The 286,659-nt window shown below is 49.2% G+C and overlaps 2 protein-coding genes and 1 long non-coding RNA gene across 3 annotated transcripts; 1 reads left to right on the forward strand and 2 right to left on the reverse strand.

Moving 5' to 3' along the window:
- The first annotated feature begins 18,439 nt into the window (after positions 1-18,439).
- BMP6 (bone morphogenetic protein 6) lies at positions 18,440-186,686 on the forward strand. The gene is made up of 7 exons (XM_062184367.1): positions 18,440-19,055; positions 147,718-147,910; positions 165,275-165,423; positions 166,045-166,242; positions 184,552-184,628; positions 185,338-185,448; positions 185,543-186,686. The coding sequence occupies exons 1-7, from the start codon at positions 18,440-18,442 to the stop codon at positions 185,690-185,692; spliced, it is 1,494 nt and encodes a 497-aa protein (XP_062040351.1). The 3' UTR covers positions 185,693-186,686.
- A 1,127-nt stretch (positions 186,687-187,813) lies between these two features.
- On the reverse strand, positions 187,814-217,240 carry TXNDC5 (thioredoxin domain containing 5). The gene is made up of 10 exons (XM_062184376.1): positions 217,008-217,240; positions 211,608-211,757; positions 206,244-206,358; positions 200,696-200,792; positions 197,523-197,638; positions 194,530-194,616; positions 193,217-193,360; positions 190,557-190,639; positions 188,989-189,118; positions 187,814-188,127 (listed from the first exon to the last, which is right to left on the reverse strand). The coding sequence occupies exons 1-10, from the start codon at positions 217,238-217,240 to the stop codon at positions 188,005-188,007; spliced, it is 1,278 nt and encodes a 425-aa protein (XP_062040360.1). The 3' UTR covers positions 187,814-188,004.
- Positions 217,241-218,578: 1,338 nt separating this feature from the next.
- On the reverse strand, positions 218,579-230,610 carry LOC133756731 (uncharacterized). The gene is made up of 4 exons (XR_009865537.1): positions 230,532-230,610; positions 221,208-221,359; positions 219,363-219,499; positions 218,579-219,266 (listed from the first exon to the last, which is right to left on the reverse strand). It is a non-coding gene; the product is annotated as an uncharacterized LOC133756731 (long non-coding RNA).
- Positions 230,611-286,659: the final 56,049 nt, after the last annotated feature.

A 286,659-nucleotide genomic window follows, 5' to 3' on the forward strand; every position in this document is an offset into this window, starting at 1 on the left:
GCTGTTTCTGGAATTTTCTATTTAATATTTTCAGGCTGTGGTTGACTTGAAAACAGAAATTGCAGAAAGCAAAATCATGGATAAGGAGGTATCACTGTGTGCTTACGCGTGGATGAGCCTGCCGCTGGTTTATTCAGCCACTATTTTCTCTGCACTGTAGAAGGTTTTTTCTTACTATTGACTTGATAATTCCATTTGGATATGTCAGAGGCCCTCAAATTTAAGGTCTACAATAGAACTTTAGCTTTCCAATTGCCTTTCTCCGCAACTTATTTCTTTCTAGAATTTCTCACCTCAATCAGTGGAACCAATAGCCAATTTGTTGGCTCAAATACAAAACCTTGGCTCTTCCTCTTCCTCAGTCCCCCTTTCCAACCTACCACTAAGTCTTGTAATTTTCACATCTTCTAAATATATGTGAGTACTTCAAAAATTTGTGGAAAATGTGATTGAAAGATATATTTATTCTGATGCAAAACATTTCAAGTCACTCGTATGAGTGGTCTTCATAAAGTTACTTATACATATACTATGAACAACGCTATGCACGGATATCAGAAGTTTTTGTGCATTGAAGCAAACTTCTCTAATTCCATTTTCCATGAACTTTTTGAAGTAGTCTTGTATGTCCGATTTGTCTACTTCCCCACCATCTCCACCTTAACCTATCTCATCTTCTCTCTCCTGCCTTACTATAGTATGGTCCTTGCTTGGCCTCCCTTGCTTTTATTCTCTGAAAAGCAGTTAAATAGTTTAAAATCATGGACTTTATATCTCTTGGTTAAAGCCTTTGGTGACATCCCTGTAATCTCTCAAAATATAAATTTCCAAGGTCAAGTATGATATATCTCTGGGGCTTGCCCTGTGGCGTAGCTGGTTAAAGCTCCAGCCTGCAGCGTTGGCATCCCATATGGGTGCCAGTTCGAGTCCTGGCTGCTGTAATTTCTGATCCAGCTCTCTGCTAATTCACCTGGGAAACAGCAGAATATGGTACAAGTCATTGGGCCCCTGTACCCACGTGGGAGACCTGGAAGAAGCTCCTGGCTCCTAGCTTTGTATTGGCTCAGTTCCGGATGTTGCCACCATCTGGGGAGTGAACCAGAAGATAGCTCTCTCTCTGTCTCTTTCTCTGTCTCTAACTCTGTCTTTCAAATAAATAAATCTTTTTTTTTTTTTTTGACAGGCAGAGTGAACAGTGAGAGAGAGAGAGACAGAGAGAAAGATCTTCCTTTTGCCGTTGGTTCACCCTCCAATGGCCGCCACGGGGGCGCGCTGCAACCAGCGCACCGCGCTTATCTGAAGCCAGGAGCCAGGTGCTTCTCCTGGTCTCCCATGTGGGTGCAGGGCCCAAGCACTTGGGCCATCCTCCACTGCCTTCCCAGGCCACAGCAGAGAGCTGGCCTGGAAGCGGGGCAACCAGGACAGAATCCGGCGCCCCGATCGGGGCTAGAACCCGGTGTGCCAGCGCCGCAGGCAGAGGATTAGCCTATTGAGCCGTGGCGCCGGCCCAAATAAATCTTAAAAAAAAGATATATCTTTTGCCTGTCTTTCCAAACTCATATCACTCTAGGCATCCTGCTATCGCTGTGTCAGCTATGCCAGCTTTCAGCATTTTTTGAACACACCAGGTCTTTGTTATTTCTAGTCCCTTGGACATGTTTCTTCAGCTTGAAATTAAGTTGAATAAGGCTTTGCTTCATCCTTCTACCCCACCCCACATGGCTGGCTTGTGTGTTTATCAAAACTAGTAATTAAAGGTTTATTCATTTATTTGTTTATTGCCCACGTCATTAGTCTGTAAGCCCTGTAAGAATAGACACTGGGGGTGTTGTGGTGCAGTGGGTTAAGCTGCCACCTGCAATGCCAGCATCCCACATGGGTGCCGGTTCACGTCCTGGCTGCTCTACTTCTGACCTCCCGGCCCCTGGCTCTAGCCTCTCCCAGCCCTGGCTGTTGCAGCCATAGTGGAGGAAATATCGCTCTGTCTCTGTATCTCTCTCTCTCTGTTTCTTGCACTCTGTAACTCTGACTTTCAAATAAATACATATATCCTAAAAAAAAAAAAAAAAAGGCCAGAGACCAGGGCTGATGTGGTACAGGGGGTTAAACTGCCACCTGTGATGTCAGGCATCCCATATGAGTCTCTGTTGCTCCACTTCCAACCCAGCTCCCTGTTAATGCACCTGGGAAAGCAGCAGATGATGGCCCAAGTGCTTGGGCCCCTGCACCCATGTGGGAGACCTGGATGGAGTCCAGGCTCCTATCTTTGGCCTGGCCCAGCCCTGGCCCCTGGCCACTATGGCTGTTTGGGGAGTGAACCAGCAGATGGAAGATCTCTCTCTCTCTCTCTCTCACTCTCTGTCCCTTTGTCTGACTCTACCTTTCAAATAAATAAATAAATCTTTAAAAATACAAGAACAAAGTCAATTTTGCCCACAATTGTATAGGCAGCACCAGGCTCTTGGTAAGAACTCAGTTGATATTTGGGTAAGAACCATCTCAAAATCAGGCTCCAAGTCTCAACTCCTATCTGCCTGCATAACCATCTCCCCAGCCAGTGAAGTCTTCCCAGGTTCCTTCAAGCTGACAGAGGGATTCCTGCTCCCACGTAGTATCTGTAAATGTCACATACCTCCCCACTCTTTGCACATCCAACTCTGCCATAGTCACAGTCTCACTGAGGGTGAGAACCTCGTCTCTCCTCCACCAAAGCCCCAAGGCCTGCGCCATGGCACCTGGGGTGCACCCAGCAGGTGTCTGCCTGTGATGTGCTGAGGAGCCGTGACAGCAGCCCTCCCCTGCACTGCAGTGAGAAGGAAGCTCTTTTCCTGGCCCAGGGACAACACCCGGGCCCCCCACCTGCAGTTCCAACGGCCGCCCTCTGGAAGCTGCAGTGATCTGAAGCCAAGCTCGAGCCCTCAGGTTTCGCTGAAACAGCCTGACAGTGGGTGGGAACTCAGGAGTCTCAAAAAGAAAGTTTCTCGAACTCTCCTGCTGAAAGGAGAGAAAATGACATAGGGCAGAGGTCAAGCAGGTAAAACGCTTAACATGGCACATACGCTCACTGAATTTGTACGTGGTGATACCATCATTTATTTATTTAGTTTCCAAGATGTAATTATTTGAAAGGCAGAGTTGTGCGCACACACACACACACACACAGATCAATCTTCCATATGCTGGTTCACTCCCCAAATGGCTGCATCGACCAGGGCTGAGCTCGTCTAAAGCCAGGGGCTTCATCCGGGTCTCCCACGTCGGTGGCAGGGGCCCATTTCCACTGCTTTCCCAGGTGTCTTAGCAGGGAGCTGGATGGGAAGCCGAGCATCGGGGATACCAGCTGGAGCCATGTGGAATGCTGGCTTAATCCGCCCACTACAAGGCCAGCCCCAGCCATCATTTTGTTAATTCAAAACAAGTCGCATGTTTCTTTGCCTTCAATCCACCTCTGACAACGAGAACAGATCCCATTCTTTCCTTGGCAGAGTGTGCCTGGTGACAGTAGCCCCTGTGCTGCCAGCACGGGGAGGAAGAGCTTCCTCTACCAGGGCTGGGAGTCTGAGTTTGAGGCAGGTGGATGCTTGTATTTGAACGAATCTGTTCCAGATACCAGAAGATTCAGTCCTGGAGAGGGGGCATGAAGGAAAATCAGGAGAACAAGTATCCTATTCACATGCTAGGAAAATAAATGTTTTACTAATCCTTAAATAACATTTTACTCGGAGCCGTATTGGCAAATTTTAGTTTTACTTCTGTGTGAGAGTCTCAGTTTTTAGAGTGTGATTTATACACATTTAAGTTACAGGGGTGACTGCTCAGATTAGTTTCTGCTACCCGTGCTAATGTCTGTATAGGAATAGTATCTTCTAGAAGTCCTGAAATTTTTGTCATGTTTAGTGAACAATTTAGCATTTATTATCATCGGCTATGCTTTTTACAAAAGTGCATATTTTTCTGTGTTTTGGAGTCTTGTTGTGGTGGAGGAAGCTTGTGATCAGTTATCTTATATGTTCTCTTTCCCCACATGAGGTCTTAACCAATAAAATTCCATCATTAAAAAAATTTATGTGTCAGCTGACTATGTGCCAGGTACTGTGCTAAGTGCTGGGATACAAAAGAGCCCACAGTCTGGGTTTTGGCTAGGGGGAGTGGGATGGGGTGGATCCTCACGGCACTAATCAGACTGGATACTTGGAGAGGGACTTAAAAGTTATCTGTGCTGCCGCCACCCCTGTTCACTTGTTTTTAAATTTGCCACCCCCCTCCCATGGGAAAAGAATGCCATTTACAAGCCCAAACTGTAGTTTGCTATTTATTTCTGGAAGGTACTTTATGAATCTTGTTGGAGTAAATTTAGCATATTTAATGTTTAATTTGGGTCAAAGGAAAAATTAGCACATGCGTTCATCAATGGAAAGAAAGTGACCAGACCTCATTATGCATTCGTTAAGGACACTTCTAGAAGCTTTTATCTACATTGTACTATAGAAAATCCTATTATCTACTTTTTACTATTGATAATGAAATCCCAGGGGCGTCCCTTCATCCCCAAAGGCCTGATACTGCAGACCTCCCCCTCCCACCAGGAGACACCTACATGGTGGCCTGGGCTGGGGAAGGCCCTTCTGTTTCTTTAGGCAGCACCAGCAGGGACCAGTGGAAACTCCAACAGGAGCAGAAAAACCAAGCAGACCAAAGTCACACCGCAAAGGCTCTGAGTGTGGAGTTTCCATTGGAACCATGGCCTAGAAGAGTCAGCCACAATCTGCAAACGGAACCTAAAGAAGCCAATGGCCTGATAAAAGATGTGCACAGGACATGGAAACTCATAACATGACCAGCAGTCAAAAAATAATCTATCATACCAAGAGCCAAGCAGTTCTCCACCTGGATGGGGAAAGAGAGCTCTCCACAGCACATGCCGAGAGAGAAGTACAGATTCAAACAACAGTGAGACACCACTCTGTGTCTGTCATGACAGCCAACATCCAGGACACGGACAATACCAAGTGCTGGCAAAGAGAGGGGAAAACTTTCATTCACTGCTGGTAGCAATGCAAAATGATAGAACTGCTTTGGAAGACTGGTATTTTCTTATAGAACAAAATGTACTCTGAGCGTACTACCCAGCAATTGTGCTTCTTGATATTTACTCAAAGCAGTTGAAAACTTACGTTCACATGAAAATATGTTCAAAGGTATTTATAGCAGCTCTATTCATAATTGTCAGAACTTGGAAGCAACCAACATGTCCTTCAGTAGGTGAATGGATAAATAAATATTATGTGGTATCTCTAGATAATGGAAAATTATTAAATGCTAAAAGGAAATGAGTCATCAAAGCATGAAACACAGGGAGGGACCTTCAATGTATATTACTAAGTGAAAGAGGCCAATCTGAAAAGGATACCTGCTGCGTGGTTCTAACTATAGGGCATTCTGTAAAAGGGTGAAACTATGGAGATAGTTAAAGGATCAGAAGTTGCCAGGGATTGGGGGAAGGAGAGACAAGTAGGCAGAGCACAGAGAATTTTTAGGACAGTGAAACTTCTCCACCTGATGCTATAATCATGGATAATGTTATTATATATATATATGTCCATATCCACAGAGTGGGCAATACTGAACCCTAATGTAAACTGTGCTGTTTGAGGGTGTGTGGTAAAATGAGAAGGCCGTGCCAAGATGATGCTGGCAAGCGAGCATCAGTTACTCAGGAATGACTTTGGAACCCACTTGGCAAACGAGCCTGCCTAGCAACAGGTAGTGATTGGTTAGGGCATAAACCACCCCTTGACTGGATTGGCTGCCTTGGCTATATAAGCTGCTGCACCAACTGAAATAAATGAGTCTGTGAGCTGCTCACCTCTAGCCCACTTTCACCCAACTCCCGGGGTCTGTGTGGTGACTCTGCGCCTCTTGCCCCCATCACGCTCCTCCTCTCAGAACAAATCAATCTCAACAGGGGTGATAATTGATTCAGAATGAATCAATCTCAACAGGGGTGAGCATGTTGGCTCATCTGTACCTTCCTCTCAATTTTTCTATAAACCTGAACTAACTCTAAAAAAATAAAGTTAGCTTTCTCCTTTTCCCCACCATCATGGTGAGTGTACCTGACTCTTCTTCACCATGTCTTCTCACAAAACTTTCAGAATCAAGAGATGCCTGGCAAAGAAACCAAAATCATCCCATTTCCCAATGGTTTGAGATGAAAGCTGATAATAAAATGAAGTACAATTCCAAGAGGAGACAGTTGAGAAAAAACAGGCTCAGACCATAAGGAATTGTACTTCAGATGGCACAGTTTAGTTGGGGGCTGTGACTAGTGGGTGGGTTCAATGACAAATATGTGAAATGTGAAAAAAAGTTCACAAAAAGGAATTAACATCAAGATCAATCTGATGCAGGAATTATTCCTCATTAGCCAAGACATCAAGGGTTATAAAGCAGCTATCATAAGACTGCTTCCATAGTCAATTACAAATTCTCTTGAAACAAATGAAAACGTAAAAAATATCAGCAAAGAAACAGAAGTCTGGGCACAGCAGCTTAAGTTGCTGTTTGTGGTGCCCACACCACATATCAGAGTGCCTGGTTTGACTGTTGGATTTCTCACTTCTGATCCAGCTCCAGGTGTGCATCCTGGAGGGCAGCAGTTAATAGCTCCATGTGGGAGACACAAAGTTCCAGGCTCCTGGACTGGCCAGCCCTGAATAGTATGGGCATTTGGGAAAATGAACCAGCAGATGGAAGATTCTCTCTTGCTTGCTAGCTCTTCTCTCCCCCAACCTTTCAGATAAAAGGAAAATACATAAAATGTTTTAAAAAGTATTAAAAAAGAACCAAGTGAAAAATATAGAACTGAAGACATGCAGAAATAAAAAACTTGCCAGAAAATCTTAGCAGTAGAGTCAGACAGAAGATAGCATCACTGAACTTCAGGACACATCTAAGAATTCATCCAATCTGAAAATGGGAGAAAACAGCTTGGCGAGAAAAATTGAGAGAACCACAGTGACCAGTGGAACAGTGACAAAGACTGCAGCATTCTGTTGCCAGAGTCCCAGAGGGGAGGAGCAAGAGAGTCAAACTGAAAGGATATTTGAAGAGATAGTGGCTGAAACTCTGCAGGTTCTTTGAAAGATAGATACCAATCTACATATTTCAGAAGCTGAACAAATCCCAGAGTAAACTCAGTGAAATCCATGTTTTCACATATCACAATGAAGCTTCTAAAAACTAATAATAATAATAATAATAGTGAAATAAACAAAAGTCTTGAAAGCAGCCAGAAACAACCCACAAGGAAAGAAACCAATCTGAAGGACAGCCGATTTCTCATCTGAAACCATGAAGGGCAGGAGGAAGTGGCACAGCATTTTTCAACTGCTGCAGGAACTGTCACCTAGAAATTCTGTGACCAAGTGTGGTGGGGAAATAAAGTGCTTCTCAGACAAAGGAAAATGAAAAGAATGTATTGCTGTCAGACCTACCCTGAAAGAGTGGCTAAAGGAAGTTCTTCCAACAGAAATGAAATAATCATCTTGGAGTATCAGGAAAGAAGAAATAACAAAAACAGCGGAAATACTGGTCTGTGCTATAGAGTATCCTTTTGCTTATGAGTTTTAGGAATAATATTTGAGGGGCCATTACTGTTGCACAGTGGGTTAAGATGCTGCCTGAAGAACCAGCATTCCATATAGGTGCTGGTTCAAGTCCCAGCTTCTCCACTTCCAATCTAGCTCCCTGATAATGTGCCTGGGAAATCAGTGGAAGATGGCCCAATTGCTATGACTCCTGCCACCCATGTGAGAGACTCAGAAGAAGCTCCTGGCTCCTGTCTTCAGCCTGGCCCAGTACTGGCTATTGCCACCATTTGGGGGTGTGAAACAGCAGCTGGAAGATTTCTCTCTCTCTGTCTCTCCATCGCTCTCTGTAACCCTGCCTTTCAAATAAATGAATTAATATTTTGAATTAATATTTGTACAGCAGAATTACAGAAAGGGAGTCAGAGAGAGAGTGAGAGAGATCTTCCATCTAATGGTTTACTCCCCAAATGGCCGCAACAGACAGTGCTGGGCCAGGCTGAAGCCAGGAGCCAAGAGCTTCTTCTGGGTATCCCATGTGAATGCAGGGGCCCAAGTACTTGGGACATATTCTATTACTTTCCTAGGTGCATTAGCAGGGAGCTGGATTGGAAGTGGAGCAGCTAGGTCTCAAACAGGCACCCATATGGGATACTGATGCTACAGACAGCTTAACCTGCTGCACCACAGTGCCAGTCCCAATAAATAAATCTTCTAAAAAGTTTAAAAAATAAATAATATTTGAAACAAAAATTTTAACACTATCTTAAATGCAAGATATTGATATTTGAAATTGCGAAGGTAAATAGAACTAAGTAGAAATAAGACTTTCATAATCGCTGGAAGCAAGAAAATATTGACACCAAAAGACTGTGATAAACCACGTGTGCATGTTTTAGTAACCAGAGGAACCATTGTAAAAACTACATCAAAAGGCAACTGAAAGTGATAAACCAATCAAGATGGAATTTTTGCCCCTCCCCCCCAATGCTCAAGTAAACCTTTAGGAAGGCAAGAAATTTGTCAGTAAACTTAAAATTTCTAGGTAATCCCATAATTTAGAATTAAAAATTAGTTTGGGGGGTGGGCTCTTAGCCTAGATATTAAAATGCTAGTTATAATGCCTGCACCCACATCAGAGCACCTGTGTTCTGGTCCAGGCCTTGACTCTTGATTTCACTATCTTGCTAATGCAGACCCTGGGAGGCAGTGGTGATGAATCACATTGCTGAACTCCTGCCATGCATATGGGAGACCTGGGTTGAGTTCTCAGCTCCTGGATTCAAGTCCCCAGCTGTTGTGGGTATGTGGAAAGTGAACCAGTAAGTGAAGACACACAGACACACAGACTCTCTCTCTCTCTCTCTCTCTCTCTCTCTCTCTCAGTCTCTTGCTCTCTCTCTCTCTCTGGCTCTAAAACTTAGTTATGTAAAATCTCAACAATGAATGGCTTGAGACAATGTAAAAGGAGTAGTAGGTTGGGAGTCAAGAAGCTTGACTTTGGATTAATAATAAATAATTTAATGTGGATTAGTAAATGAAATAATGAATAAAAAACCTAGATAAAATCTAGCCATTATCAGTCCAGCTGGAACAAAGGCATACATTACTTTCCACAGCAAAAGTGGTAGCTGAGCTTTTTTTAAGTTCGTTTTTTTTTTTTTTTTTTGGTTATTACACACTTGTTTCTCTCTCTCTCTCTCTCTCTTTTGACAGGCAGAGTTAGACAGTGAGAGAGAGAGACAGAGAGAAAGGTCTTCCTTCCGTTGGTTCACTCCCCAAATGGCTGCTGTGGCCCGCATGCTGCGCTGATCTGAAGCCAGGAGCCAGGTGCTTCTCCTGGTCTCCCATGCGGGTGCAGGGCCCAAGCACCTGGGCCATCCTCCACTGCCTTCCCAGGTCACAGCAGAGAGCTGGACTGGAAGAGGAGCAACCGGGACAGAATCCGGCACCCCAACCGGGACTAGAACCCGGGCTGCCAGCGCCGCAGGCAGAGGATTAGCCTAGTGAGCAGTGGCGCCGGCCTGGTAGCTGAGCTTTAATTATTACATTCTAGGATTAAAGCTGTAGAAGAAATACCTTTACAAAAAAATACTCTTGGTGTGCGTGGGGCATGGGTAGAGGGGGCTGGGGGATGTGTGTCTGGTCTAATACTTGAGATCCTACATCAGAGCATCTGAACTGGACACCTGGCTGTGCTGCCCCCATCTCCCAGCCAGTGCACGCACTGGGAGGCAGCAGGTGATCGCTCAAATAAGTTGCTGCATATCTGACAGCCCGTGTCTCCTATTGTAAAATCTTACATTGTTATGATAACATTTGTCACAATTGATGAACCAATCCTAATGTATTATTATTAACTAAACCCTAAACTTTGAATTCCACTTGTTTTTCCTTAATGTCCTTTTTTCCTGTTATAATATCCCACTCAGGACACCACATCTAGAGGAATGCTTTGAGAGGAAGTGCTCAGTGGCTACGCTTCGTAGAGATTTTCTGTGCAGAGTCAGAGGTGGGACATCACTTATTGGAAGGCTAACCGGGGACTTGGTTGCAAGCTGGCATTGTGCAGCAAGCCCTCCGGAAGTCTGGGTGGCTTCTGTAGTCTGGGTGCTCATGGAGACTCCGGGTTGGCTCAAGACTCCTTGGTGCAGTAAAGCTATTATCCTGTGCTCGTTAGGGCATGAACTTTGTGTACTCAGGCCACAGCAAATGCTCACCCATCCTGGGCCTTGTGCAGTGGGGGAAACCTGTCTTTTGCTGGCTTTCTAGAGGAGGGAGAGAAGCTGCTGGCATGACTTGAGCTTACGTGCAGTTGGCACATCCTTGTGGCATTAGCCTGTGCCTTCAGCACGAATCCAGAATCCACTTGACCTCCTCTGCTTCCCTCTGAGGTGCCCGGTGAACCACATCATCTCCTGCCTGAATGTGAACAAGAATTTCCTAACTGCTCTTCCTGATTACGCGTTGGCCTGAGAGCTTCTGTCCACATCAAAGCTGGCTCGCGTCAGTGCTGTGCTCCAAACTGTCCGATGGCCTGCCCATCTCATACTTTGTTGTTGTTTTTCCTTCACTTCATTTTTTAAATCAAAATCCTCATTGCAATACAATATACAGAGAGGTATGCAGATCGCATGCATACCACTCAATTATTATTCTTATTTTTAAATAATTATTTGTTTGAAAGGAGAGTTACGGCCGCTGCCGTGGCTTAACAGCGAATCCTCTGCCTTGCGGCGCCGGCACACCGGGTTCTAGTCCCTGTTGGGGCGCCAGATTCTATCCCGGTTGCCCCTCTTCCAGGCCAGCTCTCTGCTATGGCCTGGGAAGGCAGTGGAGGATGGCCCAAGTCCTTAGGCCCTGCACCCGCATGGGAGACCAGGAGAAGCACCTGGCTCCTGGCTTTGGATCAGCGCAGTGCGCCAGCCGCAGCGGCCATTGGAGGGTGAACCAACGGCAAAAAGGAAGACCTTTCTCTCTGTCTCTCTCTCTCTCACTATCCACTCTGCCTGTCAAAATTTAAAAAAAAAAAAAAAAGAAAGAAAGGCAGAGTTACAGAGAGAAAGGGAGAGACACAGAGAGAGAGAGAGATCCTCTATCCTGTGGGTCACTCCCCAGATGGCCATAATGACTGAGACTGGGCCAGCAGAAGCCAGGAGCCTGGAGCTCCATCTTGGTCTTCCATGTGGGTGGCAGGGCCCCAAATATGTGGGCCCTCATCCATTGCTTTGCCCAGGCCATTATCAGGGAGCTGGATCAGAAGCAGAGCGGCTGGGACTTGAAGCAGCACTCATATGGGATGTTGGTGTTGCAGGTGGGGGCTTAACCTGCTGCACTACCATGCTGGCCCATCACAATGATTAAAAAAAAAAAATCTGTGTAATTCCCACCCACGTAAGGAAATGGGCCAACTCTTAGGAGCCCCCTCTTTCTTCCATTCAATCACTTTTCCACTATACTTCCCGGAGGGAACTGCTACCTGACTTCTAGATTTGTCTCCACTGTCTTTGAATTTTGTAGAGATTACTACACACACACACACACACACCATTCTGGTCTGGCTTTTTTTTTTTTTAAGATTTATTTGTTTATTTGAAAGTCAGAGTTACACAGAGAGAGAAGAAGAGGCAGAGAGAGAGATAGAGAGGTCTTCTATCCACTGGTTCACTTCCCAGATGGCCACAATGGCCGGAAATGCGCCGATCCCGCCGATCGCGGGCCCTTTACCGCCCTGGCCCTTACCCCCGCCTCCTTAGCTCGCTGATACAGTTTCCTGCTGCTATCTCCCTCATGTCCTCTGCACTGGCTGCACTGGCCTTGCTGTTCTTTCTCAGACTGACCAGGAATGCCCCTGCCACAGGGCCTTTGCAGTGATGGCTTCTGGCATCTGAACAATACATTTACTGAGATGTCCTTAGGTCAGAGGTCAGGTGGGCTGCTCTGGGCCCTGCTGTGCTAAATTCGGGTTGTCAGCTGCCCTGGGGCTCTTGCCTGAGTGAGATTCTGTTTCCGGGCTCACTCGGGTTGTGGACAGGATTCGGAACGAAGACGGGGTTTTCTAATGTTTTTCTCAGCTTCCTGAGATCACCTGTGGTCCGTTGCTTGTGGCTGCTCACCTTCAAAGCCAGCCAGAGAGTTCAAGTTCCATTTGGAGTGCACAAGGGACTTTAAAAAAAAAGTCCATGGAAAATGGGCTGAAGAGTTTATTTTGGTGCAAAGTATGTTGAAATCCATGCCTAGTTTATAATGTGCATTTGCCATGAACTTTTCAGAGAGCTCATCTGTTCTTTTTATTTTATTTTATTTTATTTATTTTTTGACAGGCAGAGTTAGACAGTGAGAGAGAGAGAGAGACAGAGAGAAAGGTATTCCTTCCATTGGTTCTCCCCCCAAATGGCCACTACAGCCGGTGTGCTGCAGCCAGCGTTCTGTGCTGATCCGAAGCCAGAAGCCAGGTGATCCCTCCTGGTCTCCCATGCGGGTGCAGGGCCCAAGCACTTGGGCCATCCTCCACTGCCTTCCCGGGCCACAGCAGAGAGCTGAACTGGAAGAGGAGCAACTGGGACAGAATCTGGTGCCCCGGTCGGGACTGGAACCCTGGGTGCCGGCGCCGCAGGTGGAGGATTAGCCAAGTGAGCCGTGGCGCCAGCCAGCTCATCTGTTCTTAAAGATCCTTGTGATCATTGTGGGCTCACTGGGATCATTCACAACCATCTTCCTATTTTAAGATCACTTGGATAGCAACGTTAACTCCATCCATAAAGTCCCCTTTGCAATGGAAGGTCACAGAGTCACAGGTGTGACACCGTGGGGCCCACATCCTGCCTCCCTCGTTACATTTTCTTATTTTGTTTATTGGTTGCATCCCTCATGTCGAATGTGTGAGGGTAACTGTCTCTATTGGTGTGAGATCCCAACATTTAGAACCCTGCCTGGTACACGGTGCACATTCAGAAATGTGTGGAATGACAGAATGGATGCGTGAATGAGCAGTCTTGGGAAATCAACCTCCCCCAGCCCCTTAAAAGCCGCCCTTGGCTTTCATTCTTCCCCGATTGTGCCATCAGTGTGGTTTTCCACGTGTCCCTGCGATGGCCCCGCTAGCTGAGGGGATTGGTAGGACTCTACATATTGTTTCCATCTTGGATGACACAGAAACACATCCAGGACACGGGGTGGAGAGGAGATCACAGAGTGGAGAAAGCTCAAGCCCAGTGCATACTAGGGAGCCTCGTGCCCTACACAGCCCGGTTCAGTGGTTTTCTGGGAACACAAATCTTCAGGGATGGTAAAACTCCTCATGGAAATACGTCAAGCATTATTTTGCTCCGTGAAAAAAAAAAATAATTGGAGACTTCATCTGCACATGTCGATAACCTAAAGAACAAATTTCAAGAACATTGCTTAATATTTTATAGATGGCCTAAATCCAAGGATCCTAAAAATCTAAGCGTGTACAAAACTTGAAACACACACAAGTAACAGATTTGCTATTTGGGTTACAGTCTGGAAAAAGATCTCTGGGAACAGATTTATGTCTTCGTTTTTCGCTTTGCCACCAGATGTCCTGCATGAGTAGGAAACTATGATGGCTTCGATGATATTTGAAGTGTAAATGGCCAGCATTTTTGAATAGACAGGGAAGGAGGGTGTGAGTGAATGAAAATATTAGCACGGAGTTTGAAGGCTGCGTTACAGGTGTAGCTTTCTGAAGCAGTATTCATTTAACTCTCTGATGTTCGTTTCTCGCACTCTGTGAATGTTTACTTAACATACTTCCTTTTCCCTCTACTCCAAATGAACATTTCTAAAACTTGAGCAAATCATTTTCAGATGAATGTTGAAGAAAATACTCCTGTCTTCATGATAATCATAAACATGTAGTGTTTTGAGGGGAGCTTCCCAAGGACTCGGGAAGCCAGTCCCCAGGTTTCTAAACATCACAGCCACACAGTTTATCAGACTTTTACGCTCATTCCAAAAGCAGTGACTGACATGTTCAGGAAAGGCTGGTGAACAGGGCCAAGGCATGATTTAATGTAAAGTGAAAGACCGCAGTTGCTTTTACGGCTGACATTAGAGTTCACAGGAAAGGCTAGGGTGTAGAATATTTAATACCCTAATAAACAGCATCTTTTCCAGCTTTTCAAAATGGAAATGATGTGGTCAGGAGCCATGGGTAACACAGCCCCCGATAATATACAAGCAACAAGGGCACTTGAGCTTTTCAAGAATCTGCCGTGTGAATGACACAGTGCTGTAAAAGCCACGTGGGCGCAGGATTCCCTGTAGGCGTGGGGTAAACCTGTGCGTTACGGGGAGGGTCCCTCACTTCATGGGCCAGGCAACCCGTTTCCTGAAACTGCAGGCCATCTGCACGAAATGTCAGCCAATTGGCCAGATGTTCGCCACAGACTGGCTCGCACATCTGGCCTCTCCACTGAATTCCTCCTCTTTCCCCCAGATGGGACCAGAGGAAGGAGTGAGGTAATATTCTCACGTCCTGCAGGGGGCGAAGTTACTTCTGATTCCCTCAGATTGGTTCACAGCTGCCCACAGGCTCCAAAGCCACACCTGCTACGCTCCCTCCACCGCCAGCATCAGGACCTCAGGCTTCTGCAGAGCCGTGGCGTGTCTGGCAGGGAGGGGTCACAGAAGCAGGAGGCCGAGTTCCAACTGGCCTGGAGAAGCCCTGGTATCCATTTTGAGGCTGTTAAACGCTTTCCCCATGCCCTTGGTCCCGAATGGATACACAGGCTTGCCTGTTTTCTGGCACCCATGATGTGCACAGGTTGGGAGTACCTGCTGGGCATACAGGAAGAATCCACGTGGAATGTTCCTGTCCCTAGGAGCATGTTGAATCTGACCCCACCTCTCTCTCAGGCTTCCTCTGCCCTCGTGGCCATCAGCCGGAGGCACCACTGGACTGTCCTTTTTCCTGGCACTGTCCAACCAGGAGGCCATCGCAGAGTGGACCCAGGGAAGGTGTTCAGATGTTCAGTTGACCCTGAATGGCTCAGTGCCATCTTAGACCATGTCATACAGGTCTGTCTACTTCCAAGCAGTTATCTATGAAAAGGAAAGGGCGTGAGTGTGTAAGTGTGTCCTCCATCGGAACCATCCCAGACATGCTAACAACATACATGGTCACAGCTTGATTTCGTGTTTTAGTGGCATAGCCCTCCAAGGTGCCTTGTCTATACTGAAGATTTGGATGGTTTTCCAGGTTTTTTTTTTTTCCATTGCCCTAATAGGTTGGGGTTTCTTATTTAAAGTTGTATTTATTTATTTATTTTTAAAGATTTATTTATTTATTTGAGAGGCATAGTTACAGACAGAGGGAGAGAGAGAAAGATCTTTCATCCACTGGTTTTCTCCCCAAGTGGCCGCAACAATTGGAGCTATGACAATCCAAAGCCAGGAGGCAGGAACTTCTTCCAGGTCTCCCACGTGAGTGCAGTGGCCTAAGCACTTGGGCCATTTTCCACTGCTTTCTCAGGCTATAGCAGAGAGCTGGATCAGAAGAGGAGCAGCCAGGACTAGAACTGGCACCCATATGGGATGCCAGTGCTGCAGGCTGTAGTTTTATCAACTTTGCCATAGCGCCTGCCCCTGGTTGGGGCTTCTTTTATTATGTGCTTCTTACCAGAAGTCTTTTATTTTAGTCTTCATTTATTTGAGAGGTAGATTTACAGACCCTGAGAGAGATAGACAGAGGGAAAAGTCTTCCATCCACTGGTTCACTCCCCAGATGGCCACAAGAGCCAGAGCTGAGCTGATCTGAAGCCAGGAGCCAGGAGCTTCTTCCAGGTCTCCCATGTGGGTGCAGGGGCCCAAGCACTTGGGTCATCTTTTGCTTTCCTAGGCCAAAACAGAGAGCTGGATTGGAAGAGGAGCAGCTGGGACTCCAACTAGTGCCCCTCTGGGATGGCGGTGCTACAGGTGGAGGATTAACCTACTGTGCCACAGCTGTGAAGTCTTATGAAGATGGTGTGAGTAGGTTTAAGAGAGGAGGAGGCCCTGGGCAGGGGCCCACATATACTTGCTTGGATTTCAGATCTGATGGGAGCTCTTGGCTGCAGTGAGCACCATCTCAAAGATTTGTTTTTTTCCCCACAGAACATGCCCTAGAATGGATGGGAGCAAGAATCGATGAGGCTCTTGAATTCTAAGGGTCCCTGACACCCAGACCAAGTAGTGGTCTATTTTCTGCTCTCATGAAACGACCCCCTGTAGATAGTTCAAGACTGGTCTTCAGCGATCGGAAACTCTGTGAGCCTGCTACCAATACCTGTTGGGTGTCTATAGATCTAAGAACTGTCCCAAACGGCTTCTGTGCCTGGGCCGTCAGAACAAGAGAGAGGCCACTGGGGTCCAGTGGGGGTGGCGCACTTCAACTGAGACAGAGGTGCTTCTAAGATTTGGACCAGTGGACTGGCAGTGTGGCATTATGGGTTAAGCTTCTGCCTGCAATGCCAGCATCCCATATAGACGCCAGTTCAAATCCCAGCTGCTCCACTTCCAATCCAGCTTCCTGCTAATGTGCCTGGGAAAGCATCGGAGGATGGCCCAAGTGCTTGGGACCCTGCAGTCATGTGGGAGATCTGGATGGGACTCCTGGCTTCTGGATTTGGCCTGGCCCATCCCTGGCCATGGCCACCATTTGGAGAGTGAACCAGTGGACAGACATCTCTTTCTCTCCCTCCATCTCTCCCCGTAAAAAAAAAAAAAAAAAGAAAAAAATTAGACCAGCAAAAACCCCATGATCTCATAAATCTGTGAATTGCATAATTTTATCTCTGGTCTCATTTTGCCATGTGAGCTTGGTCGAGGGAGCAAATCACAATTTCTCTTTCTGGCCCGTACTCTTGTAGGCAGGTGAAAAACCCGAGGCTTCATGGGACTTAGCTTCCAGGGTCCATAGGTGACTGGGCATTGGAGACTGCGGGGGCAAATGCCCTGGCAGCGGTATTTGCAACCTCTTGTCTGACGATTACAGCCGCCTGTGTCTGGGGGCCCTGCCTTTCTCTTAGATGACGGGATCACGTCCTCTTTTTTTGGGTGCTCGCTTTAACAAGCCAAACCAAAGCCCGGATGAAGACATAATTCCAAGTATACCACCCGAAACCTCCTGGACACTGAGCTGCCTTGTGCGGGGCTCACCCTGAGGGAGCGTCCCAGAAAACTATCACTTTTCCTTCCCTTGCTTAATCCAGGCGCTACTGATTTGATAGCCGTTTTGGCTTTTATTTAGTTAAAGCATCAGCTTGGGCCTCCTAAGTGACCAGCAGGTTCAGCCTAGGGAGCTGGCCTCCTAGCAACGACCTTTTCGCCTTCGGAGCCTCGCTCCTCCCCCGTGCCTACTAGAGTTTCTCCGCGAAGGAAACCCACGCGCGGCGGCGGCCACGCCTCTCGGCAGAGGGAGGGTGGAAGAAGGGGCGGGCCTATTCAAATAGCCCGCGGGAGTCGCCTGTTCATTGGCTGCTGGCCTGTCGCTCACCCTGGAGGGCGGGGCGCGCCGGGGGACGAGTGCGGTACCTGAGCTAGCCGCGCCGCAGAAAGCCCACGTTGGCTGCAGCCGCGGGGAGCGCAGCGCCGAGAGGCGGGAGATCGCGAATTCCGGCGCCGACGCCGCGGCCGCCGCTCGGCGCACGGTCCCCCTTCCTCCCCATCCCCTCGGCCAGCCGGGCGAGCCCTGAACGGAAAGCAAGTCCTGGCCGCCTCCGCTTGGGGAGGCGCGCGGCGCTTTAGCAGGGGGAAGCGACAGTGCGCGCGGCGGAGAGGCGCGGAGTTAGCGAGGAGCAGGGAGAGTTCAGCGCGCCGAGGAGACTGGCCCTTTGGGAGCCGGGTCGCCAGCGCCCGGGCCGTCCCGCAGCGGGGGTCAGCTCCACCGGGGCTCGGAAAGCCGGGGCGAGGCGTGCGCCCGGGATGCTGCCCGTCGTCGCCCCCCGCTCGTGATCCGCCCGCGTGCCCCTCCGCAGCACTCAGGGGCGCGGGGCAGCCCCCGTGCGCCCGCAGCGAGCCCCCGTGCCCGCGACCCGGCCGGGGCCAGGCGCCCGCTGCAGCGCAACCAGGACACGGACGCACCTGGCCTGGACCGTGCGCCCCCGGAGACCGGCGAGGGAGTGCGGCCGTCCCGGCACCCTCAGCTCCCGCCTACCCTCCAGCCTTGGGCAAAGGGGCGACCCCGATGACCATGAGAGATAAGGACTGAGGGCCAGGAAGGGGAAGCGAGCCCGCCGAGAGGTGGCGGGGGCTGCTCACGCCAAGGGCCACCGCGGCCGCGCTCCGGCCTCGCTCCGCCGCTCCACGCCTCGCGGGGCCCGCGGGGGCAGCCCGGCCGGGCGGGGATGCCGGGGCTGGGGCGGAGGGCGCAGTGGCTGTGCTGGTGGTGGGGGCTGCTGTGCAGCTGCTGCGGGCCCCCGCCGCTACGGCCGCTCCCGCCCGCCATAGCCGCCGCCGCCGCCGCCGGGGGCCAGCTGCTGGGGGGGCGCGCAGAGCCGCCGCCGCCACAGTCCTCCTCCGGCTTCCTCTACCGGCGGCTCAAGACGCACGAGAAGCGGGAGATGCAGAAGGAGATCCTGTCGGTGCTGGGACTCCCGCACCGGCCCCGGCCCCTGCACGGCCTCCAGCAGCCGCAGCCCCCCGCGCTCCCGCAGGCACCAGGCGGGGAGCCCCCTCCCGGGAGACTGAAGTCCGCACCCCTTTTTATGTTGGATCTGTACAACGCCCTGTCCGCCGCCGACGACGAGGACGGGCCGTCGGATGCGGGGAGGCGGCAGCCAGGGTCCCGCGGAGGGGCCAGCACGTCGCAGCCCCGGCAGTCGCTCCCCAGCGCCGCGCACCATCTCAGCCGCAAGAGCCTGCTGGCCGCGGGACCGGGAGGCGGCGCGTCCCCACTGACCAGCGCGCAGGACAGCGCCTTCCTCAATGACGCCGACATGGTCATGAGCTTTGTGAACCTGGGTAAGGATCTTGGAGAACCCAACCACGAGAGTGGATGTCCCGGGCCCAGGGGTGGGGTGCGAGGCGGTGGAAGAGGCCGCGGCACGCGAGTCCAGCCTGGGCGCGGCGGGGACCGGCGGGCTGCGCTGCCGCCACCTGCGCGGCGGTGGGCGGTCGTGCGCTCCTGGCGCCGCGCCCAGGCTGCGCTCGGCGGCCGCGAGAGACGCGCGGGGTTCCAGGCTCGGGAAGCGCTGCCCCCGACGGACGTGTCCCTGCGGGCGCCTCTCTCCCTTGCCCAGCTCGGTCGCGCCCGAGCGTGGCGATCCGGGGAAGGAGAGGGCTCCCCGACACACTTTCCCCTCCCAGCTGCCACTCTGGGTTCCCCGAACGCTCCTAGTGCCGCGTTCCCCATTGCGACTTCCAGGCAGCCCGCCGGCAGTGGAGAACTTTGCAAACCTGCCGTGGGTGCATTAAGAAGCATCCGCGGTCTTGGGGGTCTGGGGGTTGTGGGTGCAGAGAGACGTCTCTCCTCCTCCCGGCTGCGAGGCCCGCGGCGGGCGCGCCAGCTCCAGCCGGGCGCAGCTTGCCCTCGCTTGGGGTCGCCTGGAGTAATCCGCCCAGTGCCCTGGCTCACATGCCCCCGGCCATTGTCCCCGAAGGCTGAGCCCCTGAGCCGTGCTGAGCACGCTGTGCTGGGTAGGGGCCGGGGCCGGCGCTGGGCTCCGCCGAGCCGGTTGCCAAGCAACGGAGTGGTCACTCCAGGGCAGCTACATCAGGCTCGGCCATCAAGTCCTGCGGCCAACCGCGACCGAGTCCCGTCGCTTTCGCCCTCAAGTTTTCTTCTGTGTCAGTGAGAAGGGTGTGCGGGAGACTCTTGGGCTGTGTGCTGCTGTGGCTTCCCCAGCAGACTCAGACCGTGGGATGGGAGAGGCGTCTTCAGCGGGCAGAGCTGGGGTGCGGTGGCCACGCCCGGGGCGTGGGGAGAGAGGGAGGCTTGGTCTGCGCCGGCTTCTGTGCCGGTGCAGGGCCCGGAGCGCACGCAGATCTCCCAGCTAGGTCCAGCCCGGCTGCCAATGACCAGCGTACATTCCTCGAGCGACACCCGTGGAAAATAGCTGGGTGACTTCTTTGCAAGTGCATCTGTGTTTTCTCTATTCCACGGGGTAGGGGAGCGGGGAGCACGAGGGGGCAGGAGCCGAGGGGCCAGGCGTGTGGGAAGAGGCCAGAGGATTGGCGTCCAGCAGTGCAAAAACCTTCCTGGGAAACCCACGAAACAGAACCCCACAGAGAAGGGAGCTCCCGGGCCTGCCAGGCTGGCTGCTGGCGCTGCCAGGGGTTCCGAATGGACAGGAATCTTCACAGTTTATTGGAAGCAAACTCCAAGGCAGAGCCACCTTAAGGAAACTCTCGTGCCAGTCAATGAAATGTGTAGGGGGCAGAGGACCAGAGCTCTTCCTTATTCTCATTTCTCTGACTTTAATATGTCCCACCACTTGCTGCCTCCCCCCCCCCCCAAGTCTCCCAACTGCTTTGGGGAAATCGGAACCTGAGTAAAGTGGAGGCTTGTGGGCAGTGGGGTCCTGGTGGAGGACCATGGCTCTAGGCCTTGGCTGCCATTCACGTCAGCTGGGGTTCGGGAAGAGCTAAGAGCGGCTAGGACAGCTCCTGGGGCAACCCAGACTCTGAGCAGTTGCATCCGTATCTTTGAGGGAGGAGGCACAGGTATTTGAGAAGGTGCCGTAGATTTTTTTTTTTTTTCCTAATGGTCACCCATGGTCTGGAACCTCTGGCACACACGGAAGATCTTGATGCTTGAAGGAAATCAATGCATCAGGCCAGAAAGAGATCAGTGCTTCTCAACGTTGCTCTTCCACAGGTCCCGATGTCCACGTGCCTGCCATGCTCAGTTCAGTCACAGTGTGTGTGGGTGGTGGCCAGGAATCCGGGCTTATTCTAGATTCCCCAAGTGGTTCTCGTATTTGGGAAGCACTGCCTTGGGTGGAATTTGAAATGTCCAGAGCTGGCTTGAGGCAGGTGTGTCGACCGTGGTGACATTCGCTGTGTTTTGTGCCCTCCAAGTTCTCCTGGTCGCCTGCTTTGCCAACCTTTCCTGGTGCTGTAGGTACAAATTGCTTCTGAGTCACTGTGCTCAAACTTGGCTGTCAACTAACCCCCTGCCTCGGTGATGACTTAGCGTGGCGTCTCCCTAGGGATGTCTTGGTTTCTCAGGATTTTTGGTGATCTAGAAAATTTGAAGACAACTTATCAGTGGTGTCATTTCAGGCCCAGGGAACTCTCCACTCCAAACCCTTCATGTCCCATCACTGGGCCTTCTGACTGTCCCTCTCCTGTGGGACTCCACATGGGTAATTAAAGGGGAGAACCTTTGCAGGTGAGTAGGATCCAAGCAGCAAGCCATTGCACCTGCCAACGAAGCAGGTATCTTTAATCTTAATCCATTTAGCAGTAGCATGGAGGATTTCACAGGAGCCGGCTAAAATGTGATAAAATCTGATTACCATGGGTGTGAGCATGAGAAAGACACTTCAGTTGAAGAAAATGATTGCTTAGCAATGTAGACTCTCTGAAGAAGATGCTGGGAGAATGCCACAGATTTCCTAATTGGTGTCAAGGTCATGTTAGCTGCTGAATTATGTGACTCATTGGTTGGAGAACCTTTGGAAAGATCAATGCTCTGTGCTCTTCTACCTACTAGGTCAGGCTAGTTGTACAGTGGAAGTATAAGGGAAAGTGTGACATAATTGTAAACATTGTCTTCCCTCCAACTGGGGGAATAACTTACTCATGAAATACGTTTAAAACAGCCTGAGCCTTGTCAGCCAGCAGGACTATCAGGAAGTATGAATCAACAGGATGAGTTTCTGTCTCCCAGCTCAGTCGCTGGGACATCCGACCAGCTCATTGTCGTCCTTGTTGACAGTTTTAAACTCTCTCTGGGCGGACAGACTGGGAGGTGTCGCCTTCTAAGCTCCGGCTGGCCGGGGCTGCTGCTTGTTGCATGCAGTGCCCAGCTGAGCTCGTGCCCTTGCGTTCAAGCAGGCCACAGAGGCCGTTTTTCTATTTGTTTTCTAATGCTAAAAATGTCTTGGCAGCCCAGTCGTCCAGCCTGCCAAGCTGGTGACCTTGGGAAAGTATCCTGAAATAGCCCCCAGGTCTTACAGCCTAGTTTCCCAGACACCTTCTCTGAGGTTCTCCCCAAGCTGGGGCTGCCGCGTCTACCGCCTGCACTCCCTCCATCCCCGAAGCACCTGTTGGCTTCCTCCCGAGCGCTCCACACACCAAGTGGTCCTCTCTCATTTTGCCAGTCTGGAAGACCTGATTATTTTGTGTGATGTGAAGATATTGGGGGTTAAGGCTCACGGTTTTTAGGGGTCCGTCACAATGGTTTTTGTGAGTTATCCACGTGTCTATTAATTTGTAACGTGCGTTGCACTGGAGACCAGTAAACACGTTCCTTTGAATCTCTGCATTTCAGACTTCACTTATTTTGAATGAATGAGGTGTTGATCTGCAGATGCTAGAACTGCGTGAAATAAAACGCTCAAATTATGCTTGGAAAAGGGGGTCAGTGTATATCAGTTCAAGTAACAAGAAACTTACTGTACTGAAAATACTGGAAATCTCAACTCATGGGAAACATAAATTAGAAGAAAAAAACGGACTACTCCCTACTTGTATTTGTAACCAGATATGCCACACTGTCTTTTCCTCGTAAGCACAGGATCAGTCGTTCTATTTTTCATCTAAGCTGCCTGGACTTAGGAAGATCTTTGTTAGCAGAAAATGCATCCCTGGCCTGCAAGCTACTCACAGCAGAAACACCTGGGAGAATTCGGTTGGAAGAGTGTGGTGCGAGGAAGCAGTGGGTATGCAGGAGCCAATGTGAAATTCAGTGGTATTTCAACAAGAAAGTTGTACACAGTGTTCCTAACGGAGGAAGATCGAAGGGCAAGGAGATGACCATTGTTTAAACCTCAGATGGTGCTTCCTTTGCTTGTCCTTCTGAGAATGGGTGTAAATCCATCTCAAATGTGCTGAGTCATGGTTAGTTCCTCTGCTTAGGAGCTCACCACTAACTTGGAGGAGGGTGCGCCAGGGAAAGTGAAAAGAGACAACAAACAAAACAAAACAAAACAATTCTTTCCTTTATTCAGCATTTTTACCTCGCATCCTGTGGCTCCTTCAGCATTGCGAATTAAGATTCCAAACTTGGTGGAAAAATGGAATTGAAAGACAAGTTTGTTTTGTTGCATTTTTTTTTTTAAAGAAAAACCTGTGGATTTTTTTTTCTTCTTAAGCATTTTTTCCAGACTTTTGGAAGTCCCAGCCCATGAGTGGGGGATCTTTAAGGTGATATGACGCTGTCACCTCACCCCTGTGTATTTTAAGAAGCTGAGCTGGAGAGGAAAAATGAAATGGGTACAATTTCTTGAATAACTAGTCAACATGTTGTAACTTTTTCACATATCAGTCTTCCACTGTCTGCTTCCCATCCTGTGTTGAAAAATGAATTATTCTAGGCGATGCTTGTTTTAAGTTTATTATGGAGTTTGCAAAGTCGCAGTTTTTCCGTTTGGAGCTTTATTCTGTTTATCTTCCTCTCTTCTGAATTTGATCAGTTCACAGTCTTTGGCACTTCCAGCCTTGAAAAGAAAAGTAGAAATCTTTTAAGCAGATAATCATGTGTCTGATTAGAAGCTTCCAGAAGTATCTGAGTAACAGGAGGAGAAGTCAATTGAGAAACTCCCTAAGCTGTAAACAGACAACTTACAAAGGCCTGGGCCTGTAAACAGCTGGTGCACATTAACCAGCCTGCCCCACCCTCCAAGGCGCTGCACCACCCAACCACATGCCTGGCTGCAGGGCTGCCCGGCTGGCTGCAGGGTGTCCGCCGGGGGCTAGCGCCATGCTTCTAGGGCTCCCCACAAGAACAGGTGCGTTCTTTTTTTTGACAGGCAGAGTGGACAGTGAGAGAGAGAGAGACAGAGAGAAAGGTCTTCCTTTGCCGTTGGTTCACCCTCCAATGGCCGCTGCGGCTGGCGCGCTCCGGCTGGCGCACCTCACTGATCCGAAGCCAGGAGCCAGGTGCTTCTCCTGGTCTCCCGTGGGGTACAGGGCCCAAGCACTTGGGCCATCCTCCACTGCACTCCCTGGCCACAGCAGAGAGCTGGCCTGGAAGAGGGGCAACCGGGACAGAATCCGGTGCCCCGACCGGGACTAGAACCCGGTGTGCCGGCACCGCAAGGTCGAGGATTAGCCTATTGAGCCGTGGCACCGGCCAAGAACAGGTGCATTCTGTTGTGCTTGTTTCTCTTCTCATCATCCCCTTCAGTAGCCTCATTCCCATCTCGCCAGCTCCTGCCTTCTGGTAATCTGTGAGCCAGATGATGGTCCCAGTGTCGCTTGGAATCCATCAAAGTGGTGATGACTGTATTGAGGAGAAGGAAAGCTATCTCTCTACTCTGGGGAAAATTAGTTACTAAAGAACCAGTGCCATCCACCTCTAAGGTTTTTGAGTGCCAGAAATTCTCAGAACCCGAGTTCCCCCTGTGCATCATCCACCCCAGCCTTAGAAATCAGTAGCACATTGCCATTCACTGCCATCTGTTGGGTTTTCTGTTCGGTTACCAGTGTTGTGAAGATACTGTTCACTACAATTTTTTGTCTCAATGTCTCTATGTAGTATTTCAACACCTGATGGGTAAAGGGGGACTTTGGAGCCTGGCTGGGAACACACCGCTTCTCTCCCTAATTCTAGAGAAGCATGCCTAGCCCTGCACAATCCACTTAAGTTTATTGATTAACCAAGTTTGGGATTCTTGGTAAGTTTATGTTATCCATAGATTGTAGAATTTGCAGCTGGAAAAGTTCTTGCATATCATCTAGTCTCTTCTGTTTGCAGTGGCACTTGTTAGGTTTATTCTGTACCATTTCCTCTGCTCTGCAGTTATATTTTTTTTTAAAAAAATTTACTTATTTGAAAGGCAAAGTTGCAGAGAGAGAGGTCTTCCACCCTCTGATTCACTCCCCAAATGGTTGCAATGGCCAGAGCTGCGCCAATCTGAAGCCAGGAGCCAGGAGTTTCTTCCGGGTCTCCCATGCAGGTGCAGGGGCCCAAGGACTTGGACAACCTTCAACTGCTTTCCCAGGCTATAGCAGAGAGCTGGATCAGAAGAGGAGCAGTGGGACTCAAACCAGCACCCATATGGGATGCTGGCGCTGCAGGCAGCGGCTTTGCCCACTGCGCCACAGTGCCAGCCCCTGCAGTTACATTTTGAGGCTGTGGGACAACCACAACCAGCAGACAGGCAGAGAGGTCCCAGCGCAGCCAGGCAGTAGGGTTGGCAGCTGGGCACGGGTGGATCATTGCAGAGACACTGCAAAAGCAGGCAAAAGTGCAGTCTGGGCAGAGGCTGGAGGATTGTACGGATTTTCCCTGGGTGGGTGGCATTCTTTCCTAGAACTCTGCTTTTAGAAAAGAAAATGCCATGTGTATCTATAAATATCCCCTCGTCTGGTGTGCCAAGGGCCCGCTGACCCCCGGAGGATTGTTTTCGGCCCCGTGACTGAGCTGAAAACCACGTTGCTCCGGGCGGCATTGTTCCACTGCTACTCGCCCGCACGGCTTTTCTTCCTGCCCTTCCCATCTCCATTATTAAAGAGATGGGGTCCATAATAGACACGATATCTATATTGCATCAGGTAATTCCTTGATGGGTCCCCACGGCCTTGTTATCGCACTCGCAGTCCCAGATGGCCGAGTGGAAGCGGCTCTGTAGACATTCTTGCAGGATGAGGTGCTGGTTCCGACTGGGAGAGTCTTCCTTACTTTCAAGTTCAGGCGCACACGCCCTTGATTACTGATCCTGCTAGAGAGGTGGGATTGTCCTAGGCCTGCGCTGTCCCTGCTGCCCAGGGATTGTTTTCTCATTATCAGAGAGCACTGGGGCTGGGCTGGGCTCAGAAGGGGAGGAGTGGAGTCTAGTAGATTCCCAGCAGGCAGCAAACTGCCCCTGGGCGGCAGAGCCCTGGGAGGCGGGAGCTCCTGGCTGCACTTTGCTAGCCGGCACCTTGCTTGTTATCACTCTCCGGCCACTTACCCTTTCACCGTGTCCAGAATGGGACTTCCAGCCGTCCATCTGCGTTTGCTGAGCGCTGTTCCTGTGTTTACAGTCTTGTTGGTTTCCTGTACACGAGAGCCTGTGGCTCGGCAGAGCGTGCGCTCCTGCCGTCAGGGGCGGGAGCTGTGTTCTGTGCCGACCAGGCCTGGAGATCTGTTATACTTTGAGATCCGCTATTTTCCTTTTTCTCCTTTGGAGTTCCAAAGACGAAGTTTCATCCACAGCAAAATGAAGGACTAAAAGTTGTTTAGTTGACTTTGTTTGTTCCAGATTCGATTTGCACAGTCCCCTGTCAGAATAAGTGAACAGAGAAACTGTGCTTTTTTCTTTTTTTAGGATAGAGCTGATTATTTTCAGCAGTTCTAGGTTCCCAGCAAACTGAGTGGAAGACAGATTTTCCATAGCCACCCTGCCCTATGCATGCAGCGCCTCCCCTCTCAACAGCTCCCATCACAGCGGTGGATTTCTTAAACCTGACGCGCCTGCCTTGACAGGTGTCCCCCCGTGGAGCTGTGCTTTCAGAAAGTGTGTGGAAAGTGGAATTATGGGGGGTGTTTGCTCTGGCAGTGAAGACACTGCTGGGATGCCTGTTTCCCATCTGTGAGAGCCTCGGTGGGGGTCCTGGCTCCGTTCCTGCGAATGTGCACCCCGAGAGACAGCAGGTGGCAGGCCAGGTACCTGGGTCCCTGCCACGCAGGTAGGAGGCTTGGATGAGGCTCCTGGCTCCTGGTTTCGTCCTGGCCCAGCCTTGACTGATGATGCAGCTTGGGGAAGTCAGTCAGAGGGTGGCGGTTCTGTCTGTCTGTTTCTCTTTATTTAGATCAAAATAAATTAAAAATTTTAAGAAAAACCTGTAAATTCATGATGATGACAATCCCTCAAGAAGTTTATGGGAAATGAATATTATGAAAAAGCTATGCATAAATTTCAAGGTGGTTTTGCACAGAAATGGTCAGTTTTTAAAAGATTTATTTACTTATTTTAAAAGGCAGAGTTAGGGGGACCGGCGCCGCAGCTCACTAGGCTAATCCTCGGCCTTGCGGCGCCGGCACACAGGGTTCTAGTCCCGGTTGGGGCGCTGGATTCTGTCCCTGTTGCCCCCCTTCCAGGCCAGCTCTCTGCTGTGGCCAGGGAGTGCAGTGGAGGATGGCCCAGGTCCTTGAGCCCTGCACCCCATGGGAGAGCAGGAGAAGCACCTGGCTCCTGGCTTCGGATCAGTGCGATGCGCCGGCCGCAGCGGCCATTGGAGGGTGAACCAACGGCAAAGGAAGACCTTTCTCTCTGTCTCTCTCTCTCACTGTCCACTTTGCCTGTCAAAAAAAAAAAAAAAAAAAAAAAAAAAGAAAGAAAAGGCAGAGTTAAGGGCTGGTGCTGTGGTGTAGCTGGTAAAGCAGTGCTGGCATCCCATATGGGTGCCGGTTTGAGTCCCAGCTGCTCCACTTCCAATCCAGCTCTCTGCTACAGCCTGGGAAAGCAGTAGAAGATGGTTCAAGTCCTTGGACCTCTGCACCTGCTTGGGAGACTGGGAAGAAGCTCCTGGCTCCTGGCTTCAGATCGGCCATTGCAACCATTTGGGGAGTGAACCAAAGGGTGGAAGACCTCTCTCTCTCTCTCTCTGCCTCTGCCTCTCTGTAACTCTGCCTTCCAAATATTTAAAGGGCAGAGTTACAAAGAGAGAGAGAGGGAGAGACACACACACAGAGAGAGAGTTATCTTCCATCTGCTGGTTCACTCCCCAAATGGCTACAATGGCCAGAACTGGGCCGATCTGAAGCCAGGAGCCAGGAGCTTCATCCGGGTCTCCCAAGGGGGCGTGGGGGCCCAAACACTTGGGCTATCTTCCACTGCTTTCCCAGGCACGTTAGCAGGGAGCTGGATGGGAAGTGGAGCAGCCAGGACTCGAACCAGCACCCATATGGGACGGCGATTATGCAGGAGGTGGCTTTACCCGCTGTGCCGGCCCCCCAGATAGCGATCTTTTAACTGCATTTTCCTCTGAGCTCTGTGAAGTCCCCTTGCACGTGGACTGCTGTATGGGTTTGGACACGCGTGTAATGACAGGTTTGCACCATGCCAGTACCACACAGAGTGGTTTCACTGCCCTAAAAGCCCTCTGTGCAGGAGCCATCTTTTCAAAGAAGAAAAACAAGTGCATGAAAAAATAAAAAATTCAAAATACACAGAGTCTGGAGAAAGAGAAATAAGATGCCTCTGTTGGGTAACACTTCATATCTTGGGTTTTCCCGCAGTGGTGTGTGAAGAAATAATTTGGATTATCTATGGCAGTGCAGGCCTTATTTTATGGTACTTCTGTGTGTTGACAACAAATCCATCAGAAATCTTTGTTTCCTCCTTTTTGTTTTTTAAGTCTAGGAGTTTAAAAATCTTTCTTCATCCACATTCTTCCCCAGAGGTGTCTGTCGCCATAGTACCTCGGCGGTCCCTCCGGCAGAGATATGAGCGATTAAATTTCTCCCTGATTGTGCCCGTTTGATCCACACTCGGCAGGATTTGGGGGAGTAAAATAAAGACGCTGAAGAATGAACAAGAATTGTAGGAATTCTGCGCTTGTGGATGGTTGGAGTTTGGGGGACTGTTAGGGGAGGAGTTAAAATATTTCTCCTTCCTTGCTCTCAACTTTAGGGTTGAGAAACTGACAAAAATATCTTAACGGGGCCCTGGAGGCAGGATCAGGGGGCTTTAAAAGGCCTCCTCCGGAGAGATATTTAGATCAGAGTAAAACCAAATTAATGGAGACTCCATCAGTCTGGAGGTCTTTGTAAGTGGGGTGTGGAATAGGCTTACTTGCCTACTGACTGTTTTCCATCCAAAAGGCTTTGTAGCCGAATGCTAGCAGCAATACTCGAAAGAGTGCCGTTGAACAAACAGCGATTCATTGGAGATGTTGGGATTTGTGAGTGTTGCTTTAGAAAGAGCGAACAGGTGAGAGGCTCTGTGGCTTTTCTCCATCTTTCTTCAAACAGTGGGGATGTTTCCTCATGGAATTTTAGTTGAATTGCCCATCCGGTCGCTGCCACCCCCCCCCCCAATATAGAGGAACCCTCTTAAAAGTAAGCAAGTGCCTGGGGGGCCACGGAAGCCTAAGTGGGCGTGAGAAATTCAGTTTTGTTTCATTTCAGCTGACTTAAGATGTGCTCTGGTTTGATATGAAGGGACTTGAAAAGCCTGTGGAAAAATGGAATGAAAAGATAAGTTGATTTTGATGCAAAAATTTTTCGAAATCCCTGCACAGTTTTTTCCTAATATGCACTTTCCAGGAACTCTCCCGAGACCCCTTGGATCTCTGTGTGTTAGGATGGTTGCATTGAGCAAAAAGGTGACTGACACGGGAGAGCACAGCCAAAGCTTAGTGGGGAACACTGAGGAGGACACGGGTTCCTGCAGCTGGGGGTCTTTGGAGAGTTGAGGTTCTCCCAGGGGGTCATGAAACAGGCCTTTGCCTTTCTATGGGGTCTGTTCAGGCCAGAACCCTCTAACACCAACGTGGGGAACGCCTCCCACAAATCTGGATCTTGGGTTATTTCATCTGCTTCATTGAATTTGCCTGACCCTGCTTTTACACACGCACACGTATCTTCAGCGTAAGATGTGTCAGCCAACATGGCTGCAAGAAGGCAGGTGCTACCCCGTGGACCATTGTCCTCCTGTCTCTTGCTTTCTCCTTCTTTTAAGCTCTTTTCTTCCCATGAATCAACTTGGTAACACACTGCATTTATTTCCTCTTCTCTATATATTCTTTTCCTGTAGTCTTGCATCTTTGTCATTGATCTAATAGATCAGATTACACAATATTTCCATGGAGGCCAATGGTTTTATGTGAACTTCAAAAAGTTCATGGAAATGGAAATAAAAGATAAAGTTTGTTTTTGTGCAAGACAGCTGAAAACCATGTGTATGAGAGGATCTTCAAAAAGTTCCTGCAACATGGATATCATGAAGAGTCTTGGATTTTTCAAAATATTTTTGCAAAGAAAAGTTTTTAAAAGAATTATTTATTTATTTGAAAGGCAGAGTTATGAAGCAGGAGAAACAGAGATTTTCCTTCTGCCGGTGCACTCCCCAAATGGCTGCAGCAGCCAGGGCTGGGCCAGGCCAAATTCAGAAGCCTGGAACTGCAGCTGTATCTCTCACATGGGTGGCAGGCACCCAAGCACTTGGGTCATCTTCTGCTGCCTTCCCAGGCACGTTAGCAGGGAGCTGGATCAGAAGTGGAGCAGCCGGGTCTCAAACTGGCATTCCGATATGGGGAGCCAGTGTCCCACCCAAGCAGTGGCTTAACCTTCTGTGCCAAACTCCTCCCCCCAAAAAAGTGCTTACAGGCTATTTATCATAGAGGAGAGAAAGGAGGCTCAAATTGAGTGTCTAGTCTAAATATTATCTTTCTTTTTATACCATCTCCTTCAAGCCTTTTAGCCTAGCTTCCAGCTCTCTTTCCTCAGCTGTGAAGTATGAGCACTGGGCTAGACCAGCATTTTCCAAAACACGGTTCATGGAACGTTACTTCTCCAAGATGTTCTGCAAAAACAAACAGAAAGCAAAACAAGCAAGGTCATGGGAGCCCTTCGCATTCTCCTCTCTGCAGTGCGCGTCTCTGACCCTGGGACAGCTCCGACAGAGCCAGCAGTAGAGGAGCCTGCTCGCCTGTTTGAATCGAGTTTTCTTTGCACTCACTTTTGCTCTGTAACCCAGGCGGCTGCCCTGGTGCCCACTCCTGACTGCTCCCCATCCTGGCCCCGCAGTGCAGGGCTGGGCCCCCAGGGGCTGCCTTTCCAGGGACTGCTGCCCTGCTCTCTCTGGGCAGGCTGCCTTGCTTCACCTTGCAGGTGTCCCCTAAACTCTCTTCCCCCCTTCCTGAGCCCAGGGCTGCCTCTCCAGGCCCTCTCCCGGTGCTGTGCGGCCAGTTCCTTGCATTAAATCTCCTCTGCGGGACTTTGTTTCTCTGGCTGGACTCTGATTGCTACGGCCTGGTCCTTCCCTGCCGCCCCACCAAGAACCTTTGAGTAGATGATGCCCAGAACCCGATGCTGGGGTGCTCCCTTCTGTGTCTCTCTGAATGAATTGTTTTGCGTTTTTCTAAAACAGCGTTATTGAAGTGTAATGGACAGACAATAGTTGTATCAAGCATCCAGTTCTAGGGAGCGGGCACTCAGCCTAGTGAACATGACCACATCCTTGCTGGCCGGCTTGCTGCTGTTGCACACCCCGGGAGGATGGTCCTTGCCGTCCATGTGGGAGACCCAGATGGGCACCTGGCTCCCAGCCAGCTTCGGCCTTGGTGTAGCCCTGGCTTTTGTGGACGTTTGGAGAGTGAACCAGCAGACAGATCTCCTTCTCTGTCTCCGTGTCTCTGCCTCTCAGATAAATAAAGTGTAAAATCCTTGAGCGTTGATGCAGGAAATCACTGGTAGAACCATTACCAACAGGACAGGGAGCGTCGCCTGAGCTGCTCGTAACCCTGACAGCGTAAGTGCCGTGCGAAGGCCCGGTTTCCATCAGTGCCACTGCTCTCATGCAGTTATCTTACGCGCTTTGACCATCCTTAAGGATAGAATGTGCTAAAGACGTTTGCGAGCGGTGTTCTTGGGCCAGAGAACCGTGACGTCAGCCTTCCCTGTGCAGCTGTGGTAGGCCTTAATCCCTCTCGCTTTCCTTATTTATTTTGGGAAATGATAAGACAGACGGATATCTTTTCTAATATTGAGGTCAAGGGCGCAGGTACTTTTGTGCTGTTGGTGACCCTGTGACCTGGTTTCTGAAGACTCAACCTTAAAAGATTTGGTTCTGCCGGGAAGCAGCCCAGAGATGCCTCCCTGTGTTTCTGTTTTAAATTTGAGCAATTTAGGTAGGGCTCACTTCCAAGAACTTTAGGGAAGTAGACTCCAGCCTATTCCCAACTTTCCCCCTATGCTCACCCTTTTCCAAATATTTTGTAAGCTTATTCTGTAAGATATTGCGTGGTTCTTTTTTTTTTTTTTTGTAAGAAAACATAAGTACTGTATTTCTTTATGGCTTTTTGCCTTCAAGAATGGCTGATGTCACCGATGAGCTTATTATCTCGGCAAGGCAAAAACTTTTATACAGCTGAACATCTCTCATTTGAAAATCCAAAATTCGAAATGCTCCAAAATATGACAATTTGTTTTGTGTGCTGACACAACAGCACAAAGGGAAAATTCCACACCTGACCTTGCATGGTGGGTCACAGTCCAAATGCAGGCATAGTAAAAACGTGTAAAGTTACCGTCAAGTCCGTGCGTGGGGTGGATAGGCTTGAAAAATGAGTTTTGTGTGTAGATACGGGTCCCATCTTCAAGGCATCTCATTATGTATGTGCAAACTTGCCAAACCCTGAAAAAATTTCAAAATCCGGTTCCATTTCGGGGACGAGATATTTAGCTCGTAGCTGCAAATGTACAGTAAGTGCTGGTAGGTGATAAGTTCACAGAGAATTGGCAGGCTTGGGGAGACAGCTAAGTTATAGAGTAGTGTTAGAATGCTGCGGATAGCACCCAGTTGGGTCATAGGGCAGTGTTTGGGATTACCTGGCCCCACATCTCCTCTCCCCAGTGTGGCCACAGTACAGGAAGATGGGTGCCCAGGTGACCCCCTGGAGGCTCAGGGGCCTGGCCTGGTGGGGGAGTGGGTTGTGGTAACGCCCGGCCTGCAGCTGGTGTGTGCAGAAGGCAGGCTGTCAGCTGTAGGGAAGCCTCCCGGCTCTGAGCCCCACCTTCTGTGTCTCCCGTGGATTCTGTCGATGACCCATGGGTGGCCCTGCTCCAGCCACATATAGGACAGTGCTTCTCAAGCTGTCTCTAGGAAAGAACCACTTTGTCTTTAGAAACATTTGCATTTCTATGGGCCCATGCCTTTGTAAAATCCCTTATACATGAATTACTAGAAGAGGTACATGGAAAAAAAAACACACATACAGAATCAGCCCTTAGCTTCCAGTGGTCAGACCCGTTTGTATAGTTACCAGTCAAATTGCTGTCAGGCTGGCCCAACACGCTTCATGCTGGGTGCATCTTGTTTTAGGCTCCTAGCAAGAGTCTGTGCATCAGCACAGATCCCTGAAGGAGCAGCTTCATGGACCCCTGGGCCAGGGGATTTGGGACGGGAACATGCATTTGCACAAGTTCGCTTGGTGCCAAGAGAGATGGTGAAAGTAGGAGAACGCCAGTGCTGGTTAATGGGCTCTACTTCACCCCTGCCCTCACTCCCACATCTGAGCAACTGCCAGACTTCCTGTTTCTGCTTCTGACGTCTCTCACTCCCATCTTCCCATCCTCTTTCTCCATCTCTCCCCACGTTCCCCAGATGAGGTCTTTGTGGTCCTTGGCCTTGACTTCTGCACCCGCCCCCATGCTGCTAATCCGTCCCTGTGTCCTGGCCAGCCAGGCTTTTCTGTATCACAGATGGGATCTGTTACCCTTCTACCGCTGCCTCCATTGGATCCGTCTGGCTCACTGGACGCGGCCAGCACGCCCTGACTCCCACCCGCTTCGAGTTCACCTCCTGCATTCGTCTGTGTGCACGCGGTCATCCTGTAGACCAGCCCTGCTCCGTGATGTCACCCATTTACGGTGTGGAGCTGAGTCCTTCCACGTTCTCAGCCCTGTGTTTTAAACTCCAGCTCAGACCCATCTGATCAAGGACGACTCTGAAATTTACTGATGCCAGTGACCCTTTGGGAGAACGTTTGAGGGGAGCCTAGTGACAAGCGATGTCACCTCTGCCACCCACCAGCTCCGTGCCTTCGGAGAAATCACTTCCACTCTGATTCCTATCCCTTCATGTTTTTGTTTTTGTAAGATTTAATTATTTATTTGAGAGGCAGAGTTACAGACAGAGCGAGAGCGAGAGCGAGAGAGAGAGAGAGAGAGAGAGGTCACTCCCCAAATGGCCACAATGTCCAGAGCTGGGCTGATCCAAAGCCAGGAGCCAGGAGCTTCTTCCCAGTCTCCCATGTGGGTGCCGGGGCCCAAGCACTTGGGCCATCGACTGCTGCTTTCCCAGGCTGTAGCAGAGAGCTGGGTCGGAAGTGGAGCAGCTGGGAGTCGAACCGGCGCCTGTAAGGGCTACCAGAGCCACAGGTGGAGGAGGTTTAACCTACTGTGCCACAGCGGTGGCCCCATGGCCCATCATGTTTTATTCAGCTTTGACACCTCACCTGGTGCCTCACTTAATTGATGCTTAATAGATGTTCATTAGGCAAGTGAAGGTCAAGTTCTTTAAAAGCAAAGTGTATGCTGCTGCGTGATCTTCTCTCACCACTAACCACATCCAACCCTGGAGTGAGAGACGCAGAAGCTGAAGGCATTGCTGTGTGGAATAGGACAAACGCGTACCAAGTTCCAGATGCAGCAGTGGTTATAAATAAAAAGAGAAGTTTTCAGGGTTTCTGTTCTGTGACTTTATAGGTGACTTAAAAAAAAAAAAGACCTCGGGAAGAAGAAATGATTTTCCTTCTATCTGATGTCATATGACTTTCAGAAGTGTGAGTAGTAGGGGGAAAGAAGTTGCCTCTGAATCTAAATTTAAATTTCCTGGTTGTGCCAGGCAGCGAGCCTGCGTGCGAGCCGGCGCGGCTCCTCGAGCCAGCGTGGCTCCTCTGCTCTCGCAGGTGCGATGCAAAGTACTTATCTTGTCAGCTGCTACTTTGGGCTTGCTCGCTCAGCTTGCATTGTGAAGGTGTTAGACATTCTGTTTACATAAGAGCTGAGGGGGTGACATAACGTCTATTGAAGCAAAGTCACTTAGCTCCCCACTAGGCAACAGGGAGCATTTAAAAACTGAAAACAGATCAAAGCCGTGGTCAGGCTGAGATACCCCTCCGCGGCGGGAGGGTGGGCTCTTGGTTGGTTGCCCGAGCCAGATGAGCAGCATTGCCTCAGTGTGTTTCCAGACCGTTGGTGGAACGAATCAGGCCGACTTGAACTCCAAGAAGCCAATCCAGAGAGACTGCTTAAGTGAGCACAAGGGTGTCCAAATAGGTTGGAAAAAATGTCAAATCACAGTAAACGCATGCAAGATGTGATTTTTCTCTCTTTATAGACTGTTATAAAAGTTGTTTAAAGTTAAACAGCTCTTCAGCACCTTCATTATGTATAATGAGACAGGTAGGTCCTGGAATGGACACTTTCATTTTATTTTACTTTCTTCTGATCCCATTTAAATTTTTCTCTCCCTCCCAGAATATGCAAGACATAAACACTTTCATTTCCAGGATATACATTATCCAGGATATATATATATATATATATATATATACATACATACATATGTATTCCACATATATATATTAGGATGGAGAAAAGGTTGAGAGAGGGAGGGGTGGAGATGACACAGGCCATAAAAGTAGCAAATCCAGATGGCTTTCACATTTTATGTGATGAACTTCAACGATTCAGCTGGGGAAATAGGGACACATTCCCGCCTTCAGTTTGTAAGTCCTATCAAGTGATAATCTTGTGTAGTTTACACTTTCAACCTTCATGTGGATGTAGAAGCAGGTCTATTATATGGCGTCATTCCTTTTGCACCCCACTTCAAATAGTTCATTTTGGGGGGTTGTATTTAGGAACAAGCGCTAGTGCGTAACACTGCGTTATCCAGGGCTTACAGGGTGAGTGTGGCCTGGCTACTGAACCCTCTGTAGCGCCTTTTCCTACCTGTCTGGCTCTTGATGGACCCGATCTCGTGCCTGCTGGGTGCACTCTGACCTTGGCCTTTGGTCTCTCAATGTCGGAGGCCAGGATGCTCTTGCCAGAAGCACCCGGATTGGGCAGCCCTTGACTTCTGTTTCACCTGGAGATGTTTGTGTGCAGGCTGTAGCAAGACGTGCTCACGCTCACGCATGCGCTCTCCACCTGGCTCTCTCACCAAGCCTTACCTTTCCTTTGTGGCCCTTCCGGTACTTGGGGCCTGGCTCACAGGAAGCTGAACTCAGAACCAAAATTTCTCCCGAGGTTCCACTGCACATCACTGACCTCAAAGACTGCTGGGATAGCCCTGCTAACACTGCACAAGTAAAACATGTCACCAGAGCACCTCCCGGAGATGAGGGACTTGTTTCCGTGACTCTAAGGTCAGCCGTAGTGCATCCTTTTTCCTACTGGGCAGCAAACGTGTTTCACTGAACTCTTACCTGAGTGCTTTCTGTTTACAAGTCCACGAAAAAATCCTGGCTGCTTTCCTGTTGATGCCCACTAAATATTGTGATACAAGTCTGTGCCACCTGCTCTCTTTTTGAGAAGGAGAGAGAGAGAGGCAGGGAATGTTCTCATTTGCTGGTTCATACCCTAAATGCCTACAACTGCCAGGGCTCATCCAGGCCAAGGCGAGAAGCCCAGAACTCAACCCAAGTCTCCTCTATGGGCAACAGGAAACCTGACTACTTGAACCACCACCATTGGAGTCAGGGGCAGAGCTGGGGTGGAACCCAGGCCCTCTGATGTGGGATGCGGGCATCCGAACTCTAGGTCAAACGCCTGCCCTCTCCACACCTTGTTGAGAAAGCAACAAGCTGTCGTGCATCTTTTAAGTTTTTCCAGTCTTTTACGGTGATCATTTTTAAGCCTACAGATTAATGAAAATATTTCACAGCAGATATCTCTCTACCCTCCCCCCACCCTTGGATCCTACCATTAACAGTTTACTCTCTTGGTCTATCAATATCTGTTCTGTTAACCCATCTCTTGACCTGTTTATCAATCCATCTTTTTCTTTGGATGTATTTCAGAGTAAAGTTACAGACACCAGTACACTGCCTTCTTAGTCCTTCTGCCTGCCTGTCACTGACGTTGAATATTTATAGTTTCTTGAGGTAAAGATTTCTATACCAGGAAGCGTACATTTCTCCAGTGAACCATTTGATGGGCTTTGGCAAAGGCTTATGCCTGTGTAACCCCGTGCTGTTAAGATATGGAATACTGGATCAGAGTAGTGACGTCGTGGGTTGAGCAACCGTTACCTGCAATGCCGGTATCTCATGTAAACGCCGGTTCAAATCCCAGCTACCCCACTTCCCACCTGGCTCCTTGCTAATGTGCCTGGGAAAGCAGCAGCAGAAGGCCCAAGTGCGTGGGCTCTCAGTGTGTTTTCGGGTACTATAACAAAGCTTCTGAGGCAGGTACATTGTGAAGGAAAGAGTTTTATTTAGCTCATGGTCCTGTTGTCACATTGGCTTACATTCTGGAAGATTCAGAGTATCTCTAAGCAAATGGAATTCAAGGTACAAGTTAGCACACCCTGCGAAAAGGGTCTCTTCAACTCCAGGTGTGTCTTCAGCTTAGGAGTGACAGACATAAATTGGCTGTCCAGTGTTGCTTGAGCCCCTGCCTTCTTTTAAATATTTACTTGTTTTTGTTTTTTGTTTTTTGAAAGGCAGTTACAGAAAGAGAGAGAGAGAGAGAGAGAGAGAGAGAGAGGTCTTCCATCCACTGGTTCACTCCCCAAATGGCTGCAACAGCTGGGGCTAGGCCAAACCCAAGCCAGGAGCCTGGCACTCCATAGGGGTGTGTGTGTGTGTGTATGTGTGTGTGTATGCCCGCATGTGTGATTTGAGCAGGTATTTCTGGCAGCAGTGTGAAGGGGTCTGGAAACAGGAGTGAGGAGCAGTTAGGATGTGTCCACAGTTACCTACTTATCACACCCCCCACCCCCATCACCATCCCCACCGCGTTTCAGCTGTTCGCAGCATTTGAGGGTCCTTTTGAAATTTTCAATTTTTTTGCATTTTTCCTTTCCTGCAGTTAAATTTAGAATGTTTCTTCAAGGGGGGAGATTAGGTGTCAGACTCGTGAGTGGCACCCGAGAGATCATGGCTTCAGGAAAATGTACCAGGCCCGAAACCGGAACCTGGAAGGCCGTGATTTACAGAGATGCACCTGCTCTTCCTGAACTCGTTCTTTGGCCGCCTTCCAACGAGAAGCTCCCATGTGTGAGCTGGCCTGCTTGGGTTAGGAGTGCCACCTGTGGCCAAGTGTGTTACCACTCTGTTGCTGATTGGCCTGCTAGGAGACTTCCTTCAAGAGCTGGGCCGCGTTCAGGAGCTGCGCGGTCCGCTGAAGTGGCAGGATTGAGGTCTGGCGTCGCTCCCCACTTGGTTTGGCTCCACTCTGCCAGCTGACCCCGACCTGCACGGGACAGTGTGAAAGGTCAGTGCCGTCTGCTGGGGCCAGGGGTCAGTGCTGGTTCACGCAGGTGACAGGCTGTCCTGTCTTCCACCTGCTGAATTAGCCTCAGACGGACTTACTCCTGAGAGAGGGGGAGAGGTTGAAGCTTTTATTTTAAGATTTATTTTACTTATTTGAAAGAGTGATGGAGGGATTGGGGAGAGGGGAGAGAGATCTTCCATCTACTGGTTTACTCTGGAAATGGATGCAATGGCTGGGGCTGGGCCAGCCACTCCATCCAGGTCTCGCACCTTGATTGTAGGGGCCCAAATACTTGGGCCATGTTCCGCTGTATTCTCAGGGAGCTGGATTGGGAGTGGAGCAGTGGGGACACGAACCAGTGTTCTGAAATGGGATGCGGTGTTGCAAGCAGCAGCTGAGCCTGCTACACCTGCTACACCACAGTGATGGCGTTGGCCGGAGGTAGGACTCTGGCCCTGTGGCCCCGTGGCCCCGTGGGCCCAGGGACACCCCTGCCCGGCTCCTGGCCTACAGGACTGTGAAAGGATAAATCTGCATTGTTGTCAGTTGCCCAGTTTGCAAGGGGCAATTGAAAGGAACGCAGGGTGCAGGGTGCTGATTTACATAGGGCGTTGTTCTCTTGGAGCTGGGCAGTGGAGGCGCTCACCTGCAGGTGCTGGAGGCAGGCTGCCTGGTAGAATGTGGGCTTTCCCTCGGGCAGCTGGTGTGGCTTTCGTGAGTTATCCCTTCTGAGTATTTACTCATCACACTGAGTTCTCGGAGCCGTTGCCAGGATTAATTGAGACGCTACACGTGTGAAGAGCTGGACGTGGCGCTCGGTACCTCAAGCGCTCGATGGTAACGGGCCAGTGTTAGGTTTCTTAGTAACCGGGGGCTGTTTTATATAAGCCTTCATGTGGCTTACCTGCTAGTCTGCTTCACACACGATCTTGTTATGGTGAGGGTAGCAAATCGCCAAAAAACTGGAACCCTTCAGGCAGCACCTGCTTGTCACCGGTGATAGAGTATGGGCGCTGCTGGAACTTGAGTTGACAATGCTTGTGAGAGAAGCGCAGAGAGCTCAACACTTGTGTCAGTGCGGGGTCCCCCAGGACCGTTCTGAGCAGACGGCTGGGTTCCTGCAGTCGCCTTCCGGCTGGCGTGGAGATGCTCGCCTGCACTCAGCGCTGGAACTGTCAAGATTCATTGCCAATGTCCACGCCATGATCCCGTCCTGAGAGACATCAGAATCGCAGAGTCCCGTTATTCCCACACCCCTGTGATCTGCTCGCGTCTCACCGTGCCTGGTGTCCCTGGGATTGTGTGTGTGCCGCTGGGTTATGTGCTGTCCTCATCCTGGAATCGGAGGAGGAAAAAAAAGTGTCCAAAAATATGCAAAGTCCCGTATGATGTAGCTGAATCTTTGTAAACTCGGTAGACGGGGAAACATTGCCAGTACCACTGTGTTGTGCTCCATTTTGAGGCCATTGGTTATTCTCACTTTCAGAGTGGACACTTAGAGCTTCACTGGAGATACTCAATACTCTCTACTGTGTCGGCAGAGGGCACCCACTGATGAGCCACCCTGCCTCTCTGTCCGGGAAGGGTGGGGCCAGGTGTTCCATGTGTTTGGCTGCACTGCAGGCTGCACCTGTGCTTAGCTCAGATTGCCAGCATTGGGGCAACTCGGGAGTTTTCTTACCAACTTTTATGACTGTTGAGAATCTGTAAATGATTATGATCCCTGGGGAACTCGGAATGGCCTCTATTTATGGTAAGGAATTTATTTTCCTCCATTAACCATATCTTTTCTTGCCCCCTTTTCATCCCTATGTCCACATCTGATCAGTGTTGATTCTGTAAAGTAGCATTTCCATGCATTGTTTCAGATGTTTTCTGAAGAAGCTCGGTGAAACAAATTACTGCTTAAAATCAGTAATAAATTGTCAAGGAACCACCACCACCTGTTCTCACGGGAGCCAATACTGTTAGGTCCCAAGAGTCCCTCTCTGGCCCCCCCCCAACCCTCTGCAAGATGAGACGTCCGTGCTATGTCACCATGGGTGTAGCGTGGGGTCTTTTTCTCAGTGTTATGGCTCCTACACAGCCCCAGGTGCAGATGGGGCAGTGTGATGTCACTTGGATGCTTTGTTGTGAAGGCGACATAAGCAGGTTTGACTTGACAGCTTCCTTTAAGTGTGGTTCGTGGATAGTGGGTGTTAGGATTAATTGAGGAACTTTCTAGAAATAGATAATCCTGGGCTTCACTTCCAGAGATCTTGAGACGATGTCTGATATGGGACCGAGGAATTTATGTGAATTAAAGAACTCTTAGATGGACTTTAATCAAGTGGTTTGTGGGCCTTGTGTTGAGAGGTGGGTCTTAAAAGAGGCAGAGGTTGTGTGCTACAGATGCTAGACCCAGCAGAAGCAAAGGCACAAGTTATGATAATGGGCAGAAGGGGTGAGGCGGGGAGGCTTAAGGGCGGATATGATGAATGTTGAGGGCATACTGACTCATTGTCAATGCTGTTTGCATGTCTGTTGAATTTTCAACATAAACTTAAGCATGTGAGTGCATTGCTATAAGCATTTAGCATGCTATATGCCACTTAAATGTTTGAGTGCCTACTGTGTGCCTACTGTGTGCCAGTTGCTTTGCCAGGTGCCAAGGATACTGAAATATTCAGGTTGCTTAGAAGGGAGGGGCTGATGTGTAGACATGGTACCTGCAACAGTGTCTGAGACAGGACAGGATGAGGAAGCTGAAGGGTTCTGAAATAGAAAGTTGAGCAGATAATTTTGTTCCTTTGTGTCTCTTTGTAGCAATTTAACTTGAGATCCCCACAGTGACTCTCACAACAGCAATAACTTCTTTTAAAAGATTATTTATTTATTTATATGAGAGGTAGAGTTACAGACAGTGAGAGAGAAAGGTCTTCCTTCCGTTGGTTCACTCTCCAAATGGCCGCTACAGCCGGAGCTGTGCCGATCCAAAGCCCCGAGCCAGGTGCTTCCTCCTGGTCTCCCATGTGGTTGCAGGGTCCCAAGCACTTGGGCCATCCTCCACTGCACTCCCGAGCCACAGCAGAGAGCTGGACTGGAAGAGGAGCAACCGGGATAGAACCCAGTGCCCATATGGGATGCCGGCCTGCAGGTGGAGGATTAACCAAGTGAGCCACGGTGCCAGCCCTGCAATAACTTGTTTTTATTGGATGCCTTGCCCAGTGTTTTACCTGCCTTTTCAAAAATTAAGTGGACTGTTTCAACAAAGCAGTCTTGACTGGGCATATCTTTTTTTTTTCTAGGCACTTGAAAAATTTTTTAAAAATAAAAGCCTCTTTGAGATTTTGTTCCTTATTCTTTAAAAACACTGTGGACAGTCTATTATTTGAAATACTAAAAATACCTGGATTTTTAAGAACTTGGCTCTGATTTCTCTTTCAGTCTGGTTTCTGTGGGCATCACACACTTTGAGATTCGGTGTCCAGTGACTTCCTCACACAGCTCCATCGACCCTGGTCTGGAGGTCTGAGTTCGAATTCTCTGCCCAGCTTCTCTTCTTGAACCGTATTAGCTGTGGTGGTGGATGTTCTCAGGACGCAGCCTGTGTGACTCTGACCTAGAACAGGAGCTCACATCTCGACCTGCTTGGCCTTGGCTACAACCCAAAGCCGTGAATGTCGTTGAATGCCTCTCTTCCCTGCCACGGTCAACTCTGCGCCTTTGACGTAGCTCAAGGCAGCCTTGACCAAGTGGCTCTGCCTCCCGCTGAGGTTTAGCTGCAAGCCAACACCATAAAAATGAACGATTTACTAAGCGTGCTCGCTGTACTACCTGCAGACTCGGGCAGTCTCGCTGCCAAATTGGTCAAAGAAAGAATTAGTTTGTGAACTGCAAAGTGCGTTCCTCTGGCACAGAAACAGAGCTTGGATTCATCTCCTGAGACTCCCTAAAGGAAAATGCCGTAGACATGACAACCCCTTTAATTGGAAACTTCCCCCCCAAAAATGACCCTGAACTCTTATTTGCTGTCTTGGTCAAGAAATGAAAACCAGCGATAAGCCTTCAACAATGTAGGAAGCCTTGCTTATTCCCGTTAGTTCACCCAGCTGGATATCTAGCAAACAATACTTCCTAACGATGCAGCAGATATTTCAGAGTATATAATTGCATTGACCCCTATTTCTCTTCCTCTGCATCCCCTTCAAGGTTGCAGGATTTGGCAATCTGGATTATACAGGGACATCATTAAATTAAGTTTACAGATCTCTGTGGGGCAATCCCAGCACGTTACGAGCTATAATGGCCATAGCTTCAGACATGGCATCTTTCCAGGAGCCCCTTAAATGGGCCTGTTACCTACCAACTGGCCACCAGAAGCTATTCAAAGGTCTCATTGTGAAGATGCATCTCTTCTTCTAGACTTTTCTTAGCTATAATGTAAGGTTTTTCTTGGTTAGGCAAGTGAGACTGTGTTTTTTCTTTTGTAGAAGATTTTATTTGAAAGAGGGACACGGATGGGGGGAGAGGAGGAGATCTTCCATCTGTTGGCTCACTCCCCCAAATGATAGCAATAGCCAGAACTGGGTCAGGCAGATGATAGGAGCCTAGTGCTCCATCCAGGTCTCCCATGTAGGTGGCAGGGGCCCAAGCACTTGGGCCATCTTCTGCTGGTTTCCCAGCTGTGTTAGCAGAGAGCTGGATCAGAAGTGGGGCAGCTGCGACTCTAGGTGGCCCTCCAGTATGAGATGCAGGTATCACGAGAGGCCTTAACCCAGTGTACCACACTTGATAGCCTGACATGATGCAGAATCTCACAGGTGACTTAAAACCCTCCTTGGAGGGGGGCGATCTCCCCTTGCCCACAGTCCTACGCTGGCAGTCACCAGAAACTCACTACTCCACAAAGACCCTCCATGGAAGGTCTGTGCTGTGACAGTTGATGGCTTTCTTTTCGCCAGAATAATTGCCTTCCCCCTACAAACGTCATGGTCCTTTGTCATCTTTATAGAGCAGGGGTTGGGAACTCGCCCTGCATTGGCCAAATGGTAAATAGTTCTGGTTTTGCAGGCCTGGTCCTTGTCCTAGCTATGAAACTCTGCAGAGTGAGGGCAGAAGCAGGCTTTCAACAAGTAGATTTGGCTGCACCCCAGTGAAATTTTACTTATAGAACTTGATGGCTGGGGCTGGCACTGTGGTGTAGCAGGTAAAGCCGCTGCCTGCAGCACCAGCATCCCCTATGGGTGCCAGTTTGAGTCCCGGCTGCTCCACTTCCCACCCAGCTCTCTGCTGTGGCCTGGGAAAGCAGTAGAAAATGGCCCAAATCCTTGGGACCCTGCCACCTACGTGGGAGACCTGGAAGAAGCTCCTGGCTTCAGATCAGTGCAGCTCTGGCCCTTGCCGTCATTTGGGGAGTGAACCAGTGGATGGAAGACCTCTTTCTGCCTCTCCTTCTCTTTCTGTGTAACTCTGACTTTCAAATAAATCTTTAAAAAATTGATGGCTGGCTGAAGGGCTGTAGCTTCCTGACTCATCCTAGTGATGTCATTTAGGCGCTGACCATGGATTGCACTGCCGCTTCCAGGTTGAGGCCCTGACATACAAGGGTACTTCAGAAAGTTCATGGAAAATGGAATTCAAAGGGAACTTCATTCAGGTGCAAGAGTGACTGAAACCCATGCATAGCTCTTTCATAGTGCCTGTTCGCCATGAACTATCTTGAAGGTTCCTCATCTGTAGAGACCCTTACTGTGTACCTGAAGGACCTGATGAATGAGGAAAGTCTAATGCCATTCGACTAGTCTTCGAGCAGTTTTAAAGTCCTGTGTTGCTATAGCAGACTCTCTGAGCTGGGTGTTTTATAAGGAAAAGGTGATTGTTTGGCCCACAGTTCTGGTAGCTGGACAGTCCACACGGCACGGCGCCAGCTTCTGGCAGGGGTCCTCCGGCTGCGTCAAGGTGTAGCTGAGAAGCAGGTGCACGTGGAGAGAGCATCTGTGTGAGAGCGGAGCCAGAGAGGGAGAAAGCCAAGCTCCTGTGCAACAACCTGCTCTCCTGGGAGCTGCTCCAGGCCCACATGAGACCTCCTCCAGTCTCAAGAAAAAGTCTGGTCAGGAGCAACGTCTCTTTAAAGGCCCCATCACCTCAATAGCGTTACCTTGGGAGCTAAGCCTCCATGCGAGTTGTGGCAGGGACAAAGCACATTCAAACCATAGCAGGTGTTAATAGAAACTCACTTGTAACTGGAATTATCTGCTCTAAATGGGCACGATCCTACAGAGCTCAATACAGTTCTCTTTTAAAGAGGTTGGGGTGGGTGTGACCCAGAGGTGAAGCACACCCCAAATCAGAGTAACTGGGTTTGAGTCCTGGCTATGCTGCTGCTCCAGCTTCCTGCTAACACGCATCCTAGGAAGGTAGCAGGTGAAGACTCAAGTACTTGGGTCCCTGCCACTCACATGGGGAATGTGGAATGGAGCTCCAGGTTCCTGGTTTCGGCTTGGTCTAGCTCCAGCTGCTGCAGGGGCTAGTGCACTCGTGTATGGAAGATCTCTTTGCCTCTCTCCCTCTCTCAACCTTTCAAACAAATAGAGTTTTGATGCTGTGTGACTTAGTTCTAGGTAGCCAAAACATCAAGAAAGTGTTTGTAGTATCACTGAGGATTCTTGGCTGGGAGTTGGCAATGTGGACATACGGTAGATAGAGGCAAACAAGAATCTTTGCCCCAAAGTGCAGACTCTGCATGTGATTCTGGATGCACCCTCCTCTTGGAGCTGTGGAGTGTGACTTAGATGTGTGCACGGACGGCTGCAGAAGCACTGCATGCGTGTTTCTCCCTTCCCTGTCCTAAGTGCTTTTCTCTTTACCGATTGGCTGCTTCTACGGGGCCATGGTAGTGCAAGAACTTCATCTACTGGGCACGATAAACCCCTACACCTAGCTCAGGGGTTAGTATCTGACTGTAAAAGCAGGTTATATTAACACAGAACCAACAACCTTGTAAGATTTCACCTTGTGAATGGTAAGGGCATTGTGGGCAAAAATGACTGGTTTGAGTCCAAAGTAATTTTAGACATTAAGAAAAGTCTTCAGAACATTCTAAATAGTGGTTAGTCAAGCTAGTCCTGACCTCAGTCGACCACCTCCTCCTCACCTGATCAGATGGCCACTCGCAAGCCCTGCCTCTTCTCTGGCAACTTCACCCTGGTCACCCACTGACCGCTTCTTGTCACTCTTGCCCAGAGAGGGCACGAAAAATCTGATCTGGTGGGAGATGTGGTTTGATCTTGGTTAAAATGGTGTTTATGTAGCCCTGCTGCTCCAAGTATGCTCTGTGGATCCGCAGCTGCTGCCTCTCTGGGGAGCATTAGAAGCGTGGCATCTCTCCCTAACCCTGTGCCTTTGACTGCAGACCTGTGTTTTTACAAGACCCCTAGGGTGGTTCTTAGGCTCTGATCTAGGTCACAGCCTGCCTTCTTCACAAAGGTGACAGAGCAGGGTGTCCGGAGATACTCTGGTGAGATGAGGGAGAGAAGTCCTGCTTCTAATACCACTGAGATCTTGCTCAGAAATCTACAAAATCCTACTCAGTACAAGAATTAAAAGGCAGCACTCTGCTATATGGGCCTTTCTGCTTTCCTAAATAAGCATCAAATGGTATAGACTTTTCCTCTAACCAACCAGCAATTTTGTGGTCAGATGTGTTTTCCATTTGAATTCAGTGCAAAATATTTTAAAAATTTCCCTTGTGATTTTTTTTTTTCCCCTTTGATCTGTGGATTATTCAGAAGTGTGCTACTTAATTTTGAAATATTTGGGGATTTACTGATTTCTAGTTTAATTCCACTGTAATTGGAGAACACTTTATATGAGTTCATTCACTTTATTTTTCAAAGATTTTATTTATTTGAGAGGTAGAGTTACAGACAGTGAGAGGGAGAGACAGAGAAAGGTCTTCAGTCCAATAGTTCACTCCCCAAGTGGCTGCAAAGGTTGGAGCTGGGCTGATCAGGAGCCAGGAGCTTCTTCAGGGTCTCCCATGTGGGTGCAAAAGCCCAAGGACTTGGGCCGTTTTTTGCTTTCCCAGGCCATAGCAGAGAGCTGGATTGGAAGAAGAGCAGCCAGGACTTGAACTGGTGTCCATATGGGATGCCAGCACTGCAGGTGGAGGATTAACCTGTGTACCACTGTGCCAGCCCAAGTTCACTTACTTTAAATTTGAGTTTATTTTAGGACCGTAATATGGTCTATTAGGGTGGATTTTCCCTGAGCACTTAAAAAGAACATATTGTGTTGCTGGTGGGAGGATGGGCAATAAATGGCCATTAGGTCAGATGGGTTGGTCATGTAGTTCAGAGCTGCTGTGTCTTTACTGGTTTCCTGTGTACTTTATCAGTTATTCAGTGTTGAAATTGTCAGCTGTAATTATGAATATCTACTTCTCTCTCTTTTCTATAGATTTGAGTGGTAGAGTTATGGACCGATAAGAAAGGTCTTCTAGCCTCTGGTTCACGTCTCAAATGGCCATAATGGCTGGATCTGAAGCCAGGAGCTTTTTCCAGGTCTCCCATGTGTGTACAGGGGCCCAAGCCTTGGACCATCTTTGACTACTTTCCCAACCATTAGTGGGGAGCAGGATTGGAAGAGGAGCAGCTGGGACTCTGACCCCTATGGGCTTCTGGATCCACAGGAGGAGTTTTAACCTGCTACGCCACAGTGCTGGCCCCTACTTCTCTTTAGTTCTGTTATTTCTTTTATGTTTTGAGGCTCTGTGTTAGGGCAGATAATTATGTCCTTTGGTGAACTGGGCTTAGGACAACATTATGAGATCTTTCTATCTCTGGTAATATTCTTCGTTCTATCTGGGGGTGGTGGGCCTTGTGGTGCACTGGATTAAGCTGCTGCTTGGCACACGTGCATCCCATATAGGAGTGCCAGTTCGAGTCCCAAGTACTCTGCGTGTGATCCAGCTCCCTGCTAATGTTCCTGGGAGGCAGCAGATGATCGCTCAAGAACTGAGTCCCTTCAGCCCTCATGGGAGACCTATATGGACTTTCTGGTTCCAGGCTGTGGCCTGGCCCAGCTCTGGCTGTTGTGGCCATTTGCAGAGTGAACCAGCAGGTGGAAGATCTTTTTCTTTCTCTCTGTATCATTCTACACTTCAAATAAATAAATACATCTTTGAAAACCTCCTTCCTAGAATCATCTCCCTTCTGCGTGGAGAGTTTCTCTTTACCTTTCATGTAGCGCCAGCCCACTGGCGATAAAGACTCTCAGCTTTTATTTTTCTGAAAAAGTATCTGTGTTGGAGTTTTTACTGAGTCTGTGACTGTAGCTAAACAGTATTTTTTTCTCTTAGCATGTTAAAAATGTGGTCTTATTGACGTCTACCCTGAATGACTTGATGAGAAGTCATTTTTATCATTTTTATCTTTGTTACTGTATGTTCTCTTCTCTTGCTGTTTCAGATTTTTCTTCTCTTTATCACTTGTTTGTAGAAATTTTATCATGTGCCTTGCTTGGAGCCCTTTGAGTTTCTTGGATCTGAGTTTGTATTTTCCTTCAAATTCAGAAAAACTTGAGCCTTACCCTTGAAGTCACTTTTCCATCTCTGGGACTCGGGTTACACTCCTCTTGGGCTCCTTTATTGCCCACAGTTCCTTGAATCCTCATGTTTTTCTTCAACATTTTCCCCCTCTCTCTCTGCTATTCCATTTGGAATGGATTCTATTGTTACGATGTCAAGGTGACTGATATTCTCTTTAGTATTTAAATTGCTGCTTGCACCTTCCAGTGTATTTTTCATTTGATTTCTGGAAGTTCCTTTGCTGATTTTTATGTCATACCTGTGTTTCCCACATCTTTGCATGATAACCAAACTCTGATTAGATGCTACGTGCTGGATTTTGTAATGTGTATTCTTTTAAGAAAGTTGGGTATTGTATACAGTCTTTTTTTTTTTTTTTTTTTTTTTAAAGATTTACTTATTTGAAAGTTAGAGATCTTCCACCCACTGGTTCACTTCCCAATTGGCTGCAATGGTCAGAGCTGTGCCAATCTGAGGCCAGGAGCTTCTTTCGGGTCTCCCACATGGGTGCAGGGGCCCAAGGACCTGGACCATCTTCTGCTTTCCCAGGCCATAGCAGAGAGCTGGACCAGAAGTGGAGTGACAAGGTCTCGAACCAGCGCGCCCATATGGGATGCCAGTGCTGCAGGCGGTGGCTTAACCCGCTATACCACAGCGCAATCCCCCTATATGTGCACTTTAACTTGCCCATCACTTGGATGCTTTTGATGTTTGTTATGGTGGATCCAGGTTATCCTGATCCTAAGATTAGTTTTTCCTAAGGCACATTGATTTGGGGGGGGCTTTACTCAATATTCCATATATTTTAAGGTTTCTACACTTGGGTTCGTGGACATACGTCTTTTTCTCAGCCTCGTGTAAATGCTGGGAGTTGTGGTGGTGACTTGTTTTTACCCTTTTCCCCTTGCCTCAGTGGTTTTTCTCATTTATGAGCAGTTTGAAAATTGGCTCCCTGCAGAGCTGTGGCACGCGCTTTCTCTACATAGTTCCCTGTTTTCCGTATCCAGTCCTGCAAGTGCAGCTCCCTTAGCCGCCTAGACTAAAAGCCCCATCTTCTAAACTCAGAGGGGTCCATGGGCTCTATTTGGCAGTTCCTGGCCTGCTACCTGACCGCTCTCTCCAGCCTGCGATTGGTGCCTATGGTACTGGTCAAGTCGCGTGTTTGACGTTTCTCTAACATTCTAGTTGTGTATAGTGGGTGGGCACCTCCACAATTAATCTTCCATGGGCGGAAATGCAAGTCCCATTGGGCAGAGTGAAGAAATCAAAGACCATCCTACATGTAAGTATCCTCTCGCTTGCACAATGCATAGTAGCGTGTGTTCGTTTCCTGGACTTCCATAACAAAGTACCACTACCTGGGTGGCTGTAAACAGGAATCTACTCTATTTCAGTTCTGGAGCCACAGTTCTGAAATCCAGAATTCAGAGCTGTGCTCTTTTAGCTTCTGCTCCTCCTGGTAACACTCGGCTTGTGGAAGCGCCACTCTAGCCTCTGCCTCTGTTGCTCTTCCTACTGTTGCTGGGTTTCTTTCTCTTATTTTGAAAGATGTATTTATTAGGAAGGCAGAGTTCCTGAAAGAGAGGGAGATACAGAGAGAACAAGGGATTTTTCCCCAAGTGGCTGTGATGGCCAGGTCTGGGCCAGGCCAAAGTCAAGAGCCAGCAACTCTGTCCAGGTCCCTCACGTGGGTGGCAGGGGCCCAATAATTGGGTCGTCTTCCTCTGATTTTCCAGGCACATTAGCAGGGAGCTGGATTGAAAATGGAGCAGGCGAGACTCGAACCATCAGGCTGGCATTGCAGGTGGTGGCTTAATTGTCCTCTTGTAAGGACATCAGTGATTAAAGGCCCATCCTGTTCCGGTTGGCTTCATCTTAATTATACCCACCGAGACCTGGTTCCACATCCTGAGATTCTGGGAAGGAGATAGACTTGGGGGCTAGGGAGGGCACTGTTCAACCCGACACGTATATGGTCCCCAAACCGGCTTGCTTGCTCCCTTGGAGCCACGAGTGTCTCCAAGCCCCTCGTCCTCCATCAGAGGGAAGGAACTCACGCAATGAATGCTGTGGATAGAACCTTGTTTATGTTGAAGCGAGGCTGGTTTCGGATGCGCTGCCTGCCTCCCTTCCAGTCCTCTCCTGCAGTCACTCCCACACCCTGCCCAGCAGTCCGACTGTGTTCTTTCATCCGAGGCTTCGTCCTCCTGAGTCGGGAGTGTCTGTTTTCTTTTAGGTTCCCTGGATCTTCCTGTGAGGGAAGCCCACCCTGCAATCCCTCTGCCTCCCTCCCTAGTCTATAGTCCTGATGCCCACTTCCTAGCGTGGCCATTTTCAGAAAGTTCACATGGGTTGGTATCCTGCCTCGAGGGATCTTCATGGGCTTCCTCTGCCACATCGCCTAGCAATGCCTCCTTTCCCAGACAGCTCTGCAGGTGAGGAGCAGAACTAGGGAGAGTTACTCCTGCCGGTAGAGCGGCATGCCCTTACGTGGAGAAAACGCGTCACGGGGGTGCTGTTTCCAGACATCTGGTGGCTTGCAGAGTTCTAGCTCTGCTTCTCTCTGGAAGGTGGTAATCCACGCATGTCCCAGTGTGTGCACATGTGTGCACACGTGTGTGTGTGTGTGTGTATGTGAATCCACACTGGGGATATGAATGCAGGTTGAGTAGGCACTCTGGTTAATTAAACAAGCAAGATCCCAGCTCTCTGGGCAGGGAGCCGGATAAGGAAACAAAGATCCTCACTCAAGGCTGGAAATAACTGGCAGGATCAGGAATGGATTCCGTGCATTTTGGCCCAGCATTCACCCTGGGCATTTTTTTTTTTTTAAACCAAAAAATCCATCCAGATTTCTCTTAGGTCCTCACAAGACCTTCCTGGATTTGTGTCTTGGAGAATTGCCATACCAACACCGAGGGTTTGCAACCAAGCCCACTGAAAACAAGATCCACAAACCCCCTCTCTTCCCTACAGTTCCCAGTGGTATTTGTCATTAATTTTGACTTCTCTTGAATACTTGTGGTGGTGGTGGCTAAAGATGCCGGAGAGGGGTCAGCCACAGGAGAATGCTTGCCAAGCTTGACACGTAAGAAAAATGCAGTCCCGGGGTCAGGCTGTGCCTGGTGACTTTGGCAACCAGCCTGTTCTTCCACCTGACCACAGATGCCCACAGCCCCTATCCACCCATCCTCTGCAGGGTCCTGTGCACGTGAGGCAGAACCTGGTGCCCCCTGCTGTGTGTGGTCACCTTGTCCACAGATGCGCTTGAGTGGCTTGAGCAGAGGCTATGAGAAATAGAAGTGCCCACGTAGGGCCAGTGTGAGCCTAGCTGTTTGCTGCACTGCCCGCTAGCCAAGAGCTCCTTGGGACAGGGGGCATCTTGTTCCTGTTTGGGTCTTCCATGTCTAGCAAAGTGCCTGGCCCATGCTAGCCACTGAACTGTATTCTGAATGGTCGAGTGATTCAAAGAGACTTCCCTTAGAGTATCTTGCTTGTTTGGGACCTGAGGTGCCCTGAGTTTTCTGTCCATTAAGTCTCTGATTGTGTAAACACTCAACAGGAGTAATACCATCATTCCTACCAGGCATCCGCCCCATAGACTTAGCGGCATCAAACAAGGGGGTCTTTAAGAAGTGCATGGAAAATATGTAGTATGAAAAGAAACACATGGATTTCAAAATTCTTTATCAAGTCAGCTTGCTTTTTATGTTAGATGTTTTATTTTATTTGCTTGAAAGGCAGAGAGAGGAGAGACAGAGAAAGATCTTCATCCACTGGGTCTCTCCCCAAGTGGCCACAAACACTGGTGCTGAGCTAGGTTGAAGGCAGGAGCCTGGAACTCCACGTGGGTCTCCCACATGGGTGAGAGGGACCCAAACACTTGGGCTGTGTTCCACAGCTTTGCCCAGACACATGAACGGGGAGCTGGATTGGAAGTGGAGCAGCCAACACATTGTGGGCTTATAGGCTGCTAACATGCAAGCAGTGGCTTAACCAGCTGGGCCACAACTCCAGCCCATAAACTTATAAACACATTTTTTTTTAATAAAATTTTATTTTAAAGGCAGACTTACAGGGGAGGAGGGCTGGAGAGAGAATGAGAAAGAGATCTTCCATCTTCTAGTTCGCTCCCCCAAATAGCTGCAACAGCTGGGGCTGGATCAGGCTGAAGTTGGGAATCTCCTCTGGGTCTCCAGAATGAGTGCAGAGGCCCAACGTCTTGGGCCCTCCTCCACTGCTTTCCTGGGTGCATTAGCAGGGAGCTGGATTGGAAGTGGAGTAGCCAGGACTTGAACTGGCGCCCAAATGGGATGCCGGTGCTGCAGGCGGTAGCTCAGCCTACTGTGCCACGTTTTTAAAGTCCCCTGATAAGTTGCCACTGAATAATTCCATGAGATCTTTCATTTTCAAATTTTGAGACAGGATTGTTGCCAAATGGTTCCTTGGGTATCTCCAGATAGCGGGCACCTGTGAGAGCTTGGATTAAAAAATAAAACGAAGCAGTGCTGTAGGCAGCGAGCGCACAGCCGCTGTTGTTGTTGTTTGGAGGTCCACAGCCATCACCTGGTTTGCTGAAATCCAGAACACAGGTTCTGGTCTGGCTTAGCCATTAACAAGCTGCTGACCTTGGAGTGACCGAGCCTGTCCAGGTCCAGTTGCATCCAGAAAACACCTGCTCTTTAAGGCCCTTATGACCCGTCACTCCTCCGGGAACCTGCTTTGAGTGTTAAAAGTGACATACACGTAGGATAGTCAACATGTGAGATTTTAAGAGCTTGAATGGAGTAAAAGACTTTGTTCCTGTTTTTTCTTTTAAGCAAATTTTAAAGGTTGGTTGCTTTTTGACATTTAAGCAACCAGAATTTCCGGTCTTTCTGAACCAGTGAAACCGAAGCAGACTGTGCAGAGATGTAGTTTGGCCCTTTTCCTCAGTGTCTGTCAGTCTGCACGTGACCAGAAGTGACAGAGGGAGCAGGATCAGGATAGAAGGAGCAGCGCCTTTTTCCCACCTTCACTTTGCTGCTGGGCGACTTTGGGCAAGTTGCTAAACTCCCGCAGACCGTAATCTTTAACATGTAAACACGGATGCCTGGTGAATAAAATACAGAAAGTCAAAGTTTTGAGTGCATCAAAAATTCTCTGAAATAAGCTACATTCTGGAGCCTCACGTGAGTTTTCTCGGCCTCATCTCGTGATTAGTGGATAGAAAGCTTCCAGTTCAGCTTGTAAAATACGAGTGTACACACCTCTCCTTTTCCCCTGGATTCACTACTCCAGCGGATAGGAACGGCCACGGTACGATCTTGTTTGGGCGACTGGGCTGTGCTTTCTATCAGGCCGTAAAGTCACAATGGAAAATGATGCTCCTAAGATTCAGACTTTCTTCTCTGATTTTACGGTGCTCTGGGTAACATTTCTCAGACTATCTTTGGATTACTTATGCACACAGCTGTTTTATGAGACTATGTTGGAGCTTATGAGTCAGATTACTGTTACCAAAATGTTTGTGAAATCACTTCTGAAGTCATATATTTGCATCATGTACAACCTGTTTGACAATCAAAACATTATGGCCCGTCAACACTCGGCTGGTGATGATAGTGAGTTTTCCAGTCGAGGGTTCCAACGTGGTATACCCGGGCAGTAGGTGGAGGCAGCACAGTATATTCAAGTAGAGTTCCAAGAGCATTCTTCATTTTTGTAAGATGGAGAAGGACAAACGATGCTCTGTAATCGACTCGGTGTGGGCCATTAGTGGTACAGAAAAGCTCCAGTACAGCCAGGGGATGGGCTGGCCAGGGCACAAGACACGGACAGCACTGGGGTGGGGAGCTGAGGACCCCACCTGTCTGTGTCCGGCTTTCTTGCTGTCTCGGGTGCCTACTGCCACTGACTCTCCTTCATTTGCTCTTGGCTAACCTTCAGGGCCACTGTGAATGGGCCTCCCTTATTTTTGTCTCCACTAACTCAGAGTAGACCTAGACTGTCTTTCCTCCAAGTCTTTGTAGCACCTTCTTTGTGCTTTCTGATGACTCGGTTGTCATTTGGTAACTTCTCACTGTTGCGCTTGTCTGGAGCTGCTCCGAGGGTGAGGGCTGTGTCTTGCTCACCTTGAATCTGTTATAAAGAGGAGGCAGTATTCTTGATGAACACGTGAGTGGCTGCGTGTCATTGTGTTTTCAAAGGACACGTCCAGGCCCAGCCATTGACGTCTTGATAACGAGTCATCCTGCATAATGGCGCTAGGCACCAGCTATAGGTAAGGCACTGTGTGGGGCATTTGAATATTTATGCAGTAGCAATTTCCCTCTGAAGTCTGCAGGATATCGAGGGCTATAAGGAGTCTATGATGAAAACAAATGGCATGAATATGCTCTAAATACTGGCTGAGCCAAGTAGTTCTGTAGACTGGAGGACGTGTTGTGGTACAACAGGTCAAGCCTCTGCCTGTGACGCCAGCATAGCTATATGAGTGCTGGTTAGAGTCCTGGCTGCTGCACTTCTAATCCAGCTCCCTGTTAATGTGCCTGGGAAAGCAGTGGACAATGCCTTGAGTGCTTTGGCTCATACCACCCACGTGGGAGACCTGGATAAATTTCCGGGCTTCTGGCTTTGTCCTGACCCAACCCCAGTCATTGTGGTCACTTGGGGGTAAGCCAGCAGATGGAAGAGCTCTGTCTCTCTAACTCTACCTTTCAAATAAGTAATTCTTACATGTAAACTTAACCCAATTTACTCATTTTTTTTTCTGTCGAATGTGACTTCATCTGCACCAACGTTCATATTCTGTTTAATAGAAATACACAGCTTGGTGTGTTTGTCCGAGTGTGTGTAGCTACACATGGAGTGTTTCAGAGTTCTAAGAGGAAAATCCTAACTCTGGAATGCTCCAGAATCTGTATCTCTGAGCACCAACATGGTGCCACAAGTGGCAAACTGCACCCCTGACCTCATGCGACGTGTTTGCGTCAAATTGGAGGTACCCTGAAGTTGTATAAGACTGTGCATAAATGTGGTATGTGGGACACGAATGAATTCCGTGTTTCCTTTTGGGTCTCCTCTCTGATATCTTCATTTGCATCCATTTCATAAATGCAACATTAGGAACAGATATGTTCTTATGCATATTTATAATAGACCCCCAAATCGGGAAAAGATCCAACATTTGAAACATTTCTGCTCTCCAAGCAATTGGACAAGGGCTTCTCACCCTGTAATCTGTCCTCGCCACATAGTGACCACGCATCTGTGCTCTTGCATTTCTCCATTCGGCCCTAAGCAGCAGGACGATAGCAGAATCTTGACAGTTGGCTTGTTATGCAAGCCGCCCGGCGGGCCAGATGTGCAGCTGGCTCACGTCCGTTTGCAGTCAAGGCGTCCTGGGGGTCTGGAGGAGAGGCCTTTTCATGACTGGGAGATGTCCTTGCGGCCCATCAAACATGCCGTGCAGCACAGGTGCAGTGACCCCTGACCCCGAAATGTCTGCCTGCCTGCATCCCACACTAGGCTAGGCGGGCACTCCATGGGTCCTGCCAGCCCAGGGGAAACGGGTCGGCTTTTAGAAAGAAGTCGCTTTTAGGAGTCCAAGGCTCGCATCTCGGAGGCGAGGTCTCCTGTGTTCAGCCTCCCGTGTCTGCAGCCAGCCGCAGGGGAGAAGCGATGGGAAAGGGGATCTCGGAGAAAAGAAAGCATAACACACCCTTTGCTTTGAAACACAAGGACTAGAAGTGTTCACTTTTTAAAAAGTAACAGTAAAATCCTATATTTACAGAGGATAATGATCCTCTGGAGCTGGGGAGAGGCACTCCCCTGGGAGAGAACAAGACACCAACAACGGGAAGAATTATTTTTCTAAGCAGGAAAAAAATTCAAAACATGCCCTTTCTCTTTTCTTTCTTTCTTTTTTTTTTTTTTTTTTAAACATCCTAGCCTTTCCTCCCTTCTCCTCCTCCTCCTCTTAAAACACCACTTAAAAAGAGGCTAGTGGGTTTAGGGTAGAAAGCTACTGGTTATGGGAGACTGTGTGCCGGACATAAAACTGGCCTGTGGTCATTGATATCCAAGTTCGCTCTGTCCAGGCAGCATCTCTGGTGGACTCCAGGGATACTTACAGGGCCCCCGCCTGGTGTCTGAGACCTGAGGACCCTGTCCCTCCCTCCCAAGGAAATAGCAGGTGCAGATGGTGAATGCAGGTGTGGACCTTGGCCCTGCTACATGGGGGAAAAAAAAATACAGAATCTGGAGCAAGGAAGCCGAGAATCCCGTGCACAGCGACCTTCTCTGTCCCCGCCCTCTTGGCTCACGTCGTCCATGGCAAGCTCTAAGTGGGCTACAAGGACTAACACGCTGTGTAGTCTGGGGGGGAAATGCCAAAAGCACAACTCTGCTGGAACCAGTGTGTGTGTCCTGCCTTCATTTCTCAGCCTGTAAACAAACACAGCTGTTGAGTGAAGGACCCGTCTTCGGAATTGGTGCAAAAACAGTGTGGGCCTGCCAGGGCGCTCGCAGCAGGGGAGTTGTTCCAGGCTTTGGAGGAGCGGCGGGGCTCAGCAGGGCTGGGACTCCTCGTCTTCTCTGTTTTCCAGGCGGGGCGGGGTGGGGGTGGGGGGAGCGCTGGGTCTGTGTTTTTGGCCAAGGCAGATGGAGTATCCAGAATGATTAGTGTGGTATGGTGGGGGAGGGAAACCAGTCTCCGATTCCATCTTCTTCCTGGAGCTAAACCTTCCTCGCATCTACAAAACCTTGGCTCTCTTCCGGAGGTGAGAGACGGAATCAGGTGTCCGTTTCTCCACTTGTTCTTGCTTGAAAACAATCCACCACTGAGCAAAAGGCGTGAGCGGTTGATGGTCTTGGCAGCTCATCTCGTATCCATAACTGTGAAGAATAAGGTTTGGGCCCCCGTCATGTCTCTCTCCTCTGCTCCTGAGCCTCGGGTTTGCAATGTGATATCAGTAGTGTACGAAGAACGTGCCATCAGCGCAGGTCCAGCATGGGCATGCCACTGGCGTGATGACGTCTTGTGGAGCTCCGGTCTCTGCATCGCGGTGGGCTCCTGGCTCCTGGCGGCCGACCACATTCCTGTTGCCGGAACCACAGGCCTCTCGGTGGTAGCTGTAGCAGGAGGAGGCCCCAGAGATGAGGAGAGGGGCCCAGACAGAGCCCACTCCGTTCAGGGAGCTCTCATCCCTTCAGCAGTCGATGTCTTGAAGGTTCCACCCATGCCTTCGTTGACCCATCAGACATTCATGAAATACAGCGTGCAGGGGATTAGTTGGCCACCTCTTCAGTCAGCAGTGGGCGGCTTGTGATAGGTTTGAAGGTTGTCACTCACTCCCTCCCTGTAGTATTCCTTTCCAGTGAATCACTGGGCTGGCATGGAATACGCCTGGGCATGCCGGCCTCAAATTTCCCAATGCTGAGTTTATGCTTCCCCCTCTCTGGTTGGTTGAGTGAGTCGGCTGGCACGGGGATACTAATGAGCCCAGACTTGTGGGTATTCCCCAGGAAGTTCAAGTTTCTCAATTTCTGTGTCCACAGTTGTGACTCTACCCCTGCCTCAGGGCTGTAAGAAAGGCGATGTAATTGGGTACTGATCTAACAATCTCGCCAAGTTCACCATTACAGGTTGGGGGGGGGGGGAGCGGCAGCAGCCACCCTACAACCAGAGCTCGCTCAGTGGTTGCTGCGTGGCCACAGCTGATGTTGGGAAGCCCCCGTAATGTCCTCAAGAGCATGTGTTAACCACAGTGCCCGTTGGCAACATGGTCTCCCTGGGGGACCCCGGTTCCTGTGGGCCTGACGCCTTTATTAGCACAAGCTGGCAGGCTGTGGCTGCCGCTCAGAGGACCCCAAACGTCATGGCCTCGCACAGCCTCAGTGCATTCTTCCATGGCTCTGTAGAGCGCAGCTCTGACCTGCGTCTCCTGCAGGCGAAGCCCAAGGAGCCGGCCGTGCTGCCTTTGCTCGGATGCTCTAGGGGAGAATCCATCTCTGTGCCTTTCCCAGCCCCTACAGGCCACCACGTTCCTGGGCTTGGGGCCTCTTCCCTGTGGTCACACCTCTGTCTGGCTCTCGCCTGCTTTGACCTCACACCTCCTTCTCTTTCTCCGATATGGGCCCTTAGGATGACACTGGGCCTGGCAGGTTAATCCAGGATGACCTCTCTATCCCAGATTCTTTTAATCACACTTGTGAAGTCCCCTTGAGCACAGAAGGTAACGTTTGGGGGCCGGTGCTGTGGCACAGCCGGTAAACCTGCTGCCTGCAGTGTCAGCATCAAATATGGGCACCAGTTCAAGTCTTGGCTGCTCCACTACCAGTGCAGCTCCCTGCTAATGGCCTGGGAAAGCAGTGGAAGATGGCACAAGTGCTTGGACCCCTGCACCCATGTGGGAGACCTGGAAGAAGCTCCTGGCTTGGGCCTGGCCCAGCCCCAGCATTGTGGCCATTTAGGGAGTGAACTAGCAGATGGAAACTCACTCTAACTCTGCTTTCCAAATAAACAAATCTTAAATTTTCAAGTTCCTGGATTAGGACATGGGCATCAGTGGGGGTGGAGGGAGGACAGGGAGCACTATTCGACTTCAATGAACTTGGTATTTGTTTTTAAAGATTTGCTCATTTGAAATAGTTGGAGAGACAGAGAGGTTGTCCATTCACTGGTTACTTATCCAGGTGGCCACAACAGCCAGCACTGGGCCAGGCCAAGGGGCTTCTTCTGCCCCCTCCCTCCCCCGCCAAGGGTAGCAGGAGCCCAAGCTCGTGGGCCATCTTCTGCTTTCCCAAGCACATTAGCAGGGAGCTGAATCAGAAGTGGAGCAGCCGGGACACAGACTGGTGCCCAAGTGGGATGCCAGCCCTGCAGGCCTGCTGTGCCGCAACGCTAGCCCCAAACTTGCTATTTTTTACGATGACTCAGAATTTTTAAGTGCTAGGTTCTTTTTGCATTTAGCGTGTGCTTTCAGTTGATGTCCTTGTGGAAAGAAGGGAGGCTCTGTGGAGAATTGAGGATGGAATCGGGTCTGCAGATTTTCTAAAAGGCTGGCTTTGCTATCTACCTCTCAGGATGTACAGAATGAAGTAGCACATTAAATCTGAAGAGATGTGTCGTGGTAGATGAGCTCCTTGTGCCTAAAGAATGTTTATGGTTTTAAGAAGAACCTCCACAAATAAAAAGAATATATATATATACACATACACACACACACATTTAAATATTTATTTGAAGGGCAGGGTGTATGTATGTTTGAGAGATTTTTCCATCTGTTGACTTACTCTCCAAGTACCACAATAGCCAGGATTGAGCCAGTCTGAAGCCAGGAGCTAGCAACTCCATTTGAGTCTCCCCTGTGGGTGGCAGGGACCCAAGTACTTCCCCAGGTACATTAGTGGGAAGCTGGATCAGAAGCAGAACAACGGGAACTCATGCTGGCCTTGCGAGTGGTGGCTTAATCCACTGTGCCACAATGCTGGCCCCCAAATCGTTGTATATTTTGAAGGCATAGCCTCTCTGAAGGAGACTTTGCAGGGTGCCATGGTTTGTTTGAAAATGTTTTAGATGCCATCCCTATCCGATTGATTAGTTTACCAATCCATTTTGAAGATGTTTAATAAAGTGAAACAAAAAATCAGATGCCTTCAGACCCCTAGAAATGCCCCAGCAAGGCACACACCAAAAGGACATGGGATAGCAGAGAATTTTTTTTTCTTTTTAAGTCTTCGATCTGCTGCTAGTTCATTCCACAAGTGGCTACAATGGCCAGGGCTGAGCCAGGCCAAAGCCAGGAGCCAAGACCTTCATCCTGGTGCTTGGGCCATCTTCCGCTGCTTTGCCACAATGCCGGCCCCAGCGTAGAATCTTGAAGATGTCTTTGAGTATTGTGCTCTGTATAGAAGATAGCAAGCTTCCAAGGAGGCCATTTTTAGGGAGTGAGGAAGTGTCTCTGGGTTGTGTGGTGTTTTTTTAAATTTTATTTTAGCTGCTTTTGACACGGGGCAGTTACTCCAGAAGAGCTTGGGCATCCGAGTACCCAGATGGTGCCGGACCTGCAGTAAAGTTTTTAAAGTCTGTGCATAGTACGCATTTTTCCATGAACTTTTTGAAGACACCAGACAGCTCAGGGACCCTTGCCTAACTCGGCTCATCGTGGGGACGGGCTGTCTTGTCCACATCAGCACTTTGAGGGGGAAGGATTCTCCCTCCCTTGAACACGCCCTAACACTTTGTGCCTTCCTTGAACTTGGTGCAGCTCACTCTGATCTGTCGTGTTTGAGTTATCTATGTCCTCTTCTACCACATTGTAAACTATAACATCAGGAGTGTGGAGAAGGGACCATCTTCGCTGCTGTTACCATCCAGGGCTCAAAATATTGCACTCCAGTCAATGAGTATCGTGGAGCATCCTCACTGGCCAGATCAGACCATCCTGAGGAAGGCGCGCTTCTTTCTCCCTCGAACCCAACATTCAGCAGACGTGTAACGTGCCAGTGCAGTAATACAAGGAGTAAACACAAAACCCCAACAGGCTGCTCAGAAGTCCCAGGTGATTCCTCGATTGGCAAAGGGGATGAGTTAGCTACTGGGGAGCAGGCAGAACAGTGCTGGCCAGCTCTTCATTGTCTGGACGCACCAGACGGATGTGCGACCTGCGGACTGCTGAAGTCGCCAGCTCCCGTCTCTGTTTTGTTCTGGAATCGCCTGGGGAGATGCACCCCTTCCTAACTCAACCACGACAGCGTCTGGGAGCATGAGCCGGGTGTCAGAAGTGTCTAAGGGTTCTAAGCATGCAGCAGAGTGCAAGCTTTCACATCTGATGGATGGAGTGGGGGTCAGGTTCAGCACAGGTGTATTTGAGCCGCACCTGCACATTAACCCAATCTCAGTGGGGTTTTTGTTTCTCTGCATTTTTCTGGTCTTCCTGTTTTTTTAATTTTTTTTTAAATACAGGCAGAGTGGATAGTGAGAGAGAGACAGAGAAAGGTCTTCCTTTTTGCCGTTGGTTCACCCTCCAATGGCCGCTGCGACCGGCCCACTGTGCTGATCCGAAGCCAGGAGCCAGGTGCTTCTCCTGGTCTCCCATGCAGGTGCAGGGCCCAAGGATCTGGGCCATCCTCCACTGCACTCCTGGGCCATAGCAGAGAGCTGGCCTGGAAGAGGGGCAACCAGGATAGAATCCGGCGCCCCAACCAGGACTAGAACCCGGTGTGCCGGCGCTGCAAGGCAGAGGATTAGCCTGTTAAGCCACGGTGCCGGCCTGGTCTTTCTGTTTCAAATGTGAATGCCTGAAGGACTGGTAGGGCCACATGGATATCCAGCATGGGAAATGACAGTATTGCCAGAGAAGTTTGGGAATTCAGAGAGGAAAACTTATTTGGGAAAGAATTACTGGTATAATTTGTAAAGTGTATCTTCTAATCAGAATTTTTATAAATCAAACAACATATGCAAAGAGATTGATTTTTTTCCTTGGATATTCCAGGTGTGATATCAGATTAATGCTGTCATCTACAAATGAAGAAATTGTTTCAATAGACATAACTTATATTTCACTGTCCAGGGCTCTTGTAAAATATATGCTAGTGACAGTGGACATCCTTGAAGGCAGTGACTTACATAAGCAGATTTTCTAAAGTCAAATCATTCTTGCATTCTGGAATAAAACCTCGGTCATCATATAATTACTTTAACGGACTGTTATTTCAGTATCTTTGGATACAGTCAAATGAGCCTGCTGTATATCCCCCCCACCTTTTTTTTTCCTATGCGTGTCCAATTTTGGTGTCAGTGCTATACAGCTACTTACAAAGTAAACTTGAACGAGCTTGGAAGCTTTCTGCCTTTTTTTTTTTTTTTTTTAATGCCATGGAACAGTTTAAATAATACAGTATAAAGCTTATTTAAAATAGGAAAACAAGCCACATCCTGTTTTTAAGCGGTTGAACATACTTTCAAGTGAATTGATATTTAAGTGCTTATTCAGTGATGTGAGTACAGATTACATCATTGTTAAATACTAGGTCCTGGTGGTTTGGTTCAAATAATAGTGAAAAAAAATCCCTGAAGGAATGATGGAAACCACATGTAACAATTGGTTCTCCTCTCTCAGGCCTGTGGCCCGCCGAGGATTGAATATTTGCAGAACTGGGAGTTACTTTTGTTTTGTTCGTCTTCTAAGTCCTGGACGTAGGCTGGGACTGGAACGGAATGTCGATTCCGGGTGAATGGATGGAAACCTGCACGAGGGTACTGCAAAAAGTCCGTGGAAAACTGGGATTAAAGATGTTTAGGGGCAAAATTTTAAAAACTGATTTTTTCATAATAGGCATATTCCATGAACTTTTTAATGACCCCCCTTACAGGTGGATTTCAGATCCTTTTGCACCAAAATAAACATTCTTTAATTCCCTTCTCCATGAACCTTCTAAAGCACCCATGCATACACTTGAGCTGTTAATCTCAACATTTGTTTTGAGTTCACACTGTTACCTACACCCTTTGCTAAGTGTGGTGCTTGTTTTCTGAACCTTCTTGATGACACAGAACACGTGGGCGTGCTCAGAAGCCTGTAGAGCCCTGTGGTGCCATCCATTCCAAGTTTGCAAACTCATTCTAACAGGGCAACAGGTGTCCCGGGGGTCTCTATTAACAGGAAAACTTGGGAAACTGTCCTACATTTAAATGATTTAAAACATCACAGCAGTGTTTCTAAACCCTTGACTAGAATCGCCTGGGGAGTTCTACAATTCTGATGCCCAGCCGCACCCACCAAGTGAATTCGTATCTGGAGGTGAGGCCTGGGCACTAGGGTTTGTTAGATGTTCTGCCAGCTCCAGAGCTGTTGAGTTTCAGCTTTCTTGGGAACTAAGGAGTTGATAAGTTGAGACCTTGGCTTGTTGGAAAATCAAGACTGAACGAGTGAGTTGACCTCTGCTGTGAGGCCTAAGAGGAATGAGACGGAGACCCACCATCAGCTGTGATTGTTTTTTACCTCCTTCTGCCTTGGATTTAGTTCTCCAAACCATGTTGGCCAATCAGCTTAAACCTCTGAAGAAAACCCAATAGGCACCTGAGCCCAGTCAAGTTTCAGTAGAAGTGAGTGACTGTGGTGGAGCCCAGGTGTCAGCTGGCCTTGGCCATCTTGTTAAGCTCTAGACCTGACAGTGTTGGGTCTCCAGGCTGGGTCCTGGCTGTGTGGCTCCATGGGCCTTTGCCTGGACGTGTCTACCCGGGTGCCTCCTGGTTTTGTTCTGCCCAAGGAGACCTGGGCGTGCATTCGTGCCTCCTGCACATACAAAGCTCTCGTCATACACACATGGTGCTTCCGTAGGGCTGTTGCTCTTGCTGGCCTGGCTTTCAGATGAGAAAACACTGCAGTGGAGTCATGAAACCATCTTTGAGATCAGGTGGTCAGTGTCCGGTGGTGGAGCTGGACCTGCAGCCCAGTCCCCACGTCTGTGCTGAGGCCTCCTGTGCTCCCGTCTCTGGCCACTCAGAAGAGTGGACTGAAGATGTTGGCCCTGGGTGGGAAGGGAGGGTGGAGAGACCTGGACTGGGAACAACGCGAAGCTGCTGTCAGTCCTTACAAGTCCTTTCAGCTGCTGTGCCACCTGCGGGCTTGTCACCTGGTCAGCATCCCTGGCAGTGTCGGCCTCGGTCGCCTCCTAGGATCTCCTCTGGGAACGCCACACCCTTTCCTGTTTCACAGAGCACTTCTGCTCTCCATGCGCGTGACCAAACTCACGTCCACGTCCTGCACCAAGTCCGGTTCATGGCAATGCCTGAAATGTCGCCGTCATTATTTGTGGCAGAGACACAGTCCTCGGGATTCTCTTTGCACTCTCACGTGCAGGTCATACCTGCCGAGAACTTTCCCTGGGTGAATTTCAAGCCTGTCCCAAGCCTTACAGGGCTACATTCCAATCTGTTACTAATTAATTTATTGATTTATGATGAAATGGTAACTACTGAGAGGACCAGACAACTGCATTCAAACAGCTGGAACATTCTCTCCCTGTAGGTAGGGGCTGCAGCAAGCCAAATTCTAGACTCAATGCCAGTCTCCTTTGTTTACAATGAGAATGACAGCTGCCAATGGGACGGAGCACTTGTAGTCTTCTTCCTAAGGGTTAAGGCCCTGGGTGGGGGGTGGAATTTTAATCAGGAGGTGGTTAGGCATAAGAGGAAGCAGAATGTAAAAAGTAATTAGACTTCCAAGATTAGAGTTTCAGCTCAAAATCCCTGAGGCTAGCCCTTCTCTAACTCTGGACAGTGGTTGGGTAGGATTTGTCTTTTCCTCTGGATCCTTCTTGCTGAGGTCAAATGGCCAACGGGGGACAGACACCCACCTCCCCAGCTGGCTGGCACAGTCTGTATTCTTTCCTTAGATGTTGTATAGAACGTTTGTTCTGATCAGTCTTTTGCCTTGCAGACTCGGGAACCAGTCTCTCTTTAGGGTGACTTAATTTGTCTTAATTGGATTCATCATGGGCTGATTTTAAAATTTAACTTTCTGAGGACAGTTTTATTTTCAGACTTTTGGAGGGAGTTGCTTACTATAGCTCATATAAACTGTTAACTGTCAGGAAAATCATAGAAGAAAAATACTTCAAGAGCCTAGTGGATTCTCTGTTGTCATGGAATTCTGCCCAACTCATGCCTGATGCTGTTTCTGTAGTTTCCACTTGTGCACATTCCCAAATGTTGCAAACAAGACCCCAGCACGGCCCTACCTCTGCCCCACATCCCCACATCCCCACATGGATGCAGCCCAGAGAACTGGTTTGACCGATTATGGCATTGTAGGCACAGCCAAATGAGTTCCCACATCCCAGATGGAATTAGAGAAAGAACAGGCAGACAGAAAGACTTCTGGTATCGCTTGTATTTGCTCACCACAGTGCATTTTCCTAGTGCAGGGGGTGGGTTCCAGAGAGTAGCCAGGAAGGAGAAGCTACTGTGGGGAGTATCCCACAGACAAGACCAGGAGCAGGGAACAGACGGGTAAGCCAAGCTCTGCACCCTGTATAAACAGGAGTTCAGAATTGATATGATAGATGACTCGGGTGACTTTAGAATGTGTATAGCGGTTCTCTTTCCATTAATGTGTATTTGGAAGTTTTTAAAACACCATCCTAACGCCAAAGGAATTAAAGAGGGATAAAAGGACCTTTGAACAATGGCTGGACCTAAGCATAGGACTTAAAGTGTAAACCTGATGGAATCCTAAGGCCAGCCTCCTAAGTTGGGCTGATTTGCATGCAGGTGAGTAGACGGTCATTTGGAGCCTGCGTGTGTTAGCTATCGGACTTTTGACCTTTGGAGTAACTGGGACAGATTCTCTCCCTCCATTTCTGTCTCCTGGCAAAGCCCCCTTCCCTGAGGCTGTTTGGAATTTTGGGGCAAGGGCATATTGACAGGTTGGTAATAACTCTTGGGAATGTCTGAAGGGGCCAGGAGCCCTGGATGTCTTTGACCATGACCTCTGTCCCCTCTGGAGGGGACCACATGAGTGCATCCCAAGGGTGGGCGAGTCCAGAGCCAGGTTGGGGAACAGTTGGCAAGGAGTGGTAGAACCTGGACTTGATGGAATGGGTCTCTTAGACTAGAACACAAATTCTTAAGGAAATTGCTCTTTGAAGAGATACACATGGTGCCCAGTCCACTCTGGGGTTTGGGTGTGACCTCTAGGTCTATGGCAGAGAAAATTTTCATCTGGTCAGCTCATACCAGCTGTTTGCCTTCCACTCAAGGAATCATTTCAACACACAAACATGTGACTGAAACTCAAGCTGATCCAAGGATAGCCTTGAATTTTTACTTCTTAAGATTTATTTTTTCACTTGGAAGTCAGAGGGAAAGAATCTTCCATCCCTTGGTTCACTCCTCAGATGGCTGCAGTGGCCAGGGCTGGGCCAGGCAGGAGCTAGGAGCTTCATCCAGGTCTCCCATGTGAGTGTAGGAGCCCAAGTACTTGGACCATCTTCTGTTGCTTTTGTCAGGCCATTAGCAGGGAGCTGCACTGGAAGTGGAGCAGCCAGGACATGAACTGGCACCCATTTGTGACGCCAGCATCATAGGCAGCAGCTTTATCTGCTGTGCCACAATGCTAGCTCCTTTTGTAATTTTTTAAATGCAACTCTTTTCAAACTCCATTATTCTACCTCTAGTTTTGACTTTCTGTAGTTAGAAGAAAATCATCAGGTTCAAAAAGGTCACCTACAAGTGGTTGCAGATTAGCCGGTTTCTTGGTTGCAGGCAACCCAGCAAGTCTAGATAGGTGGATGGTTGATGGCAGGGTGGGCACTGGCCATCCCTAAGCACATGATGGCATGGAAGTGTGGGAGAAGGCAAAAGGCAGCAAGCTCAACCCAATGAAACAATGAAGGAATGTTTGAGTGCTTTCCATGAACCTGGCCCACCAGGTGCATGGGGAAATCTTGCTTCATTTCCATTCATGTGCCTGGGTGGTACCAACTTCATCACTCTGCATATGGGAAGACTAAAGCCCAGCCAGGGGAAGTGCCTCATTTAGGGTCGCTCAGCTTTCAGTGGCACAGCCAGAATTTAAATGCATTTCTTTGGATTGAAATTCCAGCATTCTTTGTGCCATATTAGAGCTGCCTGCTTACCTGGTGGCAGGAGTCGAGTTCAGGTAGATGAGGTCCAGGAAATAGATTGCAGAATCCTGGCAGGAGGCAGTACAGTGGGAGCTCGGGCTCAGAAGCCATCTCAAGGTGGTGTCAGTACCCAAAAGGTAGTGGGGTAGAGGATGTAACGGGGCAGTTGCGAGCCCTGTCGTCGGGTGTCTCCTGGGCAGAGAGAGGGCAAGGCAGGGGTAGGCATTTAGTCCTCACCTATCTCCAGCAAGGCTGCCGGTGCACCTGTCATTTTTGTGGCAACCTGGGTAACTGGAAGAGGACTAGCACGGGGATGGCTCAGTGAGACTGGACCTCCTGCTCCCTGCCTGCCAGAGCTTTGCCTCATGCTAGGGCTTCCTGTGGTCGGTGGATCCAGCAGCCCCTGCAGGCTGGCTGCTCCGCTGTGCTCCCCAACCCTTCCCAGACCACGAGCCTTGCTATAGAGGCAGAGGCTGAAAAGACCACTTCCCAGGCCCACCACCAGCCAGTCCTAGCTCTCGCCTCGCTTATTTTGTTCACCATCTGTTCTTGTAGAGGACTGAAGTTGGAACAGCCTTGAGAGGTGGGGCGAGGCAAGTCCTGGAGATCTTGTAACCCAGTGAGGTTCTGGAGCCAACACATCGGTAGCTTCCTGTTCCCCTGATCATACTTCGATGGCGTGTGGTTCCCTGGCCAGTGGCTTCCAGACTGTCCGGGTAACAGTTCCTTCAGCAGGCCAGTTCTGGGGTGGTGGTCTAGGTGTTATTGTTGGAGCACCAGCCTAGAGTTCGTGTCTCAGCCCCTCCCGTGTCTCTCTAAGCACTCCAAGCCCTGAAGTAAGTTCTGTCTAGGCTCAAGTGGGGAGAACAGTGCTTGTACTCTCCAAGCTTCCGGGAGTGCTTCTGGATTACCACGTAGAACCAAGGTGGGGACCAGAGCAGAGGGGACAAAGACCTGGGCGTGTTACACTGTCTGCAGTGTAGGCAACGGGAAGGGTAGTTGCAGTTTTCTAAGTGCTTAACACAGTTAATGGGGGAAGGAAAGGAAATTAAGATGGATTCTTGGGGCTGGCGCTGTGGCACAGGGGGTTAATACCCTGACCTGCAGTGTCGGCATCCCATATGGCCACCGGTTCGAGACCCGGCTGCTCGACTTCCCATCCAGCTCTCTGCTATGGCCTGGAAAAGCAGTACAAGATGGCCCAAGTCCTTGGGCCCCTGCACCTGCGTGGGAGACTCAAAGGAAGCTCCTGGCTTTGAATTGGTGCAGCTCTGGCCGTTGCAGCCAACTGGGGAGTGAACCAGTGGATGGAAGACCTCTCTCTCTGCCTCTCCTTCTCTCTCTGTATAATCCTGACTTTCAAGTAAATAAATCTATAAAATTCTTTCAGAAGTGTTGTTCACTGGACCAGTAGGTTCCTACTGCTATATCTTTCTGGAAGCTTTAGGTTATATGACAGGCAGAGGTGAGAGAATCCCTCACACTTCATTACCGTGCTTGGGGTGGGCATCCAGAGAGAACTCTGTGTCCCTGCCTCCAGGAAACCTAGATTGCTTTTAGTGTCTGAGAGGACAGATAAACAATACTGATACGTGATGGGTAGCATGCGTTTCAGTGCATGTGGCGTGTGTGTGTATGCCTCAGGCTGTTGGGATGGGCTTTGTTATCTGCAGCTGAATCCCGATTGACTGCAGCTGCCGGAATGCCCAGTGGATTGCACAGAGCTTAGGGTGCTGGTACCCACGTGGGTCTTTCTACCTTTTCCCTGTCCTCCTCTCCTCCTTTCTTCCTAACATCTTCCATTTAAAACTTTTTCGCGTTTTTTTTTTTTTAAACTTCTTACTTTGAAATAAGTTTGGGCTTTTAGAAAAGCCGGCTGTTAAATGGTTTGAAGGCACTGGACGAACAATTCATAGCCACATACGTGTTTGCCACAGCGAAACCTAGAGCCCCCATCGTCCCATCTCTCCCAGTGTACATCTCCAACATACTGGGGAGAGAAGTGGAATCTGCAGAAAGCGTCAGGGCTTGGGGTTTTGGTTCGTTTATGTGCTTGAGGGTTATTTACAAGGTTTGTGAAACATAGAATTAAAAGATAAGTTTACTTAGGTGCACAACCTTGTGGAAATTCTTGTTTTTTCATAGTATGCATTTCCTGTGAATTTTTTTGAAAACCTCTTCTATGCATGACTTTCAGAAGTTTTTTGCACTAAAATTAACTCGCCCTTTGATTCAATCCCCTTCCTAAGGTCTCATAGCGGGAGGGGTTGTGGCACAGTGGCTTAAGCTGCCACCTGTGACACTGGCATTCCCTAAGAGCTCAGGTTTGAGTCCCGGCTGCTCCATTTCCCATCCAGCTCCCTGCTAATGTGCCTGGGAGAGCAGCAGAAGATAACCCAAGTGTTTGAGCCTCTGTCTCCCATATAGGAGACCTGGGTGGAGTTCCAGGCTCCTGGCTTTGGCCTGGCCCAGCCCTGACCGTTTGTGGAGTGAACAAGTGGATGGGAAATGTGTCTCTCTGTGTGTCTCTCTGTGTGTCTGTGTCTGTGTGTCTGTGTCTGTGTCTCTCTTCCTCTTTCTCTGACTGTGCATTTCAAATAAATACAATCTTTTTTTTTTTTTAAAGTCTTCCCCTTCAGTTGGTGCCAAGCACGGAGTAGGAACCAAAGGCACGCGCTCGCAGCATGGGGTTCTGCTGTCTTGCACCCCTCTGGCCCCTTTAGGCGCACAGCTCTGAGCAGACGCAGCACGGTGGTTCTGTGATACTGCGATGTGAAGATGGGGACAAGGTGGTGCTGATGTTACCGTTGTTAGCGTAGAGCAGTGGTGGCTCCGGTGTCCTGACAGTGACGCGTGGTGTGGCCGGATGTGGAAGTCGGAACCCGCGCGTGGAGCCAGGTGGGCTGCACCGGGCTCCGCTCCTGTTCTCTGCTGGGTACTCTGATCCCCAGGATTTCCTCAAATGGCTTCAAAACGTTTGTTGTTGCAACGTTCACAGCAGTGGGGGGCGGGCCTGAGCGAAGCCCCGGCAGAGTGGGGTATGAGGACTCACGTTGGACTCGGCCCGAGAAGCCCGGTGTGGGTCCCGGCTCTGAAAGCTAAGCCTTGGGTGAGTTATTTAGTAATCCCTGGCCTTGCTTCCCTCACTTGTGCAGCAGTGGGGGGGTGGCCCACTCTGGAGTCTGAAATGTTTCCGTCTGTGCTTATGACCTGCCCCTGTGGCTGCCACCCTGGTGGCCTTGCCAGCCTGACTTATTCCTAGCAGGCTGAGGGGTGGAGCCGTGGCACACAGCCGTGGCGGGATGTCTCTTGTACCTCTGAATTCAAACGGGTCGGATGCCTCCCCCACCCCCACCCACCTGCCATGTGCTGGTGGCTGAGCAGAGCCTCCCTACATTCAAGTTCTGGCTGTAGCTTACAAGTGCTTAGGGTGATTAAACCCACAGTACAGTAGGCAGTGCATCCCTTGTGCCCCTCCAACAAATAGGAGGCTGCTTGTGATTTTTTAAAAAATTGTTACAGGGGCCAGCATTGTGGTGCAGCGGGTAAAGCTGCTGCCTGTGACGCCAGCAACCCGAAAGGGCACTGGTTTGAGTCCTGGCTGCTCCACTTCAAATCCAGCTTCCTGCTGATGTGCCTGGGAAAGCAGCAGAAGATGGCCCAGGTGCCTGGGCCATTGTACCCATGTGGGAGATCTGGAAGAAGCTGCTGGCTTTGACCTGGCCCAGCCCTGGCTGCTGTAACCATTTGGGGAGTGAACCAGTAGATGGAAGATGTCTTTCTCTGTGTCTCTCCCTCTTTCTCTGTAACTCTGCCTCTCAAATCTTTTAAAAAATTGCTGTAGTTATGAGCTATCCCCATAAATGTGCATATTTCATATGTGATGATCAAATAAGGTTAGTTAGCATTTATTGAAATGTATTTGAAAGGCAGAGAGAGAGAGAGAGAGAGAGAGCGCGCGTGCTTGTATTTGCTGATTGACTCTCCAAAGGAACAGGGCTGGGCCAGGCCAAAGCCAGGAACCTGGAGGTCCATCCGGGTCTCCCATGTGTGTGGCCGGGGCCCAAGAGGTTGGGCCATTTTCTGCTTTCAGAGGAACGTTAGCAGAGATCTGGATTGGAAGTGGAACAGCCGGGACTTGAACCCGGCCCTCAGATGTTGGTGTTTCAGGTGGTGGCTTGGCCTGCTGTGCCACAACGTTGGCCCCTTAATATTTTTTGTTTTTTATATTTAAGGAGATGAAAATGCTGACGTGGCTGGCGCCGTGGCTTAACAGGCTAATCCTCCGCCTTGTGGCGCCGGCACACCAGGTTCTAGTCCCGGTTGGGGCGCCGGATTCTATCCTGGTTGCCCCTCTTCCAGGCCAGCTCTCTGCTATGGCCCGGGAAGGCAGTGGAGGATGGCCCAAGTCCTTGGGCCCTGCACCCGCATGGGAGACCAGGAGAAGCACCTGGCTCCTGGCTTCGGATCAGCGCAATGAGCCGGCCGCAGCGGCCATTGGAGGGTGAACCAACGGCAAAAAGGAAGACCTTTCTCTCTGTCTCTCTCTCTCTCACTATCCACTCTGCCTGTCAAAAAAAAAAAAAAAAAAAAAAAAAAAACAACTGCTGACATGCGGTCTGTGAGAGGGCAGTGAGAAGCCCCGAGTAATTCTGCTTAGAATATTTTGCAGTTAGTGGAGATTCTGAGCTCATCAAGTCCAGGGACATAGGGACGGCCTCCAGTCCCCGGCTGGCTGGTGGCAAGAATGAGGAGTGCCCAGTTCTTCTGCTGCACTAGGGTTCTCCTCCTGCTTCCTCAGGTTCCTAAGGCATTAGCAGTCCACACGGCACCTGTCCCTGGCCCACTCCATTCTTTGTCATGAGGACCTGGAGTCGTCACTTCCTATGGCAGCAAACACGGATGCCTTCTAGAACACAGTGGATATGCACACGCATGTGCAAGGGAAGGTGTGAGGCGTTCAAGAGTTTGTGGACTTTGGCTAAGCTGGACTTCTCGGTGTCCCACAATTGCCTCTGCTCTGTCCCGAGGGTGACCTTGGTGCAGGATTCTGGGAGAACCAAGGTTGCTGCCGGCCCCAGGGGCAGTGGAGACTGTAGCTGGCTTCAGAAAAGGCCTGCAGGACCCAGGGCTGCCCACATCGTCCAACCTGGGGCTTTTTATTTTTTTGTCCCTTGCATTTTTTTCAAAACACGTTGCAGCTTTTGCTTTTTGTTCATGATATGTCCCTGCTCATTTTAATGTAAAAGTGTTCTTATTTTAAGGTTTATTTGAAAGTTGGAGAGCTATCTCCCATCCACTGGTTCACTCCTCAAATGGCTGCAATGGCCAGGGCTGGGCCAGGCTGAAGGCAGGAGCTGGGAGCTTCATCAGGGTCTCCCCATGAGTGCAGGGGCCAAAACACTTGGCTATCTGCTGCTTTCCCAGGTACCTTAGCAGAGAGCTGGGTTGGAAATGGAGTAGCCGGGGCTTGACCAGGTGCCCATATGGAATGCTGGTGCCGCAGAGGGAGGTTCTATGTGCTGAGCCATGGCACCAACCCCACAGCTGTCGCCTCGTGAGTGAAGTGGCCTCCTCAGGAAGATGCCCGGGTTAGCTGTTGATCCCTCCCCCATGTGCTCACTTTGACAGCACGTTTACTCACACGTGGGCTGTCTCCTTCCACTTTTAGCAGCCAAGGGACCAAGGCTGTGGCAGGCTTGGCCCTCTGATTCTGCTACCTTCCCTGTCTCCCAAATCGAAGGTGACTTTCTCTGGTTGGCATCAAAGATCTGGTGAGTCGTGGTGATTGGAGATAAACTTGCTAATGCTCAACATCAATTCCAATGGCTCGACTCATTACTTCTAATTTGTCACAAGTCTAAAACCAAACATGGGGGCGCCAAGAAGGCATGTGCTTCTGTCATGTTGAGAGGAAACTAGGTGTGTTTGAGTAGCTTTGTGCTCAGTCTGCCTCTGATAGGATGGAACAGCATTTCAGTTACAACACTATATTTTTAATTAAAAAAATGAACACTCCATAATGTCCCTGATTTGTTTTATAGCCTAGGGAGAGAATCACGGTGAAGTTTAAAATGAGTTTGACAAGGGCTGGAAGTGGCTTTCCTCCTTAGAGTCGGTCACCCAACTTGATGAAGTGGAGTTCAGAGCGAAATGGAAGAACGGAGTCATTGACAGCTGCCTCAGCCAGGCCGGGGTCTGTTTGAGGGTTCGTGGAGAAACGGAATGAGATCGGTTCACTTCGGTGCAGGAGATTCCGAGAGCCACGCGTGTTTGGCGTAATGCATGTTTTCCGCGAACTCTTTGACGCCCCACCATCCACGCAAGCATTGAGACTAAAACTTCTGACACTGCCTTCCTTCCTTCGACTTTTTTTCACTTTGGTTTTCACCAGCTGAGCCTGGACTTGGAACATGTAAAAGATTTTATAGAGACCTTGATAGAACGGAGCCTAAATGAACAGAGAAAGTTACATGGAGCTGGTTGTCTAGTTCTCCTGAGCTCCTAGGAGAAAGGACAGGGCCCGAGCATCAGTCACCAGGTCCCTCCCCGCTCTAATCTTCCAGGACAAAGAACCCACGGTCTTGGTCAACATCTATCTGGTCAGTAGAGCTGTGTGTGCAGTCACCTGCCGTCCACCCATACTTGTTCTTACATCTTATTCTCCAACTTTATTATTGGTGGTGGTCAAATGTAAGTAGTAAGTGCAGATACTTCTTGGATGGTGAACTTTTTTCCAATTGAAATAGGAAGCCACTTGGACCTCTTTCCCAGTTTACATAGGATCCTAGAAGTGAAGAGAGGGGAGAAATAGAAGGCATGGGGTGGCAGCCATCCTTAGCAGTGCCATCTGGCTGCTGCTTGAATATCTAGTCCCTGACATCTTTGAAGTTCATGCTCCCTCCTTACCACGGGTGGGTGGGGGGGACACATATGAGGTGAAATAGACAGGAACAGCTCCTAAGCCTGTGAAGTTCTGCCTCCCCTGGGGGTTCCAGTGGGGAGGTTGACCTCTTAGTGTGGCTTGGTCAAAGAAGGACATCAGGGGCAGCTGGATGAGGCTGCCCTACTTGGGACACCTGCCTTCCAATCCGGTTCCTGCTGGTGAACGTGGGAGGCAGCAGACGATGGCCCCAGTGCTTGGGTCCCTCCCACCTATGTGGGAGACCTGGATGGAGTTTCTTGCATCCGGTGTCCTCCTGGCCCAGCCCTGACGATTGCAGGCATTTAGGGAGTGTACCAACAGCTTGCTCACTCCCTCGCCCCGTGTGTGTGTGTGTACTGCACATGTGGGCATGTGCACACACCCACACAGGAGTATACTTTATCCAGGCAGCCGTCAGGCCAAGCAAGAGGGGACTAAAGATGATTTTACACGTTGTAGTTTTTAAAGCGATGCAAGCAACACGCAAATGCCTGCTGTCCAAGAGCATTTTTCCTTCCAGCTTTCCGACGCTGCCCAGCTCGGCTCTGGGGCCAGCGGATCGCTCCTCTCTGGCTCTGTGGCGCTTCCTGGATGTGGCCCAGACACAGTAAATCGAACTCGCCGGAGGCCACTTGAGCTAAAAGGAAGTCCCTTGTTTCTTAGAAGACTTCTGGCACTTGCAGGATTGCACAGGGAGGTGGATGAGAGAGGGTGGGAAGACAGGGAGGAACTTAGGCAACTAAACTGAAACACACAAACCCAGCGAAGACCTGTATCTTTCTGACATCATTAAAATAAACAGGAGGAAAAGCCGAAGGTAGAGGCTAAAGCCCTAGTAAACACATCAGTGCTACCAAATTAGCCCTGTCTACAAACAGGCCCTTCTATTTAGAGCAGGAACCACACCATGACTGACCTTTGTTGGAGGTGGCTGGCTGTAGTGGCCTCAGTGACCCGTCCAAACACCGCCCCAACCCTGCCCGACATGCGGCTGTATATGTTAGTGAGTTCTCGTTTTCTTTGGCTTAGTCTATTAAATACTGATGGCACTGCCTTTCTGTTTTTCCTGCTTGCCCAAAAACGAGCACTAACAGCCTTTAAATAAGGAACATTACCTGTTAGTTCAGCCATCTGCTTACACGGTCCTAGGCGGAGGTGTTCTCCTGGGACCCGGCTAGTGGGCCATTGCATGGCTGTTTACTGGTGGTGAGTGACCACGGAGCACAGTGTGGCTCTTTGTGGGGAGCACTGTCTTTTAGGGATTGTCCTCTCAGAGCAGTACTCGGGAGAGAAGCGTTTCAGGTGGAGTTCTCTTATCTGAAATGTTCGGGTCCAGAAGTATTTTGGATTCGGGGTTTTTTCAGCTTGGGAATATTTGCATAATCTTTGCAGAGTCAGCAACCCTAAACTGAAATCAGAAGTCTGAGGTTTTCTACGTGTCATGCCAGCGCTCAAAACTTTTTTGGATTCTGGAGCATTTCAGATTTTTGAATTGGAGATGGTCGTCTGGCATGTGTGTGTGGCTTTAAAACAAACATCAGCTAATGCGTGTTGAGAGCTTGCGCTGCATCGGACGCTGTCCCCGGTTCTTTAATTTCCTTGGTCGCTGAGGTGGCTACTGGTATTCCCGGTGTAGAGGTCGGGAGGCTGGGGCCTTGCCTCAGGTGACGCACCCAGCGATAGAAGATTGGGGGAACAAGTCTACATAGCTCTAGCTCTGAATCCCACCCCGTGGACTGCAGGAGGGTGCCGCCTGTATATGGAGCCAACAAAGAGCTGCCTCCCAGACACAGACAAGTTCACAGTCACGGGCGGCACCGTAAGATGCATCTCTCCCGATAGATTTGAAAGGAGGAAGAATCGGCACGGGTTTCAGACCCAGAGCAGAGCCTGCGTGATCTTGTTCTCTCACTGTCTTCCTGGAGGCGGCTTCTATGAAGTCTCTCGCCAAGTCGTGGCAGAGTTGGGATGGAGCCTGCGGTGCGGGCTCCCCGGATGCCATTTGGCCTTCATTGTCTGCATTGGGGGCAGGTGCTTCATGGTCTCTGAGCTCCATTATCTTCTGGGCTCCTGTGTTCCTGTTCTGTGTCTCCAATCAGATTATGCGCCTCAGAGCACAGGTTCAACTTCTTTGGTTTTTTTTCCCCAAGCCAGTAGTCCAGTGCCCCAAACATGTAGACACTCAAATATTTGTGACTTTAAAAAAATAGTTTTTTTTTTTATTTTTATCTTTTTTAGCATCACATTAGGCATATCATGTAAATCTGTTTCCTGACTCCAAAGTGAGTGGATGGATCATCTGGGCAAGCTCTGGGTCCTTTTGGGTCCTCTGTAAGGAACCAATCAAAAGATGTCTTTCTTGCCCTCCGACCCAGGTTACAGCCCTGCAGGTATTTGGGGTGGGTTCCCTAGAAGCTAGATAACTCATTGAAGTGAGGAGTCCCAAGTACCGAGTGCCCATGGAGCCCAACTGGGGAGGTGCTCAAATTGTTACCCCCACCGTACTCCCCGCTCCCGACACCTGGGTGGATTTAATCTCTGAAGAGTCCTTAATCTGCAGATAGTAGATCTATTAAGAATGAAATAAGAACATGTGATTCTTACATAGAACGTTGGATTTCTTTAGGTGTTCCTAGCGCACTGTATCTCTGCTCTGTTTTGTGCTCTCCTGAAGGCAGTATCCTCATTCTAGAGTTGAGGAAGCCATGGTAGGCGGCAGTGAGGGAGACTCCATGGCAGAGACGCCATCTGAGGTCAGGCAAGGGCGTGTGAGGAGCAGTCGGTCCCTGGAGCCTCCCTGGGCCTGCTGTGTGTCATTGTGGCGTCTGGTGAGTCTCTAGGGAGTGTACGGTCTGTCTGCCCTGCAACCACAGGCTGCCCGCCCTTGGGAAACCAGTGGCGGCTCTGGTTCGGCTCACTCCCCCATACTTCATGGGCTATATGTGGTTTGCATGAAGGGGAACCTAAATGGTGCACACACCCAGCCATTCATTTCTATGCTGCCTCCATGTAACCAGAATGCTAATTTGTCATGGCTTATCCTAGGCAATTGATGTTCGTGCATTTCTGTGGCCACATGAATTCTACATCTCCTGGTGAGTGTTGCTGCTTTCAGACATCACTTGCCACGCTCGCACTTCTTTTTGAAAAATAAAGGGTGCAGGGCAGACATTGGGTGCAGTGGTTAAGTCCCTGCCGGATGCCAGCATCCTGTACTGGAATGCCTAGGTTCAAGTCCTAGCTCTGCTGCCAGTTCTAGCTTTCTGCAATATGCATGCAGAGTGGCAGCAAGTGATGGCTCAAGGACTTGGGGTCACCTTTATCCAAGTGGGAGACAGATGGAGTTCCTGGTGCCTGGCTTTGGCCTGGCCCAGTCCCAGCTGTTGTGGGTATTTGGAGAGTGAACCAGCAGAAGGGAGCTTTCTCTCTGCCTCACTCTCCCCCAACTCCGTGTGTGTTTCAAATTTTAAAACAAGTTGGCTGGCGCCGTGGCTTAACAGGCTAATCCTCCGCCTTGCAGCGCCGGCATACCTGGTTCTAGTCCTGGTCAGGGCGCCGGATTCTATCCTGGTTGCCCCTCTTCCAGGCCAGCTCTCTGCTATGGCCCGGGAAGGCAGTGGAGGATGGCCCAAGTCCTTGGGCCCTGCACCCACATGGGAGACCAAGAGAAGCACCTGGCTCCTGGCTTCGGATCAGCACGATGCGCTGGCCGCGGCGGCCATTGGAGGGTGAACCAACGGCAAAAAGGAAGACCTTTCTCTCTGTCTCTCTCTCTCTCTCACTGTCCACTCTGCTGCCTGTCAAAAAAAAATTTTTTTTAAACAAGTAAAGGAGACCCTTCAAACACTTTTCCTTAATTTTTGAATCAAGCTAAATTCTCTTATTCCCTAAACGCCTTCTAACATAACAGAAGATCAACACACATTTATTAAATGTGTGATGTTTCTCTTTCTATGGAACTTTCTCATCCAAGCCACGTAAGGCGTTGCATTCCCACCCTTGCTGTGCCCAGATACCGTCTTGAAGTCACTGCCATGGCTGCTCCCTCCCACCTTGTGTCCAGTAGTCCAGGTACAATTCATCTTCTGTGCAGTCCTCACCAGGTTTCCATAAGATAAGGAGAGTTGAGTATTTCTAATTAGAAAATCTGGAAAGCTCCAAAAACTGATGCTCAAAAAGTTACTGATTTTGAATATTTTTATAAATCTATTTATTTGAAAGGCAGAGTTACGTAAGGAGAAACGGAGATCTTCCATCTGCTGGTCCACTCCCCAAATCACCACAACAACCAGGGCTGGGCCAGGCCAGAGCCAGGAGCCCCATTCATGTCTCCCACGTGGGTGGCAGAGCAAATACTTGGACCATCCCCCACTGCCTTCCCAAGTCCATCAGCAGGAAGCTGGAGTGGAAGTAGAGCAGCTGGGACTCAAACCAGCGTCCACATGGGAGACTGGCGTCCCAGGCAGTTGCTTAACCTGCTGTGCTATAACACTGGCCCCAAAGTTTCAGAGTCTGGAACATTTTGGGTTTCAGATATTCTTTCTCAAATGACTTCAATGGCCTGGGCTGGGCCAGGCCAAAGGCAGGAGGCTGGAACTCCATCCGAGTCTTGCATATAGGTGGTGGGGGCCCAAGTTCTTGGGCTGTATTTGGCTGCTTTCCCAGGTGCATCACCAAGGAGCTGGATCAGGAGCACAGAAGCAGGATTTGAACTGGCACTGTGATATGGGATGCCAGCATTGTAAGTGACAGGTGTGGAGGGGCTTGGTCCCCAAAGTCTTAGGTTAGTGGTTAATGGATGAATGTTAGTGGTTGATGGATTAAGGGTGGAGACTTGGTCCCATGACGTTGTCTGGGAGGTGGGCCTCGTTCTTAGGTCATTGACGTAGATCACTGGGGGTGTGCACTTGGAGGGCAGCCCTTCTAGCAGGGCTGGTTAGAAAAGCCAGAGTGGGCCCCGCTGCTGTTTCTGCTTTCTGGCTTGACACATGGTCCTTCCTCTGCACACGTTCCTCCGTCCAGCACCTGCACAAGACAAGCCTGACCCTGGACTGAGAACCTACAAAAGTGCCACCCAAAATAAACAGCTCTGCTTTGTAAGTAGCTTGTCTTAGTATTTAGTTATGGTAACTAAAAGCTTGCTAATACAGAGGACTTGCAGGCTGTGTTCAGGATTTTAACCTTTATCCTCAGTGCAATGGCAACTCATAAAGGGCTTTAAACGTACAGGTGCTAGTTTGAGTCCTGGCTGCTCCACTTCCATCCAACTTCCTTCTCATGGCCTGGGAAAAGCAGTGGAAGATGGCCCAAGTGCTTGGGTCCCTGCCACCCACGTGGGAGACCTGGATGGAACTCCTGGATCCTGTCTTTGGCCTGGTTCAGCCCTGGCTATTACAGTCCTCTAGTGAGTGAACCAGCAGGTGGAAGGTCTCCTCTCTCTGTAACTCTTGCAACATAACTAAAATAAGAGACTGCTATGGTTTTCAGTGCAGGACAGATAGGATGGGGAAGGTGGAGTGGACTGAGAGATGGTGATAGCTAGAATGACAGGGGGCGGAGAGAAGCAGATGAATATGAGTGGTTCGGGAGGTGAGGGGACAGGTCTTAGTAGCAGATAAGACATGACTAGGTGTGCCGGGAGGAGGTGTGGGGCCTAATGGGCAGGCTTCTAGCCTGCAGATGTGGAGGGAGGGGGTGTTCCCCCTGAGATAGGGAACTCTGGAGGTCCTCGTGCTGAGTTGTTAGGGGAGAGTATGATCTTGGTTGTACTGGTGTTGCATTGCTACAGGTGTCTTTGAGACATTGAGAGGGGATTGTCCAATGGGCATTGGTCAGTAGACTTCTAAAGGCTGACAGAGGGAGGGCGGGTAAGGATAGCACTTGTGTTTGGGGGTGTGCAGAGTTGGATATAGATGAACTTGCCTGCAAAGTATAGAAAGAGAGACAAGCCAGGACTGAGCCTGCCAAAGCAGCCAGGGAGGTGAAAAGCCAGGAGCATTGGGAGGGTGTGTCAAGAAGGGAGGAGAAGGGTTCACAGTGACAACTTCCGCTGAGGGCTCGGTGATACAAGACCTCAAAGCGTGAAGACTTGAAATGGGCCAACACTTTCCGCGTGATGGCCACTGAAAATGGAGATCCATCTGGTGGTGAGATGCAGGCAGAAGTCAAAGCGGAATGGGACAGGGCAAGAGTAAGAAGTAGAGAAATGCAGACGTAGAGTTGGCGTTCATGAAAGCCGGCTATGAAGGGAGAGAGGACAAGGTGTGTGCTGGAGGGGAGGGAAGGGCGAAGAGGAGGCATTTGTGTGCTGAGTGGGGAGAGGTGGGAGTGTTCAGGTCACCCTGGGCAGGCATTTGGCCTAGTGGTGAAGAGCCCACGTCCCGTGTCAGAGTGTCTGGGTTCCATCCCAGCTCCTCACTCCAGTTTCCTGCCAGCCCAGGCCTGAGAGGCAGTGATGGCTGAAGCTGCCCATGTGGGACGCCAGGATGGAGTTCCTGGCTCGGGCCCCAGCCAGGGGACTGTCGTGGCCATTTTTAAAGGGAACCAATGGATGAGAGAGCTGTTTCTCTCTCTCTCCCCTGTCTTCCCTGCCGCTCCCCTTCTCTGCCTTTCAAATTAAGAAAGTGTTCCTGGGAAGAATCCAGTTGAGCGGGAGTGTTGATTGCACAGGAAAGGGAGTAGACGGTTGCGTATATAACGTGGAAACATCTTCCCCATCAGACTGTTGGGAAAATCAGATGAGATAACATTTCAAATGTCCAGAACAGTTGGTGTCCCTGGCCTTGGGTGATGGATATTTTTATTGGATCCTTTCTAAGGTTCCATCTTCCAGATCTGAGAAGTCTTAATTATTTTCATTTGATTCTTCTTTGCCACTTATTTTCTTTACATAGAAAAATGACTTCTTTCCATTTCTAGTCTCTCTAATCTTTTTTGGGGATTCATTTTTTATTGACTCAAAAGGTTTACATAGTCTTTAGCAGTTTGGCTAAGTCATCTCAGATTATATAGAAATGTAAGATGGTTTTATTTCTAGCCTGCTTACCCTGTAGAAGGCTATTTCAAAAAGTTCATGGAAAATGAAATTAACTATTGGGATTGCATCAAATTGAGAAGTTTCTGTACTTCAAAAGAAACAATCAGGAAAGTGAATAGGCAACCGACAGAATGGAATTAAAGGATGAGTTTATTTTGTCACAAGTTTTTGAAAAATGCGTAGTTTTTCCTAACTAATTTTTGATAACTTTGGGAGATCCCTTCTATTTCATAATAGAAACACAGAATGTTCTTTCCAGTTTATTTTTGTGATTGATCTTTGTATTACCATCATTATAATCGTTATTACTATTTGAAATGCAGAGGGAGAGAGAGCGAGCTTCCATCTGCTGGTTCACTTCCCAAATGCCTGCAACAGTCAAGGCTGGGTCAAGTGGAACCTAGGAACCAGGAACTCCACCCAGGTCTCCCACAAAGGCAGCAGGAACGCAAACACTGAGCTATCATTAGGTGCTTCCCAGTAGCGTTAGCAGGAAGCTGGATTGGAAATGGAGTAGCTGGGACTCGAATTGGTACTCCAATATGGGACAAGGAGTTCCGAGTGACAGCTTAGCCCACTACACCACAATTCTTGCCCCATCTCATTTATTCTCTAGGAATGTGAAAGTAATCTTTTAAAAAATGTTCATATCTTACTTGAAGGCAGAGGCCAGGAATGCAAGCGGGGGGGCCTTCCATTTGCTGGGTTGCTCCCCAAATGCCTACCACAGGTAGGGCTGAGCCAGACCAACACCAGGAGCTTGGAACTCTGTCCAGGTCTCCCATGTGAGTGTCAGAGACCCAAGTACTTGATCCATTACTTGTTGTCTCCCAGGGGCCACACTAGTGGAAAGCTGGAATTGGAAAAAGAGCTGGGATTTGAACCCAGGCACTCTGATATGGTGTGTGGGTCTCCCAAGGAGCGTCTTAATTGCTGTGCCAATGCCTGCCCCAGTGAAGGTACTCCTAGTGCCAGTTTGTTTTGAAATCAATTGATTGTAAGTAGGACTCGGGATGTGTGTGTGTGTGTGTGTCCGAGTGTATGTGCAAATCATGTTGTAAAGTGTTATTGCAAATGTTACTGCAAAATAAAACCTTTTCTATGCCAAGGTAAATCCTTCTAAAAATTTAGGTCTCAATTCAAATATTTTTCAGAATTTTTTTTAAGTTAACACACTTGGCACAGTTCACTTTTTGCTGCAAAATCCTATGAATTTAAAAGTGATAGTGTTTTCTATGAGCACGGAAAAAGATCAAACACAAAAAGGAGGGAGGTGTAGCAAGTTGACCTTAGACCATACTTTGAAGTCATCTTGCTTCCCAGTGGGATGCTGACCCAGAGCTTCTAAGAGGAGCCAAGGGAAGGAGGGACCAACCAGTTGTCCCCACAGAGGGTGGCAGCTGCCTACAAAGAGGATCACATGGCCACACCTCCCTCCCAGGGCTCTGTGGTGTCTGCAGGAGTTAAGGCGGACTCTGATTCTTACATGTGGTGTACACTTGTCACTCCAGGAAGGGGGAAGACCCTGTTGTCCCCTCTCTGCTTAGCAAGGGACAACCAAGGCTCACAGGAGTAGGGCCTGCGAGATCACTGATCTGGTTCTGCCAAGTCTGCTGTGGGCCAGACTCAAAATTCGATAAACGTATAGCAGGCTGATTATTAAGTTGATAATTTTGTGTGGCCCGAGTACAATGTCCTAAACATCCGGGCGGCCCTGGGCAGGAGAAAGCTTCCCCACCCAAGCAGAGCAGTCATGGAGACAAGAAAGAGTGCGCGAATCCTGGAGATTCCCCATGCTGACACCTGCTTCAGGTAGCTAGGGTGGAAGCTTCAAGGTTTAATAATGAGAAGGTGTGGGGCTGGCACCATGGCTCACTAGGTTAATCCTCTGCCTGTGGCGCTGGCATCCCATATGGGTGCCGGGTTCTAGTCCTGGTTGCTCCTCTTCCAGTCCAGCTCTCTGCTGTGGCCTGCAAGTGCAGTGGAGGATGGCCCAGGTCCTTGGGCCCTGCACCCACGTGGGAGACCAGGAGGAAGCTCCTGGCTTCGGATCGGTGCAGTGCTGACCGTGGCGGCCATCTAGGGAGTGAACCAATGGAAGGAAGACCTTTCTCTCTGTCTCTCTCACTGTCTAGCTCTGTCAAATAAATAAATTTTTAAAAAAATGGGATGGTATATCAAACAGGTGCTTTTGGTGAGCCTCTTTTAGGCTTTGTAGAAACAATAACTGGTTCCTATCTTCTACTCACCAGTGCCATAGGATGAGAAAGATCACAGGTGTACTGAGTTGGCCGTTCTTCCAGTAAATGGTGTTCAAGAATGCAAGGAATTACTGTAACTAATAAACATCTATAACCAAGAAACTGATGACTCATCTGGTCTGCCTCTTTTCATGAGACACAACTTTGAATGGTTCTTTCCTGACTTCCCAAGGAGGCTAAACAGTTCTTTGGTGTCTGACATTCAGAATTCCCAGGCTCTTAGTAAAATTGGTTGGGTTTTATCCTAAGATTTTTTGTAGCCTGGGTGTCTTTTTGAGCCGTGATAAGACTGGAAAGGGCCTCCTTTGCTGACGTGGGAGAAGGGGCCATCTCTCGTTCTCACCCGCATCTCATCCTGTGCTCTTAAAGGCACAGATGGAGGCCATGCAACAAGACGATCTTGAACCCTTGCTGTGTCTGCTGCTGGCAGGAGCACGGGGAGCAAGCGAGGCTCTTGTGTCTTGCAGCTTCTTTTGCCTTAAAGTCTGTTTATGGAGGGGGGGAGGATGTGGCTGAAAAAACACTTGTACATGAAACAGCTGTTAAGCAAATCTCCGCACACTGAGATCAAGAGAACGTGAAGAAATAGGTCCTTCCGAGGACCCCTTTGCCAACTTGGAGCCTCCCGCAGAAAATAAATACGGCCATGCTACAAGTCTCTGGTAACTTAGTTACTGCAAAATAAATTGAGCTACTTAGACCCCTGAACCTTGATTCAAAAAAAAGATCTCTGAATTCTATTGCAGTGATGCAAATGAAGCCGGAGAAGTATGTGGAATGTTTCTCTGCCCTTATATTAGCTCAAGTCCCCCCACCCCACCCCACCCCACAGTCCTGCAGAGGCCCGGGCTTCCCAGCACAGAGACAGCACATCCACGTGTCGGGGGCTTTCTCTGCTCTGTAGACAGACAGAAGATGGCCCAGTGGCTAAGCTTGCCCTGCATTCTCTCCTTTCTCTGGGACTTGCTGATCTGGACTTAGCACTCAGTGGCCACCGGGACAGCTGCACGTCCCCCTGTGACGTCACACCTGTCTGTGCCCCCCCCCCCAGGGACCCCCTGCAGCATAGTTTGCTGCTCACTGGGTGTGCTCCTTCTGAAAGGCGAGGGCCCTTTAAAACTTCTGCTCCCGCTTGGAGACTTCTGGTCGTGTGCTGCAGATGTTTTACAGTTTACTTCCAAACAGCTGCTTTTTCCTTCTCGCGTCTGTTTTTTCTTTCTTCTTCTTCTTTTTTTTTTTTTTTTAAATAAAATCCCTCCGGAAACCTTTCAGCTCACGTCCTTGGCAGTGCGTCCTTAGTGAAAGCCCTCGCATTCCATGCCATGCTGTGCTCCCGACCAGCACCTGTCGCTGCGGGCGGGCCATGGGTCTAGCAGGTTGCTGTGAGCTAGAGGTGACTCTGTGTGGCAAAACCATAGGCTTGGCCGGTGCTGCAGCTCAATAGGCTAATCCTCCACCTGCGGCGCAGGCACACCGGGTTCTAGTCCCAGTCGGGGTGCCAGATTCTGTCCCGGTTGCTCCTCTTCCAGTCCAGCTCTCTGCTGTGGCCTGGGAGTACAGTGGAGGATGGCCCAAATGCTTGGGCCCTGCACTCCATGGGAGACCAGGAGAAGCACCTGGCTCCTGCCTTCGGATCAGCGTGGTGCGATGGCCACAGTGGTCATTGGGGGGTGAACCAACGGCAAAAGGAAGACCTTTCTCTCTCTCTCTCTCTTTCACTGTCCACTCTGCCTGTCACAAAAAAAAAAAAAAAGTAGGCTCAACCCGTCTAGAGCAGTCAGCCCCTGGGACAAGCCAGTCTCGCCACAGAAGGCAGAAGGAAAAGCAGGGACTTAGTCTAACATTCACCCGGCATCAGATAGAAAAGCCCCACGCAGGTGACTGAGACTGGGGTCAAAGGGAACATACGCCGATTTGACATTCTCTCTGCTTCAAACTTGAGGGATAGGAAGGGCAGGAATAATTAAGATCCACAGATAACCATCACCAAATTTCATATCCTTCTCGCCGGATCCTTTGCCCCCGAGTGGCCATTTGGAGCTAAGTGATTTACTTGTTTCCTTTTCACTAAACCTTTGATAAAGATACTGGGGACAAGTAAAATCTACTCGTGGGAGGGAATGGAAGAATTCGAGAAATCCTTCCTTGAATAAGTGTTGATCGACTCCGTGAAAGGGAAATGTGTTTATTTGTCCAGTTGCGCACCTGCAAACGCACCATCTGTGCTGAAATATGCGCATGGATTTCTCTGGAAGCGCCCCAGTGCGTCAGTGTCTGAAACAGAGTGACACCTCTCAAACAGTTATCAAGTATTTAGGGATGAGGCGCTGCAAAGCCCGGCGAGTGAAAACAGTCCAGGAAGGCGTGTTTGGCCAGCTCTCAAGTATCTTAGACAGTTGCAACACAGTCCTTGGCTCAGAGGCTGGATTCTTCCCATTCATGCTCTTCTTTGACAGATGAATTGTTGCAGGCTGCAAAAAAGCTCCCAAGAAGAATCTGTTAGGTTCCTCGCTCGGAGCAGGGGTCCATTTGCTTGCAGGCTTGTAGCAGACAGAGGTGGTGTGCCGCTGCCCGCTTCTCCATCCCGGCTTGCTCATTTGAAAGGCTCAGGTCGCACACCGCTGCTGCCCACTTGGATTGCACATCCAGTATGTCATTTGTGAGAAGGTTCTTTGCCTGAGCTTTGGAAATCGTTTCTGACTCTAGGCGACTGGAGAGCCCTCAGGTCTTGGGCATGTGTGAAGGTTTCTGGGTGTTAGGTTGGAATGAAAACTCTGGATTTAGCAAATCCTAGACAGTCTCAGTCTAACTTCTATGGAATTCATATTTCTTAGCTCCTATAGAATGGTTATTTACTTTCATTGTAGTAATCACAAAATTTCTCGGAATCCCACAAACTCCCTCCACGTTAGTACTTCTCTCACCCCCTCCCCGTTTTTTTCTGATCCATGGGTTCGTGTTTATTTAGTGGGACTTATTCACTTCCTGTATTGCTGATCTATGGTAGGTTGACTTTTATATAAAAATTTATTTTGATGAAATAGGCATCCCCTATCTGAGATTGTTATGTCTGTAACCTGTTACAGATACTACAACCTGATGACTAATGCTTCGTGACTCAGCACCTCAGGTATGGCAGTCTGTGCCCAGCTCTGAACTCTGAGGGGCTTCAAAAGATTCGTGGAATTGAAAGATAGAATTATTTCCCACCAAAATAAACTTGAAATCATGCACAATTTTTCCATCCTGCACATTTCCCATGGCCATTCTGAAGACCTCCCTGCATGTGTGGCTTTCACATTTTTTTTTTTTGCACTAAAACTATTTTCCATGAGTCTTTTGAAATGCAAGTGTATTTCTTGAATCCCTGGAATTATACTGAACCCTTGGAAACTAATTAGATTTAGAGCTTCAAGTGTTCTTAGGCAAAGGCTTGATTGCAATCAACTGAGGATGTTATTGACAGACCCCAGATCTGTGTTCTCATGCAAGTTGTCACGTGTCCAATAGGGAGCGAATTGAGGTCCCAACGGTCTCCCCAACCACGTGGAGGGCAGGCATCTTAACCACCGGGCTGAACGCTCGTTCTGGGTTTCAGGTTGTTTTTCTTGATCTCTTGGTTCCTTTTTTCCGTATGTTTTGAAGTGCCCTTATCATTTCATATGATACAATCTCGGGGCAACTCCAGAGTGGAGACACAGCAGGTGCCACTGTACATTGGTACAAAATGGGAAAATGATTAGCAACCACTGTCTCTTATGTACATGTTAACTGTGGACCACTTCCTATGTCTTAAAGCAAGGAACTAAAGATTTAAAAAAATCAGATTAAGAGGATGACACATCTTAAACTATTGTCCTGCTGTATAAATGCTTTAAGTGTGTTTCCATCAAAATGTCAAAGACTTTTTTTTTTCATATTGGGAAAAAGCTCATTATAAAACAGTAGCAAAGCCAGTCTTCATTATGAAACAGAGCAAGGAAAGCAAAAGTGGTGAATTTGTTTTTCCGTGCAAATAAGCATGTTAACATACATCCCCAACAAAACCAAACTACTTCTGAATTGAAATTATAAAATAGGTAGAAAAGGCAAGGGGCTACCAGTGAATTTGTCACCTGGTAGAAATGAGGATACTGTAAAATGTTCATGGAAAAGTGAAACTAAAAGTTTATTTTGGTGCAAAATTTTTTTGAAATCCACATATTTTTCCATAAGTTTTTCATGAATATTTTAATGGAAAAATTTATGCATGGGTTTCACAACTTTTACATTTTTATTTGAGAGGACAGAGGGAGGAGAGAGAAGAAAAAAAACACTCCCATCTGATACTCCCTTCTGCGGGTTTACTCTCCAAATGCCTGCAATGGCTGGGGTCAAAACCAGGATTACAATCCAGGTCTCCCTTGGGATGAAAGAAACCCAGTGACTTGGGCAGTCTCTGCTGCCTCCCAGAGTCTGCATCGTCAGGAAGGTAGAGCCGGGAGCCAGAGCCGAGACCCCAGTCAGTACCACGTGGGATGCGTACATTTCAACTGCCAAAGCTGAATGCCCACCCTAGGTTTCAGATCGCCTTAGCACCCAAATGAGCATCTTTTAATTCCCCTTTCCTATGAATGTCCTTGAAGTGGTAAGATCTTTCCCCACCATCACAGCATCATTTACTTCTGTTAGAAGGAAGAGGTGTGAGCTTTGCACCAGGGCTATCCCTCCAGAAGACAAACTTTGCCATCACACCTTGGGTCAACCCTGCAGGCTCTCCTACTTGGCTTTTTACCAAGGTGCATTTGACCATTAACTGTATGGGTTTAAGGTGTGCAACTTAATGCATTGGTGTGTGTATATATGGTGAAATACTCACCAGGGTCAAACTGAGTAACATCTCCATCACCCGTGGTTACTTGTTTCCCCTTGGTGTGACAGACACTGAAGAGCTGTCCTTTAGAGGTCAAGCTCGCGATACAGGATTACATACCACCATCATGGGGCTGGACATAAGGGCTCCAGAACTTCTTCCTGCACAGCTGGGGCTTTGTGTCCCGTGCCCCACAGGTCCCAGAGGCTTTCAGCCCCTGGGCAGTGTGCTCTAAGATTCAGGAGGGGAGGTGGGAGAGGAGAGCTAGCACCCCCAGTTTCAGTTTCGGGAGGGACTGCACGTGGGAACTGAGGTTCTGGAAACCTAATCTGCGTTTAAAAACCAGCCCTGCTCAGGCCCCTCCAGGAAGTCTTTGCAAACCCGCAATGATGTGTTTACCCCATCATACATGAGGGTATTTGATTTAAAGTTCATGGAAAATGAAATTAAAAGATATATATATATTTTTGTACAAAGATGTTGAAATCCAGGCATGTTTTCCATCTCGTTTTAAAGCTGTACAGTTGCAGTTTAGAAATTTAAAAGTTATTTTTCATTTTATTTGAAAAGCAGACACAGAGATCTTCCATTTGCTGGTTGACTCCCCAGATGCCTGCAACAGCCACGGCTGGGCCATGTTGAAACCAGGAGTCCTGAGCTCCAACCAGGCCCTCCCGTGTGGGTGCCAGAGGCCCAAGTATTTGAGCCATCTCCTAGGATGTACGTTGGCAGGGAGCTAAATCTGAAGCGGAGGTGCCTGGCTCACAGCCCAAGTAGCATCTTAACTGCTGTGCTAAACACCCACTCCAGTTTTGTATGTTTAGATCGATTTGAAAGGCAGAGATACAGAGAGGTAGAGAGATCTTCCATCCACTAGTTCACTCCCCAAATGGCTGCAACAACCAGAGCTGGGCCTGGCCAAAGCCCAGAGCCAGGAGCTTCATCCAGGTCTTCCATGTGGGTGTAGGGGCCCAGGAACGTGGGTCGTCATCCGCTGCTTTCCCAGGCGCATTAGCAGTGAGCTGGATTGGAGCAGCTGGGTCTCCAGCCAGGACCCATATGGGATGCCGGCATCACAGGCAGCTTAACCTGCTGCACTGTACACTAGCCCCTCTGTTTATAATATGCATTTTTCATAAGCATTTTGAAGATTCCATCAAATAAGTAGATGCCAAAATATTTTTTGCACAAAAATAAACTCTCAGTTCCATGTACTTCTTGAAGTCCCCTCCTATTTTCTTCACAAGGTCCCCTTCCTCCTGGGCCTTTCCCTTTGAGAATTTGTCTAGCATTTGACAGGGGGTGCGAGCTGGCGGTACTGGTAGAGGCTGTGTTTGGTCATCACGGTGCTGGAGGCCTCTGTAGGACAGACCGTGCAGGAGGTAACAACAGCTGCCGATGAGCGGCGCCGCCACACTGCCTGCTGCCACTTCCCATCACCTGCAGGGCTTCCTCCAAAGGGTATTCTTCCTCCTCGTTCTTGTTCTTGCTAGGCCAGCTTGTTCCCTTGGCCAGTTCCACCCACTACCTCCTGGAATCCACTCATCTCTCTTCCCCTTCTGTGTTCAAAGTTGCCTTTTCTGTGTGCTCAAGTCTGTTTCTCACAGGAACCCCATTCCCCCTGCCAGACTGGAGCCCCCGCTCTGCCTCCTGCCTCTCGGACACTCTCCCTGGAAGCACCCGCTGTACCCACTCATGCCCCTCCGTTTTGGCCATGACCATCTGGTTGTTTGCAGGACAGGCTCACAAAGTTTTCCCCCTCTCTTAACAAAGCTTCCTGACTTTTCCATGATCACAGCACCGACAGATGCTCATCTTGCTCCACAGCCTACTCAACTAACTTCAGCTATTGTGGGCAACTCTGAAATACCTCCAGTAGACTTGTTCACTGCCTCCATTTCTGCTCACTTCCCCCACCTGAAGAGGCGGCTCAGCTACTCACTGTCTGCTGTCCATTGGGAGCACTGTTGTCCCCTGGCTTCAGGGTCACCCTTCCTTGGAGCATCTCTGCTGGTTCTGGCTCCCAGCCTCTGCTCCTGGCTACCTTTGAACTCTGCTCTTGGCCCACTTTGCCATTGAACCTCATGGCAACTTCACCTCCTTCCAAGGCTTCAGTTGGTCACTGAGCTGAAACTAACTTCCCATTTTCCCTCTCTCCTCTCCCTGCTCTGTCTCTATCCCTCTCTTCCTCCAGACTCCCCTCTCTAACTGCCCTCTGTACATCACCATATGGAAGTTCCAGGAGCCCCCTGCACAGGGAATGTATTTATCCTGTCCCCAGAGCCCACCCCTCTTCCTGTGTTTGCCACCCAGGGGACAGTGTGGCCCTGAACCCAGCTTCCCAAGCCAGTACTTTCTCACATTTGTTCCTTTCTCTTTCCCTTCTCCCCTTTTTACTTGGAAAATCTAGCAATTCCAACTCCCCCATCTATTTGCATGTCTACTTCTCTCTGGCCCACCTTGACTTCCTACTTAAATGTCAGTGCTTTGGAAAACATCCTCAACTCCACTCTCGTGTTGGCCAGCAATGCAGGACCAGTTGGATGGATAGAGATTGGCTTCTTGTCAACGCTGGGGTCTGGCCATTCCAGGTGTGTAGAGCAGGGTGCAGGTGGGAGCCCTGGGCGGGGTTGATGCTACAGTCTTGAGGTAGACTTTCTTCCTACCTGGGAAGGCTGCTTTAACTCCTAAGGTCTCCACTGGATTGGATAAACACCATCCACGTTATCAAGCTAAGTCTTAAAATCGACTGACTGTCAGTATTCATCTCCTCTACAAAACTCCTTCATGACAACATCAAGGATGGCACTTGATTAAAGAACTGGGACTGCCACCTCACTGGGTTGACACACACCACCCATCACTGCTCTCTCTCTGGGTGGGTGTTCTCATAGCACACAGCCCCTAGCATACATCTCTCACACGTACTCATTTGTGTCTCCCACTGCATGTGTGCAGGGGTTGTGCCTTGCCCGCACAAAGCCTGCATAAAAAGCTACACACCCATGCACACAGATATGCGTGCCGGATACACACATCCATCCATGTGTGTACAGGAGTAAATGGTTGAACAAATGTTCCTTTTCTTGGGCTTCTGTGTTTTTGTGGATGGTCTATAAGAAGGAACATCTTGGCAATGTGGAACCAGTAACAACAGGACATCAGACAGCAGGGGTAGTTGTCAGGAAGTGAACCATACGGCGAGGAGGTCAAGTTCCAGGGAGCCTTGGTCTAGATCCAATGGTAGCAAACATCCTTGTAGAGAGAAATGAACAAAGACAAGGTGGGCCATTGCAGCTAAATGTTTTCGATTTCAGTCTAGTCACAAAGTAACAAATTATTGTCTGCCATATGTCATGTGTACAGACAGGTACATGAGTTTTTATTGTGCAGTAATTGTGGTTTTTTTAGGTCATACATCTTGGGGTTGCAAGAAATAATTCCATATCTTTAAAAGATTTATTTTGTTGGAAGGCAGAGTTAGATTGAGATAGGCCTTCCATCTGCTGGTTCACTTTGCAAATAGTTGCAACAGCTGGGGCTGTACCAGGCCAAAGCCAGGAGCCTAGAGCTCCATCTGGATCTCCCATATGGGTGGCAGTCACAAGAGCTCGGGCCATATTCTGCTTTCCCAGGCACATGAGCAGGGAGCTGGATCAAAAGTGGAGCAGCTGGCATTCCTATCAGATGTTGGCATTGCAGGCAGTGAGTTAACCCACAGTGCCACAATGGTGGCCCCAAGAATACAACTTCTTTATTTTCTTACATGTTACTTTGTCCCAGATACCTCACACTGAATGGCAGAAACTTAATAGTCCACGCAGCAAAACCCCGTCAATTCAGAATTTATTGTTACATGTTGATAGTTCTGGAGGTGAGGGGGTAAATAAGCCGTTAGAGAATGGGATATTTCTTGGCACTAGAAAACAAATGAGCTTTCAAGGTTGAAGAGGTATGTCAGAAACTCAAACACCTGTTAGCCTTTCCCGATCAGCTTCCTTCGCTTCCTATGTCCCCCACGGTCCTGAGTACAGTCGGGGGCCGCATGGCAGCGTGTCTGTCAACAGGGGGCCAAGTCCACCACGGTGGTCCGTGCATCTTACTACACACTCACACCACAGCCATCGCGATGAAGTCACCTCACGCGCACGTCTCGGGACATCTCCCGGCCATAAGTGATGCACACCTAGCCGTGACCCTTTGGAAAAGGCAGAAGTAGGGAGACGGTGAAAGTGTCAGGGTTGCCAGAGCTGATGGGGAGAGGGGGCTGGACAGGCACAGAGGAGAAGAACTTTAGGGCAGTGAGACCACTCTGCTGTAATGGTGGATGTGTGTCATTACACGTTGTCTAAACCCGTGGACTGTCCAACACAGGAGTGAATCCGAGTGTGAACTGTGGGCTGCGTGTGGTGCTGATGTGAAGTGTACCAGGCCAGCCACTCTGGAGGCGGGTGTTGGTATCGGGGCCGCAGTGTGTGGATGGAGCACAGGGACTCTGCGTACTTCATGCTAATGTTGCTGTGAGCTAAAAGTGCTTTAAAAACTGAAGTCTATAAAACAATGAAATCCTATGTAGGCGCCCTCCAGAGTCCTATCCCCTTTAGGGGGAGTTGATGTGGCTTCAAAGAGATGATTGGAGTGTGTGTGTCCTTGGCCACCGTAGGTCCTCTCGTTTTGTCCCCAGACACTGTCCCCACCCTGACCTCTGCCTTGGGTCTCTTCCTGCCTGAATTCAGCCATCTAGTCCCTGCCGGCACCTGCTGCTCTCTCACTAGAAGGCCTGTTCAGAGCTGCCGACTGTGTACTGGTTCAGTGTGTTCTCAAGAGCGTGGGAGAGAACACCGGCATTTTCCCACACCCTCTGGGGTCTCCAGGAGACGGTGAGTTTCCCGGTCTCCCCAGGCAGCCACTTCTGTTCTGCTCCTCTGCCCCTTAGCATTGTGGGGACTCCTGGGGTTGATTGTTCCCAGGGCTCTAGGGACGAGGCTCTGCAGACCCTTGGAAACGTCTGGCACTTTCCTTCCCGGGCCCTGCCTGCAGGCCAGGTCTGTACGTGGTGCTTTTATTATCCCTTGACTAGGAGATTTTTTCCCCTTCTGGTATCCGGGAGACCTTGGAGGGAGTTACACCTGGTTCAGCACGTGGTTCCCTTAGAGCTGCTGTTTGTGGAGGGTCCTGACTTGTGAGACGGAAAACCCAGAAATTGGGCGGTTCTTAGATCTCTTGTTCTGCTACAATGATTCCTGTTTGGCATATGGTTTACTCATGTCTCCTAGCCCATGGAAGCCCGTGGGAGACCAGGAGGGTGCGTGGGAACTAAGACGTTGGCCAAGAGCCCACAGTGAATCTTCCTGTGAACAGACGACCTCAGCAGTCCTTCTTGTCCCCAGGTGTAGGAGGAGGAACCGCGACTGAGAGTGGAACAAGGACCCCCCTGTCCCGGGGTCACAGGACAGGGGTGGGCACAGGTCGATGCGACTTCACTGTGCCATTTGACAGAGATCGCTTTCTAAGGGACGCCTGGCATAGCTGGGGAAGAACCACTTGTGGTCATTTCTTATCCAGGGCAGGGCCCTCTTACTCTGCAGGGAATGTTTTCCACACCTTGGGGTTCCACTACGGTGATCTTGTTTATCCATGGATTCCTATATTCCACTCACTGGAGGTCAGTTATGGCCCAAAAACACTAAGTGGAAAACTCGATCACTGGATTCCAAAGTTTTTCCAGTCATGGAAGGCTCTGAATAGCGTGATGGAATCTCGTGCTGTTGTGTGTGTGCCGTGGCTGTGAATTGTCCCTGGTCCCATGTGTCTATGCTGTATACGCCACTCTCCCATTAGTCACTGTTACCAGAATGACTGTTGTGATGTCTCAGGGTTTGTGTTCAAGTCACCCCTATTTTACAAAGCAATGGTCCCAAACCCCAAGAATAGTGGTGCTTTGGGGCCAGCGCTGTGGCATAGCAGGTAAAGCCACCACCTGCAGTGCCGGCATCCCATATGGGTGCTAGTCTGAGTCCTGGCTGCTCCACTTCAGATCCAGCTCTCTGCTATGGCCTGGGAAATTAGTGGAAGGTGGCCCAAGTGCTTGTGCCCCTCTACCCCTGTGGGAGACCCAGAAAAAGCTCCTGGCTTCAGATTGGCCCAGCTCTTGCCATTTCAACCATCTGGGGAGTGAACCAGCAGTGAAAGACCTCTCTCTCTCTCTGCCTCTGCCTCTCTGTAACTCTACCTTTCAAATAAATAATCTTTAAAAAAAATTACTGATGCTGGCAATGTGGATATGCCCAAGAGAAACCATGAGAGTTTAAGGAACTTCTTGACTTAAGAAAATCGTGCTTTGCACTGATTGGAAAGAGGATGGCACACTGAGGTTAGGTGTGAATGTTTCATCACAGTGCAGTGTTATGACTTCTGTTATTGTCAGTCTCTTCCTGTGCCTAATTCTCAATTACTTTATTCTCAAATTTTATCATGGGTACGTATGGATGGGATATATATATATATATGTGTGTGTGTATATATGTATGTATGTGTATATATGTATGTATGTGTATATGGATAGCTACTGTCATGTTTTCAGGCATATGCTGGGGATCAGGGATATATTTCCCAGTGATTAAATGGGGATTGCTATGCTGTCCAGGGAACCATAGGAGCCTTATTGATCACTTGTGTGTTGTCAATGCTTATTAAACTGCAAAATAGCACAACTTCCCAGTTAGAGAAAAAAAAGTCTAACATCTCTTTGCAAGGCACTACACATAAAGAGCCTACCAGGTGCCAAGACTTGTAGACACAGTAGGGGCAGAACGTCTCTGTCCCAGGTCTGTCATGGGCAAACCACAGAGCAGGTGATGTTACTTCATACCCTACCTGGGACTTAGGAAAAGATATGTACAAGCAGAAACCCCAAGGAAGGACGCTGGCCCAGGTTTGGTCCAGGTACTCAGAGGCAAGAAGCAGGAGTTGGTCCAGGAAGGTGATGAAGAGGGTGGGGTGAGGTGCCGTAGGGTGAGGAGATGCAAGAACAAAGCCAGGGACTGGTCGAACAGCCCTGTTAGAGCAGGGGTCTCCAACACACGGGGATGTGACGTCACAGGGAGGCCAGGCCCTGGTCACAAAGGGTCCGTTTGTCCCGAAGTCATTTAGAGTCCACCCCAGAGCTGATGACAAGCTGTCATCTAATCAGGAGCGATGTGACCAGAGTGCTGTTTGCAGGTCCACATCTGGGTGGCAGGGAGGGGAGTGAAGGGATAGGACATGGAGATGGGAAGCCATCCTAATGTCCAGGTCGGGGCCTAGGCTCAGGTAGTGACGGGGCAGATGGAGGCAGGAGCCCAGGTCGGAGGACACCGGGGAAGTCCTCCTGGGGGGACTTTGTGCCGATTGGAAAGAGGGCGGTGGTGGTAGGGAGGGAGGTGTTGAGGGTGACTCCAGGGCACCTGTCATGAGTGTACAGGTGGCTGGTGGGACCCTCTCCGTGAGTTGGAGAACGAGGAGGGACAGTAGGTTCAGGGAAAGAAGATGAGTTCGGGTGGACGTCAGCCGAGTCTGAGGTTCCATTGGGAGATGTCCCGTGGGCAGTTGGACTGCAGTCTAACTCATAAGAAAGGTCAAGGCCAGAGGTGTGGGAGCTGGAGGCTGCAGCCCCAAGCAACGGTTAACATCATGAGGGTGAATGAGAATAGTCCGGAGAGAGCCTAGCGGGCAAATGAAGTACAGTCTTCAGACGGACTTCAAAGCAAGTAGTGGGAGGGCTCCCGGCCAGGGAGTGGAGTGGAACTAGAAACGCTGGAGATGCTCAGAGCAGAAAGGGCAGATGAGCTGGCTAACGTCTGGTCCTGCAGAGTTCTTGAAAGGACGAGTGCTGTCCGCATTGCCAGAGGGAGCTCCCTGGTGGCCTGAGGGAGGGAGGAGCATTTTGGCAGACCTGGTGAGGAGGACGCCAGCTTGCAGCCCCTGTACCCGACAGGGCTTTGGTGCTGCTGCGGCACAGGCCCCTCTGCCCCTGTGGGAAGATAACACTGTGTTCACCTTGTTATGTAACAGGTCCTCCTTCCTCATCTGTAGGGATGTTAGTCCTGACCTTAGTCTTGAAGCCAAAATATCTTAGTTAATGTTGCCCAAATGCTTAGCAGGTAGATCACGGACATGCTATTTAGAGAAAAGCAAATTATCTGTGTATCTCAAATGTCTTAACTCTTAGGGAATCTAGAACTTATAGTGAAGATGCCAGAAAAAGAAATACGTACAAAATGATGAGTTTTTTCCCCCTGCATTACTTTAATATAACCAATCCCTAATGGAATTTTAGCTTCATTTCACATATTTATTCTGTAAGGAAATTAAAGCAGGCTTTTTTTTTTTTTTGAACAAAAGATGGCTCACAATTGTATCAAGTTTTTCTATTTATAAATAAGTGAACTAACGCTGGAAATAATCATCTTATTCATAGTTATGCCAGTCTTTCTGAATAACTGGTTCTGTTTTCCAAAGTATCAGCTCAATAAACAGAACTCCAAGTAGTTTTTGTCATGTGGGCTAGGGTTTATTTTTATTATTTGTCGATTTAAATTATAAAATTCCAGATCTAAGAATATCCTTTAAAGGGTACTTTATGAGATCTCACCTATTCATAACAGGTTTTAATTTAGACAAACTGGTTTAATAATGAGGAGTATTTGGAGAGCAGTGGGAAACTTTGCAGTAACTACAACAAATATACATCATCATGCTCTTCGTGGAGATGACACACTGGAAACTTCAGGTGGTGCTTATTTTTAAATGTATGCTCTATTTAATGTGTCCCTAAGTTCTTAGTCTCCAAAATAAATCTGGTACGGGCAGCACCCCCATCTTCCAAACACCATACAAACCGTGGGCTGCTCCAAATTGCAAGCAGTAGAGTGTATCGTCCACTCAACTTTATCCTGGCACCTAAATATAAGGAACTAACATTGTAATAGGTGATGTGTTTTAATCCTAATAAGTACCTAAGACTTCACTGAGTGAAAAGTGAAGGTTAGCAATGGATCCTGGCAAACTGTTGCTTATAAATTATATCAATGTGAAATTGTATTCTAGGTGGGGAACAAGAGTGGGTGTTGAGAGGTGGTAATAAAATATGAAACTGCGAATGGTGAACTTTCATCACAACCCTGTTCTCCCTGGACATCATTCACAAGTGTCCCTTTGATTGATTTTTCTCCCTGGGTCTGTAAATCTGTCCTGGAGTGCACACTGCATGGCAGCAAGTCCCACATGCCAGGAGATGGCTTGGTTCATCTCTTAGACCTTGACTTCATCATCAGCAGCAAAGTGGAGTGATGCAAGTCTTAGGGAATCTCAAAATGAAAGAAATTTATTTTCGATCCTACTTTTTGCTTGCTAAGTGTTTATTGTTTGCTAAGTACTTTTTTCTATGGTAATTTGTTTAAGCACAATGCCTTGGGAAATGTAGAAATGACCAGGTGCATCATGGGTCCATGCTTCTCCTGCGATAGGGTGGCCTCGGCTTGCATTCTACTATGGGTCTTGGGCTTCTCCATCATTCTTTCCCTTAGCTGAATGCGCTTCTAGGACCCTCTAGTCTAGTGTTGGTCTCTTGATTAGTTGACTCATTTGGTTGGGTAAAGTACCAAGGAAGGAGACCAAGTTTTTTGGTTTAAAAATGACAAAAGTTACCCTGTGATTCGCCTACATCTGCGTCTCTATGGAATCCATCAAGCTTCTTATATTTCAAGACCACAAGCTACACCTTCAGGCCAAGTCAGCCAAGACTTTGTCATGAGTCATAAGGTAGAACCAGTTAGAAGACCAGGGAATGAGGACTCTGGGCCCTGCTGGACTCAAAGGAGTGACCCAAGCTACTTTCCTCGTCCTACAGACAACAGACTGAGGCCTGAGGAGGTCAAGTTTCTGTCCACAACCCACAGCCTGCTGGACGCCTGCCCTTTCTGCCCAGTCATCTTCCTGGTACCATGTGCGTGGCTGTAGATACCTCAATCATTGTTGCAAACAAGCAAAAACACCCCAACTTAGGGCTCATGTTTTACATCTTTTCCCAATAGTCTTAGGTTTCCCTGCTCTCAAAGCAAGTGACATCTTTTCTGTCCCACTTATCTTGAGGGTGACGCTTGGATATTCCTTCCACACCCATGACCTGCCATGTATGCACACTATAATGACAGTGGGGGAAGACGGGCTGTGCACCCGTTAAGAGGAAATATTTCAGAATAGTCCTTGACCACAACACCACATGTAGCACACGGAAGATGACCTATAAAGCAATTCTGTTAGTTTCAGACTTTATAATAACTAGCCCAGAAACCAGAGAAACCCCTGCTAGGGTTGGAAGTGACTATTTCACAGATTCCACAGCTAGATGCTAACGTGATCCAGGGGAACTAGGAACGTGGTCACCAGTGGGCCTTCTGGCAGGCCTAGGGGGATTGGATCATCTCATTACATCACTTTTAATAATTACCTCTTGACCTCATTCACTCACTTTCTCTCACCACATCATGTACTGATTTTAATTGGTCAGTAGCTGAAGAGTAACAAGCTGACTCGAACTTTCCAACACAGAGCTTGAAAACTTGGGCTACTGCAAATCCCAAGGCTTTGGATGGCAAAACCTGGCAAGGACTCCAAAGCAGGGAGCGAGAAGAGAGAAGCTTATTCAACAGAATAACCTCATTTTAAGGCCTGAGTGCCAAGCTAATTTGTTAGAATTACTACACTCAGTTCTCAATTATCCATTTCAAGGGTTGTTTATGTTGTGGATTTTCAAAGGTCATCGGGCCTCAGCCAGTCAAAGCAGGGGGGACCGGGCAGATGCTAGATCAGTCGTCATGTGGGAAGTGGGCTTCAGAAGAATGCTAGTAACCCTGGTTAATTCGGAGAAGGGCTATTGAAATTATCGCACCGATTACAGTGAGGATTCTTGTTTTCCAAGAAAGGCTACTTAATTCCAGCTGAGGGGTGTCATTTGAGGTGTTTAGTTTTTTCTGGGCCTTAGCTTTGCCCTGTACATAAGAATAGACCAGGATGAAATTTAAGGTCTCTTCCAGTGCTAACATCCTATAAACATAGGATTCTTGCTTTAAATGCCTCCAGTAACTGGTAAGGAGTTGGCCAAGCAATTCCAACCAGCCAGCTTGCTTTAATAAATAGTCATGATTCATTGTTGACAAAAATGGCAGCCAAAGCTTATTCTTTGTGATTTCCATTATACTGCTGGTGCAAACAACAACAACAAAAGCCAAGTATATAATACTTAAAAGCATATCCTCTTAGAACCTTGGATCTTAGTCCTCATCCTTGTTAAGTTGAGCTTGCTCCCTTAAATAAGCGACGTCTCCATTTTCTTAAACTGATGACATGCTGATACACGCCAATGTTGAAGAGTCAGGTGTCAGCCAGATCGTATGCATTCCAAGTTCACGAGGTCCTAAAGTGGTGAGGGTCTAGAGCACCATGCTTTGTGCATTGTACTGTTATGTTTATTAGCATATCAACTCCTGTAACGGGAGGGCGTGAGGAGTGTGTGTGTGAACATGTGTGTGGGAGCCTGTGATGTTTCATTGGAAAAGGGCCCTTGTGCCGTGTCATTCCATTCGTCCTCACATGCCCACCTCCAAACAAATCAGATTTAGCACGATCCTTGATCTCAGATGCCCGGACAGTCAAGTGGGATCATCCTTATCCTACTTCACAGTAAGTAGTGGAGCTGAATGAGATAACAACCAGGGACCTTCCTTGAGCCTTCGAATATAGACATCAGAGAGACTGCCTGGGGGGGGTCCCACAGCTGCAGTGGAAGACTTTGGAGGTGTTCAGTAGTGCTCACAAAACCGTGCATTTGCTCGACCTTTCCTCACCCACTGGGCTTTGTGTAGCCCACATGTCTCAGGACAGCTCTCAACTTTCCTGAAAACTCTCTCCCTCTGCCTGCGGCACCCAGGAAGCCGGTCCTAACCTGTACTGGGGTCTCGGGATCTCTCTGTTCTGCTCTGGGTTCATTGGTGGCTCCCGCCTACGTCTTAAAGACATTTTCTTTTCCTCTCTGGTTTGGGTTTATATATTTGGTCAGTTATCCTGGGGTTTCTCTTATTTTTCATTGTGTGGAGCACAATCGAAGTACTTATTGGGATGTCTTTACAAACTGATCAGATTGATTCCGTAAAACTTCATTAACTTAAATAAGTTCTATTCAACTCATACAAGAGTGCCTACCTCAAAAATTGGAAAAATGGAATAAAACGTTTATTTCAATGCACACTATTTAAATTCCTTGCATGGTCTTTTCACAATGTACATTTTTTCCGTGAACTTTCTTGGAGACACCTAGTACGCATGGATTTCAATTTTTTTGTATCAACATAATTTTTTCTTTTAATTCCATTTTCTACAAACTATTTGAAGTATATTGGTATTTTCAGGGGACGTTGATTCTTGACCTGGACTGCCCAGGGTTAGGTATTCTGGTTGTGGCCATAAAACAGAGCAAAGTGGGGGAGGGAAGAGTGCCACAGGGACCCGCCCTTGGCTCCTTCCAGTTGAGCTGCTCTATCTCTACTGTATTGACTTCAGTTTCATGGAGAACGGCACGAGGGGGCTACGTGTCGGCTTTTCAGGATCGAGACTGTTTGCGTGTGTCCACATAATTAAGAAGTATGCCTCGGTTCTGGAATGCAACAATGAAGGCAAAGATGTTGAAGCAAAACATTCCTAAGCCGATGGTCCCTCTCGCGCCAGTGACTAGTGCTCCATCATTTTGATTGCTTAGCATAACTTTTTCGTAGAGCATTTATTAACTTGACCCATATCCTCTTAAAAACTTTCTTGCAAAATTTCCAAGCTGCTTTGTTTGTTGTTTTCTCGAAGACCAGTCCTCTTATTTTTGGCATTGTCTGATACCATTGGCCGTCAACCCAGCTCCGCACGGCTGAGCAGTGACGCACTGAGAAATTCGATAGAGAAGCACCTGCAGTGAGTGACGCTCGGGTGGCCTCTGCCAGGCTGCATCTGAATAAATCCTTAAGAGCAAATGCAGGTGAACAGGAAATCGTTTCCTTCTGGTCTGTGCTGAGCTCTGAGAGCCACAGTGATCAGACGCCGAGGCCCAGGACCACTGTGTACGGCCAAGTCATGCCTCACCCACAGGCTTGGCTTCACCTGGACCACGGCGGGTTTTGTGAGCCCGCTCAGATTGAGACAGTCTGTCCAGATCATAGAGTAGTGTCAGAAAAGTTCTCCATCCCAGGTTGGGAGACATGTGCCAAAGAGCAAGCACACAGAACTATCTGGATCTCCGGCAGGCTGACGGAGAACTTAGCCATGGAGGTGCCTCTGATGAGTTAGCCCTCTTCTGAGCCCCGGTAGACGTAGCAGATGTTTTTCTAACAGCCTGATATCAAGCCATGAGGGGTGTAGGTGGTTCTGCACTGGAACTGATGAAGGGGGTCAGCTTGATGTGGGTCAGGCAGACATATGCAGCAGCCCAGAACCTATGGAAGGCTCTTGCTGTCGAGGGGGTAGGAGTGCCTTCAACCAGACACAGATGCAGAGCATACATTCCAAACCCACTTCCCCAGCAGAGAGGACCTGCTGACAGGCCTCTGAGAAGGCGTTTGGTGGCAAGCTTGAGAGATCACGGCTTGGAGGTGAACCTCCTGTGAGCCACTTAGTTCGCCACCCTAATTCATTCATTCATTGCGTCTCCTAGAAAAGAAAAAAAAGTGTCTTGTTTAAAGATGCTTTGGATTTGGAAGAAAAGTACGTTTGATCCTTCTACTGAGCCCCATGGGAACAGGGTCGGTGTCCTGATTGATGGACAATGGATAGCGAGGATCCCTGCCTTCCTGGCAGTGGTGGTGCCCTGGTGACTGAGTGTGGGTGTTGCCCTCCTCTTGCAGGCTGCGGCACCCTACGATTGAGCACCACTCACACTGAGGATAGGCCTCGTGGTTCTTTCTGGAACAGTTGAGGGGTCGCGATAGTCACAGGTAAGGGGTTTTTCATAAGGCAGCCAGAACTAACGCAATAGGCATGATGCTTCCTGTGACGTTAGACTTGTGGCATGGCTCAGTTGGGAGAACGCTGTTGGGTGCTCTTGCATTATACCTCATCAGGGAGTGGGGGAAGGGCAGGGCAGTCACTGGCCCAGCAGAGAAGATGTTGCCTTCGATGGCCACGAGTGTTCCTTCTGAGCAGGTTGCTAAGATGAGGAGGAAGTGGCCGTGCCCCTTGGGAGGACTCGGGTTTCTGCTCTGATGGTCGCCTGACCATGAAGAGTCATCTGGCTATCCTCACCCCGAGAGGGCCATGTCCTTGCTGTTGCAGGTGGTGGGGCTGGGGGGCCCTGGGGCCCATCTGACATCCTGGCTTAGAGTGCACGTGCTGTTGGGAGGCAGAGTGGATCAGGCATCCACATGTTCATTCAGGGACCTCTGCTGTGTGCGAGACACTGCTGGGAGATGAGAGTGTGCTTACTGTGCTGATGAGCCCTCCAAGCAGAGGAGGGAGGCGCAGTCAACGCAGACATAAGGTCGCCTCGAGCCATGGTGGGTGCTCGAGGTGCACAGGAAGGCTGGCTGGAGAAAGCATAGCCTTGGGGGCGGGGTCCAAGAGAGCCACGCCCCAAGGCAGCCCCAAGGCTGTGGACAGCCCAAGCACGGCTGCAGCTCTGTGACCAAGGAGAAGAGGAGTAGGATGAGCTGGGGAGGATAGAAGTGGTGACGAGGTTGTCAAGGGCTTTGACTTTCCTGGAAAGGAATTTGGATTTTGTCCCAATGGAAGGATTTCAACACAGTTGTGCCTTAGCCCTTGATGCCAGCACCAGATCAGCAGTCTCTGGGTTAGGGTACTGCACAGGCTCCCCACTGCCTCTATCTGCCACTCACTGACCTCCAGCTCGTCTTGCATTTCATGCAAACCAAGCCCCAACCCAATGTCAACCTCTACCCCCTGTGCCTTCTTCCCTCCAGCCCCTGTCCCTGCCATTATCTCCCCCACAGAAAACTCACCAGTCATGACTGGTTCATCCCCTGCACCATGTCCTTCCTTCATGGTTTGCTCATCCCAGATGCAGCTCCCTCCCCCTCCCCCTCAAATCCCTTTGGAACTAAGGAGCACCATTCTATTGTGTTGACTGCAAGGTGCACGCTTGGTTTTTCACATTTACCTTCTGAGATCAGGTTGTACCTAACCGTTGGTAGTGTACCACCATTTGATTGGCTGTGTTCTTATCTTTCATGGCAGTGATACAAAGTGATGCTGTGTTTTACTAATGTTGGGATCTTAGATAACAGATGGTGACTGACTTCCATCAGGTACTGCAGTAACCGATACAGTTGTGTTTTCCTCTTCTAGAAAACTCTGAGCTCAGGGACCACGTGGTGCTCTGTGTATCCCCAAATAAGCACATGTTATGACATGATGAACCTAAAATGATAAATGAGAGAAACATGCCATAACCACAAGGAATTTTCTCCAGGTGGTTCTGAGGGACTCAAGGGACCCCTTAAGAGATAAAAATGTCTGGAGTAGGATGGAAACCCATTTATTAGCCCAAATGCCACACTAAGGAATTCTGAACTTTACTTTAAAATTATCCCAGCCTATTATTTCGGGCCAAAGCCACTGAGGTAGGAAACTGGTACAGAATTTGAACTTTGTTTTAGTTTTAATCCTCGTTTTGGATAATGCTTTTTCTTGACTCTCTTTGCCTAAACATAGATTTTTTTTTTAACCTACTTCCATGTGCCAACTAAACCAGCTGTTGACACCTCTTCATTTTTTTTCCTTTGCTTTTTCTTTATTTGGTGAGGGACTTAGTTTTGTATACAATTTTGAGGCAGCTCTGTGACTGATGGACCTAGTTATCAAAGACTTTTATTTAAATGACAAACCTTATACTCATTTGGGACTTCCATGGGGATGAAGACTTTAAAACCCAAAGGTGGGGCCATTGCGGTGCCACACTACGTTACTCCTCCACCTGCGGCGCTGGCATCCTATATGGGCGCCGGGTTCTAGTCCCAGTTGCTCCTCTTCCAGTCCAGCTCTCAGCTGTGGCCCCGGAGGGCAGTGGAGGATGGCTCAGGTGCTTGGGCCCCTGCACCCACATGGGAGACCAGGAAGAAGCACCTGGCTCCTGGCTTCGGGTCGGTGCAGCACTAGCCATGGCGGCCATTTGGAGAGTGAACCAATGGAAGGAAGACCTTTCTTTCTCTCTCACTATCTGTAACTCTACCTGTCAAATAAATAAATAAATCTTTAAAAAAATCCAAAGACACATGGATAATGCTGGAAAACTCCTCTTTCTGTATAATCAAAAAATTCAATCAACAAACACTGAGTGATTTTGGAAAGAGATATGTTCCCTCCCTTCAAGCATCTTTGACTCTAAACACAGTTTGTGAGTAGGTTCTTTATATAGTGTTGGAGAGAAAACACTTAGGAGTATTACATGTATGGATGATTTTCTGTACTGTGTTGGTTTAAATTAGATGATTTTGATGGCTGGACTATATGACTTAAAATATTTTCCTTCTCTTTTTACATCTGATTTTTAGCATGTTTAAAAGGGAGAGAAAAGAAACCAAACCATTGTCCAAATACCCTTTCCTTCCCTACCAACCTGATACTTTTAAGTTCACTCTTAGGTCATGTTTGATAGCAAGCAAATCATTGTCAATCTAAGCACTCACTTTGTTCAAAGTTGAGCCCATTTGTGTAACAGTGTTGTTGATCTGATGTCAGCATCTTTGTCGATGACTCCTGGTCCAGAGATTGTCAGACCCAGTAGGGAAAAGGTGACCTGGAGGCCATGAGTCTGACCTGGGTCTTTCCCAAGGATGAGAACTTTGTGGGTGGTCTCATCTGTCGTCTCTCTGGTACAGCCAGAGTAATCACGGAGCTCATTGGCGATAACTATGCCCCATGGAGTTGATCACTGTTACCTTTTCGATTTCAAAGCTTCAGCGATTTACTGGCATGTGAAGGGATCTGTATCTATCCAGCATACATATGCAGACACAGACATGCGCACACGCACACACCACACACACAGACACGCAGACATGCACACAGACACACACACACAGACACGCACATATGCACACACACGCACACACATGCACACATATTACTTTAGTTGCAGTCATGTTAAACATGAAGTGTAAGTCTTAATTCATGATGCTGAGCTGCTACTATTCTCCATGACTTTTTCTCAGGTTCATTTAAAGAACCATGCCCATCCTGCTGTCTTTCTTGATGGTTTAGGGTGGATGGAATTTTAATTGGACGGATGCATCAGATACCCTGCAAAGAAACCAGCTCTATCTCCACTAGGGTTTTGCAGAGGTTTTGAGTAACAGGAATGAATGTGGATCCACGAGCACGTATTTCATGATGACTGGGGGAAACAAAGGATGTCGATCCTAGGCTCAGCAGCTTCCCAGTTCTCAAAGGGCATTGCAGGGCCATGGAAGGCAAAATAAACCCACAAAGAGCATTTTGAGGGTCCATGGGGATCGTCAAATATTCTAGCACAGAAGTCAAATGGTTGTGAAAACCTTAAATATGTCACGATGTGGAAAACGACCCAGTGGGGCTTCCCACATGGGCTGGGTCGTGGCGCATTGGATAATGCTGCAATGAGGTTGGATGCTTTTTAGGAGAATTAACATGGAACACGTTTTCCACCAAGTCTGCTCAGCACGTCAAGTGCCAGCCTCCTAGGGGACAGGAGCGGAGCACTGCGAACTCGCGCTGCTCTCTTTCTCTTGCTCTCTCGGGATTTCCAGACCTCTGAGCGCTTGCCCTTCACTCTCAGACGTGGGGGAGCAGGTGTCTCCAGTGAACTGGGTTTCTGTTGTCGGAGAGCACTTCTCAGCATGAATGGGCAACCTGAACGTTAAATTCTCTGCCTTATGAGCCCGCTGACCTGTGTGAAGATATCTCGATGATACCTTGCAGTCTCATCATGAAGACTTGTGTAGCTTTCCTTGTTGACATTGTGACTTTGCTTAGCAAATATGTGGCTTTTCTCCTTGTGCGAATGCATTCCTTGGCTCGTTATTTCTCTGATTCTAAGGAACACGTGGTTCTGTTGGTCATGACAACTGGAAAGCAAAGAGCTTTAAACAGGAGCACATCAGCGTAGTCTAGTGAATTTTCAGCGTACCATTTCTTATCTTTTTCTTTCCTTGGGTTGGATGACTAAATATTTTACATCCTAGTGAAATTAATAGTTCCCACCTAAAATAATTCATCTTCCAAAACTGATTGCATTGCTACGTAATTGTTAAAAGAAAAATGCAGCTCAGGACTAAAATGTCATGCTTTCTCACGAGATGGATTAACCTAGCATAGTTAGGCAAGAAAAAACCGGAGTGAACTGGATAATGGTTTCTGTCTGGTTTGAAGTTCTACCTGTGAATGACAAGTTGTCTCTGGCCGTAATAGGCCTGACAAGAGAATTCCACTGCCTCTCTGCAGCCCCATTGCAACATTTAACAACTCTGTACGTATGTCCTGGAAACATCCTTTGCTTCGGTTTGTCCATTTTTCCCATTACTCTCAGAAAACAGTGGCCCATTCTTCTATGTAATACCCTCTTTATGACTGTAACTGGGAGAGAGAGAGCTCCTGTAGGAACCTTAACTACCTGTCCCACCTCCATCTTTTAGATAGATACACCTAGGGCAATCGTTCTCCAAGTGTGGTCCACGTCCCAATACCAGCAGTGTCTCCTGGGAACTTGTTACACATGCAGATTTGGGGGCCTTTCCCCAGCCTCTACTAAGTCAGAATCTATGGAGGTGAGGCCTGCACTTTGTGTTTTCACTGGCCCTCCAAGTAGCTCTGATGCATCCAGGTCTGAGAACCCTTGCTTTATTGGACGTTGGAGCATCACAGCGAGGAGACGGCAGCTCCAACATGCTAAGAGCAGCCTGCCTTCACTTTCCACTGCCATTCAGGTGCACCTTGAAACCGGCCGCGGGGCACGGCCCTACCATGCCTCTGTGCCTGTGAATGAACCCTGAGGTTTTGGTTACTAACCAGAAGGCTTTAAAGGTTTCAGCAGAAAACAAACAAAAAAGGCACATAAAGAGATTGCTTTTTTAAACAATTTTTATTTATTTGAGAGGTAGCATTATAAACAGTGAGAGGGAGAGAGAGAGAGGTCTTCCTTCCATTGGTTCACTCCCCAGATGGCTGCAATGGCCAGAGCTGCACCAATCTGAAGCCAGGAGCCAGGTGATCCCTCCAAGTCTCCCATGTGGGTGCAGGGGCCCAAGGACTTGGGCCATCCTCCACTGCTTTCTCAGGCCACAGAAGAGAGCTGGACTGGAAGAGGGGAAGCCGGAACTAGAACCAGCACCCATATAGGATGCTGGTGCCGCAGGCAGAGGATTAACCTACTGTGCCACGGCGCCAGCCCTAGAGATTGCTCTTAAAGTCAGCTCATCCTTTTGGTTGGCAGAAGTCGCACTTCTGGAACATCTGAACCTTCACTGGCAGGTGGCTGGGAAGCCTTTAAGTATGCCCATTGGCCATGCGCATTTCACTTGGCAGAAACTGCTCATAGGCTCTGTGGGGACCATGGCAAACTCACCAAAGCCAATTCCCAGGCAGTGCCGTGCTGCAGCTGACTTCTCAGGGTGACAAGTGGCGAATTGTCAGTTGTTAAGTGTTTTATTTCTAGGACATGGAAGGGCTAATGAGGATCTGGGTGGCCCCCGAGACCCCTTCCCTCTTCCCTTGCAATAGGCACCTTGTGTGTTAGGTTCCATTTACCCTGAAAAAAGCAAACCAGGCAAGTGTCCACCACCGTGACCCAGGGGCACTGCTGTTCCTTCAGACTTCCAGGAACCTGTGACCAAAGGGATACTTTTTAAAAATGCAGGACTTTGACCAGGGTTCCATTTTTGCTGATGGGTATACAGTACAGAAATAGACCCCCTTTGTAATGTCGAAGTTGATAAAAATATAAAAAGTGGGGCTTAAACGTTCATCCTTTAAAAAACTTTTGGCTCAAGTTTATTAAGATGGAACTTTCCGGTAGCTTTTTGCAACCTGTAATAAACTCACGGGAATGGGTAGGAAATAGATAGCATGTGTTTCCTGAGCCTGCCTTGGATCTGTGGCCAAGAAAAAAGCTGTTGTTCAAGGGGTTAATGGTGTCCAAACCGTATTTGTGTTTGTATGATTAGGGATGTGCAACTTGTGCCTCTTGCACTCAACCTAGGCTTGTGAAAGATTAGCTGTTCTAAACAGAAATGGAAGAACTGGACAAAAAATGCATAGCATGAGCAACTGGGTTTTTTTTTTCCTGTGTGTGGCTGTGTAGAGGCAGAAAAGGATAAAATGTGGTTTAAAAATTAAATGCAGACTAACTGCTCTCCTCCTCTGAGGGACGCCAGCAAACATTTACTCCAGGAGACACTCGCGGCCATTGACCACATTCCAGCCACCACCATTCAGTAGAAATCTTCAGATGCAACCTAGACTGACATGGTTATTACCACGAATGGCATCTGTTGTTCTTTAGGGTTGACGGCCCATTGGGAGGGTGGTGTGGCGTTGTGTTGGAGTTCCTAATACATCCAGTGTGAAAAGAGGACCTGCTGTGGACCAAGTAGCCTTGTGGATTTGGATGCTCAGGAAGTCTTCTATGGAGTAAAATGTTGTCAGAGCAGAATCAAGGGAAACTGAGTCTGACCATGAAGTAAGCTCTTGAATTTGACCTATGGTGAGGGGGGGAGGGCAGCGAGGTCCTATCTACTGGTTCATTCCCCAGACACCTACAACAGCTGGGGTGGCAGTGGGAGGACACCAAAGCTGGGAGCTGGGAACTCCATCCAGGTCTCCCACGTGGATGGCAGGAGCCCAACTCCTTGAGCCATCGCAGCTGCCTCCTAGTGTCTGCAGTAGGAAAACCGGAACCCAGAAGCTCTGATACGGTGTATGGATGTATGAATGGGTATACTAATGGCTAGGCCAAACATCCTCCTCAGAGCATTAAAATGTGTTAATTCTCCAAAGTTTCTTACATCAAACCATTGGTTCACAGAACAGGTAGCTGCCTACTATGTTCAGAGTTAGAGATTCTTAGCTCAAAGTTTTGAAACCATTTTAAAAAATGAATGCATTTCAGGTTAGTGTCGCAGTGCAAATGTGTGAGTTTGCACTGAATATCTATATCTTGTCATTATTTCCTAAATGATACTTATATAGAATTTACATTGTACTGGGGATTATCGGTACTCTAGAGATGACTTTAACTACACAGGAGGATGCGTGTGTGTTGTTTACAAACACTAGAATACACGTTACATCAGGGAGGTGTGGATCCTCAGGAGTCCCGGGCCAGTGCCCTGCAGATGTTGAGGGACGACTGGTTCCTGGAGGACATTTCCCCCAAGCCGAGTTGTCCATCTTCTCCATAAAGAGCAAAGGGGTGCTGCTCATTCCATTGCGGGATCCTCAGTGCAGGGAAGCAGCTAACCCCAGCTGACTTTGTCCACGCAGCTTGGAGGAAGCGCCGAGCCCAGAGCTGAGCTCGGGCTGCTCCGCCTGCCCCTGCTTCTCGGGGCGGACGTTGTCTGTGTGCACTAAGCTCCTGCAGAGGGGCTGTGCTGGATTCAGTGACCAAAGCAAGAAATCGGGAACTTGAGAGTCCCTGCCCTGGAGTAACTCAGTACGTGACCATCCTGCCTTGACTGTTACACCCTAGCAGCGGATGAAGTGCAAGAAGTAACCAGAGCGTGTGTGAGAATCCTCTGAAGGATTGGTTACACCGAATAACTGCCTTCGGTATATTTAGCAATGGCATTCAGAAAGCCCTGAGGTGCACTTGTTTTGGAGAGAAGAGACCTCAGACTATAGGGGAGATGGAACTCGCTGGTCTGTGTGTCTGCTCCTACAGCCAGCGCTAACTCTTAGAAACAGGGTGTTGGGGAGGACACAGCCACAAACCATGTTGCCATGAGGCTAGCAACCGTATGGACTGCCAGAGCTGTCATTCTAACCCTGCCACAAGCCATGCTTTGCAGCCCTGAGTCTGAAACGGAACCTCCTTAGAGAGATGACCACCTTCCCCCACCCCCATTGGAAAATGCCGCGTCGATGTCCTGGTAGGTGTGCTTTGGGATCAGGCGGTCCCAGGGGGGAAACGAGGGGCTCATGCTGGCTACCATCACAGATCCACCTGGAACCATGGCCGCTGTTCCCTTGGGCACCATCTTCAGTCATTGGGAGAGTGACACAGAGAACACGTCCGCCCCAACACACACACTTGCTGCTGGCCCAGAAACCCAGGGCAGCCCTCCCAGGTGCACAGCGGCCCCTGCACCTCTCAGGCTTGGAGAGAGGGTCCTTGGGGGGTATGTTCCAGGAGCAGCAGTCAGATGGGTATGGAGGCCCACGGGGGCCAAGGCTGTAGAGTGGGAGATGCTTGGTTGGAGGATAGGATGGCAGGAGGAAGAAACTGATGGTGGAAGAAGAAACAGGAAAGAGTATCAGGGAGGCGTATACCGTTGGCATGGAGACCAGTTGCTATGGGGACGAGCCCCCTGTTGGAGAGAAGAGTCTCCGACCCACCCTCTCCATGGCTCCACGAGGAGACGCTGTTTGTGAAGCAGTCCATGTTCTGAAAGGAGGTCTGAGTTCAGGCCAGCCTCCTTTGCTGTTGCACACGGAACCCTGGGTATCATCTCACCTAACTGACTCCAGCCTGCCGCACATCTTTTCCCTTCCTTATTAACTCCATGTCCATTCTCCATGGCCTTGGTTAGACTTTTCCAGGGAAATTCTTGAAAAAGTGTGAACACTTTCTACAGATAACCTCTGTCTTGGAAGCACCTACTTTTCTCTTTGGGCAGTAGGAGTATCTGGTGATGAAAGTATTTCTTTTTAAATAAAACTTGAGATTCATAAGGGGAAAACGTGTGAAAATGACTGCTGTGCAAATGGTTGTAAGAGCAGGGCAGACTCTGCCCGGAGCTGGCTCTCAGCACAGGCAGGTGTTCAAAACAGCAAAAGAGGGTGGAGGAACGAACAGAGGCCCGAGCTTCCAAATTCAACATTGGTTTAGTTGTTTTGGGTTAGGACTGAGATCAAGGCTTGTACATTTTATAAACTTTGATAGAGTTCTGTGATAACTGAGGACATGGGCTGGTGGAGAGGGAGTTGGGAGAGGGAGTGAACCTGTCTATGTGTTGTCCATAGGACTGAGAGGGAATTAATTTTACATAGTATCTGCTTTAAAATTTGAATCTAGAAAAAACACCTCCTTTTTTGCTTCATCTGTTTCAGTTCTTGTGAACATTGGTGGGAACCTCAGATGCATTTTGAAATTCTGTATTTTTAAGGCAACAGACATTAACAAAAATTGATTACAAACTTGACAAAACTAAAGGTCAGTATTTAATTGACTTCTAGATGGAGAAATGTATTCTAGATAGGAATAGAAGACCATGTGATACGTGTGTATATAGTATTTATGGTTCTTACATATGTGTAAGGGTGTGTATATATGAATGTAAGGAACATACATACCAATATATTAGACTACATAAAACTCGGTGTATTAGACTAAAAATGTTTTAAGACCCACTCATGTCAAAATATAAGCCAAAATAAATACATTGGTGACATTCACCCTTTGGTATATTTGATGTAAATATGGTAAAAAGCTATTGTTATGTAAAGAACCCATAGAAATCAAGAGAAATATACTAAAATTGTGTTAGAAATAGGCAAAACCATGAGAAACCATGGAGAAGGACATATTCTACTGGGTGAATTTCTGTTTACTCAAGTGCTATGGGGCTCTCATTCACAATACTGGCCCAGTGTCCTGTACGTAAAGACGTTCTCCAAAGCCTGGCCTTTCCTGTGTACCCACGTGACTGGCCATGAACCAGCACTGTAAATTGTAAAGGTCAAAAACTATCCTTAGCAGGCGCCAAAGGATGCTAATGACATGCATTTGTCTAGCCCTGGTTTTTCCCTTCTTCCTCCCTAATTTTGTCACCTACTAACTTTTATCATGATGAATTATTTGACTATCTCCAGTACTTTCTGGAACAGTGTGGGTATTAAGCAAACGACTATAAAATTACATTTTAGCATCTCTATAGATAGTCCGTAGATCCTCTCTGCAGTTTATCTTGAAACTTCCTTTTGTTCCCAACACCTGAGTGGGAAACGTCGGAAGAGTAAACAGCCAGCTAGAAGCGACCCCTCACTGCAGCCCCTCTGCCTCATGGTCACAGTGACAACCCAGCTGTTTTCGGTGCTGCTGCCACCTGCTGGCCAGCTTGGGGGACTCCAGCTGGTTCTAGTCCTTGTGGTTTTAGGACTGTGGTCCCCAGTTTCTTACTGGCTGTCAGCCAAGGCTGCTCTGAGATTCTAAAGCTGCCGTCACTAAGGGTCTGCCTCTTTCCACAGAGCCAGCAACAGCTCATGCCTGGGTCTGTTACCAGCTCCACAAAATGCTATGCTTTCAGGGGCTCCTGAGATGACACTGGGGCCGTGTGGATAATCTCCCATTTCATTAACTCACAGTCAACTGATTCGTGAGCTCACGAAAAAAACCCCTTGCCTTGTGACCTGACACCATCAGGGCGTAACACCTCATGCTACTTACAGTCCCAGGGTTAGGGCTGGAGATCCGAGGGGTCCATTTTAGGAATTTGCCTACCACAGCTGGATTCCAAGAGCTCTTTGCTTTTCTTCACCCTTCCAATTGTGTTTATTTCTGCCTTTCTGGTCGCTAGCTTCTGCTGGCCTAAGCTTGCTTTGATTTCTTTTCCCCTTTTTCACATTAAGTACTCATAACCTCTTCAGTCTTGTCCCTTGTCATCATCTCTGAATTCCTCACTTGTAATGGCAGGAAGCATCTCTCTGCTCCTCCTCTTACTGTGTCTCACCCTTGGGCTCCAGTTCTGTCCTTAAGTAAGCAAGCAGCTTGATCTCTTAGTGTCTTGGTTTCATCAGCTAGTAGCCATGGATGTGTATCTCTGTTGACTTGTTTGTGTAATGTGATCCTATTAAAATGTTCAAATTACATGATGTAAAGTTCCTAAGTCACTTCTTGTGAGATCATTCTGAGGTCCTATTGCTGTGGATTCATCTGAGAGGAGGAGTGCCTGGGGACAAGAGATGCAGAGTCACCACACAGACACCGGGAGTCGGATGAAAGTGGGCCAGAGGTGAGCAGCCCGCAGACTCATTTATTTCAGTTGGTACAGCAGCTTATATAGCTGAGGCAGCCAATCCAGTCAAGGGGCAGTTTATGCCCTAACCAATCACAGCCTGTTGCCAGGCAGGCTCCTTTGCCATGTGGTTTCCAAAGCCATCAATCACAGCCTGTTGCCAGGCAGGCTCTATTGCCAGCGGCCATTTTGGCATGGCCTTCTCATTCCAGCACATTTCCCCCTTTTTGTTTATTTTTGAGCAACAGGAGGCATGATTCTTGGCCATATCATTGTTGACTCCATTTCCATGTGGTCTCCATACACAGCTGTGCCTGTCTTAGGTTGTCCCCCAGGGGATCTTACCCATCATTGACTAACCAGCCCTCAAAACAGGAGACCACAGGAGTGCTTGCTCAGATAGGGGTAGGAATGAGGAACAATGGTAATCAGGAATGGCGTGACCCACAGGCTGTGAACCATTTGAGTGGCTGACCAGAACTAAGTGGGGTATAAAACTAATGGATGTGGCTATGGGCAGTTCCTCAGGGTAGGATGATAGGGCAGCAGCTTGACAATCGGTAGCAGGTGTGTCCACTAACAAGGCGGATTCTCAGTCTTATTCAGCTGGTTCTGGTTGGCTGTCAGTTGCAGGCTTGATGTTTCTGGCTGGTACCCAAATGGGCTGTCCCTCACTCTCTGGAAAGACACAAGCATATGCTCAGCCCTTGGTTAGCAGAGGCTGTGGTCCCTTCCGTTCTCCTGTCAGGGGGTCTTTCCACCTAACCATAGGGGCTGGGGTCTGGGATGGAAAGGATCCCCAGTGTTTATAAGCTGGGTTGACCCTTTGGGAATCAAAAGTAAGAAAAGCGAAAGTGAAAAGGACCTCAGTCAAAGCAAGCTGTGGGTCTGGGTGCATATGATTGTTTTTCTGTCTTTGTAAGAGATCTTTAATTGTCCTATGAGTTCTTTCAATGATTACCAAGTATTGGATGGCTTAGGAAACCACATGGCAAAGGAGTCTGCCTGGCAACAGGCTGTGATTGGTTAGGGCATAAACTGCCCCTTGACCAGTTTGGCTGCCTCAGCTATATAAGCTGCTGTACCAACTGAAATAAATGAATCTGCAGGCTGCTTGCCTCTGGCCTGCTTTCACCTGACTCCCGGTGTCTGTGTGGTGACTCCGCGCCTCTTGCCCTCACCATGTTCCTCCTCTCAGAATGAATCCACAGCAGCAGGGTCCCTTCTTAGAAATCCAACTACCCCAAGGACTTATTACTGCCTCAGTCTTGGTTTCTGTCACCATGCTAATAGAGCCCTTATCAGAATACCTCCCAGAGCAATGGATGCCAAGGGCTGTGGCAGCTAGACGTTGATGAATGGATGAACTTGGAGATACTTCTGGGTGTGTGTCAGCTCCTTCCACATATGCAGAATAGCATAGTGATTCAGAGCATGAACTTTGGGATAAAAAAAACATCTGAGCTTGAATCCTGACTCTGTGACTAATAAGCTTCAGAAATTAGAGCACATTTCTTTAAAAAAAAATATGTGAAAGGCAGAAATACACACAGGAGGAGAGATCTCTAATCCACTGGTTGACTCGGCAAATGTCTGTAATAATCAGGCATGGACAGCAAAATCCAGGCGCCTGGAACTATATCTGGGTAAGGAATGCAAGGACTGGAGCCATCCCCGGCCATCTCTTGGGATGTATGTTAGCAGGAAGCTGGGATGCAGAGCAGAGCTAGGACTTGAAGAACCCAGGCAGCCCAATAGGGGATGCAGGCCCACTGCTCCAAATACCCACCCAGAGCACATTTCTAATCAGTGAACTGGGATAATGAAGGGAATGGAACAAATATGTTTGCAAAAAGCTTATCAATTTGCATGGCACAGACTATTCAGTAAATAATGGCAACTACTACTTTTTTCCTAATATTATCTATTTGAAAGGCAGAGTTGGAGTGAGGGAGAGACAGAGACCTCTTCCTTCTGCTGGTTCACTCCCCAAATGGCTGCAGTGACCAGGGCAGGGCCAGGCCAAAGCCAGGAGCTTCATCAGGGTCTCCCATGTGGGTGGCAGGGGCCCAAGTATTTGACACTTCCCGTGGTGTATTAATGTGGAGCTGGATTAGAAGTGGAGTCTCTAGGACTTGAACCGACACTCATGTGGGATGCTGGTGTTGCAGACAGTGGCCTAACCCACTGCAACAGTGCTGGCCCCAAGTTGCTATTACTTTTGGTGCTAAGAATTACCAGTGGCATAGGCTCAGATGAAATTACTTGATGATGGAAACCTTTTAAAGGTTAAGACGATCCTAGAGGGATCACACAGTTGAATCACAATACCCAACTTTTAAAACTAGGGAGCGGTCACTGTATGACCTCTAAGACGGGAAGAAAATGGCTTGATTCATTCCTGTTCTAATCAACAATGGGCATTTAACAGCAAAGATGTGCCTAGTGTTAGGCAGTCTGGCAACTGGCAATGAAGGAACATGCTAATTGAGCCCATTTATCCAGAAATAGAACAAGGGGAAGTGGAACATAGTGGCATTGTGGAAACAGCGGTTGTGGCCGGAGCCCAGATGCGTGGCAGGGACATTTTCCTGATCACTGTGTGTTGATAGGGCTTAGGCTGTGCTTGTTGGCAAAACTGCGAAATTGCGAAACCTGACCTTGTGACTCTCCCCTAGGGGGTTGTGCTAAAAAGTTAGAGTGTTTGGCACAGTAGAGGCCCTATGGACTCCCTGCCATCCCAGCCCTTCGGGCTGCAAAGCTGTCCATCAGTAGGAAGGGAGACGGTCAGGAGGCTTGTGCACTTCCTCATGGTCATTCAACGCACGTTGAAGCCACAACTCCTGACACGCGTGGAAGTGGGAAGAGGCAGAAATAAGTGGCCGTGGTGAAGGGAGAGGTGTTTACATCTGTATGACTTTCAGTGCCCTGCTCCCCAGCTTGGAGGTCAAATAGCTCTTAAAGGTCATGCTAATTGACGAGTGGTGGAGCTGTGATTTAAACCCAGGTCAGTGTGACCACAGAACCCAGGTGTTTTCCGCCGGTGCGGCTCTGAGCTCTGGCCTAGAGTAACGTCACGGGTAGGGAAGTGTTGGTGCACTCAGCCGTGCTGTCTCCAGCCTGGCACACAAGGTTAAAGCAAGCTCCGTGGGAATCCTTCCAAGTGGACTGGGATAAGGCCCCTTGTTTTCTCACTTGTTTTCCATTTTTATTTATTTCTTTTTATTTAGAAGACAGAGATCTTCCATGTACTTGTTGACTCCCCCAAATGCCTTCAATAGCCAGGGCTGGGCCAGATCAAAGCCAGGAGCTCATGTCTGGGTCTCTCACAGGGGTGCCAGGGCCTGAAGCACTTGAACCATCACTGCTGACTCCCAGGGTGGGCATTAGTGGGCTAAGAAGCAGAGCCAGGACTCGAACCCAGACAGTCCCCTGGGTGATGTGCAGTCAGACACCTGCCCGTCACTTACTACTTTTTATCCTGATAGCGAGTCAATCACTAAGGGATAATGGGATGAAAAATTCATTCAGGCAGGAAACTTAAGTCTTCAAAATGAATTATGGGGCTGGCTTTGTGGTGCAGTGGGTTAAGCCGCTGCTTGCGATGCCAGCATCCCATAGCAGAATGCCAATTTGACTCTAAGCCACTCTGCTTCTGATCCAGCTTCCTGCCAATGCACCCTGGGAAGCAGTAGGTGATGGCTCCAGTGCTTGGGGCCCTGCCACCCACATGGGAGACCTGAATGGAGTTCCCAGCTTTGACCTGGCCCTGACCCTAGCTATTTTGGCCATCAGGGGAGTGAACTAGCAGGTGGAAAAGCTCTGTTTCTCTCTCTCTCTCTGTCTTTCAAGTTGATGAAAATAAACATCTTTTTGAAAAGCTGAGTTGAGGGTTACTTTTCTTTCTGTAATTGGAGAAATAGAATGGAATTATCTTGGATAATTGGGTTGCAAAGTGAGAGTCAGGTCTGGATATTGACAGCCCTTTGCCCTGTGTCTTTCAACCAGCCAGTCCCACTGGCCTCGGTAATTGTGGGGTGTGTTCAGCAGGTAAATAAGTTTAGACTCTGCTCCCTCTATGCCTACATATTGCTTTTTTTAAAAAAAAAAAACACATTTCTAATCGGACTGTTCCCTTGAAAAATTTTCAAAAGCATAAAATAGACCAAATCCATGGCTTAGACTGTTTTGTTCTGCTGATTTTTCTCAGAATTTACAAAATACAAAAAATTGCAAGAGATCAAAAATAAGCAAATACTTAACTAAGCCAGCAAAGCCTCCCAGATTTCCTGATCTTACTGCCCCAGAAGCACAGAAGTGCGTTCCTAAGCCGACTTCTGTACGGCAATGACGACAACAGAGTCTCAGCGTCTCCTGTGAGGCAGTGGTGGTGTTGGTCGATGCTGTGGGGGCGACTTCTATCCCACGCTGGGGACGGGGATGTGGGGGGAAACGGGAGAGATTGTGGAAACTTGGATGCTCCCCGGAGAATCAGGGCCTTTAATTCAGTACCGCAACTGGCGTGCTGTTCCAGCCTTTCTCATTCTGGTTTGGAAAAGTGACTCTTCCCCCAAGCTTGGAGCAGCCGTGGGCAGCAACTGGCATCTTTGTAAGTGGTGCATGACCGGTGTACACAGCTGGAAGAAGTCCTTTACTGTGGGCTGGTGCACTTGGAGCTGCCTTGCTAGGACACAGTGTTTGATCACAGAGCAGCCCCCAGAGGGCAGCGCTTTTAACTGTCCTGGTTACAGAGGTTGGGCGTTGGCTTAAACCCAGGGGGTTCGTGCTAGAGGCTGGGTCCTAGAGCCCCCCACGCCATAGCCCCGTTTTCAAAGTGAGCAGGGCATGCAGCTGCCTGTGATCTTCAGGGCCTTACAGCTATCAGGATTCACACTTTTTCACTTGAAAAAAATTGTCGATGCTCTTTCTTTGAGAGGCAGAGAGAGAAAGCAACAGACCGAGAAAGATCTTTCATCTGCTGGTTCACTCCCCAAACGCCTACAACAGCGGAGGCTGGGTCAGCACAGCACTGGGAGCAGGAGCTCCATCTGTCATGGGGGTGGCAGGGACCCAAGTACTGGGGCCATCATCTGCTGCCTCGCAGGGAGCTGGAACTGGGAGTGCAGTTAGGGCCTGAACCCAGAGAGCTCTCCCATCTGCTGGTTCATGCCCCACAAGCACCTGCGACAGCTGGGACTGGGCCAGGCCAAAGCCAGGCTCCTGCAGCTCAATCCAGGTCTCCCAGGTGGCTGACAGGGACCCGGCTACCTGAGCCATCACCCGCTGCCTCCCGGGTGCGTGGCAGCAGGAAGCTGGATCAGAAGCAGGCACTCCAGTGTGGGAGGCAGGTGTCCCAGCAGTATCCTGACTGCTACACCACATGTCCACCCCTAAACTCAGCCCTTACCTACATCTTTCATGAACTCTGGGCAGTGTTCTCATCTACAGATGTCTGTGTCTGTGAGCACACGTGTGTGCGATGTCTGATCTCCATCTTCTAGAGCCGGTGCAGCTTTATCAACATGCATGCTCCAGAGAAGCAAGGAGACCCACTGTCCTAGTTGCTCCAGGCTTACCCCAGTCTTAACACTACAAGGCCTGAGTCTTGGCAAAGCCTCAGTCCTGGGTGGACCAGTCTTGTTTATAGAGTTATCCTCACCCTTAAGACCCGGCTGGAGAGAAGAATGCTGCTGAAATTCAACCCGCGTGCACGGGGTGTAATTGTGTACGTGTTTCGTGGAGTCATCACTCACAGCTGGCTGGAGTTCCTTCAGGTCAGCTTGCGTGCTGATGTCTCAGTGACGGCGTGCCTGGCCAACAGACCGAAAACATTCCGGTTGGGCAAACTGAAGTAAGCAAACAGGGGTGGAGAGAAGCAGGGAAGGGAATGGAAGGTGAGAGAAGGAGAGAGACAAGGGGAGGCTTGGGGAAGCAGGGAGGGTCCCTAGGTCCCATCGAGAAGGTTCCTTCAGTACTGTTCGATGAGCTAGAACCCAGCCACAGAAAGCCCGGATCTGCTCTGGCAAGCCTTGTCAGTTGTATGTAGTTGTTTCTTCCAAAACACAGCGCGTCCGTGAAGATGGCCTTTCAGGCCCCAATGTTTTTCCACCTTCCAGCTGGAGCTGAGCAAATGCTGGGATTTTCAAATAGCAACAGAAGCTGCATTTTTGGTAGCGGAGTTCCCATCACTTGGCCGACATTGAGCAATCCTTTCATCAGATGGAAAGAGACATTCCGGGGATGTTTCTGGTCATCTGAGAATACTTAACAACTTCTCTGAGAAATCAAGTGAAGAGCTGGATAACGGATGCCCCCGATTTCACCATGTCAGTGGTGTGGCTTTGCATCATTTAAAGAATACAAGTCTGTTTTTGTTATAAAGAGATTAATTTATAAAATAGATAACTTCTACTTGTCCTATTTTTGGTTAACTAGATCCTTCTGTTAACCAGCGTTTTTGTGTACCCTTTCAATCCTTTAGAAATTGTACACAGAATATGTACCTTTTACTATGTGTGTGCTACACGTGGTGGAATCCCACACAAAGGTGTGTAAGTACAGCTGGCCCTCTGCATCTGCTGGCCCACGTCATGGATTCGATCAACCACAGATCGAGATCTTACAAAGACTGAATCGGAACTGGACACGAGCAGACTCTTCCCTTGTCGCTGTGGTCTCAACAGTACAGTAACATTCACCTCGTGTTAGGTTTTATAATGTTCCGCCTAGTGGCGCCGGCACACCGGGTTCTAGTCCCGGTCGGGGCACCGATCCTGTCCCGGTTGCCCCTCTTCCAGGCAGAATGGACAGAGAGAGAGACAGAGAGAAAGGTCTTCCTTTTCCATTGGTTCACTCCCCAATGGCCACTGTGGCCGGCGCTCTGTGGCCGGCTCAATGCACTGATCCGAAGCCGGGAGCCAGGTGCTTCTCCTGGTCTCCCATGCGGGTGCAGGGCCCAAGCACTTGGGCCATCCTCCACTGCCTTCCCGGGCCACAGCAGAGAGCTGGACTGGAAGGGGAGCAACCGGGACAGAATCTGGCGCCTTGACGGGGACTAGAACCTGGGGTGCCAGCACCACAGGCGGAGAATTAGCCTAGTGAGCTGCGGCGCTGACTCTGCAGGTACTTTCTTAAAGATCTGTTCCTTTTTGTTATTTAAGCATGCTCTAGGGTTACAGTGTTTCTAATACAGGACTAAGGCTATGACTCGGGATGTTCAATTCAAAGCCAGGGGAGTGTGCCACGTGCCCTCGAAGGCGTGTTCTGGGGCTGGGGACTTGCGGCTGACTCCTGCCAGCTCTGCCTTTGCACGGCCCCTTCCCCTTGCCCCACGGAGAGGATCCATTTTATAGGCCCGAGAGCCCCCCGCATCTTTGTTTGAAAGGCAGAGTGACCAAGATCTTCCATCTGCTGGTTCACTCCTCCAGAAACCTGCAACGGCAGGGGCTGGGCCAGACCAAAACCAGAAGCCAGGAGCTCCATCCAGGCCGCATCCCTGGCTGGCAGGGACACAAGGACTCGGTCGTTATCTGCTGCCTTTCCAGGCGCATTAGCAGGAAGCTGGATTGGAAGCCAAACAGCCGGAGTCACACAGGTGCTCCAATTTGGGATGCCGGCCTTGCAAGCAGTGGCTTAGCCAGTGCACACCTGCCTCCCAAGCGTCTTTTTATCTGGCTGCCTGCAGAGAGTCAGGCAGAGGTGTTCAACCTGAACAGGGCCTCCCTGTTCATCCCCTGGGGCAGACACACTTGGGAGGAGCCCAGTGGCTGGGTCACGGCGTCACACTTTACTGCCTTTTACTCTCCGCAGCACGTGTGTCTGCTCCACACGATCTTCATTCTCTGGTGGTCCCTGCTTGGCCGGTCGGTCTACCTTCCTGGGTTTTCCAGCAACTCTTACACTCGCACCCAGGTCTGGCAGTCAGCGCTGAGAACAGCGAGCTGAGGGCCTGGGGCTCTGATTTCTCCACCCCATCCCATCCCGTGGCTTCTCCCCGTTGGGGTGGGGGAATGGAAGTTTGCCTCTGTTCTGGACTAGCGCCCAGAGACTGCTGAGCCTGGAGCCAGCTCTGCTGTCGTCTGTGCTCAGAGGCACTGTGGAGGTGCCATGAGTAATGATCCCTCCGGTACAGGTCTGGGCATTAGGGTCTCGGCAGTCACGTGACCTCCCACGTGTGCAAGACCCCTTAGCTTTCTAGGAACATTCCACAAAAAATATGTTAAAAAGATCCATTCAGAGGGGCTTTCTCCATTTGGAACCAGAAGAGAAAAGCTGCTAGGAAATTTGATAATAAATAAAAATAAGACATTTGATAAGCTTTTTCATACACTGGGCATTTGGCCGAGTGGTTAAGACATCCACATCACCTATGGGAGGCCTGGATTCCATACTCATTGGACGCCCATTGGCTCCAACTCCAGCCTCCTGCCAGCACAGATCTGGGAGTCAGCAGTTGGTTCCCTGCCCCCACACCGCAGGCCTGGATGGAGTTCCCAGCTTCTAATCCCAGGGAGCACTTGTGGAGTCAGTGAGTGGGAGTTCTCGCTCTCCCTCCCCGCCCCCTCCTTTTCTTCCTCTCCTTTCTTCCTCGCTTCCTCTCAAATGAATAAAAATTGAAACGAGGCTTAGGGTTGTGACTTTCAATCCCCATTTTCCTGCCCTGTGCTGGGCTGCTGGGGCGGCGCCACATTGGAAGTGGGGGCGGGAGGGTAGGGGGTGGAGGGTGAGCCACAGAACCGAGCAGGCCTTTCTGTCCCGAGGTCTCTGTGCAGTTCAGCCTGAGCTCTGGGTCAGCTTCCTTTGAGTCTATGTATTTTTTTCCTTTTCCCTGCCAGAGTTTGAGTATGTCCTCATGTCATCAGTATGAGGGGAAAAAGAAAAAAATCAGTGACAACCGTAGTGTTCTGTGGTATTCAGTACCTAACCGTTAAATGTTTTCCTTTTAAATTGTTTTACATTAAAACTTCATAACTAAAAGTTTAATGACTTTAAGAATTTGCTTATTTTTAAAAAATTTGTTCGAAAGGTAGAAACAGAAAGGGAGACCTTCCATCTGCTGATTGACTCCCCAAAATGCCTGCAGCAGCCAGTGCTGAGCCAGGCTGGAGGCAGGGGCTCAGAACTCAACCCAGGTCCCCCGTGTGGGTGGCAGGGACCCCGGTATTTGAGCCATCACTACTGCCTTCCAGGGTGTGCGTTGGCAAGAAGCTGGATCCCAAGCAGAAGAGGCAGTGTGCAAATCGGGCACTGTAATATAGAAGGTGATATACTAAGCAGGAAACCACTTAGCCACTGCACTGAACACCTGCTATGTGTTTACTGAGTCAGCGAATTTTAAAGCGTATGTGTGTGTGTGTGTGTATTTGAAAGACACACAGAACTTCCTTCTGCTGGGTCACTACCCAAATGGCTACAACAGTTGGGGCTGAGCCAGGAAGAACACCGGATCCTGGAACTCCATCCTGGTCTCTTACACGGGTGGCAGGGGCCAAACTACTTGGGCCATCATGTACTACCTCCCCAGGTGCATTAGCAGGAAGCTGGATTGGAGGAGTGAGGATTTATCTGGCGCTCCCTGGGGATGCTGGTGTCATAGTGTTGACCTACCCTGATGTGCCACAACCAGGTCCCAAAGATGTTTTCAAATATATACGTTGTGTAGTGATCAAATCAGTAATTAGCATATTTATTGCCTTCCATAGTTTTTTTCTGGTTAGAGTATTCCAAATCTTCCTTTCTGGCTATTTAGAAATGTACAGTATAAATGGATCTGGCCTTGGGGTATAGTGGGTAAAACCACTGCCTGTGAGACCAGCATCCCTTATGGGCACCAGTTTGCGTCCCGGCTGCTCCACTTCTGATCCAGCTCCCTGCTAATGGCATAGGAGAATCAGTGGAAGATGGCCCAAGTGCTTGGGCCCCTGCCACCCACAAGGGAGACCTAGATAAAGCTCGTGGCTCAGCCAGACCTAGCACCAGTGTTGTGGCCATCTGGGGAATGAATCAGCAGATGGAAGATAGATCTATCTCTCTCTCTCTGTAACTCTTTCTTGCTTTAGGGTTTATTTTGACAAAGAAACACACCATGTACCCTTGCTGGCCAGTCACCCTTGTGTGCAGACACAACGCCGGCGTTTGTTCCTTGTCTCTTGCTGTAACTTTGTGCCTGGTGACCCATATGTCCCCAGGTCCCACTCCCCACCCTAGATTCTTGTGGCCACCGTCCTCCTCCAAGGGCAGCTGTTTCAGCTTCCACCTCTGAGTGCAACCTTGACATTTGCAACAACATGGCCGACCTGGAGGACACTGGCCACACCCTGAAGTTCTCTCTCCTCCTTATCTGAGGCCCCTCCAATGCCTGAGCCAGCTCTTGCTCTGCTCATCTCGTCCCATTCCCCAGCCCGTGGGACTGCCCCATCCCCGGCCTGTTCCTGCATTTGTCTGGCATTGAGCCAATTCACAGAGAGGTCTCCCATCCGCTGGTTCACTCCCCAGGTCGCTGCATTGGCCTAAGCTGAGCTGATCTGAAGTTAGGAGCCAGGTGCTTCATCTGGTCTCCCATGTGGGTGCAGGGGCCCAAGGACTTGGACCATCTGCTGCTGCTTTCCCAGGCTCATTAGCAGGGAGCTAGATCAGAAATGGAGCACCTGGGTCTAGAACCGGTGCCCATACGGGATGGCGATGCTGCAGGAGGTGGCTTTACCCGCTGTGCCACGGCACTGGTCCCCCGATTCAGCTTCTGGATGTGGAATTACGTCTTCCAGCAGGCCTGTTCAACACAAACCGGAGCCTTTACCACCCTCAAGCTTTCTGTCTTCACCATCCCTGATTTTCTTTTTCCGTGGGACATGCTCTAAGTATAGGGTCATGGTTACCATGACAACACATCGCAACCAGGTTTTCCCAGGTGTTGATCTGTGCAGTTCACCTGCAGAAGGTGATGCCAGTTAAATCGTTGACTCTGCTTCGTTCCCAGGCAAGAGGGCCAACAGGAATTCACTTCCTATTCCGCTTACAGCATGTTGCACTTTACTCCTTCTGAAAGGCTCCTGCCTTCATCTCATGTACACATGAACGGCTCTAGGAGGCAGATAGTGTCTTTTTAACTCCCTTTAGCCAATAAAGAAGAAAGAAGTTTCTCATTCATTCAAAAGAACCATTGACCATCAACCATGGGCCATGCATGATTGTAGGCAGGTGGATGTAAGGAATGTACTCCACACGCTTGTACACTCATGAAACGTGCATCCCTGTGGAGGACAGAGACAATAAATGAATAAACTCGATGTAATTCCAAGTAGTGACAAATGCTGGGGGGTGGTGGGAGGCATCTAAAGGGGATGGAGTGAGACCAGATGTGTGGTCATAAGAGGTTGCAATCCCACTTGAGGTGAAATTGGAGGGAATGAGCCGTGTGACGGTCAGGGTAGCAGGACGTGCAAGGGTTCTGGGCGCCCTCACGGAACTGCCCGACTAGAAATCTGCTTCCAGGTTACAGAGTGAGGTGAGAGAATGCCTGGGGGGGAGGGGTATGCCTCACCCTCAGGGGTCTGAATTCTATTCAGCAAAGATCTTTCACTCAGAGAGGAGGGCACATGAGGTCATGTACTAGGAAGGCTATCTTCTGTTCTGTGTTTTACACAGCAGCTAGAATGATTCCTTAAAAAACAAGAACAAAGCTGTTGGGGAAAAGTAGACTTGGAGAGGTACGTCAGGCGGCTGTTGCGGTCGCTCAGGTCACAGGTGGCAATGGGCTCGTCCACAGTGGTGGCCACAGAGGTGGTGGGCAGGTCGGATTCTGAGACGTTCTGGAGGTGGCGCAGGCGGGTGTGACAGTAATGGCGCGACCGGATGGTGACAGGGAGGTGCCGGCCCCCTGACTGGCCCTCACCTGCTACTGATCTTTCCAGAATGGTTTGCACAAGCATCAGGGTCTCCTCCTGGCTTGGCCCTTTCTCCTTGGCCCATGGAGAGTCTTCCTTAAAGTGACTTCCTTCTTCCCTTATCAAACTGCGTTTGATCACAGACATCTGCTGGTCCTTGGTGACTGGGGGTTGGTAGGGGGAGGAGGTTGGTGAGTTACTATGTAATTCTGTAGTTTATCTCAAGGACATTGTGGCCTGGGAAGACTTAACTGGATATCCAGTTAAACAGCAAGCCACTGCTGAGTCTGTTTGCAGTATCTTTAAAAGCCCCTTGATAACCCTTCTGATGATTTCACGTGCAAATGTGAGCTATGCAGAGGATGATCTGATAATCCCAGATAGATGTTCAGCAAATAGTTACTGAGTCTAGTGACTGTTGGTGGAGTATTGTGTATTGGCATTTTCTAGAACAGGTATATTTCACTTCTATTGGGATTCATGTTTCTAGTATTTTTCCCATGAGGAAACTTGAGTTGGCCACAGGCAAGAAGAGATGGCCCTTAACCAAGATGTGTTTTGGGCACCATTGATGGCGTCTGCAACAGGCAGGAGAATCTTCCAGCAGAATCCCAGGCCGTCCCTGTTGCGGTTCACACCCTGTTTGTACCATTGGCAGTGTGAAAGCTTCAGTCCACACTTACCTTCTAGATGTTTCTTTGCCTGGCTTCTGTTGACATCATCACGTCGTCAGAAAATTCGGCTGTCTTTGGTGACTGAAAAAACATGAGTGGTGTTAAGAGACAACTGTGTTTTCCTGAGTCGTCGTTAGAATGTAAAACTGCTTCTTCAACCTTGCTGGGAATCGGGGCTCCACTATGGTCGAATAGCAGCCTGGACCAGAGATCGTCCCTCAGCATGGATGTATGTGAAAGAGAGATCGTCCATCTACAGGTTCACTTCCAAATGGTTGCAACAGCTTGGGCTGACCCAGGCCAACACCAGGAGCCCAAACTTCCATCCAACGGGTGGCAGGAGCCCAAGCACTTAAGGCATCTTCCACTGCTTTCCCAGGCACATTAGCAGGGGACTGGATTGGAAGCAGAGCAGCTGGGACTCAAACAGGTTCTCCAACGTGGGATGCCAGTGTTGCACGCAGTAGCTTAACCGGCTGAGCCATGATGCCAGCCTCTCCCCTCGTTGTCTTTTTCTTCCCTACCAGCATTTTGTTTGCTTTCTTGGGGTCTTTCCTCAAAGTTGTTCCAGACTCTGTTACATAATTCTTCCTTCCCATAACTGGTCCATGTTTCCCATTGCCGGCCCTGCCTGGCTCACATGTATGGTGTCTCTGGCCAGAAACAGACTGGGGTGAAGTGGACTCTGCGTGTCCTGGGTGTGGTGACTTGCAGCCCTCCCGGAAGCTAGGCGATGTCAGGGGCTGGTGGCGGTGGCACTGCTGTGCTGTGTACCACCCGGTTATCTCCAAGTCCAGGAGGTAGACCTCCTCTTTGGTTCAAGGGGCGCTGAGGGACTTGGCCTTGACTTGACTTTTGACTTCTGGCCAAGTCAAGTTGTTTCTGATGTAGGCTTCCCATTGACTTTCTCTTGTTCTTAGTGTCCTGTGGGGCACATGCCTTTGGTGTGCCCATCTCCCAGGTGTCTTCCTAATCATGCAGGTGTGGTGTGAGCACAGCTGGAGGGGCCCATGCACATGGCCTTTTGCCAGCCTGGGTTTGAATTACCAGGGGCTTAGTTATCTCATTTGTAGGTTTATTCTGCGCTCCTTACTTGGGCGTTTGAAGGTTAAGAAAAAGGAAAAATGCAAATTCAGATGGACAGTTGCCAGACTGGTGGAAGAATTCCTGGGAAAGACATTAACAGTCAAAGCTCATTTGCATAATCACCTGTGGCTTTGTCTCATTCCTGTTTTGGCTTCTCGTTGTCCACAGCAGACAGGAAGGGTGGAGCGGAGCACCTGCTATGGGTGTCGCCTGTGGCATGTGTGCCCTGGCCACAGGGTCGGTGCACGGGGAGGATGGTGGGTCTGGGCAATTGCCTGTTAGACAGGGACTGGCCACTACTCCCAGGCACTCGCCGGGTGGAGTCCTTGCTGGGTGCTGTGCTTCCTGACTTACCTGGTTGTCCCTGGGCATCCCCACAGAACCTCCTTTCTGCTCATCTCCTGCCTGCAGTCTGTGACTTTTCATCGTGCCAGTGTCCTCATCAGGCCAAAATGGTGATACAGACAAATCACAACCCAGAAGCCATGGACAGCTCTCTTTCCTGCTTCCAACAAAGTTCTCCTCCTCTTCCCCAAACCCTGGGAATGCCTATTACTGATCTCCTCAAGCTGTGATTTGAGATCCTGAAAGAAGCAAGACCTTGTGACTTGACAGGCTGTGGGTGGGGTGGGGGGAGCCACCCACCCACCACGTGGACCCTCCCCACCTCCTAGAACCCATCCCCCCCTCACCCCCACTGTGTGGCCCCGCTGAGCCTCAAGGAAAACACGGAATGTGAAGTGAACCGTTTAGCTTGGACTTAATCCGGAGGCAAATCGGTAACTTTACACGGAGATACTCGCTCCATTGTGTTCTTGGGACAACGGAGCGAATCGCCAGAGTGGAGGATGTGCTGTCTGGTGCTGCACCAGGAAACAAGTGTGATGTTTTGAATTAGAGGAGGGAGAGAGAGTAACTGAGAAACCTCTGGCGCTCACTCTGTTGTTGCTTTCGCCTCCCCTTCCCTCCTCTCAGATCCATGCTTGGATAAGCATTTTCTTCCCAGGCCTGGTTTTTCCTAAACTCAACCCTGCAGTGAAATGACAAGGCCACGTTAGACATGGAAATTACTGCAGGGCCGCGGGAAGTGGCGGTGGGGACCTGCGAGAGCAGTCGCTTCCAACGCGACCCAAATCCCTGGGCCCTGCCCCACGCGTTAATTAGTAAATCAGAACCAAATGAAAACCATAAATGAGCGCATACCACAAATCTGTCACACTCGAAAGTTTCCCAGCTTGCTTGTGCGTTTCTGGCTTCATCGTTGTCAACATCCAGGGGTAGGGGCACCTGGAAAGAGAGGGGTCCACTCTGGGCTCCGAAATAAAACTGCCCCCCAAAATGACAGTGTTCAGGTCAGGATTATTTGATTATCACAGAAGTTATGTGTGTGTGTGTGTGTGTTTAAGAACAGAAGATGTGAGCCATAGGTACTGTTCTCCCCACTCTTTTTATAGGCCTCTGATATACGTTTTCAAATCACACACGCAAACGCGCTCTGGTGAGCTTGCTCGCTAATTCATTTATTGGAGGTTAGGATAAATACCTAGAACCCACAGGGCTGAAGGTGCCAACCTAGCTGCTGCTCAGAAGGCACCCAGAGGCCTCATGGCCCCAGAAAAAGAAAGATAATCTCTGAGAACAGTGCAGGGAAAAGCACTGTGTTGTGTTTTTGCAAGGAGAGGGGGATCCAAGTTTTGTCTATGAGAGGAAAGGAATGGCCCCGTTCTGTTTGTGCACTGAGGCACACAGCTGGAGCACGCCGAAGTCCATGCACCCTGCGGTGGTGTTTTTCCGTTCTCTGATTTGGAACCCCTGGGCATAAACACATCTTGGTTTAGAACTGCAGGTCTGAGTCGTCCCAGGGGAGGATTCGAGGGTCCCTTGCTGTCCCTTGCTGCTGCCAGGCCAGCCAGTGCTTGAGAGGTGCAGGACCACGTGCTTCAGGTGGGCTGTCCGCTCACCCAGCAGACCCGTGCCGGCCACCTGCCATGTGCCGGGCTCTGTCCTGGGCCCTTGGGTAATGTGAGGGGATAAGACAAAATCCTGTGCACTGGAGAGTTGCTTGTGTTTTGTTTTTCACTCGCATGGGGTGAGTGTTGAGGTGAAGGGGGAGGGCCGTGTGCACATGCCTCCGATTAGGGATGCGTGCTGGCCCCACTCCCCAGGGCTCAGAGGCGAGGCTGGACGGGATCATGAGAAAGGGCTCTCCCCACGTCCCCGTGTTTGGCACACGCGGTGCTGCGCCTTGAACAATAACAGGTCATCTGATGCGGTGTAATTCGATAGGAATACGAACCGCTGGGAACCCTGGGAACCACAGCGAGGAATTGGCCTGTCAGTTACTTTGTACTTTTAAAACTTGAATGTTTCGTGAAACCAGATAGCTCCATTGTCATGGTCCACAGTCCACTGTGGAGAAAGACTAGGATTTAGTGTTTGTTTAAGCTGCCACCCAGTGAGAGGAACCCTCGCTCAACTCTCAATTATTCAAGGACAACTTTTCTGCCTTGAACATTTTCCATCCATGGTTCTCCACTACCCCCAGAAGTTTTGATGCAAACAATAATAAAAAGAGGGTGTCATCCAGTGCCCTGTGGCACTGCTGGGTGTCGACAGGGCATTTTGGGACCTAGGGTCTCTTAACGACTCTTGCTTCATGGCCTGGGGTCACTCACCCACCTGCACAGGTTGCTTACCGTGCTGCCAAATGTGTCCTGCTACAAGACAAAGTCGTGCTACCTTTGTTTCCAGATCGCGTGGCCACTCTGTAGAAGCTTCCAGAGAGTGAGAACAGTGAGGTCACTGGAGAGAGCTGACAGATACTTCTGCCTTTCCATCTCATGTCAACAGCCTGCAGGTCCCATGTTTTGTTTTTAAAGATTTATTTTATGTACTTGAAAGGCAGTGTGAGAGAGAACAAGAGAGCGAGCTTCTATCTACTGATTCACTTCCCAAATGGCTCCAAAGACCTGGGCTGGACCAGGCTGAATCCAGGAGCCTAGAACTTCATCAGGGTCTTCTCTGAGGGTGGCAGGGGTCCAAGCACTTGGGCCATCTTCTGCTGCTTTCCGAGGCACATTAGCAGGGAGCTGGATCAGAAACGAAGCAGCCGGGACTCAAACTGGGGCTCCCATGTGGGGTGCTGGTGTCGCAGGCCATGGTCTAAGCTGCGGTGCCTCAAGGCAGGTCCCGGGTGCCGTGTTCTTCCCAGTGTACCAGACTCCTGGGATGATGGCTGTTGCTTTAGGGCTCCTCATTGGCAACCTCCCCAGGGTTTCTTCTGTCACTCCCACGCCAGCCTCCTTTGTCACCCTTCCCACCATGCTTTCTTCACCTGACTGGCAGCCTACAACATCAGTTACTCCGCTCAGTCTCTTCTGCCACACCCCTGGACCAGCCTCCGTGTTTCTACACGGGCTGAGCAGATGTTCCCTGGGAGCCTGCTGTGCGCCAGACATGGCACTGCGCGTGTGCCCTCTGCTTGCCTGTCTTCCCCAGCTTCTTTGTGCTCGGGTGTTCTTGCACAGCTGGCCCAGGGGACAGGGTGCTGGTAAATGCCCCGTGTGTGTGTGTGTGTGTGTGTGGCAGGCTGTGAATAAAATGAGGGATCAGCAGCCCCTCCAGTGCGGGCTCTGAGGAGTTGGTGGCTGAGCAGGCAAGAGGGAGAGCCGAAGGGAATGGCAGGAGGTACAGCCCCAAGAGGTCAAGACAGTGGCTGACGTTTCACAGCAGTCAAAAGGAAGCAAGAGTCCAGGTGTCTGCCAGAGGATGATGGACAAATTATGGGATGTCCATACCACGATGTCCATACCACAATGTCCATACCACGATGTCCATACCATGGGACATTATTCAGCTCTGAGTGCAGTGCTGAGAGATGCACACACACAGGTTAACCTGGAAAACGAATGCTGAATGATCCAGCCAGTCACAAAAGACCTCCTAGGGGCAGGTGTTGGGCAGGATGGTTATGTTGCCGCTTGGGATGCCTGCATCTCACCACCGTCCCTGGATTTGAGTCCCACCTCTGCTTCGGGTGCAACTTCCTGCTGACGCACATCCTGCGTTGCAGCTGGTAATGGCTCATGTGGCCAGGGCTCTGCCACCCACAGAGACCCTGTTTGAGTGCCTGGGGCATTGGGAAGTGAACTAGCAGATGAAGGTCTCCTCTCCTCTCTCTCTCTCTCTCTCTCTCTCTGCTTCCCTCCTCCCCTCCCTCTTCTCCCTCCCCACCTTTCAAATAATTAAATTCTTTTTTTTTAATTAAACTTTTATTTAATGAATATAAATTTCCAAAGTACAGCTTATGGGTTACAATGGCTTCCCCCTCCCAAAACTTCCCTCCCACCCACAACCCTCCCCTTTCCCGCTCCCTCTCCCCTTCCAATCACATCATGATTCATTTTCAATTCTCTTTATATACAAAAGATCAGTTTAGTGTATATTAGGTAACGATTTCAACAGTTTGCCCCCATATAGCAACACAAAGTAAAAAAAATACTGTTGGAGTACTAGTTATAGCATTAAATAAGAGTGTACAGCACATTAAAGACAGAGATCCTACATAATATTTTTTTTAAAAATTAATTTTCTATGCCATTTCCAATTTAACACCAGGTTTTTTTTAATTTCCAATTATCTTTATATACAGAAAATCGATTCAGTATATAATTAGTAAAGATCTCATCAGTTTGTACCCACGCAGAAACATAAAGTGTAAAAATACTGTTTCAGTACTAGTTATAGCATCACTGCACATTAGACAACACATTAAGGACAGATCTCACATGGGATGTAAGTACACAGTGACTTCTGTTGCTGACTTAACAATTTGACACAAAAAACCTACATAGTGTATGAGTCTGCTCATGAAATACCCCGACTAGGTAACCACAGAGATAGAGAATGGATTAATGGTTGGCAGGACCTGGAGGAGGAGGTGTGGTGAATTGTTGCTTTATGGGTGTTCTTCAAGGATGTTGGAAATGTTAGGGAACCAGTTGGAGGCAGTGGTTATATTATCAATGTGCTAAATGCCACTGAATTGTCTACTCTAAAATAGTTCATTGCATGCCGTGTAAATTTCACTTCAATTAGAAAGGTTGAGGGTGGCAGAGGTCTATTTGTCTCAATTGGCAATGTGACCTAGAAATCCATTCTGACTTCCTTATGCATGTTGACCTTGAGAGATGGCTTGAGTATAATTGAAGTGATTTGATTGGATTAATTTCTTTGCTTGACTTTTTAAAATGCAACATTCTTGGAGCTTGCGTCCTGAATTAGAATGCAAAGCAGTGTGCGATTTGGTATTCTGGGTCAGTAGGGCCGCTGCTTAACAAAATAAACCCAAACAGATGTGTTGGGCAGGTCCCCCCCACCCCCATGTGGCTGTTTGCATTCTGGCAGACTGCCCTTGGTCCATCTTGGGGAAAGATGGCTGGGGCTGGAGTGAGGTGCCTGAGTGCCATTCTGCCCCTTGTACCCGATGGGAGTAGTGCAGAGTCCAGGAAAGAGCTTGGGGCAGGCCCAGTCTGCTGCTCGGACATTCATTCAACACATGTCTTTGAGCATCCGGTTGGGACTATGAAGATAAACATGGCATGATGCAGGCCTTCGAGGGGCTCACCGTCCAGCAGGTGGTGGTCTGAGCATCAAGGGGGGTGATACTGAAGATTTCCACAAGACGTCATGGGAACATAGTTAGGTATCACCTGGGGGTGGGTCGGACAGGGAAGGCGGCTCAAACCACGCCTTGCTGCAGCAGACTGAATCCTCTCTCTCCTCCACATGCAGGGGTTGAAACCCAATCCCCATGTGATGGGATTATGAGGTGGCACTTTGGGGGTGATTAGGGTCCGGGGTAGAGCCCTCAGGGATTGGGATCTTTATAAAAGAGGCCCCGGAGAGCAGCCTCATTCCTTCTACCCTGTGAAGACACAGTGAAAACACAACCATTTATGAGCCCGGACACAGGCTCCCACCAGACACAGCAGCTGCTGGTGCTTTGAACTTGGACTTCTGGCCTTCAGAACTGCGAGCCATCAATTTCTGTGGCTTGTAAGTCACCCAGTCGTCCATGGTGTTTTGTTGTAGCAGCCGGAATGGACTAAGACAGTTACTCATTAAGTATTGCAAGTGCATGGACATGGTACTAACAAGAGGAGCAATTCACACTGAGTGAAAACGTACATTTCAAAAAGAGTTTCAGTTTGGTGTTTTTCACCAAAACGTTAATGATTATGGGAGAAGTAATTTTGATGTGCTTCCTCTTGCTTTCCAGCTTAGGCTTATTTAGAACGACTTGGAGTCATTGAAGCATTTTCAAATTTGGGGACCTATAGAAGTCTTAATCCTGTGGGTGCAGGAGGGAAAGGGGGGCACTTAGAGGGTGAGGAGGTTGTATGAGTGTGGCCAGGCCCTGTGGCCTTGGGGAGCAAGGTTGGAAAACAGCTGAGTCACTCCCGAGAGCAGAGCTGACGGCAGGGAAAGGGGAGGGGCGAGGCGGGAAAGGGGGTCAGGGGGTTCAGATGGAAGGGCTCTCAGCACCCCCGTCCCAGGTCACATTTGCAGTTGTGCTAACTGCAGCATGGGGAGTGACAAAGCTGGAGGTGGCAAGGACTAGCAGTATGGCGCAGCGGGTTGAGCTGCTGCCTGCCACACTGGCATCCCATATCAGAGCACAGTTTGAATCCTGGCTGCTCCATTTCTGATCCAGCTACCTGCCAATGTGGCTGGGAAAGCAGTGGAACATGATTCAAGTACTTGGGCCCCTGTACCCACGTGGGAGAATCGGATGGAATTCCAGGCTCCTGGCTTTGGCCTGGCCCAGCTCCAGCTATTGCAGCCATTTGGGGAGTGAACCAGCAGCTTGGAGAGATCTCTCTCTCTCTCTCTCGATCTCTCTCCCTCCCTCCCTCCCTATGTGAGTATGTCATTCTGCCTTTAAAAAAAAAAAAAAAACACAAAACAAAACTAGAGGCAATAGGACAGGCTCTGCACCTGGGCAGTTTAATAGCGGGAACAGAACCAACAGGCTTGAGGGCTGTCTAGAAGGGGGCTGGCTCATAGAAGCTTTTGTGGTGATGGGGGCGTTCAAGGATAATTTTTCCAGTCCAGTGTCTGCAGCCACGTGTGGCTCTTGAACACTTTAAATGTGGCTAGTGTGACGAGGAACCGAATGTTGGATCAATGTAAACAGCTGCCCTTGGCGGTGGCTACTATATTGGGTAGTGCAGCTCTGGAAAGGAACCGGCGCCCATGTGGGATGTTGGCGCTTCAGGCCAGGGCTTTAACCCGCTGCGCAACAGCGCTGGCCCTGTGTGAGAAGCTCTTGTAAGGTCTTCAGACATGACGCAGGCTCTACAGTATCTTTAGGAGTAGAAGGGCATGTGTCCCCAGTGTTATTTTCCAAACATGAAAGACAACGCGGAGACTTGGGATTCTGGGAGTTGTGCAGAGTGGTCATCTGCGGGGCCTCCTGCTGAAGATGAGCAGGTCCGGGATAAACGAGAGAAGGATGCTTCAAGTGCGAATGCTAGGACTCGGACGTCTGTGAGGTCTCTCCCTGAGGTTCCTGTAAGCAGACATCAAGGCTGAGCCTCTGAGCACAAAGGCCCACACTTGCTGACCCTGGCTCGGGGATGGGCAAGGAGCAGGGAACAGTCCCTGAGGTCCCATCCCGACACGGGGACCCTGAGAGAGAAATAAGGGGGTTCCAGGTCCTTGATGTCCCTCCCAAAAGCAAATGCACGTTCTTATGTCTTTAGAAAAGAGGCCCTCATTTAAACATCAACAGTGAATTTCAATGAAAAATTACCTACAGAAACAGAAAAAGAAATCTCCCAACACACAAAGAAATCTACCACCCAATGAACATCAATGCGGGGGGGGGGGGGGACAATGAAGATTGAGTGCCCCTCACCGTTCTCATATCAGAACAGACAGCAGGTTAGAAGATGTGAGACAGCTGTACAGAAATACAGGAAGAACAAAACGTAGTGTAGTAAGGAATGGTAAGAATAGAATAATTGGCCATTGAGAATGAGCAGACAAAACAACAACAAATAGGGCTGTTAGAAATTTTTAAAAAATCATTCAAATGGAAAATGAATTGATAGATCAAACTACACGTTGGGCAGTGGAAGAGAGAACTGGTGCACCTGTAAGAATGAAGGGAATTGTCCCACCCAGAGTCGAGGAGATGAGTGCTGTGGAAGAGAGCTGTTGAGATGGAAGTCTGGCATGCGTCTGTCATTTAGGGAGACACTACGAGACTGCAAGAGAGTCCATACTTTTTTTAAAAAATTTATTTGAAAGAATTAGGGAGAAAGAAGGAAAGAGAGATCTTCCATCCACTGGTTCACTCCCCAAAATGGCTGCAGCAGCCAGAGTGGGGCCCAATCTGAAGCCAGGAGCTTCTTCCAGGTCTCCCACCATAGGTGCAGGGTCCCAAGGACTTGGGCCATCTTCTGCTGCTTTCCCAGGCCATAGCAGAGAGCTGGACTGGAAGTGGAGCAGTCAGGACTCGAACCGGCACCCATAGGGATGCCAGCACTGTAGACTGTGGCTTTACTTGCTACACCACAGTGCCGGCCCCGAGAATCCATACTTAATGAGGCAGTAGTGCTAATTCCCAGAACTCATGGAAGATATGAAAGATCTTCAGAAAGTTCATGAAAGATGTGTATTGTTTAAAAAAAAAAAAAACTATGCATGGATTTCAACTTTTTTACACCAACATAAATTTAATTCTTTATTCTTCCACAAACCTCTCGTGCCTCTTCACAGGAATCCACAGACATACAAACCTGTGATGTAATCTAAGTGGGATGAGTAGAAACACACGGCCAGGAATGCTGTGATGAGTCTGTCTTCCCAGCGACAGTGATAGTCCGAACGCTCCCAGCAGAATCCAGTCCTCTGTAAAGAATCGCTGCACCTGCTGTGAAGACAGACTGCAGTTGCTGCCCGTGATTGCTCAGCAGTGGATGTGGGAGGTGTGGGAGAGTCCTAATTGTTCTCTTTAGGCTGTCCCATCTGTGTTTTGACTGAAGATGTTGAGCTGTTCCTTAATGGCGGAAAAGAAGATGCATGTTGTATTGATTCTTACTACGTGTGGTCTGATTGCTGCTTTATAGCAGTCTTTGTAAGTGAGCAAAAATGTGGTTAGTTGGCATTAATGGCTCCATGATGAAGCTGTGAATATTCGGTTTAAGTCTCTTCCTGACTCGTGCTATGAGTCTGTCCTCTCGTAGCAGCTGAGGTCTGCCGCTTACTTCCCTGTAAGACACGGATGCTGGCAACTACTGAGCATCTTCCCAGCCTAAAGGGACATCACCACGCGTATTACTTGGAGTATAAAAATGCTTCCAACATGATTTTTTTTTTTTAAATAAATGACTTGGTTAACCCTTACTACTAGTGATGACTGTAGGTATTTAATTTTGGTCCTGAAGCTCTTTATTTAAAGAAAATTATGTTTAACATAAAAATTATACACATTTTTGGGGTGCCTTGTGATAGCTTGATACATGTGTACACTGTGTAATGTTCAATCAGGGTGAACGTATCTGTGTCTAACATTTAACATTTCCTTATGGTAAAAACATTCAAAATCCTCTCTTCCAGTTAGGGAAATATATGCTACGTCAGCATTTTCTGCAGTCACCCTCCCGTGCAATAGAACTCCAGAACCCCTTCGTCCTATCTAGCCGTGACTTAGTTCGTGGTAAGCACCCTTTCCAACCCTCTTTCCTCATTGCTCTCTCCAGCCATCATTTTCCCTTCACTTTTATGAGGTCAGTTTTTCAGACTCCACGTATGAGTGAGCTCATGTGGTACTTGGCTTATTGCACTGGACACAATGCCCCCCTGTTCCAGGCATGTTATTACAAATGACAAGATTCCATCCTTTTATGGCCGAGTAGTATCCCATTGTGTATATGAACCACGTTTGCTTTCTCCACTCAACAAGTGATGGACACTTGGTTTGTTTGCGTTTCTTGACTTTGGCCAACAGTGCTGCAATAAACACGGGAGTGCAGTCCTCTCTGACAGACGGATCTCGTTTACTTTGGACAGACACCCAGGAGTGGGATTGCTAGATCATATGGCGGTTCTATTGTTAGTTTTTTTGAGGAACCACCATATGGTTTTCCACAATGGCTGTACTTAGGTTGTTTATAATACACGTGTCAGGCCCAGTCTTTAAAAAGTCATTTGGAGGGTAGCTCAAAGGGAATTCCATAGAAGAGTTAGGGGATCTGGATTTTAGTGGTGATTCTATGAATCTTCACATGTAATCAACTGTCACAGAATTACATACAAAAAGTATATGTCAAAAACTGGTGAGTTTAGAGCAGGTGTCATAATTTATTGTGCTCACGTTCATTCCCTGGTTTTGCTTTTGCACTTCTGTTAGGTAAGGCATCCTCATGTGGGGGAAGCTGCGTAAAGGGTACATGGACCTTTATTGTTTTAAGCAGAGCAGCCAGGAAAACAGACTCTTGATGATTCTCCTGGAGAATTTAAACAGATACCTGGTGAGGGGTGGGATTGGCCTAGCGGCTAAGATGCTGCTAATCCCATAAGATGCCCTAATCCCATAAGGAAGTGCTTGGGTCCAGGTCCAGGCCCACTTCTGATTCCATCTTCCTGCTGATGTGTATCTGGGGAGGCAGCAGGTGGTGAAACACCTGGACTCCTGGCTTTGACCTAGCCCAGGCATGGCTGTGGTAGGCATTTGGGGAGTTTTTCAGTAGATGGGAGCTCTCTCTTTCAAACATTTAAATTAAATGAATACATACATATATAAGTAAATTTTTTTGAAAATAATTTCATGAACCCTGGAAGGTAAAATCTTTCATAAAAGACCTGTAAGAAGTGAAATTGGCACTATGAGAAGCAATGGCTTGATCAGCCCTTGTCCTGACTGTCAAGGAACAGCTTATTTTAATTTTTTTACTGTTTTCTTTTTCTACCTAATACCATTGGTTGAAACTCTTCATTTAGCACAGAAATATTCTTAGATGTTTAAATCCAATTGAAAATTTATCCAGTGAAAAAATAAGAGTGGGAATAAGAGAGGGAGATGTACAGTTTGGCACACGTTCCCATGGGCTTACCCCAAAGGGTAAAGCTAAAAACTTGCCATGGGACTCCAAATCCCATTAAGCTGGGTGGTACTAATGCCATCTTACTAGTTAAAGTGATCATTTTAAGTGTATAACTGATCATATAGATAAGAATAAGAGTCAAAGGGATCACATAAATAGACCAAGTGTCTGCTAATAACAATAGGTAGAATTAAAAAGGAGAGAATGATCCAACATGGGAAGCAGGCCATACAGCAGACTCATAGAATGACAAATGCCCTAAACAGCACTCCGGCCTCAGAATCAGCCCTTAAGGCATTCAGATCTGCCTAAAAAGCCCATGAGAGCATTTCAGGCACGGAAAGCCAAGACATTATGGCAAAAAAATGACCTACATGAAGGATCTCTGTGAGTGAGATCCCAGTGAAAAGAAAAAGCCATCAAAGAAGGAAGTACCTTTTTCTGAAGGGAGGAGAGAACTTCCACTTTGCTTATGACCCTGTCTAAATACTGATGGAACTTGTGGACTCAAAAGGCTTCCATAGCCTTGGCAGCCCAAGTGAGCCTCTGGTGCTCACTCTAATGTCATAAATAAGAGTGTCAATTGTTAAACCAACAACAGGAGTCACTGTGCACTTACTCCCCATGTAGGACCTCTGTCCTTAATGAGTTGTACTATGAGAATTAATGGTAAAAACTGTCTTCAAACAGTACTTTATACTACTTGGTGTGTCTCTGTGGGTGCAATCTGTTGAAATCTTTACTTATATGGAGTTTGTATTATGTATATAAAGATAATTAAAATGAATCTTAAGAATGGGATGATAGAGTGAGTAGGAGGTGGGGTGGTTTGGGGATGGGAGGGCGGGTATGGGGGATAGAACCGCTATATTCCTAAAGCTGTACCTATGAAATTTATATATTAAATAAAAGCTTTCTAAAAAAGAAAGTCAGCCAGGAGTTCAGTTCAAGTTTGTTTGCTTGCGACATGCAAGTCAAAAGCCCGCCATTGTTATAACCCTTGGAAGACCAGCTCCTAAATTGGCCTTGTTACTGAACATTAAATAAGTTTGTGCTGTAGCATGAAAAATTGCTTACATTAGTCAGTGAAATGGCAGGCTCTTTATTTTTCATAAGAGTTTCAAGTTTGTAGAAACTTGGAAAATGCTTTATTGGGAACAAATGGAATTTATTGGGAATTAATGTAATTGCCTTAACTAAATCTAGGCTGAATTAACCAGAGACTGAGTCCAGTTAGAAAATAATGAATATGTGATTTCTCTTAAAACAAATGTATTAGAGAGTAGCACTGTTCATTTTTTCCCCCTCTTTTGTGGTTGCTGTTGAAATAGGTAGTATCTGTTTTTCTCTAGCCAACTCTAGTTTTAATAATTAATGCTTGGGGTATAGCTTTATAAAATATTTATAAAATATAGTTTATAAAATATCTTAATATATTTTATAATTAAGCAATAATGACAAAGAAAAAAAACTGACTTCTAGTTTAAACTGATCAAGAAAAAGGAAATGCACAAATAAAGAATAATAGTATGTCAGGCCTGCAAGAGCATCTCGGGCATGGAAAGACAAGACTCTGTGGAAAAAAATCCTACACAGAGAATCTCTGTGAGACCTCAGAGGAAAGAAAAGGTCATCAAAGAAGGAGACACTCTTCTCTGAAGGGAGAAGAGAACATCCACTTTGCTTATGGCCATGTCCAAATACTGACAGAGTCTATGTCCAAATACCAGACGGAGTCTATGGTCACAAAAGGCCTCCGTAGCCCTAGCAGCCCATGACAAGAGTCTCAGATGATCACTGACGTCACAAAAAGAGTGTTAATTGTTAAAGGAACAACAGTAGTCGCTGTGCACTTGCTCCCCAGGTAGGACCTCTGTCCCTATTGAATTGTAATATGAGAATCAACTGCAAATTCTCTCCCCAAACTGTATTCTATATGTTGTGTGTGGGCGTGGGGGGCAAATTGTTGAAATCTATGATTAGCATAGAGTTGGTCTTCTGTATATAAAGTCATACTAAAAATGATCCATAATGAAGAAGGAGATGGAGAGGGAATGGGAGGTGGGATGGGAGTAGGGTGGGGGGTATGGGGGAAAGAACCACTGTATTCCTAAAGTTGAGTTGTATCTATGTAAAAATGCATTCATTAAATAAAGAATAATAGTATGAAAAAGGGGAAATAGTCATAAATAGGGCAGAGATTAAATAATATCATCAAAAAGTTTATGGCAATAAATTTTGAAAAATGAAATCAAAGTTGACAGACCTCTAGAATATGTACTTTGACTCACAATGAAATAGTTCAAATTTTTTTTTTTTTTTGGACAGGCAGAGTGGACAGTTAAAGAGAGAGAGAGACAGAGAGAAAGGTCTTCCTTTGCTGTTGGTTCACCCTCCAATGGCCGCCACGGCCAGCACACCACGCTGATCCGAAGCCAGGAGCCAGGTGCTTCTCCTGGTCTCCCATGGGGTTGCAGGGCCCAAGCACTTGGGCCATCCTCCACTGCACTCCCTGGCCACAGCAGAGAGCTGGACTGGAAGAGGGGCAACTGGGACAGAATCCGGCACCCCAACCGGGACTAGAACCCGGGTGTGCTGGCTCCGCAAGGCAGAGGATTAGCCTATTGAGCCGCGGCACTGACCGCAAATATTTTTTCTATATGTTTAAAGAAAACTAGTAAGTAGTTAAAAATCTTACCCAAAAGAAAACCACCAGAATCAGATGATTCTACAGATTATTTTGTGAAACTTTCAAGAAGCAGTAGAACATTTCATGAAAAGAACAGGGGTGTTCCCCAGCTTACTCGGAAGGCGAGCATGACTGGAAACCGCACAGCACCATAGGAGACGGGAATAATGCCAGTCTCGCTGGAGAATGCAGGTGCAGGAAGCCCAGATAGAAAATACCAAAGTGAAGGGGCACCTTCAGGTCAAGGAAGCAATCACAAAACTTTCTTATTGGGTCCAAAGCTTGGTAGTGTGCCTCTTCCTTTCCCGTTCTTTAACCTTGGAAGCACCTAACCAAATTCCAGCACAAGGCTGAAAGTGAGGGTCCTTACCCTCTGAATTTTAAAGTCAGCAGTTCGAATATGTCTCCATTGGCAATATTACCTGTAGGTTTTTATATAGATGCCTTATCAAGTTAATGGAGGAAGTATCATATGCTCTTAAATCTGTATACATGACATTTGTTCACCTGATGTAAATAAAAATTTAAAATTTAAAAAAGAGAATTACGATGGGCCAGGCCTTTTAAAACCTTGGTTAAGACATTCACACTCCATATGAGGGTACCTAGGTCTGGTTCCTGGTTCCTAATGGGGTTTGGAGGGTGAACCAGCAGCCGGGGAAGCATACTCTGCTTCATGCTTGCTGGCTCGCTCGCTCTCTTGTCTCTCTCCCTCTTCATGCTCTCAAATAATAAATAAATAAATAAATAAATAAATAAAATCCAAGTGAAATGAGTGCCCTCTGTTTGGCTCCTGATGCCAACATACAAATACAGTGTTTCAGATCTTTGAGGAAATTTAACTATGGCTGGGTATTGGAGGGCTGCGAAGAATTATTTTAAAGTGTAAGCATGTAAGAAAATGTCTATTTTTAATTGTACTAAAATACATGTGACATTAAATGTATTGCCAACAATTTTAAGTGTACAGTTCAGTGACACCCAGATTCACATTGCTATGCATCACTATTATCCAACTCCAGAACTTTCTCCTCTTCCCAAACTTTCTCTTCTCTGATTTCTTAACAACTCCCCATCCCTCCCTACCCCTCAACTCCATTTGACTTTCTCCATGAATTTGATGAAGGCCCTCATTGAGGTGGGACCGTATAGTACTTGTCCATTTGTGGCCAGCGCTTTCCACTGAGCGCAAGGTCATCAAGGCTGACCATGTCATGGCATGTGTCAGAATATCCTCTGTGAAGCTGAATGAGGTTTATTCCACGTATTTGTTATGCCGGTATACTCAAGCTGCTTCCAGATCTTGGCTCTTTGGAAAATGCTACCATAAACATGGGTACACAAGGGACTACTTAAGGCTTTGCTTTCAATCCTTTTGCATGCATATCCAGAAAGGTAACTGCTAGACCGGATGCTCACTTTGTGGTCAATCTTCCGGGGGGCCTGCCAGACTGTTTTTCCCCAGTGGAGGTGCCATTTCACAGTCCTCCGGACACTGGTTAGGAAAGTGCCCATATTGTTAATGGATGCATACGAGGTAGGATGAAGAAGGCAAGAATCCCAGGGATCTTCGCAGCTGACATCACCATCAGCGTGACCATGTGACCACACCTGGTGCTGGGGAAAAAGGAAAGCCAAGGACTGTATGATTTAGTGACCCCTTCTAGGTTGCAAAAGGTGGTGAATGGTAAACTCAACATTCTTGACCTGAGGTTTCTTTTGGCAGGAGTAGCGTTGGGATCAGCGTGGATTGTTCTCTGGTTGTTAAAGTTGGCTGCTGGTCTCCTGGGTGCTTTGTTATCTTGCTTTGTCAGTCCATCAATTGCATATGTCCTTTTGTTTATATAAAACCACATGGTTTTACATTTTCAATCTTAAACCAGTAGCTTTTATTCCTTGGGCCAGTGATTCCTACATGTTAGCCAGAGGTCTAGGATTGGTCTGAAATTCAGTTGGTATGGTCTCATGCCCAAAGGGAAAAATCAAGGGAGTTTTATAAAGCTAAATTTAATCAACTTAAAGGAGGATATTACATTCTTCAATTATGTTTCTCTTTTATTTGGTGTCAAAAGGACTTTTAGAAGTGAAGTGGTGGAGTTAAAAGAATGAAATTTGTTGTTTTGTTTTATTGTCCTTATGAAGGGCAAACAGAAAAAAATAGGTGACCTTGCATAAGGTCATTACCATCTTTAAAAAATGTTTTAACTGGGTCCTTGAAATAAAAAAAAAAAACTAGGAATTACTGCCTCAGAAAACAGCAGTGTGTTCAGTAGCCAAACACCAAGCCATGCTAGGGTTTCCCTTAAGAAGGCTTTTCCCATCCTGCATCACTGGAGTTGAACAGCTCATTTACAGAATTGTTTATCAGTGTTTTCCACATACTCATGAGCAAATTCGGATGTCTCAGCAAAGACAGACTGTAAACTTAGAAGAGAGAGATTCTAAATGACGGCCAACGGCCACAGCTAACAAGTACGGAGCACCCAGGCTAAGCCATTGGCTGTTTTGTACGGAGGGTCTTGCTCCACCCTCTACACTGATACTATTTGTCATTTTATAACTCACGCTGAAACTTTGAGTAATGTCTTGCTGAGCTCACCGGAGTCTGAGAACAAGGAGCTGCAACTCAAACCCCATGGCGGTTTGACATCAGCCCTGGGAGCCGCTGCTTAGCTGTGCGCCACATGTGGCGCTGTGGTTGATAAGCCAGATGCTTGGTGTGCAAACGAGCCCCTGAGGGTTGGATTCCAGGCTCGGTCCCTCTCCATTTGCCTCCCTTTCCTATTTCTGGAATTGCCTAGTGTTTAAGGAGTCTGGAATCGCCTATCTCGGGTTTCTAAGCTCATTGCCATTGAGGTCTACCAGTGCACGTGCTGTCACCTGATTCTACTTACATCTTGTGTTCCTGTTAGACGTTAATGAATGTGCTGTGTAATTCAATTGTAGGCAAAGGGGGGCAGGAGAAGGAATTCGAGGTCAATTTCAGGGACTGCTAGCTGAGACGTCCTGGGGTGAGCGAGGAAGCTGGTGCAGCTTAGAGCTGAGGGGCGCAAGGGGGAGGATCCGAAGGGGTTGTGCAAGAGAGCTGGGACAGCCTGCAGCATCTGATCGGGGCGACAGAGACGCCGAGTCTCCCCAAAGAGGGGATAGAGGAGAAGGTTCAGCATGCTTCAAGATAATGTTGTCAGAGTACAAATAGGGAAAGCAATGGGTTCCAGTTCCCCATGTAATGAAATGAATACTTTGTGCTTCTGTTTTCCTGTTTTTAGATCCTTTATCTCTGCACATCTGTCTTGGGAGCTCATGCCAACATTTCTTCCTTCATTATACAGTTTGCCTCCAGCGTTGCACAATCCTTGAGAACTACGTGTCATTTCTCCCCTTTCCTAGTAGTCAAATGTCCTCTCCTCTTCTGCCTTTATTCTCTCCTGCCCTTCCTTGTGTTAAGTTGCCTGTCGCTGCATAACAAGTCACCAAAACTTTCAGGGCTTACAACAAGGCGTTATTACCTCTCTCAATCTGTTGTTTGTTTGTTAAGAGATTTATTTATTTATTTGAAAGGGCAGAGTTACAGAGAGGCAGGGGCAGAGAGAAAGAGAGGTCTTCCATCTACTAGTTCACTCCGCAGTGGCCACAGCTGGGCCTATCAGGAGCCAGGAGCTTCTTCCAGGTCTCCTACCTGGGTGCAGGAACCCAAGCACTTGGGCCATCCTCTACTGCTTTCCCAGGTACATTCACAGGGAGCTAGGTGGGAAGTGGAGCAGCCAGGACTCGAACCAGCACCCATATTAGATGCCGGCACAGCAGGTGGCGGCTTTACCCACTACACCACAGTGCCAGCCCCATCTCTCGCAATCTTGAGAGATGATTCGATTCAACCAGTGGGGGGCTCTTGCTCAAGGCCTCGCGTGCAGTTGTGGCTGGGACTGCAGTCATCCAAAGGGTCCGCTGGGCTTGTCGTCCAACGTGGCGTCTTCAGGACATGGCTGGTGGCTGATGGAGGCAGCTGGGGACTGATTGGGTGGCTTTGTCTCCCTCTGCCTGGCCTCCCCTCCACAAGCTCTTCTCTACACAGTGGCTTGGGCTGCCTCACCACTTGGGGGCATAAGGTAGTGGGTGTGCTTGCAGCTGTCTTCCCCCAAGTGGAAAGACGTTCAGAGCTTACGACCTGTGTTTGGTGTCAGCACCACTGTTGCTGCCTTCAGAGCAGGTTGCAGAGCCAGCCCGGGGGAGCTGATGACCCAAGGGTGCAAATACAGGGAAGTGTGGTTGATTACAAGCGCTGTGTCTCTCCGAAGACCAGCTCCCACCTGTCTCACTTTCTGAAATGTCTGTCCTTTGCCCCTAGAAATGGAAGCATCTTAAAGTCACTGACTTACGTCCTACTTCACATCCATATTTTTTCCTAATTTTGTGTCGTAAGAGATTGAAAGACTGAAACGTTTTTACGCATGCTCACAAGTGCTGCTTTTAAAGGTATTTTCACTTAGAGTTAAAATCGAGCACTGGAAAGGCCCTGTGGCGAGGCTGTGTGACTTGTTGTTGAGTCTCTTTTGAGAAATCGGATTTGAATCACTTTTCAACCGGTGATGATAACGTATCAGACTGAAAAGCCAGATCAGTTTTAGGGAAAAGCGATCCACCCTCGTGTGTGGGTGTCCTGGTGTGAACCCCCAGACAATGCCGCTGTCCGTGCTTAGCCAGTAATTAGAAAACCTGCTCTCTTGTTGAGACTGAACCATGGTTTACTTGCTGGCTAGACCTGTTTTTCTGTGCGTAAAAACACTTATAGAAGTCAGAGAGCGAGAACTTGAACCTAAAAGACTGGTCCCATAACTACATGGCAGGTTGGGAAACTTCTTATTTAAAACCCTGTCCTTGTAGATGACTTAACGTTCCCTGCTTTTGCAAATGCCATTGAGGACTTAGGCTCTCCTGGAGAGATTTACTGGCTTTTTCTTTTCTTTTTTTTTTTAACTAAATCTCCAAAGCTTTTCTCTGGTAATTATGGAAAACAACACATGTGGGAGAATGTGGGAAGCTGGAAGTGGCAAATGATTTGATTTTTTTTTTTTTTTCTATCCTCATGTCCTGGGAAAACTCTGCCGTAGAGGATTAATTAGCTCCTGAGATTTCTCTCTGGTTGGCATGAAGAAAAGACAGCCAGGGTGGGCAGGACGGAAGCCCTGGCTGGCTGGGTTTGAGGCAAGGGGTTTTGGTGGGGGCAGAGCACTCCTCTTTTTCTTTACAAGGCTTAGGAGCTACATGTCTGAGGTTCTGTGTCATTTCCCCGACACAAAACTGCGTGTAGCCATCCGGAAGCTGATTCCAAAAGTCGACAGTGATTGCAATGGAATGAAGACAGTTTGTCTTCATGCAGGAAAAATGTCCTATTTTTAAACAGCTTGTTTTCCAGGGCCAGCACTGTAGTGTAGAGGGTTAAGCTGCTGCCTCCCGCACCAGCATCCCATATGGGCACCAGTTCAATTCCCAGCTGCTCCACTTCCAGCTCTCTGCTAATGCACCTGAGAAAGCCCTTGGGAGACCAGGAAAAAGCTTCTGGCTTCAGTCTGGCCCATCCCCACCATTGTGGCCATTTGTGGAGTGAACCAGTGGATAGAAGATCTCTCATTCATTCATTCATTCATTCTCTCTCTCTCTCTTCGTATCTTTGCATTTTAAATAAATAAATATTTTTAAAAATTTATTTCACCTGGCTTTATTGAGATATCATTGACAAAATCATGTGTATTTTGGCCGGCGCCGTGGCTTAACAGGCTAATCCTCCGCCTTGCGGCGCCGGCACACCCGGTTCTAGTCCCGGTTTGGGCACCGGATTCTATCCCGGTTGCCCCTCTTCCAGGCCAGCTCTCTGCTATGGCCCGGGAAGGCAGTGGAGGATGGCCCAAGTGCTTGGGCCCTGCACCCGCATGGGAGACCGGGGGAAGCACCTGGCTCCTGGCTTCGGATCAACGCGATGCGCCGGCTGCAGCGGCCATTGGAGGGTGAACCAACGGCAAAAAGGAAGACCTTTCTCTCTGTCTCTCTCACTATCCACTCTGCCTGTCAAATAAATAAATAAATTAAAAAAATGTGTATTTAAGGGATCCAACTAGTTTTGATATGCATTGTGAAATGTTTACTGTTGTAAGCTATTCTGTCTACCATCTCATTGCAGTCACTGCTTTTTGGTGAATTTCAACAGTTCATCGGTCTCCATGCTGGACATTAGGTTTCTCAAATGCATGCTTAATGCAGAACTGAACTTCTGTACACTTTGACCAACTTTGCCCAAATCCTCCCAGCCACTTGCAACTCCTAGCAACTGCTGCTCTACTCTCTGCTTCTAGGAATTTGGCCTTTTTAGATTCTACGTGTAAATGAGATCATGCAGTGTTTGTTATTCTATGCCTGGCTAATTTCACTGGATTTTCACATGTTTTCCAGGTTCATCCACATTGTTGCAAATGGCAGAATTTCCTTCTTTGTTTAGGCCAAATAGCTTTCCTCTGTACATGTATACCACATTTTCCTTATCCATTTCACCCATTGGTGGGAGGTTAGGTGGATTCCATATTTAAAAGTAAGAACCTATTAGACAATCCTTGTCCATGTTCTTTCTCCAATGTGACCCATTAGAAAACCCAAGTTCCTTGCATGTCCTCATTCTCCTGCCTGGATCTACATGCAGGTTAAACAGGATTCCAGCAGCTGCATGGCCAGGACAATCCCTGCCCAGGCTCTTCGTTGTCCAGCCTGCAGCTCCTGACAATAGGGGGAAGGCAGTGGGTTTAGTAAGTGCACTTTTTTCTAGGAAGCCTTACCCAAACTCTTCAACAAAACTTTCCATTTGAGCTTTAGGCCTGGTAAAATGTGCTGCCCACTTCTCTCCCCCCAACCCCCAACCCCTCAGGATATCCCCCCACCACCCAAATTCAGCTCAGGGTTACCCTTGGTTATGTCAACCACTGGTGGTAATGCAGGAACCAACCTAAGGATGTAGAAGCAGCCGGGGTGGAAGGGAGCTGGAAAGGGTCGTGGTCTAGGATGGGCAGATGGGTTCTTGGTCGGTATTACATCCTTTCCCATGAAACCATCTTCTATTTCCCATTTGTCTGTGCGTGTGAGGAGCCCTGGTGCCCAGAGCCACCTGCCGTCATGCAGGTTATTTCTACAAAGGATTCCAGCTAAAGAGTGTCAATGGAATTCAACCTAAGAACTTGATGTCCTCCTTGGATCACATGAAGGGTCTAAATGTTTGCCCATGTGAAAGCCTAGCCAATGTCCTGTCACCCCCACCCACCCCTCCGAGAAGCTGTTGGTAACTGGTAATCCACGTAAGCGGGGGAGCGTTCATGAGGTGAGCCTGTGGCGCTTGGTCAAGTAACAATAGCTGTCACTCTCTCTTGTTTAATCTTGTAGTGGAGTACGACAAGGAGTTCTCCCCTCGCCAGCGACACCACAAAGAGTTCAAGTTCAACCTATCCCAGATTCCCGAGGGTGAGGCGGTGACGGCTGCAGAGTTCCGCATCTACAAGGACTGTGTGGTGGGGAGTTTTAAAAACCAAACTTTTCTTATCAGCATTTATCAAGTCTTGCAGGAGCATCAGCACAGGTATGGAGGCTCAAGGAAGCCCAAAAGGTGGGGCTGGTCCCCGTTTCTCACCCTCTGTCATCACGTGTCCCTCAGTGTGTCTGTGGAAGGGGATTTTGGAGGTCAGGGGCTGGCCGCCCGAGAACATGAGGAGGTGGCTGTTCTGAGTGGTAGTGCGTAGCCTGCCAGATTGTTTGCTATTAAACTGATTTCCCAGATAGTTGACCAGTAAACGGTATTCTTTGTGATAAGACAACTGTTTAATTGATTGGGGATGAAGTCATGTTTCCCACGCATGTTTAGTCTCCACTTCTGGATGATGGGTGAAGAAGGCTACGGGTCACACCTTGAAATTATATAATGATGCTTTGAGTGACACTAACTCAGGTGACTCTCGGGCTGTATACAGCCACACATCACTCTCTGACAAGGCATCATCAGGCGATTTTGCTGTGGTATGAATGTTATAAAGTGAACTCCCACAGACTGAGGTGGCTAAGACAACACAGGGTCATATAACCGAATGGGACCCCATCATATGTGTGTGCTGCCGTTGACTGAAACATCACTGTGTATGACTGTGCATATGATATACACACGTACATGTTTATCTTTGTGTGTATAATGTATGTTTATTTCTATCATTTGGATAGAGAGGAGCAATAGTGTTCCCCCATATGTATTATTCCCATGTCTTAAAATGAGGCCAGACATTTTACAAAAGAGCTGTAATGAAGTGTTCATGGGGGTGCGTACTAAAGAAAACCTTCCATGGAGTAGCTGTTGGCCTGAGGGACAACGTATTACAGCAGCAATTCAATCCTGTGGTACACAGGGAAAAAAAAGCCAATGGCTTTGCATTTTGTTTAGTATTTAGGGGTCAGTTTAGTAGCTCAATATGAATGCATAGTAGATTGTTAGCAGTGTCATCTTTCTCGGTGTGCCACAGGGGACATGACACGCTGGCAATTGTACTTGAACAGTGGTTACAAAGATGAAAATGAAAGGAAGAGAACAGGCAGTTGGTAGGAAACCCAACACTGAATACTCTTTAAGAGATTGGTTGGCTTTCAGGGTTTTACATCTAATTGTTGTTTGTTTATTTGAGAGGCGTACAGAGCAAGTGAGCTGCCATCCACTGGTTCCTTCCCCAGTTGCCTGCAATGGCCGGGCCTGCAGCTCAGTCCAAGTCTCCTGTGTGGGTGGTCAGGGATCCAGCTACTTGAGCCATCATTTCCTGCCTCATTAGCAGGACACTAGAATTGGGAGTGGAGCTGGGACTTGAGCTCAGGCACTCCAGGATGGGATGCAGGCACCCAACCTTGTCCCTTAACCACTGGGTATGGGATGCAGGCACCCAACCTTGTGTCTTACCCACTAGGTATGGGATGTAGGGACCCAACCTTGTGTCTTAACCATTAAGTATGGGATGCAGACACCCAACCTTGTGCCTTACCCACTAGGCCAAACGCCCACCCCATTCTTGGTGCTTCAAAGGCCATCTTGACTCGTGTTCTTGGTCTTAGAAGTCTACTGACTTCCCAGGAATTTCTAAAGATTTAGAAATGACTTGGATTTCTCTTGAATGTATCGATCACCATGTGGGCCTGTCACAAATACTCACAATGAGAAGATAACGATAATTAACTTGCCCTGTAAAAGGTTTCTTTCTGTCCCTTGAGCATATTTAAGTCTGCAATGGGAGAAACAGAAGAGGGACAGGTAGGTACCAGGATCTGGGCATACGCCACGGTGCTGGACATACACAGTGATAGTGTAATGACTTCTTAGCTGGGATAGTTGAATAATGAGCAAAATATACCCATTGTGGTATCTTGGTAATGGGCTAAAACTTGGGAATGAGTAGGAAGTTCTCTGATGTCTGATGATCAGTTCTAAATGGAAATGTAATCTATGCTTCATCTATTGAAGGCCTCTTTTGAAAAGCGGATTATTCATTGCCATATTTTCATCTGTTGATACTTCAGAGAGAATTGATGTTCAGTGATTCTTTGGAACTGCTCTGACCATTTATATTTTTTTTCCTTTTAAAAAAAAAAAAAAAGATTCATTTATTTGAAAGGCACAGTTACCCAGAGAGAAAGAAAGAGATCTTCCATCTGCTGGTTCACTCCCCAGATGGCCACAACAGACAGAGCTGGGGCCAGTAAGAAGTCAGGGACTTCATCCAGGTCTCCCATGTGGGTGGCAGGGGCCCAGGTACTTGCATATTAGCAGGGAGCTGGATCAGAAGTGGAGCAGTCAGCACTCGAACCAGTGCTCATATGGAATGTGGCATTGTAGGTGGGGCTTAAACCGTTGTACCAAAACGCCAGCCCTTACTATTGATTTTCAATCTGCCTGTTACATTTATTCCATTAAATTTCTCTGGAGAGAATAACTTATTGGTATCTTTATGGCTCAAATGTTGTTTGGAATACATAGTTTACTCCAGTGGGAAAAGCTGTACAGTGCAAATTCTACACTGGCAGTTTAGTGTTTATGGAATTTTTCAAAATCTTTTTTTTTTTTTTTCTAAATGAGAGAGCCAGCAGAACATTCGTAAGGTTTAAACTGAACTCCTGCCAAACAAGCACAGCTGCTTTGTGCCTGTGGTGCTGGTGTCATGCTCCCTCCAGGCCGGCGGTGAGTTCGGAAAACAGCGTCCCCAGTGGCCCAACCTCTGGTGCCTCTTCCTGTCGGGGCAGAGCCTTGTCCTTCTCTGCCTTCTTGGATGGCAGCTTTGGCCACTGGATGTGTTTCATTCCCGTGCACCAGCGAGGGGAAGTGCTGGGAGGATTTCATGCTTTTGAAGGGGTCCAGGTTGTCCCAGGGGAGATTCCCTTCTCTTGTCTGTGGGCCAGGAGCCCACGCCTCCTGCTGCCTCCCAGTGTCCCGTCAGAGGCCTCCAGATCGAACTGCGGGGCTCCTTCTGGAAAAGGTTTGGTCTCCCCATCTGTCGCCTTGGAGCATCTGGGCAGAAAACGGTTCTCCAGACTTGTGAAGGGAGTGTATTTGTCTAATCTGTGCTTAAGCGCCATTTGTAGTGTTTGATGGATTAAGTTAGCAAAGGTTTGTGTTGCAAAGCAGTGGGTCTCCTGGCCAAAGAAAAAAAAACAAGAGTCACGCTGTGAAATGCTGAGTCATGCTCTCTGCTCGGTTCTGCGCCGGGCTTCTGATATAAAAGGCAGCCAGGAAATCTGACCCCAATTGGGTCTGAGAAGATTCTTGGAAGACAGACCTTTGCTGTGGGCTCTACAGGGATTTCTTTGATTGATAAGAAACAGATAAGCAGGATAAATAAATAAATGAAGACGGCTTCTTGAATAATTGGAGCTTTTGCTAAAAACAGGCCAAGGCTTAATACTGTAAGTCACGGAGCTGGCATTGTGGCACAGCAGGTGAAGTTTCTGTCTGTAATGCTGGCATCCCGTTTGGGCTCTGGTTCAAGTCCCAGCTGCTCCTCTTGCAATCCAGCTCCCTGCTAATGTGCCTGGGAAAGCAGCTAAGGATCACCCAAACCACCCATGCTGGGGACCCAGATGTAGCTTCTGGCTTCGGCCTGTTCCAGCCCTGGCCATTCAGGGAGTGAATCAATGGATGGAAGATTCTGTGTGTGTGTGTGTGTGTGTCTCTCTCTCCCCACCCCCTCTCTCTCCCTCACCCCCTTTCTCTAACTCTGCCTTTCAAATAAATAGACCTTAAAAAAAAAAACAAAACCTTAAGTCATGAACAGATGCGAAGCCACCATCTATCCAGGTGAGGTCAGTAACCCAACAGTCTGCGTTGCTAAGTCTGAGTAGCCCAGGATGCCCTTGTCTTTTATTTACTTTGTTAAATTTACTCTTTGATAGTGTGTGATGATTGTTTAAGCTCAGCCTCATACTCCTACTTGGGTTATAAATCACTATGTCCTATGGTGGCGCTGGTATAGATTGTGTGTATGTTGTGTTTACAGACCCCATCAGATAGAGCAGTCACGTTCACCTTGGAGAGAGTACACGGTGGCACATATGATTCATGTTGAGGCCGAATAATGCCTACATTGTTGTCAGCCAGGCTCCCCAAAAGCCACCCACTGACACTGGGACAGTCCCAAGGGAGAAAGTGAAGTGCTGGGGGAGGCGGGCACTAAGCCCCGGGCTTGTCTCCACATCTCCTTTTCTTGAGTCTTGACGTGGGCATGCCAAGGATGCTTCACTTCTTGGCAGTTAGGGTACATACCTGTTGGAATTCACCAGTGCTTGGACGTTCAAGGCCTCCCTACAAAAAAACCTTTGCTAACCTTTGTTGATCTCCCCATCAACCACTGACCTATTGTCAGCATTTTAGAAGAGCAGGGAGTTGCCGGCGCCATGGCTTAACAGGCTAATCCTCTGCCTTGCGGCACCAGCACACCGGGTTCTAGTCCCGGTCGGGGCGCCGGATTCTATCCCGGTTGCCCTTCTTCCAGGCCAGCTCTTTGCTGTGGCCAGGGAGTGCAGTGGAGGATGGCCCAAGTGCTTGGGCTCTGCACCCACATGGGAGACCAGGAGAAGCACCTGGCTCCTGCCTTTGGATCAGCACAATGCGCCAGCCACAGCAGCCATTGGAGGGTGAACCAACGGCCAAAAGGAAGACCTTTCTCTCTCTCTCTCTCTCTCACTATCCACTCTGCCTGTCAAAAAAAAAAAAAAAAAAAAAAAGCAGGGAGTGGGAAAAGACTGGAATAGACTGACACAAAGCATTTGTAGTTTCACACTTTTGCGCATTTACTTCTCTGCTGTCTTTAGTACTACACGTATGCTCTGCGTCTTCACCCTTGGCCTTTCATACTCAGGCATAGTAGTGGCCCTGCCTCTCATGACACCTACTCATGATCTTGGTTTCTATGGCACCTTTAGCCCAACAGTGCAGTTTGAGGCCTTTGTGAATATCATGTTCATCTACACTTCGTACGTAAGGCATACTTTTACTATTCTTAATTGAATTTTGTATACCTAGAACTCAAGGTGCTTGGCTTTTTTTTGTCTTGAAAGGCAACCAGAAATGTTAAAGTCATGTTCTAGATCTGAAGCAGGGTTCTGTTTGATACACAAATTGGCCACACTTGCCTCTGTTAGCTTTGAAATTCTATTTTTTAAAAAAATTATTTATTTATTTGAAACTCAGAGTTGCATAGAAAGAATCTTCTATCTACTGGTTCATTCCTCAATTGGCTGCATTGGCCATGGTGGACCAGGCCAGAGCCAGGAGCTTCATCTGGGTGTCTCACATAAGTGGCAGGAAGCCCAAGCACTTAGACAATCTTCCAGCATTTTCCCAAGCACCTTAGCAGGGAGCTGGATCAGAAGTGGAGTAGCCAGGACTCAAACCAGTGCCCATATGAGATGCCAGCATTACAGATAGCAGCTTAACTCTCTGTGCCACAGCGCCAGCCCCTGAAATTCTATTTCCTACTCTGTTTGAGCAGTCTCCTTGCTTGGCAGCAATGGACTGTCTTCTATGTACATAGCTTTTCTTTTCCATGTTCTATCATGGTAAAGACTTTGAGAAGACATTTAAAGTGAAACAAGTGAGAATGAACTACCAAGAATTTAAGCAATATCACAACTTATTCCCCTACTGGGAAGCAAGCACGATTTAAAAAATGTGTCCGTCTGTTTTTGAAGTTTGGTTCACATGTTTCATCCTAACTTCAGAATTTTTAAGATGTGAAGAAAGGCGTGTTAGAATCAAGGAAACAAAGCAATACTGCTTTGGAGTTTTCAAAACGGTGGAAAACATTTCCTTGGCCAGTCCACAAGTCATGCTCCTGCAGACCCCAGGATGGATTCCGGGCTGAATTATGGATGCAATTTTTGACAAAATTCACAAATTCTGACCTACTTTACAAATGGAATATAATTATCTCCAGAGAGAAGATAATCATTGAATGGCAAAGAAAACACATTTTTCCAGAATATTGGGTTTGATTTTCTGCCCCAAACCAATCACAGAAATAGAGAATTCAGGAGGGAGTTAAGGAGGGAAGTGGAGATGTGTTCAGGTGTGGACACGTTTGAGAGATGTCCAAGAGGTTATACAGAATACAGAAGCGCTGAGACCAGCAGAATGAGATAACAAAAAATCTCATTATTGTTTGATAACAAGTAGATTTTTAAAACCATAAAGAGCCACTGAAGTAGAATAGATCTGCTAACTCTGTAACAAGAACCTGTTGACACAATAACCATTTATTGAAAATAATTTTTCCATATACGTCACTAGCACCTTTATTCTAAATTAGATGGCCATGTATGGGTGAGATCTTTATTCTGTTCCTTCGGTTGATTTTTCTCTTCTTGCACTAACACTGACTGCACTGTCTTAGCTCCTTTATTTTATAACAAGACTTGGTATCTGGTGTGTAAGTTTCTCAAATGTGTTCTTGAAACTTTCTTGGCTACAAGAATTACAATGCATTCCCATTTAATTGTAAACATAGCCCATCAGTTTCCATAAAACACAAAAATAGCCAAAACCACCACCAATGACAACAAAAACTTTCTAGGCTTCTAAATCTAGAGATCAATTTGGGAAAAGTTTACATCTTACCAATATTGACGGTTCTAATGTAAGGATATGGCATACATATTTTTGTGTGTCTTGAACTCTTTTATTAGATCAATTTTCAGTCAGTATTGAGATTTTGATTTTGTTGTAAATGGTATCCATTTTTTAAAATGTTCAATACCTAATTTTTTTTTCTCAATTTCAGAAATGCAGTTTTTTTACATTGATCTTGTATTCAGCAACCTTGCAAGCTTACATGTTAATTCTAACAGAAGTTCTAGATATGATATAATCACATCATCTATGAATATCAGTTTTATTTCTTGGTTCCTAGTTGTTATTATTTTTCCTTTTCCTTGTTATATTGTACTGGTTAGGATGTCCGGTATGATGTTGAAACCATTTCCGATTTCTAGTCCCAGGGGGCAAGATTTACTACTTCATCATTAAAGATAATGATTGCTGTGAATGTTTTTTATTAGAATAAACTTCCCTCTAGTCCTACTTTTCTAATTATTTTAAAAATTAGAAATTCATGTGGAATTTTGTTGAATTTTTTTCTGAATCTTTCAGAATGTTCATGTGGCTTTTCTCCTTTATTAGTGTTAATGTGGTCTGACCACATTAAATGATTTTCAAATGTTAAGCCACATCACATCCTGGAAACAGGTACAGTTTATGGTGTATTATCCTTTTTATAAATAGCTGGACTTCCAAACCACATCTGATAATTCCGCTTCAGACTGAGTATCCCTTATCTGAAATGCTTGGAGCCAGAAGTGTTTCAGTTTTGAGTTTTTTTGGCTTTGAGAATATCTCCATAGACTTTACTGCTAAGCATCCTTAGCCCAAAAATCCAGAATGTTCTGAAATATGAGAGCATTTTGTAGTTTCAATGCAGATTAGGGATGCTCAACCTGTTTCTGACACCTAAGGGCCTGTTTTCATTATCTCTTTATTCCCTTGATTTTTCATTTGGTTTTATCTCCTGGCATTTGTTTCCTGGCATTTTTGGTAAACTGCACAGTACTTAAGTAATTTCTAGATACTGCTATCTCTGTCTAGACTGGATTTAATGTTCTTCTGAAAGGCAGATAAGATATGTGCAAGTCATCTTGTTTGTCTCCTTCCGGCTGAGGCTGGGCTCCAGGGTTGGTGACGGCTCATCTGTGTGTGGCTTTCCCTTCCTGGGACAGCTAAGTCCTCAGGGGCTTCAGCTGAGGCTCTGAGATGCTTACCAGAGGTCCTCTCCCATGGCGGATGGTGACTTCGAAATTTTAACCCCCTCGCCTGGTGAGACTGCCAAAAAATCTGCTTTGTTTTTAAGCTGCTCAACACTTTCTGCTTGTTTTCTCAGCTTCTTATCCCATGAAAACACTGCTTAATATTTGGCCGATAGCTCTAATGAAAATACTGGTGTTCACATCAGTTGGGAACAGAAGAGGAGAGGGACTGCCCAGAAGTGAACCCAGCCTTCCATGAGCTCACTCCACCGGGTGCCTCTCTCCTCCGGGGCTTCAACTCCTCCTACCTCGCTGCTTGATCGCTGATCTTTACCCTCGCCCTGCGGCATTGCTCTAAGCTCTCGGCAGGTTCATTATCTATGCCTCACGCCAGGAATTCACTCATGTCCTGAAATGAGACGGCAACACACATACCAGGCTCATCTCAATGCGTTTCTCCTCCCTCCGATGGCTCCGGCTATCGAGTGTTGTCTGGCTTGCTTGCTGTAGATGATTTCTGACGGGTTTGTTCATTTGGATTGTTTTGTTGTTGTTAATCCATTTTTGTTGTTGTTATTCTTGGTAAGAGTGTTAGCCAGAAGTATACATCTCTGAAGGATAGAATTTTTTTTAGTATTTTCATCTCTGAGTCTCTTTAACAAATCTCCACAAATGTTGAGATTTGATTCAATAAACAAATGGTGCATTCTGGAAACAAGACAAGACCTGGGCCCCGTGGTTGATCCAGTTCCAGGATCCAGGAGAATAGTTTCTTTAAAAAAATAAAATGTGGGGGAGAGGCTGCTGATGGCTGTGTGCATCTGATTGGAGTTACAGTGCTGCCTGCTGAACTGCAGACAGAAGTCCAGCAGTGAAGATAGAAGTCCAGTCTTCTTCGATACCCGAGACGGGTTGCTTTTCTGAAGAGAAGGTCACATTTGAGAAAGCCAGGCTAGGAGGCTATTCTGGTTTGGCTACAGGGAAATCAAAACACTTGATCCCTTTGCCAGCCACACCTGTTTCACTTTGTGTGGCTTTCAGAGTCTGGTCCTCCGGGACTCTACCTGCTGACTTGATAAGCTTTGACTCGCTCAGGCAAGGGGAGCTTCCCAGCATTGGTTCCTTTGCCCCTGGAAAGAGGACAACCAACCCACAGCTCCTCTTACGTAACTAACTAGCTTCACCTCCCCAGTCAAGTTCATGTGCCTTCTACCAAGAAGGCTGTACCTGAGATGTTTAAAAAACTCAGAGGTGACCAAACCTCCTTCCTTAGCCTATCTGTGTCTGTGTTCTTTTTTCAAATATATATGCATATATATACATATATATATAGTTTTACTTTATTTGAAAGGCAGACAGAGTCCTTTTATCAGCATCCTCACTGCCCACAACAGCCAGTGGTACACGGGCCAAAGCAAGGAGCCCAGAACTCCGTTCAGGACTCCCATGTGGGCGGCAGGGACCCCACCGTGTGAGCCGTCCTCTGCAGCCTCCCAGGGTGCAGAGAGCTGGTCTGGGAGCAGAAGAGCCAGGACACACACACCAGAAGCTCCACTGTAGCTACAGGTGGCCCAAGTGGCCACTTAATAGCTGTGCCAAATGCCTGCCCCCATCTGTGTTCATTTTAAGGCAGAGTGTAGATGAAAATGTTTCAGAGAGGAGTTAGAGCTACAAAAAGTTGTACGTACTCGTGGGGGCCAGCGTTGTGGTGCAGTGGGTTAAGTCACTGCCTGTGACACCGGCATCCCGTATCAGTTCCAGTTTGAGTCCCGGCTGCTCCACTTCCCATCCAGCTCCCTGCTAATGTTCTTGGGAAAGCAACAGATGATGGCCTGAATGCTTGGGTCCCTACCACCCATGTGGGACACCCAGATGAGTTCCAGGCTCCTGGCTTTGGCCTGGCCCAGCCATAGCCATTTGGGGAGTGAACCAGCAAATGAAAAATGTGTTTTTCCCTCTCTCTGACTCTGTTTCTCTCTCTCTCTCATTCTGCCTTTTAAATAATACAGATTTTTTTAATTGTATGTTAAAGAACGCAGGGAGGAGTTGGGGTGATAGGCAAGTATTTATCCACTTGCTAAACTTTGAAAAGAAAGTAAGTTTTTTACTTTCTCTGGAAATTAAATGAATTATTCATTTCTATTCGCAGACGGCTCAGGTGCCTGAACCTCTGACCTGGGATGTCCATCTTGGCAGGAGGCACACCATACTAGTGGTTAAGATCATTTTTATAAAACACCTTTTTTCCTTTACTTCACAAATAAGCAGTGTTTTTACTGTTTCACTTCTCGACATTGGATACAGATGTGGAAATGTAGGCCTGGTGGTAGGCACTAGGACATGCGAGACTTGGCTATAACATGTTTAAATGCTTGTAGAACTGCTCGCTCAGTTTTTAAATATGCTCCAGTGTATGCAACCAAGGAAGATAGGCTGGGTAGCCATGAGCTTGTGCAAAGTAATTATCCCTCCTGGCCTCTCTCCCTGCGTTGGACATGCAGAAGCGAGTTTGCTAAGCCACTGTGCCTTTCTGCTTCTCTGAGCTGCGACTCTGATGATCAGCCTGAATAGATCAGTCCCTGAGAGGGACGCCAATCTACGAGACAAAGATTCACTTGTAGAACTGTCTGCATTTAGGTTGCTGTGATGGGGAGAGGAGCGGGAGATCTGGGAGCAGATGACTTTCAACCTGAAATCTACAAAACAAGCAAAACTGTGACAGCAAAGTGATGCATGATGGTTTGTTAAACAGCCCCTAGGGAGTCCAGGTGCCTTTATGATCGAAAAATCTCTTTATAGCATTTGGAATGAAAGTTGGATAACATCAAGTGGCTGAGCCAATTATATAATAATAATGTTCACTCATCCCTGTTACCCGTGTGTGTGTGTTTATGCATGCACGTGTGTACCGTGTTAACATAGTCTAGTTTGTAGTGTTCCATTTTCTTTCTTTTTTAAAAAAATGTATTTGAAAGGCAGAGTTAGAAGGAGAGACAGAGAAAAAGCTCTTGCATGTGCTGTTGGACTCCCAGATGGCCACAACAGCCATTGGGTCAGGCCAAAGCCAGGAGCTTCTTCCAGGTCTCCCACGTGGGTGGCAGGGGCCCAAACACTTGGGCCATCTTCTGCTTTTCCCAGGCCATTAGCAGGGAGCAGGATCAGAAGTGGAGTAGCCAGGACATGAACTGGCACCCATATGGGATGCTGGTACCACTGGTGGTGGCTTTACCTACTGTGCCACAGCACTGGCCTCTGTAGTATTCTATTTTCAGCTGTCCTGTTTCTTTTCTGTCTTGTTAGTGGTAAAAGTTTCAACCAATCCTGTACCTTATGTAAGGAAAAAGTACAAAACCAGGGCTTGACTCTCTTTAAGATGATTGGCTGTTTTTACCTTCATGCTATTTGAAAATTAGATTGTCGCCTTGCATAAAGTCAGTGTATCCGTATATGGATGTTGTTCTGTGTCTTAACTGACCCAGACACTGACATGACAAAGGAATGTGTTGCAATGAAATAAACAAGACCCCAGAGGCACCTTTAAAAAAATGTATTTATTTGAGGGAGAGGGAGAGAGGTCTTCCATCCACTGGTTCACTCCCCAAGTGGCCGCAATGGCCAGAGCAGAGCTGATCCAAACCCAGGAGCTGGGAGTTTCTTCCCAGTCTCCCACATGGGTGCGGAGGCACAAGCACTTGGGCCATCTTCCACTGAGTTCCCAGGCCATAGCAGAAAGCTGGATAGGAAGTGGAACAGCTGAGACTCGAACCAGCACTGCAGGTGGTGACTTTACCCACTATGCCACAGTGCCCACCCCAACCCCAGAGACATCTTGCCAAGCGTTTCCTACATCTGTTTGTCTCGAATGCATACGTTGCATGCTGCCGAAGAGTTTTTTAGTAAAAACGGTTAGGATTAGACATCAGCCAAGGCCGTGGGGCCTTAAAGGAGGTGGCTTGGGAGAAGGGGTCAGAGCCGGCCCCCAGGAGCTCAAGCACCTCCAGTTCCTCTCTGAGGGGGAGCGAGACAAAGACCCCCAGGTTTTGCCCTAGTCTCAGCAGGGTGTAATACACCCACTTGGGCAGGTGCCTTGGAGGCTGTGTGATGTGAGGGACCACACAGGGATAACCCGGCCCCAGGGCCAAGTCCACAAGCCATGGTCAGTAGCCTTCTGTTCATCCAACTTGAGTGCCAGGGTGCGTTGCTGAGAATGTCTAGAAATCCCTGGTTAACCTCAGTCATTGTCAAGAGCTTCACTTGCCCGGCGTGATCACAACATGAAGAAGCCCTGCCTGAGAGCTGGGGCGGCGCTGAGGAGGTGGGAAGCGTTTCCATCCAGTTCAGGGCTCTGGGAGGCGGTGGAGAGCAGAACAGCCAGCAAATGCAGTCCAAGTCGCCTCCCGCTCTGTTTCTCGTTGCTTTCACGGCATGCTGATGGAGAGGTCTCATCTCGAGAGAAAGGGCCAAGGCATCAGCCGTGGTGCTGACTTGGGCCAGACTCTGGGATTCTGTATGTGGCATCGGCACACGTTTCGGATGAGACTGTCTTATCTGTGCCAAAATGAGTCCAGAATGGAACTCTTACCTTTTACATGGCAATATGAGATGCATTATATTTCTATAGGGATTTATTTATTTGAAAGGCAGAGTGACAGAGAGGGAAGGAGAGAGAGGGATCAATTGATTGATCGCCCAGTCTTCCATCCATTGGTTCACTCTCCAAACGACTGCAATGGCCAGGGCTAGGCCAGGCTGACGTCAGGAGCCTGGAACTCCGTCGGGATCTCCCACGTAGGTGGCAGGGGCCCAGGCGTTCCGGCCATCTTTGCTGCTTTTCTCGGTGCATGAGGAGGGAGCCGGGTTGGCCATGGACCAGGTGGCACTTGAGCCGGCGCGCCCCTCAGGATGCCAGCATCACAAGGGACAGTTTGACCCGCTGCTCCACAGGGCCGGCACAGATGCGTCCTATCTGGGGCTATGCTTGGACAGAGTGACTCGGCGAAGAAGGCCGAGTGTACCTGAAGAGGAGACTTGTCAGTCAGAGCAGTGTCTGCGTGATTTGCCATAAATAGTGTCTCTCTGAATACCTGGTCAGAGGGAGCCTTGGGGGTGAGCAGGCAAAGCTGGGCCTTAAAGCTGAATTCCCTGGTAAAATTCCTCCCCCTGGCTGCGTGAACGCGTGTACTTGGTTCCTTCGGCGCTGCTGTAACAGGAGGCCTGAGACTGGGACATGGATAAGAATTGAGGAAATGGATTGGCCCACGGAACTGGAGGCGGGGAGGGCCAAGGTCAAGGGGCTGCACCTGGTGAGGGCCTTCTGGCTGCATCCACAGCAGAGGGCAGAGTGTGAGCAGAGGCAGGGGGCGGGACTCGCCCGTCCATCAGGGTGGTGTCATTGCACAGTGTGAGTCACTCCTTAAAGTCCTCTGCTCTCCGCACTGTGGTGCTGGGACCAGATTTCCAGCACTGAACCCCATCATCGGGAGGGGGACGAGGTCAGGATTGAGAGGGGCACTGGGCTTCCCCAAACTGTGACCATCCCAGGTGCCTTCCTGCACACACCTCTCGCCCCTGCCCTGACCCTTGTGAGTGAAGCCCTCTTGGGATTTCTGACCCTGTGTCCGCCCCGTGTAGAGCAAGGTATTTCCTAAATCCCCAGCTGGCTTCGGCACCTCCGTGCAGTAGATTTTCATCTCTGATCTCATGTTAAGCCTCCTTTCTCCATATTTTTTAGCCTGAACTCTTTCTTGACTTTGTATTTTTATAAATATTTTAAAATTTATTTGAAAGGCAGAGTGACAGCAAGAGGGAGAGAAACAGAGAGATTTGGTACTTTACCCCCTAAATGACAGCACCAGCAGCAGCAGCCAGGGCTGGGCCAGACTGAAACCAAGAACCAGGAGCTCCGCCAGGTCTCCCGCATGAGTGGGAGGGGCCCGTGTACTTGCGTAATCACTCACCGCTTTCCAGGGACGTTCGTAGGGAGCTGAAGTGGAAGTGGAGCAGCCAGGACACAAGCTGGCATGCTAATGCGGGATGCTGGTGTCGCAACAGTGCCTTAACCCACCGCACCACATCACCGGCCCCTCGATTCCCCTTTCTAAACATGGAGTGGCTAAAAGCCTGAGTTATGATTCAGTTCTGCTTGCCCCACTTAACACCCATGTGAGTCTGGATTCTAGAAAGCGTGGGCCAAGCTGCCCCTCTGACACATGTGCGTCCTGGGCTTCCTCCAGGGCCCGGCTGCTCTCCCACAGTTGATGCTGTCTGTGTTGTTTCTGGATAAGGATCTTCTGTGACCCCCCCAGTGGAGAATTTATGTCGTTGCACATCTGAACTTCAAAGCGCCGGGCTTGCAATCCCCTCTTTGCTCTTTGCCTGGTCTCCCTGCTCCCAGGTGCTGCCTCCGTCATGGGGGGAGGGTATAATTTGTCAGTAGGGTGTGTGACATGGCCATGTGGGAGAGAGCTTGAAACAGAGCAGGTCCAAGTGAGACTGGACAAGGCAGCTGAGTAAACTCCTTTGAGCTGCTCCTACTGTTTATACTTGGAGAAGATACTAGAAGTCAGAGGGACTTCTAGCGTGGAAGCAGGAACAAGTGGGTGTTTCCCCTCTGAGACATCTGAGATTTTTAACTTGGATGTGTCACTGGCCTTGCAAATATTTGCCAAAAGAGAAATTAATTTCATACGTCCCAGGTCATGTTTGTCAATAATTTCAAATGGCGGGAGGATGTCATTGGGGAAAACTTGGAAGGCAGAGAGACAGAGCGCTACCGTTCACTGGTTCCTGACCCAAAAGCCAAGGACTCAGCCTGGGTCTTCTACATGGGTGGCGGGGATGCAAGAACCTGAGCCACCACCTGCTGCCTCCCAGGGTGCTGGAACAGAAACAGGAGCCAGGACTTGAACCCAAGCCCTGTGAAATGGGACATGGGGATCCCAAGTGGTTACTTTTTAAAAAAGATTTATTTATTTACTTGAGAGGTAGAGTTACAGACAGAGGGAGAGACAGAGGCTTCCATCCACTGGCTCACTCCCCAAATGGCCACAACAGCCAGAGCTGGGCCAATCCAAAGCCAGGAGCCAGGAGCTTCCTCTGGGTCCCCTGTGCAGGTACAGGGGCCCAAGTACCTGCACCATCTTCCACTGCTTTCCCAGGCCATCAGCAGGAAGCTGGATTGGAAGTAGAGCAGCTGGGACTCAAACCATATGGGATGCCAGTGCCGTTGGTGGATGCTTAACCTACTGTGCCACAGCACCAGCCCCCCAAGTGTTTTCTTAACCACTATGCCAAATGCCAAGCCCTCAAACCTTTTGGGTGAACAGTAAGTCCCGGTTCTTTGATTTAAACGTTGAGCATCCCTATACCAAAGACTCAGAATGCTGCAAAATCTAAAACTTTTCGAGCCACCAACATGATACCAAAGTAGAAAATTTTGACCTGATCCCGCATGACAGATTACAGTCAAAATGTTGTATAAAGTAACCTCTAGGTTATGTGTATTGGGTGTATATGAAACATAAATTAATTTCATGTTTAGACCTGTGTCCCATCCCCACAATGTCTCGTTATGGATATGCAAATGTTCTAGTATCTGAAAAAAAAAAATCCAAAGCATTTCTGGTCCCAAGCATTTGAGGTAGTGAACTCAGCTTGTGCCAAATTGTATTCTGGGCCATGTGACTGCAACTGCGTCTCTCAGACTCAATCTCCCCAGCTGTGAAATACAGGTAGTGCTAGTCTACCTAGCTTTTAGGAATTTTGTTACAAAGACAAGGCACTGAAGGGGCCAATACTTTGGTGTAGCAGGCTAAGCCTCTGCCTGTGGCACCGGCATCCCACAGGGGCTCTGGTTCGAGTCTCAGCTGTTTGTCTTCTGATCCAGCTCTCTGTGTATGGCCTAGGAAAGCAGTGGAAGATGGCCCAGGTGCTTGGGTCCCTGCACTCACGTGGGAGACCTGAAGGGCTCCTGTCTTCTGGCTTTGGATTGGCCCAGCTCTGGCCGTTTCGGCCATTTATGGAGTAAACCAGCGAATAGAAGACGTTCTCTCTGTCTGCCCCTCTCTCTGTAACTCTCCTCTCAAATCAACAAAGTCATAAAAAAAAAAAAAAGGCATTTTGTAACTTATTTAAGTGTACACTAGTAGTATTGTGATGCTTCTTTTAAATTTAGTGTTGAATTCTGGTAATTTTTTTAAAGATTTATTTATTTATTTGAAAGATTTAGAGATATCTTCTATCTGCTGGTTCACTCCCCAAATGGCTACAACAGCCTGAGCTGCGCCAATCCAAAGCCAGGAGCCAGGAGCTTCTTCCGGGTTTCCCATGTGGGTGCAGAAGCCTAAGAACCTGGGCCATCTTCCACTGCTTTCCCAGGTGCATTAGCAGGTAGCTAGATCAGAAGTGGAGCAGCCAGGACTTGAACTGGTGTCCATGTGGGATGCTGGCACCACAGACAGCAGCTTAACCTGCTGTGCCACAGTGCTGGCCCCCCAGTAGTGTTTCTAACTCTGTAAGATTTTGCACTAAATATTTCTAGTACTAGTGGCTTTGAGGTGCTCTGTGTCTGAAATGTCCTCCTCTATGTCCCGAGAATCCCAGCCATTTTCTTCCAGAGGTCTTGGGATATGAGTTTAAATCCAGATTATCCCTGAAGCCCATGATGATGATGGTCCCCTAATATGATCACCATGGCATGAAGGGCAGCAGAAACCTCATGGCATCTTCCCACAGCCCGTGGCATTATGTCCATCGAAGACAGAAAAATACAGAAACATCCCTGTGCCGCCCAGTGGTAGGAATACATTCTCAGAGTTTACCATTAGGAACCCCAGCCCCCGGTTCGTGACAGCTGTGCTGAGATGAGCTTTCAAATCATGCAACACACAAGGGGGCGTCACAGGGTTCATGGCAAAATGCAATTAAAAGGTGAATTTATTTTGGTGCTACAATGTTTGAGATCCATGTGCGGGTTTCCCACGATATGCTTTTACGTGAAGTTCATGAAGACCCCCGCGCACTCCCCCAGTCACACAGCCCACGTGGAAGAGACCCCGACATTGGCTGGAGACTCTGCAGGGGCCTGAATTCGGAGAGAGGCACGGGTGATGACTCAGAAATGTGCCGTGGCGTCCTGTTGCTCACGATGTGTGCAGATGTTCAGGCCCTACTTAAAAATTAAGGAGGGCAGCACGCTTTGTACCTGCTCACGTGGGCCCTGAACTTGACCTTCCCTTCAGCCGTTCCTCGCTGCCTCCCCCTTTTGCCCTCTTTTCATTTGCCGTAAAGTAAGCTATTAGCAATAAGCAGTACCTTAAGAAAATAAACACTGAAATAGAACAAAATCCTGTTTATTTGTAAATTACTGTTGCAGAAAAAGGTTTGACGTGAGTGGCAGTAGCAAGGCTTTTTGTGAATCTAGGTTCTGGCAACAGCTGTCTTATAATCGTACAGTACCCACATCCTGGGTGGTGCCCGCCAGGCACTGCCATGGCCATCAGGGTGCACAGTGCCTTGTGGGTAGATCTGATCTGCACCGGCCTCTTCCATTCCGATGCCGGGGCAGGACGGCGTGAGACTGAACTTCGGGCCAGCGTGGGACTTCCTGTGCCATCTTTCTCTCTTGCAGAGACTCTGACCTGTTTCTGTTGGACACCCGTGTCGTGTGGGCCTCGGAGGAAGGCTGGCTAGAATTCGACATCACGGCCACCAGCAACCTGTGGGTGCTGACCCCGCAGCATAACATGGGGCTGCAGCTGAGCGTGGTGACGCGGGATGGTAAGTGCTGACTCAAGGCTTACCGCAGCTGGTGAGTCGCCGTGTTCATCCGTTTTCTACAGGTGCTGTGGCAGAACTGGTTTACAGCCAATGCCTCAGCCCGCGGTGACCCACTGACCATTCCCTGGTGACCAGCATGACAAAGCAATCCCTTCCCCTGGGCTCTCCTGCAAAGGACGCAGAGATGGGCTGGGTGATCAAGGTCCAGGAGTGGCCATGGGAGCATGGCTTCCATAGGCAGTGGCTGGTGGGAAGAAGCCAAGCAGCTGTTGGAATTCTGGCTGTTGAGTGGGTTGGCCCCGAGGATCTTCCATGCCCATCACCTCCTGCGGGTCGGTGCTCAGCAGCTCAGGGTTACCACCTGCTGCTGCTGCCCCTCCAGGCCTCACCCACGCAGTCGCCTCCGCAGTGGGAGAAAGGATCAGGAAGACAGAGGAGCCAGGCTAGCAGAGCGAGCAGGCTTTCCTTGATTGGATCCACAAGGTTTGGAAGGAGCGTTTTGCCTGCGCCCTTTGAGACGGCGCAGTACCCTCTCGCCCGTTCTCAGGGAGCTGGGATGCGTCCTTCCGAGGGAGCTGCGAGGATCAAGAGTAAAGAGGGTGGCTTTGGTTTGCCTTGTAGGACTCCACATCAGCCCCCGAGCCGCAGGCCTGGTGGGCAGGGACGGCCCCTACGACAAGCAGCCCTTCATGGTGGCTTTCTTCAGAGTGAGCGGGGTCCACGTGCGCACCACCCGGTCAGCGTCTGGCCGGCGCCGGCAGCAGAGCCGCAACCGCTCCACTCAGTCCCAGGACGTGTCTCGGGTCTCCAGCGCTTCAGGTAGGTGTGGCGGTGCGTGGGCGGCGGCCTGGCTGAGAGCAGAAGGCCTGCGGGTGGCTTCAGGTGTGCGGCAGCTTGTGCCCAGCACACGCCCGGGCCACTCGGTATCTGTGGACCACAGCCGCTTGTCACAGCCACCAGTTGTGCAGCTGGGTCCCTAGGGCTCTCGGTGCAGACGCTGCCGAGCGTCTTCCCACTGGGTCAGCTTTCTCCCGATTCTTCATTTCCATCAAAATCCTGAGAGCACCTAGCTGCTTCTGTCTAGTTGCACCATTGCCTGGAGGGTCGTGGGGTTCAGGTTGAGTATCCCTTCCCCCAAATGCTTGGGACCTGAAGTGTTTTGGAATTTTTTTTTTGGGGGGGGGGGGCTGGTTTGGATTTTACTATATTTGCATAAACATGGTGCAATACTTTGGAGAATGGGACCCAAGTCTAAACATGAAATTCATTTATGTATCATATATCTGATGCCCCTGCCCTAAAGATAATTTTGCACAATATTTTTAATGTGCATGTATTTTGACTGTTAGGTTAGGTCTAGAATTTCCAGCTTGTGGCGTCATGTGGATTTTGGATGATTTTGGATCTCAGTTTTTCAGTTTAGGGTGTCCAGCAACCACACCTGGTACATTGTAGAATTCGGACTTGGGTTTGTCAGTGCTCTGGGCTGCTGGCGGTGGAGAGCCCGTTCAGATGGCCTCTGCGAGGGGTTTTGTTGGCTTGCGTCGCTGGGGAGTCCAGGGCTCCCGCGGTAAGCATGGCTACATCTGTGGACTCGGGTGACACTGGGGGTCTCCTTTTCTGCTTTCCTTTGTTGGAGGCTGTCTCAGAAAGACTGTCGCTGTGTGCTGGCCAGGGAGGCAGCCCATAGTTGGAAGATCTTGTCACCTCAGAAGAGGAGGCCCCCTGTTGTCACAGCCTCCAGAGAAAGCCATGGCATCATGTTCCTTGGCTTGTCTAGGGGGCTGTGTCCTTCCTGCAGCACCTGCAGGGCTGAGGCAGCTCTGATTGGCTTGGACTGCACTGGGTGTAGTACCTAGCTGGGCAGGAAGAGCTCTGATTGGCCAAGACCGCACCGGGTGCAGCACCCTGCTGAGAGGAGGGACTCTGATTGGCCAGGACTGTGTTGTGTGCCTACCCTGGAGCTAAGGAGCAGGGTCAGCCCCATGCTCTTAGGAAAACACAGGTACAGAGGTCAAGAGAAAGGAAACTGCCCCTCTTGCCTGAGTGCCAGTTCAGTGGACCTCCAGTAATGTCCCAGCTTTGCTGGTCTATGACTTCCAAGTCCACCCCTGGAGACATGGGGTGAGGGGCAGCTTGTCTTCCCTTCTGACAGCCAGGCGTATGGTGAGAAGGCATTGCATTCAGCCCCAGACAGCCTGACCTAAGCCAGTGTAGCAGGATCTGGGGTTAAAGAGTTTGCTGCCCTACCACTTTGCACAAACCTAACCTGATTCAACTTCGGTGTCTCTCTCTGAAGTGGGCATGATGACTATTGGCTGATTTGCTGGAATTAAATGAGAAGCAAGGATCTACCTCGTAACAGCATCCATGCTGGGAAGTCAGATCTCAGAGTTGATATTAGGATTCGTGGAAAGGAAGTAAAATACCTCTGGACAGGGCATGAATGCTTCCAGGGCACTGTTTATAGATGTCATCTTGGGGCTGCATTGTGGCGCAGCAGGTCAAGCCGTCCTTTGCAAGGCTGGCATCCCATATCCAAGCGCCGATTCAAGTCCCAGCTGCTTCACTTCTGAACCAGCTCCCTGCTAATGCACCTGGGCAAACAGCAGAAAATAGTCCCCATGCTTGGGCCCCTGCCATCCATGCGGGTGACTTTGGTGGAGTTCCAGGCTCCTGGCTTTGGCCCGGCACAGCCTTGACTTTTGCAGCCATTTCAGGAGTGAACCAATGGATGGACAATCTCTCTCTCTCTCTCTCTCTCTCTCTCTCTCTTTCACTTTGCCTTTCAAATAAATAGATAAATCTTTTTTAAAAAAAAAATAATTGTCTTTAAGGGCCAGAAAGAGTTAATGCAGCTTTCCAAAGTGTACCCGGTTTTTCTTCTGGGAAAAAAGTCTCTCTGATTGAGTCTGATTTAATCAGCCATCCCCTCGGCCAGTGGCTTGGATGTGGCACTTGAGGCTCCACCACCCAGTGGGATGTGACATTTTGCTTCTTGTTGTCCTGGTGTTTCTTGGAAGCGTCACACAGCATGGGTGTTCCTGTGTTCACCACTGGAAACGGGCATGGTTGGGGTTTGAGAAAAAGGAGGAGAAACGCTAGCTTTCCTTCAGATGTGGCCTGCTGCGCGGAGTTCCTTGTCTCTGCTTTCCTTCAGGGCACGGTGCAGTCAGCCAGTGGTAGGCTGCCATTCACTAATGAGCTGTGGTCAGTGCGCTACCGCGACCTCAGACGCAGAGGCATCTCTTGAAACGTTGATTGCTTTTGAAAATTAAAATTTCACTGGATGTATTCAGCACCCCCCACTCCGCCCAAAGCACACACCAATCTTTCTTAATTGAGAAAACATGTTGTCCTTGATTTTGGTTTCGGCGATGTCACCCAATTATTATTTTCCAGGTCCCTTTCAACTTTTGTTTTTCAATTTGATGAGTTGAAATGAAATGTGGATATTAAAATTGATTTAATTTGTAATAAGATGCAAGGATCTGAATTTTTCCTTGAACTCCCCACCCTCTCCCCCCCGCCCCCCAAGCCAGGGCTTCCAAATTTTCTTGCTCTTTTCAGCAGAAGCAAAGCACAAGAGTTCACAGAAAATCAGTCTGACTTCAGAGGTCAAGGGTGCTTCCAAAAGTTCATGGAAAATGGACTCAAAGGAGGTTTATTTTGGTGCAAAAATTTTTAAAATATTCCATGCACAGTTTTCCATTATACACACTTTCCATGAAATTTTTGAAAGCCCACATGCATGGAATAAGCTTTTAAATTCCATTTCCATGAACTTTCTGAAGTATTTCCTAATTAAAAGGCCCCAGAAGGCATCACTGTGAGGTCGCCCTCCTCTTCCTCCCTCTCTTCAAAGACCCTGTTGAGCGGTCTGAGAGAGATCACTTGGGTCCGGCACACTGACATGCTGCTTGATATAGTTGCCTCTTCCTTATTTATTCTTCCATTAACGGAGGTGGACACATGGAGGGAGAGGTCCTCTCCGACAAGAGATTTCCAGAAAGAAGGCCTCCTACCTGGAAAAGTGGGCCTGTGGTCTTAGGTGGGGACCAGACGATGCTGAGCTTCATGAACCAGCTTGCTGGCCCGGAGACAGAACACTTGTGGTCTTTGTGAAGCAGGGCTCTCCCCATGTCAGTCTCTCGGCGGCTTGAAGGAAGGGATTCCTTTGCCTCTGCTGCCCCCTTCTTCCACAGCATGCTGCAGGGAATTGATACTTCTCCATGGAAACCAGAAAGAAGCCCACTGGGGATCAGCCGACATCTGGGTAAAGAGGTTCCCGTCATTCATCAATTGCCTGTCATCAGGGCGAAACAGGGCAAAAAGTCCATGGCTATTTTTGGAACGGAGCTGTGTGTGCCTGGGACAGCAGGGCTCACGCACAACAAAGGAGAGAGGCCAAGAGTCCCAGCCGCTGCCTCCCTGCCGCCCACCCAAAGCTGCTCGAACAATTGTACTTGGCTTTCGAGCTGGACTTCCCAAACACGTGTGCTGGCCGGTGGGTCTGGACGACAGGCTCCCTGGATGACGGCTCCCACTTGCCTTTGCTTCTCTGCAGCTGTCTGCACCCTGGGAACGATGGGTGTTGTCCATGCTGTGCATCTCCAGCGGGCTGGGTGGCCCCTGGACAGTACCGTCACACGATGGTCTTTGCACGTGTCTGACTCGCCTCCGTGGGAGTCATGTGTGCAGCCTGCGGGGGTCCCAGTGCCCTGCAGTGCTCTGGCAGCCTCCGGTTCCCTGAAGTGCTGCAGCTTCGTGGTGTTAGTCACTTTCAACTTGCTGCCATTCACCTTCTTGGCTACTCTCAGGAGTCACAATTTGATCTCCTGGGGGACGGTGACACCACTCGGACAATCAATTAACAGATCCAGATGGTCTTGAAGGATGATTCCATGTGGCCATTCCAGGTCCTGATCAAACGGTCCCAGGATCTTCCCAAGTCCTCTTTGGTGGGGGAGGGGTGATGAGAAGGAGGTGGCTAATGGGATTTAAAGTGAGCTGGTGATGCTGAGGTCCTGTGCAGTGTCAGCCAGTTGACTGCTGCCCAGAGTTGGTCTTTGTTTTGGCAGATGGCACTTTGGAAACATTATTTGCCACTTCTAGCAATTTGTGCAAAATTGGAGTAGTCTGTTTTGTCTTCAATGTCTATGTCATCGTCACCCAGCTCCTGTGTGGCCCTGGGATACGTGCATACGTGATGACCTCCCGGTTGATAGTTCCTGTGTGTATCCCTTATACTTTCCCACCAAGGCCGTTTATGCTTTCAGAATAAGGAAGGCAACCAACATTCCTCTTCTACAAGACAGCCATTAGAGCAGCTTACCGTGGCCACGCAACCTGGTGCTGTGGTCTGGGGATCTCACTCTCAGTGTCCCCAGTGCTTCCTTGTGGGCATTTGTCGGGTGGACGGTAGACATGGAAATCTCAGAATAGATTTGGCTCAGGACTGCAAGTTGGTGGCTTGTGTGAGGTCAGAGGAGTTGGGAATTTCATTTTATCATCATAATCTTACATTAAAATTTTAGAGCCTACAGCTTGGCTCCCAGATGTCTGGGTTGAGAGATAAAGGTATGTTCACAGCTTCCTAAATGAAATCAAATCTTAATTCTCCATTGAGAAGCAGGACAGGTGTGACGTTAATGATTCAACGAGCCATCCCAGCTGTACTTCCATGATGCACAACTCTCATTCACACAGCTAAGCCTCTTTGGGATAATGGTTACCAAGCAATTGAAAGAGACTAGAAAGTTCTTTCCTATCTCATCTCTAGGTTTATCACTTGACAATATACAAAGGACCAGCAGTGCTAAAAAGCAATAATAAAGAGGCGTAATCAGGTGCTACCAAGGCTAAGTAACTCACTGACTGTTAACCTCTGGGGGGGACTGGAGATTGGGAGTGACAGAGAAGAGACGGTACTTAGAGCACAGGGAGTCTTGGAGCTCCATCTTTAAGGGAAACCTTGGTCTATGTTTAAGACGCTTCATCCCGTGATCTTTATAAGATCAAAGCTCCAGCTGTGTTACATGGAGCACTCTGCAGTCCTGAAGTCCCAGAGCAGCACAACCCTTCTGGAAGTAAACAGAATCTGGCCTCTGCAAATCAAGCTCTCCTCCTCCGCTTGTTAGGAGATAATCGACACAAAGGGTCACAAGCCCACAGTGGTTCTGGGCCTCCCTTAGAGCCCATGCCACAAGGAATGGGAGCCTCTCGCATGTTCCTTGATGGCCGTATTGATTTTTCAGGACAAGTGGGTGCCAGAGATTTGTTTTGGACAAGATGGATCTGATGAGGTAGGACAACGGGCAGCCAGGCCGGTGAGGACGGAGGTGCCATTTTAACAGCCACTATTTTGTCCTCGCCTGTGTTGCTCTAGGAGAGATGGAAACAAAGTAGTGGATTGTTCCCTCTAAGAGTGAGTTTCCTTGGGGGAGAGCCTGCAGCCTGAGCTCAGGAAAACTCCAGAGAGACAGCGTGGGGCGTGCACTGTGTGATGTTCTGAGCGGGGACAACCTGGCAGAGCTGGCACACCTGCAGCAGTCCCAGAAGCCCCTCTGCAGAGGCCTGCCCAGCGAGCCGGCTGCCTCCTTGCCTCTCTCTCTCTCTTTCCTCTCCCTTGGCTGCGTCTCACAGCCCTGGTCCCTGCCTGTGTTTGCCCCTCTCCGTGTCTTCCCCTTTGTTTCTCTCCCCACCCCGACCCCTAATCTGAGATGGAAAGGAGAGCAGTGGGCCGGCTGCCCAGAGCCCCTGGGAAGCGGGCTGGGCTTTGGCTGGTGCAGCTCAGGTTTGTTGTCCTCCTGGAGCTCACAGACTTGCGACCTCAGGTTCCTGTCGTGTTTGTAACCGAGGTGTGCGCAGTGGCCTGGGAGCCGGAGTAGTGCAGCCTCGCTGGGTGTTGTCAGGATGATTGCTGTACTCTTCTCTTCTTCTTGGTCCCAACGACCGGGTCTTGGCCAGGAGCCAGGAGCTTCTTCCAGGTCTCCCACGTGGGTGCAGGGACCTAGGGACTTGGGCCATCTTCCACTGCTTTCCCAGGTGCACTAGCAAGGAACTGGATCAGAAGTGGAGCAGCCGGGACTCGAACCGGCGCTCAATGGGATGCTGGCACTGCAGGCTATGGCTTAACCCAATGTGCCACAGCACCGGCCCCTGTGCCCTTCTCTTGTCATCCTGGGCTCAGCCCCTTGAGCCTCTCCTGGCCATTGGTGCCAGGAAGCCTGCACATCCTGGCCTCTCATTGCTTAGTGAGTAAACCTCAGAAATAAACCATCAGTGGGCTCCATGCTCTCCCATCACGTGGCTTCCTTGCACTTCACTCTGTGTGGCTTTTTGGGAGGACCACATACAAAGAGTGCTGCTTGGAATTAGCCCAGATGTCATGGTTAGGGCCGTGGGGTGTGACTTCCAAATCAAGGTGCCTGCAGCCCAGTGCGGTGCCCGTGGCCATTGCCTGTGCATATAGGTTCTGTGTGGAGGTGCCACCCTCCTGTCTGCCCTGGGGTCGGGGAGACTCCACCATCACCTGGGCCCCAGACTGGCCCCCTATCTGACTCCTGCCACCACAGGGGAGGCTGGGACCCAAGGGTAGGAAGCAGAGGCTGTCACCAAGCTGGCACCCCGGGTTCTAGTCCCGGTCGGGGCGCCGGATTCTGTCCCGGTTGCTCCTCTTCCAGTCCAGCTCTCTGCTGTGGCCCGGGAGTGCAGTGGAGGATGGCCCAAGTGCTTGGGCCCTGCACCTACATGGGAGACCAGGAGGAGGCGCCTGGCTTCTGGCTTCGGATCGGTGCAGCACGCAGGCTGTGGTGGCCATTTTGGGGGGTGAACCAATGGAAAAGGAAGACCTTTCTCTCCGTCTCTCTCTCTCACTAACTCTGCCTGTGGGGGGGAAAAAAATCCACAGATGCAGAGCCAAATACACACGCGAGGCTTGGGTGAGGAAGCCAGAGCCGTGGGAGGAGCTGGCACTTCAGCCCAACCCCCGCCCTCTCTGGTTGTGGAAGAGGGAGGATGGGGCTCCCTGGCACAGCCACGTGGACCTGTGGGATGCTTGTGCCTGATTGTGTGCTGCTCGCTAGTGGGTGAGACTGAGCGAGACCCTGACCTCCCTTGGCCAAGTAGCGGGAGAAGAAAGGCTTAATAAGGAGCACACTTGGCGTGCAGCAGCCTGGACCGCTGCTCGACCGTGCGCCTGCACCTGCCTCTCGGTCAGCACGCCTCTCCCAGCCCAGAGCGTGAAGTGGCTTCCTGTTCAAGAATCTTTCTTTAGGGAGCAAGTGGTGGGGCTTTAAAGTTCATCCTCACCACCTCTCCTGGACCCTGCCAGGCAGCTTTTGAAGTTTCCTGTGTGATGGTCCCCACTGTCCTACTCAGGGGTGAGGTGAACCCCATTTCAACCTCCCTTAAAATCCAAGTTTAAATGTCTGTAAGGTTCAGTGGGAGAAGAGAGAGATTTGGGCCCCCCTTTTAAAATAGAAAAGATTGGCCGGTGCCGTGGCTCAATAGGCTAATCCTCCGCCTTGCAGTGCCGGCACACCGGGTTCTAGTCCCGGTCAGGGCGCTGGATTCTGTCCCGGTTGCCCCTCTTCCAGGCCAGCTCCCTGCCATGGCCCAGGAGTGCAGTGTAGGATAGCCTAAGTGCTTGGGCCCTGCACCCCATGGGAGACCAGGATAAGCACCTGGTTCCTGCCTTCGGATCAGCGCGGTGCGCCGGCCGTGGCAGCCATTGGAGGGTGAACCAACGGCAAAGGAAGACCTTTCTCTCTCTCTCTCTCTCACTGTCCACTCTGCCTGTCAAAAAAATATTAAAAAATAAAATAAAATAGATTTATTTGCAAGGTAGAGAGGGAGAAAGAGCTATCTTCCATCCTCTAGGTCACCCCCTACATGGCCATAACATCCAGTGCTGGGCCAGGCAGAAGTAGGAGGCTGGAACTCCATCCAGGTCTCCCTAGTTGGTGACAGGGGCCCAAGTATTGGTGCTGTCATCTGCTGGATCAGAAGCAGAGTAGCCAGGACCCCAACCAGGAGCTTGAATACGGGATGCAGGCATCCCAAGCAGCGGCTTAACTCACTGTGCCACAACTCCCACCCCAGGATTTTGGCTATTTAATCGCAATCATGTGAAGGTCTCCCTCCTGAAAAGATTCTAAAAGGACGTGGAAGCCACATTGCTAAAGGCAGTTAATATCTTTCTAATACGCTTGCAGCTCAAACATCTGTGATGAGAGGAATGTTTTTCTCCTGTACAAGAGTAGACTAGGGAAGCCGGCATGGTGATGTAGCGGTAAAGCCACCGCCTACAGTGCCAGCATCCCCTAGGGGCTCTGGTTCAAGTCCTGGCTGCTCCACTTCTGATCCAGCTCTCTGCTATGGCCTGGGAAAGCAGCAGAAGATGGCCCAAGTCCTTGGGCCCCTGCATCCATGTGGGAGACTCAAAGAAGCTCTTGGCTCCAGATTGGTGCAGCTCCAGCCATTGCGACCATCTAGGGAGTAAACCAGCAGATGGAAGACCTCTCTCTCTCTCTCTCTGCCTCTGCCTCTGCCTCTCTGTAATTCTGCCTTTTAAATAAACAAACAAATCTTTAAAAAAAGAAAAACATCTAACAATTTCATGAATGCCTTCTACAACCAGAAGAAGGTAACACCCCTGTGTGGGATGCTGGCACTGCAGGCGGCAGCTTTACCTGCTATGCCACAGCACCGGCCCGGAGATTGTTGGATTCTGTCATTTGATTATGCAGCCGCATTCTTGCCCAAGGCCACCTGCAGCTTGGCCTGTTTGTCCAAGTTACCGTGGCTCAGTCCCCTGAGCCTTGTCTCAGGCCTGGGCTGCAGGGCACTTGCCCAAGCCTATACTCGTGTGCCAAAGAACTACATGGAAGACCAGATTTCACTTGACTTTAAAGAACAAGGTTCCTTAAAAATGTTTAAGACTAAGACTGCACCTTCCACAGAGCCATGTCCAGGGGTGCCAGGGAGCCCTGGTGTCCAATAGCAGATGTGTCTGAATGGTTCGCCAGCATCCCCGACATGCGAGCCTCTAGGCTGGAGGTCAGGCTCTCCATTCTAGGGTCTGCAGCCCCCAGACAGCAGCAGGCCCATTCCTAGTGATTCAGACTCATGGGGTTGGGAATAGGGCCCAGGACCCTGCACTTGAAACTTTCCAGTCATTCCCATGACTCAGGCACAGGCAGACCACCTGCTGGAAGCAGAGGACTGCCACTCTCAAAGATCCCGGCAGCGGCCTTGGGGCTCCTGCTCTGTTTTAGTTTTTTTTTTTTTTTTCCCTTAAATTTTTATCTATTTGAGAGGCAGAGACCGAGAGAGACACAGCTGTGGAGATCTTTCATCTGCTGGTTCACCCATCAAATGCCAGCAACAGCCAGGCTGGGCCAGGCCAGATCCAGGAGCCAAGAATTCCATCTGGGTCTGTCATGTGGGAGGCGGGGACCCAGGGACTTGAGCCATCACGGCTGCCTCCCAGGATGCGCGTTAGCGGGAAGCTGGCAGTGGGAGTGGAGCTGGGACTCAAACCCAGGCACTCTGATGGCAGCTTAGCCGCTGTGCCAAGTGCCTGCCCCTGGTGTTCTGTTGCCTTCTCTTCTCTCTCTCTCTGCCCTTGCCTGGTGATCCCAGAGAGACAAAGCTGGGTGACCTCCCTTTCCCCCACTAAAACGGATGTTTTCCTACTCGATTTTTAACTGGCTGTCTTCAGACCACTTATCTAAACAAAGATCAAGGCTTCTGGGAGGGGGGTGGGGAAGAGTTTATCTGTGATCTGTGTGTTCCAACAAACAGAAAGCACCATGAGTGTCTTCCATTAGAATCCCGGCCACCGACCCTTGGCCCGCAGTCACAAGTATTCCGACCTGCACAAATATTTATTCATTCCTTGCCACTGCTTGACATGGAATTGTATGGAAACTTCGGTGTGGCCTGCAAGTATCTGCAGGAGGAAAAACCGGAGCGTTAAATTCCCCTCTTTCCTCCCTCTGGCCCCAATCCCTACTTAACAACAAAAATGCCAGTGTCTAAGCTCTAAAAGAAATCGCTGTTCTTAGAGAGAAAGTTCTCTTTGTTGAGCGGTGGGAGAGGCAAATCACCAGCAGGTTCGCAGACAACTAGAACTATTGGTGATGTTACAAAGGCCTGCAGTGATGTCATGTTGGTTCCATGCGGCAGAAAAGAAACACAGAGAGGTCGTCCTGGTCTGCCTTCTGATAGCCACGCTCCTGCGGCCTGGATGTCCCGCTGTTCAGTTCAGCTCTGACACCTGATAAAAGCACAGCTGAAGTTCAAAGTTCAAGGACAAGTCCCCAACAAGACTGCCCTCCCTTCAGACACCGGCCATATGTGAGGTCCCCAGGCCGCCCGCCCATCTGTCTGACTTGCCTCAAAGTCTCCATGCCCCCTCCCTTCCTGTTTGATTTTCTAGAACAATTGTTTTATTTTTTTATTTTTATTTTTTTTTATTTTTGACAGGCAGAGTGGACAGTGAGAAAGAGAGACAGAGAGAAAGGTCTTCCTTTTTGCCGTTGGTTCACCCTCCAATGGCCGCCGCGGTTGGCGCGCTGCGGCTGGCGCACTGCGCTGATCCGATGGCAGGAGCCAGGTGCTTCTCCTGGTCTCCCATGGGGTGCAGGGCCCAAGCACTTGGGCCATCCTCCACTGCACTCCCTGGCCACAGCAGAGAGCTGGCCTGGAAGAGGGGCAACCGGGACAGGATCGGTGCCCCAACCGGGACTAGAACCCGGTGTGCCGGCGCCGCAAGGCGGAGGATTAGCCTATTGAGCCGCGGCGCCGGCCAATTCTGTTTTATTAAGAGGAACAGCTCAGGGCCAAAATGAAGAGGCCTGTGAGGCAGGGTTGGCAGGTGGGGGGTCAGGTGGGGACCAGGAGTTCCCACACCCCTCCAGCTGTACCATGCTCAGAACATCACTGGGTTCACCAGGCGTGAAGCTTCCTTGAGCCTTGCTGTCCCTGGTCCAGTCTGCTTTGTGTTGCTGTAACAAAACACCTGAGACCAGGTGGTCTATAGGGAAGAGACGTTTGATGTGGCTTGCGGTTTGGGGGACTGAAAAGTTCCAGCTGCAGTGGCTGCGTGTGGCGAGGGCTTCGTGCTGCATCATAACGGGGCAGATGGCATCCCGTGGTGGGAGCGCCTGCAGGAGTGGCCCGCAGTACGTGCAGCAGCCATGCAACCCATAGGAGGACCTTACGTTATAGCCATACGCTACCAAGGTAACCAGTTTTGTCTCACAAGACTTAACCCACTCCCATGTCAATAGGAATGAATCCCTCCCAAGGGTGGTGCCCTCATGACCTGATTACCCCCCCACCTCTTAAACCCCCTACCTATTGGTGTCATTGCAGTGGGGGCCAAGCTTCCAGAACATGGATCTTTGGTGTGGGGGAGAGGTGATAAACTACATCCAAACCACAGCACTAGGGCATCCTTGCTATGCACAGGTGATTAGATCATCGGCTACATGATTTGTTCCAGTTCCATCCACCTCCCCTTCCCTAAATTCAAGTTCCAGCTCTCTAATCAAATGCTCGGCATGCCTAGTGACCAGCTCCCCTCCTGGAGCTGTCTAGGAGCCCATCCCAGGCTATCCAGGGGCCTCGGTGGCACAAGACACTGCCAATGCTCAGGAAATTCCAGGGTTTTTTATGCTGTGTGCCAGGGACAGGGCCAAAGAGCATATCTGCTCCATCGACTCTGTTGTTTTGCTTGCCTGTGTCTGCCTGGCCTGGAAGGGAAAGTTGTTTATAGGAATCTCTGCTTTTTTAGAGACCACTGATTCCAAGCTGGAGTTTGGAATCTCCGAACTTCCTCTTCCAGAGGAAGACTTGGGTTGCTAGCCTGGAGAGGACATTTAAGAGGAAGCTGCTTTTGGGGAAACACAGGCAGAATGAGGCTGGGCAGGGAGCATTTCAGAAAGCAGGAGGGCCGTATATCATTCTAACCTAGGACACCTGAACAGGTGAAAGGGACCAGGGCCAGTGTGGCCCCCTGCACCCAGCTGGCAGGAGAGGAAAGAGAGGGATGGGGGTTTGGAAGCAGGCCCCTCCCTTCTTCCCCATGGACATGGATGCAGGTGGAACTCGGGCATGGGGCCACACCTAACAGCAGTAGAAAATGCTGTCTGGCCCTGTGTCCGAGAGGTGGAAGGAAGATGTGGGATTCTAATGAACGCTCAGTGTCCTCCACCATGCTTCCTTGAACCTTCACATCCTCACTCTATGGAATATTCCTCCCCGACAGCCTCATGCCTCACTCCCAAGGGTTCCTTCAGCTTTCTCCTTAGTGGATGCCTTAATCCCAAGATAAGCTTGTCAATCAATGCAGTAATGAGCCCACTCCCACCTAACTATTGAATGGCAACTTAGGGTTCTCCAGGGAAACAGACCAAGAGGCTATGTCTTTGTCAGCAAGGAGGTGGCTTATGGGAATTGGCTAAGAAGACCCAAGAGTCCAAGCTGAAGCATCAGGTGAGCCGGTGGTGCAAGTCCCAGGCCAGGGCCAGTGGCTGGAGGACCAGGAAGAGTTGCTGCTATCAGTCCTGCAGTCCAAAGGCCTAGGTCCGGGAGCACTGGTATCCCAGGGGAGAAGATGGAGGACCCCACTCAACAAGAGAAAACTTGCCCTTCCTCTGTCTTGTCTTTCTATTGGAACAGGTTTGATGATGCAAAGTTATGTTGGTGAGGACAGATCTTGCATAGTTTGCCAATTCAAGTGCTATTCTATGGGTAGATATGTGGGCCTCTCTTAGCCCGCTCAAGTTAACACATTGGCCATCACAGGGCTCTTGATTGCACACAGAAATAGACTTTAATTAACTTAGAAAAATCAATATCATGGTACCAGGGAGCTCAGTCAACAAGCCTAGAAAAACAAATGCAGATGGGAGGCGCTCAGTGTGGTCATGGTCCATGGAGACATCACCCTGGACACTGGCTGCCATGCCACCATTCTTGTGTTGCCATCACTCAAGTTCTGCGTGCGGGGCTGGGGAGGGATTGCGTTTCATTGGTTTTGATGATATCATAGCCTCTCTGCAGGCGACAGAGAGGGGAGCAGTCGTTCCCACTTACCTAGGAATTCCCCACCATGGGAAGTGTCCCTCGAAGCTGAGTACTCAATAAATATCCATGACAGCTGACTGGAATTCTAGGTTTATGGCATGACTTCAATGAAATTAGTTTTTAGCAAATATTTTTATTGTTTGCTGTTGATCTACTTTGCGTTCCTTTGTAGAGAATGTTCATTTTAATCTCTTGGTAGCTTCTAAGAATTTCTTGTATATATTTGGTATACTAATTTTACCAGATGTGGGCTAGGTAGGAATTTATAAGGATACTTCAGAGAACTCATGGGAAAATGTAATTAAAGATAAATTCATTTTTGTGCAAATTTTGAAATCTATACAGTTTCTTTCACAATGTGTGTTTTCCATGGACTTTCTGAAGACCCTTGTTTATTTTGTTCAGCACTCATGCCAATAAAAGATATTTTTGTCTGTCTCCAGTTCAAGAAAATACCCATCCATTATGTTTGCTAATATTACTTTTCCCTTATTTCTGTCTTCAGAAATCCCTATTAGAAATATGTTGGGTGGTAGGTATTTGGCGTAGTGGTCCAGATGCCCACATCCCATATGGGAGGCCTGGGTTCGACACCTGGCTCTTGCCCCTTGCCAATGAAGGTGTTAGTGGGCGTGGTGATGGCTTAAGTGATGAGATCCTGCTGCCCATGAGGGGACCTGAATGGAGTTCCCAACTTCCAAAACTCCTGGTTTTGGCCTAGTCCCAGACATTGTAGGCGTTGGGGAGTGAATCAGCAAGCCTAAGTGCGTGCTTACCCTCTTTCCCTCTCTCTCAAATGTATACAATGTTTTTAAAAATATGCCAGACCTTGTATTCTATCTTCCCTATCTTGTTACAGAGAGTGTCATATTTTTTGGCCGTTGAGTTTGTGCTATATATGAAGGGTTCTCTTTATTTTTTTCCCAGAAATCTTATATTTAAGGAATACAAATTTCATAATTACAGCTTTAGGAACATGGTGATTGTTCCCACCATATCCACCCTCTCACCCACACTCCCATTCATCTCCTCCTCCCTCTCTTATTCCCATTCTTTTTTACTAAAATCTATTTTCAATTAACTTTATACACATATGATTAACTCTGTGCTAAGTAGAGTTCAACAAATAGTATGGAAAAAAACTTCCTCAACAATTGAGACGAGAGCTGTTCAATATCAGTACTTCTCAAAGTGTCAATTTCACTTCTATAGATTACCTTTTAGGTACTCTATTAGTTATGGGTCAGGGAGAACATCTGGTATTTGTCCTTTGGGGCCTGGCTTATTTCACTAAATATGATATTTTCCAGTTTCATCCATTTTGTTGCAAATGAGTGTATTTTGTGGGTTTTTTTAACTGCTGTGTAGTATTCCATGGTGTACATATCCCATGATTTCTTGATCCAGTCTTCAGTTGATGGGCATTAGGTTTTATTCCATAGCTTGCTATTGTGAATTGAACTATGATAAATATGAAGACACAGATAACTCATATGCTGATTTAGTTTCCCTTGGGTAAATTTGCAGGAGTGGGATGACTGGGTCATATGCTAGGTCTATATTCAGATTTCTAAGGTATCTCCATACTGTCTTCCATAGTGGCTGTACCAATTTACATTCCCACCAACAGTGGATTAGGGGACCTTTTTCCCCACATCCTCGCCAGCATTTGTTGTTTGTTGATTTCTGTATGAAAGCCATTCTAACTGTGTTTTTTTTTTTCCTAACTGTTGTTTTGATTTGCATTTCCCTGACAGCTAGTGATCCTGAGCATTTTTTCATTTGTCTGTTGGCCATTTGGATTTCCTCTTTTGAAAAATGACTGTTTAAGTCCTTTACCCATCTCTTAACTGGGTTGTCTGTGTTATTGTTGTTGAGTGTCTTGATATCTTTCTATATTCTGGTTGTTAATCCTTTATCAGTTGCATAGTCTGCAAATAATTTCTCCCATTCCATCAGTTGCCTCTTCACTTTGCTGAGTGTTTCTTTTGTAGTACAGAGGCTTCTCAATTTGATGTGATCCCATTTTTCAGTTTTGGCATTGATTGCCTTGCTTCTGAGGTCTTTTCCAAGAACTCTTTGCCTATGCCAATGTCTTGCAGGGTTTCCCCAATGTTATGAAGAGATTTCTTTAAATATATTGTCCAATTCTTTAATTCTCTCTTCAGTTGTGTCTAATGTATTTGCTTAGCTGTTTCATTTTTATTTTCAATAATTCACCTTTATAAGCTTCTACTTGGCTCTCTTCTACATCTTCTTGTTCTTTTGCAAGCCCTTTTTTATACTATACTTGTGTTAGGGTTTCCAGTCCTCCTCTTCTCTCTCCCCTTTTTTGGACATTCATTCTAGCCTCAGCAGTGACTCCGACCCGCAGTCCCTGGGGAACCCTGTCTCCTCTGTCTTGCATGCCAGCTCTCCTCTTGACCTTGTTTCTTTATGTAGCTGATTCTGGCTGAGGTATCATTTCCAGCTAGAAGTTTCTGTCTCTTCTTGTGTTGGAGGTTGGTTGGTTGGTTTTTCTGAGTCTTCTGTGCCCAGCACTTTGAAAATTCCTCCCCCTACCCCACCCCAGCATTGAATTTGCTTCTCCTGGGTACCTGAATTTACAGTGAGGCGAGGTAGGCAGGAAAGAAGAGAGAATAAGTTCAGAGTTAGTAACCACCTCAAAAAGTTGGCCTTTCCTCCTATTACAGGTCACTGGCCTGAGTTGGTATCATTTGTCTCTTTTTCTTACAAGATCATGAAATCGGCCTGCTGTCTCCTGATTCAGGGCCAGGAAGTCCAGGAGTACAAAGACAAAATTCTAGTCCAAACAGGCGTTCAGTATCGGGTAACTTACCGGCACTGTGCTGTCTTGAGCAGTGCAACCACATGTGGGTCAGTGATAGGCTGCATATATCATGGTCCCATTAGATCACAACAGCTGAAAAATTCCTGTTGCTGAGTGATGTCCTGGCCATGGTGATGTCATAGAGCAAAGCCTGGTGTGTTTATGATGATGCTCATGGAAACACATGTAACTGTACCACCAGTCATAAAAATACCACACACAATTCTGTGTGGTGCAGAAGACTTGGTGGTAACAGAGAAGTAACTACATTACTACTGGTAGTTTCTGTATATACTGTGCTCATTAGAGTCAGCCTTGTGACACCAGCAGCAGCTCGATGCATCTGGCATCCACTGTAGCTCCTGTTTGCATCGTTTGCTCTTGTGCTTGATTCAGGCTTGTGTTGCTTCGTTCATCAGGAGCCCATAGCACACTGCAGTGTGCACACAGTGATGAAATCACCTAATGACCCATTTCTCAGAAGCAATCCCCACCATTAAGCAGTGTGGGATTCAGAAGGGCAAAGGCAGTGTGCAAATGGCCTGGGCTTCTGTATCCATTGAAGTCTGCGTTCAGTGAAAGACCTTTCTCCCAAGTCTTCTCCCTAACCTTCATCTCCCCTTCTCTGGAATGTTCCAAACCCACTGTGATTAAATATTAATACGAAAAGAAAGGTTAATCCTTTGGAACCACAGCTCTGAACAATCGTTCTGTGGCTCTGAGACCTTCAAAGGCTCACTGTGCCCCTCTGGTCGGGAAGCCCACATCGTTGTGGTTGGCAGTCGAGGCCATTTCGTTTCTCCCACTTTTTCTTGCTCGACTTCTCTTTACATACAAAGGTGCTTTATAAACTGCATGGAAAAATAGAATTAATCAGCATAAGTTTATTTGGGTTCAAAATTTATTTTTAAGTCCATGTGCGGACTTTTTTTATGCCACTCATTTTTCATGAGCTTTTTGAAGACCCATGATAGGCAGGGATTTCAAAGTTTTGGGCACAAAAGTAAACTTTTAATTCCATTTGGCATGATTCCCTGGTTCCCTGAAGTCCATTCCAACCAGACCACTCTCTTCCTCTTGCTCCCACCCCGCACTGCCCCTTCTCAACTCCCGGCGCTAGCCAGGGCCCTTGCACAGAGCATTCAGACTGGCCAGTGTTGGGGTTGCTCATATGTGTCTCCCACTCCCGCTTCCTCAAGGTCTCGGGATGGAATCCACATCTAACTTAGTTTCCTGATCTGGCAGTGCCAACCAAAGGCACAGGACAGCTGCCCCCATGGGCCTCCGGGGGTCAGGCATGCTCAGGCTCTCGCTGGGGATCAGACTAAGCCAAGCTGGTGGCACCTGTATCACACGGGGTGGGTGCAATGGTCCCCTCTGTCCTCGGTTGCAATATTCAATGGAAAACCCCAGGAATATACGATTCACATGTTTAAAAACTGCTATCACAGAATATTGTTATACTTGTCCAATTTTCTTGTTATTGACCTCTTACTGTGCCTGATGAACTCAGCTTTGCCAAAGGTAAGGATGTATAGAGAAACACATAGTGTAGTGGGGGTCTTGGTGCAATGTGTGGTTTCAGGCACCCACTGGGGGTCCTGGAGCATATTCCCCCGTGGATAAGGGGAGACGCTGACTGTAAGCGCCAGCAAATTCTGGGACTGCTGGCTTGTAGTGCAGAAGGGCTCAGCCCTGGCTGTGAGGTTGGCACACACACACGTGCGTGCCTTCCCGTGCAGGGTTCCCCCTCCCCCATTCCCGGGCCCCCCTGGATAGGCCTTATGCCACTTCCTTCAAGATGCTTCCTGGCCCAGCAGCTCTCGCCCACGCCTCTGGGCTGCTTCAGGTGGCCTCTGTTTGAAATACAGCAGATCCTGCCTGGCACAGTCCTCTGTAAACATCAGTTCAAAGTCTCCAAGGCCAAGGCCATCTGGGCTTACCCCTCCCCAGGCCTTGCACACAGTGGGGCTCACAGCCCACACCTCTGGGGTTTCAAGGTGCCCGCCCAGGTCAGCGGCGTGCTCACTGCCAACTGGAAAACGGGGTATGAAGTGCCAGCCAATCCGGAGAGCCTTTGAGAGACCACGTGTGTCTGACAGGGCTGTCCTGAGCCTCCTACAACGCCCGGCCCTTGGTGAACTCCCCGCGTGTGTGTTTAAAGAGTTAACGGGTGCGTCTTGAATTTCCTCGGACAGATTACAACAGCAGTGAGTTGAAAACAGCCTGCAGGAAGCATGAGCTTTACGTGAGCTTCCAGGACCTGGGGTGGCAGGTGAGTACTGGCCGCAGCCATCCTGCAGGACCTCCCAGGCGAGAGCTATGATGTTTCCACCCGTCCCACCCGTCCCAGGGGCCCAGGCTCCTGGTGCATCGAGTGTCCACTGACGCCTTCTGGGCTTCCCAAGCTCTGTGATCCTTGAAAACCAATGCTCGCATTTCCCGGGACCCTCACCTCATTCATTCAAAGCCCACGGGACTTATGTTTATGTGGGCGTTTGCACAAATTTTAATAGTTTTGAGATAATGATGTAATAGCTTTCTCCAGTGGCCATCAGTTGGCTCACCCAAACCATGCAGAAGAGCACAGGGGTTTTGCCCCACATGGCAGAGCCACTGCTAGTCTGTAAGCAGCAAATTTAATTACAGGTGATGAGAGGTGGTAGTTTCTGTAGGCAAGTGGCAATGCTTTGACAGGGGCACCCTGGGCTCCTGGAGGTCCTTTGGGTCCAGGCACCTGTGGGCTCCCAGGCCTAACGTGCAGGTAGCAGCTGAGGCTGTGTGGGCCTGGGGAAGGAGCAAGGGCTCCCGAGGCAGACTGACCAGGTCCACACAACTTTGCCACTTGCCTGTGAACCTGGGCAAATGTTCCCAAGCCTCCCTATGTGTCCACCATGAATTCTCGCTTCTCACAGGGCTACAGAGCACAGAGGGTGGATGGAGGCAGGTCTGTTCATTTTTTGTTGCTTCCTTTTGTTATCAAGGACTGGATCATCGCACCCAAGGGCTATGCTGCCAATTACTGTGACGGAGAGTGCTCCTTCCCCCTCAACGCACACATGAATGCAACCAACCACGCCATCGTGCAGACCCTGGTGAGCGTGCACACGTGCCACTTTGCAAATGGGACCAAACCCAGACCAGGAGCCTTTCCTAAACGGTGCTCTTCCTGCTGCTGTTTTCAAACAGGTGCACCTTATGAATCCCGAGTATGTCCCCAAACCGTGCTGTGCGCCAACTAAACTCAATGCCATCTCAGTTCTCTACTTTGACGACAACTCCAACGTCATCCTGAAGAAGTATCGGAATATGGTTGTAAGAGCCTGCGGATGCCACTAACTCACAGCCGTCTGCTGGGGGACACGAAGTCCACTCTGGATTCCTGGACGACATCGGCCTTACAAAGCATTCAGAACCACAGTGGAAGTGAGATAACTCTGAACCCCATCTCCTGCTGGTGCCTTACCGCCCCACAGAAGGCTTGAAGGACCTCACTGGTTTCGTACATAACGTGACTAGTCGAATGTTTCACAGGTTGAGGTCTGGCCACTGCGGAGACAGAACTTTGAAGCGCTCCCTGCCCCCGCAGCCCCCGCCCCCAGTGCCCACCAGAGTTAGCTGGAGCTCAGGCTGTTTGTGATGTTAGTGGGTAAGTAGGGAAAGCAACGTCGGGGAGAGTGCTTGGCTCCAGTGTCAGCGGTTCAGTAGCATCTATCACAGGTTGGTTACGTGGGATGATGCAGAGTTTGCTCCCAGGAGGGTCAGTTCCCATGGGAGAAACAGCCCCACCTGTAGCCAGGTGCCTTTTGTCTGTCATTGCTGGTCCATGTTTTGTGCTGTAGTTTGTTAGAAAACAGACTTGACTTCAGCCAGAGCCCACCCCATCGTTTCCACACCTCCACTCTCCCGCCTGTATTCTCAGAGACAGAGTACATGAGGCATGGCGTACTCGCCATGGCCCTCGCCTTAGCAAGCAGCTCTGCACCCCCTCTCTACATCGGCCTGCCACCTTCAGGAACGTCGGCTCTGAGCGCTGGTGTGTGAACGTGGTTCTGTGCCTGTTCCCGTACAGCCTAGCAATGCTGTAGTTAGAACCGCTAATGGAGACAAGAAGGGGCGCCTGGCCATTAGGCAAGGGCTGAGTGTGCTGTTTATAAACGGAAATCAGTTTCCTCCTGTAGAAAGCTAAGGCTCAGATTAAATCTTAGAATATTTTTAAAAATGTCTTTTTCACAAATTCATGTACTGGAAAATCAATTTCATACTAAACTGATTAAATAATACATTTATAATCTATAGTTCTTTGCACTTACAGCTTTGTTTTTTGTAAATAGGAACTATAATTTATTGTCTATTTTATATCCCTTTTGCTGTAACATGTAAGGAAAAGACTGGGCTTTTTTTGTTTTTGTTTTTTTAAAAAGTTTATTTAGAAAGTATAGTGTAAACAAATTGTACCACTTTGATTTTTCTTCCAATACAAGACTCATGATGCAAAGCCGAAGCCTTTCCTGACGGCTGGGCTTCTGGAGAAAGTTGGGTTTTTCAAGAGTATCTGTGAACCTCACGTGATCAATAAAGATTCCCTGTACAGCAGGGGCCGGTGGCTGCTCTGTGGAGGCGGGCAGAGGGCACGGGCCACAGAGTGGCTCTTCGGAGAATGACTCGCTGGTAGAGGGCAGGACAGGTCTGTATCTCACGGGAGCTCAGTCCTACAGCTGCTTACTTCCGAGGGTCAGGGAGGCGGTGGGGGTGGTGACAGTTTAATGGCAGGATGACACCAGTCACAGGACGCTAGCATCCATGGCTGGGCACACCTGGGACCGGAACAGGCTGCCGGCTTCAGTCTTTGGTCTTGAGGTCGAAGGAACCCCCCCTTCATCCGTCAGCCACCTCGTAGGAGGGAGGCAGGTACCGCAAGCCTCCAGGAGGTCTCCCTGGAAGCCTGGGCCTAGGAACTAAGAAAGCAGCCATAGGACCAGACCTTCCCCGTGAGTTAACAGTTGGGATGGCGCCGCGCGGGACTCCCCACGTGCACGCTTCTACAGAAGGCAGCCACTCTCAAGGCTCTCATGATGACGTCAACTCCTGAGCCCTTTCGGCCCCTGAGGAAGAGACAGGAGCATCCTGGAATGATACTAATGGACCAGACGGGTAGGAACGCATGGGGGGCATCACGGCGTTGGAACCCGCACCCTCAGGCACGTGTCAGGAGGACCCCTGCTTTCGCTCTGGCTAACCTCTTGTGGTGGGAGAGATGTGGCAGCCACAGAGGTGTCTTCTAGGCATGTGGGTTCTTTCTCCATCCGCTCCTGGCCCGACCACGTTTATTAGTAAGTCGATGGACGGTGATGCTCGGATCAGCGGTTGCAGGCAGGTCCCAGACACCGTACTTCGGGGGGTGCTTGCCACAGAATCACCCAGGAGCCGAAAACAGTCCAGTTATTTGCTTTTTCTCAATTCATTTTAGCCTCAAAGGATCCCGTTTAATTTCATCAAGAGAAGGTTAGAAGGGGGCGTGTCGCCACTGACAACAGCGAGTGTGCACAGTGACCACGGGTTACACGGAGAAGGTGCCACATGGTCCGTGTGAGTACACGAGGCGCCACGAGGCTGTGCCTCCCGGAAGCCGGCGCCTTCCCGATGGGCTCCTAGAGCTCGTCTTTCGCCTGGCGCAGGACAAAGCCGTGCAGAGAGTCCAGGTCCCGGCCGCCGCTGTGCTCGCTCACTTTTTTTCCTCCCCGGAAAAGCAGCAACGTGGGATAGCCTCGTACCTTCACGAAAAAGGAGAAGAAAGGTCTGAAAAGCCGTGCTCCCCATCTCTCTCTCTCACACACACTGCTCCTGCAGTTTAGGGGCTGGGAAACTCTGTTTGCAAAGATGTACAAAGCATTGAAAAAGGACCGGAGTGTTCAGGCAAAACCTCGGGGCTGCACAGTCGATTGAAGATCAGTACGGAAGAGACGGCGCTAGCCTCTCTCCATCTTTAAGGTGCATGGGAGAGGCAGGGGGCGGGGGCTCTGCACTCCAGCCCAGTGCCCTGGCACAGCCCCACCGCGAGCTGTAGCAAGACTCTCACAGCGTGCACCAGGCAGGTGCAGCTCGCTTCCTTTGGTCTACTAACCCGACAGGCATCTACTAGTAAGTGAACCGCATCTGTGTTCCCTCCACCCTCCCTCCAGCGAGGGCATCGGCTTCAGGGGCTCTATACAGGGCGGGGCGGGGGAGGGGTGGCGCCGTTTTTCCTCCAAGGGCCGTCTGGGTATTTATAACAGTCGCAGACCGTACAGAACCATCAACTTTTTAAACAAGAGCCTGCTACAGATTTACCTTATTGGGACGCCTTGTACGTGATCTTACACAGCCCATGGGCCAGGCATCACCGCCCCCTCCCCACCTCGTGGCTCTACCTCCCGCAGATCATCCCGGCCGTCAGAAGAGGAAGACAGCTCGGCCCAAGGGCATGGATGGGCTTCCCGGCAGTGCCCGCTCCGAGGGAAGCGTCTAAGTGTCTCTCTGCAGCGCAGCAGATGGCAAGCCTCGAGAGCAGGCCCACCAGACTGGCTCCCCGGGAGACTCAGGAGGAGGGTGGGCCCTCGGGGGCCCCCCGCGTGTGTGCGCCCGCGTCTACCCACCGCGTGCCTGCTGCAGATCTCCCGCTCAGCGGTGCAGTCCACCTTGGCGATCTTGACCTCCGCCAAACCAGGGAATTCCTTCTTAGAGAGCTGCTCCCAGGTGGGAGCCAGGTTCTTGCAGTGGCCGCACCTAGGGAGAGAACAGGGACAGCTCTGCTGAGGTCGCCGGTGCGGTCGTGCACCCACATGGCACTGCCAAGCTGCTCTCGGAGACAGCCTGGAGCAGTCACCGGTTTCCCGCTGTGCGCATGCTCACTCCACCACCTCCCGCCCCCAGCCAGGCGTTCAAAGCTGATCCCAAGTCCATTTGCAGGTCACCTGAGAGAAGCAAGCAAGGTTTGGGTTCTGAGCCCGCTTTCGTCTGGTGAACAGAGCTCACTGGCTTCTGAATGCACCGTGAGCAGGAGAGGAAACAGAGACGTCCTAGCCCGCCGGCTTTCGGGTGCAGCGCGAGCTCAGGGCTTCCGTCTCGTGCATTTCACACCTGCCCCCTGACCCCCCTTTCTGATCCCTTCCCTCCGCATGGACGGCTCCTCTCCTGCCTTCTGTCTTTATACTTGATTGGTACTCATGTAGCTTTAGGGCTTGTGAAACCAAAAAATTAAGACTGCAAACTGGGGCCGGTGCCGGGTTCTAGTCCCGGTCGCTCCTCTTCCAGTCCAGCTCTCAGCTGTGGCCCAGGAGGGCACTGGAGGATGGCCCAAGTCCTTGGGCCCTGCACCAATCTGGCTTCAGATCGGTGTAGCTCTGGCCTTAGCAGCCATTCGACGGGGTGGGGTGGGGTGGGGTGGGGGAACCAAAGAAGGAAGACCTTTCCGTTTCTCAAAAAAAAAGGCCTGCAAACTGCACGGCTCATTTGAGTCACGCGCCAATCAACGTTCTGTTCTCAGTTGTTGTGGCTTCTCACGGATACCCGGCCTGAACTAAACTCAAGGCCTACAGTGATGCGTAGCCTTGGCCCATCTACACAAGGAGGACCATTCCCCTCAATGGCCTGCGTGTCCAAATGGAGCAGAGCACTGTTCCCCATTTTACAGCTGAGGAAACCGAGGCTCGGAGGAATCTGGGCTCACGGCAAGTCCTGGGACTGCTGTCTTCCCACCAGCAGCCGGTCTGGGTCTCGAACCTGCACTGTCCATTTACGCTCCCCAGGACCACGTGGTGGGAGGGATCAGGCACTGGATCACGTACCGAGTGGCTCCCAGAGAAAGCTGAGCTCCGCTGGCCTGCTCTGCACCATTGCCAACCAGACCCTGAAGAGCAAAGCTCTAGCCTGATGTGCGTGGCTTTCCCCAGAAAAGACTTGGTTTGGAGAAAGTACAAACTTGTGTCTGGCTGTCGTACTTCACTGCCATTTGTGTTCTCTCCAAAGCAGAAGGGGCTTTAAAATAACCCCCTCTATCCGTAATTGTGACTGATGCCCCCGAACTTCAATGCGCCTGCATCCGAGGGCAGAACGATGCGCGTGACCCCCGTGTAAGTGTACCACCCGCCCGCACTGAGCCCGCAGCGTTAGGCCAATGAGCGGGGAAAAGGACGTGACAGCACCGCACCAGGCGGCCACTTACCACGGAGCGTAGAACTTGACGAAGGTTATTCCCTGCGCGACGGTGTCGTCGAAGTTCTTCTCGGTGAGTGCCAGCACCGTGTCCTTCGTGGGGGGAGAGAGCCAGGGTTTCTAACACGTCACTCAAGCAGGGCAAGGCCAGCCGTTTTTCTTAAATGCCGTCTTACACATGCTCCAGGTTCACACACACGTACCCACATGACTTGCATTTCACTAGCTCCACCCCGGGGCAAGGAGGCCACCCCAGGCTGAGGGGCCCGAGCCCAGGAGAGGCCTGAGGAGGGCGCAGGGCGCTGCACAGACACTGTCTCAGGAAAGACGTGCCAGGCTGGAAGCTCCTGGGGGAACGCTCAGCTGCTCTGCCCGGCAGCCAGGACAGGTTCAGCCCTGTCCTCTGGAGCCTGCTGGTGTAGACGTCACTCCACATTGGCATCTGCAGTGCCCAGGCTTGTAGCCTCCAACCCCAAGATGGATGAGACCACCACACCCCCTCGGCCCCTTTCTTCACCCTAAGCTTTTATCTTACCTGTGCTTTTGTAGCGCAGAGAATCCTGGGTGTTTTTACTTAGAACGGGCTTTCGACTTTTATGCTCAAGGGAAACGTGAAATATGTTCCCCTACGCTCTGGCTGGGGAATTCCTGGGAAAGGTGCTCCCGAACACGACTGCTTTAACAAAGTGATCCTGGGAGCTGGTGCTGTGGCATAGCTGATTAAGCCTCTGCCAGCAGTGCCGCCATCCCCTATGGGCGCCAGTTCAAGCCTCGGCTGCTGCTCTTCCAATCCAGCTCTCTGCTATGGCCTGGGGTAGCAGTGGAAGATGGCCCAAGTCCTTGGGCCCCTGCACCCGAGGACTGAGGGAGACCTGGAAGAAGCTCCTGGCTTTGGATCGGCTCAGCTCTGGCCATTGTGGCCACTTGGGGAGTGAACCAGCGGATAGAAGACCTCCCTCTGTAACTCTGCCATTCAAATAAATAAAAATAATAAAGTGATTCTGCCCTACAGTTCTCTACAGCATTATGTCAGTGTGTGGTTCTCTCACATGAAAATGAGAACAAGAGGACTTGGCCCACGGCTGCCCCATTGGTGGCTGGCACAGGCCTGCGTCTGGGGGTCCCCAGGAGCCATTGGGGAACACTACCCTCTTTCCTGGAATGTGGAGACCAGCAGGAGAAACAGGCACGGCTGTGTGATGCAACCACCAGTGCTGTACAATTAGGCTCAGCCCAGGTCGGCCATTCCACCCCCCGCGACACACACACCCCTGTAACGTGTGTGCTCAGAACGACTACGGCAGCCTAGACCCGAACGCCCTGGCCACCCCCGACCTGAGCGTCCAGCTAAGATTGGGGGGTGGGGGGGGCAAGGAGGCCCCCGAATGGCTCTGCCCCAGGAGGAGGGAATGTGTGCCTTCCAGCAAGTTCTGTCATGAAAAGCGTTCGGGTTCCAAGTTCACTGCTCTCACACCCTCCCCCGACCACCGAGGAACAAGGGCCCCCCCCCCCCCCCTCCTTTGCCCTCAGTGTCCCCCTGGGTCCCAGGAAAGGACTCTGTGCTGAGAAGTGAAGTAGTGAGTTTTCTGCTTTGGCAATAGACGCACACTTCAAACGTCCGTGGAAAAAATGGAACTCAAAGGTCAGTTTATGTTGGTGCAAAGAACCACATGTGAAATCCATGCGTGGCTCTTTCATGCATTATTTTCCATGAACGTTTGGAAGACCTCCTGTAGGCTAACAGGTCTCACAGCTGGGAAATCTGGGCATGGATTTCCTGGGGAAACGCTTGTCCACCCCTCCCTGCCTTGAATAGCCTTGCCTGCACCCACAGCCTCGGTGCAGAGCTCCTAGATGCCTTTAGTGCCCGCTGATCACCACCACCTATACACACAGCCTGGAAGACCTCACCCCCTGCCGTCCTCCCCTGCAGCCAGTGCCATCCACCCCCGGCCAGGGATCTGAGCATCTCCCACTGCTGCACCCTCAGCTGGGGCTGCCTTCATCTCCTGCAGGAGCCTTCTCCCACTCCACACAGCTCGGAACCCTCCAGGGCTCCTATAAACACAGCGTGGACTTCACAACCTTGAGCCCCTGGGACGCGCTCCATTGCACCCCTACCCTGTCCGTGCCCACTCCACTCCCTCCAGCCCGGCTCAGGCCAACCTATCTCAGAGCTCTGGTGATGGGTCTCACGCAGGTGCCCCCACCCCGTCTGCCTGCCGTCCCCGCCCCGTGACACCTCCTGCAGACACGGGGTGAAACTCTCGTGTGTTTGCTTCCCTGGAGGCCTAGCACTGTGCTAACAAATGCAGTGAAGGCAGACACGGGCCCACAGCCTGGCCCCACAGAGCTCTGTCTGCCACCTGTGCCTCTTGGGGGCGCTGCTGGGAAGGCAGCAGCTGGGAGTCCATAGGAAATCCCCCCAAGGCCTGGATCGGAGAGGAAGGCGGCTCTAGAGACTTCTGACCATGCAACGGTCCCAGGATCCGTCTCGCCCCTGTCTCAGCAGTCTCCCGTTGAGCTTGCAGAGCATGGGGGAGCAGATAAAGCAAAATGCTTCCAGCCGACCATCAGAAGGGCTCCTCACTGTCCCCCAGCTGTCATTCTGTTCCCAGTGTTGGAGGAGGAAGGGCCACACTGGGTCAGCCCAGCCGGGCAGGCACCTACCTTGTCGGCCACAGGCTCGTCGGCCAGCAAGGGGGCCTCGGTGGGCTTGCTGGCCTCGGGGGTGCCCGTCTCTGGTCTCTGCAGCTGTGATGCCACGTAGTCCCTCAGGGACTCCAGATCCCGCTTTCCCTTGTACTGATCGACCTGTGGAGGTGTGAGACCCCGCTGAGCCAGTGCGCGCCCCACCAGCCTGCTCCCGTCTGTTGGGAAAGGAGCCGCTACGATCAGCACGTCTTGGTGTGGCGTGAGGATGTGGCCACCCCTCCCCTCAGTGTGGTGACAACAAGGCCTGCTGCCTGGAGGAGTCCACGTGGGCTGAGATGGGCCAGGGGCCACAGGCGGAGGGAGCCCCCCCCGCTGCAACTGCACAGTTACCCTAAGACTGCAAATTTGGGCTACCCTTGCAAGGACCTGAGCCACCGAAATGTTTTCAAACAGTATAACAGGGTCAGCACCTTGGCATAGTGGGTAAAGCCACTGCCTATGAGGCTGGCATCCCATAAGGGCGCTGGTTCTTATGCCGGCTGCTCCACTTCTGATCCAGTTCCCCACTGATTGCCGGGAAAGCAATGGAAGATGGCCCAAGTGCTTGGGCCCCTGCACCCATGTGGGAGACCTGGAAGAAACTCCTGGCTTCTCCCTGGCCCTGCCCTGGCCATTGCAGCCATCTGGGGAATGAACCAGCAGATGGAAGAGCACTCTCGCTGTCTAACTCTTGACTTTCAAATAAATAAATATTAGATTTATTTATTTGAAAGGCAGAGTTACAGAGAGGCAAAGGCACATAGAGAGGTCTTCCATCTGATGGTTCACTCCCCAAATGGCTGCAACAGCTGGAGCTGTGCTGATCTGAAGCCAGTAGCCAGGAGCTTCTTCTGCATCTCCCACACGGGTGCAGGGGCCCAAGCATTTGGGACATCTTCCATTGCTTTCGCAGGCCATAGAAGAGAGCTGGATCAGAAGTGGAGCAGCCGGGTCTCGAATCGGTGCCCATATGGGATGCCAGCACTGTAGGCGGTAGCTTGACCTACTATGCCACAGCGCCAGTTCCTATAAATAAATCCTAAAAGAAAATAAAAAAGCACAACAAAAAAAACCAGGGTAACATGAAAGCTGCTCTCACTGGCCGCATCTCCTCACTCTCAGAGGGAACCTGCGGTTCCACTGCACACGTTCCCCAAACCAGTGCCCAAACCATCAACACTGCCCATCAGCTGCACCCCTACCTGCCCCACTTCACCCCCACCGACGTCTCAGCCCACGGCGGATAAGGAAAGGAGAGCTCCGGTCAGCGCTGAGAGCTGCACGCCTACCTTTTTCCCGTCCCGGAACCAGAGCAGAGTGGGGTAGCCGCGGACCTGGTTTCCTGAGCAGAGTTTGTAGTGCTGTGTGCAGTCCACCTGAAAGCAAAGGACGACAAGGCTCCCCGGTCAGGTTCTCCACGAGCCTTCTCGCAGGAATGACCGCTGGACACCTCCTCTGTTTTTAAAAAACCCCAATTCTGCAGCATCTCTGCCAGCAAGCTGCACTCTGGGGAGAGACTTTTCCTAAAAGCTGCCCAAAACACACCTGAGCTGCCGGAGCAGGGTGATGACATCGACTGGAGAGACAGGGTTTATCTTAACTCAGCTAAAAATGCCAACTGGTAGGGCAGGTGCAGTGGCTCAGCAGGTTAAGCTGCTACCTGCAGTGCTGGCATCCCATGTGGGCACCAGTTCGAGTCCTGGCTGCTCCACTTCCAGTCCAGCTCCCTGTTAATGTGCCTAGGAAAGCAGCAGAGGGTGGCCCAAGTGTTTGGGTCCCTATACCCACACGGGAGACCTGGAGGAAGCTCCTGGTTTTGGCCATTTGAGAAGTGAACCAGCAGATGGAAGATCTCTGTCTCTCCTCCTAATTCTGCCTTTCAAATAAATAAATAAATAAAAAATCTTAAAAAAATGCCAATTTGTAGGAAGCAACATTTTAACATGAGCAGGTTATGGCTGAAGCCAGGCAGCCTAGTTCATACCCCAACTCAGAATCCTCCTCTTAGGGTGGGTGTTCAGTGCAGCAGCTAAGACACCCACAGCCCATGTCAAAGGGCCCAGCTTTTGTGCACCAGCTCTGCTTCAGAGTCCAGCTTCCTGCTCATGACCACGCTAGGAGGCAGCAGCTGACGGCTCACCTGGGAGACCAGGACTGAGTTCCCAGCTCCCAGCCTTGGCCTGGCCCAGCTCTGGCCACCATGGGCATCTGGGCTGGGAATCAGCAGGAAAGATCCCTCTGTTTCTAGAAGCAGCCATTTGGCACGGGGGTTAGGATGCCACTGGAGAAGCGCACATCCCAGATCCCGGTGCCTGGGTCAGCGTCTGCTCTGATTCTATCCCCCCGCCAAGGGGCAGCATGGGGGGCAGCAGCTGATGACCCAAGTACTTGGGTCCCTGTGATCCGCGTGGGGAGACCTGGACTGAATTCCAGGTTCTTGGCTTCAGCCTGGCCCAGCCCCAAGTATTGTAGACGTCTGGGGAGTGACCCAGCAGATGGAAGATCTCTACTGGTCTCTCTCTCTCACTGCCTTTCAAGTAAGTAAAATGTTTTTAAAAAAGAAACTGACTCTCGTAGTTTTAAAATGAAAGGGGGAAGGGGAGCAGCAATCCATTTTGAACAGGATCCGGCACATAATAAAGGGAAAACTGTGATGAGGTCAAATGAAGATTGCAATCTGGCCCTAAGTCTGTGAGCTTAATTTACCGACTGTCACGGCTCTTCAAGGTTTGCGCTTCAGTTCCATCTTAGAGAGATTCTGCTTGCCCAACGTTTCCATGAAGCTAAGTGGCCTCTTTCTTTTTGATTTGCTACTGGCATTGTAATCAGTGAGGCAGGACTGAGTGGATGTTCAGTATATTAGCAAAGTAGGGTTAAAAAAATTAAAATGACCGTGGTTGGACAGCAGCCGAAGTGCTCAGCTGGAACAAGGGGGCCTCTGCCCGAGGCGTGGGAAGGGGAAGAGCATTTGTCAGGGCCTGAGCCAGGTGCGTGTGCTGGGATGAGGCCTCTGCGGATCGCCTGGTCCTGGGAGGAGACCTCAAAGGGCGTGCACTGAACTTCCCGTGAATGATCATCATGATACAAGACTGCTGCACAATCACACCCATGAAATGTTAAATACGTATAAAATCCTTACAGCTAATTAGAACCCATGACTCCTAGTGTCTAACAGGCAGCGGAGAAAACTTCACTAGCGTCAATAAATAAAGGATGACAGTTTAGTAAGCACCTGCTCCGGGCCGAGCATCATCCTGAGCGCTGGCTTTCATCCCCACGGCCACCAGGCGGCCGACCTGGCTCAGCTCTGACCTCCAAGATTACGCACAGTCACACTGAAGTTCACCCCAGCAGCGACTGCTCCCAGACACACAGCTTTGCAACATGAACCCCATGCATTAAAAAAAAAAAAAAGATTTTTAGAAAAGGAAATCCACATAGACTAGCTGTGTGTGGGGGCCAGAGGTTGGACAAGATTAAAAGTGACCGATGGAGGGGGCCTAGCAGTTAAGATGCCTCCGTCCCTCATGGTGGCCCTGGGTCCGTGCCTGGCTCTGGCCCCCGACTCCAGCTCCCTGCCAATGCAGACTCTGGGAGGCAGCAGTGAGACTACAAATAGCTGGGTACCTGCCACATGGGAGACGTGGGCTGAGCACTGGGCTCCCAGCTATGGGCTGGCCCAGTCGGAGCGAACCATCTGAAATGGGGGGGGTCTCTGTCTCTCGCTGACTCTCTACTTCTGCGAGGGAGGGAAGGAAAGCAAGGGATGGCCCAGCAGCGCTTCTAGACACGGCTATGAACGCGTCCAGAAAAGCCCGTCACACAGAAGTTGCTGAACAGCTCTTCTGGCTCCTCTGGGTAAACGGGAAGAGCTGGAAGGCGCCCAGGCCACGGAGCACCGTGAGGGGGCCCCTTCTGTGTGCAGAGCCCGGCGTCCTTTGGGAAAGCACTCTTGGGTGAGATCAAATGTGGATGCTCTCCAAGAACATCCAGGGAACATTCTCCAAGGCTCTGCCCCGTATCTCTGCAGAGCAGGCCCTGGAGCTGCCAACTCAGGATTGGCCACCTCTTCAAAATAAGCACAGCGGCCAAGGCTGTAATTTATCTCTAGGCCATGGAAAAGCCAGCGAGCTCAACACCAGACTGCCATCTGCGAAGGTGAAAATGAATTATCGAGGGGCACGCTCAATGGAATTAATAAATCAGTCTCTGAGGCTGTCACTCCGCTCATGAATGCAGCCCGGAGCAGTCTGTTTCCAGTCTAATGAGGGCTCTCGCTTACCTTGCCAATCTTGACAGTTTCAGAGTGTTCAAGGCCCAGGGCCAGCTGCTCCCAGGTCGGGGCCAGCGCCTTGCAGTGGCCACACCACGGGGCGAAGAACTTGATGAAGTGGTCGCCTTGGGGGGGGGGGCGGTGGAGGGGAAGACAGAGGAACCATGAATTACGTCACAGCGTGCCGCAGGTTTAATTAAGAATCGCATCTTTGTTCTCTTGCTTCTCGGCAAATCTCACTTTGGTACTGATTAAAAAGTGACTCTCCACCCAAACACATCTGTCCCCGTGAGTTCATAACGACACTCAGAAGCCGAACCGGCCGTCTCGGAGGGCTAACGGGACTGGCTCGTAACTGGGAGAGGCCGGAATAAAGGGCAGGGGGCAGGCACTTATCCGGCCTTTCCCAGATGAGCTGTACCCCGAGTAACCAAGTGACAACTGGGGGTGAGCTTCTCCTGCCAAAAATAAGAAAATGAAGCAGCGATGCTGCATTTGAGAACGGGTACGCGGCACAACTACCGAATGGACGGGGCCAGGCGGCGACTGGCACACCTGCTCACAGCCAACACAGAGACAAGCAGGTGTGCTGTGCTCCCAGCAGCCATGGGGTCTCCCTGGGCCTCTTGAAAACCACCACGCTAAGACCGCTGGGTCCCCGGAAAGCAGAACCCGGGGAGACGTGCACACCACACCAAGGAGAGGCCGCCGCACAGCTAACAGTCTCTGTCCTCAGCAGCTGTGTGAGGAGAGCAACGCAGGGACGCGCAGACTCAAGGAGCCCTCACAGAGATGCACAGGGCTCCTCCCTACACCGGGGCCACTTCCCCATCCACCCTGAGTCAGAAACATTGGAGATGGATTTGGTCGCCAGATAAACACATTGTAAAGTCAAACAAACAATCGATAAGTCAACCCACCGTTAAGTCAGAGACCTGCTGTGTATAAAAATGACCAAATCAACCTACAGAGGAATACACACCTGAGTGATGAGGACACCAAAAAGAAAAGGGGCGTTTTCTACAGAAGACAGGGACGTCCCCCTCGGGGGAGGGGGAGGTGGGCTGAGCTCCCCACGGGGCACCACCAGCAGCTGGCAGGGTTATGTCTTGACCTGGACAGCAGTGACAGGGTGACTGCCTCGCAACAATTTGCTGGGTCCTGGGGCCAGCGCTATGGCGCAGCAGGTTAACGCCCTGGCCTGAAGCGCCAGCATCCCATAAAGGCACCAGTTCAAGACCTGTCTGCTCCACTTCTGATCCAGCTCTCTGCTATGGCCTGGGAAAGCAGTGGAGGACGGCCTAGGTCCTTGGGCCGTGGGAGACCTGGAGGAAGCTCCTGACTCTTGTCTTTGGATTGGCCCAGCTCTGGCAGTTGCAGCCAATTGGAGGAGTGAACCATCAGATGGAAGACCTCTCTCTCTGCTTCTCCTCTCTCTGTATAACTCTGACTTTCAAATAAAAATAAAGAAATCTTTAAAAAAAAAAAATTCACTGGTTCCTACATTTGCTTTTAAGCATCAGCATTTAATCTTACCATAAAATGAAAGGTTAGAAAAACAGAATTGGGGCTGGCTCTGTGGAACAGCAGGTAAAGCTGCTGCCTGTGACACCAGCATCCCAGATGGGCTCCGGTTCCAGTCCCACTGCTCCATTCCCAATCCAGCTCCCTGCTAACGGCCCGGGAAAGCAGCAGAGGATGGTCCCAGTGTTTGGGCCCCTGCAGCCACGTGGGAGAGCCAGACGCTGCCCCTGGCTTCAGTGTGGCCTAGCACTGGATGTGGCGGTCACTTGGGGAGTGAACCAGCAGGACAGAATCTCTAACTCTACCTTTCAAATAAATGAATAAACACTAAAGAAAAACAGAGTATCATACCCTTGGCTAGAAACAAAAAAATGAATCCATTGCAGCAGCATTCCTTGGACACCGCAGATTGGTTCATCTAGGCTGTTCTGCTTGGATGTCAGGCAGACGACGACTGAAATCGGGCCGCGGTTCAAGGCAGGAGCTGAGCAAAGGGTGCTGCCGGGCCCCCGGCCTCCCCGCAGGACTGCGCCCCACGAATGCTCACGGCTGCAGCCTCTTGGCCACAGCCATGGTGTGCGCAAGGAAACACATGGAGCCCTGACAGGGGCCCGCAGCACGAAGGCGTCATCCAGGCAGGCACCCTGCGAAGCCGGGGGCCCTGGGAGACTGAGCAGCACGGTGGTGGGAAGCCCGCGAGGGCGGGAAGTGACGTGCTTAGGGAGACGCTGGGTGACAAGGTGAGCTGGTGGGTGGCGCACCACAGGCAGCCCAAGTCGGTCTCAAGCCAAAGCATATCTCCTAGAGGGGAGAACGTACCAGGAGGTTCCGCCGTTTAGAAAAATGACGGACTTGTGATAACAATGGAGGGAGGCTGGGGCCGGTGCCGTGGCTCACTTGGTTAATCCTCCGCCTGCGGTGCCAGCATCCCATATGGGCGCCGGGTTCTAGTCCCGGTTGCTCCTCTTCCAGTCCAGCTCTCTGCTGTGGCCCAGGAGGGCATTGGAGGATGGCCCAAGTGCTTGGGCCCCTGCATCCACATGGGAGACCAGGAGGAAGCTCCTGGCTCCTAGCTTTGGATCAGCTCAGTGCCAGCCGTAGTGGCCATTTGGGGAGTGAACCAACGGAAGGAAGACTTTTTCTCTCTGTCTCTGTCTATAACTCTACCTGTCCAAAAAAAAAAAAAAAAAGGAGAAAAGGAGGGAGGCTGGGGGTTCCCCCACAAGTTGTCTGGGACCATACAAGTGGTGGACGAGCAGTTCCAGTGCTCAGTGGGCCACGCTGCAGGACCACGGGCGAATCCCCCAATGTGTTCACGACGGGAGGCTCACCAGTCCTCATGGGTGAGGCTGTGCGTGGGTCACTGTGCTATTTAGTTGAGTGTTTGCAAATGCCCAGGTGTGGCTCAGAAAGGTGCTTTAAAGTGCGGGGAAGAGCTTGGGGGGTCACGAGTTACGGTGGCTCCCCTACGTCCCGGGTGAACAAACAGCAGGTGTGTATTTCTGCCTGAGGCCAACACGCCGGAGAGTAACACGGAAAAGGGGCAGAAACCACGTCCCAGAGAGAAGCATTCAACAAGGGGGCCGAAGGGTCCCAATGCTGTAGGGAGGAGAGCCCGGCGAGGCAGCACCCCCGCAGGGCCAGCCCACGCCCCTTACCTTGTGTGATGTGCTGCTCGAAGTTGTTCGCCGCCAGCTCGTACAGCCCCTGCTTGAGCTCGGGGGCTTTGGGAGGCTCTACCTGCGGCGCTGGGGTCTGGCAGGAAGAAACAAAGCCATGGTCAGGGACACCGTGAAAGCTGCTACAGAAGGGACCTGCCTCTGTGTGGGACCCCCCCCCCCCATGGACAGCCTCTGCACGATGCCAAGTCAGGATGCTTTGGCCACACACACCTCCCCGGCCTCACTGGATGGCTGGGCGACAGCTGTGCCCATCCCCAGACCCAACCAAACGCAAACAAAGCAGACGGATTTCAGGGCGGTGCCACCCCCAAAGCCTGCCCCTTCTTTGACATTTAACTAAGATTTCACAAGGAATGCAAGAGCAAATCCCTAGTGAGCTTACTCCTAGACACGAAACAAGTAGAATGGACACAACTGAGCGTGAGAAACCTTCAGGGAGCACAAATGGTGGGGAAAACCGTGAAGGGAGGCGACCCTGTGAAACACTGATCCCAGAGCAAGGCAGGTGGCGAGGAGGCAACGGGAGGATGAAGGGCAGTGTAGAGAAGACCAGAGGCTAGGCATAAGCTGCCCTTTGAAAAAGAAAGATTTACTTATTTAGAAAGTCAGAGGTACAGAGAGAGAGGGAGGGAGGGAGGGAGAGGGAGAGGCAGAGACAGAGACCTGCCATCGCTGTTTTACTCCCCAGATGGCTACAGTAGCCAGCGCTGGGCCAGGTCGAAGCCAGGAGCCAGGAGCTTCTTCCAGGTCTCCCACGTGAGTGCAGGGGCCCAAGCACTTGGGCCACCTTCTGTTGCTTTCCCAGGTGCATTAGCAGGGAGCTGGATCGGAAGTGGAGCAGCTGAGACACGAACCAGTGCCCATATGGGATGCTGGCGATGCAGGTGGTGGCTTTACCCACTATGCCACAGCGCCGGCCCCAGCAAGTTGACTTTTTACAAGGTGCTCTGCCAGTGTGCACCGCGACCCGGACACCACGGCACCACGCTTCCCTGAATCCGTGTGGTTAAGGTCAGGTGCAGCTGTGGCTTCCAACCAAAGTAACCACGGGTGAAGAAACGGTCAGTGGGTCACCGTTCTGCTGCAGGCCCAAGGGTGCACATTGCTCCATTTTCACCGGGCGGTTCACGTTCCTCTTAAAAAGAAAAGCCAGGCTGTCATGAAGGTGTGGAAAGCACTGATGGCTTGAGGCCACGTGGAGTCGAGCTCAGGGCACCGAGACGCTTTCCTTTCTGCTGCTAGCCTGTGCACACTCTCCTCCGAGTGCGAGATGCTCACCCAAAGGAACACCCAGGGCCTGCGCCGCGGCTCACTAGGCTAATCCTCCGCCTGCGGCGCCGGCACCCTGGGTTCTAGTCCCGGTTGCTCCTCTTCCAGGCCAGCTCTCTGCTTTGGCCCGGGAAGGCAGTGGAGGATGGCCCAAGTGCTTGGGCCCTGTACCCAGATGGGAGACCAGGAGGAAGCTCCTGGCTCCTGGCTTCGGAGCGGCGCAGTGCGCCAGCCGTGGCAGCCATTTGGGGGGTGAACCAACGGAAGGAAGACCTTTCTCTCTGCCTCTGTCTCCAAGTCTGCCTGTCAAAAAAAAAAAAAAAAAAAAAAAAGGAATGCCCAGGAGAATGACGGCAAAGCCAATAGTCAGTGAGTTCAAATCAGGTGCAAAAAAACAGCCCAAGTCACCCCTCGCACGCAATTCAGAGAGCCTCCTGTAAGGCTGGCTCACGTATGGCACGGACAGGGGCGCTGTCACTTCCTGTGCTCTCAGCTGACACCAGGGCAGTCCCCATAGAGTACTTCCAAAACCCCGTGGACTGGCGGCACTGTGGCACAGGCGTTACGCCACCACCTGCAACGCCAGCATCTTGTATCGGAGCACTGGTGTAAGTCCCGGCTGCTCCACTTCCAAGCCAGCTTCCTTCTGATGTACCTGAGAAGGCAGCGGATGACGACCCAACTGCACGGGCCCTTGCCACCCACGCAGGAGACCCGGATGGAGCTCCTGGCTCCAGCCAGCCCCAGCCAGCAGGACCATTTAGGGAGTACACCAGTGGGAGGAGGATCTCTCTCTCTCCATTTCACTCTGCCTTTCCAATAAATAATTGTAACTTGGGCCCAAAAACTTTTCAAATCCCTACAGTTTCTTCATATTATATATTTTCCAATTTCCCATGAAATTTTTGGAGAACCCTTGTATGCAAGGATATGGCAATTTTTTTTTTTTTCTTGTTCTCACATACACTTGACTGCAGGAAGTCAGAGTCAGGAGCTGGAGCTGGGATGGGAACCCGGTTACTCTGGTGTGGGACGCGGGCATCCTCACTGCCAGGCTAAATGCCCACTCCCTGAACTGTTGGGTTCTGTTTCCCTGGCGCTTTCCCAAGTTCCCCTTATAGCACAGTGTATCACAGAAAACGGTACAGTCTCCCCCAGCTGGAGACCATGTGAACTAATAGTCTCCTAAGAAAGTCAACAAGAACCAAACAATGATTTCTTCGTGCCTTGCGATTTTATGTGTTGTAACACATTTGAAAAGTCATCATGGGGCCGGAATTGTGGTGCAGTGGGTGAAGCCATCACCTGCAATGACAGTATCCCACACCAGTGCCAGCTGCTCTGCTTCTGATCCAGATCCCCGCGGATGGCCTGGGAGAGGCAGCGCAAGACAGCACAAGTGTCTGGGCCCCTGGCACCCACATGGGAAACCAGGATGGAGCTCCTGGCTGCTGGCTTCACCCTGGCCCAGCCCTGGCCATTGCACCCATCTGGGGAGCAAACCAGCAGATGGAAGGCTGATCTTTTTCTCTGTAACTCTGACTTTAAAATAAATAAATAAATAAATATTTTTAAAAATTCATCACTGTACTCATCAGTATGAACAAATGCATGTCAATTAAAAATTTAAGGGAAAAAGTCCTTTATATAGACAAACATGTTCCTTACAGCATTACTGATGTGAGAAAAATTATAAATAACCTAAATATTTACTGACAAAACAGTCTGATTACAACAAGTCCACATAATATAAAAACTATGATCAATATAAAGACAATATAACTGTAAAAGTCATCAAAGAAATAAAACATTTGTATGATGACAACCATGTAGGCAAAAAAGTACAGAAGCAAACATGGAAATATACAAATTGGAGTAAAGTATAAGAAACAGATTTCTTTTCTCTAGGTTTCTTTATTATTGCCATAACATGAAGGGTGTAAAAAAAAAAATCTCTAAATTGACCTTGTACGAACATATAAAATGTATGTGTGAAGTTACTCAGGTATAACTGTTAAAGGAAGTTTTCACTGCAAATTAAAAAGAATTTCTGGTTTGTAGACAGAAGATTTAAAGTCTGAAATGCTACACAATCGGGAATTTTGTGAGCCCTGACATGACAGCACAGGGAGAAAATGCGACACTAGATTTCACGCAACCACAGGTCGCATAAAACCCAGTGTGCCTTAAAACCACCTCTAAATTTACCTTTGTAACTCTGGAATTGAAGCATGAATGAATTTTGTTGTCTAACCTGGGTCCCATCGGCAAGCTACCTTGTTATATCCTCGCAAGTGCTCCCAAATGAGAAAAAACATCCGAAGTCTGAAACAGGTGCAGTCCCTAGCATTTTGGATGAGGGAAGCCCCACCCATGTGAAATGTGCACACTTGAACTTTCCGTGGTCAGCAGCACCGTCATGGTCACTGTTTCTGGAAACCCCCCAAGGCCCCAACTGCTCAGAGACGCAGCCACCTGGAGTGTGGGTGACTGGCTCAGTGGCAGTGACAGACGCATCCCACGCGGCCCTGCCTCCCGCACCTGGAGGACACAGGCCGCCCCTTCAGGTGGGTGCTGAGCCCACACCCGATCCCTCAGTCCTTCCCAGCCTCCACTCAGAGCTGCTGTTCCCCCTACAGGGAAGCTGACCCCCAAAAACGAAGTCTTTCTCCCATCCTGCTACTAGCTGCTGAATAAAGCCAGCACCTTCGGTGACAAACGTTAGAATAAAGTGCATGTGAGGCTGTTAACTCCCCTCTGCTTTCCCCCATCCCACCCCGCTCCCCGCAAAGGAGAACATCTTCACAATGGGCGCCAAGGTCTAAACCTGTGTGAAAGCTGCACCTGCTCACCCGGCTTTCTTCGCACTCATGACTGAGATGCAAATTTCCTCTCTCCGAGGTCTGTGGCTTTCCCTGCTACCCAAAATTAGATGAGTCTCTGGTCAGCGCTTGTTTAAGTCCTTCACCACCCAGCCCGAGAGAGTTTCCATGTGAGTGGCGGGCTCCGTAACAGCTGCTGTGGCTGCGCGAGCCCACGGACCACCTTCCAATCAGAAGGTGACCCCCGACACAGCCACGCAGCGGTCTCAGTTAACTGCTGACACTGTAATTCCATGCACGGATTTCAGGCGCCCGTACGGTTTCATCAAAATGGACAGCGGGGTGAGCGCTGGTCACTGTTCCAGTCCTACGGACACAAGTCTAACAGAGCCTCTGTGCCCAGAGGGACGCACAGTGAGTGGCTTATGGTCACAATGACTGCAACCAAACAAGCACTCCCCCAGCATCAACTCGGGAAGGCAAGGACTGCAGCCTGGGGATGACAAACGAGGGTAGCAAAACCCTGGGGACTCTTCAAGCTCCTCTCTACTTTCGTGAATGTTTGAATATTTCTGTAACAAAAAGCTTTTCTTAAAAAGTTAACTTTAGGGGCCAGCGCTGTGGCATAGGGGGCTAAGCCTCTGCCTGTGGTGCCAGCATCCCATATGGGTGCCAGTTCAAGTCCCGGCTGCTCCACTTCTGATCCAGCTCTCTGCTGTGGCCTGGGAAAGCAGTGCAAAATCGCCCAAGTGCTTGGCCCCCTACACCTGCATGGGAGACCCAGAAGAAGCTCCTGGCTTCGGATCTGCCCAGCTCCAGCTGTTGCAGCCATTTGGGGAGTGAACCAGCATATGAAGGACCTTTCTCTGTCTCTCCCTCTCTCTGTAACTCTACCTCTCAAATAAATAAAATCTTAAAAAAAAGACAAAGAACCACAGGTACACCTACTAAGATAAGTTAACTTTACTGGCATCCCATATTAGAGTAGCAGTTCAAGTCCCAGCTGCTCCACTTCTGATCCAGCTCCCTGCTAATGCACCTGGGAAAGCAGCAGGAGATGGCCCAAGTGCTTGGGTGCCTGCACCCACGTGGGAGACTTGGATGGAGTTCCAGGCTCCTGCCTTGAACCTGGCCTGGCCCTGACTGTTGAGACCATTTGCGGAAGTGAACCAGCAGATGAAGATCAATCAATCAATCTCTTCTCTCTCCCTGCTACCGCCCATCTCTCCCTCCCTCCATCTCTCTTTCAAATAAATAAATCTTTTCTGAAGGTTAACTTTCCCTTATAGCATCAATGGACTCTAGAGATGGACAAAACTGCTTTACAAGACAGCCTAACTTGCTGAGGCCGGCTGACCTCTGCCCAGTGCCACCCAACCCCCACAAAGGCAGCAGGAGGGCAGGGGCAGGGGGGCCAGGGGCACAGCACTCACCACACTCGCCGCGGGCTCGTCCTTCAGCGTCTGTAGCATCCAGTTCTCCAGGCTCTGGAAGTCGCGAGGACCTTGGTACTTCACAGCTTCTTGGCCAGGCTTGAAGAACTTCAGGCTGAAGAGAACAACCACAGATCAGACAGAGCCAAACTCCCAAGCACTTCCATTGCTCCAGGGTGTGAGCACTGAGTCCAGGGTGCGGTCTCTTCGGGGAGCAAACTCAGCTGGGGAGGGCGCGGGGAAGGAGCCGCGCGAGGGCTGCAGCCTATAGCCAGCTGCCACTGTCTGATGCAAACCTGGGCTTACTACAAACTGGTCTCAGGGGTTCTGCACTCATGTCACCCTAAACTTTCAGAAGCTTCTGATTTCATCCAAGGAATGTAAAAGCGAGGTGAAAACATCCTGCCTCCTGCTGTGAGTTTAACCCCAAGCTGCAGGTGTTCAGGGTTCACCTGCAGGAGCCCCAGGCATTTGCCTGCTGGGTTGTGGCCATCCCCAGGCGTCTGCAGAGGGGGTTAGGGAGGGCGTATGTGCGTGTGCGTGTGTGTGTGTGTGTGTGTGTTCAAATTCAGACTGCAAGGCATTTCCAGGCCACCTTGGCTGGTATTTGACTGCCCACCCAGATATTCTGAGAACCCGAGTTCCCTACTGTAGAACTTCCTCAACACTGGTGCCATTCTCTCACACTCTCCTTTCTTTCTGAACAGAGGCTATGGAAGCAGCTCCTTTAAACGGTAAGCAAAAGACACCACCCCGGGGAGGAAGTCAGCACTTCCGGTTCCTGGGTCACTCCGCCAGGCTCCTTACACTGCATGCAAGGGGCAAGGAACTGGGGGGAGAAAATGAGGCTATGGACAGAAGAAAAAGCAAATACAGGGCAGCACCTGTCGGCAAGCCCTACCCATCTAAGGTCTCCACCCTCTGCCACGGCACATGGCACAGATGCGGGTGGAATGCGTAGACGACCAATGTGTGTAGAATCAGAATCATAAAAAAGGCACCAAGCGCGTGCAGCCACCAGAACTGGAGGTCTGAACAGTGCCTAGGTTCAGGCAGCTGTAAGGTGGATGCCAAGACTCGGGTGGGTTTCGACCCACAGAATTCCACAGCGTGCTGTTCTGGAGTCTGGAGCTCCGAGATCCAGCTGCTGGCGAATGCAGCATCTGGTGAGGGCCTTCTGGTTTGTTGATGGGGCTTCCCTGCTACGGTCTCACATGGCCAAAGAGACAAGAGAGCTCTCTGTGGCCGCTTCTGTAAGGGCACCTGTGCCAGCCACGGGAGCTCCACCCCCGTGACCCCAGCAGCCCCCAAAAGCCTACCATCACTTCGGGACTTAGGATTTCCACCCAGGAATTTTGGAGCACACCAACGTTCAAGCTATAACAAATAGCTAGCTCTCCTTAAAATGAGGCCACACAGCCACGGCTAGACCAGTCACTTACATTAAAACGGGCGGACTGGCCTTACGCAGGACCTAAGGCCACACACTGCAGCTTAGCTGAGGTCCCTCCTGTGTCTCCAGGGAAGAACTTAAGCCCGGATCCCTCAGGGCTTCCACTTCTCCATCACAACAAAAGCCAAACTTGAACTAGACCTGCCCAGTACACCTGTTACTCCCTGAAGTTCTACATCATAAGCCAACTCCAAAGCATGCCATAACCATTAAGACCACCCTCGCTCACCGTCCACCACGGGGCCTATGGGTCTCTGGCCATGGGACCCAGGCCCACAGGGAAACGGAGGGCCTACTCTGCCGTCCCAGCCCCCTCCCTCCCTTCCAGTGCTTTCCTCCCACCAGAGTCTTCAGGGCAGGAAACAGAAAGGATCAGGGCTTGTCAAATTTACTTCTTACTCTTCTGAAGCTAAAAATACACCAAGATTGGGGCTGGCATTTGGCAGGGAGATAAAGATGCCACCTGGGATACTGGTATCTCATATCCAAGGGCCTGGATTCAAGTCCCAGCTCTGCTCCCAATTCTAATTTCCTGTTAATGCACTTGGGAGGCAGTAGGTGATGGCCCCATTACCTGGGGCCGTGCCACCCACAGGGGAAGACCCAGATTGAGCTATAGCTCCTGGCTTTGGCCTGCCTCAGCCCAAGATGTTGCTGACATCTGGGGAGTAAACCAGTGGATGGAAGATCTCCCTCTGTCTCTCAGCCTTTCAAAAAAGTAAAATAAATACTTAAAATAATAAGAAAAAAGCAGCTGTGGCCAATCATTTTAAAACAATACAGTAAAGGCAAGGGTTTAGCACAGGGGCTTAGTCACTGCCTGGGCTGCATGCATCCCTTATCAGAGTGCCTGGGTTCAAGTCCCAGCTCCTCTACTTCTGATCCAGTTCCCTGCTGGTGCACACCCTGGGAGGCAACAGGTGACAGCTCAAGAGCTTGGGTCTCTGCCACCCACAGGGAGACTTGAATTGAATTCCTGACTTCAGCTTGGCCCAGCTCTGGCTGTTGCAGCCAATGGAAGACCTCTCTGCTCTCTGCCTTTCAAATATAATGAAAATAAATAAATAAGATCTATCTAGCCTGTGATTTTTCTAACTTGGTATGTGCTGACAAAACAAAAAATAAATTAAAAAAAAAAAATCTCTCCTGGGACTGGCGTTGTACTTTAGTGGGTAAAGACGCCACCAGTAATGCCAGTACCCCATATGGATGCTGGTTCATGTCCAGCTCCCTTCTAATGGCCTAAGAAAGCAGCAGAAGATGGCCCAAATGCTTGGGCCCTGGCCACACACATGAGAGACCCAAAAGAAGTTCTTGGCTCCTGGTTTTGGCCTGGCCCGGGGCTAGCTATTGCAGCCATCTAGAGAGTGAACCAATGGATGAAGGATCTCTCTTTCTCTGTCTCTAATTATTTCAAAATAAATAAATATTAAAAAAAAAATCTCTGGCCGGAACCACGGCTCACTAGGCTAATCCTCCGTCTGCGGCACTAGCACCCCGGGGTTCTAGTCCCAGTTGCTCCTCTTCCAGTCCAGCTCTCTGCTATGGCCCGGGAAGGCAGTGGAGGATGGCCCAAGTGCTTGGGCCCTGCACCCACATGGGAGACCAGGAGGAAGCTCCTGGCTCCTGGCTTCAGATCTGCACAGCGCACCGGCCGTGGCGGCCATTTGGGGGGTGAACCAACGGAAGAAACACCTTTCTCTCTGTCTCTCTCTCCCACTGTCTAACTCTGCCTGTCAAAAAACAAACAAACAAACAAACACAAAAAACTCTTATTGTGCTGAAGATCTTTATAACCTGCCCCAACTCAGACCTTTGTCCTTAATGAAGTTCATGGAGCACAGGGCAGGAGCTGGAGCTTCCATTTCAGACCTTCCAGTAGAAGGGACACCCGACTTCAGTTCTCACTGCGGATGGAGGTGGAAGAGGCGATGGAGATGGGCCAAGGAACCCAGGTCCAAAGCACAGCCTGACTTCCCCGCCGTCCATCGCTAAGCCTCCCCGTGGGCGTCTGCGCACTAAGATTTCTCTTTCAGGGAGACCAGGGCGAGGAAAGTCCCCACTGGGCGCCACTCTGGACGGCCACACTATGGAAAAAGACGTGTGACACTTCTTCAAAAACTTCCTGGGGGAGGCGAAGACAGAGCTCCTATCTGACTTCCTCCCCGAGATGCCCCGGGGCAGCCCTGGGCCAGGCTGGGGTAGGTTTTAGAGGAAGTAAAAGCTCCCCCAGGCAACCTGTGCAGGCTCCAATGTGACTACATGTGACACAGCCCACTCCGCCTCCTGCATTCCAGGCTTGGAAGCTCCCCCCCCTCCCCGCGCCACACTCACTCTGGTGTGAGCTCATTTCCATCCTTTTTACCAACATGAAACCAGTGCTTGTCTCAGCCACGGAGACCAGATCTGCTAGAGAGATCTTTTCTAGTGTGTGAACGCATCTACGGAATACCCGAAGCTGCAGCCAGATGGTGCTTCGAGCGGGTCCGGTGCAGCGCTCCGTGGCTTACACAGCCTCACAGTCACAGACAGCTACTTATGAGTGGCCAGACACCAGCGCCACGCCACCTGTGCTGACCCCCTGCACCTTGAAGTAAGAGGCTCCCGGCAGCAAAGCATCGCCCTCCTCCCCCTTCATCGGCTTCTCTGGGACGTTCGGCAGCCGAGCAGAGTTCATGTCAAAGGCAATGCTATGGAGCACGAGGCAGCAAAGGCCTTTAGTAGGCGCGGACAGTAGGGAACTTCCCCTTGATCTAATTTGATGTGACACTGGGATTATGATACTTAGATTAGCAAGCGGCCACCAAATGGAAACGCCAAACGTGTACCCTGACACTTACTGGGTGTGCTTTTCAGTCTTGTGTTTGCACACAGATGGTTCCATCTAACCCCATAACAACATTATGGGGGGGGGGGGATGGGCTCCATCACCACCTGACTTACACACAGGTGACATGATGCAGCCAGAGCTGCACAGGAAGTCGCTGGTAGCGCTGGGACCCCACTGTGGCTGCGATGTTCAGCCCAGAGTTCCCTCCACTGCCTCTCGGGTCTTCAGATGGCTTCTGATTTTAGACACTTCATCGACGGCCGCTATTAGTCAAGTAATGAATTACACAGACTCGGCTTCATTACTCAACTGTGACAAGTGTTTAGAGTGTCATGGGGGCCAACTTTTGGAAACAGCATCCTCGCTTCTTCAGAAAACCACTTCCCCATCCCAGGTCTGCTGCTGGCCCCAGGGGGGAGACTGTCTTCCCCTGAGACCATGGCTCCCCGCCCCCACGACTATTCCTGGAATGAATGTTCTAGCCCACTCTGCCCACAGGAGCCCAGTTGCCGAGCCGGAAAGTTAACCAACCTGGAGGGAGGTGCAGGAGAAACGGACCCCCCCCCCCCCAGCCCTGGGCTGGGTCTCAGGACCCCCCCCCCCCCCCAGCCTTTTCATTCATCCCTTCTTTTGGAAGAATAGGTCATTTTTGGTTTCTGCTTCTTATAACCAAAAAAACAAAATAGGCCTTGATGTCCAGGGGCAAGCAGGATCACTGATCGGAACTGTACTCCGGCACGTCACCTCCCTTCCCTGTGCCAGTCACACAAAAACAACTCGAGGTGACAGAGTCTGTGCACATCGTGGAAGACAGATGGGACATGGGCCCCGGCAGGACCTCAGGGAGCCCCATGACCATCCTGTACACACTCCCCCTTACAAACAGGAAGACCCGACACTGATCAATTCGACACTTTTTCCAAAGAGAACACAAGGGGCATCTAAAATAGACGCGGCAATAAACAGAGCTGTCCCCCAAAAGTGCCAGAACGAGAAAGCAAGCTGTTTAACCTGGGGCTTTCTTCTGCAGCTAGCAGGTGGAAAACCACCCGGGAGGCGCGCACCCTCCCTCCCCACTTACGTGGGGTATCCTCGCACCCCCTGGGCGGAGCACACATCTGAGCTGGCCGTGCAGTCCACTTTGGCCACGTACACCTTGGCGTCTTCCATGCTGTTGTACTTGTCTCCCAGGTCATTCCAAGTCGGCTGCAGCCGCTGGCAGTGCCCACACCTGTAAGGAGGAGAGAGAAACAAGGATGCTGAGTGCCTGGGGCCAGCGTGTCTGAGCACACCAGCTCTCCGCCCTGGGGCCATGGGCTCTGGACCTTTCGTTATATGGTAGCAGATGGAAAGCTCACCATGGCTGTGGGACCCCACTCCCTGCTGAAGCCCCTCAAGAACTGCCACAGAGCGAGAACTTAGCAGGTGCTGTTCTGGGTCTTCCCTGATCTGGCCTCCGCTGACCTCCCACATGTGACTGCTGTATCAGAGCCCACCACAGCGCGTGGCCCTCTTCCCTCACTGTCTCCCCCTGAATGCTCCCACGGTGTTTGTAGCTTTCCTGAAAGGCCACAAACTGGCGTGCCTCCGGGACTCTGAACACACGTTCTCTCCCTCTGACATTAAATTCTACCTAATTCCTAGCTTGGATGTCACCTCCCCCAGGAAGGCTTCCCTGACTCCCCAGCTGCTTGGGCCCAGCCTTTCCCCCTCCTCTCTGGAAAGCTCACCGCTGTCCAACCATGGCAGCAGCTGCACACTTCTTGCTGTAATTGCTCCTTTATTTGTCACAAGCTGGTCACATAACCAGATAGCCACGAACACGAGGCGGCCTCAGAATTCAGTCACTTCTGCATTTTCTCTAATGAGAAGCTTTGAAGACAATTCTACAGCTCCCCAACTGATACAACCGAACGTCTATTTGTAACAATCACTGTGGAAATCCGGTTACATGGCGGATATTTTCCAATCACCTATCAGTTACAATAACGCTAGTTAGTTGGGGTATGGGGTCCTGCCGCTCTTCACGGGGGCACCTGCACCTTCCTCTGCTAGGGCTACCCTGCGTCACCCAGCAGGAGCCTCTCACGTGGGCCCAGCTGTCTGCAGGGCCACATTCGAATTCCCTAGGAGACAACGCCGGAAGCTTTACCGCACTCTTCACGCGCAGTCAGACACGCTACGAGACATGGGTTCCTTTTCACTTATCTGCAAGTGCACATTCATGTCGACAAGGTCACTGCTCGCTGTCCTGCCTCTTAAAGTGATCGATCTACATTTAAAAAATGCTTGTTTGCCAGAACATCCAATACCTATAATGGTGAGTTCTTCCCCAAAATAATATTTCAATAAAATCTGCACTAACAACCCTCTGCCTCTTCTCTTTTCTAACAAATGATCTCAGAAATAAGCAACCAGGGGTTGGCATTGTGGTACAGCAGGTCAGGCTAAGCTGCCACCATCTGCAACTCTGGCATCCCATATGAGAACTGGGTTCGAGTCCCGGCTGCTCCATTTCTAATCCAGCTCCTTGCCCATGTGCTAGGAAGGCAGCAGAGGATGGCCCAAGTGCTTGGGCCCCTGCCACCCACATGGGAGGCCAGGACAGAATTTTTGGCATCTGGCTTGAGGCTGGCCCAGCCCTGGCTATTGCAGCCATCTGAGGATTGAATCAGCTAACTGAAGATCTTTCTCTCCTTCTCTCTCTAACTCTGCAGAGTTGGAAAAAAAAAAAAAAAAGAAAGAAAGAAAAGAAAGAAAGAAGGTATCTAAAGATGGTGCTAAGAAAGTTTAAGTTAATATGTCTTTCCTGAGTAGCACTTTCTTGGTGAGCTCAGAGAATCTGCTTCATGTTAAGAGTAAAATAAAATGATTCCCTCTTTTTTGGAAGTTAACAATGAAGGAAAGCCCAGTGTTGTCTTTAGGCATATTTGGCGTGAATGCCAAGGAGACAAGTATTGTCATTTTTACAAATGTATTCCCAGGAGCTAGCCAACTCTTAGCAAAATGAATGAAAAATAGCACAGTAAAACTGCACATGGGTTTAACTTCTGAAGATTCAACAAAGTGAGTCTGGCAAAAGGGAGGGGGTGGAGAGAAAAAGGTAAGGAAAAAGTCGCCAAGTTCCACAGGATTCCAAAGCACGCAGACAACGGGATATGTGAATTCCTTGTCCCTTTGCTGGCCTGAGATCCAGCATGCTCCTTAGCATGGGAGCATCTTACCACATGATGAGCGATGCTGCTGTGTATAGACACGGCCTTGATGGCAGGTACACCTGACGCTGAACCAAAGACGCCACGGTCTGCGCTAATGCTGGAAGAAACTACGGCTAGGAGGACTTAGTGACCATGGGCTGGCCTCCACCGAGGCACTGCCTAAGACTCCGGGGCAGTTTGGTTAGAAGTGCTCATTTTGGAAGGAGAACTCCTCTGCAACACTGCTAAAATTGACACAAGGCTAAAGAACAAGAACAACAAGTCAGTTCACTGGGCACTAAAACCAAACGGGGCCGGTGCCGTGGCTTAACAGGCTAATCCTCCGCCTTGCGGCCACGGCACACCGGGTTCTAGTCCCGGTCGGGGCGCCGGATTCTATCCCGGTTGCCCCTCTTCCAGGCCAGCTCTCTGCTATGGCCCAGGAAGGCAGTGGAGGATGGCCCAAGTGCTTGGGCCCTGCACCCGCATGGGAGACCAGGAGGAGCACCTGGCTCCTGGCTTCGGATCAGCTCGATGAGCCGGCTGCAGCGGCCATTGGAGGGTGAACCAACGGCAAAAAGGAAGACCTTTCTCTCTGTCTCTCTCTCTCACTATCCACTCTGCCTGTTAAAAAAAAAAAAACAAAACAACAAAAAACGGGCCACCTCAGCCGGCACTAAGTTGAGCACGGCCCTCCCCCGGGGATAGCTGTGACGGATCTGCAGGTGCCAGCTAGTCAGTGCTTCTGGTGTGGGGCCCTTGTCGCCACAGCAGCCACAGCACGCACTCTGCAAGAGCCAGCTGCATTCAGGAGGTAGGCCTGCGGCCAAGAAACAGAGCAAAGACACCTGGTCCTAACCTTGACCTCTCTGCCAACCAGGTTCACAGTGAGCCACAAACTGGCCAGAGAAACTGTGACCTGATGTTGGCCCCAAATCTCCAGCAGCAGGACAAGCTTATGCCTGCCAAGTTCAGAATCCACAGACTGATGTTTTCATTACATGGTGTCCCTGCTCCCTTCCACAGTAGCTAAGACTGGAAAGAGGTGCGAAGTGGGGACGGCTCACAGCGGGTTCCATCTAAGCCCCGAACTGCTCCGAAAAAGTCTACCTTCTTCACTCCAGCATGGGAGCCCACACATCTCTTTTTAAATATGTACAGTAGACTGTTAAGAAACAAACAAATAAAAATTGAGCTGCACAGCGCCAGGGTTGTGGCGTAGTGGGTTAAGCCACCACCTCTGAAGCCAGCATCCCTCATGGGCACCCATTTGTGTACCAGGTGCTCCACTTACAATCCTGCTCCCTGCTAGTCCACCTGGGAAAGCAATGGAAGATGGCCCAGGAACTTGGACCCCTGTCAAGCACGTGGGAGATCTGGATGAAGCTCCTGCCTTCAGCCTGGACCAGCCCTGGCCATTGGAGCCATCAGTGGAGTGAACCTGCAGATGGAAGATCTCTGTCTCTCCCTCTAACTCTGCCTTTCAAATAAAAAAAAAATCTTAAAAAAAAAAAATTAAGGGGCCAGTGCTGTGGCGTAGCAGGTAAAGCCACCATCAAACAAATTTATATTTAAATTCCATGTTCTGGAGCTCGTGCTGCTGTGAAATGGGTAGAACTGCTGCCTGCAGTGCCGGCCTCCCATATGGGCACCGGTTTGAGTCCTGGCTGCTCCACTTCCCATCCATCTTTCTGCTATAGAAAGCAGTGGACGATGGCCCAAGTCCTTGGGGCCCTGCACCTGTGTGGGAGACCTGGGAGAAACTCCTGGCTCCTGACCTGCGCAGCTCTGGTCGTTGCAGCCAACTGGGGAGTGAACTGGCGGATGGAAGAGCTCTCTCTCTCTCTCTGTCTCTAACTCTTCCTTTCAAATAAATAAGTAAATCTTTTTAAAAAATTTAGTTACTTTTTCTAAGAGCATCCACCTAAACACCTATAAGCTACATACAATGAAAAAGACACGAAACACCCAGTGCCCAGACTGGCCAGGGCACTCTCAGTCCAGGCTAGCTGGTATTTATTGCACAGACCTCACAATTAAACACCACCACAGGCACCACGGGCCCTTCCTACATCTCCACATCACCTCTTCTTTAGAAAGACAGAGGAAACCCATGGGCTCATTCTGCCCATACCGGCACCAGTGAGGCGTATCCCTGGAACGCTTAGCATGGAGTGACTACTAACTATTGACTGTGTTATGCCAGAAACACTGCCTCCATCTCTACTCAGTGGGTGCCAGAGACCTTGGAGCACAACTTCCTCCCCAGATGCACGGTCCATAAACGGTGCCTATAATTCGGAGCAGCCCCAAACTTCACCTCGGCTCCCAGAGAGCTGAGACGCCGCACAGCTAGAATCCGGAGTGGACAGAGACGTCTACCCCACGTCAGAAGGCACAGTTCCCCCAACAGGCCAGTTTCCCAGTGCCGCTTCTCTCTTCCTCCCTACACCTCCCCCCCCCCCCCCCCCCCAGTGAGCCTCTCCGAGCTCCTGGGAGGACAATGACTTCTGCAGCAAGCAAGCAGGGGCCAGGGGCCAGGCCATCCCCAAGTCTCTCACCGGCCCGTGTCTCTGCTAAGACGCGCGAGAACGCGCCGGCCTCGGGACAGGGACACGCGGGCCCGGCAGGACGGCGGCCGTGGGCAATGCCCGGGGTGGGGGCTCCCGGGGCACCACGAGGCCCACACTGCAGCCCCAGGCAGAGAAGCCGGCACCACCCGGCGCCGCCGCCGCCGCCTCCTCTCCCTCTTCCCCAGTGGGGATGGTGGGCTCCGGTCTGGGGACCCCTACTCCCTCCTCTGCATGGGACAGCCCCCCCACACCCCGACAAAACACGCTCCAAGTGGGAACCACACTTTCGAGAGTTCCTGTTCTCGGTTAAACCACAGGTGCACGGCCGACTCCCGTGGCCGGCGGGGAGGACCCTCCCGGCGGGCCGGCCGGCGCAGAAGTTTGGGGCGCAGGGCTGGCCGGGTGACAGCTGGGCTCCAGCGGCCCTACGGGGACACAGAGGAGCGCGGCCGAGGCCGGCCCTTCCCGGCTCTCCCCTCGGGGACCGCCCCGCCGCCTAACGCCACGTCAGCGGCCGGCGCCGGCCCGCGGCGCCCACGCCCCCCGGGCTCCCGGAGCCCACGCCCCCGCGGCCGGGCGTCCCGAGCCCACGGCAATCACGCAACCTCCCCCCACCCACGAGCCAGGACCCGCGGTGCCCGCGCGCCCCACTCCCGCCGGCCCGGGCCGCTGGGGCGCGCGGGGCAGGGGCCAGGCCGCGTGGCCCGTTACCAGGGCGCGAAGAACATGACGAAGTGCGCGGCGCTCTGGATCCCGTGCGTGAACATGTCCGCCGTGTACAGGTGCTTGGAGTGCGGGTCCTGCCGGGGCCCGGCGTCGGCCGCCGGCTCCTGGGCCCGGGCGCCCCAGTGCGCGCCGCCGCCATGGCCCAGCAGCAGCAGCGGCAGCAGGAGCGCTGCGGCGGGGGCCGGAGGCGGGAGGAGGCGTCCTGGGCGCGCGGGCATCGCGGCGGGGCTGGGCGCGCTCTCGCCGCGGCGCCCGGTGCCCTCGCCGGCGCCCGCCCCGCGCCCCGCCCCGGGGAGGCCGCGCCCCGCCCGCGCCCCGCCCGCGCCGCCGCCGCGCGCCCGCCGCCTAGGGTCTGAGTCCGCGCGCCCCCGAGCGCCCAGGCGGCTGGGGAAGGGGCGAGGGGCCCGGCAGTTCCCGGGACTGGGGGCGAGGGGGGTTCCCCGCGCCTCCCCAAGCCCAGGCCGCTTACCGGTCTTTGCACGGTGGGCACAGGGCAAGGTCGGCCTGGGGTTCCTCTCCCCCGGGCTGTCTGCAGAGTGGAAGAAGTTGGGCCGACCTGGGTAGGGCTTGCACCTGCGTGACTCAGAGTCCTGGCCAGACCTGCTGATCCGTGATGCTGGGCCTGGGCCCCGAGGTTTGAGCCGCTTCCCTGGAATCCCTGCGCTGCCCTAACCTGTTGGGGACCTGCGGCAAGGAGGGAGGGGGCCAAAGCAGCCTGGTCCTTGCAGCACCGGCGGGCACCCAGTTAGGAATCGCCACACCCCAACTCCAGCTGAGCTCGCCCCTTGGAGTGAACAGCTGAGAGGCAGCCCCTGGGCTGGAGCACCTCACAGCACACACCTGGACACACACCTTACCACAGGTGCTAATCGAAGCTTCCAGCCCTGCCCTGGGGATCTGCAGTGAATTACAGGAAATCACTGGGCGGCATCCTGGATCCTGCTTGGTCCCTGAGTATCCTCAACCCAGCAAACCCCAGGCAGTTGCTCCTGGCGGCCTGTTGAGTCACCTGTAGGTTTGAACCTTTCTCCGTGGTTTGCCGAACACCAAATCCCTGAATTTCCCTCCAGACCCTATCCTTCTGACCCCTTAAGTTTGAAGCACTTGTGTCCCCAGATTCAAACCCAGGGCATAACCAGCATCCGCCATTTCTTCCCACCATCTTGTATTCACACCTTGGCCAGACCACAAGCATCTCCTTCATTCACATGGCTGGAGCATCAGTCTGCCCACAGCCTGCCTTTGGCCATGACAGTTCTGGGCTACAACTTGAACCAGGACCCAACCCCTGCCACACTGGCTCGGCCTGTGTACAGGGTAAAAGGTAAACTCCTGGTTCTGCCATTCAAGGCCCTTTGTGGCGTGGTTTCCTCCCCCCCCCCCCCCACTTCCCCGTGTGTCCCTGGGACACTCTTCACTAAAACCCAGGAAAGCGGCCAGTGCTGCAGAATATGGCCGCTACAGATTCCCAGGTCCTCTTTCCTACAGCCTCTGATGGTCACTTTCTATGGCAAGAAAAGAGAGAGAGACTTTATAATTAAATGATGGGTCTTCAGATGGGGAGATTCTTCTTGGTTATCTGGGCCCTTGGTTACAAGTGTCCTTGTAAGAGAGAGGCAGAGGGAAATGTGACCACAGAGGGCGAGGTGCCGTGACACCAGCAGAGACCTTGGAAGATGGCAGGAGGGAGCGGGGGCCAGGAATGGGCTCTCCCCAGAGCCTCGGGGAGGACCTTCGGCTTCTGAGAGCTTGACTTGAGTCCTCTGGAACTGCTTCTGGACTCTGACCTCCCGAACTCGAAGAGGATTGCTTGTGTATTGTTTGAAGCAGCCACCGGAATCTCATACACCTGCCCCAGCCCCACGTTCACCCGCTGAAGGGCTTTCCCCTTGCAGCATCCTGTCTTGGGCTTGTGCATGAATCTTCCATCACTGCCTCCTGATGGGAGGCAGGTTCTACAAACCAATCTACAAACATGCTTTAGTGCCTCCCAGTTAACAGTCTCCATTTGTAGCAAAACTGTCTCGCTAAGAATTAGCTGCATTTTGCTTCCATTCACTCTTCAGCCTATGCCACTGCGGCTTCCAGACCTACCCCACTCTGAAGCTGATCTCAAAGTCACCCAGGAGGTCCATGGTCAGGAGTCAGGTGAGCACTTTGCTCCTTATGAGGCTTCCTGGCAGCACTGGGGCTAGCGGCACTGGTCCCATCTCAATCTGTTGTCCTTTCTTTGTTTTTAAAGATCTATTCAAAAGACAATGTTAGGGGTAGAGAGAGTGGGAGAGGGAGAGAGAGAGAAAGATTCCATTAACGGGTTCATCCCCCAAATGCCCGCAGCACCTGGGGCTGGGCCAGGCTGAAGCTAGGATCCTCGAACTCCATCTGGGTCTCCCACGTGGATGGCAGCGGCCCAAGCACCTGGGCCATCTGCTGCTGCTTCCCCGGGGCGCTAAGGAGCTGAATTGGAAGCGGAGCATCTGATGGAGGCAATATACAGGGTAAAATGGACCAGATTTGTGAGCTGGAAGACCACGCCTTCACCACGACCCTGTGTGACCTCACCCCCCTACCTGACCCCACCTATATGCCCACCTGCCAATCAGGCTACATAACCACTCCCCTTTGGAAGTGGATTAAAGACCTGCAGCATGGTGGGCCCGGTCCTGTTTTTTCCTCCCTGCCCGTGATCCCCTTGCTGCCCCGCGCCTTCAGGGCACATGGCCTTCGGGCCACCCACCCCACGCTTTCTGGCCTGCGTGCTCCTCCACATGGCTGGCTCCTGGTGCTCAGTATGAATCTAGAATTCCCCTTCTCTTTTAGATAGAGCCCTCACTCTCCTATGCATTTCTCTCACTAAATAAAAAGCTTAAAACTTATCACGCTGCCTGGTTGATTTGTGCCAGTATTCAGAATTCTTCTCTGAATTCATGGCATGAACCCACACGGCTTATTAATTTCAGATATATTAATAAGCAAATGGGTAACACATCCAGGACTCGAACCAGCACCCACACGGGATGCTGGCACTGCAGGTGGCGGCCTAACCCACTGCACCACAGCTCCAGCCCTTTGATCTGCTGTATGTCTGCTTCTTTGAATTGCCTCCTTCTTCAACTTGTTCCTCAGGCTCCTAGATGAACCTCTGGATGTTAGTTTCTCAGCACTTAGCCTCCAACCCTCGTTTCTCTTTCGACACTCACTCCCTAGTGTGCTCTCACTCAGAAGCCTGGCTGGAGACACCATCCATGTCCTGATGAGGCCAGAATATCTAATAGCAGACGGCACCTCTCTGAGTTCTCCCTTCTTACTGCTTGCCTCCTCTTGTCGTCTTGCAGGCACAGCCAAAACCAAACGTGGAACTCCTGTAGCCATCTGCTACCCTGTCTCTCCACCTCGGGAAATGCTGCTTCCTTGCTGTTGGCCCAAGCTGGAACCCTGGGTCGCAAACGTCCTTCTCCCTTTTCCTCACTGCAGGACCTCACCCCCCACCCCATCTCCCACCCCCAACCCACAAGTCCAACGTTCCCATTCCTGACACATCCAGTGGCCTCACTCCTCCCCATGCTGCTCTTTCACTTCTCATCCTGAGTGTGGTTTCCACCCCGACTCCCTCCAGCCCACCCTTTAGGCCACAGCTGGGATGGAATCAGCTCTGTCACTGGCTTCCTTTTCACGTGCAATAAAATCCCAGGAGCTTACACTGGCCTTCCAAGGTCTTGATGGAAGGCACAATTTCAGATCCTAGCTATTAGGGATGATCCTAAACACCACCCAGGCCAGCCCTCCCCTCAGGCATTCGCACTTGCAGGGTCCTGTGCTTGTTCCCTCGCTTGTCTTCTGTAGTGACCTCAGGGCATCCCCTTGGGGACACCTTTCCCAGGCACCTCTGTAGCAGCCCCAATCTGTCTGCTGACTTCTCTTCATCCCTGCACAGTTGAGTTTCTGCACTGCCCTTTTCAAAATCTGATGCCACTTGATGGCAGATGTAGGTATTTACTGGTGCTGTGGGTTGGATACGGTGTGCTGAGGGCGTGGTCCCCAACACAACAGCACTGAGTGGTGGTGGAACATTTTAAGAGGTGGGGCCAAATGAGAAGAAGTTAGATCTTGGGGACACCACCCTTGGAAGGGATCAGTGCACCTCTTCTGGAAGTGGGTTAGGTCTCACAGGACTGGATTAGTTACCACGGAGCTCTGGCTCTCGCGTCCTCTCTGGCCACGTGACCTCCGTCTCTTGTCCACATCCCTGCTGAGTGATGCCATCTTCCAGATGGTGACGCAGCAGGAGGCCCTCACCAGCTGTGGTTGCCCCGTCTTGAATTTGTCTGCCTCCAGAACTGTGAGATAAACAAATCTCTTTTCATTATAACGTACCTAGTCTTAGGTATTTTTTAAAAATATTTATTTATTTATTTTGAAAGTCAGGGGTACAGAGAAAGAAGGAGAGACAGAGAGAGAGAGAGAGAAAGATCTCCCACACACTGGTTCACCCCCTGGCTGGTCACAACAGCCAGCACTGGGCCAGGCCAAAACCAGGAGCCAGGAGCTTCTTCTGGGCCTCCCACATGGGTGCAGGGGCCCAAGGCCTTGGACCATCTTCCACTGCTTTCCCAGGCCACTGATAGGGAGCTGGATCAGAAGTGGGGCAGCCGGGACATGAACTGGCACCCATAAGGGGGGGCCAGCATCTCAGGTGGCTTTACCTGCTATGCCACAGCACCAGTCCCCAGTTGGGTAATTTGTGATAGTCACTCTAGACAAACTGAGGCAATTCGTCCACTGGCCTTCATCCCCATCAGTAAGCCCCATGAAGATCAGACACCACCTCCAGGCTCCCCTCCACCAGAACCTGTGCCTGACAGGTGGTAGACACTTGAGTGTTAGATGAAGGAACCCACCTTTCTACCCATGTCTCTTTCCCAGGCTCCATGGACACCAAAGGACTCCCTCTTCCCAGACACACCTGGAGCAGCTCCCTTTGCCTGGAAGGACCTCACCGTTTCTGTGGGCCGATCACCTCACTGCCTTTCCTGCATGACCATCCTGCCCCTGGGGTCCACACCCAGCAGCTCAGCGTCGTGACTAGATGAGCTCTCCTCTTCCTCCCAACTCCCAGCTCTCCTGCGGGACTGACATGTCCCTTCCTGCAGCAGCATCTCCCAGTGGGTCTGCTTAGAGAGCCTGGCTTCTGATCAGAGAAGCCCAAAAATAGAGGAACAACTTAACTTTTACAACAATGAAATAAATGCAACTTTTCTAGGAAAGAATGCTGATGTCCAGCAGGAGTTAATCCCCCCCCACACTATGCTGTGATAACATCTCCTCCTTGTCGCTCGCACCCCCAAGCACAGCAGTCATTGTTTGCTTTGTACCTTTTGCGAGTAGGACCAGACTTCTCCCCTACCCTTGGGAGCTCCTTGGGCTGAGAGATGTGAACATGGTGCCTGGTGCACAGCAGGTACTCAGTATGTGTTTACTGAATGTGTTAAACCAAGGAACAGACGAGAAGTCTCATCCGTCTCCCTTCACAGGATGGATTCCTTGAAAGAGGCTTCTCAAAATCACAGCCCGAGCGCACAAGGCAGTAGGTATGGGGGTCCACGTTCTCACTGCTAACAAATGAGTGTGGCTGCACTGCTGCTGTGGCTTGACTCTTTGTCCCCATGAACTCGGGCATTTAGTCCCGACTCTACTGTTAGTGGTAGAAACTTACTCTAATTCTGGGGTTCAGCAGTGAGGCTCTTTGGGAAACAACAGGATAAGGTTATTAGGGTAGAGCCCCTATCACTGACTCCTGGTGACTTCTGTGAGACCACAGAGACACAAACAGCTGCACCCGCTCTCTGTCCCTGGCCACGTGGTGCTCTGTGCTGCCTCGGGGCTCGGACAGCAAGAATGTCACCACTACAGGCTGACCCAAGAGTGCCTGCCTGATCCTGGATTGTGAACCTCCTTAATCAAGAGCCAAAAAAAAAAAAAAAAAAAAAACCTCTTTCCTTTATAACACTGCCTGCCTCAGGTATTTTGTTATAGTAATGAAAACCTGACTATTATCACTGCTTTCTTACAACTTGCACATCTATAGCCTTAAAAGGAACTGTACTCTTGTCTGCCAGCAGCCTGAGTGCTCGCTGGCTACCACTCTTTGTCAGGCTCTCCTCATCCCAGACAGCACCATGAGGATGGAAGAGGAGTTTCTAGGGTCTGGGACAAACGACAGCTTTCGTTTTCCACTGTGTGAGAGGAATGCAAACCTCCCAGGTGCTGTCACTTTGGAAGGAGGACCCAACAGAACATTCAGAAACCAACATGCTACAGTTTGTAGCGTGCACTTTGACAGGTGCATCTTGACTTATTATTGGACTGAAAACGCGATTATTGAGCTAAAAAGGGTACTTTGAGGCCAGTACTGAAAGTATTTACATCCTTTTCTACTACTTTGGGCACACCTTTCTAGGAGGTGCTTTTAAAGAAGAAGATAACCTGTGTTTTTCTTGATGAGCTGTTGTGAATGTTCAAGTGTGTTTGCTGACAAGGGGGCCAAAACTAGGGTGCTGATAGCATCAGAAAAAAAATTGAAAGGAAAAAAACAAAGAGCAAAGCAGTTCCCAGCCGGGAGTCATCCAAGGAAGCAGAGCTATTTCCAGTGTTTTAAATTGGTTAATGGGAATTTGATTTTTACCCACTACCCACACACGCATCTTGGACAACAAAATCTACTAAATAATGAATAGGCAAACAAAAACACATTATAACATAATAGACTCAGGTGCTTGGGAGATAAAATCCTTCAAGATCCACGTGGGCTTTATGGGGGGCAGGAAAAGGTGTGGGTAAAGGGAGTTCCTCTTTTGAGTGGACTGTGAGCTGTCATCTGAAATACAGCGCTGTTGTCAAAATCCCCTGGCTCCCCACAGGTTCACTTGGTCTGTGCACACTCTGGCACTCTACCTTCTCACCCTGCCATTCTCCCATCTCTTCGTCCCCTAGATGATGCTATGATGTGAACATTTCTGTCCTCCTCTCACAGTCCTCCGGGGTGCAAGGCCCCCAGGGGCTCACCCATCAGCACCAGGTTTGAGAGTCGACTTCCCACCAACGATGAAAGCTGCCCACTAAGCTCCTGCTCTTCTCTTGGTTGTGCTAGCTGGTGTGGATGGCCTTGGCCTTGCAGCTGGGATGATCCACATGGGAATACTCTTCTCTCATGGTGCTTAGGCTTCAGCTGTTTATGGCTGCCTCAACCCTGAACACTATCCTAAATTCTGAACTCGGGGGAATGGTTTACCTAATTTTTTTTTTTTTTTTGACAGGCAGAGTGGACAGTGAGAGAGAGAGAGACAGAGAGAAAGGTCTTCCTTCTGCCATTGGTTCACCCTCCAATGGCCGCCGCGGCCGGTGTGCTGCGGCTGGCGCATCATGCTGATCCAAAGTCAGGAGCCAGGTGCTTCTTCTGGTCTCCCATGTGGGTGCAGGGCCCAAGCACTTGGGCCATCCTCCACTGCCTTCCCGGGCCACAGCAGAGAGCTGGACTGGAAGAGGGGCAACCGGGACAGGATCCGGCGCCCCGACTGGGACTAGAACCCGGTGTGCCGGCGCCGCAAGGTGGAGGATTAGCCTATTGAGCCGCGGCGGCGAGAATGGTTTACCTAACCCAGTGGCTTTGACTCTGCCTGCCTGTTGTGACCCCTGGGGTCTTTAAAGCAGCATGGATGACCTGGCCCAGCCCCCAGGGCTGAGAAGCTTGGTTATTAGCTGATGCACAGCCAGGATCTCTGTCCTGGTGCTCCTGCAGGGGGCAGCAACAGGGCCCTGGAGCACAGACATGGAGTGGACCACCAAGGAATGCTGGAGTCCTTTGGAAGTTCACAGGGGTTTTCTTAAACACAGGGTTCTTTTTTTTTTTTTTTTTTTTGACAGGCAGAGTGGACAGTGAGAGAGAGACAGAGAGAAAGGTCTTCCTTGGCCGTTGGTTCACCCTCCAATGGCCGCCGCGGTAGACTGTGCTGTGGCCGGCGCACCGCGCTGATCCAATGGTAGGAGCCAGGTGCTTCTCCTGGTCTCCCATGGGGTGCAGGGCCCAAAGACTTGGGCCATCCTCCACTGTACTCCCTGGCCACAGCAGAGAGCTGGCCTGGAAGAGGGGCAACTGGGACAGGATCGGTGCCCCGACCGGGACTAGAACCCGGAGTGCCGGCGCCGCAAGGCAGAGGATTAGCCTAGTGAGCCGCGGCGCCCGCTAACACAGGGTTCTAACTCCACATGTCTGAGGGACCCTGGATTTAAACAGAGACAGCAGCCAGAAACAGTGCCTACAGTACGCCACAATGGTGCTCGGATGGAGTCCCCACCGCTGTACTTCTGGGTGCAAACTCTGTCTCACCTGTGGCACAGGTCCCTGGACATGACCCCTGGAAGCCCTGCATTGTCTGCCTTGCCACCACCCTTGCAGGAATGGGGTTTGCATGACCCCTGCTTCTTCCCAAACCGGTGGAGGTCTCATGCACCAGGCCCGAGCGGTCCGTGCTCTGCTCTCTTGGGGAGGCTGGACGTGAGGCTCCACAGAGGTAGGGAAGGTGTTCAGAGGAACACCTCACCTCCCTGGGAGACTGAAAGAGGGTCAAGCATTTCCATGCCGGGTTCTGATGGATACTTAAGAATTGACCCCATGAAGTGAAGATGGGGAAAGAAAGAAAAAGGTACGAGGTTATTTTACCAAAGGATTTCTCAGAGATTCATACAGATCTTTTTAAAGATTTATTTGAAAGAGTTACAGAGAGAGGAGAGGCAGAGAGAGAGACAGAGAGAGGTCTTCCATCTGCTGGTTGACTCCCCAGTTGGCTGCAACAGCCAGAGCTGTGCCGATCAGAAGCCAGGAGCCAGGAGCTTCCTCCAGGTCTCCCACTTGGTGCAGGGACCCAAGGACTTGGATCATCTTCCATTGCTTTCCCAGGCCACAGCAGAGAGCTGGGTTGGAAGTGGAGCAGCTGGGACTCGAACCAGCGCCCATATGGGATGCCAGCACTGCAGGCAGCAGCTTTACCCGCTGTGCCACAGCTCCGGCTCCCAAGGATTCCTTTCTGTTTGTGGTGTCTCTTGTGTCCTTCAAGCTCTGGGGAACCTTTGTGAAACGCTGCAAGAAGGTAGGGGTAGGGGCAGCTGTTGTGGCGCAGCAGGGCACTCGCCTCCCATATTGCAGTGCTGGTTTGAGGTCCCAGCTTCTCTGCTTCCAAGTCAGCTTCCTGCTAGGCAGCTGGGAAGGCAGGGCATCATGGTCCAGTGCTTGGTCCCTGCCATCCGTGTAGGATATCCAGATAGGGTTCCCGGCTCCTGGTGTTGGCCTGACTGTTGTGGCCATTTGGGAAGTGAAACACTGGATGGAAACCCCACTCTCTGTCTCCCCATCTCGGTCTGTCACCCTACCTTTCAAATAAATAATAAAATATTTAAAATATTTTAAAAATGAATGTTGGAGTCATACAAGAGGTCTTTAAGAAGTTTACGGAATTATCTTTAGATTCTGTTGCCCCACCATCTTCTTCCCTATTTTACTTAAATAATTGCAAGTAATTCACTCACAAATATGTCCTGGGTCTAATTTGTGTCAGGCACCATTTTAGGCTCCAAAGATTCTGTAACAACTGACAAACAGAACCCTTGGCCCTAATAGAACTTCCGATCTCTCTGGGGAAACAGCCAACAGACCAGATAAGAAAGGCGACTTCTGCGTTGGACAGTGGGGAGTGCTAAGGAGAGAGCATCAGCAGGGAGGCGTGGGCATGGATGTCAGTTCTGGAAGGGCTCCTGGGGGACGTGGCTTCGAGTGAAGATGTGCGGACGTGAGCAAAGGACACACGTGGACATTTGGAGGCACAGCATTCCAGCCACAGGACCAGCAGCTGCAAGGGACTCAGAGTGGGGCTAACCAGGACAGGTGTTCAGGAAAGCGGTGAGAGGTGAGAGCACAGATGAGGCCGCTCGCAGGGGGAACGTGGGCCGCGTGGACGCGGGGGCCATTGGAGAGTCAGTAGAAACGGGACATGACCTGGCTTCCATCTGCACAACGTCACTCTGCGAGCCATTGGGAGGAACGGGAGGCGGACAAGCACAGACCTCACGCAGCCCATAAAGGAGCTCTCAGAGTCCTCCCAGCCGGAGCGGCTGGTGACTCACAGCAGGGCGGAGGCACTGGGCTGATGGGAAGTCAGGTTCTGATGTAGGCCTGACAGGTCTGCTGACTGGGCAGATGGGCTGAGGGCTGAGAGAGAGAGAGAGAGGAGTTAAGGAGGATTGAGGGTTTTTGCCAGGGCAACGAGGAGTTGTCATGAAATGAGGTGGAAAACGTGTTTGGAGGGAACAGTCGCTCAACACTGACCATATTTAATTGGAGATGTCTGCGGACCTGTAGAATGGGCAGTTGGATATTCGAGTCCCCGGGAGTGATGTGGCCCAGATACGCAATTCAGAGTCGACAGGACGGGGATGGCATTTAAAGCCCTGAGCCAGGGAGCAGCAAGTGCAGAGGAGAGAAGCGGTGCTAGGGCTGTGCCCGGGGGCATCTCGCTATTTTTTAGAAGAATTGGAAAAAAAGAATCTTACAAGGAATAGCTAGGAAGGTAGGAAGAAAATCTGATACTTGTCCAAGAGACAAAGTAGAACTGTTTCAAAGAGGAGGGAGGAGCAGATGTTTCAGATCTGTTAATATGTCCTGAGCGGCCCTGGCAAACCCAGGTGACACCTGTTGACTTGGTTTAATCATTTCTAGCACTCCGTTCACCCTGAAATAAATCCTAGCCCAGACAATACAATGACAGGCCCCCTACTCATAGGTCAGGGGTGATGAGCGTTAAAGACACACCTCTAGACCTGTTGATGTGTAGGTTACTGATGACCTTGAGAATAGAAGTTTCTGTAGAAAGGTGGCAGAAAAAAATTCAATTGGAATGGGTTCAACAGGAGGAAGGAGGGGCTTGGGGTCAAAGAGTATAAACAGTACTTTGCTCTTGAGCAAAGAAAAGGATCATAACAGTCAGTAGAGGAGAGAGTGGGTCAACAGGGTCTTGTTTCCTTAACATGAAAGAAAACTCAACACATTATTTTATTCTGGATCATAAAGATGAACCATAAAAGAAGAAGACATTGATGCTGTAGGAGACAGAGGAAGCATTTCTAGTGATGTCCTTGAGTGAGTGTAGAGGGAGACCACCAGATGGGCTGGCTTTCCAGGGAGCAGGGTCAGCTGTGATGAGCGGAGGGCAGGCATCACCCGTGAGCACAGATACAGAGATGGGCCAATACTGTGGGCAGGGGGAGTTCACATCGGTCCTCTTCTGCTGTTTTCTATTTTCTCCTTGTATGGGAAGCACTATCATGAACCAAGGTGGAGGATGGAAGGAATATTGGAGGTTTGGGACGGCTGAGAAAGTCTGAAATGGAGCTCCGGAAAAGGATGGGAGAGTGAGTAGACCAGGGCCGCTGGCTATCATTGCCTGGTGGCCTGGTGGCTCCACCTGCAGCCTGTGTAATGTACCTGAACCCCAGGTTGGTTCTGCTGCATGGTTCAATTGGTGAGTAAACAGGGGGCTGGCTTTTGCTAGGCTTGAGATTTAAGCAAGCGAAGTGGCAAAGGCAGAGAGAGAGGCAACAGAGAGTGTGTTTAGGGGAGAAATAATACTTGACTGTGGGGCTTAAGCTGAGTTGATTAATAAAACAATTACCAATGAGCTTGTAGTTCCCAGCCTTGTGCACAAACAACATACAGGTTCATCACTTCTCTGATATGCTGATAATTTCTAGAGGGTCACCTGTTGATTGGTTTATTGGGAGGCTGTATTTCATGCCTTCCCTTCTCGTTCTATTATTGCTGTGTAGCTCAGGCCTTGACCACTTCCTGCCCGATTATCTCTATCTTGAGTATTTCTCCTGGTGTCATGTGCTCACTTCCAAACAACGTACGCTTATTTTGGCCAGAATCATAGCGAGATGACAGGCTTTTAATGTCACTGTTCTGTCCCAAAGGAATAGCTCCACACCTCCAATCACACACCTCACTGATCCTCTGCCCAGATTTGTTAGGTCTTTCTGCTTTGCAAACTTGTCTCTCACGTTGCGTTCACTCTACGCCAGCAGACTGGCTTCCTCACTGCCCCTTTCTGCTTTGGCGTGCTGTGCCTTCCTCTGCTTTTCAGAATTCCACCTGCTACTGGCACTAAAGGGCCGCAGTTGCTGATACAAGCAGGAGTGGGATTGGAGTCATGGATAGATACACAAACGTATATGCTCTCATACATATACAAATACATACAACTAACATTTGCATTTCAAATTTTTGCAATAAACATGCCTTCATATCACTTCTATAATTTTATAATTAACAAAGTTTAAATTTAATTTTTGAAGAACTCTTTCTAGGTATTCTTTGACAATAAGTATTTCTTTAGACCCAGCAACAGGTCTAGTGCCTTTATCTTTGGGGTATAAAACATAATTTCCTCACAACATTTTTATAATAGCAAACCCCATTGGAAGCAAATTAAAAATCCCAAATTTAAATTTATTAAAAGTTAAGTTAAAAATGACAAATTCATCACATCCTGCACAATGTGGTTCATCTTAGTGTTTCACAGTATAGCCTCCACCATCAGAGTCTCTAGGTTTGAATTTCAGCTCTTACCATCTGCCTGCAGGCAGCTAAATTTTCTGTGCTTCAGTTTCTTTTTTACTTTTAAAAACTTAGTATTTATTTTGAAAGTTAGAGTTACAGAGAGAGAAGGAGAGACACACACACAGAGAGAGAGAGAGAGAGAGAGAGAGAGAGATCTTTCATCTGCAGGTTCACTCCCCAGATGGCTACAATGGCCAGTGCTGGGCCATGCTGAAGCCAGGAACAAAGAGCTTCATCCAGCTCTCCCATGTGGTGGCAGGGGCTCAAATACTGGAGCCATATGCTGCTTTTCCCTAGGCCATTAACAGGGAGCTGGAGCAGAAGTGGAGCAGCCAGGACACGAATTGGCACCCAAATGGGATGCTGGTGTTACAGGGTGGCCCCGCCCACAATACCACAATGCCTGCCCACTGTGCTTAAGTTTCTTCATCATGAGGAAGAGATGGATTATTACATGTAAAGTAGTTAAAATCTTGCCTGGTTCACCTACAATGTAGAAAATAGGAGAAAGTACTTCCCCAACCTAATAACAGAAAAATAAACTACAAACAAAACAAAACAAAAGATAGATAACTACAAGATTATAACTTGCCATAAACCTACCAGAAAGCTGAGGCCACAGGGCAACCAAATATCCTTAAATCCATGGAAATGGGACCCTCCAAGGAAGGACAGAGCATGAGGACTGATTCCCACAGGACCCAGGAGAGGAGGTGCTGGGACTGTACACTTGGTAACAAACATTCAGCTAAACTTTCTAATACACTGTGGAAGACCAAGTGTCGGTTGGCATGAAGAATCCAGAAACCCGGAGAGCTACAGACACAAAGGAAGTTTGCACTCACATATAAGATCTTCTTCTACAAGGGTTGCTCATGGGAAATGCTGGGCGCAGAGCAGGAAACAAGAGAATCTCCTGTGGTGGTGCATGCCTGGAAAAGAGGAGCAGATGTTATTGTAGGAAAGGCATAAAACTCCCACTGGATCCCCTTTCCTTTAAAAAAAAAAAATTAAGTTGATGGGGCACTGGTGCAGCTAGGGGAAGGGTAAAAGGAAAAACAACTTCCTGTACTCCTGGAGAAAGGATAGGGAAGAGTTCTGGGTCTAGGATCATATATCGGTAGGAATAAAGGTCTCCTACATCTAGGGGAGGGGCAGGGAGCTATCCATAGGAGACCCACTCTGGACACCAGGCAGTTCTTCTCGACCAGGAAGAGGATCGGGGTCAATAAGAAAGCCCTGTCACTAGAACCTAGACAGGTAGGACCCACCTGAGACTGAAGGGACCAACACAACAGAGAACCCTCCCCACCCGGCTAGGAAGCAGCAAGCAGTGAGCAAGAGTAGCCTGCTTCTGGGCAGGGACAGAGGCCACCCCTTCGTGGGCACAGGGGGGACTGAGCTGAGGATGGAGCAGAATAATCGAGAAAAATCCCTGGGAACCCTGCCCTAAGCACAGGGTAATGTCAGAGGAGCTGAAGCTAGGGATGGGCTGATGGTACACTGAGGCGGCAATAAAACTAAAGCCCACCTCGACTCCCGAGTGGGTGTCCTCCTCAGAAGGCACTATGTCAGCATCCTGCATTCCCAACACTGATGGCCTAGCCTGGGAGGTGTGCCCACTGGTAAGTGGAAATGCCGTTTGACTTGGTGTCAATTATTCTACACATTAGGTCCAACAGTCGCTCAAAAATTACAAGGCACACACAAAACAAAATAAAAACAAAAAGCCATCAACTCAGAGACTCAGAATCCAATATTGCAGCTATCATACAAGGAATTTAAAATAATTCAGACGTTGATAGTTTGGGGGGGGGGGGAGTACACCACATCCATAAAGAGATGGAAATTCCAGCAGAGAGATGGAAATTTTAAGAAAAAGTCAAAAAGAAGTACGAGAGGGAAGAAACCCTCATGACGTAAGTGAAGACTCCCTTCAACAGGCTCTTCATTAGACTTGAGGGGACCAAGAGAAGAATCAATAAACCTGAAGACAGGTTAATACAAGTTAATACAAGTTACCACAGAGAGAGAGACACGGGTAGATAGAACGGAACATTCAAGAGCTGTGGAATCATATCATACGACCTAACAATGGGTGACCAGAACCCCAGGAGAAGAGAGTGGTAACTGGGCAAGTCATTATGAAAATGGACATTCCAGGGGCAGGTGCTGTGTGCAGAGCAGGGTAAGCCACTGTTTGGAATACCTACCACTAATGCTGGACTGCTGGTTCCAGTCCTGCTACTCTGTTTCCTAGCTAGCTTCCTGCTAATGGACCTGGGGAGGCAGCTGCTGATGGACTTGGGCTCCTGCCACCCCCATGGGGGAACTCAGGTGGAGTCCTGGCCCCTCACTTGAGCCTGGCCCACCCTCAGCTGTCGCAGGCACTTGCAGAGTGAACCAGCGGATGCAGATGGAAATCTCTCTGTCTCTGCTCTCTTTCTCTTCCCCCTTTCTCTCTGTCACTCTGCCTTTCAAATAAATGAATCTTTTTTTAAAAAAATGAATATTTCAAAATGTAAAAATATATCAAACTACAGATCCAAGAAGAGGACCACAACCATGAAAATAACACACAAATAACAACAAAACCAAGCCTAAATACATCGTATTCAATGAGTAGGTTTAAAAACTGCATGGAAAGTACGGTCCCATTTGGCACAAACTGAGGTTTTTTTTTTTTTTTTTTGAAAAACAATAATCAGATATTTTGTTATTTATGTACAGTGAGAACTCAGGAGAGTTTTTGTTTCTGCTTTGTATTTTATATTTTCTTTGAATTAAAGATGAGCAATAAAGCTATTTTCATGGACAACACCTCTGCCAGTTTTTTGAATAGGGGAGTTTATCCCATTTACTTTCCTAAAAAATGTGTTATGATTAGTTCTTCATTTTTAATTTTTAACATTTATTTGTTTATGCTATGTGAGCTTTTTTTTCTCAAATAGTTGGCTACATAGTGAATTTATTATTTGGTTATCATTGGCTTTTTTTTTTTTTTTTAATTTGACAGATAGAGTTAGACAGTGAGAGAGACACAGAGGGAAGGATCTTCTTTCTGTTGGTTCACCCCCCCCAGTGGCTGCTACAGCCAGAACTATGCCAATCCGAAGCCAGGAGCCAGGTGCTTCCTCCTGGTCTCCCATGCGGGTGCAGGGGCCCAAGCACCTGGGCCATCCTCCACAGCCTTCCCGGGCCACAGCAGAGAGCTGGACTGGAAGAGGAGCAACTGGGACAGAATCCAGTGCACATATGGGATGCCGGCGCCACAGGCAGAGGATTACCAAGTGAGCCACGGCGCCAGCAAAAAGTTATCATTGCCTTTAAAGTTTCAAGAACATTCTTGAATATGTACATACAAGAGTCTTCAAAACCTTCATGGAAATATGTATTATGAAAAAACTAAACATGGATTTCAATTTTTTCCACCAAAATAAATTCCATTTTACCATGAACTTTTAAAAATACCCTTGAATGGGACCGATGCTGGGGCCTAGCAGGTTAAGCCTCCACCTGTAATGCTGACCTCCCGTAGAGGTGCGGTTCGAGTCCTGGCTGCTCTACTTCTAATCCAGCTTGCTGCTAATGAGCCTGGGAAACCAACAAAAGATGGCCCAAGTGCTTGAGTCCCTGCACCTATGTGGGAGACCAGGATGAATCTCCTGGCTCCTGGCTTCAGCTTAGCCCAGTGCCGGCTATTGTGGCCATTTGGGGAGTAAGCCAGCAGATGGAGGATCTCTCTCTCTCTCTGTCTCTCTCTCCTCCCACCATCTGTCTCCCATTCTCTCTCTCTTGAATGCTGCTGTTCACATAAATAATACAAAATAAAAGTACCCTGGTATTTGCCTACCAGTCCCAAGAATAAAATATTGCCATACTGAGAATTCTATTGAATGTCTTTGAACCAAACGACATAAAAAGCTCATTGTATTCCCATCAGCTACCCCTTCTTCCTGCTTATGTGAGGTGTTGGACAATACTTACTTTCAAGCTTTTATTTTACATCGCTGTGAAGTGGGTTCATGGTGCACTGCTTAGCAACTCGCCTGAGTGGGACGAGGCAGAACACAGTCACCGGGAACGAGCCAGGTGAAGCGGACGTAGGAGCTGTAGTCAGGCATCAGAGGGCTAAAGAAGCGTAAGACCCTTGTGAGTGAGCTCCCCAAGGTTCAAGAAGCTGTCCAGAGTGGATGGCGTCATGACCACACCGGCCTCATCACACCACAGCCGGGGAGCAGCCCTCCTGGGTTATATGCCTCAGGGGAGGGGGCTCCCTAGGCTCAAGCTCTGAGGGATGACTGAGGGATGCATCTGGGGGAGAGAGGAACAGAGTCTGGCAGTTGAGTGAGGCAGTGATGTTGCGTTGCCAAGAGGGTCAGGAACCAGGCCCAGCCTGCTCAGGCAGGGGCTCCCTGTGCATCCCAGCGCATTCTATTGCTGTTCTGGAGAACTACAAGCAAGAAGGGGAGGGAGGTTGGGTTGGCCCAAGGCCACCTGGAGCACCGTCCTGCAGGTGTAGCCCTAGACCTGCAATTTACAGTCGTGAAGATGTGATTCTCTGGCTACTTCCGTCTTCACTGCGGTCCTCGCTGTCTTGAGGGTTTTACGCTGCTTTGCTACAGTAGTCCTCAGACGTCAACGTGCACGGAAACCACACGGGATCTTGTTGGTTGCAGATTCTGCCTCAGTCGGTCTGCAGTGCAATCCAAGAGTTAGAATTTTTAATAAGCTCCCAGGTGACGTGATGACGCTGGCCTGTGGGACACACTTTGGGTAGCGTATAGAGGATTTCATAGTCAAGCGATGGAGACCCAGCATGTGAACAATAGGTACTGCTGAAGAAGACACCGAAAGAAATTATAGAAAAGCAAGATTTAAAGACATACAAAACTTTGTAGAAAGCTAAATATTCCAAATTAAAAAGCCCACTGGAAACTAGGCAAAATGAAGAGATTCAAACCCTGAACACATGCTGGTGAACGTTCTGAAATTTATATATAAGGAAAGAATCCTATTAACACCCTGAGAAAAGATCATATATCAGAAAAAGGGATGGGAGTAGGAAATTCAGACTGGTCTCAGAATTATAATCTAGATGCTGTACTTTTAAAAATATAATTTAGGTGCTAAAATCAATAAAGCAAACATTAACTATAGAATTCATTTTTTTAAGATTTATCATTTTGAAAATCAGAGTTAGAGAGAAGGGGAGGAGATGAGAGAGAGAGAGAGAGAGAGAGAGAGAGAGAGAGAGAGAGAGAGAAATGGGGGGGGGGGGATGATTTGATTTTCCATTTGCTGGTTCACTCCCCAAATGCCTGCAACATCCAGATACTGTCCAGGCCAAAGCCAGGAGCCAGGAACTTCATCTGGGTCTCCCACATGGGTGGCAGGGGCCCAAGCACTTGGGCCATCCTCCACTGCCACCCCAGGTACATCAGAAGCAGTGTAGCCGGGACTCAGATCAGCACTCCAATACAATATGCTGGTGTGGTAAGTAGTGGATTAACCCACTGCATCACAATGCTGGCCCCCAAATCAAACATCTTTACCTGATTAAAAAGCTGATTTGGAAATCCTGCATCACTTTTTTGCATGGACATCAACGCAGAGTAAGTTGGCATCTGTTTCTAATCTAAAAAATAGCTTAAGAGGGCTATACAGTCAAACGTCTAAGGAAACATCATTATTCCTCTTAATTTCCAAAGAATACAGCCTCATTCAATACATGTATTTCACTTAATGAGCATACCCAAAATCCCTTTGTTCAAATAGAAATTTCTGGCACCTAAGACAATGAAATTCATTTTAAAGTTGTTTATCAATAGAGTTACCTATGGAAAACTTTGAGAAAGGTTGGGAAACAACTTACACAATCACATTTTCTCTTCTCTCTTTAAATGTCTAGTGAAATCATATCACCATAAAAGAAAATTCTCTTTTTCAAGAGTTTTAGTCCATATTTAATATTCTCTGGGTACGTCCCTGTGTGTAGATTCTTTACCAACTGATTACATCGGGGTAACAAAACCAATTGTAGGTCCTAAGTCTTTGTGACAGAAATATCGGCAGAATTGTACAGGCATGCACCTTTTGGCCAACATTAAAATTAGGCCTTGAATATCCGATATTTCATCCATTGTACCTTCTTGCTCAGGGCTTAAGTACACATAGAAGAATCTACAGTCTCACACAGGCAGGTCAGACATAATGCACACCAAATGCACATCACAGTGGTGTAACCATGACTTTCTGCTCAAGTTTTAGCATCTCTGCGCATTTGTCCTAAACACAGTGGCGTAATTCCTGGTGTTCAGCCACATGCTGACACCCACTGCAGCATCCTCCCTGTCTATCAAAGGGAGCGTGGCATGGCCTTGGCCTTGGGAGGCGTGTGGGTTGCGACGTGTGGTCAGGCAGCTGCAGAGGCCCTGCCGGCCAAGCCAGCTGCTCACATCTGTGTCAGGAGGCTTGAGGAGTCTGGAACTTCTGAGCAGCAGAGCTATCTCTGCCAAACACTTCCTGGCAAAGATGTTTGTCTGCAAAATAGACACAATAATGAGGGCCTCGTATGGACTTTAAGAAATGTTCCACGTCCTGGAAACAGAGTCGGCAGAAGTGGAGGAAGAAAGGCACTCTTCCCCTGGGAGAAAAATCGTCATTACAGGAGTTCTGTGTCTTTATAAAAAAGATTTATTAATTTATTGGAAAGGCAGAGTTACAGAGAGAGTTGGAGAGAGAGAGAGAGCGAGCTTCCATTCATTGTTTCATACCCCGAACAGCCACAACAGCCAGGGTGGGCCAGGCTGAAGCCAGGAGCCAGAAGCTTCATCTAGGTCTCCCACATAGGTGGCAGGGGCCCAGGCACTTGGGTCATCTTCTGCTGCTTTCCCAGGCACATTAGCAGGGAGCTGGATTGGAAATGGAGCAGCCAGGATTTAAACAGGTACTCATATGGGATGCTGGCATGGCAGGCAGTGGCACCATCCCCATACAAAAGTTCTAAACCTTGTCCCTTGTTAAGTCAATGAGAGCTATTTTTAAAATGCAAATGAGGCTAGTGAATTTTACAGTTCACATGGAAGCAGTTCTGAGTCTCCTAGGGGGTTCTTCCTGGTCATAGGACCCCCGGTTCACTCCACAGCTGGCCACAACCGTCAGGGCTGGTCCAGGCTGACACCGGGCGCCAGGAACTTAGCTGGTGGCAGTCAGGGACTCTCACGGTCGCTGTTACGAGCTGAATCATGTTCCCCAGTCCTAACCCCAGGACCTCGGAATGCGACTCTAATTGGAGATGGGCTCATTAATGAGGTAATTAATTAAAATGAGGTCATTAGGGTGGGCCCTAATCGCGTATGACAGGTGTCCTGATCGGAAGATGAGCCCGGGGAAGATGGGAGGACCACAGACAAGCCAAGGAGAGGGCCCTAGGGGAAGCTGATTCTGCTAAGTGCTTGATGCCAGGCTTTCAAAACCGTGCGGAGAGGGAGTTCTGGGGTTTGAGCCACCCAAGTCTGTCCTCGCGTGGAGACACTGAGCCTGAGAAATCCTTGTGGAAGAAGATGCGGATCCCAAGAATTAACTATTGCTAATGGCGTGGCTTCTGTGTCCTGATACACGGTTCTTTGAAGGGGGCACCTTTTTCTGCCATGACTCTGAACCTCCTGTTCTTATTTCCTCCCCATGCTTTTTGAAGCACAACAAGAGACAATGGGACCAACAAGCAAGATAGCAAGTGAAGTCGCTGAGAGAGCTCTGGCCGCTGTCCCGGCTGTCTACAGAGGCGAGAGCTGACGTCCACCCCACAGGACCCTCTGCCTGGGACGCTCCACAGTGTGCAGAGGTTATGGGTAGGTTCACTTCTGCTACCCACCAAGTAGGCGTTTTTGGACGGATTTTGGCGTTTGTGGGGTACAGAAAGTGAACCCTCCTTTGGTTCACATTTCATGTCACTGCCAGTCCTTTCCATCCTCTCCCATCCACCTGTGTGACCTCTCGTTGGCCGGAGTGCACCTGCCAACACTAGGATCCTTTCTCGCTTTGCAATGAGACCAAGTCCCATTGTTGTGCCTCTGTTTCATTTATTCGTGTGGAGCAATCCTTCTCCAAGTTGGGATCAGGGGTTGTATAAAAGACTCTGCCTTTTAGATCTTGGCAGCAGGCATGGGGAGTGTTGTTGGCAGACTGTGAAATAATCACTGGACACCCATCTTGGGTATCAGCTACTGATGGAAGTGCCCAGTCTTGTAGATTCAGGGGTTCTGAGCATGGTGGATGGGCAATTTCTTCATGGGCTGTCTAGGAGCCCTTCTACCCACACTCCACACAGGAGCAAAAGCAATGCTAGGAGCTCCACTGCACCCAAGCCTGGTCTCTCAGCACCTCTTGAACTTGCTCCCAACTCACAGCAGCAACACTTGGGACATTCCATCTTCAATATTCTTTTTGAAAAGGCAAACCAATTAGGATGTGCTTTGAGGACGTCCCAAGCTCGCAGCAAGATGTTTTATTTTCACAGCTGTACTCACACACTCCAAGGGAGATAGCATGAGGTCATGTTGGTGACAGCACAATTGTCACCTTGCTGAAGAGGGGAGCCTGGTGATCTCCATGGAGAAGTGAGGGGAGGCATTCAGCTGCAAGCTCAGACCCTGTTTGCAGCGATCATCGCGACCCTGGAGCAGGGCTGGGAGTGGAAGTTGCTAGGAGCTGCTGAACACAGATGACATCATCGCACCACCACACCTGGTGTGGGCCTGACAGCCTGGGAGAAGGCTTGGCCTAGAAGGAAAACAACTCCAGCTAAGTTGACCACTTTTATGTGCTGGGGAGGACACAGTGTCATGAAAGTTCTTCTCTCTTCCACCTTCCCTTTAGGTTCGGCAGTCACCACGTCCATGAAATTATGACCGCGACGGCAAGCCATGAGCGTCCTCCATGGCCAGGACCAACAGCTCCAGCCCCGTGGAATTTTGTGAGTTGAGGAGCCCTTCCCGTTGGAGCCGTCACAGCCGGGGGCTCTGGAGGCACTAGCAGTCCTCGTGCCATTTTCCCAGCCACAGTACTCCTCGCGGGTTTTCAGTTAGGCCCCCAGGGCCTGTGCACACCGCATATACACTGAAGCTGGCGTGGGTCATAGTGTCCCCGCCTGCCGCGTCTGCAGCTGTTCACAGGCAATTGGCAGGATGCTGGACACAGTGTTTCTCTGCTCCAGTTCTCTGCAGTTAAGGGACACACTCCTTCTTTACGTGACCTGGAGCTGCTTCCACGGGCAGCTCCGGACTCAGCTTCTGCTGTGATATGGATGTGCCTCCCCTCGCTACCCAGGGCAACAGTGCAGAGAGGCGAGGCCTCAGAAAGAGTAGGTCGTGGGGTTTAAGGTCATGACTGTGAGGGCAGATTTGTGGAGCCAGCATTGTGGTGCAGTGGTTTAAGCTTTGGCTTGCAACACCAGGCATCCCCTGTTCGAGCGTTGGTTCGAGTCTTGGCTGCTCCACCTCCAATCCAGCTTCCTGGTAATGCACCCGGGAAGGAGATGAGGGCCGCAGTGCCTGGACCCCTGCCACCCACAGGGAGACCAGGGTGAAGCTCCTGGCTCCTGGCTTTGGCCTGGCCCAGATCTGACTGTTGCAGCCATTTAGGAAGTAGACCAGTGGATGGAAGATCGATCGATCTCTCTCTCTCTCTCTTTCTCTCGCTCTCTGTCACTCTGCCTTTCAAAAACAAATCTTATAAAAAAAGAAAAAGAGTGGGCATGTTAGAAAGCTGAGTTGGCCCCTCTTGCTGTCTCCTGCACGTGCATTCTTCCTGTTTTCCACCGTGAGACCATGCGGCACGAGGGCCCTCCACGCCAGTGCCACGCTCTTGAACTTCCCAGCCTCCAGAGCTGTGAGCCAAATACATTTCCATTGGCTATCAATTCCCCAGTCCCAGATATTCCAAACTAGGTGCAGAAAACAGACTAAGACTCTATCCTCCTGGGTGTGCTGTCCACCCCAGGGAATTAATCAGAATCCTAAAAATGGAAATAAAAAGGGGAAATTGCAGAAACAACAAATGGCACCAAAACCATAAGGCACCTTGCACACAAATGAGGCTAAAAAAAAATCCCTAAGCGCTCTGATTACTCACTCTCAGGGCTCGGTCCAGCTCATATAGGAGTTAGTGGAAAAACTGGTTTTAATTACATTTTAATCATCAGTTTCTTTCTTTGCTAGGCACTACTGCTTTGGTGGTTCTCAAGCCACGTGTTTCAGTATCAAGCACCAAGAGTGAGCCTTAGCATCAGCCTGCTGGGGTCAATGGTCGGTCGTTTCTGAGCCCAGTCTGGGCGCTAAGTCCCCTGTGCCTGGCTCAGCACCACCTCTGATGAGGAGCACTCTGGACCACTGCTGGCCGCAATTCAGTGACTGGGCCTTCATGTCCCCGAGGTGACGCTCTCATTACGTCCCATGTGTGCATGCTGATTCCACAAGGCCACTGACGCTCCCCCAGAAAGGGTATCGAGACACAGGGCATCACTTAGAACAGGGGTTAGAGTATCAGATCTGGGGCACAGACGTTTGGGGCAGTGACGAGATGCCTCTTGGGACACCAGCATCCCCTATCGGAGTGCCTGGGTTCAAGTCTCCAGCTTCCTGATAAACCATACCCTGCCACCCACATGGCAGAGCCACATTGAGTTCCAGTTTCCTGGCTCTGGCCTGGCCCAGCCCTGGCTGTTGTGGGTATTTGGGGAATGAACCCATGAGTAGAAGATCTCTCTTACTTTCTGTTTTTGTCTCTCTCTGTCTTTAAAATAAATAAATAATAAATAAATAAATAACGTCAAGAACATCAGAGTTTCAGGGCCAACATCATGGCTCAGCAGGTTAAGCCACCACATGCAATGCTGGCATCCGATATGAACTCCAGTTTGAGCCCCAGCTGTTCCACTTCTGATCCAGCTCTCTGCTAATGTGCCTGGGAAAGCAGTGGCAGATGGCCCAAGTGCTTGAGCCCCTGCTGTCCATATGGGAGAACCCGGATGGAGATTCAGGCTCCTTGGCTTTAGTCTGGCCCAACCCTGGCTGTTGTGGCCATTTAGGGAGTGAACCCGCAGTTGGAAGATCTCTCTCTATCTATGTCTCTCCCTCTCTCTGTATAACTCTGCCTTTCAAACAAATTAAATAAATCTTATTAAAAAATATCAGACTTTCAACAACCTTCTTTCTCTCCCACCCCCAAGTAGTCTGGACATCTTTCCACTTCCTCCTCACCCATCTTTGTCATCTAATTACAGCACTGAGCTCAACGTGGCTTGAATCCAATGCAAGGGGAAGTGCAAACTTCCCACTATAATGTGGATTCCATGGGGGTAGCAATCCCAGCCCTCTACAAAGTATCTACTCAGTAAATGTTTGTTGTGTTGAATTGTGCCTTCAAAAAAAGTTACCAGATCTGAGATTCGTGGATTTGTCCTGAGTAAATCTGTAGAAAGACTGGACTATTTTTAAACTCATGAACTGAATATGCATATTCAGGCACACTAACCCTTACATGAAACTCCTGGGGTCAAGTTGTACCAGAATTTTTCATATTTCAAGAAAGTTAACACGGGTGTCACACAGCACATTATGTGGCCTCTTACCAGTGTGCACGTTTATAAAAAGCCTAAGGAGTAAATCCAGACTAGCCTTACACACATTCAAGTTATGTTTCACCATCAAATAAGTCTGCTGAAAACTTCTGAAATAACTCTGTTTTCCAAAATGTTTTAATTTCAGAAAAATGAAGGACTGTGGACAAACAAGGGGGTGGGTATTTGGTTCAACAGTTAAATCGCCACTTGCTTGTGTCTGGGTTTGAGTTCCAGCTCAGCTTTTAATTCCAGCTTTCTGGTAATGAGCACCCTGGGAAACAACAGCGCTGGCCCAAGGAGCTGGGTTCCTGCCATCCACATGGGAGACCCAGCTGGAGTTCCCAGTCCTGGCTTTGGGCTGGCCCAGCCCTGTCTCTTGCAGCCGTTCTGGGAGTGCAACAGCAAATGGAATACCATCTCCCTCTCTGTCTTTCAAACAAATAAAAGTAAATTTTAAAATCTTCAAACCTAACAACCTTGAGGGAAGTAGGGAAAATTCCCAGGAAGGAAGTGTTGCCATCAGAGCCCACGGCTTATTTTACTAATCCGGCATCAAATGCAGTCTGTCAAGAACAGATCAGTACTTATTAACTAAATCTGCTGTCAGCGGCGCCCTAAATAGGACATCTTGTTTGGCAAGAGCTCTTAAGGAACTTGTCCCACCTGCAAAACAATCAAAGAAGCAAAAAACAATAGAGGCACGGGGCTAGCCACAGGGTTCTTATGAAAATGACTCTTATTTGATTCATGTATACATATTCTAGAATCAATGAAACGATGTACAGTGTTTTAATTAGGTTTCTGCCATAATCAGGGGCAATCCCTTGCAACCTTTTTGCTTATAGCAGAATGTGTGATCACTTTCTTACACAGTAGGGGTGGCTTTAAAAAAAAAAACACCGTTTGTCCTTCACTGAAATATTTCAGCTTTTTCTTGAAACAGATGGGTATGGGAGGAGACAAGTAGTTTCTTTATTGGTAATTTCAGAGGAAGAAATATTTATCTAATTTGGTGTGTTTTTTTAAAGCAGATATATTTTATTGATTTGATAGAGTGATAGAGAAAGAGGGAGAGACAGTGAGAGAGATCTTCCATCTTCTGGTTCACTCCCCAAATGGCTGCAAAGGCTGGAGCTGGGCCAGGTCAAAGCTAGGTGAAGCCAGGATCCAGGAACTCCATCTGGATCTCCCACATGGGAGGTAGGGGCCCAAGTCTTTGAGCCATCTTCTGCTGCTTTCCCATGCATTAGCAGGGAGCTGGATCAGAGGAGGAACCGTCAGGACTTGAACTGGTGCTTCCATATGAGATACTGACATCACAGGCATGGTTTAAGCAGCTGTGCTACAATGCTAGCCCCTAATTTGGTATATTCTAAAAGCTACGAGACCCAATTCTGTTTTGAGACCAAATCCAGTTAAACAGGAAAAAGAAGATTAAATTATTCTTTTTTTTTTTTGTTTTTTTTTTAAGAAAGAGATTTATTTATTTGGAAGTCAGAGTTACAGAGAGAGAGAGAGGTCTTCCATCTGCTGGTTCACTCCCCAGATGGCCACAAAGGCCAGGGCCGGGCCAGGCCAAAACCAGGAACTTCTTTTACGTCTCCCACATGGCTGCAGGGGCCCAAAGACTTGGGCCATCTCCAGCTGCTCTTCCCAGGCCATTAGCAGGGAGTTGAAAGCGGAATAGCCAGGACTCGAACCGGCGCTCAGATGGGATGTTGATGTCACAGGCGGCGGCTTTACCCACTACACCACAGCGCCTGCCTGTAAGTTAATTTTTAAGAACAAATCTTCCCCCACACCCTTAGCTCTTTACTTCAGTCACATCTCCAAATTGCTGCTATCAGCTGGGTGGAGCGGGTTTTACTTTCTCACTTCTCTGACCTCTCTTAGCCCCAGTCAGTGCTAGCAAGGATTTAATGGGCAGACGGCAGAAGGAAGGGGTACACCAAGGCCTGAGTCATCACTGCAGTGGGGGCTTGAGAGAAGGGAGCTGGCGTGGGGAACGCTCCCCGGGGGTCACAGGGAGGTGCAGGAGAGGAAGAGGGTCCTGAAGTTAGAAACTGGAAGCAACTGTCGAGGAATGACTTGGGAGAAAGAGGAGAGAGGAGGGAAAGGGCCAGTGGGAATGGGCGAGAGGAAGGGAGCTGGGCATCGCAGCTGAGAGAAGGGGGTGGCCTCCGGGGGCTGGAATCCTAGCCCGGGAGCCCGCGGCCTCACCAGTGCAGCCACCTCCCCATCCGGTGCGAGAGCCCCACTCCTCTGCGCCCTGTCCGCCCTCCCGTTGGTGGGGGCCTTCAGCCTGCCTTGCCCGACTTGGCAGGTCGAGGGCTCCCTCCAGCCAGTCTCCCGCACTTGGTCTTGCCCGTGGCCAATCAGCATTCTCACGTTTCATTCCATCGCAGTCTTGCTAAAAACTGATGAAGACCCCCTACTGTCCTGGGATTAAATCCAGACTCCTAATCCCAACCACCAGCTCATTCATCTCATATGCCTCTATCTCCCAAGAGGCTGAAGATCTCTCTCCTGCTCTCCCTCTCTCTGTAACTCTACCTCTCAAATAAAATAAACCTTATGAAAGAAAGAAAAGTGGCGGTGGGGTGTTTGGTGCAGTGGGTAAAACGCCACTTGGGAAGCTTACATCCCATATAAGAATGCCTGGGTTGGAGTCCTGGCTTTGCTTCTGATTCTAAATTCAATTCCTAGCATTGTGCACTGCGGGGGGCAGCAGGTGAGGGCCCAAGTATTTGGGTCCCTGCCACCAATGTGGGAGACCTGGCTTGGTTTCCAGGCTCTTGACTTTGGCTCGGCCCAATCCTGGCTGTTGCAGGCAACTGGAGAGTAAACCAGTGAATGGAAATCTCTCTTGTCTCTCTGCCTTTCCAGCAAAAACAAATAAACAACTTAAATAAGTTTAAAATATAAAGTGGTGAGAGGCTGGCGCCACGGCTCAATAGGCTAATCCTCCACCTGCGGTGCTGGCACACCGGGTTCTAGTCCCGGTCAGGGTGCTGGATTCTGTCCCGGTTGCTCCTCTTCCAGGCCAGCTCTCTGCTGTAGCCCGGGAGTGCAGTGGAGGATGGCCCAAGTGCTTGGGCCCTGCACCCGCATGGGAGACCAGGAGAAGCACCTGGCTCCTGGCTTCGGATCAGTGTGGTGCACCAGCCGCAGCGGCCATTGGAAGGTGAACAAATGGAAGGAAGACCTTTCTCTCTCTCTCTCTCTCTCACTGTCCACTCTGCCTGTCAAAAAAATAAAAAATAAAAAAAATATATAAAGTGGTGAGAAAATACATTTATGCTTTTTTTTTTTTTGGACAGGCAGAGTGGACAGTGTGAGAGAGAGAGAGACAAAGAGAAATGTCTTCCTTTTCCGTTGGTTCACCCCACAATGGCCACTGCGGCTGGCGCACCGCGCTGATCCAAAGCCAGGAGCCAGGTGCTTCCTCCTGGTCTCCCATGCGGGTGCAGGGCCCAAGCACTTGGGCCATCCTCCACTGCACTCCCGGGCCACAGCAGAGAGCTGAACTGGAAGAGGAGCAACCAGGACAGAATCCAGTGCCCCGACTGGGACTAGAACCCAGTGTGCTGGCGCCGCAGGCGGAGGATTAGCCTATTGAGCCGTGGCACCAGCCTATTTATGCTTACTTTATTATCATTAACTTTCCTTTTAAAATTCTGGGTATATGCCAATAGGCCAAATGATCAGGGCAGTAAAAATCATAGTGAAAAAGTAGGATAATTTGCAAATGTCACACATTTAATGAAAAACTTGTTTGAAAACATCAAAATCTAAAACTCAGTGTACAATACTGTGACTTAAAATATTATACCAGGAATCATATTTTCTTGGGCTTAGCTGTATCTCTAGAAGCTGGAAAAAGTGTCCTTTAAATTTAATTCATGATTTTATGTTTACCTCAAGAAATAAAAGTTCAGTTACAGTCCAAGCTAGCCAAAGCGTATTGTTAAATTTCATACATTGATGGCACGAGCTTTTTTTCTATTTTTAATCTTAACAATATTGTTACCTAAGATACTGGCTTTAAGTACTTCCTAAACTGTGGAGGTAGAGTGTGAATGCAAGAAGCCCGTTCAAAGGATTCGTGAGTAATACAGTATAGAATGGGGCTGGCGCCGTGGCGTAGGGGGTAAAGCCGCCGCCTGCAGTGCCGGCATCCCATATGGGCTTCAGTTCTAGTTCCGGCTGCTCCACTTCCGATCCAGCTCTCTGCCATGCCCTGAGAAAGCCGTAGAAGATGGCCCAAGTCCTTGGGCCCCTGCACCCGCATGGGAGACCTGGTGGAAGCTCCTGGCCCCTGATCGGTGCAGCTCTGGCCGTTGCAGCCAATTGGGGAGTGAAACAGTGATTGGAAGACCTCTCTTCCTCTCTCTCTCTCTCTCTCTCTCTTTCTCTCTCTCTCTCTCTCTCTCTCTCTCTCTCTCTCTCTCTCTCTCTCTTCCTATCCTTCTCTCTGTGTAACTCAGACTTTCAAATAATAAATAAATCTTTTTTAAAATACAGTAAAGAATGAAACAAGACTCGCAACGAGCACACACAGCAGACCAAAGACAACACACAACTGCTTCCCCACTTTCCAAACTAGCACAGGAAATAACATTGGATATTTCCAAGTGCTGAGAAGCCCACCAGCCTGCACCTGACATCTAACTGTTTCACTACAGCTCAACTCTGCAAAGCAGAGGGAGCCACTATTACCAGACACCCCCGCCACTCAGTGCCTGCTCTGAAGGGCCTGTGAGGGAGTCTAATGATCTACTTAGAGAGGGAGGAGCAGCGGCACTGTGGCACAGAGGTTTAAGCTGCCATCTGCATTGCTGGCTGCTCCACTTCTGGTCCGGGTCTCTGCTAACAGCCTGGGAAAGCAGCGGAGGGTGGCCCAAGGCCTTGGGCCCCTGTACCCATGTGGGAGACCCAGAAGAAGCTCCTGGCTCCTGGCTTCTGATCTGCTCAGCTCTGGCTGTTATGGCCATTTGGGGAGTGAATCAATGGATGGAAGACCTCTCTCTCTGCCTCTCCTTCTCTCTGTTACTCTGCCTTTCAAATAAATAAGTAAAAATGTTAAGAAAGAAAAAGAGAGAGAGAAAAGGAGAAAAGACTCACATAATTAGTTAGGGTTCTTTTTTTTTTTAACCCATGTGTTCAGTATTTTTTACACTATTTTTCCAAAAGGACCTGACAAAATCATAAACATGGAGCCAAATGATACTAGAGAGAAAGTTTCAGGATAAAATCCAGATAAAGAGGGAACTGGAGGTCATGCATCAGGCAGAGGTCAGAGGTCGGATTTGACTCGACCATTATTCCTTAGGTCTTCCTGGATGGAATTTCTACAGCTCTCCAATATTAACTCAAGGTTGCCATCATCTTTGGGCGATGAGTAGGTGAGTAGAATTTCCTGTGGTGTTGAGGCTCTATAAGGTTGACCTCTGTGATGGACCATTATTTGACCTACGGTCTTGGCATTCACCTATCTCGTGGCAGACCTGAGTGATGTCTTCAGTCCCAGCGTTGAGGGCACGCAGGAGCTCAGGACTTCTCCAAGGCTGCGGGTGGGTGGTGTATGTCTCCAGGTGCCCACAGCCCAAGGGCGTGAGATCCCAAGACTGATTTCCATGTGCAAACGACTCCACACCGCCAGGCTAGGCTTACCTCTGCTTCTACTAGTTCTTGGTAATTCCTCAGCCACATGTCTTACAACTCTGATGTGATGGTGATAGGAGAGGGCTATGGGAAAAAAAAATTGAAGTGTAAACCTCATTAGGCATTGAAAGTTAGAGAAACTTAGAATTCACTTTGTCAGCTGATTCAAAGCAGCAGCAGGGGATGTCCCCATGTGAAAAGCAGTAACATAAAGCAAATAAAACGTCCCATGGTTTTGCTGGCTAGATGAGTTTCTAGCAACTCAACATTTGCAGCAGCTCAAGAGACAGTGCAAGAGGTGCAACATACTTCACCGAGTGTCCAGACGGATTATATTGTGGACAGATATTAGACACTCCTCAAGTACCTTCTGTTCTGCAAACATAAACACCAGCTAGGAGAAGAAGGTTCTCTTTTGGGCAGTATATACTGGAAGTCTTAAAACTATCCAAGCTCTTGTATTCAGGGTGATTTCTAAGAATCTATCTGAAGGAGAGAAACTTACAGATAACAAGGTTTTCTTGCTTGTTAAATTTTGTTTTGTTTTGTCTGCTATTAAAAACAGTATCTTCTCATCACTAGCATTTATTGCGATAGCAAAAATTTCAAAGAGCAATTTCATGAAATATATTTAATCAAGTGAATGAAAATACTGTGTAGCCACATAAGTGATACTTTAGTAGAATTTTTAGTGAAAAGTTTCACAGATTTATTGATTTAAAAATTGCCAGGAAACACGTGCAAAGCCTAAGCACACTTGTTCATTGAGACACTGCACATGATATGGGCTTAACAGCAAGCTATGATGTTAATTGTTATTATGTGTATAGTAAATTCTAATTATTGTTATAAAAAGTTGGAAAGCACATAGAAACATGATAGTGTTTATACCTGAGGGATGTTACTAAGCACAATTTTTTTTTCTTTTCGGGTTATATATTCTAAATATTCTACAATGAACATGGAAGAACAAAACACTAGGAAGGCATTGAGCCAGTTGGCTGGGTCACCCATATCCCATACTGGAGTGTCGGATTTCAGTCCCCAGCCCTAGCTCCTGAATCCAGCGTCCTGCTAAGGAAGGCCCTGAGACAGCAGTGACGGAGCAGATCACTGTGGGTTTCTGTGGCAGACCTGGACTGCGTCCCCAGATCCCAGGTATAGCCTCAGCCCAGCCCTAGCTGTTGTGGGCATTTAGGGAGTGAACCACTCTGTATGGGAGCTGTGTATGTCTCTCTCTCTGTCTCTCCAATAAAGAAACAAAAATATTTAACAATAATAAAAATTAGTAATGTGGAATTAAAAGATGTTTATTTTTGAACCAGCAAAAGCTTAATTTTTTAATTTCATTTTCCATGAATTTTTTTAAGTATCCGTGTGTGTGTGTGCGTGTGTGTGTGTGTGATTATGTCTGTACCTTAGGCTTATTAGAAATAAAGTTTCAGAATACATATTCATGGTCATTTGACAGCAATAAGCAAAAGAAGTTTGATATTTCTTAATAAGAAGAAAAAATAAAAAGCTTATTTATAGAACCATGTGGAGATATTTTAATTTAGTGTGAATTCAGATTACTGTTTTCATCTAAAAAACTATACTTACCAAACCACTCAAATTAAATATTAATTATTTCATAAAGTTTTTAAAGACAGGAATAATTTCTTATTGATGTTTGTAGTCTTAAAACTTGATCAAAATGAAATCAGCATATGAGAGAGTTATCTGAACCACCATGTTTATTGCAGTTCAATTCGCTAAATAGCCAAGACATGGACTCAACCAGATGGCCATCAACTGAAGACTGGATGAAGAAATTATGATATATGTACATGGAATACTACATAATGGTTAAAAAAAAAAAACAAACCGAAATCCGGTCCTCTGCAACAAAATGGATGAAACTGGAAAACATCATACTTAGTGAAATAAGCCAGCCCCAGAGGGACAAACACCATATGTTCTCCCTGACCTGTGATAACAGAGCACCTAAAAGACAATCTGTAGAAGTGCGATTGGCACTTTGAGAAGCAATGACTTGAACAGCCCTTGTCTTCATTGTTCAGGAAGTTTAATTTTTTTCATACTATTTGTTGAACTCTTTACTTAACATAGAGTTAATCATATGTCTATAAAGTTAATTGAAAATAGATTTTAGGAAAAAATAAGAATGGGAATAAGAGAGGAAGGAGGAAGAGAGGTGGGAGTGTGGGTGGGAAGAATCACCATGTTCCTAAAGTTGTAATTATGAAGTGTATGAAGTTTGTAACTGTAAAGCTGTATAGTTCTGCATACATTCCTATGGACTTACTTCTAAGGGTACAGTTTAAAAACTTGCCATGGGACCCCAAATCCTCTTAAGCTTGGTGATAAAAATACCATCTTAAATGTTAAAGTGATCATATAGATAGGATTAAATGTTAAAGTGATCATATAAATAGGATTAATTGTTTGGTAATAATAACAGAATTAAAAAGGAGTGAATGCTCCAACATGGGAAGCAGTCCATAAAGCAGACTCATAGAATGACAATCGCTTTAAGTAGCACTCTGACCTCATAATCAGCCCTTAAGGCATTCCGGTCTGGCTGAAAAGCCCACTAGAGTATTTCAGGCATGGAAAGCCAAGACTCTATGGCAAAAAGTGTCCTACATGAAGGACCTCGGTGGGTTAGACCTTGGTGGAAAGAGCTGGTCATCAAAGAAGGAGGTACTTTTCTCTGAAGGGAGGAAAGAATTTCCACTTTGTTTATGGCCTTGTCTAAACACCAATGAAATTTGTGGATTCAAAAGATTTCCATAGCCTTGGCAGCTCATGTCAAGAGCCTCGGGTGGTCACTGACATCATACATAAGAGTGTTAATTGTTAAATTAACAACAGGAGTCACTGTGCACTAACTTCCCATGCAGGACTTCTGTCGTCAAAGAGTTGTATTATGAGAATTAACAATAAAACTTGTTCTCAAAGAATTACTTCATTTTAACATATTAAGTAGAGGATATTCTTATGTCTCATAAATTATAGTTATGTCGTTATGTCTAAGTGCATGCAAAAGATGTATCATTTTTGGGTTCTTCTTTAAAGTTAATTAAGTTTCTCAAAAAAAATTGCCCCCCCCCAAAAAAAAAGTGAAATCAACTCCAAGATGCAATGACTTTGAACAACCATTCTCTCAACTCTTGAGGAGCAGTTTTTTTTTCATACAAATTTGTTGAACTCTTTACTTAGTATAGAATTAATCTGCATATAAAGTTAATTGAAAATAAATCTTAGTAAAAAATAAGACTGGGAATGGGAGAGAGAAGAGGAAGAGAGGTGGGAATGTGGGTGGGAAGAATCACCATGTTCCTAAAATTGTATTTATGAAATGCATGAAATTTATATTCCTTGAATAAAAGGTTTCTTTGGGGAAAAAGACTTCTTTGGGAGAAAAAGACTACTGCAGATATGAGAAATTTATGCTCTTAGTAAAGATGTAATCACAGTGGGACTAGTAGTAATTTTCTATTACTAGTAATAGAATACAGTAGATACTAGTAGTAATTACCGACATTTTCTCCTTAAAGCTGCCAATGTCGTGGATCAGGTGCATACTATTTTTTATGGATACAGTAAAACTTGATTTCTATTTTAGCCAGCTCACAGACCCAGTTCTCTGAGCGCTGAGCCGATTTCGTTTTAGCGCAGTCTCTGCACCCTCCTCGTCATAATGTTCTTTCCATCTCCGCACCTTCCATTAGGATGGACATCTTAGGTTCAAATTGCCAATACAAGCCTCAAAATGCAAGTTTATTGAATAAAGCTGAGAAGAGCAGTAAACAGACAAAAAATGCATCCACCTAAATAAAAAATGTACGTATTTACAAAGCTCAGTAACTGTTTTCACATGCAGAGGTTATGCACAGGAAAAGGTTGGTAGTATTCTTGAGAGATCTAGAAATACTAAAAGCAGCGAACAGACACAGAGACATCAAAGTTCAGCTCTAGGCCAACTAACAAACCTATGCAGTCCCTACAGAGTCGCACCTTCCAGCTCCGGTTCCTCCCTGCAGGCACAAGCATATTGCCGTGTCCTGTGTAGTGGTTCCAGGGACCACCGGTGGTGTCCAGCTGCAGCGCCGCATGGACACCCCATCACACACAGGACCATCCACCCATCGGGGAGGTACACTTCTGAGAAGGGAACGTGAAAAGCCCCAGTTCTGCTCGTTAAAAATGTGACTGGAGAAAAACAAGCAGTGTTTGTGCAACACGGTGCGGTACTTTTACAGAGTGTGTTTAAGGCCATGGCAGTCTATAAATTAAACTGGATTCCTTAAAGAGCCTGCTGTTGACTACACTCTGAGTGCTCAACACATGAGGAGATGCACAGTCTACAAAGTGCTGTTTAACACAAGAAACAAAACACACAGGCAACGTGGAAACAGGTGTCCTGCCGGCTTCCCTGCTGCATCGGTCTACTGTGACAACCCTGTACAGATGAGCCAGTGTCAGAAGTCCCTTTATGGACGTGGGGATCACCAACAACAAACCAGGCTCATGCTAAGTTTCCATCCACCTCTGTGCCACAGAGCCAGCAGGTGCCAGCCGCAGGTCCTGGGCTCTCTGTGCGATTCTTAAACAACCTGTGGACGCCACGCACGATTACACAGGTAAAGCAGGCAGGGCTAGAGTTGTCACAATAGTCAAGATGCCTGACGGCACCAGACACCAGAGTGCCAAGCCTCACGTCAGTAAGAGAATGAGAACCTGCGTGTAAGTGTCATTGGTGCTGAGTGGACGCCACGCCTGGATAGACAAAGTGAGACGTTCCAGTGTCACACAGTGGCCCTGACAGAATGACCGCAGGCAGAACCAACAGGTGTTGCAACAAAGTCTGGCGTTTGGAACAGGCTGTATTATATTGGCTGGAGTGCTCTGCATTCATGAAAGCTTTTGAGAAAATCTTCAACTCCCAGCCCCTTTGGAAGGCGTGTGAGTCCAGGGGACAGCAAGGGTCAGCGTGCTCTAGCTCCGCCCCGTGCGAGCAGAGGGGCTCAGCAGTGTGGTGAGACCGCAGGCAGCGGCTCCCTGTGTGCGGCAGCGCTGACTGCAGCCTCTGCCTGCCCTGCCGACGGTGTCTCAGCTCCTGAGGTGCATGGGGAGGGAAGCGAGGCATCGTGTTCATGTCCCCGAGGGTCAGGCTGGAAGGATTCCTGGACACTGTGTGGCACTAGAAACCGTATGCTGCACCAAGTCAGGATCCTAGAGATGCATACTATTTTATATAAATTAAAGCAGAAGATTTGTTTCTGCTATTAAAAATGGGATAATTTTATTAACAAATAAAACAAAATATATACTCAAAAAAAAAAAAAAAAACCTGATCCAAAACAAATGCTCTATATTGGTTAAATGAATAGAACAAATATTTCAATATGTTTTATACAATCTGTATAATTCTTTCACTAAGAGTAAAATCACCCTTTCACCCATATTAAGATAAATTTCTTCCCTTTTGTTTTTTATGTCTATTTTTCTTCTTTGTTGTTGTTAGGTATATTTCTCTCTAGGAATAAACGTGGGCCTTGGACAAACCGAGGGAACAGTATCCTTAGTGGAATATTACTGAGCCTTAGCACAGAAAGAATCCTGCCTGTGTAACAATGCGAGTGAACTGGGAGGACAGTATGCTAAGTGAAGTGGGACAGACACAGGAAGACAAATACTGTGCGAGATCAGTGTTACCTGGAGCCGAAGGTCAGACCGAGAAACAGAGTAGAAGGATGGCCACCAGGCTGGGGGTTATGGGGATCCGAGGAGGCGCTGGCCTAGGGGTAAAACTTTCTGAAACACAGCAAGGTGGCAACAGTATGTACTGTACACTTGGCGTCTGCTGAGTAGACCGGAAGTGTTCTCATCACCCACGCATACACAGCCAACAGTCAGGTGATGGGAGTGTTCAACAGCATGTTTGTGGGAGTCATTAGACAAGGGATAGATACATCAAAACGTCATGTCGGTGTGCCCATTGTGGTGCAGCGAGTTCTTAGCCAAGGCCTGAGACACCAGCATCCCACATTAGTTTGAGTCCTGGCTGCCCTACTTCCTATCCACCTCCCTGCTAACGTGCCTGGGAGAGCAGTGGAAGATGGCCCAAGTGCTTGGTCCCCTGATACCCATTTGGGAGACTTGGATGGAGTTTCCAGCTCCTGGCTTTGGCCTGGCCCAGCACTGGCTATTGTAGCCATCTGGGGTCTGGGGAGTAAGCCAGTGGATGGAAGATACCTCTCTCTCTCTCCCTCTCTCCTATCTCTCTCTCTCTCTCTCTCTCTCTCTCTCGGTAATTCTGCCTTTCAAATAAATAAATATAAATTTTTAAAATACCATGTGATATATCTTAAACTTGTTAACAATAACATCTTAATAAAGAGAAAAAAAGAGGATAGTATTTAGATAATAACTTCTACAGGCTGTTTAACATTATCTCTTTCCATGGGACTGAGAATATAACTGTGTAAAAGAATTATGGGGCGGGGGCTGGCATTGTGGCAGAGCAGGTTAAGCCACTGCCTGTGATGTTAGCAACCCCTATGAGCACCAGTTCATGTCCCTACTACTCCACTTCCAATCCAGCTCCCCGCTAATGCACCTGGAAAGACAGTGCAAGATGACCCAAGTGCTTGGGCCCCTGCCACCCACATGAGAGACCCAGAAGAAGCTCCTGGCTCCTGGCTTCAGCCTGGCCCAGCCCTGGCTGCTGTGGCCATTTGGGGAGTGAACCAGCAGACTGGAAGATCTCTTTCTGTGTGTCTCTCCCTCTATCTATAACTCTTCCTTTCAAATAAATACATAAATCTTTAATAACCATTTAAAAAAAAGAATATGAGGCTGGTGTTGTGGCACAACATCCCATTAGAGCGCCGGTTTGAGTCCCAGCTGCTCCACTGCTGATTCAGCTCCCTGGTAATGAGCCTGGGAAAGCAGCAAAAGATGACCTAAGTGCTTGGGACCCTACATCCAGGTGAGAGAGCTGGATAGAGTTCCAGGCTCCTGGCTTCAACCTGGCCCAGCCCTGGCTATTGTAGCCATTTGGGAAGTGAACCAGGGGGTGGAAGATCTCTCTCTATCTCTTTATATATACATATATACACATTTATATATTATATGCAATATATATTATATATGTTATATATCTCTTTATATATGTTTTATATATATATATATATATATATATATATATATATAAACTCTGTCATTCAAATAAATACATCTTTTTTTAAATTAAAAAAAATAAGTTAGACTGTGGCAAACTGGCCAAAGGTAATGTGTGTGCCATGGAGTAGACTGTTTTCCCCTGAACCACACAAAATGACTTGAAAGGAATCGGTATCCTTTGGCCCCAATAGCTGTGACCACTAGAACCAGCAGAGCAGGATTGCCAGGGTCGCTCAGGTTGTGACTGGCAGGTGTCAAGCCAACGAGACCACCTGTGACTCATCTGCAATGGAACGATGGGGCCCCTCCGGCTCTCCCTCGTCAGTGACAAAGGTTCAGGAGCCTTGTGCTCCTTGAATAAATCACTTCCTGCAACCAGCCTGCGCACTCACTGCACACAGTCCTGGTTCTTGGCTCCCTTCCACATGTGGGCTACTTCCTGCCTCAGGAGCACGCACCTGCCTGGAGCCACCTAAGTGCCATCCTGGTAAGGTTCAAAGCCTCCACCCGGAGCAGGCAATGATTAACTGCTAGGTTTCCCAGGCTAATGTCGCCGACGAACCATTACAAGAAGCCTCTTGATGCTGATAGCACCTGTGTTGCCTTCTCACCGAAAGCCCAAGTGTCTATTGAAATAATTAGGACTACAAAGTAGAGAAGACGAGTGGTATTTGGAACAAACTCAGAAGACCCAGAAGCTTCACTAAGAGTTAATCGCTCGATGGCATGTTTCCCTTCCTAAATAAACATTGACTTGCTCACATCTGGTGTTGGAGCTTTTGCACATATGGCTACGGCTCAGGGCTGGAGAAAGGAGAGTTGGTTACACAGAATGAGTCATGTGGCCACACCTCAGTGTACTCACCAGCAGACACTCATAAAGGACACACAATAATCTCGCAGATTCCAACTCTGCCAAGAGGGCAGAAATGGTTCCTAAACATAAGAATGTCAGGGGAACGTTGAAACGTTTTCTTATGTTAAATACAGATTCAGGTTGGTTAAGCTGGGAGAGTTATTTTTGCACTGAATATAGTGAAGGAGAGCATAAAAAAATAGACCCCTATACTAAAGAGCCTGATTTACAACCAAAACTTCCATAGACTCTTACTTTCCATGGCTTATTATGGTTCATTTTCCTTTCAGACCTTTGGTCTTCCACTGTAGGGACTGTCGGAAATGTGGATCCCAGGAGAGGAAGATGGTGGCTGAGTAAGACCCTCTAGTGATCAACTTCCCGCAGAGGCACCAACGTGAACAGACAGGTGCACTGAGTCAACTTCATGGAGCTCAGGGAGCCAGGTGAGAGACCCCAATGCCTCGTTTTGGCCTGAGAATAAGCAAAGATGCATCGAAGAAGGAGAAAGAGCCTCGCACATTATCCCTGGCCCAGCTCCAAGGAGCACAGGATGGAGAGAAACAACTCCTGCTTGGGAGAGGGAGAGGGAGTTAAGTCCAGCACTTGAAACCCAGCACCAAGCTCGTGCCAGACAGGGCTGATGGCCAGGATCTGCAGACTGAGGTACCCAAGGGACTGCCCCCCCCCGACAAACCCCAGAAGACAGCACAGCAAGATACCAGCAGCAGGGGGATACGGCTGGAAAGCAGCTTGGGACTTTGCCTTGGAGTTCAGAGCCAGCCTGCTCCAGTGAGATCCAGCACCTGATGAAACCCAACGCCTGTACCTTAGATCACCACTTGCAGATGGAGCCCGAGACTTGCCCCAGCATCAATGAAACAGACATGTTTCAGCGTGTACAAGCCTTCCGTGGGCCTGGCATGCACCCCCAAAGACTGCACAAGGCCTGGTGACTGTGACACCCAGACGTGACCCAGTGTCACCCACATCAGCCAGGGGCCGCCTTCATCAGCCCTCCCCCAGTCTTGGGAAGAGAACCACACGGCTATGTCTTGTGACTCAGTGTCAGCATGGTAAGACCCGACGCTGGGCAGATCCTCATGGTCCCCTACCCCTGGTCAGTGGCTATGGATAGAGCCTCCGGACCTGCCCCAGTACCAAGTGCAATCCCATGGCCCCAGGTGAATAGATTTATATCCCAGCCAGCATTGCCTGTGGCTGGTTGCAGCTGTCTCAGACTGGGAGTCCATTTCAGCAGCTGATGGCCCTTAGCAGTGTGGGCTTTGGTCCTACCCTGTGCCAGGCCAGTTTGGGCAGGCTGAGGGCTTCGACTGTACTGTAGCATTGAGGTGTTGGTGGCCAAAGGACTAGGCATCTGGGTCTTCCGTAGCCCCAGGAGGAGGCTTGCTGATCCTCTAAGGACATGCGTATACTGAAAGTAAAGGGTAGAATAAAGACATTCCATGTAAATGGAACCCAGAAGGAAGCAGGAGTGCCATGCTTTTATCAGAAAACATAGATTTTAAATGAAAAGCAGTAAAAAGAGACGAGGAAGTCTTTATATAATGATAGAGGAAATAATTCAGAATGAGGAAATAATGATTGTAAACACATAGGCACCCATATCAGAGTACCCAAACATATAAAGCAAATATTAATACTCCGAGAGAGAGAGACTGCAATACAACTAGAGTGGACTTTGCATCGTATTTTCAGCAACAGATAGATTATTCAGACAGAAATAGCAGAGTGAAAGCAGACCCTAGATTGATCAGACCTAACAGATATCCTCAGAACATTCCATCCAACGGCTGCAGGATTTACATTCTCTACAGCATATGAACATCCTCCAGGACACATACGCTAGTTTGATCAAGTTTTTAAAAATAGGAATCATATTGACTATCTTTCTGACAATGCAAAAAAATGCAAGCAATAACAAGGAAAGCCTTGGAAACTATATAAATACATGTAAATTAAATACCTTACTCCCAGGGGCTGGCGTTGTGGCATAGCGGGTAAAGCCACCGCCTGCAATGCCGATGTTCCAGGCACTGCTCGTGTCCTGGATGTTCCACTTCTGATCCGGCTCCCTAATAATGGCCTGAGAAAAATCAGTGGAGGATGGCCCAAGTGCTTGGGCCCCTGCCACCCACATGGAAGACCAGAGGAAGCTCCTGGCTCCTGGCTTAGGCCTGGCCCAGCCCTCGCCATTGTGGCCACCTGGAGAGTGAACCAAAAGTTGGAAGATCTCTTTCTCTCTCTCTCTCTCTCTCTCTCTGTAAAACTTTCAAGTAAATAAATAAAAATATTTTTAAAAATTTACTCCCAAATGACCAATGAATTAAGAAAGAAATTAAAAATTTTCTTGAAATGAATGAAAATGGAGGGGGCAGCACTATGGCATAGCAGGTAAAGCTGCCGCCTGCTGTGCCAGCATCCCGTATGGGCACCGGTTTGGGTCCTGGCTGCTCCACTTCCGATCCAGCTCTCTGCTATGGCCTGAGAGAGCAGTGGAGGATGGCCCAAGTCCTTGGGCCCCTGCACCCACGTGGGAGACCCAGAAGAGGCTCCAGACTCCTGGCTTCCGATCACGCAGCTCTGCCATTGCAGCCATCTAGGGAGTGAACCAGCAGATGGAAGACCTCTCTCTCTCTCTCTCTCTCTGCCTCTCTGTAACTCTGCCTATCAAATAAATAAAAAACCTTTTTACAAAATGAATGAAAATGGAAACATAACACACCAAAGACTATGGAATACAGAGAAAGCAGTACATGCATAAAGGGGTCCCAATGGCATTTTAAACACTGAGCCAAATTCTCACTTCCTGTTGTATACTTGAAGCCACCTTGAGGTCACCTTTAGTACCCAGCACAATGGAGACACTGTAAATAGTGGTTATACCGTATTGTTTAGGGAAGAATGACAAGGGAAAATGTCTGTACATGGGCAGTACAGATGGAATAAGTATTTTTTCCCAAATACTTTTCACCTGCAGTTGGTTGATTCAAAACCCATGGATATGACCAGGGATTCAACTTTGTCCAGTCTTTGCCCCCAGCTTCTGGGAGTTTTCTTTAAGGTCTCTGTTTGCCTGGGGTTCTGGGTTAGGCAGATATAAACAATATTAATGTGGGGGCAGGGGGAGGAGCTAACTACACTCACCCATGTTAGAGGTACAGAAAGCTCAACTGTGTGAGCGACTGGGCCACTTGTGGAGAGACTAGAGACTGAGACAGACCATGTGGCTATCAGTCCTGCTAACCTCGTGGAAGCCCACTCGTGACTGTCAACACTGAGGCCGGGGGCTGCTTCCCCACCTGCCAGTGTTCCCTGCACATTGTCACAGGTCCCGACACCCAGGGACAGTGGACGCTCCTGTCTGCTGCTTCTTTGGACTTTGCTCTATGCATTCCTTCTCTCGGCAGATGTTAATTTGTATCTTTCCTTGTAACAAGCCGTGACCATGAATATAACATAACAAGGGGGAGAATGGGAGCTCAGAGAATTTAAACAGCTCACTGTGGTCATTTAGGTGGAAAACAGTGAAATGAACTTTTAACCTGTGAATAACACAGCACCAGGACACAAACAGGAACATTTGTGTAAAAAAAAGTAGAAAGAGGGGTGGGCATTGGGCACCCTGACACAGCTGGTTAAGCCTCTGCCTGAGGCATATGCATTCCATATTGGAGTGCTGATCAGTCTGAGCTACTCCACTTCAGATCCAGCTTCCTGCTAATGTGCTTGGGAGACAGCAGATGAGGCCCTGCCAGCCCCATGGGAGACCTGGATGGAGTTCCTGGCTCCTGGTTTCCACCTGGCCCCACCCTAGCTATGTAAGGCATTTGGGGAGTGAACCAGCAGATGGGAGAGCTCTCTCTTTTTTGCTCTCTCTTTCTACCAATCTGTCGCTGCATTTTAAGTGGATGAAAGTAAACATTTTAAAAAAGGAAGATGTGTCCAGGGCAGACGGCCTAGGCTTGCTCAGAGCTCACCACTCTGCTTGTGGCCGTGGCGCCGGGATCACTGACGTGGGCAGAGGAGACCCCTACTTGCAATGACCCAGGAGACTGGTGCAGGCCACATCCTGTTCAGCCACTGCCCCTCAACACCACGGTGCTGAGTCAAAGCCACAGCTGGAGTTCTACTTTGCTTTCCTTCTTTGCTATTGCTCTTTGTATTTATATAAGGGTACCTCAAAAACCTCATGGAAAATGAAATATTTTATAAGATTTATTTATTTATTTGAAAGGCAGAGTCGCAGAGAGGCAGAGAGAGAGAGAGAGAGAGAGAGAGAGAGAGAGAGAGAATGGTCTTCCACCTGCTGGTTCACTCCCCAAATGGGCTACAATGGCCAGAGATGGGCTGATCTGATGTCAGAAGACTCTTTCAAGTCTCCATGTGGGTGCAGGGGCCCAAGGACTTGGGCCATCTTCTACTGCTTTCCCAGGCCATAGCACAGAGCTGGATCAGAAGTGGAGCAGCCGGGACTAGAACCGGTGCCCATATGGGATGCCGGCACTGCAGGCAGCAGCTTTACCCATTTCACTACAGCACGAGCCCCAGAACATGGAACTTAAATATAAATTTGTTTTGGTGAAGAAAACTTCTGAAATCCATGCATGTGAAGGGTTTTCAAAAGGTTCATGGGACATTTGAAATCCTTACATAGTTTGTTTTTTGCTTTTTTGTTTGTTTGGTTGGGTTTTTGTTTTTTTGTTTTTTTTTGTTTTTTTTTTTTTTGCTTTTTGACAGGCAGAATTAGACAGTGAGAGAGAGAGAGACAGAGAGAAAGGTCTTCCTTTCACCCCGCAAATGGCCACTACAGCTGGCGTGCTGTGCCGATCCAACGCCAGGAGTGCTTCCTCCTGGTCTCCCATGCGGGTGCAGGGCCCAATCACTTGGGCCATCCTCCACTGCCCTCCCGGGCCACAGCAGAGAGCTGGACTGGAAGAGGAGCAGCTGGGACAGAATTAGGGCCCCAACTGGGACTAGAACCTGGAGTACCGGTGCCGCAGGCTGGCCCATCGTTTTTTTTTTGTTTGTTTTTGTTTTTGTTTTTTTTTTTTAATAATGCAAACTTTTATGAACTCTTTGAGTGTCTCATAAAAATATGGAAAGATATTTATTTATGCCTGCAAAGCAAACATAACTCAGATTTGAAATTATTGTTCTTTTTGAAAAATACGTACCAAAATGCAGACTGATCTTTCCCTTACTAATGGATTTAACTTCCATTTCCGTTAGTTTAGTTCTGAGTTTTTGTGCCCAGTTTCTGTTCTAGATGGTGTGTTCACCATCAGGTATCAAAAAAGTCAGCATAGTCTTTATAAGAAGAGTATCACTAGGATAAAATGGCTTGTAAGTAACCATTAGGATGGTTACTACTGAAAAAAGGAAATGACAAGTGTTGGTGATAACGTGAAGAAACTGGAGACCTTGTGGTTGGTGGGGAGGTAAAATGGGGAAGTTACTATGAAAAGCAGTGCAGCAGCTCCTCAAATAGTTGAAAATAAGATTATCACATGATGCAGGAATTCTACTTTCTGGTATGTATCAACGAGATACTTATGCATCTCACAGCAGAATTACTCACAATACCAAAAAGTGAAAGCAACCTAACTGTCTATCAACAGATAAATGGATTGTAAAAATGTGGCATATGCATACAACAGAATATCACTTAGCCTTAAAAAGGAAAGACGTTCCGATTCATGTTACTTGAGGACGTGATGCCAAGTGAACCAAGCCAGTCAGTCACCAGTGCACAAACACCGGATGACTCTAGCTGTGTGAGGTAGGAGAGGACTCAGAACCACAGAGACGGGAAGTAGAATGGTGGGTGCCAGGGCCCGGGAGTTAGTGCCTAATGAGCAGAGTTTCAATTTTGTGAGATACGGGAGTTCTGCGGATGGATGGTGGTGATGGGTGCAGAACCATGTGAATGTACTTATGCCACTGGCATGCTCATTTAAAAATGGTGAAGAAGAGCAGTTCTATGTTATATACATTTTACTGCAATTTTTTTAAAAAGTTCCTTCTAAGTAGAGACAACTTGGGGGCCCTGGAGACTCAGGCTCTCTCTCAGCAAGCAGAGTCGCTGTGCTAAGAAAGTCTTAGGATCCGATTTTGTATTTCAACATGTCATATTTAGAGTGGTTCTAAGATAAAACATATTCAAGTCCTTTGTGGAATGCTCATCTAAAGGAAAAAATAGTTCACTCAAGAAAGAAATGATATCCTCTCAGATGGAAGAGCAAGGAAAACATAAGGTGCACAGAAATAGAATGCAAACAGACGGAGTCCAGGAAATGAAAAGCAAGTGTTCAGAGGTCGTACGTTGCAAGGAGAGCAGCTGCTGTGGAACGCTTGGAGCAGAGGAGGATGCAGTGTGGATTGCCTTGGAGCCTGTGGTGCCAGGAGCCCACTCTGGCCAGATTCTTAGGCGATCAATCAGAGCAGAGAAAAACCAGCCCCACAATTATGAATCAAATGAACAAAACCACAAAAGCACAGGAGCAGCCTTTGGCCTAGTGGTTAAGGTGCAAGCACCCCAGATCAGAGCGCCTGGGTCGGATATCTGGCTCTGATGGTGACTCCAGCTTCCTGCCAGCGCAGATACTTGGAGGCAGCAGAGGTGACTCAAGTAATTGTGTTCCTGCCACCCATGTGGGAGCCCTGGGCTGAGTTAGCCTAACCCATCTCTGGTTGTTTCTGGCATTTGGGGAGTCAATCAGCAAATGGTATCTCTCTCTCTCTCTCTTCTCTATCCTACCCCAATTAAATAAGTAAATACGTGTGTAAAGTCACACTATGTTGCACTACAGCGATAGTGTTAATACTAGTACCTCTATACCCTCGCTCCCTAAAGATGCTACCTCATTGAGGTTGAAGGGCAGGAGCTGGCCTTGGAAAACCATAATACTTCTATACTTGGGTGCACTAAGATAGGTTAATAAAGCAATTATTTTAATAGTCAAATACTTCCAAATATGCCATACATTTAAGTACCTATTAATGATATCATCACATTGGTCATTCCACAAATATTTATTAAGCAGTTTCTCAGTGGCATGTGTCTTCTATATGTTTGTTTATTTAGAGACAAGTAAGAACTAGTCATTGCCCACAAGTGGAGGAGGCAGGGAAAGAACAGACGCACAGTTCCAACAGGCTCTGCTGAGTGCTGTGTATGTGTGAATACAAAGAGAGAATCCCACACGATGTGGCCACAGAGCTCAGGACATGCTGCCTAGAGGAGGGTCCTTTGAGTTCTGAAGGAAGAACATGAGTTATCGGAGAGAAGGGAAAGGAGATATTGGAGGCAAAGACAACATTTTCCAAAGAGCCGGAGGAATAAGCACACCCGTCCGGGCACACCCCTCTGTGGGTGTACACAGCAGAGTACAACAGCACGTCTGAAGCACCAAGTGTGTGGTGGCATGGTGACAGATAAGATCAGAGGGGAGATGGGCTGGGTAAGCCAGAGCACAGGGGGCACGTGGCCCAGGTATACTCACAGGTACTGCTTTGTTTTTAGACTACAAAACATGACTTCCGTAGTCCTAACAGATCACCTCGTATCAGAATAGTCTTCCCCCGTAGAGGGTTATAAAGCTGGACAAAATCTATGAAGCCAGTGTGTTTTGGCATTGGACACAAGGCCATCACAGAACTGTGACCCCTGAAAGAAGGGGCACTCGGGAGCTACGTCCTTAATTGCTCTGGCCGCTGCCCAGGGACAATTTCCTGACTGTGGTACAGGCAGCTGGACCTGAGCTGAGGAGGTGGGGACCAAGAGTTCATGGCTGTTCAAGTTATGGGAACCTGTGAGGCCAGGGCACAAGAGAAGTGGGGGCAAAAGCAGGCCCTTTGCCAAGGGTAGGGCTGTCTCCACAGAGTGAGACCACAGCAGACTCACCAGACAGTAATGGTTAGAGGGTGGAGAAACACAAAGTCCTGATACTGACCCAAGAAGAAATAGAAAATCTAAATAGTCCTGTATCTACCAAGATTGGATAACTACCTCCTCATAAAGACCACTCCAGGTCTGGGTGCCTCACGTGTGGACTCTGTGGAACATCTGAGGGAGAAATAATCACAATCAAATAAATTCTTTCAGAAAGTGGAAGAAGAAGGAAGCTTCATAACTCATGTAGTGAAGCCAGCATGACCCTAACACCGCGATCTGACAGGAGACCACAGAGCTGAGGGGTTCGGCACAGTATCCCTCAGAAACATAGACGCAAAAAATGAAACCAAATCCTGTGATATACAAACAGGAAATGACTGTGCGAATGTTCTCCCAAATATGCAAGATTTGTTTTACATTCAAAAACCAGTAAATGCAACTCCACACATTATGAAATCAAGGGAAAAAAATCATAATCTCGAGGTATGAACAAAAGACATTTCTAAAACCAAAAAAACTCAAAGCAAACTCAGAGTTGAAAGAACTTCCTTATTTTTATAAAGAGCATTGATAAAAAACTTGTAGCAAGTGTGATACTTAAAATATCAATTTTCCCCAAAGAATAACTAAGTAAAAAATAAAAATATTCATCACTTCTATTCTATATTGTACAGGAGGTCCTACCTGGTAGAAAAAAATAGAATTAAGGAGCTTAGAAATACAAAAAAGAGAGGAACTGAAACTATCTGTTTCAGTGTGATCATGCTCATTGAAAAAATCCTACACATCTGAGAAACATTTATTAAAATTAGTGGATAAATTTAGAAAGGACACCAGCTATGTGATAGGCATACAAATGTAAATTCTCTTTACTAGCAACAGATAATTAGTGAATTTTAAAGTAGTACATTTAAAATGGCAGCAAAATCATGGGATAGGAATACATTTAATGAAATACACGCATGACTTCTGCACTGAAATGCACAAAACATTATTACAAGATTTAAATAAATGAATCAGGAAGTCTAAACAGAAGACATGTACCATGCTTATGAATGCTATTTGATCAGTTCTCCATAAACTGATATATAGAGTTGATGCAAACTCAAACAATATTCCAGTAGATTTTGTTTGAAAAGTTAATGAACTAATTTCTTTTTTTTTTTTTTTTTTTTTTGGACAGGCAGAGTGGACAGTGAGAGAGAGAGACAGAGAGAAAGGTCTTCCTTTGCCGTTGGTTCACCCTCCAATGGCTGCCGCGCTGATCCAAAGGCAGGAGCCAAGTGCTTCTCCTGGTCTCCCATGGGGTGCAGGGCCCAAGCACTTGGGCTATCCTCCACTGCCCTCCCGGGCCACAGCAGAGAGCTGGCCTGGAAGAGGGGCAACCGGGACAGAATCCGGCGCCCCAACCAGGACTAGAACTCGGTGTGCCGGCACCACAAGGCGGAGGATTAGCCTATTGAGCCGCGGCGCCGGCCTAATGAACTAATTTCAAAATTTATATGGAAAATTTTAAAATATTTATTTATTTGAAAGGAAGAGTTACTCAAAGAGAGAGAGAGAGAGAGAGAGAGCGAGAGCTCTGAGATCTCCTCCATCTGCCGGTCCACGCCCCAAATGGTTACAACTGGGGCTGTGCCAGGTTGGAGCCAGGAGCCAAGAACTCCATGCAGGTTTCCCACATGTGTGGCAGGGACTTGAAATACCTGTTGCTACTTTCCCAGGTGCATTAGCAGGGAGCTGGATCATAAGTGATGCAGCTGGGACTTGAATTGGCACTCATATGGGATACTGACACTACGGGTAGCACCTTAACCCACGGTGTCACAATGCCAGTCCCTTATATGACATTTAAATAATTTAGAAAAGTTTAAATAATTTTGAAAAAACAAAAAGCTGGTGGCTTTATATTGCCTGACTTTAAGACGTTTTATAAAGCCACAGCAATTAACACAATGTGGTCTTGCTGATGGGCTAAACATGCCAGCCAATGGAATAGAATAGAGTCCAGAAATACATCCACCTATATGATCGATTTTTTTCAAAGCCACAAAGAGGCATCAATGGGAGGAAAGACAGCCTTTTTGACAAATGGCATCTGAACAACTGGATATTCATATAGGAGAGAAATGAATCTTCAATCCGAAAACTTTCTATTCAGAAAAATTACTTTAAGACGGTTCCTTGGCCTGAAGGTGCAGCCTAAAAATGTAACATTTCCAGAAGGAAACATAGGAGACAAATTTTATTCTTGGATAAAGATTTTCAAATTGCTAAAAAGAATTTAAAAATCATTTACCACTGAGGGGGCCAGTGTGTGGTGTAGCAAGATATGGATGCTAGTTCAAGTCCTGGCCGCTCCACTTCGAATCAAGTTCCCTGCTAATGACCTGGGAAAAGCAATGGAAGATGGCCCAAGTGTTTGCTCCCGCATCCACATAGGAGACTGGGCTCCTGACTCCTGGGTTCAGCCTGGTCTAGCCCTGGCTATTGTGGCTATTTGGGGAGTGAACCAGCAGATGAAAGACCTCTTTCTCTCTGTGTGTGTCTCTCCCTCTCCTTCTGTAACTCTGTCTTTGAAAGGAAGGAAGGAAGGAAGGAAGGAAGGAAGGAAGGAAGGAAGGAAGAAAGGAAGGAAGGAAGGAAGGAGGGAGGGAATAAGGGAGGGAGGGAGGGAGGGAGGAAGGGCAAAGAAAGATTTTATAAACTGGACTTCATCAAAATTTAAGACTTTGGCTCTTCAAAAGAAATTGAGTCTGATGATTGTTTTCATGGTGCATATAGATCAACACTTACCAAATTACGCTTTATTTTACAGTTTACATTACTGCCAGTTATACTTCAACAAAGTTTTAAGGAAGAAGAATTAGAAATAAAGGTATCATGGCAACTAAAAAAGCCATTTAAAAATAAAATACAGACTAAATATGTACTGTGGAGAAAATACAAAGGCAAGCTACAAACCAAGGGAAAATATTTGAAATGAATGAATCTGACAAAGCAGTTGTATTGAGAATACACAAAGAACTCTTACTACTCAATAATGAGACAAACACAAAATAACATGGCTTGAAAACTAAAAACACACGTGCTTCTCAAAAAAGATGTACAAGTGACCAAAAATAACATGAAAGGATGCTCGATACCGTTAGTCATCAGAGAAATGCAAATTCAGACCGCAGTGATACCACCAACACCCTGGGCAAGCTAAGAATAGGCTAGCAATAATCTCACAAGTGGGATCCAAGAGGTCAGCTCACAGAAACACAGTGGAAGGGTGGTTCCCGAGCCTCGGGGGCGGGGGAAGTGGGGAGCAATGGGCCACGGGTACAGACTTGCAGTTGTAATAGGAAAAGCTCAGGAGGCCTAAGGTACACGTGGACTATGTTAAGCAGTGATGGGGTGAGCATGTGGCCCAGTAGTGAAGTAACCCCCTGGGACATTTGCATCCCATAGTAGAACAACCGTTAGGGGTCCCAGCTGTATTCTGCTTTCTATTCGGCTTCCTGCTAATGCACACTATGGGAAGCAGCATGTGGTGGTGCCAGTAGTTGGGTTCCTGCCAATCACGTGGGAGACCCAGATGGAGTTCTGGGCTCCTGGCGTCAGCGTGGCCAAGCCCTGACTTGCAGGCACTTGGACAGTGAACCAGTGAACAGACCATCTCTCTCCATTTGTCTGTCTGTCTGTCTCTCTCTCTGTATGTGTGTCTGCCTTTCACATATAATGAAAATAAATAAATAATAAATAGCTTTAGAACAGCAATAATGTGTTGTATACTTGATATTTGCTGGGGTGGGTGTTGTAGTGCAACAACTTAAACCACTGCTTGGGCCCCTGCACCCACCTGGGAGACCCTTATGAAGCTCCTGGCTCCTGGCTCTGGTCTGGCCCAGTTCTGGCTGTTGTGGCCATTTGGGGAGTGAACCAGCTGATGGAAGATCTCTCTCTTTCTGTCTCTCTCTAACTCTGCCTTTCAAATAAAAAATAAAAATAAATAAAAAAGAACACACCCTTACAGAACACCAGTGGTGCAGCTGGATCACCCATACTAATGCAGAACTTGGGCCAACCTGGATCACCTGGCTAAGCCTTAGCTTCCTCCCTATGCTGTCACTTTGTCAGGGTTAAATTAAATGAGAAAACCCATGTCAAGCTTTTAGAACAGTGGCTGCTATAAATGCACAGTGCTATTACCATCACTGCAGGCATTTGGTTTAGTTCTATCAGGGAAGTCCTGCTGTCTGTCCTTCCCAGGTTGACAAACAGAGTGAAATACACACGAATGGCCAGTCACTCCTATAAACTCACACATCCATCAGCCTTGTCTTTAACACACGGTGGTTATTAGTGAGGGACAGAGTCATCAAACCACACCCCTAGGGCTGGGGTGCCTGGAGATAGCGTCACCTGGTGTGCTCACTGCTGGATGGGGGGATTGAAGGGGTCTCATGACAGAAGGGGTCCTGTGACTGCTGGATGGCGGGATTGAAGGGGTCTCATGACAGAAGGTGTCCTATGACTGCTGGATGGGGGGATTGAAGGGGTCTCATGACAGAAGGGGTCCTGTGACTGAGGGACACAGCAAGCAAGAGGGCACTGAGAGAGGTGGAGAGCGAAACACAAGAGCAGCAGAGACAAAGCAGAGTGGATTCAAGAGAAGGGGGAGGAGCAGGCGAGGAAGGGAACTCAAGAAAACTTCATGTGAAAATTATTTTCTTAAATCCACACACGACCTAGGGAAAGGACACAATGGTTGTTTTCAACCAAAAGAACCATTGGACATATTCTGTACGCCCCCCACTGGACACAGAGCTAATTCCAATGGCAAAGAGAAATCCCAAGTCAGTAGAAGAGCTTCCTGATAGTCAAGGCTGTCCAACAGCGGAACCGAGAGTGATAGGAGCTAGTGAGGGGCCCGCGCTGTGGCGCAGTGGGTTAACACCTTGACCTGAAGCACCGGCATCCCACATGGGCGCCGGTTCTAGTCCCGGCTGCTCCTCTTCCAGTCCAGCTCTCTGCTATGGTCTGGGATAGCAGTAGAAAATGGCCCAAGTCCTTGGGCCCCTACACTCATGTGAGAGACCTGGAAGAAACTCCTGGCTCCTGACTTCGGATTGGCGCACCTCCGGCCGTTGCGGCCATCTGAGGAGTGAACCAGCGGATGGAGGAGTGAACCAGCAGATGGAAGACCTCTCTCTCTGTGTCTACCTCTCTCTGTAACTCTTTTAAATAAATAAAATAAATCTTTAAAAAAAAAAAAAAAGAGCTAGTGAACACCAGGGACCCTGGGTGACACTTGCAGAGTTAAGACCCTGGTGACAGAGAGGTCTTGGGAATCGCTGGCTTGTGTATTTCAGTTCCCAGCTCTGATACTGCTGTTATCCAGAGTGTTGTATGTCCTTTACAGGCAACTTTTCGTTATGCATGAGTGGGCTCTTCCTGCTAAGGATCTAATGAAGTCTTCACAAAACAGACTGCAGAGTAGCTATGGTGGTGCTCTGGTTCGCAAGCTGATTCCTCTGCTGACTTCCCTACTGGCTGTAGCCATCAGGTTAGCAGGAATGGGAAGGGGGAATTCTGAAAAGAAGCCCAGCTAACGCAGAGGAAACACCAATGACAAAGCACGGTGCATTTCGGCTTCTATCCGCCTCCATTCCTCAGGGTGAGGAGGGAGATAGGCAAAGAAGGCAGAGATCCTCACCAGGCCATGCTGTGAGTTCTATGGGTGGCAGCCAGAGTGCGGTGGGTGGGAGGAGGAAGAACAGGAAGCCAGATGAATTTTCAGGTGCACTAGACACAAGTATTTGCACGTAGAGCTTGCAATCTATTAAGTTCATTTGGATCAAATGCTATCCTGATGACCGGAAACTGATAATTTTGGATAAATTACAATCAAGAACTATAATGAAAGTGTATCTTCAAGCCAGCATATTATACTGACTTGAGGCTTCAAAAATAGCTCCTTATAAAATATTCTGAGAAAGTTGCTGAACGCTCTCAGATTGGGTCGCCATCCAAAAGTGATTTTTTTCCCCCCTGCAGGACTTAATAAGGCATTCAGCCATGTAAGGGCTGCCTGCCTACGGAACAGCAGCCCCAGCCTGCAGAGGGCTCCTGGCTGCTCCTGACTCTACGTTTCATTGTCATTGCCATGCTCAGCCCCCCACTGCAACACTTGAATTCAGAAGGTCTCCTACAGTGCCCCCAGGCTGACTGTGACCTTGTGTGTTATGAAAACACAGGAGACTCACTCACCACCCTAAATAAACAGAAGGAAGGTTTATTCGTGGACACAGAGAGGAGGATATGGAGATAACAAAAGAGAGAGATTGAGCCACAGAATATCAAGGAGCGGCATCCGGGAGGTTTAGTCTTGAGCTCAGACTTCAGTAGGAAACCAGTATGTCCCGTGGAGGCTCTTCTGGGAATACCATGGGAATCGGTGCAAGAAGACAGACCGGCTTCATTGCCTGGTTTATCACGCTGACCTCCCGGGAAAGGCTGTTGATGCTCTCCCAGGGCTTCTAGAAGGCTTCCCACATGTGAACTCACGGCAAACTCACGCTGAACCAATGTTGGCCCAATTTCTCCAATTTCAGAGCTTGACATGAGGAGCAAATAGTTCTTTATGGTCCTGAAGTCCATCTCCAAAATCCATGCTGTCCACAAGCACATTCCCTTGGCTTCTTCTCTATCTGCTCCCAGAATTCTCTCTTCCCTTGGCCCCCTCTCAGTCTCCCCAGCCACCTCCCAGTTAAACCCCAAAACTTGCATTGCAAGATTCCTGGTGGCGGTCTGTTCCAGGGCACAGGGAGCAGATTCCTCCAAATCATGAGTGATGATTTTTGATTCAGAGGGGCTGAGGTGGACTAAGGTCCTTTTGTGTGATTCAACTCAAATCCGGCCCAGACGTTCCCACCCAGGGGGCACACACTGTGAAGAGGTGTGTAGAGTTTGCCCTGGCCCTGAGTCTAACTCTTTTGAGATTTTGCAGCACTCGCTATTGGGGCAGGGGGAGTCTAGGTTCAAAGAGGCTGGAAAGTGACCTAAATGATGCTGGAGAGGGTAAAGGTTGAATCAGAAATCTCGACCTTTCACACCCAAGACCTTGATTTCCATTGGCCATTATGGGAGACTTGGGACACACTGATTTGGGAAATGCAGCCAAGTATGATTTTGACCTTGGGCAGGCTGGTGGAAACGCCATTGGTAGATACACTAAGGAGACCCGGATGCAAAATCTGGGCTGTGCACTATGTTTTCGTGGAGACAACCTATGAGGTCTTTCCGCCCAGTTCCTGGCATGGAGCTTCAAAACCCAGTGGTACTGACTGATGGGAATGCCTTTGTTTCTCTAAGGAGGGATCCCTGGGTAGGGACTGCTCGCCAGGAAGACCAACCATGAGGTCAGCGGGTTGGGGTCCGGGGCCACCCTGATGACACCCAGGGAGGGGTGGGGAGGTGGAGATTGAGCCTAGTCAGGTATGTGGTCAGTGATTTACTCAACCGTGTCCACACCATGACCTCCAGCAAACACTCTGCATTCAAGGCTCACTGGAGCTTCCCCATTGGTGAAGACATGGATGTGCAGGGAGCGGGAGGCCTGGATTCTGTAGGAACAGGACGTGGAAGCTCTGCTTTGGGCACTCTGGTAGCTCTCGTCCCGTGAGTGTCTTCCATCTGGCTGGTCCTGAGTTACGTTTTTCTACCAGTGCTGCCGTCATGTATCCTATATAAAATGATGGGGCATAATGGGTTAAGTCATTGTCTTAAAAATTGAGTTGTCCTCAGCTGTAGGAGTTTCTCTAGTGAATGACTCACCCGAGGAGCCATGGGCACCCTCACAGGCACGGACAAATTACTGTGTTGGGAACCCGTCGGTCGCAAGTGCACGGGGGCTCCCAGAATCGTGGCTGGTGTCAGAAGTGAGGGGAATCCTGTGGAAGACCAAGCCTTGCGCCTTGGACTGTGACGCTGAGTCGGGGAGTTGGTCGCAGGACACCTACTTTGGGGTGCACACAGAGCATCTGCCCACTGCCTGCGGGGTCCACACATTATCACACAACCATTCCAGGCCACGGAGGGAGTTTTGGAGGCCTTGCTCCAAATAGAAAATTACTGAACTTTTAAAATTTTATTTCTGAGGATTCCAAGTCATTGAATGACCATAATTAAGGAATTCTCAATGTGTTAGGGGTAATGCTTTTGTTTAAAATTTTATCTGCAAAATCGCCTTTGTGTGTGACATCACTTTAAGGATAACCACTTAATTAAAGAGAAAATAAACTCAATCTTTAAAATTTAATATGTGAAATTATAGCTAAGAGGCTTTATTGCTTTAATTCAGCCACCAATTTTTAAGACAATGACTTAACCCATTATGCCCCATCACTTTATATAGGATACCTATAAAGACTTAAATTGAGCTATAAATACAGCACTTATGGTAAATATGAAATACATAATTGTGTCTTTGAAATATTCACAGAGTTGACCCTCGGGACATAGGGGGTTAATAACAGATTTTTTGGGGACTTTGAAGAGGGAAGTGGCACTGACACACTAAAGCTAGATGTCCACGATCAGATATTACCCCACTTCAGAAAAAGGGACACAATAGTTCAGCGCGTCTTCTGTTTGAGCACATACAGCCACAGAGGCTTAATTCACAGTGTCTCTGCTTCCCTTGACTTTTCCAATGATTTGCCTTAAACATATTGAATGTTATCACTTTTTCCTAAACACTTTTCCATTCCAAAAATATGCCGATCTCAAAACATAACTGTACTTACAATAAAATGTCCAGATGAGGGTAAAATCGCTAAGGGAGGACAAAATCCCACTTTGTTCCATAACAAGCACTCTGAAAACAAGGCTTGATGTTTCCCATCAACTGGATTTTGAAAAAGAATTGGTCACTAACCACACCTTAGTCCATTCTGTAGTGACAGGAATGGCTTTCTCTCTCTGTCTCTCATCTCTACACACACACACACACACACACAAACACGCACGCACACACGCGCACACACACACGGCAGCCAGTGGAAGTGGCTTTCTCTCTGTCTCAGTCTCTCTGTCTCTCCTCTCTCCCCACACTCACACACACAGTCACACATGCACACACATACACACACGTACACACACAGGGTGGCTGATGGAAGTGGCTTTCTCTGCCTCTCCTCTCACACACACACACACACACGCGCACACACGGCAGCCAGCAGAAGTGGCTTTCTCTCTCTCTCCTCTCCCCCCCCCACACACTCACACATGCACACACGCACATACACACACGCACACACACAGTGTGGCCGATGGAAGTGGCTTTCTCTGACTCTCCTCTCTCACACACACACACACACACGTGCACACACAAGCATGCACACACACGCACATGCACTCACACAGGGCAGCCGATGGAAGTGGCTTTCTCTCTGTCTCTCCTCTCTCTCACACATACACACACACGTGCACACACGCGCACACACAAGCATGCACACACACGCACATGCACTCACTCAGGGCAGCCGACGGAAGTGGCTTTCTCTCTCCCTGTCTCTCCTCTCTCTCTCACACATACACACACACACACGTGCACACACACACGCACACACGCACAGGGCAGCTTCTACAGAGCGAGCAGGCTTCATTCTCCTGCTGAGTCCTGTGCTGCCAGGTGGAGAAAATCCCGAGGACAAGGCGCTGTCATCAAGGTGGCAGGTTAGCGCCACGACACGGAAATGGGCAACAAGAAAGGGATACCAACGATTCTGAAGACCCCAAGAGAGGGCCCTTCAGGCCGAGCTGGTGGGGGCACACGGAAGCACGGAGCCCTCCCAGGAAGGCAGGCTCAAGGAGGGAGGGCTGCCCCCGTCCTCCGCCCAGCAGAGTGTGCTGCCAGCAGGCACCTGCAGCCTCCGGCTTCCAGACGAAGTACGCGGCTCCCCACCTGCCTTCCAGATGGCCGGCCCAGAGGAGGCGAGAGCCACAAAATGCACGATTGTATTTTAAGGGCTCTGGGAATGGAAAAACCCCTACAACAAGTAAGTCAAGTCTATGTCTCTACGACCTTAAAGTTGCTTGGGTTATCTATGAGGGTCCTTCAAACACTTCAGGGGGAAAATGGAATTAAAAGATAAGTTTATTTGGGTACAACAAAATTCGAAATCCATGAATAGTTCACTTTTGGAGATCACTTGCATACATGGATTTAAGCTTGTGGCACCAATACAAAGTTAATTTTTAACCCTGTTTTCCTTGAACTTCTTGAAGTCCCCTCGTTTATGAAGTGAGTGAACTGTCCAATGCAAGAAATGCTACTGCTGTGCTCAGATGGTTAACCAGTCTTGATCAGACCAAGAGACTAATGACAAAAATGCTGACGTGGGAAGAAAGTAGGCAGTGGGAGCTGAGGTTTACCAGCCCTAGCCAAACCACAGTCAGATAGCTACAGCCCATGCCTGCATCAGTGCAGGCCACCGTGTGGCAGCTCCAGCAGCACCTGTTGACCCTCCACCCCACTGCAAGACAGCTGCGGCCACGCCCTGCTGACAGCTCGGCCACGCCCACCTGGCAAGTTCTTTTCTGAGCACTACCCAGACTCTGTTCCCTGCGCCATACCCTCCCTTTCTGTGCACCACCAAGCCCCACCCCTTCCCTTGTGGTGGAACCACACCTTCTGCAGTGTTGCACATGTAGCACCAGTGGTAGCTGGAAATGTCCAATATGGCTGCAGGATGTCCTTATAATAAAATGACCATGGAGGTACTGGTGCTGTGGTGTAGCAGGTGGGGTCACTGCCTGCAGTGCCAGCATTCCATATGGGTGCTGGTTCGAATCCCGGCTGCTCCTCTTCCGATCCAGCTCTCCTATAGCCTGGGAAAGCAGTAGAAGATGGCCCAAGTGCTTGGGCCCCTGCACCCTTATGGGAGACCTGGAAGAAGCTCCTGGCTCCTGGCTTCAGATCAGCTCAGCTCTGGCCATTGCAGTCATTTGGGGAGTGAACTAGTGGAATGGAAGACCACTCTCTCTCTCTGCCTCTTCTCTCTCTGCGTAACTCTGACTTTCAAATAAATAAATAAATATTTTTAAAAAATGACCATGGGAGCACCCCTACTCCCATCATGCACCTGATGCCATGACACTTCCAATATTTCCAAAAAAGTCCACACAATGGGCAGCACTCCAGTCTCACCCTGAACTCCGCCCCTTTTGAATATTCAATTAAGCTCCACCCAAGACACTACTCACTATGCCTCCCCATAGTATAAAAGGATGGCCCCAACCTTGTTGAGGATTTTTTTCTGGCTTGGGGTCTTTTGGGTTTTGGCTCCTTGTACATTCTCTCTCCAGCTGGCCTGCACTTCTCCCTTGCTTTGAACATATCCTGTTTCCGTGCACATCACACTTTGAGTTCCATCATGCATGGAGCGGAGTATCTGGAATTAACCCAGCCGGGAACCCCACTGCTCAAAATACAACTAAAGCATGCAGTCTTTACCCAACCAAAGCAATCTAGCTAAGCCGCACCCTAACTTGCCCAAAACTTGCCGAAAATATGTTGTGTGATGTAAATATGGCCTTGTTGGAGGGAAGAGTCACAGTCCACTAAAGACCCTCTCCTCACGGCATTTAAATGACCACCATGTGAAAGAAAACACCCATGTATTAAGAGCAAGGAAGGGCCGGCACCGAGGCTCACTAGGCTAATCCTCCGCCTTATGGCGCCGGCACACCGGGTTCTAGTCCCGGTCGGGGCACCAGATTCTGTCCCAGTTGCTCCTCTTCCTGTCCAGCTCTCTGCTGTGGCCCGGGAGTGCAGTGGAGGATGGCCCAAGTCCTTGGGCCCTGCACCCCATGGGAGACCAGGAGAAGCACCTGGCTCCTGGCTTCGGATCAGCGCAATGCGCTGGCCACAGTGCGCTGGCCGTGGTGGCCATTGGAGGGTGAACCAATGGCAAAAGGAAGACCTTTCTCTCTTTCTCTCTCTCTCTCACTGTCCACTCTGCCTGTCCAAAAAAAAAAAAAAAAGAGCAAGAGCAAGGAAGGAGGTAGCACCTGAAGAGAATGGAGTAGGCACTTGGCTTAGTTTTGAGGCACCACCATGGAAGCCAGCATCCCACATGGGAGCGCCCAGGACTGAGTCTGGCTCCAGCTTCCTGACAATGCACACTCCAGGGGGCAGCAGGTGATGGCTCAAGCTCAAGTACTTGAGTCCCTACTATCTGGGTGGAACACCTGGACTAGCTACTGGCTACTGGCTTCACATGGTGTAGCCCCAGCTATGCGGCTATTTGGGGACTGCACCAGCAATGGGAGCTCTCTCTGTCTCTGTCCTCTCTCTCACCTTCAAATAGAAAAAAAAAGAAGATAAATAACTGGTTTTGTTTTTAACTTGAAGGGGAGAACGTTCTGCCTTTCTTTAGGTGATGGACTTTATAGTCTCTGTGCAAAGGTGAGCAGAGCACACAGCATTAACACACAGAATAGCTAAGCTGCTGAGTACCAACATGGGAGCACTCCTGTGGAACGGTCCCTATGTAAAGATTAAGTATCCAACCACTCAGCAGGCTGTATAACATTTGCTCTGAGTCACTGTCGAAGAACAAGCTGTGTCACTGAAGACTGATGAAACAGAACTCAGATTCCTGACTCTCCACCGCCCTCGTCTTAATCGTGAATAATTGACCCTTTTGTGCAGGCTTATACAGCGCTTTAGAGTTGACGTGATTTATGGTACAGTGTTGAGCTTATGGTTAAAATAGTAAATTCCTTTACAGAAGTTCTAGGAGGAGCAGGCACTGTGGTGCTTTGACTTAAGCCACTGCCTGCAGTGCCGGCATCCCATATGGTTCCCGGTTTGAGTCTAGGCTGCTCTACTTCCAATCCAGCACCTGGGAAAGCAGCAGAAGATGGCCCAAGTGCTTGGGCCCCTGCCACCCACATGGGAGACCTGGATGAAGCTCCTGGCTCCTGATTTAGGAATGACCCAGCCCTGGCCCTGGCAGCCATTTGGGGAGTGAACTAGAGGATGGAAGATGCCTCTGTGTGTGTGTGTGTGTAACTCGATCTTCCAAAAAATAAAGAAATCTTTATTTAAGAAGAAAAAGTTCCACGAGATCCTAAAGGACCCTTTTAGAGCAAATCTACAATGGAAGCTGTCAAAGGCGATGCCTACCCACGCACCTCAGGACTGGAGTTAAAGGCGGCTGCAAAGCGCTGTCTAGAACCCCACGTCTCCCCCGAAAGGCAAGTTTTCTAAGTTTTCTAAGTGAAGAGAGCATCTGAGTTCCAGATGCTCTTTAGGCGGCTCAGGACAACTAGGTCCAATTACTAGGCTGCCGTCAATTGGCTGTCTAGATTATCAAATCGATTCGTATAGAATTCGTAGAGAATTAAGGATGTGCCAACAATTGAGAGGATGAGTTACATCAACCCCCAGCTTGGAGGGGGACGTGAGACACTGGCTTCTCACACCCGAGGGCCTGGGCACCGCTCCCGGCTCCAGCTCCCGCTGATGCAGGCCTGGGAGGCGGCAGGGAAAGCTCATACAACACTGGGTCCCCACCACCCACGTGTTGACCTCCTGGCCCCAGTCTAGCCCTGTCTGTTGAGGGCATGTAGGGAGTGAACCTGCAAAAAGGAAGCTCTCTGTCTGCTTCTCAAAGCTTTTTTTGAATCAAGGAAATTATTTAAAAAAATCTTACATGGACTATCCCATGCTTTCCCAAGAGCCACTACTAAGGATCGCTTTCTCTCTTTAAAGGGTGGCTCGCCTGCATTCGCCGCAAAGTCAGGTACTCCTGACCCGGCCCAGGAACAAACGGAGCTTTGCCTGCGCTGACCGCGTGGCCTGGGCGTCCCGGGCGCCCTCTGCTCATCGCCTAAGGCCTCACCCCCTGTCTCTGCCTCTTCCAGGGGGGCCCGCCTTCCAGAACGCGTCTGGCTCCGGCGTGCGCGCGGGTGGGGGCGCCCTGCCTGTTATCTCTGTCTGGCAAACAGAGCCCCCGAACTTTGCAGGGCACGGAGGATGATAAGGCACTCTGAGCCGACGGTGCCAGAGCTTCTGGCCCGGGCTCTGGGGAAGGCCATTGTTGTCGCGGGGCCGTTATCTGCCGCCTGGCACAGGCAGAGCGCGTCCCCCCGGGGTGGAATCCGGCGCTGGGCGCGCGGGCCGAGCAGAGGCTCGGAGGAAATAGCAGCCGGTCTTGAGCACAAAAAGAGAAACGTTTCGGATGTTTGTGCTCCGCGGCTCAGCCCGGCTTTATCTCCCTGCGCAGCCTTCCTATCAGAGAACCGCGGAAGCCAGCAGTTTGTCCGCGGGGAATCGGCCTCGTGTTTACGGGTGGCTGACATCGCCTGGAAAGTGTGATCTGGTGCCGGGTGCACTGCTTTCTCTCCCTGCTATCTCCGTCATTCGGCCCCCTCTTTGTCAGACGCCACGGTCTGGGAATTCCCAGTCTACCGAGACATTTCTTGTCTGCCCCCCTTCTGCTGTGGCCTGGGGGCCCGCCTGCTCCGGACAGCAGACGGCTCGGCTCGGACACCGAGTGCAGGCCGGCGGCAGGGCCAGCGCCCCCTTCCCAAACCCCCTGCAAACGCAGCTCCTTGTTGCGCACAACCCAGCCCCGGCGCCGGCCCCGGGGCGGACAGAAGGTGGATCTCAGTGAGTCCGCAGGAACCCAGATGGGGCCCACAGGGGGTGCGCGTTCATCTGTTGAAAACTGGGCGTGTCACCATCCAGACTCCCGGGGACACGCAGGGGCGGGGGCTGGCCACCTCCCCGACATCTGCAAAGGCCGAGTGTGTGCCTGTGTGTGTCTAGGCGACACCTCGAGGTTGAGATCCGAGGAGAGATGTGACTCAGGGACATCTCATCCGCACCCTGTGGTGACCGAGTCTTAAGACAGTGCCCACGGCACTCTGTTTCCTCCACAGCATTCTGGTTTTGCCCTCTCGGATGTATTAATAGCTCCCCTTTCATGTTCAGAATGGTCTTCATTCCGGCAGGTGAATGGCCCCACCAGTGCACAGTTGATGGGATTAAAGATGAGCTTTCTGGGCCACTCAGCTGCACTGTTGAGGTCCCTTTACCACCTGGGCTTTTGCTTAATTTGGTTTCAACAAACACAAGCTAAGTGTACATAGGGCAGGTACCGTCGCCGCGCTGAGCAGAGGGGACCACATGAACATGACAGCGCTCACCGCAGGCCTGCACTGCCTGGCGGGAGGGACAGACTTATCTCTGGGCAACCACGTAGCTGTGTCAGCGCAGGCAGGCCACTGCACAGCACCTCGGCGCTTGCTCTCAACGTCAGCTTACCCAAAGAGCTGCCCACTCGCCTGGAGAATGATCCAGGGGACGTCTCGTCTTGCAAGAGGGGCTGGGGGTGGTGGCAGCTGCAGTGTGCACAGGGGGCTTCTGGAACCCGCAGAGCAGGTGCACTGCTCACTGAGCTTCATGGCCACACTCAGCACTGGGAAGGCAGGGTGTGAGTTGGGCACACGAGATCACCTCCATTTTTAAAATTTAAATTATCTATTTGTTTGAGCTTGGCTACTCCCAAACATATAAACTAAATCCACTCTAAAGAAACTGAAGTCCTAGGCCGGCGCCGTGGCTTAACAGGCTAATCCTCCACCTTGCGGTGCCGGCACACCGGGTTCTAGTCCCGGTCGGGGCGTCAGATTCTATCCCGGTTGCCCCTCTTCCAGGCCAGCTCTCTGCTGTGGCCCGGGAAGGCAGTGGAGGATGGCCCAAGTGCTTGGGCCCTGCACCCGCGTGGGAGACCAGGAGAAGCACCTGGCTCCTGGCTTCGGATCAGCGAGATGCGTTGGCCGCGGCGGCCATTGGAGGGTGAACCAACGGCAAAAAGGAAGACCTTTCTCTCTGTCTCTCTCTCTCACTATCCACTCTGCCTGTCAAAAAAAAAAAAAAAGAAAAAGAAACTGAAGTCCAGGAGTCTCAGTCCTGTCATGGGTTAGAGCATGCCATAAGCCAGGTAGCTCTTTTAAGATTTTTTTTTAAAATTTATTTGACAGGCAGAGTTAGACAGTGAGAGAGACAGAGAGAAAGGTCTTCCTTCCATTGGTTCACTCCCCAAATGGCTACCATGGCCAGTGCTGTGCCGATCCAAAGCCAGGAGCCAGGTGCTTCCTTCTGGTTTCCCATGCGGGTGCAGAGGCCCAATCACTTGGGCCATCCTGCACTGCCTTCCCGGGCCACAGCAGAGAGCTGGACTGGAAGAGGAGCAACTGGGACTAGAACCTGGCGCCCATATGGGATGCCAGCACCGCAGGCAGAGGATTAATCAAGTGAGCCACAGCGCCAGCCCCAGGTAGCTCTTAAACCATAGAAATGCCTTCATTATAGGGCTGGAGGCTAGGAGAGGTCCAAGTTCAAGGCCTGGGCAGAGCTGGGAGGATCTGCTTCCTGGTTCCTAGATGGTGCCTTCTTCCTGTGCCCTGGCCATGAAAGTGACAGGGCAGCTCCGTGGAGCCTCCCCCTCCACCTCGGGTCTGTTTATTGATTTGAGAGGCAGAATTGCAGACAGACAGAGGGAGATCTTCCATCTGCTGATGGAAGCTGGAGCTGGCTTGATCCAAAGCCAGGAGCCAGGAGCCTCTTCTGGGTCTCCCATGCAGGGCAGGGGCCCAAGCACTTGGGCCATCTTCCATTGCTTTCCCAGACCATCAGCAGAAATGCTGGATTGAAGAGCAGCAACAGGGACATGAAAAAGCACCCATATGGGATGCCAACGCCACAGGCGGAGGCTTAGCCCACTACGCCACAGCACCAGCCCCTGGAGTCTCTTTCCTAAGCCCGCTTGTGGCACTCATGAGGGCTGCACCCTTATGACCTCATCACCTCCCTAAGCCCCCGCCTCCTAATACTATCACTTTGGGGTTTGGGATTTCAGCATGGGGATTTTGAAGGACACAAGCACTCGGACCATAGCACCAGCCTTTTAGGAGTTGAGTATGAAAAATTCTGCCTGATTCAATTTTCACTCAGGCCTCTGGCCATTTCCCCTGCAGTCTATTAACAGTCTTTACACTAATGCAAAATTTATTACTTACTGAGTTTTCTCATTATTTTTTTAGTGGCTGAGCGGACGTGCCTGTGCTCTTAAACGCTGTGCCTGTTCATGCACTTTCTACAAAGAGCTCTCCCGTCTCCCTTCTTCATGTGATGAATGGCCACTCATCCATTCAGATAATTCACATGCCAACTCCTTAGGAAAAACCAATCCTGGTCCCACGAGGCAGGACCCGTCCAAACTCTGCAGATTGATCCATGGAGGCACTCGGTGCGGGGCACAGCGATCTGTCTGTAAGTCGCTGCCCACAGCTGCAGTTTGAACTCCTGACAGCCAGATGCTGTCTCTGAGTCACTTCTAGCACAGAGTTCAGCACACGTCATGTACTGTTTCAACAGATGCAATCGTAGATTTGGAAAAATCTTTTCTAAAAAGTATACAGCTCAATACATTGTCCAGAGAGAACAGACCTGTGCAGCTGCCCAGCCAGATCAAGAATGATGAAATACCTGCCTCTCAGGAGCCCCGCCTTGTGCCCCCTCCTGTGCCTGCCTTCTTCACTTCCCGGGGGCAAGCACTGTGTTGAGCTCTGCTAAGTTTACCGTTGTGAACATTACGTACGTGAAGCCATCTTTCGCTGAACATGTGCTTGCAGGGATCATCCACGCCCCTGAGGTCTCTGAATTGTTTCATGCTGGGAGCTGGGGCAGCATTGCAGTCTAGGACTACGACTACAGCACCGTTTGTGTCCCTACTGCTGGGGGCACTTGGGTTCGTTCCGGATCATGCTCTTATAAACAGTGTTTTACGTGCCCATGGGCACACCTTTCTGTTGGGAGTGGACTGGCTGGGTTGGGGCAGACTTTTGTTCAGCTTTGGTAGATAAAGCCAGACTGGCATGTGTGGGTGTACATGTGTGTGCAAGTGTATTAGAGAGCAAGAGAGAGAGAGAGTAATACTGCATTGTGGTTTTAACTTGATTTCCCCATAACTAATGAGCCTGAATATTTTTCATAACCTTCCTGCCCACCTGGATAAACTCTGATGTATTTTCTGTTCAAATGTGTTGCCCATGTTTTTTTTTTTTATTTTTATTTTTTAAGATTGATTTATTCATTTGAAACGCAGAGTTAGAGGCAGAAAGAGAGAGAGAAAGAGAGAGAGATCTTCTATCACTGGTTCACTCCCCAGATGGCTGCAATGGCCAGAGCTGCACCGATCTGAAGCCAGGAGCTTCTTTCAGGTCTCCCACATGGGTGCAGGGGCCCAAATATTTGGGCCATTCCCTACTGCTTTCCTGGGCCATAGCAGAGAGCTGGATTGGAAGTGGAGCAGCCAGGACTCTAACTGGAACCTATATGGGATGCCAGCACTGCAGGCAGCGGTTTTACCCACTATGCCACATGTTTGCTATTGGGCTTTCTAATTTTCTCTAATTACTTTGACTATAATTTTTCATAGTTATAGATGTTATTAATATGATATCCTACTTTGTAGCTTGTCTTTTCACATAAATAATTTTTAAATTCAATTTATTTTTATTTATTTGAAAGGCAGAGAGACAGAGGAAGAAGAAAAGGGAGAGGGAGAAAGAGAGAGACAGAGATGGAGAGGCAAAGATCTTCCATTTGCTGGTTCACTTCCCAAATGCCCACAGTGGCCAGGGCTGGGCCAGGCAAAGTCAGCAGCAGGACCTCAGTCTGGGTGACCCATGTGGGTGCCAGGGCCATAACCTCTCATTTGCTGTCTCCCAGGGTGCACATGGAAGCTGGAATGGGGAGCAGCGTCAGGACCCCACTTAGGCACCCTGAGATGTGGCTATCCCACGTGACATCCTAACCACTGTGTCAGATGCCCGCCTCTTCACTCTCTTGTTGTTATTGCTTGGTAACAAAAAAATCCAAAGTTTAACAAAAACCACTATAGCAGCTTTTTCATTTACGGTTAAAACTTTTAGTTTCTTATGTAAGAAATCTTCCCTTTTTCTGAGCTCATATTCTCCCAGATGTTCTAGATTTATAAGTTTATCTTTCATATTTAGATCTATAGTCCATCTGGAATTAATTTTGCATGGTGTGGAGGTAGGGGTCAAATTTTATTTTTCTGTATGGATACCCAATTCTCCCAGAGCTAATTGCGAAGACTACTTTCCCCATTGCAGAGTAACACTTTAATTCTCTTTCAGTTACAATATTGCCTAGCCTCTAAGGTGTTTTCTTCTTTGGCTTTGATTTATTTATAGGTATGTTGGAATTATTTCTAGTAATACTGTTGCCGTTCATTTCCAGTTTCATTCATTTCTTAAAAAGAGCTATTTATTTATTTAAAATGCAGAGTGATAGAGAGGGAGGTCTCCATCTGTTGGTTCACCCTCTAAATGGTCACAACAGCTGGGCCTGGGCCAGGCTGAAGCCAGGAGTCGGGAACTTCATCCAGGCCTCCCATGTGGCTGGCAGGAACTTAAGTACTTGAGCCATCACCTGCTGCCTTCCCAGGCAACTTAGCAAAGAGCTGGATCAGAAGTGGAGTAGCCTGGAACTGAAATGGCACTCGGAAACGGGAAGTGGTCATTGCAAGCAATGGTTTAACCTGCCACACCACAACACTCAACCCTCTAGTCTAATTCTTTTTAAATTAATAGTTTAGATTAACATGAATATCTGTACATTTTATGGTGTACAGTGAAATATTTCAGCATATACACAGTATAATGCAATCACACCAGGCTATTAGCATGTCTGTCTCTTTCATCACAGGCTACAGTTCCTCTCCTGCTCTGTGGAACACCAGAACCCATTACTTTCAGCCAACAGCATATTGGTAACCATTCCAAGATCTCCCCACAACCTTCTCCAACTCTCTTCCCAGCCTCTATGACCACTACTTTAGATTCATATCAACTCTGTGTGTGTGTGTGTGCATTTTTTAACTTCAACATATGAGGGAAAATGTGGAATTTGTTTTTCTATGTCTGGCTTATTCTGTTTAATAATAATGACCTCCAATCTATCCATTCTGTTGCAAGTATCAGAATTTGTCCTTGTTAATGACTGAGCAATTTTCCATCTTCTTGACTCATCCTTGATCTAGAATAATCCATATCTTGGCTATTGTTTACAGAAGTACTATAAACAGGGGCTGGTGGGTTGAAGCCCCAGCCTGCACTGTTGGCATCCCATATGGGCAGTGGTTTGAGTTCCGGCTGCTCTACTTCTGATACAGCTCTCGGCTAAAGTGCCTGGGAAAGCAGTGGAGGACGGTCCACGTTCATGGGCCCCTGCACCCACGTAGGAGACCTGGGAGAAGCTCCTGGCTCCTGGCTTTAGATCTGCTCAGCTCTGGCTTTTGTGGCCATTTGGGGAGTGAACCAGCAGATAGAAGACCTCTCTTTCTCTCTCTGTGTCTTTACCTCTCCCTGTAACTCTGTCTTTCAAACAAACCAAAAATAAATAAATAAATTTTTAAAAAGTGCAATAAACGTGAGCGTGCAGGTATGTCTTCTTATGCGGACTTTGTTTTCTTTGGATGTATTCTCAGAAGTGAGAGAGCTGGATCCTAAGATCTAAGTTTAGTTTTTTGAGGAAACTCCATTTAAATCCTTTGCTCATGTCTGAGCTGTTTTGTTGTTGCTGTTTTCAAAGCTCTTTCTATATTCTGGATTTTAATGCTTTCTCAGAGGCACAGTTTGTAAGTGGTTTCCCCATTCTGCCAGCTGCCTCTTCACTCACTGATTGTTTCCCTGGCTGCAGAGAAGCTTCTTGGTTTGATAGAATCCATTTGTCTCTTTGTGCACTTAGGGATTTATTATTTTTTAATGTCCTGTGCATTTAGGGATTTATTTTAAAAAATGCTGCATTTGCCAAAATCTCAAAGTGTCTCCCCTCTTTTCCTCTAGTAGTTTCATGTTTTATATTTAGACCTTTGATCCATTTTTAGCTTATTTTTTTATTGGGCTAAGGTAGGGGTCTTGTTTCAAACTTCTGCACGTGGAAATCCAGTTTCCCCAGCACCATTTAATGGAGAGACTGTTCTTCCTCAAGGGAGGGATCTTAGCACCCAGTGTGCACGATATTAACATTTTGAAAGGTTTTGAGCCTGGCTTTATGACTCGGCATGTGACCATTTTCTATAAATATTCCTGGGTACTTAAGGAATTACATGTGTTCTACACATTGTGTAACGAACGGCAGGTGCACTGCTGTATAGATGCCGATTTGATCAAGCTTAATTGTCGTGTTCGAATCTCCTGTAGTTACTGACTTTTTAGAGCAGTTCTCATTTATTTGAGAAGAAACAGAGAGATGGAGGTCGTAAGCTCCCACCTGCTGTGCACTCCCCTCGGCTGGACTGGAGCGGAGGCTGGGAAGCGGGAATATCATCCGGGTCTTCCACAGGGCGGCAGGAACCCAACGACTTCAGCCCTCTCCACTGCCTCCCAGGGACTGCACTGGCAGGACGCTGTAGTCAGGGCCAGGACTTGAACCCAGGTACTCCACGGTGGGACACAGACATCGTAACTGGCATCCTAACTGTTAGGCTAAATGCCCAATCCCTTACTGATTTTTTTAAAGGGTCTTTTCTGCCAGTTAGGTTATTTGCTGCAAATGTGGAATTCTTACAGTCTGCTGGTGAAGTCTGTGTCTCTCTCTATCTCCAGGAAGTTATTTATTGGGCTGGGTTGTATGGTATAGTGATCAAGGCACCACGTGGAGTGTCCACTTCCCAAGTGTAGGGCCTGAGTTCGAGTCCTGACTGCTCCTGATTCCAGCTTCCTGATGAAGACCACCCCGAGAGGCACTCGTGACAGCGGAAGTAGTTGGGTCCCTGCCCCACCTGAGAGACGGGCTGACTCCCGGCTCCAGGCTTCAGTCTGGCCCAGTCCGGGCCGTTGTAGACATTTGGGGAATGAGGCAGTGGATGGACAATCACTCTGCCTCTAAAACAAGTAAGATGAAAACAGACGAACAAAAAACTAGAACTTTAAAAAAGGAAGTTGGCTGTCGATGTTATTGTTGATCTGGGGAGTCTGCCTACCCCCATCTGTGGCTGTCTTGAAGATCTTTCTCTTTGGCTTTCAGCAGAATTTTACTCAAAGCTTTGTTTTCTTTATCTTGTTGGAGGGTTGTAACGATTGCCGAATCCATCACTCTGTTGGTCATCAGTTCTCAGCTGCTATCTCTCACAGTGTTTTATCTCTATCTCCTCTCCCCTCCCTTCCAGAACGCTATGTCCACTGCTAGATTTTTTCGTTGTATTCCTGTTTGTCTCTTTTCTGTATTTTATAAACTTTTATTTTTTTATTTTTCATTCTACATGTTTTCTTCTTTTGCTGCACTAGTTCTCTCTTCCATTGTATCTGGTGTGCTGGAAATCCTATCCACTTAATTTGCTTTTGTATTTTTCAGTGTAGAATTTCCATTTTGGGCCGGCGCCGTGGCTTAACAGGCTAATCCTCCGCCTTGTGGTGCAGGTACACTGGGTTCTAGTCCCGGTCGGGGCACCGGATTCTATCCCGGTTGCCCCTCTTCCAGGCCAGCTCTCTGCTATGGCCCGGGAAGGCAGTGAAGGATGGCCCAAGTCCTTGGGCCTTGCACCCGCATGGGAGACCAGGAAAAAGCACCTGGCTCCTGGCTTTGGATCAGCACGATGCGCTGGCCGCAGCGGCCATTGGAGGGTGAACCAACGGCAAAAAGGAAGACCTTTCTCTCTCTCTCTCACTATCCATTCTGCCTGTCAAAAAATTTTTTAAAAATTTAAAAAAAAAAGAATTTCCATTTTGTTCTTTTTATAGACTTTACATTTCTTTGCTTAAGTTTCCAATCTTTTGTTTCCTTCCATGTGTTAATCAGGATTATTTTAAAATGTGAGATAATGCCATTATCAGGATTATCTATTTCTTTTTTTAAAATAAAAAAGACTTTCTCTTTCTCTCCTTCCCTCCCTCCTTTCTTCTCTCCCTTCTTTCCTTTCTTTCTTTCTTCAAAAGGCAGAGAGAGAGAGAGAAAGAGAGAGAAGGAGAGAATCTTCCACCTGCTGGTTCACTTCTCAAATGGCTGCAACAGCCAGGGCTGGGCCAAGCCAGAGCCAGGAACTAGGACCACTGTCCAGATCTCCCACATAGGGCGCAGAAGCCCAAACACTTGAGCCATCTTCTCTTGCTGTCCAGGAGCATTAGCGGGGAGCTGGACCAGAGGAGGAGTAGCTGGGACTCAGACTAGCATCTCAGTACGAGGTGGCAGGGTTTTAAGGGGCAGGTTAGTGCCCTGTGCCACAACACTGACCCCTTATTGTATTCTTTTAATCACACTGTAGACTCCTTATGTGTGTGATCATGTTTGACTGAGTTCTGGGGATTCGAAATGAAAACTTGTGGACAGAATCTAAGGCCTAGGGTGATGTCATACTCCTCCAAAGAGGAATGCAAGTTTGTTCCTGGTAGACATCTAGGCACGTCAGCAATCTCAATTATCTTAATCCAAGCAGGACCGGGGTGATCTCAGCTGAAATGCAGTGTCTGGGAGGTGGTGTAGCCTCCAGGGTTCTGACCAGTGTTTTGGAGGGCTGCCTGTCTGCTGGCATGTCAGAGCCCTGCTTCAGTTTTGTACTGCCTTGTCCTCTGATTTGATCAAAAACTCAGTGAGAGCCCCGTGTTGTGGTGCAGTGGATTAAGCCA

This window comes from Lepus europaeus, chromosome 3 (genome assembly GCF_033115175.1).
Source record: "Lepus europaeus isolate LE1 chromosome 3, mLepTim1.pri, whole genome shotgun sequence".
NCBI lineage: Eukaryota > Metazoa > Chordata > Mammalia > Lagomorpha > Leporidae > Lepus > Lepus europaeus.

Excerpts from the sequence above, each read along its gene's own strand:
- BMP6 (XM_062184367.1), top strand. The coding sequence starts at position 18,440 with ATGCCGGGGCTGGGGCGGAGGGCGCAGTGGCTGTGCTGGTGGTGGGGG. Across the intron at positions 147,911-165,274 it reads TTGCAGGAGCATCAGCACAG|AGACTCTGACCTGTTTCTGT; the intron begins GTATGGAGGCTC and ends TCTCTCTTGCAG. Across the intron at positions 166,243-184,551 it reads TCGGGTCTCCAGCGCTTCAG|ATTACAACAGCAGTGAGTTG; the intron begins GTAGGTGTGGCG and ends TTCCTCGGACAG.
- TXNDC5 (XM_062184376.1), bottom strand. The coding sequence starts at position 217,240 with ATGCCCGCGCGCCCAGGACGCCTCCTCCCGCCTCCGGCCCCCGCCGCA. Across the intron at positions 197,639-200,695 it reads CGAGCAGCACATCACACAAG|GCGACCACTTCATCAAGTTC; the intron begins GTAAGGGGCGTG and ends CCCCCCCCCAAG. Across the intron at positions 193,361-194,529 it reads GGTTCCGGGACGGGAAAAAG|GTCGATCAGTACAAGGGAAA; the intron begins GTAGGCGTGCAG and ends ACACCTCCACAG.